The 288,358-nt window shown below is 39.1% G+C and overlaps 3 protein-coding genes and 1 pseudogene across 4 annotated transcripts; 2 read left to right on the top strand and 2 right to left on the bottom strand.

Annotated features, from left to right (window-relative positions):
• Window positions 1–60,138: 60,138 nt before the first annotated feature.
• On the bottom strand, window positions 60,139–220,514 carry DYNC2H1 (dynein cytoplasmic 2 heavy chain 1). 2 transcript variants are annotated; one of them, XM_064170698.1, is made up of 89 exons: window positions 220,294–220,514; window positions 217,203–217,373; window positions 216,130–216,265; window positions 215,732–215,850; window positions 214,239–214,383; window positions 213,281–213,513; window positions 212,874–213,008; window positions 212,672–212,785; window positions 212,403–212,514; window positions 212,112–212,236; window positions 210,693–210,868; window positions 209,194–209,389; window positions 207,992–208,087; window positions 205,855–206,007; window positions 205,156–205,254; window positions 204,230–204,369; window positions 203,909–204,137; window positions 203,441–203,568; window positions 201,609–201,724; window positions 200,315–200,442; window positions 199,309–199,458; window positions 198,438–198,643; window positions 197,107–197,262; window positions 196,901–197,015; window positions 195,782–195,952; window positions 195,230–195,612; window positions 194,605–194,737; window positions 194,397–194,514; window positions 194,122–194,234; window positions 193,912–194,031; window positions 190,748–190,898; window positions 189,077–189,279; window positions 188,458–188,640; window positions 188,065–188,247; window positions 187,700–187,923; window positions 185,746–185,861; window positions 184,488–184,687; window positions 182,938–183,202; window positions 182,406–182,613; window positions 181,898–182,027; window positions 179,876–180,031; window positions 178,461–178,720; window positions 177,566–177,812; window positions 176,731–176,882; window positions 175,327–175,471; window positions 174,006–174,108; window positions 172,053–172,220; window positions 171,801–171,925; window positions 170,146–170,394; window positions 169,243–169,351; window positions 167,670–167,783; window positions 166,722–166,864; window positions 165,312–165,393; window positions 164,730–164,884; window positions 163,193–163,330; window positions 160,500–160,613; window positions 159,350–159,510; window positions 159,084–159,207; window positions 158,247–158,368; window positions 157,501–157,587; window positions 156,118–156,244; window positions 154,432–154,573; window positions 153,795–153,904; window positions 151,874–151,972; window positions 150,637–150,760; window positions 146,814–146,977; window positions 144,916–145,035; window positions 142,046–142,180; window positions 140,765–140,908; window positions 137,439–137,528; window positions 136,529–136,594; window positions 131,104–131,154; window positions 130,189–130,266; window positions 128,317–128,448; window positions 126,358–126,430; window positions 124,292–124,452; window positions 122,369–122,494; window positions 118,561–118,671; window positions 117,429–117,584; window positions 115,709–115,784; window positions 114,028–114,239; window positions 112,985–113,089; window positions 101,009–101,125; window positions 91,527–91,736; window positions 88,658–88,747; window positions 77,371–77,480; window positions 76,949–77,030; window positions 64,782–64,898; window positions 60,139–60,714 (listed from the first exon to the last, which is right to left on the bottom strand). In XM_064170698.1, the coding sequence occupies exons 1-89, from the start codon at window positions 220,492–220,494 to the stop codon at window positions 60,556–60,558; spliced, it is 12,921 nt and encodes a 4,306-aa protein (XP_064026768.1). In that variant the 5' UTR covers window positions 220,495–220,514; the 3' UTR covers window positions 60,139–60,555. The 2 variants fall into 2 exon arrangements, with proteins under 2 accessions (XP_064026768.1, XP_064026762.1); XM_064170692.1 differs by lacking the exons at window positions 205,156–205,254; window positions 205,855–206,007; window positions 207,992–208,087; ... (10 more) ...; window positions 217,203–217,373; window positions 220,294–220,514 and having other exon boundaries at window positions 172,053–172,199; window positions 204,230–204,365.
• LOC135174043 (U2 spliceosomal RNA) lies at window positions 70,314–70,472 on the bottom strand (annotated as a pseudogene).
• A 2,500-nt stretch (window positions 220,515–223,014) lies between the features above and the next one.
• On the top strand, window positions 223,015–238,958 carry DCUN1D5 (defective in cullin neddylation 1 domain containing 5). The gene is made up of 8 exons (XM_064170709.1): window positions 223,015–223,386; window positions 226,014–226,105; window positions 230,541–230,611; window positions 231,012–231,103; window positions 236,717–236,825; window positions 236,919–237,023; window positions 237,814–237,916; window positions 238,639–238,958. The coding sequence occupies exons 1-8, from the start codon at window positions 223,301–223,303 to the stop codon at window positions 238,692–238,694; spliced, it is 714 nt and encodes a 237-aa protein (XP_064026779.1). The 5' UTR covers window positions 223,015–223,300; the 3' UTR covers window positions 238,695–238,958.
• A 36,298-nt stretch (window positions 238,959–275,256) lies between these two features.
• LOC135173654 (collagenase 3-like) lies at window positions 275,257–282,848 on the top strand. The gene is given in 11 exon segments (XM_064140720.1): window positions 275,257–275,298; window positions 275,301–275,558; window positions 275,660–275,901; window positions 277,026–277,174; window positions 277,282–277,407; window positions 278,226–278,387; window positions 278,944–279,061; window positions 279,494–279,627; window positions 279,961–280,120; window positions 280,995–281,098; window positions 281,695–282,848. Coding segments are annotated over 11 exon segments (1,596 nt in total). The 3' UTR covers window positions 281,796–282,848.
• Window positions 282,849–288,358: the final 5,510 nt, after the last annotated feature.

Below are 288,358 nucleotides of genomic sequence, written 5' to 3'. Positions count from 1 at the left end.
GTGGTGGCAATGCAATCTATTCCTACAGTGAATATAATTTAATATCCACGTTCAGACACTTCCTGTTATCCATCAGTTACTGGATCAGTGAGAAATAGCATACCCAGACAGAGCCAGATGGATAATTACACTGCAGACAGCAGTTATGGCTGTTTAAGGACTAGATGAGTCAGATGGTTAAAACTCTAAGGAAAGCAAACAATTTGTGTTTGAAAATCTCAGATTTTTGATCTTTCACAGTGAGGACTAAATTATTTAAAAGTTTCTAAAAATTATTTCTGCTTCATAGTCAAAATTTCTACAGCACATAAGAGGCTGAGGGAGCTGGGGGTTGTTTAGCCTGGAGAAGAGGAGGCTCAAGGGTGACCTTATTGCTGTCTACAACTACCTAAAGGGAGACTGTAGCCAGGAGGGGGTTGGTCTCATCTGCCAGGCAACCAGCAACAGAACAAGGGGACACAGTCTCAAGTAGTGCCAAGGGAGGTCTACGCTGGATGTTAGGAGGAAGCTCTTGACAGAGAAAGTGATTTGCCATTGGAATGGGCTGCCCAGGGAGGTGGTGGAGTCACCGTCCCTGGTAGTGTTGAAGAAAAGCCTGGCTGAGACACTTAGTGCCATGGTCTAGTTGACTGGATAGGGCTGGGTGCTAGGTTGGACTGGATGATCTTGGAGGTCTTTTCCAACCTGGTTGATTCTATGATTCTATGATCATAGAAATGTCAGGGCTGGAAGTCACCCCAGGGATCATCTAGTTCTAAGCCCCCTGCCATGGGCAAGGACACCTCACAGTAGATCAGGTTGCTTCAAGCCCCATCCAGCCTGGCCCTAAAGACCTCCAGGGATGGGGCTCCCATCACCTCCCTGAGCAACCTGTTCCAGTATCTCACCACCCTCATGGTGAATAAGGTCTTCCTAACAGCCAGTCTGAATCTACCCACTTCTAGTTTTGCTCCATGCCTGGCAGCTTCACGAAAACAGGAAGCAGAAACATCAGCTGTGTTTGCATGGTCAGTGACAGGGACGAGCCCTTCTCCATAGACTTTTTAACCAAGCAGGCCACTGAGTCACTCCTGATAATCCAATAGGATTCTCATCATTCCCTTTTTAAGGCTACCCCTCCAGCAATCCTAAATATTAAGTTTTGTCCTATCACTTTTTGATTTTTTTTAATCACTTTAGCCATCTTAAATGTTCTTTCAGACTCCTACTGTACGAGAAGAATAAATTCATGTTTCAACCCGACCCTGAGATGAGTTCCTTTGTTGGGTTACACAGAATATAGTGCAATACTGTGGTATATTTACTGACATCCACTAGCTGACATACATAGCCGGATAAAGTTCCCAGTGGATATCAAACTGATAAGCCCTTTCTTGAGCAGATATGCTTTTCTCATTCACTATAAGGAGGAAAAGAAGAAAAATGAAATCTAAGAGGCAGAGAACCAATCTACATTTGAGAAAGCAAAACTAAGAGACAAACATCAATCTCCTTTCAACAGAGTAATTTTTATTGCAGCTAGAAGAGGTAGGAGGAGTTCTTGCTGTGCTAGTTTGAAGCAGGCAAGAATGTTCTGGTGAGAAGAACTAGATCACAGGCTGTGAAAGGAAAACAGTGGTGATGTCTACTTCCCTCAGAGTCTTGCTGAACAGGAAATGAAAACATTAGAAAACACTCTCGACATTTTCTCTCACTCTGGCTTGGGCTGCTGACTGAGCTGCATCTCTCTAACACACCTTCCACTCACCTTTGCTTCTTAACCTCTTGGCCGAACCTCCGTTCTTCCTTAGGACTGGGGTAAAGTTGAGAGGGGCAGGGGGAAGGTGCAGGGGTGGTTGAGAGCCCCTCCTGGGGACTCAGGTTTCTGGAGGGGAGTTGTGTTTCTGTATTACCTTTTACCTTGTATATTTCTGTATATAACTGCATATACTGTAAATATCTGCTTGTATATTGTGCTAGCTGTAAATAAATAGCTTCATTAATATTCCCAGATCCATCTGAGTCTAGTTTGGGTGATTTCTAAAGTGGGGGGGGGGGGGTGGGGAACCCCAAACCATCACACTTGCTCTTCTAATATCTAGAGAAATTGGCATCATATCACAGACATCAAATGTCCTACTGCCTCCTAGGCAGCCTCTAAGTGTGCCAACATTGCTGTCATTGTCAAAAAAGTCCAAGAATGATAACCAAACTCTGCTTTCTAGAACATGTCCTTTTCTGCCAAACACCATGTAACTGCAAGTGATTTTAATTTTCAAATGAGGTTCTGTACTTGTTGTTTTAATAACAACGTACAGGGGAGTCCTTCCCACCCTGGGGCAAAATAATAGCAGAAAGAAAAAGGAAACATAACACCAACATTAAAATAATAAGCAACAAAAGACACATCCTTAGCTCCCATCACATACTCTAACTTGCATCTGCTGTTTTAAAATAGGAATTGTTAGATAAGTCAAAGGATCACTGCCAGACCTTACATTAAAATAACAAAACTGCTTTCCATTAGGTATAATTTGCATGCATTTTCACTCTGAATTGTTATTATTATTTGTATATCAAACTATTTTCTCTACCATGATTCTTTTTTCCTCAACTTACTTTCTATTTGCTTTCCTGATGTTTCCTTCTCTGTTTTTACTTTGATTTAAAAGCTGTGCAGTCCATGAACTTGTGGCTAGACACAGCAACAAAGACCTTAGTTAGCTTTCCAGTTATGGTCAAATAACATCCTCTGCATTTTTAGAATTTATTCACAAATTGCATTGCACTGGAAAGGATCCTCAAAGGTTCTCTTGCCCAAACACCCTGCAGTGAGCAGGGACACCTCCAACTAGATTAGGCTGCCTGGGGCAATATCAAGTCTGATCTTGAATGACTCTGGGGATGGGGCCTCAATCACATCCCTGGGCAGTCCATTCCAGTGTTTTACCACTCTCATTGTAAAGAACTTACTCCTTAAGTCTAGCCTAAATCTACCTTGCTCCAATTTGAAATCATTACCCCTCATTCTATCTCTACAAGCCTTCCCAAACAGTCCTTCCCCAGCCTTCCTTTAGGTCTCCTTGAGATATTGAAATGTAGCTATGATCTCCCCACAGCCTTCTTTCCTCCAGGCTGAACAGTTCTTTCAGCCTGTTTTTGTAAGAGAGGTGCTCCATCCTTCTGATCATCTTGGTGGCCCTTCTCTGAATCAAATCCAGCAGGTTCATGTCTCTCTAGTATTTGAAGCTCCAAACCTGGACACAGTGCTCCAGTTGAGGTCTCACCAGAGCAATGTTAATATATGTATGTTTTGCCACGATTGTGGGTTTTATTTGCAGATAAGAAATGACTGCCCAAAATGTTCTATGTGGTGGTAGGTTTGAAGAATCCATTAATCCCTCCTAAAAGCTTCATCACCAAGAGTATCCACAGAGCACAATACAGACAGAGGGCCCTAACCCTCTGACAGCAGTGCTTTGCTAGGTACCTTCCCTAAGGGTGTATAATATGGCTTCACTTACTAAAACTCCAACAGCTGCATCAGTGCCCAAGATAATGCCCTGTATTTTTTAATCATTGAGCACTTCTGTACTGTTTTATGCTTTTAAATAGTTTAAAAAAAAAATGAACAGATCTTGTTTGACCTTCCTGAAACCATTGACTTTGAAGCACGCACTGTGATAGCTTACTCTGGACAGGAGCCCTCCCTTGGGGCTTTCCAGAGACCATTCTTCACAGACAAGTTAGATATCCTCATGCTGTGGGAAAGTATGAAGGGTTAATAGTGTGGTTCCAGGCTATTTCACACAACTTGGCCCTAGTATTAAAGAACAATGACCAGCAAATTCCATTTGTCAGTGTAGATGTCCTTTTTATTCCTGTTTTCAGGTTTCTGCCTCACCTTGAGCACATAGGTGAGCTTTTGTGCTTTGTGAAGGTGTTTGGCTGCCCAAAAGATGTGAAAACAGCTTCATAATTTCAGCCTTATTGATTCTTGTATCATGAGGGATTTGTTGCTCAAATGATTTCTTTTCTAATTATGTTCTTTGTGTATTAAAAAAATGCCCTTTTCCCCATGCTATAATAAAAGATGACAATCCTTGCCTTAAAAACAATGCATATTAATCACATTGCATTCTTAAAAGGCAGATAGAGGCATGAGTAAAGCTCTGCCTGAGGCAACCCTGGTACCTTTTCTTTTTCTTCAGAAAATATTCTAATTTTTGGAGGAATCGTGAAAGCAGAACTGCCCCTTGCCATCCTGAAGATAGTCCCAGTGCTCCTTGTTTGCTGGGGGAGCATGGAGGACAGATGAAGCAAAGAGGAAACTGATAACAAAGAGGTTGGTAGGAAAAACTTTTCTTGCTCCCATATGGAGTGTTGTTTATTAGAGCCTCCCAGGAGTGCACTAGTAGCATCGAACACTTTTGTTCTGACACTTCAGAATCACACATGCCACCAGTACAAGAACAGATCTGCTTCTGCAAATGATGTAGACCTAAGCACATTAGAAACTCTCAGAAGCTCACATTTTAGATGATTCACCACAAGCTTTTGTTGATCCTTTTTCTCTATCCACACTTAGATGATTGCCATAACTGCTCTTTTTTCCTATATCTTGATGTGTTTTTCCCATGTAAAGACACTTTTAAGTGAAGACAGCTGAGTTACCCATTTTAAATCCCCCTTTCTTTGTTTAGATGAACATAGGAAAAACTGCCTCAGTAGGTAGAAGTCTGTTAAATTCTGACCTAAGCAGCAGCAATGACAAAATTTCTTCACCTTCAGTCAGACACATGGTTCTTTTCTGCACTTTAAATACACGTTAAACGGAAATTTAATTCCACCTTTTGGCACTCTTCCAATCAACTATTTATTTAGTCTGAGTTACTGACCTTTCCCTGCCACATCTTAAGCATCAAGGCGCTGTTTGTTCAATTTAATTGCCTATAGGTAAGTGAGTCCAATGTGCTCCTCTTCACCTTGGTGATGTAAACGCTGTTAATTGCAAGTAGCTGTTTAAGGCACAAGGCACGTTCCTATGGGAACTGGAAAAGTTAGGCCATTATGTGCAAGCCCAGAGGATGATAAGCATCTTTAGTTTTCAAGGAATCAATGCAAGATGAAAAGCTGAAAGTCATGGCTATGCTCAGGGGTAGGGTGCATACAATGATCATACTCCTGCCAAGATGTCATTCACATCCAGCTGGACATGTCTTTCATGTCCTTCCCTGAAGATGTGTCTTTTCTCCATAATAACCCTACAGAGAGGCAGTGTTGTTTTTCTCAGATGAATGTTTGCAGTCATCAGCACACTCATGAATTTCTCAGTTTTATCAGGTTACAAGCAATTACTATGCATCACATCACCTGGAGTGCCATTATGCAAATTTGCATATGGCTTGAACACTCTGCTTAGACAAATATTTATCATCCCTTAAAGCTTTGCTTGGAAAAGAATATCATACCTCCTGTTCTCTCTTATCATTTCACATGTACCATGATTTAAACAGAAGCCACAGCTGAAGGGAAGGTCTGTGGAGAAAAGGTCTGGCGCCTGCAGAGAAATTCCTGTCAGAATTCTGTAAGAATAAGATGAAGGGAAAAATTGTAAACAAAACTGAAACACCACCTTGATGAGTAAGAATTTAACTCTCTTCTTCCAGCTTTCACTCTGTGTACCCTAAGGCTGCTTCTTGAGCCTGACCAAGAGGGTTTGATAATCACTGCAGAAATGTTATTACAGAATAAGGCTTTCTCCCATCAGAGGTACTGGGACATTTGCTACCACCCAAAGCAAAAGTTGGATATTATCCTTGCCTCTACCAAATCATAAATTCCCTTAGTGAATGTTGATACATAGGCTAAAATAGGTAGTCGAAAGTCTGCAAGAATCACAAGCAAGATAGTTATGATCTTAATAGGTTTCTTCTGTGAGGACAGTCTGAGGGAGATGGAGCTCTTCAGCTTGGAAAAGAGGAGACTGAAGGGTGACCTCATCAATGTTTATAAATATGTAAAGGGTGAGTGCCAGGAGGATGGAGCCAGGCTCTGTTTGGTGGTGCCCATTGGCAGAACAAGGGCCAGCAGGCTGAAGTTGAGACATGAGAAGTTCCATGTAAACTTGAGGAAGAACTTTTTCACTGTGAGGGTAATGGGACTCTGGAACAGGCTGCCCAGAGAGGTTGTGAAATCTTCCTCTCTGGAGATATTCAATACCAATCTGGATGCATTCCTGTGTATAGGTGATCCTGCTCTGGCTGAGGGTTTGGAATAGATGATCTTTCAAGGTCCCTTCCAGCCCCTAATATTCTGTGATTCTGTGGCAGGCTAAATGTAAGCCTGAAGAGCATAGTTGGTTTTTTTCCCCTCCTCACTCAGTTCTTGTTTATTCTTTCGTAAAGAGCCCTGGAAAGTATATGTGGTGCTTTCCTAAAGACAACATACTGCAGCTTCTTCTGTGTAAGGTAAGACTGGCATCCAAATATAGAGGCAAAAAAAAAAAAGAGTAGATTTTTCTAATTTTACAACAAGAAACCAGCTTCATTTTATGTAAGTCAGTCTGATCGGGTACAAAAATAGATAAACCAGAGAAAGATATTTTGTGGCATAAGAAGGGAAATTAAACCCACTTTTGGAGGCTAGGGATTTTGATTCTATCAGCTGAATCAAGAGATAGAAAGACATACACATTCAGATAGCAATTCAAGGTGTCTTGAAAGAGCCTTTGGTTGTAAGAGTGGTGCTGAGGAAATCTTTGCTAAGTAGAAATTAGTGCAATAATGATTTCTTCATTTTCTTACCTCTTTTTCATTAATTGTCTTTTATGTCACATGAAATTTATAACACAAATTGAACCAGAACATAGAACGTTGTTAATGGCTCGTATAAATCAGGAAAATTAGCTATTTTAACTGTTTTTCTTCTTGAAAGTGTTAAGATCAATTTGTGCTGTCTGCCCAGCTGGAAGAAAAATGTCTGCCTTTGTGTGTTGATAATGCGGGAGCTGCAGGAAGTGTTGTATTAACCCATCTGTTTCTTAATATATGATTTTCCTAAAGTTGTCATGTTCACCTTCTCTGATCACCTATCTGACCCTGCTTCTTAGTTACAGGATATGCTCAGAGCTGTGTGCTGAGTATTGAAGAACTGTAGAACACGTCCATGCTCTTCATTGTCTACCTCCAGTCTCTAAGGAAAGCCTGTAGAAGTCTTTTAAACATGAAAAAAGATTGCCACCTCCTTCATTTTGGAGGTGCCTTGTTTCAGAAACCTTAAAAACACCCTGATTTTCAGAGGGAAGATGCTGACCTTGCTATCACCTTGGACACTAGGTTCTGTTGTGATTAGTTGCTAGGTAATTTGACCATGATGATACAAGTAAATCCATATTCTGTTTCAGACCAGTGAATGCCCATGATCAACCAGGAACTGAACCCTGACTAGGGAATGGGCAAGTAACATATAATCACTGAGTCTCTTCTGCTTTTACACTGGAACTAAGCTGTTCCACCTTTGTTAACCAAATCCCACTTTACTTTTTGCATTTCATGTACTTCATGTACTTCAGCTGGCTTGAAAGCCTAGTTAGTAAGCAATGCTCTGAGAAACAGTGTCCAGCTCTACTGTTTCTACCACCAGTGGTGGAGAGCATGTCATAATTTTAAGATAAGTCAAGTCACAGAAGTCATAGAATCAACCAGGTTGGAAGAGACCTCCAAGATCATCCAGTCCAACCTAGCACCCAGCCCTAGCCAGTCAACTAGACCATGGCACCAAGCACCTCATCCAGTCTTTCTTGAACGTCTCCATGGATAGTGACCCCACCACCTCCCTGGGCAGCCCATTCCAATGGCAAATCTATCAACTTCCTCAAATCCATAATGGACATGGTGTCTGTCCCAGGTTTCTTCCTTGGCAGAAGCTACCTTTTCAAACCCTACATATACTAACACATACATGTAGTATGGATCATTGATCACAATCACAGATCAATCACAGAATCAACCAGGTTGGAAGAGACCTTGATGCACTGTACTTGAAGGGAAAGCCTGAGTACTCCTGTATCCAAATAATCCAGCCATACAGATTTTTCCCATTCATTGCTTAAATATATGCAGTACAATTGCTTCACTAAACACTTCTGATCTTATCCCAATAATATCAAAAGGACTTCAGTCATAAGAAAGAATTTTTAACAATGTATTAAATCTAGCCAGAAAAATCTTCCGCTTTCTCAGTAAAGACGAATTAAAAGCAAATGGTATCAGACAGGGTTGATGTCAGCTATGAAGAGTAAGACTTCAGCAAGCTGAGTAGCATTCCCTGCAGCAAAAAAAAGAAAGAACTCACGCTATGGAGTCCTACTGGTCCACTGATCTGTTGATAGGCTCAATCCCCCTCCCCCCCACTATGAACTGCATGAATCACAGATGAACAACTAGAATCGATAGTTAGGATGATTTACCTATGAACTCACAACAGGAGCTTTAGAAACATCATGTACAGAAAAAAAAGCAACAAACAAACCAAAACAAAACCCAAACCAAATAAAACAAAAAACACGGCCACTGCAAGCTGCCAAGTTTGATATTCATTTAGCACTCCTGAGTAGCTTGAAGGCACCCATTCCCCAGAGAGGTGAATCGGAAGGCAATTATTGAAATGGGCTGCCCAGGGAGGTGGTGGTGTCGCTGTCCCTGGAGGTGTTCAAAAAAAGACTGGATGAGGCACTTAGTGCCATGGTCTAGTTGATTGGATAGGGCTGGGGGCTAGGTTGGACTGGATGATCTTGGAGGTCTCTTCCAACCTGGTTGGTTCTATGATTCTATAATTGCTCTGTCACATTGCATGCCACCCAGCACAGACAAAACTATTATACATTTCCTCTTTTGGTTTCATTTTTTTTGTGGTAGCATCCTTAGAAGGCTGCCTACCATTGCACATGTTGTTTCTCTTGACATAGATAAATACAGTTATAAAACCCTTTCCATCATGTACTTTGCTAAAGACAACAGTATTTGGAGGCAGAAGTAAGTCTGGAATTACTTGAAAACTTCACTGGACTCCAGGCAATAAATATTCTTGATTGCTCTTCTTTGTTTTTCATGAAAATATTGATTTTAATTTCAAAATGAGTAGAATAAACAACATAATCTTTCTAATATAATCAATTTCATGGGATAAAACTTCATCATGAGTTTATCCTTTTGCTCATTCTATTGTGACTGTGTTTGCACTGTTCCATTTTGCAGCATGCTGGTGGTCATTTGTGTTTGGACTGGATTACATAGCACAGACTTGACTAAATTTCCATGAATCTAAATTCCTTGTTTCATTTTACTTTCTAATTGCATTTCTTCTGCATAATTAAGTATTGTTTACACATGCAAAAGTAGATGTAAAGCCTGCAGTATGTTTATGACACCATGAACAACATATTCAAAGTCCCTCTTTTCTTTCCCCTTCCTCCCCTCCACACACATTATTTCAGGAGGATAAAACAGTGCTTTGACATAAAAATTGTTGGAAGAAAATACCCTCTATATTCTGAGCTAACTTTAATGTATTGCAAATTGTCTCCAAATGGTCTTTTATTTGTCTCACCTAGGCCCTTTTCCTCTCCTCTCTGACCCTGAGTATCCTCCCAGATACACAGTGTAGTAGGCTGGCATTTCTCCTTGGTATAGGAAGGCTGAAAATGGAGTACAGGAACCTGGTCAACACAAACAGCAGGGAAGAGATTGTGAAGTTTCTTAATTCAGTTTGAGTCTCGTAAAAAAATCAGGTTCCTACTATCTTCAGTAATTCAACAAGAGTGTCCAGAGAACTGTGATGAGTTCTGGGGACTCTTCTTAAGAAAGACACTTGAGCCCTGTACCAAATAAGGCATCTCAAATCTGCCACCACAGGAAAATATTTCTCATCCTGCTAAACCCAGGAAAAATATTTGTTGTTGGGGATGGCTCAGGGAAATAAGATTTCTATTGTGTGATAAATGGCAGCATTCTTATAGAATCATAGAATCAGTCAGGGTTGGAAGGGACCACAAGGATCATCTAGTTCCAACACCTCTGCCATGGGCAGGGACACCCTACCCTAGATCAGGCTGGCCAGAGCCTCATCCAGCCTGGCCTTAAACACCTCCAAGGATGGGGCCTCAACCACCTCCCTGGGCAATCCATTCCAGCCTCTCACCACTCTCACGCTGAACAACTTCCTCCTCACATCCAGTCTGAATCTCACCACCACCAGCTTTGGTCCATTCCCCCTAGTCCTGGCACTCCCTGATATCCCAAAAAGTCCCTCCCCAGCTTTTTTGTAGCCCCTCTTCAGATACAGAAAGGCCACAATAAGGTCACCTGGGAGCCTCCTCTTCTCCAGGCTGAACAGCCCCAACTCTTTCAGTCTATCCTCATAGCAGAGCTGCTCCAGCCCTCTGATTATCCTCACAGCTCTTCTCTGGACACACTCCAGCATGTCCACATCCCTCTTGTAATAGGGGCTCCAGAACTGGATGCAGTACTGAGGTGGCGTCTCAGCAGAGCAGAGTAGAGAGGGACAATCACCTCCCTCAACCTACTGGCCACACTTCTGGTGCAGCCCAGGATCTGCTTGGCCCTCCAGGCTGCAAGTGCACACTGCTGGCTCATGTTGAGCTTCTCGCCATTCATTTTGAAATGAGTTTCTGCTCTTAATTAGATTGTTTACAAAGAATATTAAAATCTATGGAACAAACAATTTCTCTGTTAAAAAAGGGAATGCCAGCTAAAAATGCTGGCATTTTCAATATAAATGCTGAAAGAAAATCATTTGGAACCCGATAAATAGATGATTGTGTTCCTGTGACATTTTTCCAAGTGTTCTTTTCATATTTTTTTCTTTTTTTAATAATGAACATTAAGATTTGGTTAGAGAAATTATTTACCTGTGTCACAATATTTTCTGAATATTCTTCTGTGCTTTCTGAAGGGAATTGTCTTGTGTCAGTAGCTTTAAGAACCTTTGCCCGCACAGCATGTGGCACACTGCCAGTGATCAGCAGCACCCCAGAGTAACAAGTCATAGCACCAATATGGTTAGATCATTGTTCTCCCCCTTTATTGCAGTGATACAGAGACTTCTATGCTAACTTGGAAGAGGTGTGCATAGCTAGCTTAATTAAGATTGGTACATGCAGAGGGTACAGATAGGCTTAAGGTTATGTGTGAGGTACAGATGGGTTAAACTTATATAAACAACTTGTAGGGTCAGCCTCCTGTGGCCAGCAGACCCTGTCTCCTGCAGCTGCATGTGGGGGTTTGCTTCATCGTCTTAGTTCCAGCCTCCAGGATGGGCTCAAGGACACTCCACAGCATGGGTTGCTCATGTTTATCAATTCATGTCCTCTGTTAGCAAGAGATCCATCCACAACACGTGCTTTGGTGCATACATGCATGCCTCCACACAGAGGATCCCATTCCTTCCTGGAGAACCCGCAAAACCATCTTTGATCCTTTGAAAAACAGATTTTACCTTCCACCATGTCAGGCCCTCAGCAGGATCCCTCCACCTCACTGCAACAGAGTTACTGCTTCTATCAAGCTTTGCTACTCTGCAGTATGTACCCACCTGAAAAGTTAACTCTGCCCAAATTTAAGCATAGGAAATGTAGTGGAAATTGGAAATGCTTCTGAAACCAGAGTGAACTCCTGAAGTGTGCCTACTGTTTCTGTAAATTACATGTGCCTGAAAGATGTAGCACTGTATGCTTTGGGATTTGGTTCATCTGGCTTTTTGTTTGTGTAAGGCTAAGACTGTAAGCAAAATGAAATCTAACTGCAAAGTTCAACTGCGAAATAGGAAGCAATGGAGAGATATTTCTCTCTCCTAGTCTGCAGGTGGAGGTTTATTCCAATCAAGATAATTATTCTCCTAACTTCTTGGTTGTTTGTTGGACAAAGCTAGCAAGCACAGCCTTTCTAAGATACAAGCTGTTTCCTGCCTTGAGAAAGAAGCAACGAAACCTCCTTTCCTCTAAACCCAAAAGCTACAAGAAGCACTTCTGATTTCAGCTTTTCCAAGGGAGACTGTCAATTTAAATTCCCTTCATGCACCTCAAAAGTTAGTTTTCTCCTGTTTGCACAAGTCACCATTAGCATGATGTGACTATTTTTTAGATGTCAGCCTTTACCCTAAGTCACCGAACTGCTAAAGCATCTCGACTGTGGTGCGAGATGCAGAACACAAAGTGATTTGATTAGGTTCCCCTTTAAAAATCTGACATGGGCAATGCTTTTTATATTATCTCATAATGTGAAAACAAAATGAAAGTTTGAAATGAATAGGCTACAGAGAATTGCATCAGCTGCATGAGAGATAGGCTGGCACTGCAGTGTGCTATGTTTAACCTTCAGCCTGTGGAAGCCTAAGAGCATGCTGACCGCATAGAGCAGGGCTAAATGCTCTTTTCAAACTGGTGTTTATCAGCACTGCTCATAGGGCTTAGCCACAAGAGTTCATAATGCATCAAAGCCTTAAGATGAATGAATGGATTAATGAACCAGGAAGTAGGTGAGAGTAGCCTGGAGTCCTGCAGCAAGAAAGCAAAAATGCTCAGTCAGTGCATGTCTGTTTTCCTCCTCCAGACTGCCAGCCTGTGCTCCTGCGTAGCATCAGCTCCAAGACACAGCGTGTCACAAATGTGTATCCCAGGTGTGACAGAGGAACACGTTGTTTTTTTCAAGTGCAGCAGCTGAACAGAAGGTGACAGAATTCTATCAAGAGCCATGAGAAGGCAGAACACCATAAAGGATGTCTTATGGATTATTGTCAAAACTGTCCCAAGCACATAAAGTGCTACTCACCTCTGAACAGACACCGTGTTGTGAAGGTGGAATAAAGCACAAATAGCACAGGCAGCTGAAGTCATTCAGTTATGGGTCTTAGGAGTCTGAGTGCAGCATGGAAAGTAGCACTATTAAAGCAGAACTAACTTAAGTTGTGCTTTAAGTAGACTTCCTTAGGTCACATGAGCAATCGAAAGCATGCCAAAGGTCACTCATTAAGTATATTTCTCTCTCCAAGATAACAACAGAACTTCATGAAATATGTCCCTTGTTAATGCTTGAGATCTAAGAATAATATCAGATAAAGACTATTAATTCCTGCTTCATATTGCTTAATTTTTTGGACCAAAGCCCTCTGCCTAGGGAACATACTCCTAAACTTAGTAATTCAAGGTTTCTCACTCAACCTCCTGACATGATGAACAAGGTTCATTGGTTTGAAAAAAAAACTCATGAAAACTAAAATACAAAGATTATAAATTCTTCAGTAGCTGGAGCCTCTTTTGCCAACTGACCACTCAAATCCACAGAATCATACATGCTGCAAAGTAAGCCTGGAATTCACATGGTCTAACCGTCTCATGCTAAGCAGGGCTAGCTTTGATGCAGATCAGGTTGACAGAGGTCTTAGGGTCATAGAATCATAGAATCAACCAGGATGGAAGAGATCTCCAAGATCGTCCAGTCCAATCTATCACTCAGCCCTATTCAGTCAACCAGACCATGGCACTAAGTGCCTCATCCAGGCTTTTCTTGAACACTTCTAGAGACAGTGACTCCACCACCTCCTGGGCAGCCCATTCCAATGGCAAATCACTCTCTCTGGCAAGAACTTCCTCCTAACATCCAACCTATACCTCCCCTGGCACAACTTGAGTCTGTATCTCCTTGTTCTGTTACTGGTTGCCTGGGAGAAGAGACCAACTCCCACCTGGCTACAACCTCCCTTCAGGTAGTTGTAGACAGCAATGGGGTCCCCCCTGAGTCTCCTCTTCTCAAGGCTAAACAACCCCAGTTCCCTCAGCCTCTCCTCACAGGGTTTGTGTTCCAGGCCCCTCACCAGCTTCATCACCCCTGTTTGGACACATTCCAGTATCTCCACATCTCTCTTGAGCTGAGGACCCCAGAACTGGACTCATTACTCCAGGTGTGGTTTGACCAGTGTTGACTACAGGGGAAGAATAACCTTCCTTGTCCTACTGGCCACACTGTTCCTGATCCAGGCCAAGATGCCGTTGGCTGTCCTGGCCACCTGAGCAGACTGCTGCTGGGTGCGACCCGCTCCAGGGACAGCAGCAGCTGGGGAGTTTGGCTGGAGGTGATACATCTGTCAAAGCGTTTTGTCCAGTTAAGATCTGAGTACGTCCAAGGATGGAGATTCACAGGCCCAGTACTCCAGATGTATTTCACCAGTGGTAAGCAGAGCAGAAGGATCACCTTCCTCAACCTGCTGGCAATGCTTTTGCTGATGCAGCTCAATAAGTGGAAGATGCCAAGGTACATTGCTGATTCCCGTTCTCTTTGTGATCTCTCAGGACCTACTCTGTAGACCTGTTTCCCAGGTGATCATCCCCAGATTATCTTTGTATCTGCAGTTGTTCCTCCCTAGGGGTGGGACTCAACATTTATCCTTGCTCAGTAACATAAGCCTCATGTCAGCCAATTTCTTTAGGGTTTCCAGGTCACTCTGATCAGCAGACCTGTTCTGCAGCTTGCTGACCTCTCCTGACACTCAGACAAACCATTTGTGCTCATTCCCAGAAACAAACAAACAAATAAATAAAATCTCAATCCTAAGAAAAAAATTAAGTAAGCCAAAAATCCCAAAGCAGCTCACCACACATCTCACACATTTGTGCATCACCTGAAAGGACATTCCTGGAAGAAAACTGTATGAAAGGGGTACATCCACAAATTTCCCCAAGTGCACAATGATTTGAATCTGATGCCATCACCTGAAGATCCCTCAACACCTTCAGCTGAAACCACTAGAAAAGAGTGGGAAAAGATGTTGAAATAGCACTAAGCACTGAGCAGTGGATTTGCCTATATCATTTGTTCACAGATCTCCTGAGTATTGGTTCAGCTGGTGCAAGGAGTAGCCTGCACCCATGTGTTGTAGCCTGTGTCCTTATTGCCTGCTGGTGTTTCTCAGTAAGTCTGTGCTAAGATTTTGTTGCTTTCAATGTGTCAATACTGATTTTTTTTTTCTCATAGCATTTCTCTTTTCTTCTTCTAAGGTGTTTCTGGGCAGATTCACTTTCCTGACAAATTGCTATGAAGGACTTAGCATCAAAAGTGGTAGCTGTTAGGTGACAATCAGCATATTATTTCAAATGAATTGAAAAATCAAGATAAAATTAAAATTTTTACTTAAATTACATTTGCAGGCAAAGTCAGGGGTAGACATTAAAGATATTGAAGAGCATGAAGGTTAACAATACCTGATTTTGCACTGCTGGCAGAATGTTTGTACTTAGGGGAATAAATGAACATTTTTCAGCATAACTCTACTGCAACTGTGATTCAATAAAACAGAAAAGCCAAGGAACAGAGAGATAATGATGGTTTAATTTAAGACTAGCAAAGGCTGATTTCCATTGAGAGTAAAGGTAGGAAAAATGCTAATGTAATCACTTTCCTTTGGGAAAAGACAATCTAAGTGAAATAGCACATCTTTATTTTCCATAGTTGTTTTTGTGTATAACATTTAATAATGTCAGAAAGCAAAGTACTTGGAATATGCAGATTTTATTTCATGGAATAGAAGAAAGCTTGCACAATTCAGAAGCCTCTTTCTACATACTGTACTTCTGAAGCTAAAGTCTGACCACCTGCAAAACTTTATTTGTTTCTCCCTTGCAATTTAAACACTGCACCATGTCAGGTCTGTTATAGCTCTGAGGCTTTTAATGGTGCGCCCATTTCTTACAGAAGATATAGACTTATGGGAAGAACAAATACTGTGAAATGCAACAGCCTTGAACCAATTATTTTAACAAATTATAAATTAACTGTCATCAATTTTGAGTGGTTTCGAGGTAGCAAGAGAGATGTAGTGAGTTAATATGATTTGCTGCACAGCACAGGTCGCAGCTCACAACCTAAGGCTGATTTACACAGCACAGCTAAACTTATACCAAAATAAAAGGTGCCCTAAATTGCCATAGGTGGTGGTCCTTTACAGGATTTCTCAGAAAATAGGGATCTGACCAAAAAAATCAGAAGTTGGGAATTTTTATTCATATTAAGCTTTCCACAGCAATGTTGTAATAAGAGCTGAGAAGTGGTGAAGCTGCCAGGGCCACCTGGCTCTTTGTCTCACCATCATCTTCCAAGCCTTCCAAAATTTTCAGGCATTTTCTCAGCTGAATGAGGGAGTTCCTTCTAGCCCTCCAAGAAGGTGCCACTGCTACTGGTAATGGCACTGGCAAGCACCAGGTTGCTTTCAGGTGTAGCCACCAGATATGTAGAAATTTAAAGCTCCCCTGAGCCCTCCAAGTGAACCAGGAATCCTAGTTATGGTTTCAATGATAACTGAAGCCAAAGTGAAATCAATTGGATTTTAGAGTCTGTAATTTTCTCTGTTTACTATTGGGAGCAAACAAGACGAATGCACATGGGCATGTGAACAGACCAATACAAATCATTTACATCTGAAAACTTCTTTTCAGCAGAAAAAAAATTCAAAGCACGGGTATTTTATCTTGGTAAGAGCTTCATGAAAACAAACAGCATAAGTCAACTGTAAGACTGCTGGGCTTGCAAGAAAATATTCACTGAGTTTCCTAGCAGAGGAGAGTTTTCTCATACTAATAAGTTTTACGCAATCTGTTGGCATAAAAGGATGCTTCACTTTACAGATTTAAGCATCTACAGTCATATGGTTTTTATTTCCAGCACAGTGAGAACAACACATCAAAGGCTCATTTGCATGCATGGCCTCATTATTTTACACCTGCTGAGGCCACCAATGTGTTTTGGGTTTTTTTGCTTACTGTATCAAAAGAAGTTTCAGTCCTTGAAAAGGCTTTTACTATATCTGTAAAAATAAATATCTTCGGGCATGTACCTTTTCAAAGTCAAGGGACAAGTGTACCACATGATTTGCCCTGAATAAAGGCAGATGAAGGTCTTAGGTTCATTTTCAAAGTGTTGACAGCAAAAAATTATTTAGAAAAAAGAATAAAGCAAACTGAATTTAAGGTACTGCACAACATGGATTAAATAACAAAGTACATGGTTTGTCTGTCTTCCTCACTGATTAGTGATTCTAAATCTGACAATTTCTAAATCTCCGTGGTTTTGTCAAAAAGTATGAATATAGAATTTCACTGGCAATTATCCTTCAAACAATGTATTTGCATCAGTCAATCTTGTAAGATGAGGCCAATCAGAAAAACTAAAACTTCTCTTCTGCAGCAGTTTGTTAGTTAAGTGGCTTCTCCCAAGTCATAGAGTGTTATGATTCCAGTGGTAATGGCTGCTTCTGGATCAACACTCAGAGATGAATAATGTAACTGATTTCTTTTAACAAGGTTATTGAGCAGGCTCAGATGGTGATGAAGCAGAGGTTTTGAGGGCTGGGCAAGAGGGATACTGCAGCTAACTGTGTGAGAAACAAATAAAATATGGGATCTGCCAAAGGGTGCCTGGCTTTGGCTTTGGAGTGCATAACACAATAAGCATGAAGCTGGGCTGTCTCCCAAAAGGGTGCATGGGTGGCATCAAGGGCTGGCATAGAAGACCTACCCAGAGGGGTTCAGGACTGTGACTCACAGGAGCCAGAGACTGGGCTGACAGTAGGGCTCTGGGGCTTACACAGGTGGAAGAGAAAGTGGTGAAGTATCCACATGGAAAACACTCACACAGCAAACACCCTCACATAGACAGTGCAGTATTTCTAGAAACAATGTCCTGAGGAATGTAGTCCTTGAGAAAAAGTGACTGAGTTGTATTCCCTCTCCCTTCCCTCTAACTTTCTCCTCCTTTCTATATATATCTCCTTTGGTCTCCTTCCTGAAGAAAAAAATTCACTTGACTCACAAAGGCTTTTTAAAACAGAAATGATGTCTCTGTACAGAGGCCATGGACATGCTTCTCCAAGTCCTTGGAGCAAAGAGGAGCAGTGTTTTCCCCTACACAAAGCTTTCCATACATTTGAGCGTTAACTGAAATGCAGTAAGTCTTATTGCATCTGTTAGGATGAAAGCCAATATTGATTTGTAAATTAAATAGCAATAACCCACTCAGAAAGTATGATTCCCACTGCATTTAGATGGCTGCTTTTTATTTAGCAAAGCTCAAATTTCAGCAATGGTATTTGACAGTTTACATACTGCACGATGAAGTTCCTTCATTGTTCTATTTTTAAGTTCATATAGTTATATTTTTAATTTCATTGTTCTGAGAGAACAATGTCAATATCAGACCTGAATTCTGGCTGTCTGTGAGATAACTGACTCAAACATAATGCTTTTTAAGAAGGAAAAGAAAAAAATCATGTAATTACAAGTTAAAGCTAATAGAAAGAAAATCAGAAGAAAGAATCTCAGTTTAATCTAACACCAAGCAAGAGGTAGGACTACAAACTGTCTGTGTTATCTTCTGATCTGTGCTATTTGGGACTCTATAATTATAGAACAAAAAAACAAAACAAAACTCGTACCACAAACCAACCAACTAACAACAACAAAAAAGACCAGGGTTCAATTATTGCCACAGAGTAATCTGCAGGATAAGAAGGTGGATGCATTGGACAGGGACTCGGCTTAAGTTCTAGCAAATAGAGGATATGACCTTCCCAGACAGGTGGGCAAGGCCAGGTGGCCCACCATTGGCACACCATGCTGCTCTAATACTTTCCTCAGTAGTTTTGTCCTGTTTAGCAACATTCTGCTGCGTCTGATGAACCAACAGCCCAAGCTGCTTGGAAACCTCTGCCAAGTTACCATCTGGAACACAGGTTAGCTGTGAAGCAACACTCATGCCAGTGTGCATCTCAGATACTGTGAGCCTGCTTGGCTAACCTGCACAGCACATGAGACAGCCCTACGCAATAGTGAGAAATCTCTGTCTGTGGCTGTGCAGGATAAACTCTTGCTCCTAATGACTCCTCAGCAGTATCTTTCTACCAAGCCATGGCAAGTATTATTATACAGTCCTTGGGCTGGGATGTGATCTTAGATGTGCTGAGTCCATACATGCTCTGTTCATTTTTTTTCTAGCTGTATATTTTACAGGTCTGTCCTAAAGCTCATCCATGCAACGTTTAGGATGAACTTAGGAAGGATTCACTGTGGCTTACCTGATGCAGACATAACGTCTGTGCTACTGCTTGGGCTTCTCCAGGCAGGAACTCTGGAGCTGTTCTTCCTGGGTCAAAGGAAAGCAGTAGGGACAGTTCAAGTTTAAGGTTTGGAGCCACTCTTGAATGAGAACATAAAGATGGACAGGAAGGCAACTGGTTCCTCATATGCTGTCCCTGTGTTCCCAGGGTGGCCCCTGCTTCTGAGGCCAGGTGGCATGGGCTGGCACTACCATTCAAAAGCAGACTTGACTCCATCAACCTGCAGTACATTTGAGAGATGCTCAATATCTATCATAAACAACACTGTGTCACTGTGACCCTGTGAAAAATGTGTCACTGTGCCTTTTACCCGATCAGGGCAGTTTCCCACATAGTGATTTTTACATGTCAAGCTGAACAACTCAGAGCTATGCTTGATTCCCTCTGAGGCCATCTGTTTGTGTCCTGAGGTGGCCATGAAAGTCACAGCCACTATGAGCTTCTCCTCTCCTCAGCAAAAACCAAGGGTGTGTTCTATCCCTTTTGAGGCCCTTTGCCTCATGGAGAGTTTGTCCCTTAAGTCACTTTGGGGTTCATATTCTATTATGAATCAAGATGAAGACTAACTCTGTGACAACTTCTGTTTATTATCCATATAACATAACACATGGGTGAAATGTCAATAGAGCGTGAGGGCACATGGAAAGGAAAGGCTTCAAAGACCACTCTGAGCTAAGGCACCAGGATGTGGTGCAGTTCCTTCCATACTACCAGGTGATGAAGTCTCCACACCCACCCAGCGAATCACCCACAGATTTTAACTACCTATTTCTTCTATTCTCAAAGAAACGTTTTGGGTAATACAGCATGCAGGGCATGACAGATCAGGAGAGCAGGGTCCTGGAGAGACCTGAGAAGCAATCCAAATCAAGAGTGTAAACACAGCCAATGGTTACAACACCACTGCATTGAATGAAATAATCCACTTTGAAATTCTAGAATGTGTTTCCAAATATGAACTGTGACAGGGCTGATGATAATCCGCATATGACTGTTTCAAGCATGGTCCAAAGACTTTGTAGTTTCTATCTTGCTGCTTAGATCAGCTCTCACATGAAGTATCCTGACTCATCTGCACGTCTGTGGATAAGTAGCCATAGATCACTTCTTATAAAACATTAAACATGGAGTCTGTCAAAATTCACAACATGGACAGTAATAAATCCTCTCTTCCTCCACTTTTCTTGGTTGAAGCTTTACCCTAAGGCTAAACAAATCTGCAGAATTACTTCTGAAGGAATTTAATTTCCCTGTTCACTAGTTTTACCTGTATTAATTAAAGGCAAATTGTGATGGTTTGGGCTCTTACCCGCCCCCCACACTTTGTATTTGCCCCAGCTAACTCAGAAGGCCTCCAGGAATATAAACGAAGCTATTTATTTTACAGCAGCAAATATACAAGCAACTATTTACAGTATATACAATTATATACAGAAATATACAAAGGATAAATAATACAGAAGCACAACTCCCCTCCCAGAAACCTGAGTCCCCAGGAGGGGCTCTCAAACCACCCCAACACCTCCCCTTGCCCTCTCAACCTTACCCCAAATCCTGAGAAAGGAATAAAGGTGCAGCTGAGAGTTTAAGAAGGAAGGTTAGTGGCAGTGAGGTTAAGGAGATGTGGCTAGGTCTGAAGCTCAAAGCAGAGTCAAAATGGAGAATGTTATCTAATGTTTTCCTTCTTCTTCCCAGACTTCTCAGCTGGACTGTGAGAGGAGACACAACCATGTTTACCTTTCATAGCCAATTATCTAGTTCTTTTCACCAAAACATTCCAGCTTGCTTCAAACTAGCACACAAATTCTTTGTCATAAGTTGGCTGTGAGAAGATACCTTGGTATGCAAACCTTTCTGAGTAAAATATCCTTTTGCCTTTGAAAAAGTTCCTCCCCCAAGAGTTCTAGTTAAATTACGTAGCTATGCACACCTAATTAGTCCATCCCGTTAGTATATGGGCATCAGCCACAAAACTAAACTCCAGAATAAACTTTATTTATTTCACCTCATCCTGAATTTAGTGAGCCACCTGTGTAGTCCAAGGAAATCTGATCATTCCTTCCTGAAACATGACTGTATCAGAACACTTTTTTAACTGAATTCTTTGTTCCTTGCCTTGAAGGCACCTTTGAACTGCACTTTGGTTTCTGATTGAAGAGTGTAGAATTTTCATGGGACATCTGAGATCCTCCTCTTGGTTAATCTCCAGAGCCCTAAAAACGGAAGAGAGGATCTAACATGGAATTCAAACCTGGATTTATCATTGTGAAAAATCCTATTTTTACATGTCCATTTCTGCCTCTCTCTTTCATAAAGAGCTCTATTTTGTGAGGAAGAACTGGCCATTTTAATCCAGTCTCTTAAACATTGTAATACCCCAGACAGCATTCCAGAATAGTCAGGCTATTCTTTGTTTTACTTAAAAATAGTTTTTTTTCAAAATTGGTAGTACATTTTAAATAGTGACAAAGGGAATCTCTTCTTCCCAGACTAAACAGAATACCTGAGTAGCAAAAACCCCAAAAGATCCATTGTTCATATTTTGCCTAACAGCCACTAGATTTGCAATTGTTACAGAGCCACAAGTTACTTTCATTGCAGGACTTACTTAACAGAAACCATAAGCACAGGCAGCCCTTCAGATGAAGACTAGAAGCCTATCAAAAGGCATTCAGCACAGACAAGTGTGCTGACCTTCTTATTAATATGGTTATGGTACTCACTGTACCGTGGTACATGTACTGTGTACTCTCATACCATTGGGATGAGATTCAACAGGAGCAAGTGCAGGGTCCTACACTTCAGCTGCAATAGTCCCATGCAGTGCTACAGACTGGGGCATGAGTGCCTGGAGACCAGCCTGGCTGAGAGTGACCTGGGAATGCTGGGTGACAGCTGACTGAACATGTGCCAGGTGGCACAGAAGGCCAATGGCATCTTGGCCTGTATCAGGAATAGTGTGGCCAGCAGGATGAGGGTTGTAATTCTGCCTCTGTACTCAGCACGGGGCTGTAATTCAGCCTAACCTCGAGCACTGTGTGCAGTGCTGGGCCCCTCATTTCAAGAAGGATATGTCTGGGCATGCAGAGGCATAGAAAAGCCTCAGTTTTGGGGCTGCTGCCCCTCCACCACAAGGGCACTGGAGGGAAAGTCTCATGAGGGAGCTGGGGTTGTTCAGCCTGGAGAAGTGGAGACTTAGAGGGAACCTTATCACTCTCTACAACTACCTAAAAGGAAGTTGTAGGCAGGTGGAGGTCAGGCTCTTCTCCCAAGCAACTTGTGACAAGACAAGAGGGCATGGTCTGAAGCATTGCCAGAGGTGGTTTAGGTTGGATATTAGGAAGCACTTCCTCATGGAAAGGGTGATTAGGCACTGGAACTGATTGCCCAGGGAGGTGGTGGAGTCACCATCCCCAGAGGTCTTTAAGAAAAGATTGGATGTGGCACTTGGTGACATGGTTTAGCTGATGTTGTGGTGTTAGCTTATAGGCTGGACTTGATGGTCTCAGAGGTCTTTTCCAGCCTCAATGATTCTGTGATTCTGTATTTTGGTTTAGCTCATCTTTCTACAACTGCAATATGTTTGCATGCAACTGGGCCTATGGCATGGACAGATTCACAGCCCTGGCTAGGTACCTACCTCCCTCCTAAGCTGGCAAAAATCAATGCTGTGCACAGCCTGTGTTCTTTCATTCCTCTCTCTTTTGCTGTAATGGGTAAGTTTCCTCAATTGATAACATGTCTTAACAACTTCTATTGGAAACCTCCTGGTCATGTAACCTCTGGTGGGAAGTATCATGCTTGCTGCAGGGGTACTTACTGGGCACTCAGAGGCATTCTGAATTTGGTCCACTGCTGTGTGTTCAAGATGTCAAGACTCTGAGCAGAAGGGATGCTCTCCCATACTGTGCAGATTGTGGTCTCTCTGAGATTCTGTGGATTTGCATATCCTGCTAAACAACCATTACCATAAATTCGACATGGCTGGTGAACTTTCATTATGGTAGCATGTTCCACTTGTAGAAAGGCTGCCTTTGCAGTTAGATGACTGGGGTGCTTGTTAGAGACAGCTGTCTTACTGTGAATGCCTTTCTTCCCTTCAAGACAACACTGCCAGGGTCTTTGAACAATTATTATCCAATAAGTAAGTTAGTATCATAAATTATTGTGGAAAGTACTGATTGAAGAAAACCAAGTGTTTCTTAACATATAATCAAGAGTTCAATACAGCAAAGAAAAAAAAAACATTTCATAATTATAAACTGACAGAAGAGTGCAGTTCTCCAGTAGATACTGATCACAAAGATTATCAGATAGAAATTCTCTTGCGTGTATAATACAGCAGTCTCCCAGAGAAGTGCAGCTGAATAATCGGAGCTGACATCTGTCTGCATGCACTATCACAACTTGTTCCTTAAATTCCTAGAAGCTGGTCTAAGAAGTTTGTTCACATCCATGAGCACTGAATGAACAATTGCCTCCCAAGACAGGTGTCCATTAGCAAAATGGTATGCCTCATTTGGCCTTAAGCATGGGTGATAGCTAATATAGCCATACGAACATGTGTTATGTATATATATGCCATAAGGCATAAGCCTCTTTGCTCCATCCAGAAATATTTCCTATTGCCCCGATTACTGTGAGTGCAGGAAAGTATTTCAGCATGGCCAATTATGTCCATAACATCTGTGTTTGGGGTGGAAACAAGGAAATATTGCAGAGTACTATTCACAAATATCCATTTAGAGGTTATTCAGTTCTTGCTGTCTGTGGAAATACAAGTGATAGAAACAGAGATCACTGACACATGCTGCTTTCCTGCCAGCTGTCGTGGGAGCAGCTGCTGATTCCTGGCATTAAGACTCACAAACAGCACAGCCAAAGGCTGATGCCTCCTTTCTGGGTGCAAAAGTATTGTCCAGGAAGCAGAAATTGTTTCTTTGGTTTAACTTTTGAAGGAAATCACAAATGGATCCATCAAGTAGGTTTCAGCATTTGTGTCCATTTTCTTTCACAATTGCACAGAAAGAGATGTGCAAATGCTTTCCAGTGTGGTTTCTGATAGATAAGATATATTTCATTTCAAATCATTTATGTATATCACTATGTTTTACCAACTAGATAATAAAAATTTAAATTACTTAAGAGGAGAGTGCTACAAAGATCACTGACAGCTTAAAGAAATGTGACTCTGTGGCAGACTACACTTAAGCAATGTCTTTCTGTCTTCCAAAGAATCACAGAATGTCAGAGGTTGGAAGGGATCTCTAGATAATTGAGTCCAATCCCCTTGCCAAAATAGGACCACCCAAGGCAGGCCACAGAGGAACACACCCAGGCAGGTTTTGAGTCTCCAGAGAACGAGACTCCACAACCTCTAAGGGTAGCATGTTCCAGTACTTCATCACCCTCACCTTAAAGTATCTCCTCACATTGAGATGGAACCTCCTGTGTTCAAGTTTTTCCTTGTCCTATCAGTGGGCACCACTGGAAAGACACTGGCACCTTCCCTTGACACCCACCCCTCAGATATTTATAGACACTGATAAGATCCCCTCTCAGCCTTCTCTTCTCAAGAGAAACCAGCCCCAGTCTCTCAGTCTTTCTTCGTTGGAGAGATGATCAAGTCCTCGTCCTTGTAGCTCACTGTTGCACTCTCTCCAGTAGAAGAAGTGATCTTCTATCTCAGAGAGGCTCCAGCAGGGGACATTGATTTCAGCTGCATCTCCATAATACAGCTAACTGTGATGAAAGTGTCAGCACAGATATTCCCATTTTATCTGAAGGTAAGTTTTCCATTCCAAAGCAAGCATTTCTGTTTATCCAAACCAGTATTTTTTTCTCAGCTGGCCTAATTAACAGAAGTGTGGGAGTATCTATCTTACCTTACTTGTCAAAGTATCTTAGATACTTAGATAGCAACAAATTACTATTATTATGGGATTCAAGCTCAGTAAGAAAATAAAAGCACAGGAAAACATCCTTCATATCTTAAAGTTGGCATCTATATAGGACAGCCCAAGTCAACAGCCAGAGGACTCTTGTCTGTTAGATTTTCTAAAAATCACTTTCAAGCTTTCTCCAAACATCCTCAACATTACAAAAAGGTCCCCTTAACCAGTCACAAATATTTCCTGGCTTCTCCTTCCTGCAAGTTCTCCATAAATGAATAACTAATTCATAAAATAATTATATTTGCCTATGGTCTATGGCCATGTTCTTTATCATCAATATTTTTTCTCAACTTCATCATCATACTCCTTACCTGTATGCAACACTATTCGACTTCAATTTCACACACAGATCAGAGAATCATAGAATCAGTCAGGGTTGGAAGGGACCACAAGGATCATCTAGTTCCTACCCCCCTGCCATGGGCAGGGACACCCTACCCTAGAGCAGCCTGGCCAGAGCCTCATCCAGCCTGACCTTAAACACCTCCAAGGATGGGGCCTCAACCACCTCCCTGGGCAACCCATTCCAGGCTCTCATCACTCTCATGCTGAACAACTTCCTTCTCACATCCAGTCTGAATCTCCTCACCTCCAGCTTTGCTCCATTCCCCCTAGTCCTGACACTCCCTGATATCCCAAAAAGTCCCTCCCCAGCTTTTTTGTAGGCACTCTTCAGGTACAGAATGGTCACAAGAAGGTCACCTCAGAGTCCTCTCTTCTCCAGACTGAACAGCCCCAACTCTCAGTCTGTCCTCATAGCAGAGCTTCTCCAGCCCTCTGATCATCCTCATAGCTCTTCTCTGGACACACTCCAGCATGTCCACATCCCACTTGTAATGGGGGCTCCAGAACTGGGTACAGTATTGAGGTGGGGTCTCACCAGAGCCAAGTAGAGGGGGAGAATCACCTTCCTTGACCTGCTGGCCACGCTTCTCCTGATGCACTCCAGATCATCTTTCCCTTCTGTGTTTGTGTGCAGCACTTAGCAAAGTGGTACATTAACTCACAAAGCCCTTCCAGCGAGGATTCAGTAGCAGGGTGCTGCAGCTTGTCTGGCTGTTGGAGACACAGAGACACAGCTGATGACCAGCTCCTCCACTGGAGCTTGACGAGTAGGTAAAGGTTAGCATTTCACAGGGTAGTGCTCTCCAGCACGTTTTAGACCTTGTTCTGTGTGCTGTCTCAGCTGTGATCCTTTCCTCAGAATCTTGATATCCTTATTTTTGTCTTTTTTCATCGCCATTTTGGTCTCCTGATCCTTCCCTTAGCTCCCAGCTATCTTTCTACTTTGCTGTTCAGATCACTATCGTGATGCTCTGATCTCAGGCTTGGATAATAAAGTGAAAGGGGAAACCGAGAAGCTCTTTTGATTCATTTAGTAGAAGTGGAAAGGGAAACACTTGCTCAACAAGCAAGCAAGCATTCACAAAGACACCAGGACTAGCCATTAGTCTGGTCATGGTAACAAGAAGGTCACTGACAAAGAGGAAGTATGAAGAGACACTCTCAAGAAGCTGCTCTATCTGAAGTCAAAACATGCTCAGGAGAGTGGTGGTGCCCAGAGCAGACCAAGTGTAGCACAGGAAGCTGGTGGTTCTGGTCTCACAGCTCCTCACAGGATTGAAGACAGAGCCAAGCAGGGGGCTCAGCCACATTCAGAAGCTAGTGAATGAAAACTACCAAGTACATTCCCTTTTTCCAAGTGATCATTCAGATACAGGCGTATTTTTTCCTGAAACTGAGACACAGACCAAGCCAGAGTGTGCTTGTGTGGATCGTGGAACATACAGTTACCAGCACCATCATTTGGAAGCCTTTCAAAAGCATTCTCCTAGCTGGAGGCAGATGCTGCAGGCCACAGAGTGTAATAAAACAGTCCTGACCCAAGGCTTACAGCACTAAACTGTACACTGGAGGCCAGATAAGTAAAAACAGATGGGCAAAATACAAAGCTGCATAGACTAATTGGGCGCCCTGGTGGTGGACACTTCCCATAATCAGGGGTGTGTTGAGTGACAACCCTCCTGCCAGAGCAGGACTATACAATCTAGCTCATCTCACACAGAGACACATCCAGACAGGCCCTGAAAGTCTCCAGAGGAGACTCCACAGCCTCTCTGGGGAGCCTGTTCCAGTGCTCTGTGACCCTTAAAGAAGTTCCCCCTTGTGTTGAGGTGGAACCTCCTGTGCTGCAGCTTATAACCATTGGTCCTTGTCCTATCACAGGGAGCAAGTGAGCAGATGTTTGTCTTTTCCCCTTCCTTGGGATACTGTTTCATTATATACTGTAATGAGACACCTGGCCTGGTGATTGCTGGGATGAAAATCCTTACAAGGATTTTCACCTACTCTGTGCAAGCTGTTCTGCTGGTAAAGCATAGATGTTCTACCCTGACCACTCCCTGGCGATTGACAAAGGACTGCCTGTCTGGAAATCACTGTGATTGGAGCCATTAGCATTTGGGAGCTATCTCTACCTTGTCTGAAAAAGGCAGCTGGAGGTCACTTTTAAGCCAGGAAGGAAAGGAAGAGTAAGAAAGGAAGAGATTAAGCAGAAATAATTTCAGACATGTCACAGATAGTCCAGATAGAGGCAAGCAACAGTGAACAACAAGGTTCATGAGACCTCAGCTGGCACCCTTGTTTGGAGGTGGGAAACCAACCTAGTGCCCTGTAGTCACTTGGGTGACTTGCCACTTCTTAGGGCTACAGCACTGACCCCAACCCTTACAGAAATCCCCATGCAAAGAGCAGAGCTCTCCCTGCAAGCAAGTTGGCAGCTCTGAAGCCTTAGATAAAGAGGTTGTGGGGTTTTTTTGGGGTTTTTTTTTTGTTTGTTTGTTTGTTTTTTTTTTTGTTCACATGCCCTGTCTGAGTGAAGAACCCCATGGACATTTACAAAACTGAGTGGCCATTTCTGTCACCTTAAAAAAATGTATCTTTTTCTTGTGCCACAACCTTCATCCCACCACATATCTCACAGTCTTGTGAAGTACAAGACAGGTCCATTTTTGTCCCTGTGCAGTTCCTTCTACCTTTACATACACACTCATAGCACCTGGTGGATACATGACCCTGCCACCTACCCTGGCATGTGTATTAAAGCAGGAACAAGGCAAGTCTGTATTATTTCCCACCCCTGGGACTGCTGGTATAAGGTTCTGGAGACAGGCTGCCTTGGGACTGCTGGTATAAGGTTCTGGAGACAGGCTGCCTTGGGACTGCTGGTATAAGGTTCTGGAGACAGGCTGCTCTGGGACTGCTGGTATAAGGTTCTGGAGACAGGCTGCCCTGGGACTGCTGGTATAAGGTTCTGGAGACAGGCTGCCTTGGGACTGCTGGTATAGGGTTCTGGAGACAGGCTGCTCTGGGACTGCTGGTATAAGGTTCTGGAGACAGGCTGCCTTGGGACTGCTGGTATAAGGTTCTGGAGACAGGCTGCTCTGGGACTGCTGGTATAAGGTTCTGGAGACAGGCTGCCTTGGGACTGCTGGTATAAGGTTCTGGAGACAGGCTGCCCTGGGACTGCTGGTATAAGGTTCTGGAGACAGGCTGCTCTGGGACTGCTGGTATAAGGTTCTGGAGACAGGCTGCTCTGGGACTGCTGGTATAAGGTTCTGGAGACAGGCTGCCTTGGGACTGCTGGTATAAGGTTCTGGAGACAGGCTGCCCTGGGACTGCTGGTATAAGGTTCTGGAGACAGGCTGCCTTGGGACTGCTGGTATAAGGTTCTGGAGACAGGCTGCCTTGGGACTGCTGGTATAAGGTTCTGGAGACAGGCTGCTCTGGGACTGCTGGTATAAGGTTCTGGAGACAGGCTGCCTTGGGACTGCTGGAATAAGGTTCTGGAGACAGGCTGCCTTGGGACTGCTGGTATAAGGTTCTGGAGACAGGCTGCCTTGGGACTGCTGGTATAAGGTTCTGGAGACAGGCTGCTCTGGGACTGCTGGTATAAGGTTCTGGAGACAGGCTGCCCTGGGACTGCTGGTATAAGGTTCTGGAGACAGGCTGCCTTGGGACTGCTGGAATAAGGTTCTGGAGACAGGCTGCCTTGGGACTGCTGGTATAAGGTTCTGGAGACAGGCTGCTCTGGGACTGCTGGTATAAGGTTCTGGAGACAGGCTGCCTTGGGACTGCTGGTATAAGGTTCTGGAGACAGGCTGCCCTGGGACTGCTGGTATAAGGTTCTGGAGACAGGCTGCCTTGGGACTGCTGGTATAAGGTTCTGGAGACAGGCTGCCTTGGGACTGCTGGTATAAGGTTCTGGAGACAGGCTGCTCTGGGACTGCTGGTATAAGGTTCTGGAGACAGGCTGCCTTGGGACTGCTGGAATAAGGTTCTGGAGACAGGCTGCCTTGGGACTGCTGGTATAAGGTTCTGGAGACAGGCTGCCTTGGGACTGCTGGTATAAGGTTCTGGAGACAGGCTGCCTTGGGACTGCTGGTATAAGGTTCTGGAGACAGGCTGCTCTGGGACTGCTGGTATAAGGTTCTGGAGACAGGCTGCCCTGGGACTGCTGGTATAAGGTTCTGGAGACAGGCTGCCTTGGGACTGCTGGAATAAGGTTCTGGAGACAGGCTGCCTTGGGACTGCTGGTATAAGGTTCTGGAGACAGGCTGCTCTGGGACTGCTGGTATAAGGTTCTGGAGACAGGCTGCCTTGGGACTGCTGGTATAAGGTTCTGGAGACAGGCTGCCCTGGGACTGCTGGTATAAGGTTCTGGAGACAGGCTGCCTTGGGACTGCTGGTATAAGGTTCTGGAGACAGGCTGCCTTGGGACTGCTGGTATAAGGTTCTGGAGACAGGCTGCCCTGGGACTGCTGGTATAAGGTTCTGGAGACAGGCTGCTCTGGGACTGCTGGTATAAGGTTCTGGAGACAGGCTGCCTTGGGACTGCTGGTATAAGGTTCTGGAGACAGGCTGCCCTGGGACTGCTGGTATAAGGTTCTGGAGACAGGCTGCCCTGGGACTGCTGGTATAAGGTTCTGGAGACAGGCTGGCTCTGGCCACAAAGACTAAACAAAGCTTGACACTAGCTGAGTTATTGGAGACAGGCACTGAGTAATCATGTTCCTACCTCTACAAACTGGAATCAAAAGTGAGTTATTCAGTCAGCGGAAATAAATGGATTTTTCCATCTGGTGTGGCTGACGTATGCTGTGTATATCACATTTATATATCCTCCCTCCACCAACCAGCTCCCCTCTCAATAATCAAGCTCTATAGCTATAACAATTCTACTGACTGGAAAGAAATGTGTGTTCACAACATGCACCAAGAGATAAATCCTGATACAGCACCAAGAACACATTCCGTGCATTACATGTGCCAAAGAAATAGGATTTATTCTGGTCATTTATGCTCCACTGGAGTGGAAAAAAGGAAAAAAAATAGGCCTTGTTATAATGAATTGGACTCTCTGAGTCCTGCAGAAAATAATCCTTATGCATCAGCTAACAGGGCTTACCATCCCTCAAGGCAGGAAGGGGTGCCTTTGTAGAACAGGTCTGTTCCAGACACACAGCCATGTGTATCCATTGCCTCCTTCAGGTCCCCACCCAGACCCACCCAGACCTCTGCTCCTTGTGCTGCTTCCCCTCAGCAGCCCCTCACACAACCACGGGCAGGACTCTTTCCATGCTTCACAGGAGCACCTGCCACAGCCTGTCCTTCCCTGTCCTACATGAAAGCCCTTCTTCCAGCTCTCTGTTCTTTCTGGACAGGCTACTCCAAAGAGAGGTCAAGTTATTGTTCATCCTGCAAAAATGCTCAGAGTGACCCTTGTCCCACTCAGGTGCACAGCCAGTGAGCCTCAAGTGCTTATGATCTGAATAGAGCAGTGATGAAAGAAAGGGGCATGGGAAGTGGGAGCACAGCAGGCGAGAGCTACAGCCAATGCCAGAGACAGCTTCAAAGCCATCTCCATCCCTCCCACAAAGGAAGAGAAACTAAATCATAAACTTCTGGGAGTTGCTCCCTCCTCCTCTGTCTATCCCTAAGGCCATGAACTCTCCAAGCAGAAAACTCTCTTCCTCAGTGTTAAGAAAATGTCTAGCACATTGCAGCTAGTGCTGCAACTGCAGAATAACCTGACATACATCTGCAGGTACCTGCTGGGTATTTCACAGCTGCTCCAAATAGACAGCCTGCCGAGATACACCCTTGAACACCATCATGTTTTCTTTCTTCACTGTGGTTTAAATGTGTTTGCACTGGGAAAGTGAGGTGGTTTTACACCGCTTGGAGTTTGGAATTTACTCCCCAAAGGTAAATCACCACACTGCTGGGGACTGACCCACTGGAGAGGAGTGAAAGGGGAGAAGGACTTGGGAGTCCTAGCGGATGGAAGGATGGCCATGAGCCAGCAGTGTGCTCTTGTGGTCAGGAGGGCCAGTGTCATTCTGGGGTGTATTAGAAGGACTGTGGTTAGTAGGTCAAGGCAGGTTCTCCTTCCTCTCTACTGTGCTCTGGTGAGACCTCATCTAAAATACTGCGTTCAGTTCTGGGCCCCCCAATTCAGGAGGGACAGGGAGCTGCTTGAGAGAGTCCAGTGCAGAGCCACAAAAATGATTAAGGAAGTTGAATATCTTCCTTATGAGGAGAGCCTGAGGGAGCTGGGGCTCTTTAGCTTGGAGAGGAGGAGACTAAGGGGTGACCACATTAATGTTTATAAGTATGTGAGGAGGATGGACCCAGGCTCTGCTCAGTGATGCCCAGGACAGGTGGCAGTGGGTGGAAGCTGAGGCATAGAAGGTTCCATGTGAACCTGAAGAAGAATTTTTTGCCTGTGAGGGTGACAGAGCACTGGAACCAGCTGCCCAGGGAGGTTGTGGAGTCTCCCTCTCTGGAGGTATTCAAGAGCTGTCTGGATGAATTCCAGCGTGATCTGCTCTAGGTGATCCTGCTCTGTCAGAGAGGCTGGATAGATGATCTTTCAAAGTCCCTTCCAACCCCTGAGATTCTATGATTCTATGGTACTCAGAATCTGGAAGTAAAATAAAATTATTAATTACAAAAGTAAGCTAAATATAAAAGGTAATAAACATCTACAGATGCATGTATACATATACAACTAGACAATAGCCCAGATATCCCCCCTGGACAAAGCCCCAGGATTGCTACCAGCTAACAGAATATTATCTCTTTCATGCTCCCAGTCAGCATTCCTACCAACTTAAACAATCATTATCACAGAGAAAGCAGGCAAGGCCAGAGGGAGATAGAGTGAAGAAACAAGCAAGAGAGTGAGAGAACACTCTAAACCTCAGATTATACAGGAAAAATCATAACCCAATGAAATGGGGAAAATTTATCCCTTATGTTCTCTTCAGCCCCTTTTGGGAGATACTCTAGAATTCTCTCAAAGACTTTCATTTATAATTTATGATTAAGACACTAGTCTTAAACTGTAACAGGAAGCTGAAGGGAAAGAATAGAGCGGGGCTGGGGGGATGGGGGGGAGGGGAGGAGTAAAAGAAGACAGAGGCCAAAGGTGTGTATTTGTGTTTCACCAGCAAACAGACTAAACCCATGAGGACTTCACCATCTGCCTGTCTCCACAACGGGAGAAGGGGCAGCAAACCCACCTCATTTCTGATAGGAATGGTATCAATGGTGCTTTTAACCCTTATTAGCTTGCACTTTCCCTGTGTCACAGGCCAAATCAGCAGCCAATCATCAGGGAGTGCAGAAATGCAGATGAGGAGTTGTGTTCACAGAAAATTCAAGCAGCTTTGTAGTGTGTGGAAGTGACAATTGAATGTGTTTTTCTGGATTAATATCAGTGTGTGTTAGATGAATGCACAGTGGGGTGGATTGAAAACTGGATCAAAGATAATACTCAGAGGGTTTTGGTCAGTGGCACAGAGTCTAGTGGAGGTTGCTAACAAGAGATGTTCCCCAAGGGTCAGTACTGGGTCCAGTCCTGTTCAATTTATTCCTCAAGGACCCAGATGAAGGAGTAGAGTGTAGCCTCAGCAAGTTTGCTGAGGACACAAAGCTGAGAGGGGTGGCTGACACATCAGAAGGCTGTGCTGCCTTGCAGCATGACCTGGGCAGGCTGGAGACTTGAACAGAGAGTAACCCTGTGAAATTCAACAAAGGCAAGGGCAAGTGTTGGGTACAGCACCTAGGGACAAATAAGCCCATGTATCAGTACAGGTTAGAGGCTGACCTGCTGGAAAACAGCTCAGTGGAAAAAAGGCTTGGGACTCCTGGTGGGCAACAGGCTGACCAGCAATGTACACTTGTGGCCAAGAAGGACAATGGTATCCTGGTTTGTTGTTTTCTCTTTCCAAAAAGAATAACTCAGTTTTAACACAGAGCTTGCAAAACTACAGAAAAAGGGCAAACTGATTCATGTTTAGTGCTTGCATGCTTATCCCTTCAATCATAAACATATTACTCAAAGCAATAACTGGTAAGGCAGATTTGCTGGCTATTTGCAAACATACTGATACTTTCGCCTTGCTGAAATCAATAGGAAAGGCAGAGCATGGACCTGGAGCTGGAGTACAGCAGTGGCTCCAGTACAGCTGGCAGAATCCAGTTGCACTGCTGGAGCAGATGGCCCAAAATAAACAAAAAGACCTGTCAGTGTCTTCAGATAGATACCTCTGACTAAGCAGTCACTGATGTCTTTTTCACAACCCCACTCCAAAGCATTTAAAAATTTATAAATACACCACTGGTGAGGTGGCTGCTCCATTCTTTATTCTGTTCCAGGAACAGTGGCTTTTGTAGCAGTCCAGAGCTCTTCCCCAAGGTATCATGGCAAATCTAAAGAGTCAAGAACAGACACAGCATGGGAGGAGATCTATGAAGTTTTCCATAGAGCCTATATCCCACCACACAGTTTAAGCCCTGCTCTTAGGATGTGTGTCTACAGCCAAGGGGTAACTCAGAAGCATCAGTGTTACTAAGCAGAGACAAAACAGGAGTAATAACACCACCATTATTCATAGTTTGAGCTCCTCCTCCTAGAAAAGCAGGGTCTCCTTAGGTGAATTTGGTAATAGGATTGGCAGTGAAACACTGTAGTTTCTCTTCTGCCATATCATCTGTGCATATATTGCCTAGACAAATTACCTCAGAAACAAGACACCAACACTGTTAATCAGGAGAGCATATTAAATATTCCTGATGCTTCTGGCTGGGGCAGACAAACATAATTGTTCTGAGCAGAATACATTTCCATAACAATGAAATCTCAAAATCAGTCTGCTCTTCATTTCAGCAAAGGAAGAATTAGCATACCTCCAGATATTTTGGGTCAGTGGGGATACCATTACAGCACTCTGAATCTGCAAGAGCCATTTCAAGCTGTATTGTTTTATGACGACTCTGTCACTGCAATGTGACAAAATGGCACTGTTTTCACTTCAGACTAGGAGGTGGGGATTAATCAAGCTGTTACTCTTACTGTTGTATACCACTAGTGGAAGCTTTTAACTAACGAGATGAGAGACTCATGAGTGTGGAAATTGTGGGTTTTTTGCATATTCATTAAGAAAGAGAATTGTCCTCCCTTAGCAGAGCAATTTACATGAGAGCAGAGGACCAAAATGTCCAGTGGAATCAGGCAAAAAAACTGGTTACAACTGAGCAACATCCCTGTCAGTGGCAATAAGTTTCAGTGCCCTGGGAATCTGGAGTAGTTCATAGATATGAGGGATATTTCCTTGCAGACAGAATCCCTGCAGAGTTTGAAGGGACATCAGGAAGCACGACATTTTCTACTGAAGCTATATTAAAAAATAGATAAAAATAGAACAACAGACTGTGTGCTCCCTTCAGCTCCATCTTGAGAGACCTCTGCATCTGGAGAGAATTCATTTGAAAGAGGCACAAAACCTCTATAATATTTATCAGTCTTGAGGTTAAAACACTGATATTCAGGGAAGAAACATGAAGTTGACACTGGGAATTTGTGATTGCATGTAGGGGCAGAAGAAGGGGAATCCAGATGCCTGAAGGAGACAGCCTGGTAGACACAAATTCTAGACATCTGAACAAATTGCCTGAGATAATTAGCTTCATAATTGGCCAAGTCATCACCAAAGCACAGATAAAACCATCATGAAGTCCATCTGACAGGTCAGATGAGCTATGCCTCAAATCATTTCATGTATCTCTACCAACCCTAGATCCTAAATGCTTTCTTCTAGCACCGGTGTGGGGGTCTGCATTGTAGAGATCTAAAATTTGGGGAGATACACAGCACTTTATCCTTAAATCCAGAAACAAGCCTCCAGATATTCACACAAATGGATTCTTGTGGTCTTCTGGCAGCTTCCTCCAATGCACTGCAAAGCCATGTGCTATTCATGCCTGTAGGACACAGTGTTCCTAGGACAAAATGTGGTCTATTTCTGGCCCTAACTCTGTACAGTATGTCAAAAATTCTTGAATTGAGAGATAACTTATGATAAAGACAAGTTTAGTGCTTTGGTAAGTTTGTATTTTTATAAGTCAAGACTCTCTTTGGGCTTTCAGAGTCTATTCTTCAATGTCAAATTCCCTGGGAGTATAATTTCCAGAAATGTTTAATGACTATTTAATAACAGCTGCGTAAAGTATCTCTGATCATATTTTAATGTTCTCAATGGCATAATTGTGCAGTCCTGAGGTACTTGATTGTTATGGACAAATACAGCACTGCTTTTTTCAGAGAGCTGCCCTTAAAAGCAAACTCTGGCTATGCAGCAGGATGCTCTCCTCCTTGCTGAAAGGACACCCCAGCATAGGACCTCACAGTGGCAAAATCTGCTACTGGCTTCTTAGAAAGACTGGAAAATATCAGTTAAGAATTTGCAAATGTGCAGGTGAAGACAAGACATGGATAATAAAAATCCTTGCTTGAGGGCACCAGCTGATCTGAAGTGCAAAGCAAAAATTTACCTCCTCAAAGGTGGCATTTTACTTTCAGTTGGGGAGCCAAATCCTACTAGCACCTACACCTACCTTGCAATAGATGTGCACTGCATTGATGAACGAAGCTGCTGGCTCCTGGAGATGTGATAACATGTCTTCAGGGTAAGAACTGCCTAATTTAGAAGGTCTGACTTTTCTTTAACCAGGTATCACCAGGAGACAGCTGGTGGCAACTCCCTCTCCCCAGACTTGGAAAGGCTTGAGTATGGCTGCTGGCCATGTACCCTATTTTGTGCAGTAGCTGATGGGTTCTACACTTGCACATAGAAGCAACTGCAATAATCCTAAATAGTCTCTAGTCCTAAAGATTTCTGCCTGCAAGTCAGGCATGCTAGGACGTTTGCAGCCTTCAGGTGGCTGAAGGAAATTCATTGAAGCCATTCCCTTGCAAGTGAAATGTGCCTATGTGTCTCTGCATGTGCATGTATGTGTGTGAATGTCAGGTCATTAGAAGCCGGTTTCTGGTAATCCGATTATCAGCCTAGTTGACTCAGATTCTTGCCTTCTGTATTTTCTTGCCAGTTTTAACCACTGCCACTCTGATGATCAGGCTCCTGTGAGCTGGGGAAGGTTAAAAAAAAAAGAAAAGTGTTCTTAAAGCACTTTGCATTCCTGCGGGGATTGAAGTAATCCTAGACCTTGTTAAATTTCCATTTTAAACTGAATTTGTGAGCCTGTTAGTTTGTGCAGCCAATAAACTTTCCCTTACAAGTAGAGAAGTAGAGATGGTTTCAGAAGAATTTTTTTTTAATATATCTATCCTCATCATTATCAAGAAACTGTTTCTTCTACGTTAATTACATGTACATTTAAATTCCATTTTCAATGGGCTTCATGAGTCTGAGGAAAAAGCACCCCAAAAACTTATTCAATCCACTGCAGATTAGTGATACAAAAGAAAAGATTGTGGAAAGTTTTGAGCATTTATGCCCTGTTCTTGCAAGAATTTGTAAAGGGTATTTATGTCTCTTTGAATTGATCATTTCTGGGACTGTCTATGAAATAACATCCCATGGCATTCATTTTATCTGTTCTGGCTACTGTTTTAATTCTAGTGTTTTTGATAAATATGTGTTTGTATGGAGAAATATTGAAGAGTTTATTGATTAGATGTTGATAGTTTTGTTTTCAGCAGAGGAAAAGGCAAAACTACCTGTATCTAAAGTATTGCTTTCTGCAGTGTGTTTTTAGTACAAGTTGTATATCAGTTCCAGAGAATTTACTTGTACCATTCGCTTAAGTGAGTGATTGGTGTGACTGATGCAACTCATGAAATCAAGACTTCTTCCTTCTGTGTTGTGGGATGCAACAGGGCATGGAATTCTCTCCTTTCTGTATATGGAGATGCTTGGTCAGCCAGCTGCAGAGAAAAGCTATTGTTTTATAGATTCTTACAGTACTTTGATCTATCACGTCCTTATAATCGCTGTCTGACTGCTTGCACTTAATGAGCCTTATAAGGTGATACCCAAATGAGTGCAGCTGCTGTCTATCCTTTGAACAGCATCCAGACCAGTATGGACTAAAAGGCAGCTAAGCCAAATCAGCCACTGTCTCATTTGTCACCAGAGGGATAGGGGAGAGAACCGGAAAGGTAGAAATGAGAAAGCTCATGAGTTGAGACAAAGCCAGTTTAATAAGTAAAGCAAAAGCCATGGATGTCAGCAAAACAAAACAGGAAATTCATTCAGTACTTCCCATTAACAGGCAGATATTCACATGTCTCCAGGAATGCAGGGACCGTCACATGTAATGCCTACTTGGGATGGCAAATGCCATTGCTCCAGACATAATTCCAGCCTCCTTCTTCTAACTTCATATGCTGAATGCAATGTCTTGTGGTTTAGGATATCCTTTTAGGCAGGTGGTGTCAGCTGTTCCAGCTGCATCTCCTCGTTGGCAGGGTCATATGAGAAGCAGAAACAGTTTTGACACAGTGCAAGTACTGCTTAGCCATAGCTAGAACATCTCTGGTTATCAACACTTTTATCATCATAAATCCAAAACATAGCACCTTACAAGCTACTATGGAGAAAATTAACTCTACCCCAGCCAAAATCAGTATAGCAAAACAGTTCAAATATATCAGTGAAGGATTGTCACTGCCTGTATGAATGCAAGCTGTCTCTGCTTTTGTAACTGAAGAGCCAGGTCTAAACTGACCTGGCTACTGTATGGGGCAGTAAAAGATATAAGGCCAAGAGTATGATCACATCACTTGCCCTTTATTTCAATGCAGTGTTTCAAACACTGAAGAAAAATGTTCCTTTGTTAAGAAAACTAGTTAATAAAATTTTGTGGTCCCAAAAGCGAAAAGACAAGAAAACCTCTAGAGCAACAAGGACTTGCAGTCTACAGGTGCCAAAAAGGAAGAAGATGCGTAACCCCTCAGGAATTTACAATGGTATTTTGATCTTGCTGTTTATTTAGAGAAAGATGTTTTGTGCTTTTTTGATGGCAGTGTCTTGGGTTTGGCTAGGATAGGGTTAATTGTCTTCACAAGAAACTGGGAGAGGCCATGCCTAGGATAGACAACTGAACCAGCCAATTGAGGGGTTCAATACCATAAACATCAGGTCTACTACATAAAGGAGGGAGTTGGCTTGGGCAGCAGCAAATATCTGGGGTGGTGAATCACTGGGTGAAAACATCAGATTGTACATGACTGCTTTTACCTATTACTTCTTTACTTTCGTTGTTCTGGATGACCATCTTTGTTCTATTGAATTCTCCTTATCTCAAGCTGTGAGGTGCTGCATTTTACACCCAATTCTTCCTTCCCAGTTGAGTTGTGTGAGCAGTTGCATGAAGGTTGACTGTAGCTGGGTCTGAAACCAAAACTCAGAGAGTCTATACAAGTATGGAGAGAAAAGTATCTCTGAAGCAAGTTTGAGACACTGGAGTAGTGTTTAGTAGCAGAGCAGAAAGGGGAGGAGATGAAAGTGTTTAGCACTTAAGTCTATCTGTTACCAGATACACATGTGTTTTATTTCTTCTCCACTCAAAAGAAGACTTCTCCTAGGCTATTCCAAAAAAATGTGGAAGTTTACTCTCTTGGAAACCTTTGCAAATTCTTAGGGAAGAGATCACAGGATCATAGAATGGTTTGAGCTGGAAGGGCCTTTTAAAGATCATCCTTGTTCAACCCCTCTGCTATTATCATGGATATCTTGCCCTAGATCAGGTTGCTCAAAGTCATGTCCAACCTGGCCATGAACACTTCCAATTTTGGGGCATCCAAAACTTCTCAGGATATTTTGATCTAATGTCTCACCATCCTCATCATTAAAAAAGAAAGTCACCCTTATGTCCAATCTGTCTTTTTTATAAGCCTCCTTTACATTTTGAAAGGCTGCAGTAAGGTCCTCCCAGAGTTTCTCTAGGCTAAGCAGTCCCAGAAGTGGTGGCTCTGTGTCCCTGCTGCAGAGAAATGGAGCGTGATGGTGTCTTTGCAGATAGAGACATCAGAGTCTCGTCTAAAAAAGCAAATGAATGAGCTGGGGTGGGGGTAGGAGGATTCCCATAGTGAGCAAGATATGTACAATTTTTTCCACCCCAGACCCGGTCCTTTGATGAAAAAAATAACATCTGCATCCACCCAGAATGTGTCCAGTGTCAGATATATGAGGCACACCAGCGTGTGGGGTGATGATTGGTGTACTGTTGCTTCCTTATGGCACTGAGAAGTGTACAGTGATTCCCTTTAGGACACCTTGTTAGGACAGAAAGAGCATTTTTGAACAGTTAGTTGTGAACCAGCCCTTCTTTGATCTGTGTAAATGGGAGACACATGGTTATTTTCAAATTAGTCTGAACAGGGTTTATTTATGCATGTGCTCTCTGAGAGGATGAGTACGTATCTCCTGCATTGAGCTGCTGAGCACTCGTCCTGTCACATTGTCTAAATCAGAAAACAGCTCCTAAATCTGCATGACTTCAATAACCTCAGTGGAGTCTTGTTGGCTTTGATGGAAAAAGTGGACATGACATCAGATGCCAAGGATTTCCTTGTCATCTCCATTGTAGCTTCACTTTGGGATGCTTGCTGGGCTACAGAAATCTGTCACAGACTAATCTGCTTGGGATGTCAAGGAAGCTGGAGCTGAAGCCTTGATGTATGAATCTTCTGTGCTGATAACTCTCTGCTGAGCTTTGATGAATGCATAAAGAGTTGGCAGATGAGTGGAGTTTTTGATTAACTGTGCTAGTCTATGCAGACTCAAGCTTCACTGAGACTGTGTAGTGTCAGCCTGCTGTCTCCTGTGTGTTGAATTCTCATTTAAGCTTTTGTATTCAACTGGAAATTCTGATTTCTCTTTCACTATAGAGTTTTAAATGAACTTCAGATCAGACATAATTTACAGCATAAAGACTGCAATATTTTGTCTCTTTAAGCAGCTGGCATTACTTTTAATGTTTATAACTTCTTGTATTCACAATTGCATTAATGTATTTTCCTTAACAAGACAAAAAATATTTCTCCACTGATGACCACCACGTAGAGATGAGCTTATGAATATTTTGTCCCGGGTATCAAATTCCTCCATTTCTGCAAAATGCAAAAGTTAACTTCTGCTTTTTAAAGGGCAGCCTGAATGTAATTGAGTCATCCAGACATGGATGAAGACTTAACAATTGCTAGGAAGACCAGAATTTAGATGACAAAAGTGAAAAGATTAATAGATGCATCCTGAGCAAGGCAAACAAATATAAAGCAAAATAAGTATTCCCAACCTATAAGAGAAATAGTGCAACCTGCTCTTGTAGTAATGCTCTTTACTAAAGCAGAGCCTAGACCACCACCAAGATGGGGAACCATTATCCTAATCACGGACAAACATAATAGGTTAACAATTTCTGTTCTGCTAAAAGCACAGTGAGGGTGTAGAAGTGAGGACAGACCTTTGATATCAGAACAGTCAACAATGCAATGTGCAAATACATCTCCAACTTGCCTTGCTGGGTTTTCATTGTGTGGCTCACACTTGTGTTATCTTAGGTGTTGGATGAGTTCTTAAAATAGTTTTCATCAAGTTTTCATTCAGTCAGTATGTCAGACTACCTGCTAGTGAAAAACACCCTGGCTTAACTAGAGTATTTTCCTGATTTGTGCTATGTGGGACACAGCACAATATATTGTAGAGAAAGTCTGCAAAGCCAACATTAGGTCTTATTTTTTATAGCATAACTCTGCTGACTGTAGATTTCCTTTTACATGAACCCAGCTTGTCGTTATGATTGCAGTAAAGCACTTTCCTGATGGAGAAATATGTGGTCTCATCTGCTGTGCTCTTATGTACAATCTCACTAACTATTACCTGTGTTCTCCAATAAAATAACTATGAAGCATTAACCCAGCAACATGTGCTATTCAATAATTACTGTATATTACAGTTATTCAGTAATTGCTATCTATTGTCTCACTGCTCTATCTTGAGACCTCTGTGTCAGTGTCATGGATATTCTATTTGTAGGCATGCCACCTCTTCAAATTGAGCATATGAATCCTCTAATTTATTATTTATTTCAGTTAAACAGAACATAAAATCTAAGTCAATACAACATAAAGCATCACAATAGAGCAAACTGCTAGGCAAGTCATCTTCATGGTACAGTACTCCTGGAAAGGAAGGGACAAGTGGGGAGCAGCATGTGTTGGGTTTTACTTGTTGTGGTTTTCATCCTTCACTTGTTCATCTTCTCACCAAATTGGTCATGCAGGTTTATGCACAGTGACCCACATGATTGCTGATGTCTAGTTGGAATTTGTCTCCTTGGCTGGAATTGCCTTGCAGGAGGTGTGCATCTGTTCCTGATGGCAGAAACATGCACCCATTCAGATGATGAAAGAATGGTATCCTTTGCCAAATTGGATATGGAGGTTTTAAGTTCCTCCTTCAGTTCTTTCACACCATCTTTAATGCCATCCTTTATCTCTGTAGCCATATTTTTTTTATAGCAGAGGCTAAGGCAGAATGTGACAATCTGTCCTCTATCTGTCTCAGTTGGTCAGTGAACTCACCAACAGTGAGTGACTTTCCATTATCACTCCTTGGTGGAAACCTGTTGGCCAAGATATTAACGTAGGATGAAGGAGCAAGCTTAATAAGCTTCTTTGTGAGACCCATGCCAAGAGGAATGTCATCAGGCTCATGTGTGCCATGATCTCCACAAAGAACTTCCTTCACAGCAAACTCCATCAGAAGCTTAAATCCTTGCTCAATTGTGTTCTACTTCCTAGCTGCCCATGGCAATTTTAACATTTTAAAGTGTTATAACACTAAAAAAAATATTTTATAAAGAAGTGGCTTCAAGGTACTTTCCTTCTCATGCACATTTTGGTTCTAATGAACCACCATTTTCCAATGGAAAAAAACAAAAACAGCATAAATGTCTTAATCAGCCACATAAAGAAAAACACAATAAAGCCAGCCAATAAGTTCTGGTGTTCACCATGGCCATGGCTTCCAGAGTTGTTTAAGGTTGCTGTCATTTGAGAGGTCACATGTTTCCCTAAGAAAACTACAAAGATCAAGACCCATCTCAGGTGATGGATCTGGGTGTCCCAGGATGCTGCACTATTGTTATTCCATTCCATTTTCCAGTATCATAGCTTATTAAGCCAGTGTGATGGGGTTTGGGTGTTCCCTGCCCCCCCACACTTTAGAAATCACCCAGACTAGACTCAGATGGCTCTGGAAATATGAATGAAGCTTATATTTACAGCTAGAACAATAGACAAGCAGATATTTACAGTATATACAGTTATAGACAGAAATATACAAGGTAAAAGGTAATACAGAAACACAACAGCCCTCTCAGAAACCTGAGTCCCCAGGAGGGGCTCTCAACTGCCCCTTCACCTTCCCCCTGCCCCTCTCAGCCTTACCCCAGCCCCAAGGAAGAATGGATGTTCGGCCAGGGGTTTAGGAAGCAAAGGTGGATTAGAAAAGAAACAGAGGGTGAGCTTAGAGACGCAGCTCAGCCAGCAGCCCAAATGAGAGTGGTTATCTATGTTTTTATTTCTTGTTCCCATACATCTCAGCAAGCCTATGAGCAAAGTAGACATCACCATTGTTTTCCTTTCACAGCCTGTAATCTAGTTCTTCTCACCAAAACATTCTAGCCTGCTTCAAACTAGCACAGCTCTCTTTTCCTTCTCCTCCCCTCCCTTCACATCTCTCTCCAGGAGGAGCATGCATCCCTTCTTACCTCACAGTCTGTGAGGGAGGCTGCTTCTAGCTGGCAGGGAGTTTTGAGTGGCATCATGCGGCCTGCTGCAGCCTTGTAGGGCTAAGATGGGGGGGAACACACAGGTATGGCCTACTCACAGGCCTGCTGGGGGTGGAAGGGGTGGAGTATTGTAGATGGATTTAGTCCAGTAGACATAGCTTAGCTTGTGGGTGTAGTTATTCTACCCAGTTGCCTTTTGCACATGTGCGCTAGTAAATAGAATCTCTCTTTAAACTTCCAATCAGGGTGCAGGATCTTCATTCCTGCCCTCTAAAAGGACTAAGAGTCATTCTGTGCTCTGGTCCTGGGTAGCCTGTGGCCTCAAACTGTCATAAAGGTCACATTAACTCAGTCGAGCATTTTGCCAGCTGGTATGAACCAGCACAGTTCCTCTGAAGACAGCAGAGACACATTGGTTTGCAGTTGCTGGGAGTGCCCTTGTACAATTTCCAAGTCTTCCACAGCACTTCACTGGATCCATCCATTCTGAGGATTTATATGAATGACACTCCCCTAGACAGGTCTTCAGGGTGGTCATAATGGAACATAGCTAATAAATCATTTATATAATATCAGAGCTACTGTAAAGGTTTTACATGAATTGAACAATCTACACATTGGGTCTGGCCAAAGATCCATCTCTTCATGCTCCCCTGTTACTAGCAACAACTAGCAGCAGGTGTTTTGAGCTGAGAGCAAAGATATCCTTTGATAGAGGTAGCTCTCTCTTTTTGGCCTTCCAAGAAAACCACCACAAGGCTCTTCCTACACTTTGGAAATGCCTTTCTTAATGTTAGAAACAGGTAGCATATAATATGCTAAGAAAACAGATTAAATGTTCTTGCAGTTCTAGCAGAAAGTCTATCTCCTGCAGTCCTAAATCTCAGATAGCTCATTTCTGTTCTGTTAAGAGGTTGGAGCAATGCTAAAAGGTGTCTGCCTGCTCTCACTCTTGCAGTTGAAGGTACTTTCTAGAGAACTGGGGAGAGAAAACAGACAGAGGGCAGAGATCCCGCTACACTACCAGCTGAGTGACCTCTGTACAGAGCAAAGTCCAAGCCTCAGGATTGGAAGCAAAATCAGTTTCCTCAAGAGATCCAGAGAGGACTGTGTGGTGCTGTTGCAAATAAATTAAGAATTTGAAGTTCCTTTTATAATGAGTCATTTTGCAGAGAAAATAATAGTTTCTCTGCAAAAAGTCCTACCTCTAAAGCAGTTCCATCCATAGGCAGGAATGAAATATGATCTATTTAAAAACAGCTTCAAAATTAAAAGATATTGTAAGGATACATTAGTGTGTCCAGTTCTGGGCTCCTCAATTCAAGAGAGATGTGGAGATACTGGAATGTGTCCAGAGAAGGGCGACAAAGCTGGTGAAGGGCCTGGAACACAGCCCTGTGAGGAGAGGCTGAGGCAGTTGGGGTTGTTTAGCCTGGAGAAGAGGAGGCTCAGGGAAGACCTCATTGCTGTCTACAACTACCTGAAGGGAGGTTGTAGCCAGGTGGGGGTTGGTCTCTTCTCCCAGGCAATCAGCAAAAGAACAAGCGGACACAGTTTCAAGTTGTGGCGGGAGAGGTATAGGTTAGATGTTAGGAAGAAGTTCTTCACAGAGAGTGATTTGCCATTGGAATGGGCTGCCCAGGGAGGTGGTGGAGGCACCATTCAAGAAAAGCCTGTCTGAGGCATTTAATGCCATGGTCTAGTTGATTGGACAGGGCTGGGTGCTAGGTTGGACTGGATGATCTTGGAGTTCTCTTTCAACCTGGTTGATTCTATGAAAGCCAATGTTACTTTAAAGTAAATGTGCAAAATTAAGAGGCTATTACCTTAATGGAACTTGTCTAATGCCCCTAATATAATAAAAGGCCATGGTCAGCATCTAATGGTACCATATTTGGCTTAGATATCAATGAAGGAGCACTGAGATAGTGCTGTGAACCTTGTGGGAAGCAGTTTACTTGAGTATGTGGACACCAAATTAAATGATAAGATGAAACCTGGTCATAAAAAAAGAGAAAAAAAAAAAAAGAGGGAAAAAAAGAAAAATAAAGATAATTTAGCCAAAACCAGCAGAAAAAACAGAAAAGAAAAAAAAAAGTTTATCAGAAAAACAGCAAAAAGAGATTAAGATAATTAGATGGGGGAAAATGGAAAACTTTTTTTTTCCCCTGTTAAGAGACTCTGAAAACCTGGAAGATTGTGATTGTTTTGCTCAAGAGGGAAGTTTTGAAAGAGGATATGATAAATCACACAAGTGAAGAACCTAGAAAGGAAAACCCAGTTTCTCATGAAATTTCTGACAGCTCACAGAAGATCTGTACACACCTATAGATGTGTTACAAGGAGATATACTAGTTAGTGTAGGAAATGCAGTTTGCCCTTTGGAAACACTCAGACAACGTTTAGTTTGTAGGAAAGAAAAGAAAACTTAGTTTTACAGTCTTGCCTTTGCCTATTGCTGGGTACACACCATTTGTGGGGTAATATTTGATAGTGATGCCATACCAGTTCACTTGGCACAGAATCCTGATCTAAATCAACAGCTTTCACCTTCCATTCAGGACCTGATTGAGTGCTTCCTAAAGTGGACTCATCTCTGCATTATTCCACTGCACAAGTGTTTCGTGTATTAGAAGGCACACAGTTCAACATCGCCTTGATATCTTTATACTGTATATTAAATTCTGCTCTTCAGGGCAACTAGTGTGATCCCTCTGGCTGACTGGATCTTCAGACAGCAATTGCATCCTATTCAAGTAGTGAGATGCCCTCTACCATTCCTCAACAAGGATGGAAGATTCATTATTTGCGATTTTTCCATAGTTTAAATGTGTATTTTCAATTCCATTTTTAGGTTTCTCATAGAATCATAGAATCAACCAGGTTGGAAGAGACCTCCAAGATCATCCAGTCCAACCTAGCCCCCAGCCCTATCCAATCAACTAGACCATGGCACTAAGTGCCTCATCCATTCTTTTCTTGAACACCTCCAGAGATGGTGACTCCAGCACCTCTTTTATTCTGTTTTACTATCAAGTTTTTGCTGGCCAGTCCATGCTTCACTTGCTTTTTTGAAGGCTGCAACAGCTTTCTCATACTTCTGCTTAGGCTGGCTTCCAGTTTCACGAGTTTGAACCTTTTCATTTCCATCTGATAAAAGAGAAAGAATTCAATGAATAAAATATATTTCAAGCATCTAGTTCAAGCTATTTAAGAAGGAATTTCACATGGATTAATCACATTGCCATCACAGACACGAGACAGGGTAATTTTGACTCGCACGTGGCAATACAAACTTCACGTCTCATCAGCCCACTCCTGGAAGCAGCTCTGTGTTACAAAGTGATCAGCTTGAAACCTCCAGGTCTGTTTCTTCTTACTTCAGGACTTCCATCAGGAAATGCAGCCAGGGTACTTTCATCCATGTTAAGTCCTATGGTTACTTGTTGCTGCTCCAGGCAATCCCTAGAAGGAAGTGTGGTACAGTCTGTTCTTTTAGATGACCTAAATCATAAATGCCAAAAGATTCTTCATCCTCTCCTAACACTTAGGTTTTCCCTCATTTTAACTTAAGGAATTTTACTTAGGAAGGAAGGAATTTGGAAGGAGGAAGGGAGGAAAGAAGGGAAAGAGGAAGGGAAAAGAGAAAAGGGAAAAGGGAAAAGGGAAGAGGGAAGAGGAAGGGGAAGGGGATCTCCCTTCTTGGTGTTAACATGTCTTGCACCAATTATGTGACAAAGTGGAAAATAAAAATTGGTTTTTTACTTCTGACACCTTTCAGAATGATCAGTAATTCAGCATCTGAGAGAGAGAATCAAGGTTAAGATAAATTATCCTTGGAGACAACATGCCTGAATGTAGCAAAAGCAGTAAAATGAAGGCAGAATTCTTGAAGAAATATACCTTTCATAGAATCATAGAATCATAGAATCAACCAGGTTGAAAGAGACCTCCAAGATCATCCACTCCAACCTAGCACCCAGCCCTATCCAATCAACTAGACCATGGCACTAAGTGCCTCATCCAGTCTTCTCTTGAACACCTCCAGGGACTGAGACTCCACCACCTCCCTGGGCAGCCCATTCCAATGGCAAATCACTCTCTCTGTGAAGAACTTCCTCCTAACATCCAGCCTATACTTCCCCCGGCACAACTTGAGACTGTGTCCCCTTGTTCTATTGCTGGTTACCTGGGAGAAGAGGCCACCCCAGCAAATATCTTAGTCTGGGATTCCTGGTCTGGTAAAGATCAAGTAGGAAATTGGGATCCTTAGCTGTTATGAAATTGCAGAACACTACTTTTTCTCTCCCTCCACCGCTCACTCTCTCTCAAGCTTTTTGATGTACAGTCTAGCTCCTTTTTCCCAACCTCTCCCACACTGTGCAAATGTGCATACTGTATCAAGTTATTTTCCTGACCCCATCAATAAGTTTATAACATATTTAAAAGTCGGTAAATGGTTACTCCAAAATGTGGTTTTAAAAATCTGTGCTGACCTTTCTTGCTCATTAAAATAGTTGAGTATTGAATTTTATTGCCTTACAGTTTCAGTAAGTTCTGCAAATGTAGACAAAAGACTTTATGGGAGACTGATTTAAAAAAAAAGAAAGTGAACTTCTCACTCTCCTAGAACTGCAGCCCACTTGAAGGATGGATTAGACAGTATATTGAGGCAACATTAAGCCTGAGTCCCCTAAATTCCTCTAGGACTCTTGGATGAGGATCATCTGGTCCTGACAACTTGTTACCTACTAGTCATTTTCTCAGTTCCTTCTAAAACTTTCTGTTTTGCCAACTCACTTTAAGATGATCCCTAAGGTTCATCCCTTATTTAGAGAGAGATCAGTGTTTGAGAAAAGCTCCTTCAGCTTTTCTCAAATGCATAATGCTATAAACACTCCAGGTTTGTGCTGTGGTCCCACCTGTGTTCCTTTTACACTTTTGTCATCTAATTACCCACTATTTTCTTTGGCAGGCATCCTGCTTCCAGTGTGTTCAGAACAGTTCTTTTTAGTTGTGCTAGTTTGAAGCAGGGTAGAATGTTTTGGTGAGAAATAGTAGATCATAGGCTGTGAAAGGGAAACAGTGGTGATGTCCATTCCCCTCACAGTCTCGCTGAGATGTATGAGAACAAGAAGGGTAAACATTAAATAACACTTCTGGCTTCGGACTGAGCTGCAGCTCCCTAACCTCACCTTCCACTAACTTTGCTTCTTAACCTCTTGACTGAACCTCTGTTCTTCCTTAGGACTGGGGTAAGGTTGAGAGGGGCAGGGGGAAGGTGCAGGGGTTGTTGAGAGCCCCTCCTAGGGACTCAGGTTTCTGGGAGGGGAGTTGTGTTTCTGTACTACTTTTACCTTGTATATTTCTGTATATAACTATATATACTGTAAATATCTGCTTGTACATTGTGCTAGCTGTAAATAAATAGCTTCATTTATATTCCCAGAGCCCAACTGAGTCTAGTGGGGTACTTCTAAAGTGTGGAGGGGCAGGGTACACCCAAACCATCACATTAGATTTATGCCTTAAGCGAGGTTCCAAAGAATTGGCTTTGGCCTGCCCTGTTATGGTTTTACATTTCATTCATCTGTTTATGCTGTGAACTGCTTCATTTTCCACTGACTTACCTCTGAACTTGTTGGTAGCTTACAAGGCAGCAGTAAAACTGAAGAACATGCAGGTTCTCTCTACATGGAGCACAAAGCAGAAAGCACAGGGAGGCATTATTTTCTTACTGTAATTTATAACTTTTTCTTGGACCATTTAATATGTAACTAGTACCTGCCATCCTTTTCTTCCGAAATAGAAGCATAGTGTAATGCAGGCATGAGAGCTGAGCTATGAGGTCAGAACAGATTGCTGTTGTGGAGGCAGGGAATTAATGTGACTGAGTCAGGAATATATGGAAAAATAGAGTTATTTTATTTTCCCCAAAACCTGCCCCCAAAACTAAATATGGGAATTAATTTAGTTTTAATTAGCAGATTCAGTCAGATTGAGAAGATCTACAAGGATACCATAGGTAATTCTGACTATTTTGGAAGTCAGAAGTTGGAAAAGGCTAAGCTATTAATCAGGCTGAGCCAAAGGTTTACTCACAGGTGAGCCAGGCTGGCTGAAAGAAAGGGCAGTCCAGATGCTTGTCCCCTCACTCTCTTTCAAAAGCCATCCAAGGATCGTTAAGGACTATTGAGCCTGCATAAAGGGTGCTTAGGACGGGAAGCCATCCAAAGCAGAGGCAGCCCTGTCCCTCAGGAGCTTGTCCTTCAGAGCACCAGGGGACTCCTTTTTGCAGAATCTATCCTGGTGTTGGGGGGAGAACTCTAAGGCAGGCACCCCAAGGCGGGAAGTCGCCCAACATTTATACTCTTCCTAGACAAAGAGCAGAGTTACCACTGCCTAGGTGTGAAGACCACAGCCAATCCCAGCCTGATTCCAGCGCGGGCACTGCACGGGCACTCCTTGTGCCAGAAGGGCCCCTTGCTCCCCCCCTTCATGCCTGCAGGGCAGGGGGGAAACAGGTCTGTTCGTGCCTTTTCCTCTCCCATTCAAACCACAGAGGGAGAGGAATTTTGGGGTATACAGGACTCCAGGACAATTGCTCATGGGTTTATCCAGTCAAGTTTTCAAAACCTCCAAGCGTGGCAACCGCACAATCCCTGTGGGCAGCTTGTGCCGCTGCTCTCACAGTGAAAATCCTTTTCCCCATATACAGTTATGACATCCTCTCTCCCCTGTCGTGCCATGATAACCTCCTTGTAGACAATAGCATTATCCATGTGAAAGGATCTTTCTTTAGTGCAAATGTAATTTCCAACAGCAAAGAACAAATTACAGCATTTAATCTCAGATATTAAAAGAAAAAAAATGTAATATCTCCTTCTCACGGAGAGCCTGTGAGGGTGGTGCTTCAACAAGTCCAGCAAAATTACTCCTAAAGAAAGAGCCTGAAGGAAGAGTTTCTTGATCCTCTACAAAGAGGAGAAAGGAAAAAAAAAAAAAGGAAGGAAAATGTTAGAAAATAATTAGAGGTGGTTTTATGTAGATGTTACAGGAACAGAATTGGCCAGTGTCTGTTTTCATTTAAACTCCATTGAAACAGTTACGGATCACAGCGCTCCTTCTGATAGATAGGAATTTTATGCCTTCACATCTCTTTGAATCCCATCCCCTCCTAAACTCATCAGAAAAGTTCTTTCTACCATTGATGCCACCATGAGTGAAACTTCTCTTTCAGGAGATATAACGAAAATGTCTCAATGTGTTACACTCTCTTCAAAGCCATGAATGAAAATGGTTTTTGAATAGGCGAAAATCAAATGACTCTTACAAGGGACACTTTGTGTTTTCCCAGTGCCTGACAGCTCCTTCCACTGAAGGACGTTAACATTGGAACAAATTAATCTATAAAGTTTTGGGGTTGGGGTTGGGTCTGTTTTGTGGGTTTGGGTTTGTTTTGGGTTTGAGCATACTTCGAAACTGCCAAAAATAGGGTAACTATAGGCTGTGTCTTCCCTTCCAGAATTCTGGCTTTTTCTCTGAAAGTGTTCTCATAATTTGCAGAAGTCATTTTTATAGAAGCTAACTCTTACAGAGTGCTACACAGACTGTACACATAACTAGATTCCTATCCTCACAGTACCAGTGAGTTGTTTGCTGTATCGTTACCACATTAGAAAAGTACTGGAGCTCAAACATCCAATTTACTAAGTTTTATTCTCATTTTTTTGGTACACAATTTTCTCCAAAAATCATAAAGAAAATAACTCAAAGCCAATTGATGAAGAACAAGATAGAATGAGCAAAGCAGTATTAGTAAATGGTATCAAGATTTTTCACTCATTTCATCCTCAATTTTTCACTCTTTTCATCCTCATTGGAACTCAAGGAATAAACACATCATGTCAGAGACTGTCATGGAAGGCAAAAAATTGGCCTAGTATGTGTCCTGGCTTGTCTAGGTATGATTCCCTGCTTCCCCTCCCCGAGTGGGGACCAAGGCAGGAAAAGGACAAAAGACCTGGAGCCGCTGAGCTTGCTGCTGTTCACATCCTGTGGTAAACGAGGCACATACAGCTCATGTAAGGCACGTGCTTTCCCAAATACGGGTAACTCAAGCCCCTGGCTTCACCTAATATGGTTAGTTTTGGCAAAGTGCCATTGTGATTGGTGAATCTCCATCTCCCAATGGAACAATCAAGACTCAGGCAATTGATAAATATGGGCAGAAGTTGTAAACTGCTCATCATTTCTCATCTCACCTTGGTATGCCATGCTTCACCTTGCTTTGCCTACCCAAGCCTTGCCTCGTTGCCCTGGGGACCAGGAAGCCTTGGTGCTTTCAACCAGCCTTGCTGCTTCAGACCACCTTCGATGCTTCAAGCTTGTCTACCTGGAAACTTTGTCATGCCTCAGTTTACCAGAGAGAGGCTTTAAGTGCCTTCATGCAGTAGTCAAGAGTCACTGCTGAAAGCTGCCTGAGATGGCCAGCCTCAGCACGGGCAATCCTGCTGGCAGGCAACAACAGCCTAGACTCTGCAGAAGGAGTTTACCAGGAGAGCCAAGTGCTCCTGAGACATCTCACCACAGCCTGCATGGTAAGTGCAGCAGGTAACTGCCATGCAGCAAGACCCTGTGCTTGCCTGCACACCTGTGAGCCTCTGTGAAGAGTCTGGAGCCCTGTCTGCCCAGGAAGGGATCAACACCACATCAGACAACCATGCAAGCCCCAGCACCCTGTGAGAGTTTCCTGGGGAAACTCCAAATCTTCTAAGCGTTAGCATACAACTGACAGCAACCCCTCCAAGTGTTTTGGGTACTGCCTGGAACTATAATGCAGCCCCAAAATCCCGGGGATGCTGCTTTGTGAGTAAATATTCTAAGAAGCCTCTTCGCAACTAAAGCTCTGCTTCGGCTCTGCTTGCTCCGCTTACTCCGTAACTGCTCTCTGCCTCCGCAGAAAGGAGCCTCTCGAGTTCCCCCTAGCGCGCAAGCGGCATATTGCACCGCAAGGATCTCCTCCCAAAAGCTTGGGGTTTGGATGTCGCTGGGTTTGCTAAATTGTTTAAAACTGGTTGGCACTGCCCTATTGTGCTAGTTTGAAGCAGGCTAGAGTGTTTTGGTGAGAAGAACTAGATTACAGGCTGTGAAAGGAAAACAACGGTGATGTCTGCTTCGCTCACAGGCTTGCTGAGATGTATGGGAACAAGAAATAAAAACATAGATAATCATTCTCACTTGGGCTGCTGGCTCCACCCTGCATTTTGGACTAATGCACTTTGCTTCCTAACCCCCTGGCCGAACATCCATTCTTCCTTGCGACTGGGGTAATGTTGAGAGGGGTAGGGGGAAGGTGAAGGGGCAGTTGAGAGCCCCTCCTGGGGACTCAGGTTTCTGGGAGGGGAGTTGTGTTTCTGTATTACCTTTTACCTTGTATATTTCTGTCTATAACTGTATATACTGTAAATATCTGCTTGTCTATTGTGCTAGCTGTAAATATAAGCTTCATTCAATTCTGAGAGCTATTTGAGTCTAGTCTGGGTGATTTCTAAAGTGTGAGGGGGCAGGGAACACCCAAACCATCACACCTATGCACTGTACATATTCTGTAATTTATTTGCACAACCAAGCATAAAGACCCTGTAACTGTGTTAAGAATTTATTTTGCATTAATAAATATTAACACTTGTATTAATATTTCATAATTAGTCACCCATTCCATAACAGAGACCTACATACAATGAACTGGAGAAGCTCAGTATTTACTGGATACATCTTCCATGAACCAGATTTTCTGCCCTCACATCACATTGTTCCTGATACTGATAGCTTACGTGGTTTCTCTTCACTTCCAGCCATTTCACAGGATTCTGCAGTCACAGAGCAGTTGAGGTTGGAAAGTACCTCTGAAGATCTAACCCTACCTTAATTCTCAAAGCATGGTCATCTGGAGCAGACTGCTAAAGACCATATTCAGCTGGCCTTTGAGTATCTCTAAGGATGACTCAACAACCTCACTGGGCAGCATGTGCCAGTGTTTGGTCATTTTTAAGAGTAAAGGACATTTATTGTGTTTAAATGAAACTCCACACATTCCAGTTTGTGCCTATTGCCTCTTTCACTGAGCACCACTGAGAAGAGTCTGGCTCTGTCTTCTTTACTCTCCCTCATCAGGTATTTACACATAATGATAAAAGACCCCTGAACCTTCTCTTCCCAAGGCTTTACAGTCTCAGCTCTCACAGCCTCTCCTTGTAACCAAGATGCTCCAGTCTCTTAATCATTCAGATTTGCTCCACCATGCCCAACGCCTCTTTTGTACTGGGCAGCCCAGCATCGGAGCTGTAACTCCAGATGTGTCTCACCATATACTGTCCTTCCCTTGACCTGCTGGCCACGTTCTGCCTGGTGCAGCCAAGGGAGCTATTGACCTTCCGTGCAAGCCCATGCAGACTCTGAAGATGTACAGAAAGAGCTGTGAACAGACCAGAGTGGTCAGTCAGTGCTTCATCCACTTCCACAACCAAGGTATCTCGAAGTACAAGGATATTCACTTGATGAAGCACTTATTTCTGAAGGAAGCACATCACAACTGACTATAAGCATTTTCCTTAAGATGTAGCTGCTTATTCAGCACTGATGATAAGAAAATTTCCTTCGGAGCAGACTTTTGACTCAATGTTATATATTCCGTAATTTGCCTTTGCCTTCCAAACACCACTCACGTTTCTGTGCCAGTCTCTCACAGGGGTCTAGTCCACAGCACCATCTAGTGGCAGGCGTTGATACGGTCCAGCACAAAACACTCCAGTCACTGGCATTTCTTAACAATCTTGGGAGTGAGATTCAAAGTGTATGAAACACTCTCTTACACGTGGAAGCAGTACCACGCGGGACAGAATCAGAACAACTCATCTGGTCAGGGGTTGAGAGGAGTTAGGCAGCTCTAACGATGAAATTATAGAATCACAGAATCAGTCAGGTTGGAAAAGACCTTCAAGATCATGAAGTACAACCTATCACCCAACATTATCTCATCAACTAAATCATGGCACCAAATGCCACATCTGGTCTCTTTTTAAACACTTCCACGGATGGTGACTCTACCACCTCCCTGGGCAGCCCCTTCCAACAGCCAATCACTCTTTCTGTGAGTAATTTCCTCCTAACATCCAGCCTAAACCTGCCCTGGCACAATCTGAGACTATGTCTCCTTGTTCTGTCACTGGCTGCCTGGGAGAAGAGACCAACCCCCACCTGGCTACAACCTCCTTTCAGGTAGTTGTAGAGAGCAATAAGGTCTTCCCCGAGCCTCCTCTTCTCCAGGATGAACAACCTCAGCTCCCTCAGCTGCTCCTTGTAGGGCTTATGCTCCAGATCCCTCACCAGCCTTGTTGCCCTGTCCAGTACTTTTCATAAGCATGATTATTAATTATTCTTCCCAGAGATGGGATGTTAATAAGATTCTTGTTTGCTGCTGTGAAAATGTAAGTGAATCTAACACTGGGTGAAGCTAAGAACATCTCTGAGACACTCTGTAGGGTGACTTCCTTTCTCCTGACATGCAAATCCAGTAGTAATTCTGACAGAGTCCTCCTTAGAAAGTGCTCCCAGGCAGGACTACACTCATCTGACATGAATCTGGTTATTGCTGTTTAGGTAAATTCCTTTACAGGATCATCAAGCCAGAATGAACACTGAACAGTGTATTTTGTGTGCTCTCAACTTGTGTGTTGAACAAGTACAGTCATACAGATGGCTTTGAGAACAAAACAGCAAAAAACAGCAAAGTATTGCAAGACAGCATGAATACCCAAATTCTTGCACTGCCTAGCCTCTCATGTGCTACAATGTCATTCTAGAATCAGCCTCCTGTGCAAAGATTTCTGGATTATCCTGATTCTTTATGCATTATAAAGTGTTCAAATAAATGAAAACAGACACATAAAATAAAGCAAAGACCCCAATTTCCATAAAGATCATATCCTAAGAAGTATTTCTCTGGCAAACTGTAGTCCATGTTAACAGTAATCACTGTTATGAAGCTGTTCAAATAGATAACACCAACTTTATTCTTTCATTTTCTAAAATACATTAGGGAAAGGTCTTTCTGCTTGTACCAAGTGTAAAAGTGAAAAACCCTCTTCTGTTACTTTCTAGGCATCTTACACAAAGGTCATGAGAACCAGAAACAAAGAAATCTATACCTTAAAGAGAGACATTTCTTGAAACACAATTTAATGAGCTCTGCTATAAGCAGCTTCAGTGGCTGAAATGAAAAGAGAGGAAATGGTGCTGAGTTACACAGCCTTGCACACAGGAGACAATGAGCTGAGGTGAAGGAGGACAGCCTCTCAAGCAGCAGCTTCCAAGGAAACACGTGAAGAACTCATCTGCACTCACAAAGACGTACGCCTTCAGAGGAGAATACAGTGCAGGGACTCACCGAGGGTGAACTGGTTTTCACAGATGTGACACACACTTTGTCTTCAGACTCTTCTCCATCTAGCTCCTTACTCACTCTTTTCATTTTGGGCGATCGTAAGTGTGAAAACCAAAGGGATTAAAAACTGCTAATGTAAAACTTTAAGAAAATTTGCATGCTTTTCATATGGCAACCTGTATTAAATATCATTTATGGAAACCCATTTTTGTCAACCAAAGACAGTCTGTCAGTTTAACAGGTAACACAATGATTCTTAATTGGTGCTTTTGAGCGTGGAGTTCAATTTTTTTTCCAGTTCCAACTCTGGCAGTTACATAGATGCTTTGGGAAAGTCACTGCTCTTCTGGATACTGTTCTGTTATAGCTGAAATAAAGAAATGCAGGGGGAAAGACTAATGTGCATAACTATTTGCAGTTAGTGTTAACTTGCATAACTTCCCTTTCACTGCAGCATTTAGATTTTAGTGATATTCTAAAAACATTCTGGGAAAAAAAAATCTTAACTCTGTGGAGTTTTCCTTTAACACTACAGGAATTTGATGTACTCTTGCCACAATCATAGGGCTGACTCTTTGACAAGTGACAGTAGACTTACTAAATGCACCAACCACCACATCTTCTAATGGATGACAACACCAATACCTGAGCAATACTTGACTGATAGAAAATGTAGACGGAAGAAACTGTTTCTCATTAAGCAAAAAACCCATGACTTGGTATAACAATATGAAGCATGCTCATGTATCGCTGAACAAGCTTCATTATTTTCAAAGCCTTTTTCACTTCGTGTTTTGTTACTTCAATTTCTACTGACAGCAATTTGCACTTATTCAAGAGACACATCTTTCTCAAGTCTTCAAGAGAGAATGTTTACAGAATAATAATGCCTCTTCTACGATCTCTTTATGTGTTTTAGTCTTACAAGTTCCTACTCCCTTAAAGCTAATAATAAAACAGACTTGTCAAAACACTAGTCAGATCACTAAGGCATTTCTGTAGCTTTTATTTCTTCTGTTTCCTGAGCCATACTTTAGAATGGCCTATGTTTTTGATACAGCTGCACTTTGGTGGTAATAAGCAATCTACAGTTCTGTCTTTTGCTACGAGAAATAGCATTCCTGTGATATATGGTAGTAGTTACTTCTAGTATCTTTCATTTAGATTACAACATTGTGTATAAAGAAAGTGCACAGTACAATGCATATGGACAATAAATATCAAGAAACACACAAGAATTAATCTCTTTTTCCTCTTTCGGTCACCTGGGAGCCTTTCAAAACATTAAGGTTATGACTAGAGTCATGAGAAGGAAAGATGAATGACTCTTTTATTCAAAATAAGTACCAAGTGTAGTGCTTAACACACTGTGAATGTAATCCAGTGTTCTCAGGTTTTCTATTATCATTAGTGATGATGATATTACAGCACTGAAAATCTACTAGATTTCAAGCTGCCACTGTAGCTTGAGGTTTACTTAAATCAGCTTTTTGTCCTGTGCTAAAACCAATAAACACATCAAACACATCCAGGAAGAGAGTGACTTTCACATTAGTAACGTACATCAGTCTAGACAAGCTCCCAAAGGACTTCTGCTCAAATGAAAATATAATTCATGTTCTAGTTATAGCTAAACATTCAGTGTTTTGGCTTGGTTTTTGGGTTTGGTTTGGTTTTGGGTTTATTTTTTTCATATCATTTATTGATGGTATGAGAAAGAGCAGAAGCAAGCAGGCAGTTTTGGTAATCTGGAAGGGCTATAAACCAAGAGGTGGACCAAACAAATCAAGATTTAATCGAGCTGGCTAACAGTAATTTCTACTCACAGAAAAAAAAGCTTCACTGATAGAAATGCATGAGTGCCTGTGCTGATAACAAAACTTTTAATGGTGTTATCTAAGAAGTATCTTGCATTTCTAAATCTGAGGCAGAGTAGGAGATAACAGATACAAGATGTATCTCCACAGCAGAGATAGGCCAGTTCTAAATGTAAATGAAGTGTAGTATATAGTGTGGTTAGCAGTTTTATGTTTGGGGTAGTTCTCTGGGTTTTGGCATTTGGTTGTTTGCTTGTTTTGAGATAGATTTAATACCTGTATATTAACAGTAAAGACTTCCTGACCAACTATATAAATAAAAGGACACTTGAACCCAAAGGTTCAAAACAATATTCATATTTGCATTTGGCAGGATGGAAAGCATCTTTGAAACTTACCCTTAGGAGAGAAAGAAAAAGCAACAAACCAAACCAAAAGATGGAAATCTCCCCAATGTCCTATTAATGTTTTATTTAAAGGTTTCTACAACTCATTACAGTGAATTTTTACTTCCCAGACAAGCATAACTGGTTATCAAAACCACATAGAGTACATTTCTGATCTCTTCTTTTTGTGCAAGGTAGGTTGAAATACAATGTCTCTTTTCCAGACACCTTTGTCCTAACACAGGAAGTTATCTGAATATCATTATTTCTCTACCTGTCTGCAAAACAGAAGCTGTAACTAGCAGGAGTCAGTAGATCCCTTGATTTTGAGAAATAGGAAAGCTAAAATCCAATCTGCTTTATGGAAACATGTTGCATCTAAAAGGGAAGGCTGTAACATGATCTTTACAAGTGCCTAAGGGAAATGAAAGCACAGCTGTCCTCAGTAAAACTTGTTTCCTCTCTCAGTGATGTTTTACCAAGGCAGCCTTGTATGACAATATTTTCTCTTGAAAATTAACTCTTTAAATGCTCACAGAGCTTGTACAAGCATTTATAGGAGCTCTTTCTGTTCATCAGACACATCACAGGATCAAAAATTAGGAGTTGGAATAGATCTCCTGAGATCTTTGAGTCCAATCACCCTGCCAGAGCAGGACCATAATTGAGTGCAGGTCACATAGTAACGCATCCAGATGGTTTTTGAAAGTCTCCAGAGAAGGAGACAGCATCAATTTATTTCACATTTTTATTCATGGACAACTATTTTCCAGATTTACTACATTTTTTGTCTTCAGAAAATTACAGTCAAGTGCACAAAGTAACATGAGAAAATTGTGTAAAAAGTGTCAAGCAAATTATTCCATTTGTAGGTAGGATTGAATGTTTAAAATGTATGTGCACTTGCATCTAATTATTTTAGGGCATCTTTTTATTAGAAGAGGCCTGGAACACAAACCCTATGGGGAGAGGCTGAGGGAGCTGGGGTTGTTTAGCCTAGAGAAGAGGAGGCTCAGGGGTGACCTCGTTGCTGTCTACAACTACATGAAGGGACATTGTAGCCAGGTGAGGGGTGGCCTCTTCTCCCAGGCAAGCAGCAATAGAACAAGGGGACACAGTCTCAAGTTGTGCCGGGGGAAGTATAGGCTGGATGTTAGGAGGAAGTTCTTGCCAGAGAGAGTGATTGGCATTGGAATGGGCTGCCCAGGGAGATGGTGGAGTCACCATCCCTGGAGGTGTTCAAGAAAAGCCTGGATGAGGCACTTAGTGCCATGGTCTAGTTGACTGTCTAGGGCTGGGTGCTAGGTTGGACTGGATGATCTTGGAGGTCTCTTCTAACCTGGCTGATTCTATGATTCTATGAATAAAATAAGAAATCTTCCAAACAGAAGGTAGGAAAATAAAATTAAAGGATGATCAATACATTAAGATGATGAAAAATACTTTCTTTGGGAAGCTAATCTGGAGACGTGGCCAATCTTTTCTCTGCTTCTCTGCTTTCCTTCTCCCTCTCTCAAACCACCAGTAAAAAATATCAAGCAAGTGAAATGTAGTCTTAGTTTAAATTTAAACAAATGTAACATCTATCAGAGATACTAGAGCCAAGGCATCCATTTCACTTTCTAAATGATCCAAAAAGGTTTTTTTATGCTTTTGACTTTAAAAAACATCTTCATGAGATGACTTGGTAATTGCAGTTAAGAAGCAGACACTTTCAATTCTTACATTGAGACTAAGCCATTCTTCAGTAATGCAACTTTATGATGGATTTTGGGTTTCCTGGTTCATTTGACATTTTGTCTAACTGCACACCAAAACTCTAGCAGCATCCCCAGGATGATGAAATGCGAAATCAAACTTTCATGTCCTGCGCCAAGAATAAGATTTCAGAGGCCTCTCACATCAGCATTGTTACTTCCATCTGCTAATCACTCAACAACTGGGGGAAAACTTCTTCTGTTTGTTTAAGGGTTTGTCTATGTTGGACATTTATGTGCACATAGTTCATGGAATTTCATATAGATGTATAAGTATTTTTTTCAATACCTTCTAGGTAACAATCATGATGGTAATTTAACTGAATTTGAAACTCCACATGAAGTTTAGGAGGCTTCTATTATTTACTACCAGCAAAAAGAAATAAAATATCATAAACCAGACCAAAATATTTATCTTGATTGTTATATTTAAATAAAACATTCAATTAAAACAGGTAACTTTTACAAATTTATTTTATTAAATACTGGAAGGCATAAGAATAACAGCTCAAAAAAAAACATAAAGAAAGGAATGATTAAATGCTGATTTTGAATTTGTATTCAATATTTACAGGCAAGATATAAGAGATTTCAGAAAGTCTGAAGAAGAAATACTGCTCATTGTAATCTAGAGAAGCAATCCAAATTAACAGATTGCTGAATAGTGCCACCTTAACTTCTACAATATTCCACAAAGATATAATCAAGTTCTATTCAGTTAGAATTATGTATATCTTAAAAAAATAAATGGGAATTTATAAACCATTGCTTTAAAATGTATATGCGACAAACCTAAAGTTTTCTTTTAATAATAAACACTTGAGATGTTGAAATGATTCTCAACTTCAGGAGTTAATTTAATGCAATTTCCAGCTACTGATTTTTCAGAAACAAAGCAGCCCCACACTGAATCCACTGGTCTTGGTTTCCTCCACAAGGTACTTCAATATTTATCACCACACGGTCTCTCTCCACACTAGTGTAGACTGGTAAAGATATGCATTCCTCTGGAGAATATGGACCATATGCATCCTGTCAACAGACAAGGACTTAGTTATCACTTAGACAACAGAACACGAGGAAGGAATCATCTCCAATGATACAGTATCTAAACTGGGATTCTAAGATACAGTTTAGACACTGAAGCCTTGGACAGGCAACCAGTACAGGCTACCAAGGAGAATTACTAACAATGCAGACTTCAGAAAATTTGCTAGACTACTCCTTAACTAAGCCTCTACTTTTAATCTCCTATTTGTTAAACTGAAAACACAAGAAAGTATATAACACAGCTGATCCTATGAACTACGTATCAAAACCTTCACTTAGCTAAAACCCTCCAAAATTATATGTCAAATGTTCCTGCAAACTGGGGGCAAGCAAAGTGCTAAGCAGTTCCCAGAGGGGAGCACCTGTGCTGTAGTGCAGGGACGTGGTAATGTGCCACACTGGAGTGCTGAGGCAGGCAGTACTCTGGGCAAGCCCTGCTGCCCCACCTCCTCCAACTCTGCAGCATCACCTTTGCTGCCCCACCTCCTCCAACTCTGCAGCATCACCTTGCTGCTCCTTCCAGAAAGCAGCACAATTGGTGATCTGTGTCTGAAGTACTTGCAGTTGGGACACTTGAGGAGCTACACTGAAAAAATCTCATCCCACACTTTCCAAGCTACTTAATGGATTTAAATCAAGCTACTTAATGGATTTAAACCATTTCTAACATTAGCAAATTGAAATGTAAGAATTGTTCTCTGAGATAGAGAAATTACTTTGGACATAGTTTCCTCCTAGGGCTTTGCACAGGGAACTGCCCCTGTGCATGACTACAGAACTGAGCTGAAATGCTGTCTAGACTCACTGCAGCATGCAAATTCATGATGTATTTATTTAGTGCAAACAATGCAGGGTTTGGTTCAATTGATATATACTAAGTATGTTTCCCCTGACACTCAGAATCTCCCTTCATGTCAAGAGGAAAATGTCAAAAGGTCTTCAAGAATCAAATACCATGGCAACGCACTCGACAGAAAAGAATTTGAAACAAGAATGAGGGACTTTTCAATGCAAGTCACATCACAGAATCAAAGAACCACAGAACTTTAGAGTTTGGAAGGGACCTCCAGAGATCATCAAGTCCAGCCTCCCTGCCAAGGCAGGATCGCCCAGGGTAGTTCACCCAGGAACACATCCAGGCAGGTTTTGAAAGTCTCTTGAGGAGACTCCACAACCTTTCTGGGCTGCTTGTTCCAGTGCTCCATCACCCCCACTGCTACTACATGGAGGTTGGACTAGATGAACTCTAAAGGTCCCTTTCAACCCAAAGCATTTTATTGTTCTATTATTCTATAAAAGTTTGTGAAGCTTCAATGTAAGAAAGTAACTAAAACCAGGAAAAGGGAATCATGCAAACAACAACTGAAACACTTTACCTTGCTTGTCAACAGTGAGCCATTTCTGAAGAATTTTGTTGTTCCTTTTGAGAATCAATTTCCCAGTTCTATTGAACAACAGTGCTTAAAACCTTACAAAAGACCTGTGCAACTCTAAGCATTGTATACATTAAGTTAATACTCAGAAGTTTGTCAAAAAGCCTCAGCTGTGATCGGAAGGATTATACTTATCCTATTTATTCCTTGGCTAATGCTACTGCAGAAGACATAAAGTTGGTAAAATGTCAGTCAGATATTTTAAGTTTTGCCAAAGCTGAGAGACCAAAATACAGCCACTTTGCCTTCAAAGACCTTTCTTTGGATTTTTTGGGGTCAAAATAGCTGTTCTTGCACCTTCTCAATGCCACTGATGTTTTAAATAATCACGGTATTTGAGGTTAATATCTTTCTGAACCACAAATCCTTGTGTCCTTGGCTAGCACACAGGCCAAAAATTCTCTTTGTCCAGACTACCTCACACAGTGTTCCATCCCATTTAGTGACATCCTTCACAGTTTGGGATCTATCAGCGCATTAAAAGCAGAAAGGACTTTCACAGAGTAATGAGAGTAAGCATCATCATAATAATTCTCAGCAGGCAGCATTTTGAGGGGTTTCTCTCAGAGAGATCCTGTAGATTATTTAATTTTTTTTTAAAGGGAGTTCACTTTATTTCAGTTTGGCTGGAAATAACCACAAAGCACTATGTTATAATTATACAGATTTATGCTCCCCAGATTTCAGAAGGCATATTTATGGGGAAGAGAAAACAAATTCAAAACCTAAATACCCTAAGACAGTATGTTCTACTCCACACACTCTTCTCCTAAGGAGAGGATAATGCAATAAGGGGAATTGCATAATGGCCTGATTTTGCCTTGGAATTTGAGCACAGTGTTCTATTGTGGTCAGTTTTCACTGAAACCCATAGCAAAGTGACTTAAGGACAGAGCAGTTAAAAAATACACTCCTTACAGATACTTGATCTCCAAAATCTGGCGAGTTGTCAAGTTTTGGCCAATTTACTAAAATCACTATATTTTTTCCAGAATGAGGACTTCAGATGCTATTCATTTACAATATTGAGTACATGGGAAGAAGTTTAATTAGCTGATTGCTGAACTTTATAATTTCTATGTTCTGCAGATAAAGCTCTCTGCTGATGTCACATATACATTCTGGACCTTATCTTTGAAGCTTAAAGAATATAGACTTATTCAGAAAATCATTTATGAATCTGCTTTTTCTCTAAGACAAGACATTTTCAGAACAAAGAGAGTTTTATCTAAAATCCTCATTTGCAGTGTGCATAAGATAAACATTTGAGGTTGCCATCAAAATCCAGGTACATTACCATCCTCCTCCACCCACCACTGAGTCTTTACATTAACAAGCCTGGCAATTCTGCATTTATCCCACACACCACCTTTCAAGTAAATTAGATATTTATTTGCTTCCCTGAACAAAACAGACCTTGTAAACTACTAACAAACTGAAGTTTGGAACAGGTTTTGTGGTAGTTTAGGGTTTTATTTTCAGTATTTTCTTTCCCATCAAAGCTGGGACCCAAAGTGCAGATATTTACTCATGTGTTCCAAGCCTAGATTTTGACCATTATACTTCAAACAAACTCCTCCAGTTAATAAATTAATTTGCTTGATGAGTTAATGCCCAGAGGATACAAGATGATGCTATTTTTCATTTTTTATCAACTGCTAATTTTACTTATGATAATGAAGTTAAAAAAAACTCAAATCCCCCTCCTTGTTCTAATTTTCTCCATTTACACTTCATTTTATTGTAGAAGTCTTAATATATGTTTTCTTTTAGATCTGCGTGTGACTTTCTTCTCACCTGTCTGTCCCAGAGTTAGTGGTCTAGCCTGTCTCTAGTCACATCTAGACAGAGATTTATCCCAGTTACCTTACGATGGGAAGGACTTCCTGAGTTGCCTGTCTTTCACTGAGACTAAAGAAAGAGCTAAGGCAATTAAGTCATACAAGGCAATAAACTTATAGATAGCTAAATTTGGATGAGATGATTTCTACAATAAGCTTTCTTTGAGTTTTAGACTGTAAGCATATGAATTGGTAATTCCTACAGAGCTGTGAATAAGTTGGATATAACTTTATGCCTTATTTATCAGAGCTTGCTATTATAATTGGAGGGCAGAAGCAGCAACCATTTTTACTGTTTGGATTCACTTCCATCTTATGGAGTTTTGCAAGCACTGGCATGTTTTTAAATTAGTGCAAGTTGGGAAGAAGGCTTTCTTTGCTTACAGACCACATCATGTTCTCTATCTTTCAATTGCTACTGCATTTCAATGTAATGTTTAAAATGTGAAGAAAATACATTCCGGAAATGAACTCCCAAATTCATGCATACACTTACTAAATACACTTGTATAACTTTGTAAACAGCTTTTAAAAGACAAGAAAAAAAGGTATGACAGAAATGAAGCCCTGGTCTTAATCTAAGCAATAGTTTAAAAGTATTGACCTAAGTTCCATTTGATATAAAAGAAACAGATGATTTTCCTACTAAAGACAGAGGGTTTTATTCTGAAATGATGGGGAAAACAGGTCAGCAACTTGATAGTGAAAAGCTACTACACAGGAAAGAAAGCAAATTATGGGTCTTGAATGTTTAGGTCCTTTAATAATTTAGTACCTGTGGAATCCAGGCCATGTAACAGGGGAGAACGGATGACACGCTGGGAGAATCATGCAGATTTTCCGAAAGTCGATTTCCATCAAAACTGCAACCTTCCAGTTGTAAACCACTGATCTGCCATGCAAATGTAAAATATTAAAACATATATTACAGACTTCAAGTGTCAGTAATAATTACACTGTGCTTTAATAAACGATGAACCTTTGTACTGTGACCAGATTTTTAAATACCAAGAAACTAATTACTGTGAGGTTCTGCGTGAGAATAGGGAACGTGACTTAACAGCAAGATCTGGACCACACTTTGCTGTGAACTTCCTGCTTTGGATTGGCCTTCTTTGAAATGTTACAGAAAAATACCTGTAAATGTCCTCATTTATGAAACTGCAGTTGCCTAGCACTAGATTAATGAAAATACAATAGCAACATCCAAGTATACAATCAAGAAGAGGAGGAGAACAATCACTGCAATGAGCAGGACTTCCTGCTTGGAAACCCGAGCACAGCTTTTAAAGTATGCAATGTGCCATTACGCAGCTTCTGCAGAGGCAAACAAAAATACACTGAAACGATCTGAGGGAAAAAAATATTTAACATAACACAAAATATTTTAGATAAACTACTGTTCAGAAAAAATGAAACAAGAATCCAGTATGTTTTTATATGTAACTATGCAGCACTTTATATGTAACATGTTTTAAGTGTTTTTGTTTAATTAGTAAGCACTTTCAGCTTCTAAACTAAAGATCTCTTTTCTTAGAATCACAGAATCATAGAATCAACCAGGTTGGAAGAGACCTCCAATATCATCCAGTCCAACCTAGCACCCAGACCTAGCCAGTCAACTAGACCATGGCACCAAGTGCCTCATCCAGGCTTTTTTTGAACACCTCCAGGGACAGTGACTCTGCCACCTCCCTGGGCAGCCCATTCCAATGCCAATCACTCTCTCTGCCAAGAACTTCCTCCTAACATCCAGCCTATACTTCCTCCAGCACAACTTGAGACTGTGTCCCCTTGTTCTATTGCTGGTTGCCTGGGAGAAGAGACCAACCCCCACCTAGCTACAACCTCCCTTCAGGTAGTTCTAGACAGCAATGAGGTCACCCCTGAGCCTCCTCCAGGCTTCTTCTTCTTCACTGAAGTCCCATATAAATTAATGACAATGACAGCTGTTCTGGATTTCTTCCAAAATAATTCTTGAATATCTCTTGATAATTTTATTTTCCTAATACAAATAGTAATAGTTTGCAAGTATAAATAATAACAATCAGTTTGGCCTGCTGAAGTAAGAACTTCAACTTTAGCAATAATAATATTTAATTCAGTAATAACTTTCAAGCAGCTTTTCAAAAGTGTTACTTTTAAGCTGAAGCAGATGTCTAACAGAAGCTACACAATGTGAAAATCATGTTTGTTATATGTGATGGTTTGGGTGTTCCCTGCCCCCCCACACTTTAGAAATCACCCAGACTAGACTCAGCTGGCTCTGGAAATATGCATGAAGCTTATATTTACAGCTAGCACAATATACAAGCAGATATTTACAGTATATACAGTTACAGACAGAAATATATAAGGTAAAAAGGTAATACAGCAACACAACTCTCCTCCCAGAAAATTGAGTCCCCAGGAGGGGCTCTCAACCACCCCTTCACTTTCCCCCTACCCCTCTCAACATTACCCCAGTCCCAAGGAAGAATAGAGGTTCGGCCAAGATTTTAGGAAGCAAAGTGGGTTAGCCCAAAACGGAGGGTGAGGTTAGAAAGATGCAGTTCAGCCAGAAGCCCCAGCGAGAGTGGTTATCTAATGTTTTTGCTTCTTGTTCCTATACATCTCAGCAAGACTGTGAATGAAATAGACATCACCATTGTTTTCTTTTTACAGTCTGTAATCTAGTTCTTCTCACCAAAACATTCTAGCCTGCTTCAAACTAGCACATTATACTATCATGCTAAAGTCCTGAACGAAATACATAATACTGAGGCAGGCTTTTGTAGTGCTCAAACTAAGAAATACAGTGCTCTGGGAAATTGAAAGAGCAATCACATAACTAAAATGGAGGAAAGTACCATTTTCTAATACATATTCTCATGCAAGAATTTTTTCCATTGCACTAATTGTAAAGAAGTGTGTAAAGCATAGCGTTGCAATGAAGACCGGCACCACAGATGATGCAGTGGAAATCACTTCCTAAGGTTAATCACAGTATTCTAAAATTATTTATTTGAAAAGTTGCAATTAAACAGTAATGCTGTGATGCTCCAAAGGGAATGCTTTATTCTCAAGTGTTTGTTATATACTATCAAAGTACACTAGTTTGCTATATACTACATTTGGCATCTTTAATGTAGACACTGTGTACCTCAAAGATGTGTTTCTTTAAAGTCGTATCTCTATTCTAACTCTGAGCTGACGATTCTTCCTTACAATGTGCAAGGTCCATATATACATACTCTAACATGAAGAAAAACCCCAAGGTTACAAAACACTGCATTTTAAACATCCATTACAGAAGCTATGCTTTACCTTGGACAGACAGTGAGCAGAGAAGCAGCAACATTAAGGGAAGCAATCTGTGCTCCATACAAGAGTGAAGTCTCCAAAACTATGGATGAACTGAACCAAAACAACCCCAAATGGAAAGCTCAGAGTGGTATTATTTTTTCCCCAGCCTACACTTCCAGAAATTATTATAAGGCATCACTGAAATGAGTTAAATTTATCAGACTTTCCATTTGGAATCACAAAAGTCCTTTCTCCTTCAACCTCTTGTTACCAGCTATTCTTTGTTATGAAAGTGCCACACTCCCCTCCCTTCTCCTGCCAAGTTTATTACGATCTTTCCTTTGAATTGTTCCTAAGATTTTCAGGTTTGTTACTTTTAAGGTACAGTGTTAACATTTCATATTTTGTCCCATTTCTGTTCAAACTCAAAATCTCTCCACAGAGAGAGATTTACTAGACAAAGCTGGCTTAATCTAGTAAAAGGGAACTAAGGACATCAATAGTCCTAAAAGATAGCCTATATACAGTTCACTGCCACTTCTGTCTTGCAAGAATAAAGATTATGAAGGAAAATATCATAATAGGAACAAAAAGAACAAAGTCTTACTAATTATTATATTGAGGCTTTCCCACAGTTTCCTTCCCACTGCTCTGTTGTTAACATTGATACCTGAGGCTATACTTTATTACACACAGAGCTTCTAGATGACACTATCTCACTGCATTTCTGACTGGATGCTTTCAAAGCTCATATTTATCCCTTTCACAAAAATATTAGAAAGATTTGTCTCATATGTTCTTCCTTCTGTCCTTATTGCATTCTGCAGGGAATTTTATTATGGAGGTTAGTTTGATAAATAGAATCACAGAATTATAGAATCAATCAGGTTGGAAAAGACCTTCAAGAACATCAAGTCCGACTTGTTAACCAACGTTATCTAATTAACTAAATCACGGCACCAAGTGCCACATCCAGCCTCTTTCTGAACACTTACAGTGATAGAGACTCCACCACCTCCCCACACAGGCCATTCCAATGGCAAATCACTCTTTCTGCAAAGAACTTCTTCCTAACATCTAGCCTAAACCTCCCCATGTGCAGCTTGAGTTTGTGTCCCCTCATTCTGTCACAGGTTTCAGTTTGGCAGGGTTACTGAAGGAAGACTGGTCTGATGCAGAGGTTTCCAAATGTATTGTTAGGGTGTTCAAAGGTCTGGCCATCCTAAATGTCTCTGAAAGATGTTTCTATAGAAGTGAGTCATATTGAAAAATCTCTTTCTACTGCACACCTATTTCTTCTTTTGATGCTGGCAGTTCCTTTGATATTACAGGTATGTCAAATAGCATCATTTCACAGTATCACAGTATCACAGTATTAGGATTGGAAGAGACCTCACAGATCATCAAGTCCAACCCTTTACCACACCGCTCAAGGCTAGACCATGGCACCAAGTGCCACGTCCAATCTTGCCTTGAACAGCTCCAGGGACGGCGACTCCACCACCTCCCCAGGCAGCCCATTCCAGTGTCCAATGACTCTCTCAGTGAAGAACTTTCTCCTCACCTCCAGCCTAAATTTCCCCAGGTGCAGCCTGAGGCTGTGTCCTCTCATTCTGGCGCTGGCCACCTGAGAGAAGAGAGCAACCTCCTCCTGGCCACAACCACCCCTCAGGTAGTTGTAGACAGCAATGAGGTCACCCCTGAGCCTCCTCTTCTCCAGGCTAAACAATCCCAGCTCCCTCAGCCTTTCCTCATAGGGATGTGCTCAAGGCCTCTCACCAGCCTCTCCTGGAAAACTTCAACCAAACATAGAAAATACTTTCAAGATTAAGACCAAAATTTTGACTTTGATTCAGTATTAAAAGACAATGAAAAACATCTGACAGCTGGATAATGTACTGTCAAATACTTTTCAGGTAAGTACTCCCATAGCCATGTTCTCATTTCTGTGATAAATGATGTAAAGAAATTACAGCTACTATGAAAGACATGGATTTCACAGTATCTCTCATTGGCATGCAGAGTACTTTTGCAACTCCAGCTCAGAGTAATGGCTGGAGTTGACCATAATTAAAATTTTAAGAAAGTACTTAGCATTTTGCAACTATTTGTTGCAAACATTGCAGATAACATTTCTTTAAAATAATTTTGTAGCAAATGTGCTGATACCATGGTCCAAAACTTCAGATTCTCCACAATTAATGTTTCCTTGCTATTTAATGCCACCATTTACCATTAAATCATACAATTACAGCAGCCTTTGGGAAGTCATACATTCATTCCATTACCTCTACAGGCCTCCAGCAGTAATTTTTGCTATTTCAGGATGTAGGTATACTGTAAAAAAAATACCTCTCAGGATGCCTTGTAATAGTATTTCTGTTAATGGCCAAGAGCATACTTTTAATTTTAATGCTGATATTATTTAGTTCAATACATATTTGTTTTTTGCTATTTATACTAAGCTCTAGTGAAGCTCATAGCATATACTGTTCAAAGGGTCTCTTACCACGTCTCATCCTTTTGTTCATTTTCTGTAATAACAGAAAATGGAATGCCAAAAGGAATGACAATCTGCTTTTGTACAACAACACAATTGGTGCACAAAGCAAATGGAAATTTTTGCATATCAATAGATGATAATACTGCAAGTCATACAATTTCAGTAGCTTTTGTTAAAGCAATTCAAAGTGATATTAAAGGAGGTGTAATTTTATACAGATTGATTCTAAATCAAGCATTCATCACTAAGAAAGATCTATTCCATGTTATATGCCTATACTATCACTTAAATCAACACTGATAATTTAACCTGAGATTGGATAATCCATCCAGATTCAGATGCGTTCGTGGCCCAGTAGAGTGTTCCTCTGCCTACTTGGTAGCTACACTGACAGTTCTAGCACTTACAGAATCATAGAATCAACCAGATTGGAAGAGACCTCTAAGATCATCCAGTCCAATCTATCACCCAGCCCTAGCCAGTCAACTAGACCATGCCACCAAGTGCCCCATCCAGTCTTCAAAGGGCACCATTCCTGGAGGCACTGCAATACCAGGACGATGTGCAGAGCAGAGGGAGCAAGCTCCAGATCCAACTCCCATGCCCAAAAATTCATTTAATATAAAGTCCTCTAATCAAGGACTTCAAACTTCTGATTTACAGATGACCACAGGGTATATACTATTTTAAATTTTTGGTACACAAAGATGACTCCAAATATCTACAATTACTAAAGCATGATGCTAACTTTTAAAGTGTGGGAAGTCTAAAGAAGCATTTTCACCATACAGACCATAATCAGATTTCTACCTTCTCTCCCTTATCAGAACAAATTCCAAGCCATCAAAACCTTTGAAAAGTGAAGACAAGAAAAACATCTTGAAGAACATGTCTTCAAAGCAGTCACTAACTGACAGTGTGACTAAGAAAGTTATACAAAGTATGGGTGAATCTTAGGGTAAAGTCAATGTTCGTCCTCATTCCAATTGCTCCAATCTTGCAACAAAGATATTCTATTAGAATAATTGAATATCCATTGATTCAAGGACTTGAACATGAGTTTCCCCAATCATGTGAGCACAGAATCAAGTCTCTCAATGGAAAAAGAGCCATAGAATCACAGAATTATTGCAGCTGGAAAAGACCTGTAAGACCATCAAGTCCAACTGTCAACCTAAGACCACCTCAGCAATTAAACCATGTATGAAAGTGCCATGTCTGCACATTTCCTGAACACCTTGAGAGATGGTGACTCCACTTCATCCCTAGGGAGCCTGTTTCAATGCCTGATTACTCTTTCAGTAAAGATTTTTTTCCTAATATCCAATTTAGCACCACCCCCCCCCCGGCACAATTTGAGGCCATTTTGTCTCGGCCTGCCATCTGATACTATGGAGAAGAGACTGACCCCTACATCACTACAACCTCCTTTCAGTTGCAGAGAGCAATAAGGTTTCCCCTCAGGCTTCTCTTCTATAGAGTAAAGAATCCCACAAAGTTAAATAGCACCATGAAACTGAGATTAACAATCCTCAGAACAGCCTGTATTGTGATCAGGCTCTCATAGAGCATGTGGTAGACTCAATCTTAAATCTGTAGCTTGAATCATGTGAAGAAGGAATATGCAATATCAACAAAGCAAATCTTCTGACAAAAAGAAATCATGTTTTCTATTCTGTTATAATTTCTATTACAACTTCTATTAATTAAACTTTCCTATAGTTTGAAGATCTAGCTTACACAAAAAGCAACTGACTTAGCAAAAGGAAAGTAATGCAACTTTGTACCACCTTAATAATATAATCTGAAGATCTGAAAGCTTCCAAGGGGCAGGAAAGAAGCAGGATTGGTTATTTCTGAGTTTGTCTTATAGACAAAAGAGCTCTATGATCAGGTATGTTCAAAACAGAAACACAATAAATCATAATGAAAAGAACGTTTTCAAAGGAAACAAAATCCCCTACATTTGTGCAGACACAAAAGTACATCTATGCACACAATTAACTAAATGCATGCAGAAATGCATACACAATAGGATTTCAGTTATCTCATTCTGCATACAACTGGAATGGAAATAATTTCCTTTTGCTTATGAAATCAATTTTTGAATGGGAAAAGTTTGTTAGTAGCCTTAATTACAAACAGAAAGACATCCAATGAGGAACTAACAGTTAAGTATAAGGCTGAGACACACACTGTCAAGCTTGTGGCCCTGTTCAGAAAGGATTCTATGCATGTAACAGGACCATGTGCAGCCTAAGTGTTCTAGATAGATTCTGAAGTGGGTCTGGTCCTCGCAAACTCATGCACACACTCAAACAAGCAAAGCGTACAACATGTTCCTTTATGGATGCCCAGCAAACACATACTGGCCCAAATGTAACTGTAGTAGTGAGGGTCCAGGTGCTACTGCTTTACTCCACTGCAGCTGTGCTGGTTGGAGGCCAGTAGGCATGATTCTTCACAGGTGTCCCCATGTGAGCAAGATGCCCCTCTACCACAGCTGCCCAAGCTAATGGGGAGAAGCCCATGTCCCCACACATTTGGCCAAAACCCCACCTCCACCTTCTGTAAGAGTGAAGGTGCATGCATCTGCTAGGTTTGGGGGGCTGCAGGGACCAGCAAGGGTCATTACTAAAGTTCCAGCTGCTGTTTTCCCAACTATCCTTGCATGCCTTCCTAATCGGCATTACCTTCAAGACTCCCTCTTGCCAGCTCCTTACCTTGGAGCAGCTGGTTCTGTCTACACAGTGGAGAATATTCATGGGCCAGCAGCAGACCATTTCCCAATCAATCCATTCTAATACATGCCTTGTTAACCTATCCTAATACACTAAGCCAGCAGAAGTAGACATGTCATTTTTTATGTAACACTTTCCACTTCACCATCCTGTTGTGATTATACTGTTTTCTTCTGATTCACTCCTATGTAAGATGTTCATGTGTTGCACTTGCTATAAACGAGATGATCTTACTGTCACTGTTGCTTTTATACAATGACATCATCTTTAGTCAAGTAGATAACTGTCATTCATCACAATACTGCATAACCTAGACATATCTGTTTTGCAAAAGTCTGGAAAATCTTTCTCAAATCCAATGTCTCCATGATACTTGCTTATTTAAATTTCCCAAACTTTTGCATAGAAGCAATCAACTAAAACTACTATAGTAGCATCATAGCAGTTGTAGGTTTTCTCCTGTCAGTGGAGGATACATTTAAGATCTGAATTCATGTATGTATGTCTTTGCTGTCTGTTGTGGAGGGCCTGTAGGCCTGAAAGCAGGCTTATTTATGCCTGCTCTGCCTGGACATGTCTCTCTGCCTGCACCAGGGGTAAATGAGCACAAAGGGGCACAACAGACCGGGGCCATAAAGTCAGTTGCCCAGGACACCTGATTGTGTAAGTCCCCACATGCCCAGCTCATGCCTGCCTGGTGCTGGGTCCACGTGATTCCCATGTTTGGAGTCCAGGCCTGCAGCTTTTGCCTAGTGTGGTAAGGTTTGGCTGACTGCCAACCTGATTGGTCATTCAAGTGGCCAATGAGACCATTAACTCTCGGGCCACATTTAATACATAGGGGTGCACAGGCTCACGTGCAGCCTTCCCCACATTACTTGCAGCTCCGCCACTTGCCTGCTTGCCTGCCTGCGTACTTCCTTGCAGCTTTATGCCTGCCTTTGTATGATTGCCTGGTGTGCGCCATTGCCGTGAGCAAACCCATTTGTCTGCATTAGATCGGCCTGAGGAGCAAGCGTTGGACCCGTGCTCAGACTGCACGGAATCCTGTCTCTGCACCTGCAGATCCTGCCTGAGTACCCCTGGAGAGAGCAGCCAGCAGAATCTAGCATCAGTAAGGCCAGAGACTGCCATTTCCCCTGATGCTGGAGGATTCTAGTCTCAAAGTCCACAGGCAGAGACCCTGAAGAATTGGACACTAGGCACAGGCTGATGCAGCCCCAGAGGGTGATTGATAAGAATTGTGAGTAGATGCCTCTGCCATTTCTATTACCTCTGCCATAAAGCAGAGAGTCGCTTTCAGCTCAGCTTTGCTGGGCAAATAGTGTAAGACTCCAGGTGGCATTAAGGCATGGGGAAAATTCTCTCTCTGTTAATAGTTTGAATGTTTGCTAGTTATTAATAAGTTTCTGTAGATATATATATTCCCATAATGTCTTCATAGTCATGTAAAGAACAATTTAATATGAAAGTTCAATGGTTGGGGGTGGCGAGAGTTGAAAATCTTGGAGTTTAATAAATATATTTTTATAAACATTCTCTCGCATGAATTAATTTCTCCCCTCTGCCAAACAGACGTAGGTACTGGGAATCCCCCTCCGCGACACTGTCACAATGAAGCTGGTAAACATCCATTTCCAATTTACATATGTAAGTTCAGGTGGGATAAAACAGATACCTAACCACAGCATGTGTTCAAGGATTGAATTTTGAGTGCCCACTCACAACAAAGCCCCATTCTATAAGGCCATCCTGAATTCTTGAAGATGTAGATACAATGTTAAGAGCATTAAAATTCATATTGCTGATACAAACCAAGTTTAATGTGAAATCCAGAGAATCCTTAGCAAACAAGACATATTTTATAGGATGATTTTGATGAATCACTATTTTTTTGCTCTAGTTACAGTCCATATGGTATTTAGCTTTAATAATGTGAAAGTTTCTCTCCCGATCTCCATGCGCATAAGGAAAGACTCGCTGAATGGAATTTAAGTATTCAGCAGAGCAAAAGGTTCCAAAGCTTTGCTGTCATCAAAAGAGATGCAGATAGTGATGAATACTTACCAATATAGATTCAGAGAATCACAGAATTAACCAGGTTGGAAAATCTTTCAGATCAAGTCCAACCTATCACCTAACCCCTCTAAGTAACTAAACCATGGCACTAAGTGCCTCATCTAGCCTCCTTTCTCCTAGATACAGTGACTCCACCACCTATCTGGGCAGCCCATTCCAATGGCCAATCACTCTTTCTGTGAAGAAATTCTTCCTAACATCCAGCCTAAACATGCCCTGGCGCAGCTTAAGACTGTCTCCATGTTCTGTCATTGGGTGCCTGGGGGAAGGGCCTCCTCTTCTCGAGGCTGAATAACCCCAGCTCCCTCAGCTTCTCCTCATAGGACTTGTGCTCCAGACCCCTCACCTGCCTTGTTGCCCTTCTCTGGACATGTTCAAGCACCTCAACAACTTTCTTAAACTGAGGGGCCCAGAACTAGACAAAGTACTCAAGGTGTGGCCTAACTTCCTTGACTTCCTTGGTCCTGCTGGCCACACGGGTCACTGAATACTGCCCTTACTGAGGAGCAATCGATTAAGTATACTTGTTAAAAATAACCACTTCCACTATTCCTGTGGCAGAGAATTTTATCTTAAAGAAATCTGTCATTTTGCTTTTGGTTCTTCTTGGAACATAAGACTCATTCTTGTAAAGCAAAAATGTGTATTAACCTTTTGGTCTATATGCACCACAATGACTGCAACCAGTGTGTTCCTACCAATGTTATGAAAAACCTATCACACATGGCATGTAACAAAGAATCACAAGCTTCAATACTTCTGTCTGGAGTGTTATAATAAAACCCTTTCCTCTATCTTCTCTTCAGTTCTTTAGTGTCCAAGCAGCAATTTTAATCTAGTGACTGCAAAGCATTCTACTACATTTTAGTATATGAAAATACTTGATTATTTATGCATGGATTTCATGTATTTCTGACAGTTTTCAAACATGGTTGGATAGTTTTGAAGAAGTCCAGTCTTCAAAGATCTGCAGCTCATAGTTAGCCTTAGTCTGAGATGTGACATTCAGTTTTGGCCCTCTGCTATGGACAGACTTCAAAGCCTTGGATGATTCTAATATTTCTGGACATATAATTTGCAAGCTCTGAAGTTTGTCATATGTCAGGTTTATTCAAGGAAACAAATTGCCCTCAATGTTGCTTAGTTATTTCATCTCCAGTTTCTAGACTACCATCTGTTTTTCACTGAATGATAGGAGCAACCATCCCTCATATTTAAATACTGAGATTGAATAATTAAAACAACAAAGTTCAAGAGATTGTATTGCACAAAGATCAGAGCAGACGGTGAGAGTTATCTTTTCTGGCCTTAAATCTATTACTATTTCAGGAATATGAATTATTACACAATCTGTATAATCATTTAAAATACTGTCAATGACCCCAAAACCTAATACCTCCCACAGCCTTGTGTTTGCCTGCATTATCAGACTAGAGAAAGTGCATTTCCACCTGTTTTCTCCCTTCTAGTTGAGCAATCTCTGCTTAAGGTGAACATCCATTCAAGTCATCTGGTAAGTGCCCTGCATTATTCACCCTTATTTCTCTAAGAATGAGGCTTTAAGTGCCAAGCTGTGTTCTGAACACAGCACTTTGAGCTGTGCAGTATTAGCATGGGACCAACATACCTGTTGGAAGTCATAGTAAAGAACACTCATTTTGTAAATTCCCTACAACATTAAATATAAAACAGGTGAAAAGAAATCTGGAATCATTCAAAGTGACACCTGAAACGTTAATTAAGAAGCTAAACTAACCCATTTAAGGATTTGCCCTTAAAGAATTCATCCCCATCTTTAAATGCTTAAATTGTCTAATGCAATCAGCAGTGACTTTATAGATATTGGCTGTAGTCTTAAGTCTCCATTAAAAACTGGTGGGCTGATCATATTACAGTTTACTTTGGTTTGTTTACTTCTGTAGAAGTCTCTTTCCAGTGATTAAAAAAATGCTAACGCATGGCACTGGATTTACAGATTTACATCTGCATTCCCTCTTGATACATACCACAAATCTTTCTGGACAACAGTTAGATATTAGCTAATGGAATAGCAGCTTTAATTTCTGTCTTAGAGGTGGCTGAAGAGACCAGAAGAGGAATAGTTTTGCATTTTAAATAAGCACAGTGACTAGGGAGGGGTAAAAAGATAATTGCTTTCTTTCTGCCACTAGTGCACTAGCATTTTGTAGCTGTATACCATCAAACAGCCATTGCATCTCAGACACACCAATATTTTTTAAAGCTCAGATTTCCAGAAAGTTGATGGACAGATGACTTGAACTATGCTAATAAAACATCCTTGAAATTTGATAGTAAAAGATACTAGCAGAATACCTTAACTTGGAGTTTGCCTTCCTGTATTCGCCCTCTCCATGATGCTGTAAATTTAAGGCTATCCACTGAACAGCTCATTACTCTGCAAGAGAAACATATATACAGTAAATCTTAGAGACATATAACAACAGAAAATTAAATAAAAAAATAAATACAATGTATTTTCAATGTGTGCCACATCATACTATGTTTACTTTGAAGAAAAATACAATTTCATTTAATCTAAAAAAACCCCAAACAAATCTGCACTAAGCCAAGTAACACACAGCTGTTGTACTTCAGTGTAGATAATAAAAATGAGATGACTAATGACAGCAATTGACATAATCTGTTGGATCTGGGTCCTGAAAATGAAATAACCATTTTCAAGCACAAGGAACAATGGGACATTAGCACAAATAGGTAGATTATTTTTCCCCTACCTTGCAGTCTCCTGGCGTAAGGCATTGAGAAATGTGTCTGGATGAAACAGCTCTGAAAGGTCAAGTGTGTCGGACAGCAGTTTCTGTTGCTCTGCTTTTTCCACCCAATTCTAAAAGAGGAGAATAAAAGGAAAACAAGGAATCACGAAGTTACTGTTTGATTTTACAACATGTGGGTTTGTCAATTATCATAATTAATGAACTATATTTGTGTATGCATAATATAATCTTCTAGATTTATAGTCTGGTACACAGAAAATGAGCTCTATGCAAGCAGTTGGACTTGATGATCTCAAAAGTCTCTTCCAATGTCAACATTTCCATGACTCTAAGATTTAAAAGTATAAAACTCCCAGCAGTTTATGTGCAACTGAAGACTACTCATTTTAAGTGCACTGTTGTTCTGTGCTTTGTACAGTGCAGCACTTCTACCAAGTTTCTAACATCCTGTTGAAACCTCATTTCACCTTTACTAACAGCAAAGTTTGTACTTTCCACCAAAATTCTTGTCATTCCTGTCTTTGCTTTACTAAGCTCAAGTAAATAACTGCATTACTTTCATGTATGCTCTAAGATCATTGTTTTGTATGAACTGCATATCAAACTCAAGAAACTCTTGATTTTCACTCTGAAAGACTGACTATAAGTATTTATTTAAATAAATAAATAATAGAAATTGTAAATTATTTAAAAAATATTTAAATTGTAAAATATAGTAAAAATGACAATCTTCCATCCACCGCACAGAAATGAAATAATTTCCATAGTGATTTATATCACAGAATCACAGAAACATTCAGGTGGGAAAAGACTCTCAGGATCACCAAGTCCAACCGAGATCCCTAATCTACAAGGTTCACTCCAAACCATATCCCCAAGCACCACATCCAAACTACTTTTAAACATATCCAGGGTTGGTGACTCAACCACCTCCCTGGGCAGCCCATTCCAATGCCCGAAAATACTGACAGAAAAAGTCATATCAAAGGCTCTCTGCTGGGATCACACCAACAGAAAACACAACAGAATACATTTGATTCAAGCTGAAGGAGAAGTACTTGATGCTGTGGCTTTAGGTTTATTAGTCTGAGACATGAATTCACAGAAATTCTGGTAAGTTAAAAACTGGCCTTTATCATGCTTAGTAAAGAATGAAACTAATAGAGGTGGAGGGAACAAGAAGACTCAATTATCTTACCAAACTCATGCCACAACCTACTTTCTTCACCCTGTCTTACATGCAGCTAGGAACCTCATTACTAGGAACAGCAAGACTGGAATTTCCCACCTTGCAAGCCTGATAAACCACGTGTCTTAAGTAAGGAAATCTAAACCATCTCAGACTAAAGAACTGTCTATTGTCAGATGAGTTATTTAGTTACCTGAGTGGCTATGCAACAGTGCACACTGAATCCCATGTTTTGAAACTTTTATACTTTATATCTTTGGCATAATTTCTTTACACAGTATAGTCACAGTCCTAACTATATAGTGCTGTAGTATAAACATTAAGTTACTTACTCTATAAGTATTTACAAGATACATCCTTCTGCACATAAATATTAATGTTTAATACTAAAGTAGAAAATAACCAAGGACTAAGATTCCACATGTTACTACTAAACAGAGAAAGACAAACAGTGTTCTTTTCTGAATATCAAGTACTAGACAATTATGGAATTAAGCTATCAAATTAAAATCTTGGAAGCTACACTTTTTATACAAAGCAGCTGTTATACATCCGTATCTTGTTTAAAAAGTACTTTACTGTATTCTTTGAACTGCTGACATAAATAACTCCAGAGAAGCACATAGGAAGTGAGAAAATAATCCAAAATACAAGTAAATATCACACAGTGAATTTTATTTTGTCAGTGTGTTAGGCACATCTCCATAATGTTTCCGCCACACTCAAACATTTAATCGGTGATCCTTTTATCTGTCACATCACTGATTATGAGCCCTCAACCCAAACAATTATGATTCAGTTAGGAGATTTTTGCTTTCCATTAGCTAAATGCACACAGTTAATGACTCTTGTCTGCATGATTCTTTTAATGACTTTATATAACAATCTCTTTTAGCATATAGCAGTAACTCTGTATCACAGTTAGGATGGCTTTTGCAAATTGTTTTGTGTAATAAAAGTAGACACAATCATTTCCAATTCTATTTAATATAATCATTCTACTGCTGTCATCAAATCAACTTTTAATGTAACAGCTAAAGAGAAACACTGTTGGGAACATGGATGCCTGTATTCCACCCAATTAGAAGATCACTATGAGTGATATTAATTCTGAACTCATATAATTAAGTAGCACTAGGAAATACACAATAACAAAAACTTTCATTAGATGACAAAAGCAAAGTTTGTAATTGCTTGTAATGTTCTGCATAAAACTGAAGACATAGCTCAGTTTATTCACAGCTGTTTAATAAATAAGCTTTAAATGCAATAAAATGACAATAAAATGTATTTTGTAAAACAAATGTTAAAAAAATCTTTATGCTTACTCTCCTTTTCATCTTGTACAACTACATGGCAACACGTTAGTGAATGCTACAGTATCAGAGGACAACAATTCATCAAATGGCTCATTTGTCACTAGAACATCCATTGTCAGAATGCTTGTAAGAGGTTAGGTCTTGAAGGGGAAGAAGTTTAAGGTAAGCTGTAGAAACACTAAAGTGATGTTTCTCAAACAGGAGAAATCCTGTCCCCAAACAGCTGTAATATGTTTATTTCCCTCTTCTACTCTGACTCAAATGAAAACATAAGTTGACTTCATTTGACAAAGTGATGTAAATTAGTTTAACTTATTGATCTTGAATTCCCCTGTATTATTTCAGTTTGAAACACCTTCTTCCATCACCAGCTCAGAAGAAATATGTCCTTTTTTGCCACATAGGTCAAAAGCCATGCACTTATCACTTCACAGCTGGATTACCGTGACAGAACGATTATCAGTACAGGCTGGATGTTAGGAGGAAGTTGTTGCCAGAGAGAGTGATTTGCCATTGGAATGGGCTGCCCAGGGAGGTGGTGGAGTCACTGTCCCTGGAGGTGAGGTGTTCAAGAAAAGCCTGGATGAGGCACTTAGTGCCATGGTCTAGTTGACTGGCTAGGGCTGGGGGATAGGTTGGACTGGATGATCTTGGAGGTCTCTTCCAACCTGGTTGATTCTATGATTCTATGATTCTAAGTATAAATTAAATAATAGCTGATTTTGAATAGACTGCTTATTATTACTAAACATAATATTTGTGTCAATCTAGTGATGATTAGGGAGCAAGTTACTGCAACTGAGTTGTCTAGCAAAAAACCAAAGCAGATTGATGGAATGTCTCTGCAAACTGGTGCATTAGCATGTGTTCTCATTTATTAATGGCTGGAATTTAAAATTACCAAAGTTTTGACAGCCTAACATAAGGAGACTCATTTTCATATGCAAATGATAATATCCTTTTCTGTCACTTGTACTATAATTAACCTTTTTTAGCTTGAGCTTTTGCCAGACAGGACTATCCATTTTAGTCTGCTTTCTCTTTTTTTTAGACAGCTTTGTTCATGATAAAGAAATACAATGAAAAACAAGCTAGTAGAGGCTGAGCAATCTACATTTTAAATTTTAACAGTTTATATTTATGCAGTTTATCAATATTTTAAGATTGTCTCTTTTCAGATTCCTTCCTGTATTGTGGAAATGTATCTTATAGCTTAAAAAGAAAAAAAATGAATAGTGATTATTTTACTAGATTAAATAAAGTATAGCAACAACAGCTGCTATAGATCTTGCTTGGTGCACTTCTTATGGAATATATAAATACTAACTTGCATCCATAGAGGAAATATAGAACATTAAATTCAGATCTTTTAAATTTAAACCAAGGTTAGAGAAAATAAGGTAATTTATCAGAAAGTACATAGAGAATTACTTTTTTTTCTTTATTTTTATGCAACATTTTTAAAAGTCATTTTATATCTGATCATCCTCTGCAAACAATGGCCTACAATCTGCGAGATGAAAAATTGGTTAGTGGTATGATAAAGGATGGTGCCCAAACTTCTGCTTATCAGGTAGTATTTAATAATTAAAAAAATCAAAGTCATTCTCATCAAGCATCCTTAGAATTCCAACAGTTTAATCAACAGGAGTTGAATTTGGTTGAAATAGATCAATTTGCAAAACAGATTGGTAGAAACAGATTGGTTTTAGCCTGATAACTGTTTTTAAGAGCTGTTTTCCTCTGTGTGTGTCTGTGTGCATGTTGTATACACTAAATATTCAAGGAAAGACACAAAGGATTTGGATGCACTAACAGTTCATCAAATAGATGTCCAGAAACATTTCTGCACAGCAAATGACCAAACTGAATTAAGTACTTGGCTGAATCATAGAATCAACCAGGTTGGAAGAGACCTCCAAGATTATCCAGTCCAACTTAGCTCCCAGCCCTAGCTAATCAATGAGACCATGGCACTAAGTGTCTCACCCAGGTTGTTTTTTGAACACTTCCAGGGACAGTGGCTCCATCACCTCCCTGGGCAGCCCATTCCAATGGCAAATCACTCTCTCTGGCAACAACTTCCTCCTAACATCCAGCCTAGACCTCCCGTGACACAACTTGAGACTGTATTGTCTTGTTCTGTTGCTGGTTGCCTGGCAGAAGAGACCAACCCTGACCTGGCTACAACCTCCCTTCAGGTAGTTGTAGACAGCAATGAGGTCATCCCTGAGCTTCCTCTTCTCCTGGCTAAGCAACCCCAGCTTCCTCAGAATGTTTTGTTATATTTTGTTTAGGAAGAGGTAATGTAAGTTCACAGTAATGTGCATTTTTTCCATATTTGCCTTTTAATATGCAGGACATTTAGCAAAATTTCAATATGCAATACAAAAAAAAAAGCCCAAACAACAAATCCTCACAGTTACAGTTTAAAGACATGAATCACTTTGTATTCCTTTTATGTTGATGGGTTTAGAAGAAGTAACACCTCTTTGAAGCAGTTGCACAATGCATGTTGTCTTTCAAATGAGAAAAATGTATCACGACAGAGTGATTTGCAGAACCTGTTCTAAATGTGCATTCTAAATGTTGAAACAGATTAATTTGAAATTCATAGAAAAACTCCTAACTTGGACTAATTTAATTGACACAATTTAATAGAGCATCTAAACTTCATCGGGATTAAGTTTCAGCAGTTCACAAAACCCCAAGCAAAATACAAGTAGAGATATATTTCCTTTTCCAATGCTACTTTTAAAAGAATTGTTCCATGCACAAAGAAAATAATTTTCTCAGATTTTGAGATACTCCTCGCTCACCGACTATCACAAATATGTCCATTTATAACAGTGAAGTTTGCAGATTCAGTGCGAAAATCTATGGTATTCTATTGGAAAATAATAATTTCCCTACAAGGAATAGTGATTTTAGTATGTCTAGAAAGTAAAATCTTGAATTGGTGCAGAAACAAAAAAGAAAACTTAAGGAATCCTTCCACTTCGGGTTCCCATGCCTGAACAAAACAGAGAACATGAACTCTTCAAGCATAAGATGTATTTCGACTTCTGCTTTAGCTTCCTTGCAAATGAGACTTCCAGTGAACAGCTTCTATTATCCGTGCAGGTCTGATACTTTTGTCCTACACTTCCTGTGCACTCCTGTTTGGATGCTGTATCCTTATAAAGCACTGCTACTCCACACTGGCCACTATTTAATCAATATAATTTAACTGAAACACTGATTAAAATGGACAGAGCACAACAGATGGATCTATCAGAGCTTCAAATTTGGCTATTACGTGAGAGACAAAGAAAGCGTCTACATTTTTACAGTAGTACTTAAAAAATTCCAATTTTTACCAAGCTGTTATCACTTAGATAAAAAGTCTTGAAAGATGTGTTCTGGCTGGTAAATTCTGAATAAAGTGAAATCACATTACAACATGATGAAAGCTGTAGGAACCAATTAAGGCTCAGTTTCTTAGGAGATACTAAGCTGCAATTGTATTTTGGATCTGATATTCATGACAGCTGAAGAAGAGCCAAGAAAAACAACAGAAAAATGTTAATTCTTCAAGTAAGGTGGAAATTGGAATTAACATTTGAGGGGACTTAATAACTTTATGATTTGTTGCACTTCAATATAAGAATACTAAATATAAAGGACTCTGCACCGTACAGATACCCAGGTAACAGCTGTTTATTTTAAATAGAGAGTGATCAGAGGAACAGTGATATGGCGAGGAATGTTGCCAATCTAATCCATCAGAATCAACTAACCCTGTCACTGTAGAAGACAAGCCATTAAGCTGTTGTCTCTGCTGCAAAATCTGCTAAGGCCATCTATCAGAAAAATCTCTGAAATCCTATACAAACTAAATGGGATTATGTCAAAAGGGTACAGGACTTATTATGGAATGTGCAAGCGAGTGAATTTGGAGACTGAACGTGATAATTCTGAGATTGTACAAGATTTATTATCTTGGGGTATTTAGGGGAAAGACCAACAGCAGGGAAGGCTGGATGGGGCTTGAAGAAGAATGGGGAAACAGAGAGAGAGAGATAAAAGGGCAGGTTGGATGTAGAATCATAAAACTGTTGAGATTGGAAGAGACCTTTGAGATCAAGTCCAGATGCTCACCTTGAGCTCACAATCCCACCACTACTGCTAAGCCACTATGAGTAAAGCATGTCCCTAAGCACCACACACATGCATCTGCACCACTTCCCTGGGCAGCCTGTTCCAATGCCTGATAACCCTTTCAGTGAAGAAAGTTCTCCTGATATTCAACCTGAACTTCCTCAGGCACAACTTGAGACAATTTCCTCTTGTCCTTGTCACTTGTTGCATGTGAAAAGAGACTGAACCCCACCTAAGTACAACCTCCTTTCAGGGAGTTGTAGAGAATGATGAGGTCTCCCCTCAGCCTCCGCTTCTCCAGACTGAACAATCCCAGATCACTCAGTCGTTCCTCATAAATTTGTGTTCAAGGCCCTTCACCAATTTAGTTGTCCTTCTTTGGACACACTCCAGTACTTCAATGTTCTTCTTCTAGTGAGAGCCCACAAATGCACACACTATTCAAGGAATGGCCTCAATGATTATATCCCTTAGACCTGACAGCAATATCTTTCCTTTTAATGGGGCAAAATCTTCAGTATGACATTATTAATCACCACCTGGCAAAGATCTATGGTGATTCATAAGCTTCATGTCTTAATATTCACAGCAAATCAATCACTGTAGACAGGCAAGCTGAAACATAATATTGTAAAGTTCAGTGTCAGAATGGCTAACTGAAAGTGTCGAAAAGTCTTCATCTGGTAAGAATGTTCACCATAGAGATTTTTTTTGTTTAGTTTAAAGCAAAAGCTAACATCCAACTATCAGAACTTTGACTTGGGGAGAAATCAGTTCTATCACCACAACAGAATACACAACAAAACACGGCTTCATTGCATTTTACATATACTGATTTGTTCCTACTTTTACTGAGAAAATTCAGACCTGACAAATGTAACACCTGTTGTTTTTCTGTCTGTTGTGTAATGCTCTTAGAATGTCTTTACACTTATATAAACTCTGCTATAATTATTCTACCATCTGGCCTATATTTTGGGTTCCTTCCTACACCAACTAAATGTTTGTAACGAAGCAGTTGCTTTTATTACTTTGAACAGTGGCAGCAAACATCTTGACAAAGCAGCCTTTAACTAATAACCAGTAGAGACTTACTGCATCTTTAGTACATGCAGGCTTTCAGTACAGCTTGGATATTTCAGTGTCTCCTATTCCCCTCTTGAAAAATACTAAATCAAACCTGTCTCAAAGCATGAAGGTAGAGGACAATGCTTTACAGTAAATGAAGCAGAGGGAACAATGATTTACTATCAAAACTCTAAGATTACAGTTGGTCATATAAAACTAAACCAATCAAAAATATGGCCTTTATTGAAATATAAAGCTGAAGCTAATTTTCAGTGTTATGAGAACATCTTTATTAAAGCCTTTATTGAATTTTTGAATACTAGATCTAGAATTAACTAATGATAAATGACGTATATAAAATCAATAATGAAAAGTCACCAAAAAAAGAAAGTTGATTAAAAAATTATGAAGGCTAATAAAAATCTTGGTGTAATGTGCACAAATATTAATTGGAATCACATTTAAGGAAAAAGAGGTTTGACTGAAATGAGTAATTAGAAACAATGAACACTGCATTCAGTTTTGGGCTTCCCAGTTTAAAAGGGACAGGGATCTGCTGAAGAGAGTCCAGCAGAAGGCTAAGAGGATGATTAGGGTACTGGAGCACTACCTTAAGAGGAGAGGTGGAGGGAGCTGGGGCTTTTTAGTCTGGAGAAGACTGAGAGGGGATTTAATAAATGTTTATAAATATGTGAAGGCTGAGGGTCAGGAGAGAGGGGGACAGGCTCTTCTCACTTGCCCCCTGTAATAGGACAAGGAGCAATGGATATAAGCTGCAGCACAGGAGGTTCCACCTCCACACAAGGGGGGACGTCTTTACTGTAAGGGTCACAGAGCACTGGAACAGGCTCCCCAGAGAGGCTGTGGAGTCTCCTTCTCTGGAGAATTTCAAGGCTTGTCTGAATGTGTTCCTCTGTGACCTAAGTTAGATTATGGTCCTGGTCTGGAAGGGGGGTTGGACTTGATGATCTTTTTGGGTCCCTTCCAACCTCTGACATCCTGTGATCTAGTAAAATATACCCAAAATAAACCCATCTAAATCATGTTTCAGATATGATCTGACTAGAAGCTTGAGAAGTGAAATAGACTGATACATGTATTATTATGAACTGCTTCAAATACAATGGTATTACATATTTAATACTTAAAAATATACTAAAAATAGTAAGTATCTGATCATCTGTCACTACTTTCAATTGTCACCAACAAAAAAAAGAACATACCTTACTGCTTACGGATATAGTTCAATGTCTACTGTCAAGCTCTGCCTTAATCTTTCCTTGTCTTACAGTAAGTGTGTAAAACTGCAAATGATTTCTTCATAATGAGTTTCACAAAAATGAGTCACCCAAATGTGCAACTTTGTAAGAATTTTGAACAATGAGAAAGGAAGATTACTCCCAGCATAATGCAATGCAGCACCTTTGTCAATAGTTGACTAAAAAACTATATGGAAGTAAAATCTTATTTAATACGCTTGGTTGAAAATAATCTATCACTGTTAATACTCATTTCATTCTGTTACACTGCCACATTATCTCCACTTTGCATGGCAGGTGAGCTCCACACAGATGCTTGAAATCTCATCTCAGGATTCCATTTTAAAAAATCATGCAAATAAGCAAAATCACATGCAGCTCTGTCACAATCAAATAAAGGTACAAGTCATAAGAGCCAAAGTACTCTTGAAGGCAGCAAACACTACTGACTCACAAATTATGCTTTTTAAACAATAATTATTGTAATAGTGAGTCAAAAGATAGAAGAGACTAAGTTCAGCTCTAGTTATATGAGTAATTAACACCTGAATGTGCATTCTCACTTCACAGTATCACAGTATCACCAAGGTTGGAAGATACCTCATAGATCATCAAGTCCAACCCCTTACCACAGAGCTCAAGGCTAGACCATGGCACCAAGTGCCACATCCAATCCTGCCTTGAACAGCTCCAGGGACGGCGACACCACCACCTCCCCGGGCAGCCCATTCCAGTGTCCAATGACTCTCTCAGTGAAGAACTTTCTCCTCACCTTGAGCCTAAATTTCCCCTGGCGTAGTTTGAGGTTGTGTCTTGTTACACTTTATTATAGTGTATAATTTTAGTCTTCTTGTGAAGGAAAGGATAAAGAAAAATTAAATGTTAACCAACAGAAATAGTTTGCAGAATAAGAATCTTAGTAATACTTTGGAAACACCCACTTGATCCTTTAATTAGAAAAAGTAATGCCTAGAAATGATATGCCACTCAAATCTTCCTGATCAATCCAACAGTCAGCACTAATGTTCAAAGAAATCTTTACATCCCACTGGACAAGACTGTGTTAAACAAGGTCAAAATCCATCAGCTTTCTATTTATTGCCTGGAGGCACAAGAAGATCTGTCTCTCCTAAAAGAATCTTCCTCTCTGGAAGGTTCTTGCAGTTTCTACTCTATGCATCCAAAATTCTGAAATCTCTTTCCTTACATGCAAATTAATTTAAATAAATTGTTCCTTTTTTCCTTTGTGCATTATCTTCAGAAATGGATCTCTTCCATCCATCAAAGTACAGGTAGTACCTTAGCTAAAAATTATTTCTTCACTGTCAAGACTGTAGATTGAAAGAGAGCTGCTGTCACATTCTGCACCTTCTGCTAAGCCCATTGAGAACTTGGGACAATGCAGATGTTTTCCTTTTTCTTGCCTCAAAGTCTATGAATACATACATTATCTCTACTAGAATTTCTTCACTATTTCTTCATATATGTGTGTCTATATATATATATATGTTAGGATACATACCAGATTAAAGAACGTGTCTTAGATGTAAGTTTATCAGAATGATCTTGGAGGTCTCTTCCAACCTGGTTGATTCTATGATTCTATGATTACTGTGTGTGGCCTCATCTGGAGTATTGTGTCCAGTTCTGGGCCCCTCAGTTCAAGAAGGATGGGGAGATGCTTGAGAGCAAGAAGGATGGGGAGATGCTTGAGAGTCCAGAGCAGAGCCACAGAAATGATTAAGGAAATCGAACATCTTCCTTATGAGGAGAGCCTGAAGGAGCTAGGGTTTTTTAGCTTGGAGAGGAGGAGACTAACGGGTGACATCATTCATGTTCATAAATATGTAAGGGTGAGTACCAGGAAGATGCAGCCTGCCTCTTCTCGGTGATGCCCAGTGACAGGACAAGGGGCAATGGGTGGAAGTTGAGGCATAGGAGGTTCCATGTGAACTTGAAGAAGAATTTTTTCCCTACGAGGGTGACAGAGCACTGGAACCAGCTGCCCAGGGAGGTTGTTGAGTCTCCCTCTCTGGAGATATTCAAGAACCGTCTGGGTGCATTCCAGTGTGATTTGGTCTAGTTGATACTGCTCTGGCAGAGAGGCTGGACCAGACGATCTTCCGAGGTCTCTTCCAGCCTGTTAAGTCTGCTGTCTTCACATGTCTTATCTATCTTTACATTTTTAGATGCTTTTTCAGATTGACAACTTTTGGACATGAGTTTGGAAAGGTCTACTGTAGCGCAATTCACATAACATATTGTATCACCCAACACTAGCACACTGAGGTAAAATGACTCTTTAAAATTACCTGTATAGCAAGTGCTCGAGCTACAAGACTTCTGAGATATTGTAAAGGATCTTCTGGACCTTCCCACTTGCTCTGCCATGTGATGGGACACTGAAATAAAAATATATTTACTGGAAGTATCCATTTCAAAACCATCATCATTTCAAGACAACAGTTTGAATGAAATTAAATAATCTAGAGATCAAATATATCTACAAAGGAAAAGAGCAATAAAATAGCATAATGCTCAAAGCATACAACCACTAACAGGAAGGTCACATTCCCGATGATTTTTTATATGGCTCACTGAGACACAGTGCTGATGGAGACTCTACAAGAACATCTGCTATTTAACAAGGAAATATCAATAGGTTCTACAAAAACTTCAAAAAGGCCTAAGATAATTCTTTCTAGGAAATCTGCAGTGCTGTGTTTCAAGTGTAGCCACATGTTCACACTCCTTTGCTGCTGCCTCCTCAGCCTTCAACATGCAGTTGCGTGGCTCTGTAGTGAAGTGAATCTATCACAATTCCTCTGCGTGATTATATTCTCTCTCATCATCTTAAAGTAGTTGTAAAACATCCTGCAAGACTTCCCCTTACAAATTTCTCACTGACTTAAAAAACAATAAAAAGGGTTCAGAGATCTTCATAGATTTCCTCCTTAAGAAATAAGGATAAAAACATTAATTGTTTCTACTCCACAGGAATCTGTAAAACATGCTGGAACAGCCTCTGCAAGATTCTCATCCTTCTCTAAAATTGAACTCATTTAAACCATTACCTGCAGAACACTGCACAATAATGAAGATGCTGATATGAATAAACAGTCTATAATGTTCAGCATTTACAGTTCACAACCCAGTAGCATTAAGTGCTGAAAAGATTTTGAAAATCTGATCACAGAAGTTTGTTATAAAAAGTTTCTTTCAAACTAAATTTTCCATGTGCATCTCTTATAAAGAAACCCCAGAAAATATCTGGACCTGGGGACTCTAATCAATAACAAACTGAATAAACTAGAACACATACAAGACAATTAGTAAAGCACAGCTAAATGCATGCTTTTTTGCATAATGATGACTTTTAAAGACTTGAAACTATTTTCTGTGGCATTTTTGCAGACTCTTTTGCTAGATATGCACTTACAGGCAGCTCACCAATCTATCATTTAGAAGGCATTCACCTAATGTTGCTAATATATCACTCTAAATTACTTTAAGCTTAAGGTAATAGCTTAGCTAATTGTTACTATGGAAGCATATTTCAGAGGTACAGTAATATATCAATTTTGCATAAATAAGACACATTGGGGAAACCAATAAAAGTCACACATTTACTGAGCTTCACATTTCTATTGCTAATCTAGCAGCTTTGTCAAGTGTTATGGTCTGAAAAGAACTACAGTCTTGGTGCTTTTACAATGTAACTTTTAAAAAACAATCCTTTGTCACATAACCTTTGACCACAGTAAAGTCAACAAGAACACTGTATAGAAAACACATGAAACACATCACTTTAGGAAGATAAATATAGTGAGGTTTGGGTGCCGTGAGGTTTGGGTGCCATGCCAAGAGCATGGCATTAGCCTCTCTGGAGGGCTGCTGAAAAGAATGTGGTCACAATCCAATAAAGTGGGTAAGTAAGCAGAAAAAGTACCAGAAACACTTTGTTCAATGCATCAGTAAGGACTGAACTGATGTTTGTGAGAGATAAAAATAAATAGAATCTGTAAGTATATTTTTGTGACAGTCATCAGCCTCATTGCTCCTGCTCCTTCCAATTTAAGAGTGTTGCTTAAGCACATGAGCCATACTCCTGCTCAGTAACAAAAAATATAACTATGAATGCTAAAATACGGCCACTGCATGTGTCATTTGCATTCACTATGACTTATACTTAGCACCAGTTTCTACCACAGTCAAAATGTGTTTAAAAAGGCAATGAGATTGCTAACATGAAAATGTTAATTTATTCTAATTGTATGACAATCTTGCTAACAAATGCTGTCTTGTGAATCTGAAAAGACATAGAATTTAATTACTGTTTTAATTAGAAATTTGGTAGATCAATAAATGTGTAGCACTCTTTTTAACAATACTTGCTCCTCATATGAAGATAAACAACTTGTTAATAGGAATTATGATTCAATACAGGGTCAATCTTAATGCCTATGCATTAGCACCAACACAATTTATCAGCTGCTGCAGGTGAAACAAACCAAGAGGCTTTCACGTCAATGTCTCGCTATTTCTGGATCCCAATTATTTAGCTATTAATGACAGAGCATATAAATTTGCAGTCACTAATTGGACCAGTTTATAAACAGACCTAATTCAACGCCAGAAAACACGGAGAAAGTATATGTACATATTTTGATTGATTTTCTTATGTATCAAGGATATAAGGTGAGGTGATAAGTTAAGATGATGGGCACAGTTTATTTGGTGTGATACGGCAATAATCCATGCAGAGTAAATGTAGAAAGTGACCTGTGATTACAGTTGCAGTAAAACTTAAATTTTAAGAAACTGTAAGAACTAAGGAAAGGGACAGGTTTACATATTCTGTTAGCTATATTTGACTAATCTAGCATGAAATGGAAATAGTATATCACAACTTCCAATCTTATCAGATTGGTAATTAAGAGAAAGATTGGTAAAATTATAAGACACTTAGAAACTTCAGCAAGTACTTGAAGCAATATTTTTCTGGGGCTTCACTCCAGGGAAAAACTTATTTCTGCTTTACAGTCACTATCAATAAGTGAACTCCATTTTAGAGGTTCTAAGAACTTAGAGCAAATGGTGACATGAAAACGTGCATCAGAAATGTGTTCAGTTTCCTTATTCTTTTTCATTGCTTATAATGTAATTTCATAAGAAAATTACCTTCTGATTTAGCAGAGCACTTGCTAGTCTTTGCACTTCAGAACTTAGTAAGGAGGTACCCCTGATGACTTTACTTAAAGAAGCAAGTGACTGGTGGATGCTCTGCACAAGGCGAATGGCATTGAATTGTTCCAGCATAATGAATGATAAGATTGGAGAGCCTTGCTGCTCCACGGGAGGAGATACTTTCTGATGAATCAGGTTAGAGTTCTGAAAAAAAAAACATACAGAGTGTACAATTAATAAACTCAGGGAAACTATTATGTTATACCATGCATTATTAGTTTAATTTGTAAGGTTTTTAACTCTGAAATAAGTTAGATGCCCTCTCCTGTCCTTTTCCTGAAATTGGACTAAAACTATGATACTACAGTATTGTCCATGACATGTTTAACAGAAGCTCCAATGTTCTAAGACAACTGTGGCTACTTGATTACTTCAAAGTTCTGGAATTTCTGAAAAGAACTTAACTTACCTGAATTACTGCTTTTAGTACTTGTGTTAAACTTTCAGTATAAAAAGAGCAGTGTGCTGAGCAGGACAAGATTGTATTGGGTATTATAAACCACACTGCTTTGGTAAGACACTGCAGAATCAGTTCTAGGACAGCATTCATTATAAGGGTGTTTTCAAATGGCAATAGTTAAAATTTATGTTCTCAAATGAAGCTAATATAGATGAAAACGTCAAGACATTCTCTATTAGTCCATCATAAATATGTGGCACAAAATAAATATTGTATGTAAATCTTGAGTAACTCAGACTCAGAGGTACTGCTGTTCTCATACTGACATTTTTATTACTTACTTCCATTCCAGCCACTGAAAATCCAAATTTATTCAATAATTTCAAGAGATGGTATAATTTTGCAAATCTAAATTTATGTGCAGCTTATTACAAAAATATACTTTAGCATGTGTTCTGAAACTGCCAACCTGACATGTGACAAAATGCTGCACTGAATTACTTTACTGGAAAATTCTACAAGGTGTAGATGTGAAAAAAAAAACACCCTATCCTTTGAATCATAGAATCATAGAATCAGCCAGGTTGGGAGAGACTTCCAAGATCATCCAGTCCAACCTAGCACCCAGCCCTAGCCAGTCAACTGGACCATGGCACTAAGTGCCTCATCCAGGCTTTTCTTGAAGACCTCAAGGGACAGTGACTCCATCACCTCCCTGGGCAGCCCATTCCAATGCCAATCACTCTCTCTGGCAAGAACTTCCTCCTAACATCCAGCCTGTACTTCCGTCAGCACAACTTGAGACTGTGTCCCCTTGTTCTGTTGCTGGTTGCCTGGGAGAAGAGACCAACCCCCACCTGGCTACAGCCTCCCTTCAGGTAGTTGTAGACAGCAATGAGGACACCCCTGAGCCTCCTCTTCTCCAGGCTAAACAGCCCCAGCTCCCTCAGCCTCTCCTCATAGGGTTTGTGTTCCAGGCCCTTCACCAGCTTTGTTGCCCTTCTCTGGACACGTTCAAGCAGAAAATGGGCAGAAAATGTTCTGCTATTTCAATTTCTAGTAATTTACTGAAGGTAAAATCAGATTTTACTGTCTCTTATGTATCTCTTTTTAAAATGACAAGTAGTTTTCATTTATTTTCATAATAAATACACTTCTCAATAGTCACTTGGCATCGTGGTTTCCAGAACACACAGAATATCTGTGTCCATAACCATTCTCAGGTATTGTAAACCTGTCAGAACTTTCACATGTTTCTCATTTTAAGCTCATACTGCTCTCAACTACCAAGCAAAAATATACAAGTGCAAGAGTAATACAGTAACTTTGGTTTATGACTGATAGAAAAATGAAGGATTAGGTCTTCCCTCTCACATTATTAAAATGACTGACAACAAATTTATGCAGTGTTCAAAGTATAAGAAACACACTTTAAAATGTTATACTTTGTAATTTGAGTTTGCATGCATCCTTAACTAACGGAATCAGTTTCACTTCAATTTCTCCAAAATCATAGGTTGTTAAGGAATTTTAAAATGTAATGGGAAACAGCACAAGCTTGTTGGAAATTTCTTGCTGTAGCTTTTAGTTGCACAAAAAAGGAAGAACAAAGATGTTGCAACACGCAGGCTTTGCTCAGTCTTTCATATATACTGTCTTAATTTGCTGCTCTCTTCTCTCTTGTAACAGGGGATAGGATAAAAAGAAATTCATCAGGGTGTCCCAAGGGAGGTTTACATTGGATATTAGAAGAAACTTGTTCACTGGTCAGGCATTGGAACAAGATGCCCAGGGAGTTGGTGGAGTCACCATCCCTGAAGGTATTCAAGAGATGTAAGAACATGGAACTGTGGGACATGGTGTAATGGCCATGGCAGTGTTGGGTTGATGGTTGGATTTGATGATCTTAGAAGTCTTTTCTAATCAAAACAATCCCACGATTCTCTAAAAAGTAACTGAAAGAAAAGACCTCTCAGTTCCTCAGTACTGTTCTCTACATAAATGTCCTATGAATTGCATATTCATTTCATCACTCTTTCTAATGCTTTCTCCTGAGAATTTGCTAAAACAACTATCCTGTCATTTTCATATGAAAATTAAACATGAATACTGCTATCAGCTTATACATTTAGTGTTCTATTACATTCTCTTAAAATCCATTATGTATGTAATTCAGATCAGCTTTAAAAACATCCTCATGACCTGCTTGGGCATTAAGATGAAGAACCACTGAACTACTGTGTGCTTTTCTCAATTGTAAGAAAGTGAAGATAGGTTCTAATCTTTACCACTAAATACTACAATATGCAACCAATATCAATTTATGTATATTTTGAGACTTTGATATTTTTCCCTCTTTTACTTCTGAACTTGTTATGATCTCAGTACAAAATAGGACTGCACACAGTTTCACCTAAGATGCTCCATAACTTTTCTAAGTTATCTTCCTAAATTCAAGTCTTTTCACATTCCACTATGGTTTGAAAATTGCTCCCTCAGAAATTTAATGAGTAAAAAAAAAAAAATGAAATATTAAAATAAATCATTAAAAATAAACATGAAATAATGAAAATAAACTCATATACCTCCCCTAGTTCTGCATTTGGTTCAAAATTCAGTACTGGTGGGGGTGTTAGAATCATAGAATCATAGAATCAATCAGGTTGGAAGAGAACTCCAAGATCATCCAGTCCAACCTATCATCCAGCCCTATCCTGTCAACTAGACCATGGCACCGAGTGCCTCATCCAGTCTTTTCTTGAAGACCTCATGGGACGGTGCCTCCACCACCTTCCTGGGCAGCCCATTCCAATGGGAAATCACCTCCACCAGCCTTTTGATCTACTTATTCTTCCTCCTCCTTCAAGTCCCTCTGCTTATTCTGTCTATTACACAAATTTTTCATTGCTGAAAATAAAAGAAAGAATGATCTTCTATTTGTGCTCCTACTGATTTTCCTTTGTGAAAAAACACTGCACTTTTATAAAAGCTGAGGGTTCCTAATGTTTTAGATAAAAGAGCAATAACCCATTAACTTTCAAAATTACTTTTGCAATTATTTTGGAACATTATGCAAACATATTAAAACACTTAGCTTTCAATTTACACACAACAGAAGATAAGGCCTAACATACATCATGACAGCAGACCTTCTAACTTTCATGGGGGTACTAAAGAATTTCCTTGAAACAAGGCAGAAAATCTATCCTCCTCAAAATGAAAACACAGCAGTGATTCCTGTCTCTCTCTGTTCATGAGAACTGTTTGGAAATAATGAAACAGTCAAGCATCCCTATTGCCTCCTGATATTTTTGTGCTTCTCTGAAAATGATCATATGAAAGGTGATGCTTGAGTCCCTTTGGACAGTGATTTCCAGATGATCCAGTTATGTGACCAAGTGCTTATATAGGTCTTCATCTAGACTCTGTCATGTTAGAAGGCTATGTGGGAAGAGAACAAACACCATAAGAGATGTTGGTTCTGATGGCCAATAGTCAGGGGTGGGGGGGGGTATCCTTCCACATTAGGAAGATTTATTTTAAAGATTTCTGTAACATTTGTTCAGAGGGCTGTAACTCCTCTCCTACGAGGAAAGACTGAGAGAATTGGGGCTGTTCAGCCTGGACAGAAAGCTCCAAGGTGACCTTAATTGTGGCCTTTCAGTATCTTAATAGGGCCTATAAGGAAGCTGGGGAGGGACTTTTTAGGATGTCAGGTAGTGCTAGGACTAGGAGGAATGGAACAAAGCTAGAAATGGGTAGATTCAGGACTGGATGTTATGAAGTTCTTCACCATGAAGATGGTGAGATCCTGGAACGAGTTGCCCAGGAAGGTGGTTAAAGCCCCATCCCTGGAGGTGTTTAAGGCCAGGCTGGATGAGGCTTATCTAGCATGGGGTGTCCCCACCCCTGCCAGGAGATTTGGAACTAGATGATCCTTGTGGTCCCTTCCAACCCTGACTGACTCTATTAAATCATTTCTTGAACAGAATTTGAGCAAACTTAATTTGAAGTTTGCAATTTTTTTAACTTAATGGTCAGTTCATGAGAGGTTAATTAATGTGATTAGTGTTATGCTGCTGTTAAATCATGTTGAAAGACACTGCAGGGGCAGTTTTAGAACAGTATTCATTACAAGAGTGTTTTTAAATGGCAATAATTAAAATACATGTTTTCAAATGAAGCTAATATAGTACAGAACAGCTGAACAGAAAGTTTGCTGATCTAACTTTCAACAGAAGACAGCACCAATTTCAACCAGATTTTAAGTATCTATTTCATCAAATGTAAATTTCCATTAAAAATTCCAGAGTCTGCATTCTGATTGGACTAATAAACTGTGGATGAATAAGAGGCAGTTTCCATGATTCAGCTGTTGGACAGACACAATAATAAACTTCCCAGTTCACCAGGATGTCTGAATAACTGCTAATAACATTTAACAGGGTATTGCAAAATGTATGCCATTGAGTTAAAAAAATTAGTCCAGGACATTTTCTGAAATATTTCTGAAAAAAAAACAAAAACCCACACAGAAATCCTCATTATTGTATTAACAGATGAGAATTACTTCCCATTTCAAAAGGTCTTAAATTTAAAAGCTACAATTCCTAATGCGTATCTGCCATTTTTGCTGTTGTTTGTAGTATCTTTGGACACAAAGATTTTGATAGATTGAAAACTGAGCACAAAGGACTGAATCAGAACTGAATGCAGAATCAGAAAACAGTTCATGTTAGAAAGAACTTCTGGAGACTGTCTATTCAAATCCTATGCTCCAAGCTCCAGCAGGTTGCCCAGCACTGTATACAGTCAGGTTTTCACTATCTCCGAGGATGGAAGAAACATAGTTCAAAAAAACAAAATCTTATAGCAGATCTTCTCAAATGCCATTGGTTTTTAAAATCTCTAAAACATAATCATCAAAATTTTGTTTTCAGTAGTTTTCATGATGAAGAAAATTCTGTCAACCCAATTATTAAGTTGTTCTGCTCTTTAGGCAAAATGACAACTGCATCTGGTACCTAATATCACAGAATTGTTGCATTTGGAAGGAACCTCTGGAAACTGTCTAGGTCATCCCCATGCTCAAAGCAGAGTCAGCTAAAATGGCTCAGAACTGTGTCCAGTCAGGGCAACCTGGTTGTTCCAGTGTTTGACCATCTTCATAGTAAAAATCTGCCTCATTTCCTGTAATTCAGTTTGTGCCCACAGCCTCTTGCCCTGTCATACACCACTGAGAAGAGCCTGGTTTTGTCTCCTTTACTCTTTCCCATCTGCTGACACACACTCAAAACCCTAAGCCTTCTCTTCTCCAAGCTGAACAGTCTGTGTTTTCTCACCCTGTCCTATATGAGAGGTACTCTTGACCATTAATCATCTTGGAAATTCATGGAAATAATTTCCAGGATTCTTTGCTCAGTCACATTCCCAGGTGAGGCTAACTGACATATCATTGTCTGGATTCTTCTTTTTGCCATTCTTAAGGAAAGGGCTAAGTGGAAATACAGAGACAGAGCAGAAGCCTTCCTCTTAATGTCAAAAGTCACAGGATTCCAGCCTTTGCTATCCTGTAAACTGCCACTTCCTACCCTAACACACACTATGCTTGCACCACTCTCGGGGAAGTTGAAGGCTTGGCTTTTCAAGCTGCAGTGCCTCAAATAAGATCCAGCTAATCTATTTCTGATGGAGCAAAGTCCAACTAATAACTGAATTCTCTCACAGCTCCTTAATTTGATGATGAAGACCCTCCTCAACAACCACACATCTCCTGCAGGTTATAATATCCCCTCCCATTGCCCCAGCCTCAGGAAAAGGCATGAGGCAGTGGTGCAGAGCTGCATTCATTCCTCCAAAAGCAGCTTGAACCGTGAGCATATCACTGGACCATGAGCATGACACTACCACTGCTGAGAAGCCATATCCTCTACCGGGCAAAGCTGCTGGCCTTCTGTAAGCTATTCAGCACTAACTGCTGCGCAACTGTAGCAAGCATTTGCTGCCTCTGTTAGCTGCACTCAACACTACTGACTGAGAGATTACAACTCACACTGAAAGACAAAATATAAATACTATTTTACACCTTTTAATGTGTTGGAATTCTTCATTGGCCACGCCACTAAGAAGATAAATGGCATATGCTGAGATCTATGAAATGCTGGCCAGTATTATGTAAAGTTTTCATTCTATCTCTGATTTCTGAAATTCACTGACTGTACAGGGTTCTGCACTTTGGCCACAACAACCTCAACCAGCACTACAGGCTGGGGACAGAGTGGCTGGAGAGCAGCCAGGAGGAAAGGGACCTGGGGGTGCTGGTAGATAGTAGGCTGAAGATGAGCCAGCAGTGTGCCCAGGAGGCCAAGAGCCAATGGCATCCTGGCCTGCATCAGGAACAGTGTGGCCAGTAGATGAGGGAGGTTATTCTTCCCCTGTACTCAGCACTGGTCAGGTCACACCTTGAGTACTCTGCCCAGTTCTGAGGTCCTCAATTCAAGAGAGGTGTTGAGGTGCTGGAACGTGTCCAGAGAAGGGCAACAAGGCTGGTGAAGAGCCTGGAGCACAAACTCGATGAGGAAAGGCTGAGGGAGCTGGGGTTGTTTAGTCTGGAGAGGAGGAGGCTTAGGGGGGACCTCATTGCTGTCTACAACTACCTGAAGGGACATTGTAGCCACATGGGGCTTGGTCTCTTCTCCCAAACAACCAGCAATAGAACAAGGGGACACAGTCTCAAGTTGTGCCAGAGGAGGTCTAGGCTGGATGTTAGGAGGAAGTTCTTCACAGAGAGAGAGATTTGCCATTGGAATGGGCTGCCCAGGGAGGTGGTGGAGTCACTGTCCCTGGGGGTGTTCAAGAAAAGCCTGGCTGAGGCACTTAGTGCCATGGTCTAGTTGACAGGATAGGGCTGGGGGATAGGTTGGACTGGATGATCTTGGAGGTCTCTTCCAACCTGGTTGATTATATGATTCTATGATTCTACACTCTCTACAGAAATTAGCTGTGTTGTTTACTCTAAAATATTTAGACTGACTTTTTGGTAGGATGAAATACTTATGTTCAGTCCAGAAAAGTATTTCGTCAAACACTGTCATTTTATCTAAAATTGGTCCTTCAATGACAGAATGCAAAAGTGATCACCATATGGTATTGAGATTGTACAGACAAAAACATGTTCATGCTTAAAGATTATGATCAATTATTCCAGTAGAAACTCTGTAAGACAAATTTACATCAAGTGGTAAATGCTGTTATGCCTTGGAATCATCAGAAGCACAATAATTATTTCTCAGGTGTTTGAAAGATAATCCTTTTTGAGTTAATCTTTGATTTACATACTCAGCACTGGAATAAAAATGTTTAAAAACACACTTAATCTTTGTCTACATATTAACAAGCTTCTGAGCATTTTTTGCTTCTAGAATAAAAAGTATGGGATTTTAAAACCAGCTTTGAATTGATAAGTAGATTAGCTAGATTCAGTTCAGACCTACCCTGGACACTTCCTGAATTTCATAAGTTTGAAACTATTATTTCGAAATATTCTTAGTGATCAATATATGGCAGCACCCAGCCTGTAAAGGGTTGAAAACTTGTATGAAAGGAGATCTTAGGTTTGAGGGTGACAGTAGCAGAGAAAGAGAGGCTTAGGTCAGGTCCAACTTGTCAAAGAGCTTTCAGGCTGGACTACCTCCACCTGGGTGACTAAAACCATCAAAGACCACAGCTACAAGCACTGAGTTTTGTGGTACCGCATAGACACTGCTAATTTATGACAGATGTTTTAAACAATAAGTGCTCTGAATCTGCAGTGCTAATGATTAGCGATAATTAAGCAGCCATTAACAATATGTGATGTTAATGAGTACTAATTTGATGTTGTTTTACTGTTTAAAACTAACCTCATTTTTCAGTCTTCCAAACACTACAATCAAAATCTCTATTTTTCTTACTCTATATGTATCTACATATGCAACCATCTCATCTGAGCCTTCCCAAAGTTTTGCAGGCCTAAATGTATATTTATCTTTAGTCAGGAAGACATAACAGAACGTGCTACACTGAAATGTACTGCTTTTTCTTACAGGGTCTCAGACGTAGCAGCCAGTCGTTCAGAGACTGTATCAAAAGATTATGCTGACAAAAACACAGTGTGTCATACACTCAGGATGGATTAAGTGAGAATTTAATCAGAGATTTCAGAAAGTAATGAAAAATTCAAATTCAGACTGCTCCTTACAGCACCTCATATCACTTTTTTATATGTGGTTATTTGAATAAGAGAAATGTTTTTTCTCATTCTACTGTCACTGTGTACAAGACATGTTTTTAGGTCACAGTGTCTATGGTTAGGAGGAGAAAAATAATGACATATGTCTAGGTAGACACCCAGCACGAGGTAAGAGAGATCCTCCCCCAACTATGTGTAGTATCTGCATTTCAAAGAGAACATACAGCAGAAAGGAGACCCTGATAAGAATTCCATGGTGGGAACTTAAGCTTTACTGTACATGTAAAAAATCCCCACCAACTTAACCTAGAACAAAGAAACAAAAAAAGGAAGTGACATTGGATATTGCAAGACCTGTGGAAAGGATTTTAATGAATGTCAGTCATGGTACTAGCTTTAGTTTGTACTACATTTCAGTATTATACAGAAAAAAATAGTATTTGAAATAATAAAACATTTTGTTGTGAATATTAGAGGAATGAAGAGATTTGATTCAAATCTAAAAATGCATCCGTATACTTCTTGGAAACACACCAAATGCTAGTGCCAAGTCTTGTGAGTGTGGTCTCACCTCCATATAGAGAAAAAAGTGGTAGCCTGTTATCCCACATAAAGGCTTCATGGCTAATTACACACATGGAATGCTGTAGTTTTCACCTCAATTGCATTTAATATACTTTTTCACATCTTATGTTTCAATATTTAAGATTATTCCTTAGATCTTACTTTTAATGTAGTTGCTGGGAGAAAAAAAATATAGTCTTTTTAAACTAGCTACTTTCCTACCTGATTAAGTTTCTTCCATAGGTTGAGAACAGGAGAAAGTTCAGTAGACCATATTTCTCTGTCAAATTTGCAGCCAGCAGTTACTGATCTGCTCAGGATCCGAAGCTGTGAAATAACCTGTGTGATGAGAATACAAATGAAATCTCAGAGAAGGGTAAACAAACTTCCTTTAGTACAACAACATGATACAGTAGCAATACATACAGGATTCTCTGATTCACCCATGGTCTAGACTTTTCTGTGTGCTTAATGATTAATCACAATCTACTGAAAGGACAAACAATACCTATATCCAAATGCAGAATGTACTTGAGCCACATTCATATTAAACCCAAAAGAAAGAAACAAACAAATCTATATTTTTCTTATCACAGGAATTGTCTTTGTTCAACTGTAATTTAAAAACTAATGAGGTGTATAATTAATTAAAAAGCCTCTTTTGCAGAAAATCTACAGACTAAACTCAAACTTGGCCTTTAATTAGGGCTCTATCTGTAATTAAAAATAGAGAAGTAAAAAGCCATGTTACTAAACAGATGCAGCAAATATCATGCAGCAAAAAATCTAAGACAATTATAGTCAATTTGTTCTCACCTCCCATGGATTTCCTAGTTTCATTTTCATACTACCTCAGATTAGTTTAATGTATATTTATTAATTGGAAGAAAGCACATAAGGAACTAAAAGAACAGCAAAAAATTAATATTAAAGGGTAGTTTCCAGTTCATTAGGTCCAGCTGCCCTTGGTAACTCCACACATAAAGTGATCAAATATATTTATACATTTACAAACAAAAAATAATGGAATTAAATTTAGTCAGGTATATTGCAGTCTGTCTCTTAAACATATAAAACCTTTGGGGTTTTTTGGTATTTAGTTCTTTTTCACAGTGCATTTTTTTTGCAAGACATTAGAGAACAGCTTCCCTCATCTTTTGCTTGACTTCAAAGAATTAAACTCAATAATAAAAAAAGTTACCAATTTTTCAGCAGGACTGGACTATTTAATTGTTATACAGAATAAGGCAGGAAGAAATGTTGTTTCTGCTGGGTTTTGACTTATTTTATATTGTGTTGGGGGTTTTGTTTGTTTCTTTGCTTTTCATTTCCTTTCGCTGAAGCAAAGGTGCCTTCTTACTTATCAGCTTTGACAGGGACTAGAAAGCTTAAGAGATGATAGTACACTGAACCATTATTTTAACTTCTCCAATGTTTACTATAATCACAGAATCATTTAAGTTCAAAAGACTTTTTATTAAGATCATCAAGTCCAAGCATTAATGGAGCATTGACAAGGGACATGACTACATCATGTCCCTAAGTGACACATCTACACTTGGTCAGAAACTGAATTTAACTCCATTCACCATCACTTTTTGGGCCTGGCCACACAGACAGTTTTTCATCCAGCAAAGAGTGGATCCCAGCAAGTCATGAGCAGACCTTTTTTTATCAGAGAAATGCTGTGGGAAATGCTGTCAAAGCCTATACTAAAGTCCAGGTAGGCAATAGACATCTTTTCATGGCACCACACATCAGGTCAATCTATAATCACCTTACTCCAGAGTGAGACTAATCGTGCCTTAAACACAGTGCTTCTATAACCATGCAGACTAGATATGACTAGTAAGGAAGCAGACATCTAGGTCTATTGCATCGTATCCTTTGCATTCTCTTTTGGAAAGGTACCAACATATCTACCTAATCATAGTTGTACAATATGGGGTACTCAGAAAAAGCATACTTTGCCAATACCTAACCTTTGATTGGCTAACTGCGTTATCTAAAGTCTAACATAAGGAATTATCACTGAAAATGAGAGAGATGGAAAGAATAAAAAAAAGCAATCACCACCAGCAGCCTGTTTAAAGACATATGAGAAGATTATTCAGAACCAGGAGTTTTTGTAGAAGCTGGTTGGTTTAAGTAGGGTCAACGAACGCAAAGAGCATTTCTATTAAAAAATTCAGCAGAATAATTTGCATGTGAACAGTGCATCTAACTACTATGAAGAGCATACAAGAACTGCTACTGATGATTTTCTCCATTCTTAGTGGGAAATTTTTACACTGGGTTTTTTTTTTTTCATTAGTTTTGGGGTGGTGTTGTTTTTTTTACATTGCCAGTATAGAAAAATACAAAATGCATATAATAATAACGGGGAAGGTAGACAAAGCTAAAATGTTGATATTTATTTACCTGGTTCCTAAATTAATTGTGCAGCTCACTTTTTTTAATCTATTGCACAATTTAGGGGCATAGAATCATAGAATCAACCAGGTTGGAAGAGACCTCCAAGATCATCTAATCCAACCTAGCACCCAGACCTATCCAGTCAACCAGACTATGGCATCAAGTGCCTCAGACAGTCTTTTCTTGAACACCTCCAGGGACACCTCCCTGGGTAGCCCATTCCAATGCCAATCACTCTCTCTGTGAAGAACTTCCTCCTAACATCCAGCCTATACTTCCCCCGGCACAACTTGAGACTGTGTCCCCTTGTTCTGTTGCTGGTTGCCTGGGAGAAGAGACTAACCCCACCTGGCTACGATGTCCCTTCAGGTAGCTGTAGACAGCTTGTGTGGATATATCTTGTTATGATATTGACCGACACATTACAACAAATCTCACACACATTTAAAGAAATTATTTAACACAGATCACAGACAGAATGAAAAGCAACAAAGACAATGCGTGATCCCATGTGGCTTCATATGGAACTACTAGAAAGTCATGTCTGATCTGAAAATTAAAATAAAAATTCATGGAAAAGTAAAATGAGGTAATGTCAAAATTTTAACTTTTCCTTCCCTACATAAAAATAGATTTCTAGGAACACAAATTTATTTCTGTTTTTTATTCATGCACAAAGTGAGGTAAAAGTCTGCAGTATGCAAAAAAAAACAAACTTCACAAATACAATATATAATAAACAAAGGCTTATATGTATATATCTTGTATTTATTTCAGAAGCAATCAATCCTACAAGTCATATAACATAATCAATTTTTATGCCAGTGTTATAATTTAAAGAAAAAATCAAAGTAAAAAAATAAAACACATATTGTAAAATCCTGTCAATCAACAACAATAACAAAAAACTAGGATCAATCATTTCTGAACTGAATATTATTGCCATTCTAAGAATACAAAACAGAAAAGATTTGCCAGTCAGGTAACTGGGTTTTGTGTTTTGGTGTTGTTTTTTTTTGAGACAATGGAACAGATAAAATGATTTTTTTGTCTAAAAAGCCAACAAATGGTTCTCACAAATCATTACACACACAATGTGAAATCAGATCCTCTACTGCCATCTACCAGTTTTAAAAGGATGTAGTCTTAGCATAGAAAGGACGTCTTTGTTTCATATCTTTGAATGAAAACATAAATCTCTTTATACAGTTTCTTAAGGAAATAGTTCTGGGTTTATAAGACTTTCCAGCTCAAACTAAAAGATCAAGTCACAAATACTGGGAAAGAAGTAAATTCAGTGCTATGCAACTGTCTTCAATGTGTCAAGAGACAGAACAGGCTTCAGTTTGATACGGCTACTAAGAGAACTACATGCTTCCATACTGTTCATCATAGTATGGCTGCAGTCACCCACATGGCTGTATAAGCAGTCTAAGACTGAGCTGGCAATGAAAACTCTTTGACTTTAAATCCCTTTGTATGTCTTACCCTCTTTGCAAGAACAGGGTTCATAGAGGTTGTTAGTGCAAAGATACTTTAATGGCATTCACAACGAAATAATTCAAACTGCATGTGGATGAGTAACAGTGTAGCTCCACATTTCCTCTGCTGTCCCCCAAAGCTGTGCTTTCAGTAATTAAGGATGTGAACTAGGACTGTGTTCAATTCAGAGATACATGCCTTTTTAATAACAGTTCAAAACAAATGAGGTAAAGACATTGACACCACTTATATCTTCCTACATACTGAAGAGGACCATATTCCTTTGACACTAGGAGGATTCTCTGTGGAGCACAGAGGTTCAGTGGAGGAGGACAGAAAACCAGCAGAATGCTGCAGATGGGCAGCACAGGCCCTCTGTCGACCCAAGCAATATCCTAGTTTCACCTTCTCCCAGAGAGTAACTAGGGGTTCTATTTTCTTGAGGTCCCCAGGAGACAAAGTACCTGGAGACCATCATGCTAAATCGAAGGCCAGAAGAGGTAGCTGAACTTAGCTTATTACATACACTAACAAAATATAAGGAAAATGAAAGAGTGCTGCATTTTCTTAGAAAAGAACAAACTTCTCACAGACTGAGCATCTCTCTATTCTCATATTCATAGCACCACTACATTCTCATATTCACAGTACCAATCCTATGGAAATTAATAAGGCTACTTGAAGCACTACATTGATTCACTGCAACGGTAAACTGCTGTGCATTCTGTTAGAGCACAGTACTGTGGCTTCCACTCTGTTATGCAGCACAGCACATTTCTTTCATACAGCACTACAGGTATATACAAAACATTTCCCCTTATTCAGAAGTCCTTGTTAGGTACTCAGATGGCATGGTAACAACAAACACCACTTGGCATTTCTGCTTGAGCTGTTAGTCATATATTTGTGATGTGGGATGCATTTAATACATGTCAGTAATTGTTCTTCTGCATAGCTGATACAAGGATTATATAAAAGCTAAACTATTTTAAGAGAATAGATTTATGTTCATCCTGACATCCATAGCAATAGCACAACAAGTTCAGGAATAACTTCAATTGCACACTTTCCAATAATTATACCCATACCACTCTGTATGGAAAGGTTAAGATAATGGAGAAGCTGCAGATATAAAACTACTGTCAATGTTCAGAGTCCTCTTCAACTGAACTATTAAATCTTGAAACATAAAAGTTTACTCTGTTCATCAACAGACAAGAAGCTACAGCTATCATTATACTAAAATTGCACCTTGAAAAATAACCACACATCACATCCACATTATTCTATCTACGGCAGAAACACTGCAGTCAAATGTATGACTGTAATATCAGGTGCACATACTCTAGCTTTCCCTTCAGCAAGAATAGCAGTGGAGACTTGGTGTGAAATCTTCAGCACAAACCAACAATTTAAGAGTTCCAGGTGCCCTTGTACACCCTCCCCTACACATACTATCTTGTTACAATCATTAACACACTAGAAAACAGCACTGAAATTGTACTACTATCATATACCTGATTATAGTTTTAGGAAGACAGGGAGCACTTTTAATCAAAGTAAATGAGATGTGCAAGGAATGCTGGGAGGAGGTAGAGAATCAGCCAGAGACTGGGCAGGTCAGAAACAGCAATAAAAAAGATAATTGGGCTTTTCTACAAAATTCTGAAGTTTCCAAGCACAGACAGAAAAGCAAAGGCAATTATTTTAAATGAGTACTATATTTAGCCCCTACACTAAGGTATGATGAACTATTCCTTTTGATTTCTAATGGCTTTCATTAAAGAAATTGTTGTTTCTCCTTAAGCAATCACATCTATAAAACAAATTCATTCAGTGCAAGACTTCTGCAGCAGTATAGTTTTTGTAGAGAACACATTTAGGCAAGAGGTTTTTCCCTGATTTTGTAAACTTGACTTTGTTCAGATACTGCAATTAGGTCATCTTTATATAATGTGTGGAAGTTATTTCTCTATGTTGAATTTTTGCTAGAAAAAAACTTGAAGTTTTCAAATGATTCTGCTGCCATTCATGATGAGTATGAAATGTTACAGCATGAATATATGAAAATAAGTATGACTATAAACACAGGTCATTTCTGCACACTTTTAAATACACTCTATACCGATGTGCATTCTAGTCCTGTACATATCCAAATTGATATTCATAGCAGTGATCTGCAAGATGAGATTTTCACTGAGTATGAGACATAAAAGACGTAAGTATTATGCCAGTTCAAAGAACTGCATCAACAATTTTTTCATGGGAATTGTATCTTAAAAGGTTGGATAAAATTTATGAGAGACTTCCTAGTTGATATATTTTGACTTAAGAATAACCTCTCAGAGAAGTCTTTTTAATACTATTATTTGCAACTCTGTGTATTTGTATTCAAAATGTATGTAAAAAATCTCTATTATTAATGATAACATTACTGAAAAGAATTTCTAAAGTGCTGGTTAACAGCCAACACTGCAAATGCAGGTAGGATCTAATATATACACATTGAGGACAGGAATGAGACAAACTGTAGCATCAAGATTTTAGCCTTTAGGAAAGCGGACATTCGTTTATTCAAGGAACTGTAAGCAGAACCTCAAGAGAAGTAGAAATAAGACAGGGAAAGCAGGAGACAGTATAGTGGGCAGCATATTAATTTTAGATGCTTAAGAAGGGGAATAAAGGAGTATTTTGGAGTGAGCTTCAGAATAAAGATTGTGATTATCCGCAGAATGACTGGGGAAGCAGGGAGCGTGTCAAGGGACTGAAAGATCCAAAGAATGAACATATAAGAAGCAAAATCAAGGAGAGGGAAGAGGAGGGAAGGGGAAGGGGCACTGCTTGGACACTTCAAGATGAATTTAGAAGAGACAAAGCTCAGCTGGAGACAAGACCAACAGGGAACATTAAGGATGAGAAAGGCTTCAAGACATACAAAAGTTCCATGAAAACGTGGCATATTTGATGAATGCAAGAGAATACATGAAGGATGGTACACAAACGTCTTAAGTATTCACTGGCCCCTCTGCATAGTTGAGGAAAGAAAGAGCAGATAATAGCGGGAGAGAAACTGTTTAATTATAGAAAATGAACATATATGACAATTCAGTTGGTGGTTGGTCACAAATGGTGTTTTGTAGGCCTCATTACTGGGATCTGTTCTGTTTTAATATCTTCTTCAAGAACATGGATGCAGGGATTGAGTGTATTCTCACTAAGTCTGCAGACAACAGTAAGGTGGGAGGGTGTGTTCATCTGCTTGAGGATAGGAAGGATCTAGAGAAAGGACCAGAAAAGGCTGGCTGGATGGACCAAGACAAACTATGAGTTTCAACACGGCAAATTCCTGCACTTGGGTCACAATTACTTCATGCAACCCTACAGGCTTGGGGCAGAGTGTCAGGAAAGCAGCCTGGCAAAAAAATGGACATGGGAGTGCTGTCTGACTGCCAACGAACATAAGCCAGCAGTGTATCCAGCTGGCCAAGAAAGCCAACAGAATCCTGGCTTGTATTACAATCTGTGTTGAGAGCACTTCCCTAGGTGATGGTCCCTTTATACTGAGCACAGGTGATGTTCCACTTTGAGTACTCTGTTCAGCTTTAGAAACCTTAGTACAAGAATGACACTGTCTTATGCTGGAGCGTGTCCTAAGAAGGGCAACAAAGCTGGTGAAGAGTCTAGAGCATAAGTCTTGTGAGGAGTGGGTGAAGAAACTTTGGAGAAAAGGAGGCTATGATTCTACTCAAATCAATGAAATCCAGATGAGACTTACCCATGTCTACTGGTCAATATGATGGCAATAGAATTGCTCTGTACTGCATATGAAAAATCATGGCCATCAGAGAAAAATCCTTAATGCTGGTAAGGGTCCACAGTAAACTTAGAGCAAAACCTCCATATAGTCTGACTGCCCTAATCATTTGTTAGACTGGGAGATTACAGACTAACATGGAGCCAAAAATACAGTGCATGGCAGGTCCAAAGAAAGCAGTATGAGTGCAACTGATTGGTGATGACTTTTCCTGAGCAGGTGGAAACTTGAAGCAGCTACACAGAAAATCTCAAACTAGTGCAAAATAGGACAAGCTATGCTGACTCCTGCAGCTGCACTGTCAGCTGAGTTCTCTTCTATTTTAACTGCACTGTTCTGCAGAGAGAACACAGCAAGATATGTGAGATTATTCATGACTGCATTCAACCTAAGGGATGCTACATCAAAGACTTATAACAGAAGGTAAGGCAGAACCAAAGAGTCACAGTGAATATAGAAATCAATCCTCTAAAATTTAACTATATCTACCTCCATAAATGTGCAAAATGAAAAAAATCCAGGGGAGGGGGGCAAGTAAGTCTTGCTGCTGAAAAGAGCATGTCTATTTAAGTGAAATATTTTCTTAAAAATAAAATGGCTCTTTACTAGTATGTGTGCAGTATTAATTCTCTTGGAATTACACTACAAAACATAGTGATAATTAATAACAATTCAGTTAATAATACCAATAATAAAACAATACAGACAGTGATATTCATCTCTTCAATTAGCATTAAAAATCTCTGCTGGAAAAAAGGAAAAGCTGTGAATATAATCAGTATTTACAAGCTCAATGAAACAAGTCCATTGCTTTTTAGTGCTGTTTTCAGTCTATCCAGACATTAGCAAGGCAGAAAGTTACAGAAGATATCTCTGCATGACTGCAAGGTGGTGCACTGAGCTGCAGCAGTTTTGTCATACAGCAACACACGCTGCTGTAGCAAGATGAAGTATCATTCCCATACATGAAAAATAAACAATATTCATAGAAAAATCTTTCTAAAAATCTGCATTTCTATTATCTAAGTATTCCATCTTCTGCAGTGAAATGATGTCATGATATTAAACTTCCTAGGCTAAGGTTACATTAGTTTAACCCCACTGTTCATAGCATTACCTAGTTTCATAATTATTGTCAAATATTTTTGGCAGATGAAAGATTGCTAACTAGAAATTACTTAAAATCAAGTTACATGCAAACTACTATTTCGAATTTCTGAGCCTAGACAGATGACTAAAGTTGAAATTGCTGTCAGTTAGTTTAAACAAGTAATGTGAAAGTATGTGTGTTTCAAAACATACAGTCCTGTGCGTCTCTGCATAGGGAAGAAGACGCTAGTGAAAACAGAGACTGAGAAATTACAATGGCTAGTAGATGAGAAACTATATGGGATAGTAGACAAATTATAAGAGAACATGCCACACTCAGAACAGAATCAGTGAAGTAGCCACCTATTAAGAACATTTAAACTAGAAAATTGACAAGTACATTTTACACCTAAAACAGGCATATATATATATATATATATATAGGGAATTTTTTATTCCTATTTACATACCATAAAATATGGATGAATTCTAACAAAGAGTAGTGGACATAGTATTAAATTTCACCTTTCTGGTGCCAGTGACATGCTGACTGAGCTGGTAGTAACTTACTTCTCAATACCTTGTTCATTCATCTTTTATCTGCTTTAGCTTGGTAATGGATTTATGAGAAATGCTCCTGTTAAAAGGCAACGATTCAATTTCAGATTGTGAAGCATGGGATCACCTATGCACTTAAGACAGCTCCCAGACTGTCAAAAATTAAATAGGAGTAGGATTCATAGTTAGGTAGAAACACAGTTAAAGAGAAGAAAACATTTCTGTTACCTAAATTGCATAAGACATAAAGAAACACCACAAACTATTATTGGAAGGATGAGTAAATCTCTCATACAACAAAAAAGCATCTGACAGAATTCTAACTACACTAGAGCCATATTTTCAAGATTGGAATCCAGATTACAGATTACAATCACTGTTATGACAAATCACTTCGGCAGAGTGTGAGTCTGCATATAAATGGATTCATTAGCTATTCACATTCAAACAAGAGCCTGGAGAAGAGGAGGCTCAGGGGTGACCACATTGCTGTCTACAACTACATGAAGGGACATTGTAGCCAGGTGGGAGTTGGTCTCTTCTCCCGGGCGACCAGTGACAGAACAAGGGGACACAGTCTCAAGTTGTGCTGGGGGAAGTATAGGCTGGATGTTAGGAGGAAGTTCTTGCCAGAGAGAGTGATTTGCCATTGGAATGGGCTGCCCAGGGAGGTGGTGGAGTCACCGTCCCTGGAGGTGTTCAAGACATGGTCTAGATGACTGGATAGGGCTAGGTGCTAGGTTGGACTGGATGATCTTGGAGGTCTGTTACAACTTGGTTGATTCTATGATTCTATGATTCTAAGAACTATTCTAATTTTATGAAGGTTAACTAAGAACTTATTTTCAAATGCCAGCTTTTTTAACAACTCCACCTCTTAACAACTTATGTAGGCATATCTGAAATAAATAAAATCATCAGTAGTTTACACTGTGTCCAATAGGAATGAAAGTTTTTAAAGCTGATGTTTATGTAGAAGATTTTAAGGCAAAAGCAAGCAGCTACTTTGGCTCTTGGTACGTTTTTTGGCTTTGTTATAGAGGAGCTCTTGAGCTCAGCATATTGCCTTATGCAATCCTATTGATTTGTCTTTAGATAGCTTTAGAGTTTCATGAGCTAATAAGGAAACAAATAATTTGACAAGACAGTTATGGATTTAAGTGAACAGATATATTTAAACAAATCTGCCACTGCTACATTTGATATTCCACAAATGCAATGCTCTAGTGAAAAAAAAACCCTAATAGATCAAAGCTTTTATATCAGTAATTTCTACATGAAGCCCTTTTCAGTAAAACATGAGTAAACAATTAGATACTTTTTGGTTTAAAGTAATTGTAAACTTTGAAATTACAGGGAATTACAAATATAATGAACTTCCAATTGATTTTGCCAATAAAGGTCGTACCACATGATCCTTGTGGTCCCTTCCAATCTGGTATTCCATGATTCAATTCCTTTAAAATTTTGTTTTCCCCCCCTTTAACTTGTCCTTGGTATGAAACAGCCTGCTAGAGCTGTCTGACAAACTGCTTAGATTGACAAAATAAAAGTTATGAGGAGAATGAGAAAGAAAGTCAGTACTCTCAGAAGAATACCTGGCCCAAGAGCTGGCCCAGCTGTGCCATTAATAGTACCCAGCATAATGGGTCACCCAGTTCACTCACTCACACTTCTAAAACAAATAGGTGAAAAATCTTAGATTGTTGTCTATTATTCCAGCATTAAGATAACTACATTATCCCATATTAAACATGTATTCAGACGTGAAATGGACTTCAAATAAATAATAGGTGAGGACTCTTGATGATGATATAATCATCTGCCATATCTCCCAACTAAAGCAATAGTAGAAATACCTCAAATTAGTGAATTGGTTAAAGTAAGCCCTCAAAACCCCTGGAATTTACTTTTCATTATGCTGAATATTTCTCCGATTTGTATTTTTATTTCAGAATTCTGACTTTTAGGAGAGCTCTTCAGAATCACTCTTTTGGAAGAAGAAACATTGCAATGTTACCTACATACTGCATGCAACTCTTGTATCAGAATTTCATAACCAAAACTAAAACCATAACTTGCAGTGAAAAGCATCTTACAGTTGTAAATGTTCTCAATAATTCTTTGTTCATTTAAATCCTTGTCATAGCTTAGCAGCTGATCCCCATGCATCCACTTGCATACTGTCCTCTACCTTCAAACTTTCAATGGGATGGGAAGAAAAACTGGGAGCAAAATGCAAAGCTCCACAGGTTGAGACAAGGAGAGTTTAAAAAAAAAACACAGAGATAATAATAATATCACTGAAAGTGTTAACAACATCACTGAAAGTGTTTATCACTGAAAGTGATAAAGTGAGTAATAAAAAATGTGGGGCTCTCACCTGGCATCACCACACCAAAAAAAACTGCCACACTTGGCCAAGCCAGACCCCTCCTTATGTAGAGGCCATGGCATCACTATGGTATTGAATACCCCACTGGCTGGTTCAGCTGGCTATCCTGGCATGGCCTATCCCAGTTTCTTACCAAAAAATTAACCCTATCCTAGCCAAACCCAGGGCAGCTCTAAAAGACTATCTTTCTAACTAATTAAAAATATTAAAATACTCTAGAGGCAAAAGTCAACATATTCCAAAAAATCCCTCTACTTACTCTTTCTTAAGGAAATCCATATTTAAATTCATATTTATGTGGTTGGGTGGTTGGGTTTCCTAGATTCCTCTGGACACAGAAGGAAATCCATATTTAAATTCAAATTTATGTGGTTGGGTGGTTGGGTTTTCTAGATTCCACTGGACACAGAAAAGATTCAGAGGTCAATGAAAAATGAGACTTTACCTGGGAACTGAATATACGTTGTGATGAACGAGCAATATTAGCAGGCAGGCCAAAAAAGTCAGGTTTATCATCTTCTGGAAGACCTTCAATAATATTACGATAATCCTGCATATGAAGAAAAAAAGAAACATAACTGAGGGAAATTTTTATTCAACTCATAAAAATAACAGTGTATGCTTAAAAGAATTTCATTAAGTACACTGCATAATGCAAAGATTAAAATAAATATACAGCACATGACATGTCCTAGCAATCTTGCATATTTCTTCAGATAGTTTTTTACTTAAATGATTTCACTTTTTTTGAGTGGTTTAAATATTTCTAGATTTAAATAAAAGTAATTGTTCTCATTTTCAATGTACAGACACTCTATTATCCAAATTCTAAATGCTATTTTTTATATATCATTAATCCTTTAAGTTTTCAACAAAAGTATTGCAACTACTTTTCATAGTCTTAGCATAGTTTTATTTTCCACTGATAACACCGCTGTACTTTGCATTGCTTTTTGCTCTTTTAAAGTGGAAAGACTACATATTAAAAAATCTGTCTTAGAGGTCTAGCATGAAGTCCTACATTAAATTTCAAATGAATCTCAACAATAGTAACAATACCATGTGAAAGGATCTTTAGGCTCTGTTGAATCCTCTCTTGGTTACACTAAAAGAATACTGAAGGAGAATCAGAATCCTTACAATCTCCAAATAAAACATTATACACCATCGACAGAACAACAGCAGATTATGTCAGAATTTTGATGCATTTTGTAAATGCATATATTTTAGATTTTCCTATTTCATCCAGAAGTTATAAGAATGTTTAGCAGTCCATAAAAAGGTGCTATTATGTTACTATACTGACAAAATAGCAAAACAGTTCTGACAATTTAAGGAATAGTGCTTCACACAAACAAGTCCTAAATAAATGGAGGCATTCTTTAGGTTGTAACTTATCTCTATCTGTGAAATTATTTCCACAAACAATAATTCTTGAAAATAACTTAGTTTAGTTTCTGTATTAGGTGACAGGAGACGCACACCTACCAAAATACTGCAGGAATTTGGTAAAGACACTGAGTATGGGAAATTAGTCATCTTCTTGCCTCTAGTGTTTAAGCCACCAATGACTCGTGAACTGAAAAGCTGCTCCAAGTAGGATCGGAGAACTCTCATGTCGAAGTAATTATCTACACGGCCCCCATAAATTGCATTTTCAAACAAGCCATGCACAAATTCCCATTGAAAATCTTTGGAACCTATAAATTAATTAACATTGGTTTAGTAACAGTTGTTAATATTGCATTGTAAGTACTTCTTGTCATTAGAGTTTTTCAGTGAAATAAACAAATAGAAACATATAAAATAATTAATTGCTATTTTTTTCTTCTATATTATCTCTATTTTCCCTCTCTTCTATACCACTTGTTCAAGATATCTACAAGGCAATGATCTACTTATACTCTATAGCTTTCAGAAGCAGGTAAAATCTTGATTAGAATGGTATTTCTTTAAGTCCCTTGAAAAAAAAGGAAGCTGTAATTACTATAAGCAGAGCTGTATTAGTGGTAGTTGCCGTTTCTAACTACTTCAATTATTCCTTCATAAGAGAAATTATCTTCACTGTAATATTGAATTATTATATTAATAACGATCACTGATAGTTAATGACTTGACCTCTTTACATCACCATACATTTCAAATGTGTATAAATAAGGTCCAATTCCAGAAGCAATCTATACATCTCATTAAAGTCAATAAATAATCTCTAAATAGCAGTTCCTAACTTTATTTTGAAATTTTTACACAATGCAAACTATTTTTTTAAACTTTTTCATATTAACTAATATTAAGAAATTATTATGCTACTTAGCAGATGGCTCTAACAAGCAGTGAGTTTCGATACAAATAATTCATACTCATTTAATTTATGCAATATTTAGGAGAGTTCATAGGGGAATGAGTGGAGACAGAAGACTTCACCTTTCAGGCTTCCCTGTATTCCCCATTTATTCCTCTAGACTGAGGAAGCTGAGCAAAATAGTTCTTGGCACAAAGAAATCAATGGTTTATTCACCTCCCAAAATTAGAATTGTGATATGCTCTGTGATTCTAGCTTTGCTTACTGGTGATAAGCCTTGCGCCACCTCCACTCTTATATGCTTGCTGCAGATACTTACAACTTCTTCAAGCAACATCACTACTAATGGTAAAACAGAACAGGTCCCATTTGAACTCAAGATCAGATGGTGCAAAGTGCACACAGCTAAACTCTTTTGCCTCAGAGTAAGGTACCCTCTGGGATCTGCCATCTGACAAACCATGCCATACCATTAAGTACATGAACACCCATCTGCATAAGCCAGATACAGAATAGTTTTGAGCCTGTGTTCAGTCATTAGTTTACCAATACAAATGTATCTTCAGAGTCTGGACCTACATCCAGAAAACTCTACTAAGCCTACACACAGCTGATTCAAAGTCAGACTACATCTTATACAGAAATAGTTACCTAACTACCTGTGTGTTTACATTTGTGAAAATGTTCCAATGAAGATTCAAATGCAAAATTTAAATAACTTCAAAATAGCCTCTAAATAGAATGGCCTCACTCCAAACAAAACCATCATGCAAAACAACAAATTTATAACAACTACTGCAACACTTTTTAATATTCAAAAGGATTATGCTATAGAGGTGAGAAATTTTCCCTTAAGAAGTGACTTACCATCAAAGAGTCTATCAATAATGTCAAAACCAGCACGGAGATCAGATAAAGAAAATTCATAAAACTTGGTCCAACCCTACCATTAAAAGAAGTCCAAAGAATTTCAGTGGTTACACAATGATAATCATGAAGTAAAATACAACTATTATGTAGTTACTGAATACAGTATTATACTTAACATTGAATGAAAAAAGGAGACAACTTAGGCCCTCCAAAGAGCATCTCTGGGAACGTTCAATGCAGTTAGTACAACAAACAAACTAAAAAGCAAAACCCAAAAAGCTTCTCTAACAGTGCATTTAATTTACATACTTCTAGAAGCTAGAATCCATTGAGTATGAAAAAAATTAACTTCAGTTAGTTTTATTTCCCAACAGTATTTATTTAAACTAAAAATTGGTGACATCTGTGACTAGGTCACACATTGAATTGTGATTTATTTTTTTTTAGATCTTTTTTGTATTTCAGTTTCCTTTGATTTTCATAAATAGTCCATTATACTTTCATCATCTGACTCCTTAATTTATATCACTTCTCTAATGACTACTTTTACCATTACAGGAAAAATGTCAACTGCCATATGCATGTTTTAATCATTCTCAGGTCAAGACTACAGCTGCTCCACAGATCACAAAACTATCAGCCAGGCATCCTGAAGGTCATAAACTGGAAGACACTGCAGTCTCTCAACAGTGTTAATGTATTTTCTTTGACAGATCTGTACTTGGACCAAAAGTGACCTGAAATTCATTAAGACATACAAGAGCTTCTAGTTTGGGTTAGCTGCAGTCCATCAATGCTAGAAAGTGGTAATCTCAAATTATAAAACCATCACTAAGTCTGCAAATGAAACAAACACAGTTACAGTGGAATCATGTAGAAAGCAGTACTCCTACCCTGTGTCACTAAGAAATCTGGAGGTAAATGAATGTGAATGTCAGATCAGTACTTAAAATATTTTTACCTACTCCCTGAACACTATAATCAAAGCTTGCTACTTCAAGAACTTTATAAATAACAAAGTCAAAACTAGGAAAAGACTCTCAAACATTCCAGGTTCTGCTGTCATCTTTCAGAAGACAGCTAATTTTATCCCTAGTCTAAATAAAATAAACAAGATACAGAAAGGTTTGTTGGCTGGGGAAGCATTTCTGTTTAAACATCTTCAGCCAGGAAAATAAAAATGTTTCCTTTAAACAAAAGTTTAGCTAAGAAGAAAACATATCACAGTCTCTGAAAAACATTATCATTCTAACAAGAAATAAGTAAATTATCTTGTTCTTCCATCTCCTTGAACATTTGTGCTCAAATCTGTGTGCAAAGAAAAGCAATCTCATCTCCTCCTTTCTTACAAGGTGTCTCTGTTTTCACATCATCCATTGAATTATGTAGTTTTCCAAAATCTTTTTTTCCTGTCCCAGCAAACAGGATTCACAAAATCATTTCCACAGGACCTCTCTCCTGCATCAGTATCAGTTAATATACAGATGACAAATAACTCCATCCAGGCAGTGGCAATATTCAGAGGGACAGGAATTTTGCCTACCACGATCTTACTTTACAGTGAATTCAGAGACAATAATGAAGGCAGGCAACAGAAATATCTGGGGTTTTCTAATCTCTGAACGTGACCTAACATACACCCAATGAAAAAAATTTCCAAGTATAAGAGATAATAAATGCAGTAAATTTTTCAAAAGGTAGCATAGAAAGATGTTACCTGAGGAATATAATTTCTTCTTTCTTGGCATACAGCATGAAACCATGCCAAACAAAAGAGAGAATGAGCTCGAGACAGATTTCCCTTCTTATTAATTTGCTCTGGTGTCCAAGATTCATAGGTTCTCAGAAGATTCTTTTTCAGGCCTGGAGGTGCCTGCATTGGAAGAAAAAATATTGTTCTAAATAAAAATTCTAATACATTAATGTACTATTTTCTCTTAGATTATAACTTAAAATGTGTAACTTATTAAAATTACAAATATTACTTTAAAAAAAATCTGCTTGCAATAAATGGCCTAACAAGAGTGTTGTTCTGCTGAAAATAACTTCAATATATGGAACAAAAATGTAACCAAAACCAGCTGATAGGAGGAATGAACCACACTAAAAGACTTTAGTCAAAGAATACCTCCATTTTCCATAACCAATGGCAGTGTTAGTAGCACCCCTCCTCATGATTTCCATGATGGATTAGATATTTTCTAACAAGTTGGAGGAGCATGGTCCCAGTTATTACTTATATAGAGTCATTTTAAAAGCAAAACTTTTAATTTTAGTAAAGGTCTTTAATTAAATGTTCTACTGAATGAGAGGAAAGCCATTTTTGTTGAAAAGCTCCAGTAAGTATCAGCCACTGGGACAGAGAGAAAACTAAGGAATAGAAAATGTTATTCTGTGATCATCAGATGAAGACCTCTATCAAGAAAGAGGAATATTTTGATTTTCACTTACATTCCAGCACCTTTGTAGGTTTTTGCTTCTAAGCAACACTGAATAAATGTGTAAAAGGTTCTGGAGCACAAACCAGAACAAATACTTCTCTCAGGTAAATTTATTTTCAGTTCGTAACTTCAAATGGGAAAAGAAATGTGAGGAAAGAAATTTTACAATTTTTTCACTTTAAAGCACAGCTTCTTCAAATTTCCACATGTGCATTAAAAACGATCATCAACAATCTTCCATGGTAAATTATTGATGGCATTTCTTGTATTACAACTGAATGTAAGGCAAAACCAGTTGGTAAATAGTCCATATTATCCAAACATTATTTTATCTAAACATATAATTTACTATACATCCAAGTTCATTCATTGTAAGCATGTAATAAAATCTTTCCAAATAGACCTTACTTCATAAGTTACTTTCAGACTTGATTGAAGCAAAATTGGTGTAAATTTTGGATGAACTTCAGTGGTAAGCCAAAGGCGGAAGTTTGGTTGAGGCTGCAATGTATTCAGTTCCTGTTAAAGAGATATATATATTGAAGTAGCTTTTGGGTTGTTTTCATTTGTCTGTTTTTTTTTTAATATACCAAACAGTATTTACAAATTTATAATATCCTAAATTAGAAAATCAGGTTTTTCTAAAAGTTCTTTAGTTTTATTCAGAAGTAAGATTATTCAAAAGACTAATTCAAGATGTGTTGTCTCCACACATTCATATGCATGCTGTACTCATCCTCTGCACTTCCCCTCCCAGATCTTGAATTCAGAACAAAATATTAACAGAAGAAATGCTCTATATATGTAAAAAAACACCAGAAGGCTACATGTCAAAAGATGTGTACAGTTCTGGAGCTCCTCAACACAATAAGTACGTAGAACTGTTGGAACAAGTCCAGAAGAGGGTCACGAAGATGATCAGAGGGCTGGAGCAGCTATGAGGACAGGTTATGAGAGTTGGAGGTCTTCAGCCTGGAGAAGAGAAGGCTTCAAGGAGACCTTGTAGTGGCATTCCAGTATCTGAAGGGGGCTTACAGGAAGGCTGGGGAGGGACTATTTACCAGGTCCTCTAATGACAGGATGAGGAGTAACAGGTTTAAACTGGAAGAAGGGAGATTTAAACTAGATGTTAGGAAGAAATTCTTTACAGTGAGGGTGGTGAAACACTGGAACACATTGCCCAGGGAGGTTATGGATGCTCTGTCCCTGGAGGTGTTCAAAGCTAGGTTGGATGAGGCCTTGAGTGACCTGTTCTAGTTGGAGTTGTCCCTGCCTATGGTGAGGGGTTGGAACTAGGTGATCTTTGAGGTTACTTCCAACCTAAACCATTCTATGATTCTAAGGCTTGTAATGTGGGCTGTATATCAACAATAGATGCCAGTGAAGTGACTTTCATCAACAGTACAGCTATATTAATTTATTTTTCTTCAGGAGTTTGTTATACACACACTGTATCATGAATTCACAGAAAACTGAAAATAGGAAAATGGAATTCTAAGAGGAAAAAAATATTGTCAAATGTTATTTCAAATATAAAGGCTTTACAAAAAATACCTAACTACTGAATGTATGACAAACAGTGCTGGTGCTTTCTGCGCATCTGAAACAGAGTTGCTTTTCACTGAGAATACCAACATTGTTTAACAATTGACTTTAGAAGAATGTCAACACCTTTCTGTACGTGTCTTGGAAGAAATCCTACCAGATTTTCTCATCCATTCATTTTTAAAATCTCTAAAATAGAGTAATTTGGTTTTCAGTGATTTTAGGGAAGAAGAAAATTCTGTCGATCCATTAAGTTGCTCTGCTCTTTACACAAAATGACAACTGCATCTGGTACCTAACATCACAGAATTGTTGCAGTTGGAAGGAACCTCTGAAACAGTCTAGTTCATCCCCATGCTCAAAGCAGTCAGCTGTGATGGGCTACCCAGAACTGTGTCCAGTCAGGGTTTCAGCATCTCCAAGAATGCAGACTCCACAGTTTCCTTTGGGCAACCTGTTCGAGTGTTTGACCATAGACCCAGTAAAAGTCTTTTGTCTTAGGTTTAAATGGCATTTCCTGTAATTCAGTTTGTGCCCACAGCCTCTTGTCCTGTCACGGGACACCACTGAGAAGAGGCTGGCTGTCTCCTTTACTCCTTCCCATCTGCCAATACACACTAAATAAGATTCCCCGAGAGGATTCTCTTTCCCAGTCTGAACAGTTTGTTCTCTAAGTCTCTCCTTGTATGACAAATATTCCAGTCCCTTGACTGCCCCGGTGGCCCTTTAGTGGACTGGTTCCAGTATGCCCATGCCTCTCTTGTACAGGGTTGAGGATTACTGGACACAGCATGCCAGATGTGTCTCACCAGATCAGAATCACCACACACACATGCCCTGTCCATAGCACCCTGCTCCTGACCTGCTGACAACGTTCTGCCTAAAGCGACACAGGAAGACAGTGGACTCATAGTCATCTTCAAACCCACCAGAACTCGCAGGTCTTTTCCTTCAAACTGCTTTACAGCCTGTTAGCACTTAGACCATCTGGATGCCTGGGATTATTCCTTCCCACAGGAAGCGCTTGCCATCTCCCTTTGCTAACCTTCACAAGGTCAGCCTATTTCCCGAGGTTATCAAGCACCTTCTGAATGAAAGCATGTCCATCTGCTCTATCAATCATTTCCCCCAGTTTTGTATTGCCTGTAGCTGTTGAGGATGCATTCTGTCCCATTATTCAGGACATTAAGATGCTAAACAATGTTGGCCACAGTACCAATGCCCAGAGCACATCACTGATAACTAGTCTCTGACTGGATTTTTTAGTACTGACAACAACCTTTTCAGTCATGCAGTTAGGCCAGTTTTCAATCTACCTCACTGTGGAACAATCGGGTCTGTATTTCATCAACAATGGGAGACAAAATAAGATATGAAAACAATCCACAGCCCTGGAAGCATGAGATTTCAGAAAATAAAACAAAATAATTTTACGTGCTGGTTCAAGTGCAATTAATTATCTGCAGCATGCATCCTCTGAAACATCACATTTGACTAAAAGACACCGAAGGCCAGTTAGAAGTAAGCTGCAAAGGTATCATCTTCATATTGATAATGTTCACATTGACTAGAAGACATATTTCAGCTTCTCTAATAGGATGATTGTGAGAACTAAATTTATCTAGCTGGACAGAACTGAGTTACAAAATAGGCAGATGTCTCTTAAAAGGATGTTCAACCATCTGAATGACATAGCTTTGCACATTGCTAATGGTATTGAAAACAGACAAGGGGATGTGCTGAATCAAAGATCAGCAAATCTTGGTCTACATTAAGTTCAGTAGGAAGTTTAACACATTTGGTAGAATGTTCTTTGGAAAAGAATATGAAACTTCAGTTATATATCCATATTTTAATGCTTAGTAATTAAAAAATTTCAGGTCTCCTAAGAAGCTTACAAACACTTCCTTACTGTCCACCATCATATCCAGACCAGATGACACACATCAGTGCAATCTTGCTTTGCCTTTTATCTTTTCAAAATAGATTATAAGGATGCTAAAGGCACATGGTCATTGCTAGACAGAAGAGAGACTCCATGCTCATGTGAATAGAGTACGTGTTATAGAAAACCTTCATAAAACTCAAACATTAAGATTGTAGTAACTATTGATAGAAACTCCTCAGCTTTCTTTTGTTTTTTGAGTTAGTTTACTTTGTGGCTTTCATAGAGATATGCATCTAAAGTTACTTCAATTTACTTAGCAAGTTAATGACTCTTCAAGCCATAAAAGTGTGTTTCTATAAAACATAAGACATTCTAACTTCAAATTAGTAAAAGTCTTTTAGTGATTCAGACACAAGCTACACTTAAGAAAAAGAACTACTAAAAATATAGTATTAGAATAGAGGGGGGAAAAAATAAATGAAATAAATTTAAGCATACACAGAGTTCAGCAAACATGGGCAGTATCCCATAAAGTACCAGAAGTCCAAAAAGGAGCATTTGTTCACTCATTGTGGCAGAAACGTTCTACATCGTATAGAAATAAAAGTGCTCACACACAGGAAGGAGTTACTTAGATCTGAAGCATTTCACTTTATACTGCAAATGTTTATTTTTAAATGGTTAGAATTGTAAACATCACCATGGCAATGCCTGAAATGCTTCAGAAATACTGCATGCTCATTCTGTCTGGTTTACAATAGAGTCTTCTCTAGCTATGCTCACCTTTTCCAGTACAGGGAGCCAAGAAGTAACAAGATGCAGGTTCTTTAAACACAGCCATTCTCCATTGCGTGCACATTCTTTTAAAGTTTGAATAGCCAGATCAGCTTGGCCTTGGCCCATTGCAATCTGAAATGACAGACACGGTTGCATCAGGAATTTATCGTGCTTCATTTGACAGCTAAATACAAAATGGTGTTACAAAACTGAAGTGCGTATGTAAAAAAGGTGTGCTAAGGTTAACCAGAATTTTCCCTAATGTGCTAGGCTGCTAAAATAGGGAAAAGATTAATGAAAACGTAGTTTCTCTTTGTAACCTATCCAACCAGAGTTTGTTAAGAAATAACATTACCTAGTGTTTTTAGGAAAGAAAATACATCACTTGGTGACAGTGATAGTATTCTCTGGGAACTGAAAAAGTAATTTAAATATCAGTGACTAAATTGTATTACTGCAGAACTGCTGATACAACGAAAACAAGAGATATGTGAGAACAAATTTTCTTTTGACTGTAAGTTGGGAATACTTCATTTGAAGAGAAACACTCTGAAGAAAAATATGAATAGCTTAACAATCTTCTCTTTATCTTTCATAGTACCATATTGCTGCTAAAATAAATTTAGGTCTTAAAATGAAAATACAGAGATGCAAAACTGAATTTTCACATCAATCAGTGAAAACTGAAAATAAAGGAAGAACTTCTTCTGTGGTACAATACTGCAACAATTGCTCTTAGACTATCTATATAGTACCTTGGTTCTCCCTTAGAATCTAATTGGATTCTATACTCCACAAAAAAAACTGAATCAAACATGTTGAACAGAAATTAGTCCTAGCCAATGTGAAAAGTCTTGCCTTGTAAGTACTGCTGTAGCAAAATAGAACTATTGTGTTCATTATGACTTCATTGAAAAGAAATCCATCCTCTCTTTTTATCCTGAAGTTGTACTGAATCAAAGACTTGAGGCCTTAGCTTTAGATGATGATAGAGATAAGCTCTGCCTACATAAACTGAGTATAATACCTTGAAATAATTTTGAATAGTCAAAAGAAGATAATTGAAAATTGCCAGAGAATATGGTAGTACACTAAACAAATTTAGTGGTCTGTTCTTTATCTCATATGAGAAATGATTAAACAGATTTAAAAAATCTGATTCTCTATGTTCTGTTCAAATTGCGTTCTTGGCCACCTGGGCACACTGCTTGCTCATGTTCAGTCACCTGTTGACCAGTACCCCCAGGGCACTCTCTGCCTGGCTGCTCTTCACCCACTCTGTCCCCAGCCTATAGCACTGCATGGGGTTGTTGTGCCAAAGCACAGAACTCAGCACTTGGCCTTGTTAAAACTCATGGTGCTGGACTACATCCATCTATCCAGCTATTCCAGGTGCTTTGCAGAGCCCTCTTGCTCTCTAACAGATTGACACATGCTCCCATCTTGGTGCTGTCTGCAAACTTACTGATACTGGACATAATACCCTCATCCAGATCATCAATAAAGATATTGAACAGGACTGGGACCAGCACTAATCCCTAGGGCACACCACTAGTTACTGGCTGCCAACTGGATGTGGCACCATTCACCACCACTCTCTGGGCCTGGCCCTCCAGCCAGTTCCTAAACCAGCACAGAGTGCCCCTGTCCAAGCCAAGGGCTGCCAGCTTGGCCAGGAGTTTGCTATGGCAGACAGTATCAAAAGCCTTGCTAAAGTCCAGGTACACTACATCCACAACCTTCCTCACATCCACCAGTTGGGTCACCTGGCCATAAAAAGAGATCAAGTTGGTATTTGATCCCAAAATGGGTGGTAACATCACACAGACATCACACTATGCCTTCACAGACCAATTTCATCAAAAAATAAGGAGAACAGACATTGCTACTGTAAAATTTTATACCTTATAACACTTATCAAAAACTGACCTGATGGTAGCACTCAGTATTTCTTTCAACACTTGCAAGTTCTTGCAGCTCTTGAGAAGGATCAGCACCAGGAGAAATAATTATCAAGATGGGCTCAATTTCCAGAGTCTCTTTATACAGACGTTTCAAATTCAGAGGCAATGGAGACAATTCTTTTATTTCTATAATTAGAATTAGAATTATTACAGAAATAAAGTGACTCTACAGAATGGAGCATCTGTATAGGTCAAATTTGAATCCATTTTCAGAAAGCCTGAACACAAGCTTACACTTTCTATGAAAGCTGTCCAGCCTATTAGCTGGCTAATCTTTCTCCAGTCTAGGCTTCTAGTAACATTTTTCACAAATACAAAAACCACTCCCAATTTAACATGCCCTTCACTAATATCATAAATAAAAATAGCTATGTTATCGGTGTGGAGAAGAGAAAGGAAGGGAAAAAATGAGGAAATAAAGGAGGAAAGGAAAGGGGGAAGGAAGGAAATGGAGAAATTATCTAAGCTAAAAAAAAATCAAAACACCTAAATTGCAACTTGATATTCAACCATAGACTAGTTTGTTGGTTTTCATCTGCAGTATTCATTCAGGCAACACAAGTCACTCTAAGCAATAAAATATCAGGAAGTAGAGCTTGATAACATTCTCTAGGGTAAAAATACTTCTTTTAGTTAGTTTTTATGAAAAAGTGTTTACAATGCTGAAAATACAAAACTGTATTATGCCTTTAATTAAAAAATCTAACATCAAATGTTTCTTTTTTTGTGGATTAGGACCACAAGAAAGAGGTACTTGTGCATTCAGGTCTCTGCTGGGCATTGAGTCACACAAATTGCAGATTCCAACAGGCAGGGACATTACAAGCATGGGACTTATACATGCATCTGTCTGCTAATAACATATGACAAGAGTAGGCTAAGCTTACTCCTGAAAATATTGGCCTTGGATGCAGACACAGAACCAAATAATAACCACAGATAGAGCACAAAGAGGGAATAAGATCAGCACTCACACAAATGGCAATAAAATGTAAGAATGAAACCTAAACCTACACTAACTCTTTTAAGAAATGATGTCCATGGCAGGAACTTCGAAAAATCTCAAGTCATGAGGGTATTTTAAGTAACTCATCTGCTGCACTATCATGCAAAATCACCCACCTTGGTGCCACTCAAACCGGAGATCTTCAAGTACTGGAAATCTAAGTCTAGCTACTTTACCTTGGCAGCCTATGAGTCATTTTTCCATGTTCATTGTTTACCACACTAAAGCAGCCTTTGTCACTTACATTTAAGATCTTTACAATCTGGATCTTCTCCCTTCTGTGGATCCCACCTCTCTCCCGACACTGAATGACATTTAAACCAAGATATTCTGCCTTGTCCCTAGGTAATGCAGTGAGTGACATTTAAAACTACAGTGTCCATCCCAATGAGACACTCAAAATCACCTTGCATATGTGTATTGCCATAAACCAGTCAGAACTGAAGAAAGGTCTTTTTGTGCTGTATTACAGTATTATGACTATTTTAAACATAAGTCTTGAACTAGGAATACAATAGGCCTCAGAGAAGAAACAGATAAGACTAGAACCAACAGACAATAATGGTACTGAAACACCATGTGTATTTCTGAACAGTGAGTAAAAGTTGTATTACAGCCCAAGAAACTGACAGAAGTCACTGAAAATGTGATATAATCCTTTGAGATTTACAGAAGCTCAAAACTAAAAGTTTTTAAACAATAAAACTGTGCATAATCTTTCTGGAACATTTATGTCTCAAGGAAAATCATAGAATTTTAGAATAGCTTGAGTTGAAAATGCTGTAGTGCAAAGCTTAGAGAATACCAGCTATACTCCTTTCTTCCCCATGTGGCACAAATCAAGCCATTTTAAAAGCACTTTTTAACAATACTTTACAGGAATAAAATCAGCAAATCCATTTACAGTATGTTTTCAAATGCTAATAATTAAGGATTCCATAAAACCGTAAAATAAAAGAGAAACATAAGACAAAAAAATTTATTTCATCGTTGCATGGAAACACCCTGGTGAAAAATTAACTTACGCAACGTTTTACATGCAAAAAGAGTCATGGCACTCTGCAGCCTGTCAGGTCGGACAGCTTGGACCACAAGTACCTTAAAACAAAAGGGAGATGAGTTTATAAAATATATTAAGACAATTTAAAATGCAAGAGTCTTCTAAAAAGGCTGAATTCTTTAAACTTCTCTTTAGAACAAAGTTATTTTATCTGAATATATAGAGCTATCTGATCATTCCACTCCAAGCTAATCTAATGTCATTGTTCTTTTACGAGGAGCTTGTTCTATTCATAGAATAAGAAGACAGATCTACATCTAATGCCTATTTGTAAGCTGGAACTTTTTCTACAGTGTCCTAGAAAAAAAAGGTACCTATGTGAGTAGCTTTTGACAGAAAGCAAACTTAGGTTTATACTCATAGTCTAAATTCTGCACAATTACTTTGGCAGTAATATCCTAACTGGAATACTAATCTTTCCCATTTTAATATGATAAAATAATCAGTTTTGAAATTACTTCCTTTGTTTAAGCACATCTTTAGAGTTTTACATCTAACTTCTTTTCCTGAGTCATTCTGACTTTCAAACCTCCTAGTTTTGCACATGTTTTTACTGTTCTTCAAAAGACCACAGAACACAAAATGCTAATCATTTCAGATACAAATTAAATTAGCAGTTTCAATTATTTGTTTCAATCAACTTCCTGTAAAATGTTCAATGTAGCCAACTGAAGGCAACTAATGCAACTTCAGGAAAATCTTCAACTTTGTTAAAACCACCACTTCCTTCTCTTTGGCAAAGCTGTAAACCACACTCTGAACACACTTTGACATGCCAATTTCCAGCTTTGAAATATCTGTTGTTATTTTTTGGAGGAAAAAATTAACTTTGTCAAAATTTGTTACATTTTTAAGAAAGTACTACTTTTTACTACTTTGAGATTGCACCAAAGTGCTACTGCCTGACTTTGAAGTTTAACATACAGTGTGAAAGAAACTAACTTCTGAGTGGCATGGAAGCCTAAGTGGGTAGTTTCAATATGTTTTACCAACCAAAACATTCTAAATACCTTCCATTTTCCCTTCTGGCAAGTAACTAGACATGGAATGTGCTGACATTCTGGGTTTTTATCTATAACTGCAGAATGTTTATGAAAACACATTGCATATATATAAGAACTGCTCTTCGGCATTTCAACAAATCAAAGATGAGTCAGACAAATTCCTTTCCAAAATGATTTGTTCCTAAGTTATGTGCAAGGGATTTTTGGGATCCTGTAAAAGCCAAGCAGAATGACACTACATTGTCATGTAACCCATTCCTGCTTTGCCTGGGTCTTCATCTTACATGAAGTGACTTCAAATGGAAAGTTGCAGCATCATTGGAAAGTAATGAGACCTTTTCTCCTATAAACACAAGAGGGATGAGATTTTTCTCTTCAGAGGAGAAGGATCCCTGGGTGGAAGAAGGAATCTGCCTCTCTAACATTCTTGGCCAGTTCATCAATCATCAAGCTTTTAGAAAGTATAGCATCTCATGACCATCATACTAAAATGCAGTGGCTGCTTCTAGGTTTTGTCACTTTCAGTTAGTTGTGTGAGTCTGCACATTGAATGATGAACTAAATTAATGATACTGAAAAAGCTGACAAATTGTGCAGTAACAAAGAAACTGTGGAAGAATGTGCATTCATAAAATTATTTCTGTGAATATTACTAAAGAGCTTGTTACTTTACAGGGTATGCTCAGTTGCAGCCAACACACCAATACACAAGAAGACTCAGATAAAACAAAACTAAGTATGCATCACAGAAAAAAACAAAACCGCAACATCCTTAAACGAGGTATACCAGCTATAAGCTAATGCAGATACTGTCACTGCTTATAATTCAATCAGGCCCGAAATCTAAATTTTCAAGACATAAAACACAACTTCAATGCTCAACTCATAATTGCTTTCGAATAATTCAAGAGGAAGATTACCTGCTGAAATAAGGAAATTCTTTTTACAATAGTAGATGGGAAGTCTTGTTCACACACAGAGCTCTGAGAAAAGGTGTGCCACAGTCCTTCATCTTCAAAACAAAGTGTTTGGTAGAGACCTGGGAGAGAAATCTACAAAACAAATAATGCATATTTAAGAATAAGGAAAAAATAGTCACTGGGGCATTGTATATTTTAATTAATTTCCAAATACAACTATGAACCTAAACCTGTAAACATTTGTGCATCTCACATTAACTCAATTCAATTTTAACTTCAGACTTAGAAAAGGGTGAGTTTTTTGAATTAACCATTTGTTCATCCTACTCCCCTGGAAATGCCAAGTCTGTATTTACTCTATGTTTTCATTTTTAAACTTCTAGGCAATTTGTTTTGAGCTCTACTCAGTTGTAATTCTTTCCTTTAATCACAACCAGGTTCTTTTTCTACCAGCACATGCTAATGATTCACCTTGTTACTCATTTTCTGTTTCTCTGTTTAAAGCTTTAATGACCATGTTTACCACACCATTATTGTAACTGTTCCTATCTCTAGTAAAGAGAAATGAATAACAATGAACTCTGGATTTAGCAGCAGAAATCTCTGACAAAGGTCAGTCAAGAGTTTCCTTCTTGCTGAGCTACACACAGAAGGAGAAAATTCTAAGACAGAATTTCAGTTACTAGTATTTTCATTTAGTTCCTTCAGGGTCAGAGAACTGCAATACTGATTGTTGCAGGATAAACCAAAGCAAGACATTTTCATTTGGTTGCTTTTTGCTTTATTTTATAGAAGCAGTAAGAAACTTCAACATTCATTTCAAGATGAGCATGGAAATCTGAGAGAGAGGGAGAGATGCATGTGTGTGAGAGAGAGATAGAGATGAGACAGAGAGAGATGAGACAGATGGAAAGGAAGGAAGGAAGGAAGGAAGGAAGGAAGGAAGGAAGGAAGGAAGGAAGGAAGGAAGGAAGGAAGGAAGGAAGGAAGGAAGGAAGGAAGGAAGGAAGGAAGGAAGGAAGGAAGGAAGGAAGGAAGGAAGGAAGGAAGGAAGGATCCTACTGTGTCAAATCTCAGTAGGATGATAGGTTGATTTACATGCAATGAAATTCTTTGTTAGATTGGGTAAAGATGTACATGAAAAGACTCAGAAAAATGAGGTTGTTTATTTGTGCTAGTTTGAAGCAGGCTAGAATGTTTTGGTGAGAAGAACTAGATTACAGGCTGTGAAAGGAAAACAATGGTGATGACTACTTCGCTCATAGGCTTGCTGAGATCTATAGGAACAAGAAATAAAAACACAGATAACCAGTCTCACTTGGGCTGCTGGCTGAGCTGCACCTTGCTCTCTAACCTCAGCCTCTATTTTGGACTAAACCACTTTGCTTCCGGACCCCCTGGCCAAATCTCTATTCTTCCTTGGGACTGGGGTAAGGTTGAGAGGGGTAGAGGAAAGGTGAAGGGGCAGTTGAGAGCCCCTCCTGGGGACTCAGGTTTCTAGGAGAGGAGTTGTGCTTCTGTATTACTTTTTATCTTATATATTTCTGTACATAACTGTATATACTGTAAATATCTGCTTGTATATTGTGCCAGCTGTAAATATAAGCTTCATTCATATTTCCAGAGCTGGCTGAGTCTAGTCTGGGTGATTTCCAAAGTGTGGGGGGGTGGGGAACACCCAAACCATCACATTTTTCGTTTAAACAGAGTTTTTTTCAAATGAGTATAAATTAAGCCATAGTTTCTGAAAGATAAACAGTTTAAAGAAAAAAAAATCTACATCTGACAAATACATATTCGAATATTCAAATTCAAACTGTTATTTGCTAAAACTAAATGCCTTTTAAATGCAAACCACCACATGATGCATACCTTCAGAGAAGCTACTGCCCAGGCTCGGTCCTGTTCTATCCATGAGGGAATCTGGTCACGAACACTTCTCTGTGAATCCTTATTGAAGCAATTTATGTTACACACATAAGTTACACACATTTTTATGAAACCCTATATTCAGTAATAAGATTGTGAAAATAATGTTTTTAACAAAAATGGCATTTACAGCAGGAATCTTTCTGTGGCCTTTTGCTACGTACATAAACGGCAACACAAAAGAAAATTTATCAATGATTTAAATTTTACATACACTGCTGATATTAACATTTGCTTAATGACTTGACTCTGAAAATATATTTCCATTTAGAGAATCTGTATAACACACCAAAATCTAAGTAGTTTTCCATTAAAAAGACGTGTACAGAATCAATAGAATTCAGTAACACTTAGTGAATACAGCATAATCGGCCAGGTATGGGCCAGAAGCTTCTTAACCTAGCCCTGTCACCTAAGAAAACATAAATGCATCTCTAGATGTAGGACTCTGAGGATGGGCAAAAAAGTATGTCAAAGTTAGCAAAATGTGTGGACAATTCCATCAATTCATGCCAAAACCACAAGTCATATGATACCAGAAGAAAGAATTATTCAGAATGGTGACCGTAGCTACAGAAGAGGGCTTAAAACCTGCTCAAACATTCCATTGGAAAAAAAAACCCAACATTTAATCCTAGTAAGAGAAAGAAAAAAGCAGCAAAATTAAAAAAAATATGCAATTCAAAAAATGAGTTGCCATGTTCAAAAAGTTTTTATATGTTTATATTAGTATGTGAGGACTTATTTGTACTTTTATTGTATGAAATAATTAAACAATATAGTACAAATACAGCTCTAACTTTCCAAGGTTTAAGTAAATGTTCCTTATTTCAAAACACACAAATGAATGTAGCTTACTGATTTTCTTATGGTGTCTCCAATGATCACACCTGTAAAAGTCTCCCATTCCTAGAAGGAATAAATTAACAGCTCAGACAAGTCATAAGACACTTTTAAGACTAAAGGTTAGTATGCAGTAGCATCTAGGCAAAACAGGAAGTAAACAGATTAAATCCTTGATTCTGAAAGAATTTTTTTTTAATTCTAGGTATTAGTACCAGTATACAACTCCTTTGGCAGAATCCAAGCCAAGTGACTGCAATGCTTTAGAAGAAAAAAAAACAAAACAAAGAAGCCCTGTCTTTCCTCAACACCCAGAGTTTCCACCCTGATTGTCTACTCACAGACTAGCACTAAGTAACATACATGGATGACAATATGGCATCAGCAGCCCAAATAGAACAAAAAAATATAGTAGTGCTTCACATGATAGTACCCAAAAGATGCAGTTTTTAGAAGAGGAAGAATACTTAATATAATAGGTTGGTATGATGAATAGAATCATAGAATCAACCATGTTGGAAGAGACCTCCAAGCTCATCCAGTCCAACCTAGCACCCAGCCCTATCCAATCAACTAGATCATGGTGGCACTAAGTACTTAGGTTGCATTAAGAAAGGGAAAATCTAAGTTGAATTTATGTATGATTAAATATTTTAGATTTGGTATTTGTATCTAGGAAGGTAGGTTTTAATCTTTGAAGAAAGATTAGATAAGTATTTCAAGACCATACTAGAAATGACATATCCTATATTTGGAGATGGTAAAGAATATACTATAGAATATTTACATCATCAGTATCTATAAAGCCATGATAAATAATTCTATTTATTGTTAAAGCCAGTAGTAACATTCCAAATGAAAAAGTTAACCAACTACTACTATTCTTTATGCACCCAATCTAAGTCTTGAAATAACTCTCTCTTTCAATCACAAACTGATGCTCCTCTACAAATTACAAAGAAAATGCTTGCGCACAGAAAACACATGAAGACTCTGCAGCCTTGAAACCAGAAATTGTGTAGTATTTTTATGAGGAAAAGAAGTGCAATATGTAGAGACATGTAAATCTACCTCAGAAAAATCAATACATGTTGCTACAGAAACAGACTGTCTCCATGTCATGGAGGGCCCATAGGCCCAAAAATAGGCTTATATACGCCTTGCCTTGCCTGGACATGTTTTTCTGCCCAAACCAGAGGTAAACACATAAAGCAAACACAAAAGGGCACAACAGACCTGGTGCCATAAAGTCTGGCCTGCCCAGGGCCCCTGATTGTGTAACATGGTTGTATAAACTCATGTGCCCAGCTTATGGCCCATCGGGTGCTAGGCCCATGCTATCCCCTATTTGGGAGGTCCAGGCCTGTGGCTTTTGCCTATTATGGTATGCTTTTGGCTAACTGCCAAGCTGGTTGGTCATTTTGGTGTCCAAAGGGCCATTAATTTCAGCCCACATTTGATAAACAGGGGTACACAGGTAAACAAAGTGCTTGGACTCACTCGCACTGCTTTTTGTTTATGCCTGCCTGCCTGAAGCCTCACCCGCAGGGCACACCCGCAGTGCAGCTACTGTTCTCTACGGAGACAGTCTCCCGTGGGCTCCCAGCCAGCCCTGCACACCTGCACGCCACTGCGGTGCCTTACCAGGACTAGATCCTGTATTGCCTTTATCTACAGAGCTCAGTCTCCCGTGCAGCTGTGAACCCTACTGCACGCCTGCTGTCTTATCACTGCCTGGTAAGCTCCACTGCCACGAGTTACCAGGAGCAGACCCTGGATTGTCTGCATGTGATCGGTCTGTGTGGCCAGCGTGACACCGTGCTGAGACTGCATGGCATCCTGCCTCTACACCTGAAGGTCCTGCCTAAGAATCCCTGGACATACACACAGAGCATCCAGAAGCCAGGAGGACAAGGTCAAAGATTGCATCCTTTCCCCCTGAAGCCAGGAGGATTCCAGCCTCAAAGTCCACAGGCAAAACTTCCCTGAATATTGGACACTTGTATAGGCTGTGACATAGCCCGGGAGAGTGATTGATAATTAGTCAGAATTTGTGAGTAAATGCTTTAATGCCTCTGCAATTTCTACTGCCTTCCACCATAGAGCAGAAAGGGCTTGGGCCCATCTACTGGGCAAACAGCATATTGACCCCAAGCGGTATTTGCCGTGGGGAAACTCCTCTCTCCTGTTTATAGTCTGAATGTTTGCTAGTTATTAACAAGTTATTGTTTGATATTATTCGTAGAATGTCTTCCATAACCGTGTAAGAACAACTATTAATATTAAAATTCAGTGGTTGGGGGTGGCAAGAGTTCAGAATATTGAAGTTAATAAATTATATATTTTTATAGAATATCATCTCATGCCAATTAATTTCTCCCCTTTGCCACACTTGGCATAGGCAGCAGAATCCCCTCCACAACACTCCACTAAGGGCCAAGACATTCTATAGTACAATGTTGAAGGTGTACTATGAATTTCTTATAATTGTGCAAAAAAATCCTAAGTGCAGAAGGCTGAACTCCTCTGAGACAGGGACACAAAACACTCAATTCTCTAGTAGCATAATAAACAACTTCTAGCCGCGTCACATTAAAAGCTATAAAAGAAATAACTTTGAAAGAATAACCACTTCAGCTTCATTTTCCTCGATAATTACTTTGCACAAGCACTCTTTTCTTAACAATTTAATTAAAGTAACTTGCAACTTTCAGGGAAGAAAGAAAATTATTGATATTATTTCCTTGTTTTAATTCTTCAGATCTCAGATACTGCAGGAGTGTGCATTATATGTAACCTAGATTAAGCTGGTTAAGAGCTCTAATAGCTGATAAATGGTTTAGCTGATCTCAGATAAACAACAGCAACTAACACATAAACCAGTATTAGCAAATACATAAAATGCCTAGGCAGATAGGCTTTAATTTAGTCAGAAAACTGTTTGCAAGTTGGTGCCTTCAAGATTTTATAAACTCAAGGATTAGAAAGATAAAGCAAAATATTTTCAGAGGCTGAAAAAGAAATAATTAGGGATTAGGGAGGTTCTAATAATTAAGAATAGACAACAAGATTAATTTGAGTTATTTTTATCAGGCAACTTCACTGCTGAAAGACTGTGGGATTTCACTGCATTCATAACATCAAAGTTTTTCCACTATCCTTTATTAAACATGGTACCTTAAACCCACATCCTTCATATAATCAACTTTCATTACTTTGTTCAAATGTATTATCTGATTTTTTACCTATTACATTAAAATGAACTCTCCTCTAGAGAACTGACATCTGCTACCATTTGATATTCCCTCTGGTCTCCAGCTTCTGCAGCCATAGCTTTGTCTCTCGATTCCATGAAAGTATTTTAGTTACTTAGATGTTTCTGCACTCACATGAAGCAGCCACGTCTAATCAATTGCACTGAGTCAATTCTGTATATTTTTATACTACAGGCAGATTTTATTTGATTAATTTTATTGTACTACAAGCAACAATAACTTTGCCATCGATATCTCAGCCAACTGCTCTAGTCTGCCTGTAAGGGTAATGGAGAGAAGTAAGCAATTTTAGGACCAAACCATCTGACCTATTCTACAAAGTTTGTTTATGATGAAACTAACAGTTTTTTCGACAGGTCTGGATCTTTCCTGTTTCCTACAATGACACTCTAGGATAACTTGCTCAGACGAATTTAAAGAGATGTTTGAATTTTAGTTAACAATTCAATCTCCATTAAAAGTACCATTTTACCAGGAATAAATTCACTATAATCCTCTGTGTTGGGCAAAAGTGTTATCTTTTGTTCTGTCACTTGATACAAAGGAGGAAAGACCAACCTTCATCCCCTTAGATTCTCCTTTTAGGTAGTTGTAGAGAGCAATGAGGTCTCCTCTCAGCCTCATCTCCTCCAGACTAAACAACCACAGTTTCCTCAGCTGGTTCTCATGAGACCTGTTCTCTAGACCTCTCACCAGCTTCACTGCCCTTCTCTGGACGCAGTTGCTCTAGCAACTCAATGTTTTTCCTGTAGTGAGGGTTCTAAAACTGAACCCAATATTCAAGATGTGGCCTCACCACTGAATGTGTGGAACAGGTTGCCCAGGGAGATGGTGGAGTCACCATCCCTGGAGGTATTCAAGAAAAGTGTGGACATGGCAGTTTGGTTTAATGGCCATAGTGGTCTTAGGTTGACAGTTGCACTGGATGATCTTAGAGGTCTTTTCCAACAAAACCAATTCTGTGATTCTAAGATTCTATCACCCAAAGAGAGGAACATGCTGTTAATAGGGAGGTGGTGGAGTCACCATCCCTGGGGGTGTTCAGGAAAAGACTGGATGAGGCACTTAGTGCCATGATCTAGTTGACTGGCTAGGGCTGGGTGCTAGGTTGGACTGGATGATCTTGGAGGTCTCTTGCAACCTAGTTTATTCTATGATTCTATGATAAGATGTGTCCTGCCCTGTTGAAAGAAGGGTTACCAGTACCTAAGCTCTGTTACAGTTTTGTTGTGAATAACCTCTAAACAATAGGTAAATACCTCAAACATTAGGCATTTCTAGATTAGGCCTCGTTCAGACCACTGTCAAAAATGTTACATGGCATCTCTCGATTTTTTGTGACTATGCTAATAAAGCAGCACTTGTCTGAAAATAGAATGGACAGCCATTTGTATTAAATGTGCTTTGGAACTATATCACAGAGTTATGGGAAACACACACTTGGAATAGATCTCAAACATCATCCAGTCCAACCTTTGACTCAGCTGCATCTCACTATGCTATCAAAAATGTAAACTATTTCAGGATGAGTTCATCATTCCTCTGGCAGGCCACTATGGTGCAAAGAATCCAATACTTACATGGCCAGTGATCAATATACAAAAAGGAACACTCTGTACAGTGCACTTTTGAAGACACTGTTGCAGAGACATTAATAATCATTTGCCCTATTTCTTAGACACTGAATAATCAATGGCTGAAAAGCTCAAAAGATTACTTCACTTTCCAGTATGACTGTGCATTAAGCCTCTTCAACTGCAGGCTGCGAAAACAGACTTTTCCATAATTTCTCCCTAGGTCTTCCACTCCTTTTCTGCAGTTCAATACCATGGCATGATGAAACACAAGCAACCCTTAGTCACAATGAAACAGGTGTGTATTCATCACTTAACTTACAAATATCCATACTGAACTGGAAGGATGGATAAATGTCTAGACACATGTTAGAAAAAACCTGGAAGAACTGTTTACAAATATCTTTTTCAGGCACCTGTTTACTTTCCTTTCTCATGTTAAATTTCACTTTGAAACTGATATTATGTTAACATTAAAAAGTAACTATCATATAAATATAGCAGCATATAAATCTAAAATCCCAAGTCCTACATTAAATAACCAAAATGTATCTAGTCTTCTTATGAAGTTTAATTAAATCAATCACTTACATTCTCTTGAAAAAGTTCAGGGTGCATTCCTCGTACAAAATGTAGAGCAAACATTAGCTGATCAGCCTGAAATAGAAGCAGTGAAAATGTATTTATATGTTTATCAAAACATATTTCATAGAAGTGACTTAACAACACATACTCTAATTCAAAACTGCTGCATCAAAGTACATCTAAATTCAAGTGTAGAAAAAAAATCCCAAGTATTTGCAATAAAGCAAATATACTAAGCACAGCCCATTATTTTTAAATGGCTTGTCCATTAGAAAACTGCTCTGTGGAGAAATGTGCACAAGGCAGCTTAATTTTGTCATATCGTAATTTTCAGTCTTCTTCATTTTGTACGTTAAATATTGTAAATGTAATTTTTTGCACATTACCTATGTTGCATATAATTTACATAGTACATATGTACTGATACAGTTTTGCTTATTTAAAGCAGATCAACTACTAACGCCGGTGGAGCACCTGGGTACAATGACTCTTTGTTCACCAGTATGGTTAGATGGTCACAGTCCACTTTATTCCCGTGATGCAGAGACTTATATGCATTCTTGCAAGAGGCATGCTCCACCAAGATTGGTTACATATAGAGGGTATAGGGTTACATGTATGGCATGGATAGGGTAATATACCATAACAATCTGAGGGTCAGTCTCTGGGGCTGGCTAACTCTGCCCACCTGCAGCTGGCACTCCACCCCCTGCAGCTGCATGTGGGGGGAACCACCCAGCGCCTGGTATCTTAACTCCCAAGATGGATTCAAGGACGCTCCCAGCACGGGTTGCTCATGTTTATCATTTTGTGTCCTCTGCTAGCAAGAATCTCTCCAACAATCAAGTACAGGTTTCTGAAAGAATACTTTCAAACTCAATGTGCAGGACAAAAGCCAGAAAAAAAATAATCTTACCTTAAACAAACAGCGACAAACATATTCATACACTGCATGTTTCAAGGAGCCAATAAGTGAATTGATTCTTTCCTCAGTATTACTCGAATCCTAAAAAGAAAGATTAGGTTTCAAAAATTCAACTGGAAGTAAAAAAAAAAATGTATGTATCCTGTAAATTTCAGCAAAATGATAGGAATAATTTAGACTCTCCATGACAATTACTAGTTCTAAAACCATGTTATTGAATTCAGCTATCAATGAGTAGATGATAAAATGAGAAGCTCATGATGAAGCATTGAGAAATGGATAATTTGGCTTTGAATATTTTGACTGTGAACACTATACAACATATAGATAAGGTAAATACAAAATCACAGAATCAGTCAGGTCAGAAAAGACCTTCAAGATCAAGTCCAACATTATCTAACCAACTAAACCATGGAATTAAGAGCCACATCCAGTCTTTTTGTACACTTCCAGTGATGGTGACTCCAACACCTCCCTGGGCAGCCCTTTCCAATGATCAATCTCTCTTTCTGTGAAGAACTTCCTAACATCTAGCCTAGACAGCATCATAGTTTTTTTCTCTTTAAGAGCATGAGAGACTTGGATTATTAAGAAGGCAGTAAAATAATTCAGCTCTTGCTGAATTGGAGAGGAATACAGAAAAATTACATTTTAAGATGTGCAGGAAAAGATACAGCATACATGTTCCTTAACACCTAATACAGATACAGGATACATGAGAATTCCCCCAAAAGCCTTCCCCCAACCAAGCTAACCTGCCAAAATCCCAGTGCTCAATTTCTCCCCTCCCCCACTGACTCCCATTTAGGCCCAAGCAGGTCTGAATTGCACATCTGGAAATTCGCTGCTGCTGCGGCCTTAGAGGCCACAGGCAATTCTTACTCCTACATTGTTACCTAGATAACAGTCCCTCTGGAGATCCAAAAGGAAGGGAGAAAAGAGAGGGAATTGACTTCTCTGCTCTCTTATTAAGTGTCAGCAGGATTATGGGATTGAATAATAGAACTACAATATCTGGGGACAATCAGTCTGTCCCCTGGAGCAGACTTGTCTATGTGGTCATTTTAATGGAACCTGGGACTCCTCAAACCACCACAACAGAGAATGAAATAACAGTTTCTTCTCCTAACATTAATATCCTCAAAAAATCATAGTTCTCACTTGGTAAAAAATTCTTTATATCTGAATTACTACGTTTAATGTCATTAAATAGGTGTCTCAAAGTTAAGTGTATTTACCAAACTTTCAGGCAAATTTGGTCCAAATGAAATAAATATTGTAGAAAATAATAAATATACCCTAGCTTATCCCTTACATCTTGGAGGATAAATAATTGTAACCAACTGAAAGAAAGATAGGCTAAAAAAGTATGAAAGGGGAAAGATAAGGGACCTAACAGGTAGCATGAGATTTATCAGAAAGAGGTTCCTTGCTACCATGCTGGAATTTGAGGAGATGACTTTATAAATAAGGGATATTCGGATTCTGATTTCTCTAATCATAAAGTGGTTTGGGTTGGAAGGAACCTCCAAAGGTCATCTAGTCCAACCCCACTGCAGGAAGCAGGGACACCCTCCACTAGATCAGGTTGCTCATAGCCTTGTCTAGCCTGACTTTAAATATCTCCAGTGATGAGGCCTCAACTACTTCCCTGGGCAACGTGTTCCACTACCCTCCTGGTAAAGGCACACACATCTAAAAGACATCTTCAGAAAAATTAAGAATTGGATAGAAATGAGAAGAAAATAAAAGGAAGAAAGCAAAGAATATGAAACCAGAAGCTAAGCTTTAAATAGGTAACATAATAGGCAGATACTAAGAAATTGTGAAAGAGTGTGAAAGTAAGTACAAAAAGTTAGAAGCTCCTAAAATCACAGAATTATTTTGGTTGGAAAAAGACTTCTAAGATCAAGTCCAACTGCTGACCTAAGACCATCATGGCCATTAAACCATGCTCTCAAGTGCCATGTCCAAAATTTTTGAACACTTCCAGGGATAGTAAGTCCACCATCTCCTTGGGCAATCTATTCCAATGCCTGACCACCCTTTCAGTGAAGAAAATTTTCCTAATATCCAATCCAAACCTCCCCTGTCCTTCTTATTGTGAAGGGCCCCAAACTGAACACAGTATTTGAGGTGTGGCCTCACCAGTGCCAAGCACAATCACTTCCCTACTCCTCCTGGGCACACTATACCTGATACAAGCCAGGGTGCTGTTTGCCGCCTTGGCCATCTGAGCACACTGCTTGCTCATGTTCAGATAGCTGGCAACTAGCACCCCCAGGTCCTTTTCTGCCAGGCAGCTTTTCAGACACTCTTCCCTAAGCCTGTAACATTGCATGAGGTTGTTGTGACTCAAGTGCAGCACTCAGCACTTGGTCTTTTGGAATCTCACACAGTTGGCCTCAACCCATCATTCCTTCACAGAGCCTTCCTACCCTCAAGCAGATCAACACTCCTACCCAGTTTAGTTTCATCTGCAGACTTACTGAGGGAATACTCAATTCCCTCATCCAGATCATTGATGAAGATATCAAACCGAACTGTCCACAGCTCCCACTGAGCCATGGGGAACATCACTAGTGACTGGCTACCAACTGGATTTAACTCCATTCACCACCACTTTTTGGGCCCAGACATACAGCTGGCTTTTTAACCTGGTGAAGCATGAATCTGTTCAAGCCATGAGCATCCAGTTTCTGCAGGTAGGTGCCGTGGAAGGCCCTGTCAAAGGCTTTATTGAACAACCTTTCTCTCATCCACTAAGTCACCTTGTCATAGAACGAGATCAGGTTTGGAAAAGAAGCAATATGTAAAAAACTGAGGATGAGTTTGCATAGTCAGGATTGTGTTGCTGGTAATGACTGGAGCTGAAGGAAAGTTGTAAGCATAGACACCAGAAACTAAAAGTGACATGATGAAAGGCTGGTAGATGCCTTTTTAAAGTGGAGGTAATGAGAAATAAGACACATTTTGGAGATAATGAATAATAAGAAAATGCAATATTACTCATTTTTGGCTTTTAGATCTGAAGAGTGAGACTTTGTTTTCAGATGGCACAGCAAGTTTATGCTTTCTTTGTAAGGTGAAATCAGTTAAATATTCTATGTGCATGTGTTCCAAATACCTAAAGAACAGCAATTCAGCATCACTGCATATACCAATACTACTATATCATTACTATAGTGATACATTTCAGCAGCAGCTATCATAAATTGTTCAGGGTTTTTTTAATGTCTAAGCAACTAACAAATGCTAAGGATAAAAGCAGATTGATTCTTCTGCAGCATTAATAGCTTCAGGAAGACAGAAAATACCTGCTCGCTTTGCAAGGCCCTTTGGAAGAGCCGCAGGAAAGCCGCCAGACTAAACCGGTACATGTTATTAATTTTGGCCAAGTCAGAGATAATAAAGTACATCTTGCTGGCAGTCTCTGCTAACGGGAGATAGGCATCCCTTTCCTGTGGATAAAAAAGAAAAAAACCTGCATTGTAACAGCTCGGTACATTACTGCCATCTGCTGGATACCGCATACGCATTTATTCATCCCACAGAAAACACCCGGATGACACACTGCTTAGAAAACACAATCTTTTCTGACTCTTCAAATCGAGAGAAATGCACTCAAGAATTCCACACTGAATTCAGAGTTTTAAAAATTCTTTATCTTCAAAGAACATTTTAAAAATTAATCCCTAGGTACTGAGGCCTCTTTCCACCAGAGAACATGTCACAAATTCAATTGAAATTTTGTTAGCTGAACAAAACCAAGAAAACTCTGTCACAGGTTACAAAAACAGCATGGCAGATAAAGAGCATCATCAGTGATCTGTATTTTTGCAATAGCAAGGGATATATTAAGTAAGAACAACCATGAGGATGACTGCAGGACTCGAACATCTCACCTATGAAGAATGCCTGAGAGACCTGGGTCTGTTTAGTCTTGAGAACAGAAGGCTATGAGGGGATCTTATCAACATCTATAAATATTGGACAGGTGGGTGTCAAGATGAAGGTGCTAGTCTCTTTTTTATGGTGCCCAGAGACAGGATAAGGAACAGGGTACAAGCTAGAACACAGGAGGTTTCACCTTAACACAAGGAGACAATTCTCTTTGGTGAGGGTGACAGAGCACTGGAAAAGGCTGTCCAGAGAGGTTGTGGAGTCTCCTCTAGAGACTTTAAAACCTGCCCGGATGCATTCCTGTGTGGCCTATCCTAGGTGATCCTGCTTTGGCAAGGGTGTGGGATTTGATGATCTCTGAAGGTCCCTTCCAACTCCTAACATTCTGTGATTCTGTGATATGAGACATGATAGTGTTTGCAATAGCTGATTGCAAAAAATAAAGTCAAAATGCATTACTTGCTAGTAAGTCTATAGGGAAAATTCCTTTAATTCAACTTGGCTGACTTTAAATTGTTTAGCTATCAACCAAGTGTAAAACTGAAGCATATCTCAAATATCTTTTACTCAACAAAGTTAATTTAGTATGTAATTGATCTTATACTCCTATGGATATATATATATGCTCTCTATACAGCAGATGACTACATTTAGCAGGAAAAAGATAGCAATGAAAGACTAAAATATTCTTCTACCTTATCAAGGGAACTTTGGAGTCTGTGAGATTCAGCAAGGGATTCTTGGATGAGTGCACTACTTGCTTTAGTCTGATTCAAAGATTCAATCAGCTCCTTATTTTCGAGTATATTGCCTTGTGATGTTGCAAGTGTCTGCGAAAGAAAAAGTCATCTATGTTACATTAAAAAAAAAAACCTTCACAGTAATCATTTTGGAATCTGTCCTTTCTATCTTTCACATATTTCTGAATCACTGAATGCATCAAGACTAGTAGAAAGCATGGAGTTACTCTAGAAACTAGGATGTTGATTTAAAGAAGCATGGAAAATAAAAACCAAGAACGAATTACAAAAAAACAGATTCCTGGGTTCTAAAACTTAAATCATCAGCAAGATTCTGAGAATTCTCACTATTACAATTCAGTAAATCTCAGTAAATACAAATTAGGCTATTATTTCTGCTATTTAGCTACCAATTTAATGTGAAATTGTAATGACTTCAGTGCCCAGTCCTTCCTAAACTCATTTTCTGTCAAAGAACATCCCTTATACAATAGAGTTCACATTTACAACTAAGAGAAACTATTCACATTTCCAACAATTTTGGTTTGTCATCAGAGATTCCTTCAAAATCCTTGAAATTAGACCACATTTTACTGGACTTCTTCTGTGCAAAAATCTGTATTCTAGTAAGAAGGTAGAAAAGCTTGAATGAATCACTGTTAAATATTTCAGTAAATACATTTAACACCATTTTTTAGTTAGATAACACAACACTGCTGCCGGCGTTGCAGCTGGGATAAATGACTCTTGAGTCACCAACAGGGTTAGATGGTCGTTCTCCAATTTATTTCCATGTTACAGTGACTTATATGCTTACTTGGAAGTGGCGTGCACAGATAACTTAGTTCAAGATTGGTAAATGTGTAAAGTACAGATTGGTCCAGGGTTATGTATGTGATAGGTTAACATTATATCAACAGTCCTGCAGGATCAGCCCCTTGTGGCTGGCTGACCCAGCCCCCTGCAGCTGGCACTCTACATGGGGGACCGGCACCCACCACCTGGCTATCCTGAGTCCAAGGACACTTCACAGCATGGGTGCTCATGTTTATCGATTCGTGTCCTGTTAGCAAAAATCTCTCCATACACTGCCTTCTTGTGAGTTAAGTCAGTTCTGAATGAATACCTGTAGATTAGCATTTCAGGATACTTGGAGGCACAGATTCACCAGCTAGAATAGTAGAATGCATTGGCTGGAAAGAGTTTAAGATAAGATCATGTTTTTTTCATGGAGTTCAGTTTAGCTGTGAGGAATCATACTGTGAGCAATGAGACAGCCACAGCATGCATGCCTCTACTGCTTTCAGAAGAGAACTGGTCCAGTACTTCAGGTGGAATGCTAATGTGCCTAAAGATTAACTTGAATTAAGCTAGATCACTTCCAGCACTGACTTCTTTGTCAACAAAGTCCATGTAGCACCTGTCAGTTTCTACTGAGCTTTAGGTTCCCTTCTTCAGGGGCAATTAATATCCAATTTCAGTGCTAACAAGAATGCCAGATTTCAAATCAACTTTAGTGTTAATACTTGGCCACTTTTTTGCTGCAGGTATCTTAGGCATTAATTACTTGAAATTTTGCACTTGACTATTCAAACTGAACAAATGTGAAAGACTTTGGAATTCCAAGACTATACAAAAATGCTCTTCTAAAATGTGAAATTTTGTTGCATCTCTGAATTTGAAGTTTCTAGTAGACATTAAGATGGATCAACTTTGAATACGTAATGTTTGTAGAGACTAAGTTTTCCTCTACCTGTAAGAGAAAACTGCCCCATCACAGGTTTTAGAAAAAAGTTTGGAAATTAGTATCTAAGACTTAACAGGGAATTTAATAGGGATAGTAAATGTCAAGTCACATTAGATAATTATATGCTATATTCTAAAGTTGAGCTATAAATGGCCAGTCTAATAAAATGAAGCTTATTAACTTTTTGAAGAATCTGTAAAGATTATTAGTTTGTGCTCAAGTTCATTATGCTGCATAGTGCAACATTCTATGATTCAGCTACAGTCTAAGAGTTTTGAGGTATCAGGTTAACATCCCTGCATCTATGGCATTTTAGAAAACAAGGAGGATTTGAGGGCCCATTCCTACTGGCATGAAGTACAGTTTCTCAGAAATCCATGAAAAGATGCAAACAAAAAAGCAAAACAATCCTCTCCCTAGAAGCTATCTTTTCTTACAGAAGTGTACAACTCTTTCTGACCATAGGTACTGCCATTAAAATAAAACTATAAAACTGAAAAGTGAAAATACTAATTTTATATATGAGAAAAGCAAATGGTAATTAAAAAGAATACAACAGTTTGCTGCTAATAAGAAAAAATGTGGAGGTTTAAATTTTAAATATCTCAATAAATCTTTCCACTTTCTACTGGGAATTTTTCTTTCCTTTTATTTCCTTTCATAACAAAAATAATTTATCAGCTGGAGAAAGTATCAATTTACATGATCCACAAGCTTTAAAAATGTGGCTTTTTTTAAAATCAGAATTTGAAGAATTAACACTATGATTTTTAATACAGTTTTCTTTTTTAATGCATTAAAATGAATGAAGCTTTTAATTAATCTATTGATTCCATCTAGCCAAACAATTCATGCCTTTAACATTCACAATGCTTAATGTATTGAAACACTACAGTTTCATGACATATATATTTTAACTGCCTTACACTCTCAACAGCCCCAGAGAAATTTACTTTCTCAAACCAAAAATTCTGAGGCCTCATTATTCCAACATTTTCACCATCTTCAATCAAACACATAACAACATGAACACTATCTTATTGATCTAACAGATACAAAAAAGGTAAGTTTATATTACTTCCAAAAGAGATTCCTCAAGCTTAGCTAATTGTATCTTCTTGTCTTCCTCCTGTTGTAACAGTTTTGTCTTCTGCTCTTCCAAATCAGGCTTCTCATGCTGAATTGTTAAAGCCAAAAGCTAAAAAGAAAGGAGATTATTCAACAGAATAAGATGTAGTAATTGCCTACATTGTATAATACATACTAATTAGGTATACAGCAGGATATGGTCTATAATTCTGAAAACAGACTTCTGAGGATTTATTAAGTTGCACCAGCAATCTAACTGCTTTAAATCTATGTAGACATTCAGGATATTCTGCAATGGCAAGTATAACATAGGAGTTACTGTCAGCCATGTCCTTGTGTATAACAGCAAAGGCAAGCCAGGTGAGATACTCAAGGACATTTCCAAAGGTATTGGATCACTTTACTCAGGACACTTATTCACACACTTTTGAGACACCAAAATTTTTGCACTTCAATCTGATTCACATCTGTGTTTGACTGACTGGCAGTCTTCACTGATGTATATTCTGTTATCAAATATAACAAGAAATTGACAAAACCCACAAATTTCAAAAACTGGTTGCAAATTGCTTTCCAGCAAGTCTACCAAAGCTAAACTCCTCTTCTGACAAAAAAGAGAAGATAAAAAGCAAAGCTTTTTTATTCCTCCTGTATTTCCACTTAGAGGGAATGAATTCACTTGGCTACAGAGAATCATACAATTGCTCTGGTTGGAAAAGACCTGTTCCAATGATTTACAACCTTTTCAGTGAAGAAGTGTTTCCTAATGTCCTATCTGCACAACTTGACAGTTTCCTCTTATCCTAATCACTTATTACTTGGAAAAATAGAACAACCCTCACCTTGCTACAACCTTTCAGGTAGTCATAGAGAGTGAAAGGTCTCCCCTCAGCTTCCTTTCCTCCAGGCTACTCAAATCCAATTCCCTCAGACACTGCTCAGAATACCTGTGCTCCAGACCCATCACCAGATTCATTGCCCTTCTCTGAACACCTTCCAGCACATAACAGTGTCATAGGTTGAATTTAAATTTGCTGCTGTTATTCAAAACCATCCTGCCTCATGCCAGCTTCAAAATGAAAGGGCTGGCTGGAGTAAAGGTTTGCGGGGCTTGAAATTCAGACTGTATCATGAGAGGCTTTCTGATCTGGTTGCTGCCTTTGGATTCAAGGTTTTTGTGTGTTGGTTCTCTTCCACTGGGATGGCAGATTGTTAGAAAGCATCTCCCTAGCTTGGTTTTTTATCTCACTGGCTTTCTGCTTGCTGCTGTTTTCTGCTGTACTTTTTCTGCAAATAGGCTAAGGTAATTGTGCATTATGTTATCTCATTTATATTAAACTCTTATCTCAATCTGGATGGGGGGGTTGTGGATGTTACTTTCCCTCAGTCCTGTGCTGGGCAGAAACAGGCAGGTTAACCCATTTACCATGCATTATCTTGTTACAGACAGCATCTTTCTTGTAGTGAGGGGCCTAAAACTGAGCACAGTATTCAAGGTGTGGCCTCACCAGTGATGAGTGCAAAAGGACAATCACTTCCCTACTCCTGCTGACCACACTATTCCCAAAACAGGCCAAGATACCATTGGTCTTCTTGACTGCCTGGGCACATTTCTGGCTCATCTTCACGTGGCTGTCAACCAGAACCCAGGTCCTTTTCTGCTGGGCAGTTCTGCAGCTACTCTTTCCCACACTTGCAACATCGCATAACATTTTTGTGACCCACTACTAGGATCCAGAGTTCACAAAAACTAAGGCTCAGTATTCATTTTACCATTTATATTTGTGTGCTAGAAAATATCTCCGTGTCCATTAAGGCAAACTGCACCATAAGGCTTCTTCTCTATGACTCAGGTATACATATATTGATTTCTTTCTTAACACTTACCTGTCCTCTTAAGCCACTTCCTGTTGTGGAAAAGTTTACTTCTGTAACAATAGAGGCAGCATCAGGTGGAATGAAGGGATTTGGGTTCCTTGTTGACAGAAAAAGACGGAACTCTTCATTATAATCTACCATTTTTTCTCCTATTTGTATAGCATAACGGGGCCCTGTAAATGATAAATATAAAATTGTAACATTCATTTATACATTATTTAGAAAGAAAAAGGAAAAAAAAAAAGTAAGAAACTGAATCTGTCCTGCATTGTTAGACTGAAAAAATGCAATAGCACAGCACTAGTATGAGAAAGTTACATAGCGAGAATATTTAATATACCAGGGTAGTTTAATTATCCTTACCCAGTACAAAAGCATAAATATCTAAAAATGCACTTAAAGTAAGAGTAATATTAATGAATCTTTCAGATCTTTAAATAATGAATAGAAGGGGAAAAAAAGACAAAAGAAGATGCACTGAATAATCCCCTGTTTACGTAAGAATGCTGTCATAATTGAAACTTATTCATTTATATTTCATAGAATCATAGAATTATAGAACGATTTAGGTTGGAAGGGACCTCAAAGGTCATCTAGTTCTAACTCCCTGCCATAGGCAGGGACACCTTCCACTAGAACAGGTCACTCAAGGCCTCATCCAACCTAGCTTTGAACACCTCCAGGGACAGAGCATCCATAACCTCCCTGGGCAATGTGTTCCAGTGTTTCACCACCTTCACTGTAAAGAACCCTTTCCTAACATCTAGTTTGAATCTCTCCTCTTCCAGTTTAAACCCATTACTCCTCTTCCTGTCATTACAGGACCTGGTAAATAGTCCCTCCACAGCCTTCCAGTAGGCCCCTTTCAGGTACTGGAAGGCTACTACAAGGTCTCCTCGAAGCCTTCTCTTCTCCAGGCTGAAGAGCCCTAACTCTCATAGCCTGTCCTCATATGGGAGGTGCTTCAGCCCTCTGATCATCTTCATGGCCCTCCTCTGGCCTCGCTCCAACAGTTTGATGTCCTTGTGTTGGGGGCTCCAGAACTGTACACAGTGCTCCAAGTGAGGTCTCGGGGAGGTAAAGGGCGAGAATCACCTCTCCTGCCCTGCTGGCAATGCTTCTCTTGATGCAGCCCAGGACATGTTTGCTGTCTGCGCTGTGCACGCACACTGCCAGCTCATGTTGAGCTTTTCATCAACCAAGACCCTCAGTTCCTTTTTCTCAGGGCTGCTCTCCAGCCATTTGCCACCTGTGACAGTTTGGGAGTTACCAGCCCACTCACTCTTATGAAATCACCCAGATTAGACTCAGCCAGCTGGAAATTAGGGAATGAAGTTTTATATTCACAGCTTAGCACAATATACAAGTAGATATCTACAATATACACAGCTATATACAGAAATATACAAGTTAAAAAGTAATACAGAAACACAACACCCCTCCCAGAAATCAGAGTCCCCAGGAGGGGCTCTCAACCACCCTTCCACCTTCCTGCCACCCCTCTACCTTATCCCAGACTTTGCCTTACATGCAAGGTGAGTTTGGAGGATCAGCCAGAGTGGGTTAGAAAGCAGAAGGATTAGTTATACAGAAAGCAAGCCAGGGAGAAAAGTACAGGCACTCAAAGACAAACACTGACTGTGTTATTCGTGCTTATGTTCTTGATTTTATACATCTCAGCAAGCCTATGAGTGAAGTAGATATCACCATTGTTTCCTTTTCACAGCCTATAATCTAATTTCTCTCACTAAAATAATCCAGCTAGCCTCAAACTAGCACACCATACAATCTGTATTTGTGCATGAGAGTCCTGTCTGTATGCAAATCACCTTGTGATCGTACCAAGAACTGAGATATGTCCCAACAAAGGATAAAATCTGTTCATCAGACAGTGGCTGCCTCTGGAACGTGCCACAAAGACAAGATCATCTCTACCAATCAGCTACCCTGGAAAGGGGGATGGTGTAGAAAGCTGCTAGACTATGCAACAGATTCACCACCTGGCCTGATTAACCCCAGACATGTATTGAAGTGAGAAATGGTGGAGCAAGGGGTGGAGGCCCACTCTCCTATCACCTGACCCCTGCAAGCACACAGAAATACATAGTAAGATTCCCTGGAGGCAACATCGGGAAGACAATGGACTAGGGTATGGGCCAGGAGGAAGCTGTGATTACACGAACTGAATAAAAGACACTGAGATATACCAGCTTGGTGGAGGAAGAAAACATCACCATGGACATCCAGCCTGAAAACAGCAGCCCAAGAACCCTCTCTCCACCACCACAAAGATGGAAGTAAAAAGAACCCCACTGAGAAACACTACATGCTGGAAGCTGCTCAGAGAAAGGACTAACATCACAGGACTTGGCTGACACAAGCCAAAAAGGACTTGGACTTTGTAATCTCTCCATCCCCTCCTTCATCTGAGGACAGCACAAGCCAACAAGGATAAACCTGGGGACACCTCCTCCAAGCTAAAGCAGCAGCGCCCTTCCTCAGACCTTCTCCAGCCAAAGAAAGCATAAATTTGTCACATCCTAAATGCATTTCATTACAGTATAGAAGAAACAATTAATTACATTTCAATCTGTCTTTATATTCCTAGAATTTTGATATTTCTCAACATGCTGTCACATAATGAAACCTCTGTGACATCTCACAATCCTCCTTTTACCACCATTTTCCATTCCAGCATGCTCAGAAGACTCACTCATAATTATTGTAAGATTTTGTCCTCCTGATACTCAAACCCAATGAAGACTAGAATCAAAAGATGAAAAGTTTCAAAAGTGAAAATTTTCTTTCCAGAGAAATTTGAGGTGGCATAGTTAGGTCCTTCTCTGTTTTTAGGAACAGGAGCAGACCAGAAATGTTCTAAGTGTATACATCTTACTAAACCACTGGTAGAGATGAAAATCAGATACCAATTCTGCTTTTGTGCCAAGGATGCAAATAAATTTTAGACTCTTGCTATAAAAATGTCAAACAGAAAGTTGAAGCTGTACAAAGATAAATTTATTGCAGTCCTTATATTCACAGTTTTCTTAACGTTCCATTCTTAGTAATGAAAAGATGCACAATGATCACAAGAAAATTAATGCAGACCAGCCTGCACCTCCACCTGTTGAAAAAAAGGAGTGTGTGCTTGCTTGTGAAGTGACTGGAGACTCAAACACGACCCATTCTTACTTTCCACTCAACAGACCTTTCTGCTATAGGAGATAAATATATCCAAAGCAGAGATAATGTAAAATTTAATTAGTCCTTTTTCTTTTTTTTAGCTTTCATTGCATCCAATATGGAGACTCTTTGCACCAAATTCTAACATTTTGATCCTCTTTATGACTGCCCCCAACTCCAAATTAACATCAGAGACAGACCTGTGTGACTTCTTTAGTTCCTGACATAAGAAATAAAAACAGCTACGCCAGCATACTAAAACTCTTGACTTCTGACTTCATAACCAGCTTTGTAGTTTCTGGTCTACTTAAGGCCCAAGTTCCTAAATAAAGGTACATGTTTGAAATTATCACTAGAAACTAATTTAAAATGTAACATGTGTATAGCTAATAAAATCACTTTATTCCAATTTCAATTAAAAAAAAATCTTTAAATACTTTTCAATATATTCCCACTTCCTAAACAAGAACATCATCTCTAACATATTTCATTGCACTGAAGTTAGCAGCAGGCTAATGATAAAGTAAAAAAAACTACATTACCCCAAATGTTTTCAGAAAAATTGAGGTTTATGTGAGGTAGATACAGATACAGATCTCTAACTTACAAAGGGCTTGAGCAAGCATTTGCAAAGATCTTGGTCATTTACCTTGAGCAACGAGATCTTTTCTTAGCAGCGGGTAAAGGACAGGCTCCACTCCATCCATTTCCTGTATAACTAGGGTTTTCCCAAATCTCACTGCCAGCTCAAGAGCAGTTAAGAAGTTGGCATCCTGGGCAAATGAAAACAAATTCCTTTGATTCACATTTTTTTAGACATTCACACTTCAGAATGAAGGCATTACACCAGGAGTCTAAATCTAAAAATCAGTAGTAGAGTTGAAAAATTCTGTTACAAGCATCATATCTTATTTCAAGATTTAGCCCCCAGTGTTTAAATTAGTTTTATCTATTCAGCTAATGGCATAGCTGTTTAACATGCCTAGCTTTCCAAGTGATGCACCTGAAGAGGGTAGGTCTACCACAGGTCCTGTGTGAGGTCTGTCAGGTGCACCTGGAAGTCTTGCCCAGTTAATGCATCCTAAATGTTTTTAGGTAGCTCTGTCTCAACACTGAATCAAGACCTATGGATTGTATTTACATTAACAGGAAGACATCTAAATCCAGTCTTTTGCATGAGGGTGTCTAAACATACATATGGTGTTTAAGATTCCATTACAGTCAATGAACATCCTAGATAATGCAAACAGAGCCTAGAGGGTAATCAAGCCAACAGGCTAGGCAGGGAAGAATTCAATTACTCAGAGAAATGGGCCTAGTACTGTCAGAGAGTGCCAAAGTGGTCTGCACAAAGCTGGCAGGGAACTGTGCAAGATCTACATTCTGTAGAAAAAGTAAGTTGAGGCCAGATGGAGTTCAGTAAAAGACTTTGGAACAGCATCAGATTCTCACCTATGTGTGTGCAACTGAGCCAAGCTTCACCACCCATGTTAACAGCAGATGCAGACATCTAATCTTAGGTACCTTAATCTCAAACTAAAATCTAATTTGCAATATCTAATCTAGATTATACATAAGGAAGAAGTGTATACCTACTTCTGAAATCCAGTTTACTATCTCTCTTTTTCAGAGGGTAGCACAAAGAGGCAAAGTTCTAGCAGTAATATCCAATGTTGACTCCTCAGTCTTAAATACTCTGATCTCCACCTTGAGTAAATAAATATTCTGTACCACGTAATAATCATTGTAACCTACAACATAATGAGTTACATACTTCATGGAATATAACCCCATTTTTGGTGGTTGTTGTCATATCCATTTAAAAACTCTGGAATAGAGTGAGCTCAAGCAGAACAGAATTGTAAGACGAAGTATCAGTACTGCACCTGTTGGTTAATAACTTCTAAACGTGATTCCTTCAAATGTGTCTTCAGCCATTCAGTAGCCCGGAAAGAAGGGTCTATCAAAAATGGGCAAACTTTACTCTAGGGGAAAAATAAATACATATACATATATATATATATTTACAGAAATATGTTTTGTTTAAGAATAAAATTGAATAGAGTCCTTCTTTATTTGCCCAAACTAACAGTATTTTCAAAATCCTTTTTATTAACAAACTGTTTAAAGAAACAATAACAGCCTAAATAATTAAATTATTATAAATTAAACATTAGTAGGGGGAATTTTATGTCTTTCTTTATTTTTTCTTTTTTTCTTTTATTTTTTTTCCAAATATAAAAATTCTGCAGCTAAAGCTAGGTAGCTCCTTACCTTCTTGTGAAAACACAAACCTCTATTCAGTGAGTATAATCTACGGCTTGTGTTACAACAGCTTTGAAACTTAGAATGAGCAATGTACAGTATTGGCTTTGGACCTCGAATCATTGTAGAAAGGCAGAAAGACACAAAAAACATTTTAGTTACAATCACAAAGAAATCCAGATCTCAAACCTGCTAACACTACAATGTAAAATATTCTGGTGATATTGCCTAGTAACATGTATACGGATGAGACAGCAGGGTTTCATTTTAATAAAACCTTTATCAATGTGTGGCTTCCACACCAGTATTGTGCAAAGCTTTACTATTTTACTATACCATGTAAAGATATGTTATGCTATACACACTGCTTTTTGGAATGTTGAGAGTTTAACCACTGATACACTAATTAGGTAAGTGCTCAGAATTTACACAGTGGTCACAACACTGTGACCACAGAGAAGATACTAAGTGGGACAAGTGAAAGGAGACCTATTCAAAACTGACACATGCATTTAAGATATCACAGAATGGCTGAAATCGTACTGATATTGGTAAAATATCACATCTAGTTCTAAAAGTATGCTGAAAAAATATACACAAATAAAACTATTTGCGCTAAAGGAAGCTTTGAAATAGCTCTTTGCACACAGTCAGATTTTTAAGAGCTCAATTTCTTCAACTAACAACAAAAGATGTAAATGAAATTTTGTTAAACCACATAAATAGCTTAAAGGGGAAAAACAGAATTTGTTGAAAACCTTTTTAATCAAACTGAGAAAGAAATAACTAGGTCTAATATCAAGACAATAAGGTAAATTTAAACTGGAGAAAACTCTGTAACTTATTTGAAAGAATCATCAGTCATCCAAGCAAAGTGCCTGTGGCAAATGCAGATTCTCCTTGTGGCATTAAATCCTTCTTTCTAGCAGATCTAATGAATTGCTACATTATAATTATGACATTATGTACCTAATTGTTGAATTGCATATGTATATTTATTATATCTCATATATCTACATTATAAAACTGAATCATGATTATAAGCACATTATTATTATTATTATTATTATTATTATTATTATTAACCCAAGTAGTATCAGCTACTGGCCTGGAACTTTTTTTATCCTATATCACACAGCCGATTTGATAAAATCTGAGGGTTTTAAAGGTATCTACATATAGCCTTTCTCTTTTTTTCTGAGAAAAAAAGACATTGGAAATGATATATCAAAGTGAACATATATAGGATGTAATCTTCCACTGATTCTATTGGTGTTAAGGATTATTCACACTTTAAGCCTGAATAGACTGAACACAAGGTTTTGTCTGTTTGACATCTGGAAGAAAACTGTGAAAGCAAACCAGAAAAATGTGTTTCGTCTAACTGTTTTTGGTTTTCCTTCTACTACAGAATACTGAAAGTGTTTCTCTCTCTGTTCTGTAGTGCTAGTAAGACAAATTAAATAGTTCAAAATTCCAGAAAGGTGTTATGCTACTGAAACTTTTAAAGTTAGCTACTTTCAAGACAAGAAAAAAAATTACCTGTAAGATAACAAGAGCATTTTCTATTGAAAGGTCATCTGAAGGTAAACCTTCACTTTTCCAGACTAACTCCTCACTTTCAGTACACAGGAACCGCCGTAGATCGAACTCTGATAAATTAAACAGTGCAAATGCATGCTAGTATTGATACTCTGCATAATTTTTAAGCATTTACCACTCTATATACAAAATCTAAGTTTGTAGTTTTCCCTTAAATTTATTATTTTATTGTTGAACTTATTAACTAGCTGATGTTGTAAAAAACGTTTAATGCTGTTACCTAACACACACAGATAAAAATGATTACTGAAAAAGCAGAAGATTTCAGAGTGCATTGGCAAATTTGCAACAGCAATGTGAATACATTCACTCATGTAAACTTTTTAAGCCAGGACTACAGAAATAAATCATAAGAATTTTGTATGTATTTATAAACTTAATAATTATTAGAATAATCCTAGTCTGTCTGCATATAAAAGTACTTATTGAGTAATAAAGTGTTACATTTCGCTTGGCAACATTAAGACAATTGAGACGTAAATTAAAACTCATTGGTATTTCTTACTTTTTCAATTCAGCTTAATTGCTTACACACATAAAGACACAAACAGGCATACACACACACACAACAAATTACTTTCAAGGCCTGCTGATCTGGTCCATTCATCCAATTTTTTTTTTCTCTGATCCTCCGGAGCTGCAGAAAGGTAGGTAACAAAGGCAGCTGCTAACTGAGCCCTTTTAGGCAATGTAGCCAATTCATCTGTTATCTCTGACACCTTAAAATACAAAGTACAGACAGAATGTGTAGGTGTAATGCTAACAAGAACTATGTTACTATATCCTATCAGTTACAAAAAAGTTAGAATTAAATTTGCCCACCATTGAGGCAGTCACTTTTCTTAGCTACTAAAGATCAGTGAATCTGACATATCACTTAAAAGCAAATGGGCAAATAACATTATATTATTAAAAATAAGAAATTTATGACCCTAGTCACAGTCAGCTAGTGTGTATCACTGTATATACAGGTATTGAATACTAGAAGTACCTACTACACTTAAAAATGAGATTCACTGCAGACTTAATTCATAAAATACATTTATCTTACATCTTCAAATAATTTACCTGCACTACATCACCTCTGCCTTGAAATATTCCAGTAACCAGCATACAAAATACAGTGTATCAAATAATATATGACTGCTATAACTGGTTTGACAGACTGTCACTTTTGTCACTTTTTTTACCTTAATCAAATTGACATTAAAAAAAAAGATATATAAACAAAAATAACTTTTTATTACTTCCCTTTTAATTTAAAGGGAGATAAATACTGCTTTTTCACCATCCTCAACATGGGATGAGTTCCTGACTAATTCATCTATCAGTTTGTTCTGCAGCATACCATTCATAGACAGTCTGAATTTTCTGAAGAAAGGGGTGATGTACCAGAGAGAAAAAACTGTGACGAATCACTTTTAGAAGCACTTAAACTCTGGGCTTCAAATATACCCAGTGCTTAACTACAGCAGGTGGAATAGCTGTAAAGTTATTTTCACAGGAAAATCTTCCAGTTCTATTATGCTGTTCAACCTACAAGAAAGATTTATCTAACCCTCAATGAAGAGATATGTCTCTCAGCAGGGAATTTTTTTTCCATTTTAAGATAAGCCAGAAAGCTTGGCATCACTTCCTGGAGATGACAGCTATTTTCAGCTTGTATGTAACATGCAATTTTCCTTTCTCTTCCAGATTGCAGAAAGTTCTGTGTGTCCAGAGACTCACCAGCTTTTCCCAAAGATAACATCTGAGCAAATAAGATATGTTCACTTTTCCCTACTTTAGCAGCAGAAAAGTTTCAGACAGGTTAGTTAAGATTTCAAAAGCAACCCAATATTTTGGGAGGCTTACATTTATGTTTCCAGCCATAGTCCTACAACTGTGACTGTTCAATGCTTTCCTAAAATCTGTCCCTTCTGATTGTATCTCAGCTTGGAGGGACCAACCTCTGACATTGTCAGCCATCATAAAAAATGTATTATTGTCACAGTTGAAAAACATCAAAGAACGTTGTACATTCTATAATAAGCATGAGGGTTTTTTTACACGTTCTCTAGCTATGTGATATAGGTAAGGTAACTTGTACAGTGAAGTAAAAGAACCTTTCACAAGGAAGACTTTTGTTTTTCTCACAAGAAACCAAATACATGTACACTTAGGGAACATGTAGAATGGCAGCAACTCACATTTTCCAAACAGTACCAAAATTGCATTTTCAAATTATCAGCTATAAGAAGTATTAAAGAAAAAATTCACTAACCTGAGTGCTCCATCTTTTGTGTTCCCTATCAAGCTGATTTATCAGTACCTCTGCAGCTTCCAGTGTTTTTTGAGCTTTACTCAGTTCTGCTTCAAGTTTTGCTGCTTCTGTTGTTCTGCTCTGGAACCTATGAAACAACTACTGTTTGTAACTGCTATCATGAACTACCAAACATATAGACAGTTATTTTCAAGATAGCGTAATTGACTGAATTTGAAATTAATTCCTTCCTTATTGTTCATGGAAAATACAAACATAGTTCTTTCTTATACCTTATGTTTCTAATTAGCAGAGGAGCTTTTTAGACTTATCTAACAAAATTTAGATAGATTTAAAAATAACTTGCAAAACATAACATCTGAAAATCATTCCTTCTACTTAAACAGCCTGACTTAATTTTACTGACCATGTTAAGATAATAGCATGATTAATGTCATCCTACTACATATTTGTAACTTTTTGGTAAATTTCATCTGTGAAAACTTTAAAGAGGAATATTGCTAATTCACAGGGATGACTCTAATTCAGTGCACAGTACTCGATTTTGTAAACTACTACAAAGTAAGAACGTGCCTCAAACAACAGGCAAGTTTTAGGTATTATTTTGTACTTAATATCTCATTTGCTTAATTAATATTTAAAGTAATGTATTTAATAGTCCACCTTTTAAAGCAACACATTTAACTGCAATATATAGTACATAGTTAATCCAAGACATCACTGTATAGCTGAATGACATGAAGAATTCTCCAAATACTTTTGCAAACTACAAAAAATAGTAATATGCACATATGTCAGGTATATCTCCCGTACTAGCTACATAACAGAACACCAAACTAAAAGACTTGATTAAATTGAATTTGGAGAAAGTAAAAAGGTTCCCTACAGCAATTTTTATGCCACTGTGAGTCATGTACCTGATGAGATGCTAAGAAAAAAGGAGAAAGTGAACTAGCTGTCAGAAAAGCAGGTCATCCTTAAAGAAATAGAGCTGTCTTTATTCAAGCAGTGATCAGTAGAAGACTTGTGAAGGAATATTTCCAAAGTCCAAAAGAGGCATTAAAGTCCTCTTAGATTTAAAAGGTGGGAGACATATTGCTTATCTTTGACACCTACAACTTTTACACTGAAGGCTTCCAACACAGTCAGTAGTGAGACTTCTCAAGTACATTTAAGGAGCATTTCTGATCAGTGAGTTGAACTATATTCTACCATTATATTTACTTATCTCTGCTGAACGTATAGATAGCCTAATTGTTGCTACTTATGATATAAATATCTTGCAGAGCAGGAAATTACATTTGGGTGACAAGTAATAATTATTCACACTGCAAAATCATCAATATTTTTATTTATATCTTGAAATAAACAAACTAAACTTACTTATCTTTCAGTTCTGATACTTTTTGACCAACAGAGTTCAAAAGATTTTCTAACTTGTGTTTTCGGTCTTCGGTTTTCTTGAGATTGCTAGAAAAATGTAACATTTATTTTAAGATTATGGATCCATAGGCAGAAAACAAAGAGTGAACCTAACAGGAATGTCATTTACACTGGGATAGCTCAGAGAGAGATCTTTCTTGTGATTTGTATTAATAAAAATCTGGTTTTGGATGTAAAAACTTTAATTACTTCTCATCGCATAGCTTTAAAAATGGAAAACAAACATTCTTTTCATATTTATTTTTAAAGATCAGAACAAATTCTTCCAGTACAGAATTCTAAGACCTGGCAAAACAATCAGTATAGATTCCTAAGATTCACATGGCTATGTCAAATCATTTTGAACCTAAGGAGAAAATGATCATGCTTGGTCCATGATACAAAAGAAGAGGAACTACATATATCATAAAATAGCCTGGGTTTCTCTGACAATGTATTTTGAGCACATCCATGACATCAAATTCTCCCTGACCCTTTGCAGTGGAAACAAATACCTCACAATAGCAAAGAAGATATCCAAGGCATAGCTTCTCTTGTCTCAGCATTAACTTTTTATTACCTATGAATGAGGTATCTTTTCTTATGTCTTTTGGTTTTTATAAACTTCAGTTCCTCCTTTGGTGGCTTTAGTTTTGCCCTCTACCATTGAAACTAACAATGTTACTTTGCAACAATGTCTAACTTACGCTTCCAAGCCAGTCTTTTCTTTTTCCAAAGGCTGAATTCGCTCTAGGACATGGGAATACTGGACATTGGCATTCACCCAAGCTGCTAATGGAGCAGCTGCAGCACTGGCTCGTTTAGCATTCTGAAAAACAATCAGTAACAGTTACCAATCCTTGAAGTATCATAATGTAGATGAGATAAATACAGGAGAAATAACTGCAACAGATTTATCAGTTATCAGTTTAAAGATATCAGTTAGCCAGCTCCTCCTCTGAACAAACCTTCTCAATTTTTACTAAGAGTTTATATTGTAGGCCATCAATCTGTGAGAAAAAATTATAAGTATCTTTACAGCTCTGAAGTTTCACTGAAGTTAGAAAGTTCTGAATTAATGAAAAATTAACAGTGTGTTCCTTCTCTGGGAACTACAGTTTTCCCATTAAAGTTAAGGAATTAGTATTTAGGAATTCCTTTTTATAGCTACTGCCACATCAATTCCCAAAGATCACTCACATCTTTAATCATCATTAATCCTTTTTTCTTTTAATTAAGTGTACCGTTTAAGCACTTCCTGATACATGGAGGAGTTTGATCTGAGTTCGAATTTATACCAGTGACAAAAATCTCTGAGGACTTGACTTCATAACATTTCATCTCACTGCTCCATCATCACCAATTAAATTCTCACTGTTAGAGGTAGTATACAACTGAGTAATCTCTGCTGTGCTTTCATCTCTTTACACTGACAAATTCTGGAAGCAGTTTTAAGCTCATTCTAAAACTTATGTTGCAAGGCAGACAATTATGAGTGTTATTTTTTTCTTTCTTTCATTTTGCATAACGCATTCAGGAATTACCTTTGGATCAAAAGATGTTCTGTTTTTAGAAAGAAGTTCTTCAACACTCTCTCGTATTTCTTTTGGAATATTCCGCGCATCAAAGGTTGCTATTTCCTCCCTCACACCTCTTTTGGCCAAGAAACTGTGAAAACAATTAAATAACTAAGTAAAAAAAAACTCTCATGTTAGAGAGACTCTTTGCCTATGACACTAAAGAATTCCATGCACACTGTAATTTTGGACATAAAGTAAATTAGTGTTGAAAGCTTAAATAATATCCTCACCTCTTCATGCTCACCCATGATGTATCAAAAATCCCCATCAGCCGTAAAACTCCTTCCAGTATGTCTCTGATTATGTCAGGAGGCATGCGTAGTGACCGGATTTCTGACAAAGACTCTGGCTTTATATTTCCAACTGCTAATTTAGCCTCATTAACCAGTGGCTTAAAATACATTAAAAAAAAGAGACGAGGATACAAGAATCTGAACATTTGCCATTTCAGTTTTGATATAATTCCTTGTTCTTTTTACAGCTGTAAGGTCTCTTAAACAAGCAGTCTGCTACACTGTCATTAGGATTTACAGTTTCATTAAACTGTTTCCATTCATCTGATAGAATCATAGAATCAAACATGTTGGAAGAGACCTCCAAGATCATCCAGTCCAACCTAGCACCCAGCCCTAGCCAGTCAACTAGACCATGGCATTAAGCACCTCATCCAGGCTTTTTTTGAATACCTCCAGGGATGGTGACTCAACCACCTCCCTGGGCAGCCCATTCCAATGGCAAATCACTCTCTCTATGAAGAACTTCCTCCTAACATCCAGCCTATACTTCCCCTGGCACAACTTGAGACTGTCCCCTTGTTCTATTGCTGGTTGCTTGGGAGAAAAGGCCAACCCCCACCTGGCTACAGCCTCCCTTCATGTAGTTGTAAACAGCAATGAGGTCACCCCTGAGCCTCCTCTTCTCTAGGCTAAACAACCCCAGCTCCCTCAGCCTCTCCTCACAGGGTTTGTGTTCCAGGCCATTTACCAGCTTTGTCGCCTTTCTCTGGACACATTCCAGCACCTCAACATCTATATCATTACCAGATTGAACGGGGTGGAGTAATTTAGTTGGTCTATACAAGATATAAGTAATTGAAAAACATTCCATAATATCTGCAGAACAAAACTGTAGACCATGGTAGCACAGAAAAAGCAACTGGAAGTAAGATTTGGCCTGAAAAATCATTCAGTACTTGAGATCTAATAGAACACAAATACCAAAATGACAGTTTACATCTGGCAAATAAAATGTTGTTCTCTAATGCGTAAGAGTTTTTATACCAAAATAATTCAGGGAAAAAAATTGAAATGCAGGGAAAAAAAATGTATGGCAGGACCTGAATAAGTGAAATAAAATTAGACCACAAAATACTACTTTTACCTGAACCTCTTTTAGCTCATTTTCAATTTTCCTTTTTCTTTCTTCTATTTCTGTAGCCTCTTCTGCTATCCGGTGTTTTATTTTTTCCATTTCTGTTTTTTGCTCACTAGCACTCTGTAAAAAAACATACATAGATCTTTCTATTTGAGGCCTCTCATTTCTTTCAGTCTTGATTATAATACAATTTAACAGTACTAATTACAATAAAAAATGTGAGGCTGTCTAATACTAGACAGGTTGACAAATTAACTAAATTATACGAAATGAGTCTCTTTTGCTTTTCCTGTGTCTCCTTCCTGTTCTTTACCACTAGTGAGATCTGCACATCTATTTTGGAGGCTTAATATGACTTATTTTATTTCTTCTTGCCTTGGATTTTCTATTCCTCACCAAGCTTCTCCTTTAAAGGGATAAAAGTGACAGCCTCTGTAACATTCCTACTACCCTGGAAAGTAACATATCCTGCCATTGTCTTTGTAGCTGCTCACATTGCTATTTCTTTCATGACAGCATAAAAAACTCTCCTTTTCCACAAGGTTCATAAAAACAGCAGTTGTGTTGAACTACAGCCTATTAGCCTAAAAATACTAATACATTATTTACTTGTAAATTTCCACACAGCTGTCTCTAAGGATATCTCTCCTATGACTTACACATAGATTATAAACTCTTGGGGTTAGCATCTTATTTTTTCCCCTAAATTTGTACTGCATCTGCCATACAGCAGACACTAGCTATTGGCCATCTCCATGACTCCTAAGCACTTCAGTACAACAATAAATACATAGCACATAAAACTGCAATAGAAGGGACCTTACATATCCTGAAGTTCACAGGGTGGGGAAAAGGAATCAGTTGCAAAAAAAGTATTTGAGGATAAATGCATAAAATTAATAAAAGATTAATATTCTAGGTTCAGCTCATCTAAAAGATACAAGAGAACAAAGCCCAGAGTTCATGGGTTTTCAGTATACAACACATTATTATAATCAACAATTGTCAAACTGAGTTGAACTTATAACAGATGTATATAATCAGAGAAAATGTTGATTAACAATAACCTTTCTGAGCACTTAACCCAAGCTATAGACCAGTATGTCATTGAAAATTACATTCAAATACATAAAACATTAGCTACATAAAACATTTCATGCAAATGTACATGTACTGAATGATAGCTTTGAATAAGAAAACCTTAAAATTCAGTTGTAGGTCAAAAGCCTTGCTCTGAAAGAAGATTAGAAGTCTGTCATTACTAAGAGTCCTCTCTCCTACATAAACTAGAACATTTCAAGCAACATTAAAATGTTAAAGGGCAGCTATCCTCTACGCTAATCTAAATAATCAGAATTCTACTGCATTTTTTCTGATGTCAGTAGGGCCATCACATTTTATTGCTTTTAGCCTCTTGTTTGAATTTGTTCTACAATAGAATACATGCTACCCATACAACCTGCAACTCTAGTGGACAAAGGAAGATGCAAATTAAAAACAGAAATCAAGGAAAACAGCATAATAAATTCTTCAAGGCCCATAGTCAATCATCATTATTAATTCATGTACAGGAGAAAGACAGAACCTAACATTGCTAAAAATTGCCAATGGAAGTAGACATAAAAATGGGATGTACCTTTAAAATACCATGAACCAAACAGTTTGAAAGAACAAGCATTTACTTCAGTGCATACAGAGCAGGTCTTTGTCATTGAGCTTCTTTATTTGAGGTTGCTTCAGACCTACATTACTAAATCAGTGACAAAACACTAGTAAAGGCTTATTTCCTCAAAACCCAGGAGTTCTGCCTCTGAACTGAAGAATACAAATTCTAGGAGTGATGAACACAGGGATATTACTCAATCTTCTTTGAGATTAACTTCAGAGGACTAAACCTCATTAAATACATCATAGAATCAACCAGGTTGGAAGAGACCTCCAAGATCATCCAGTCCAACCTAGCACCCAGCCCTAGCCAGTCAACTAGACCATGGCACTAAGTGCCTCAGCCAGACTTCTCTTGAACACCTCCAGGGAGGGTGCCTCCACCACCTCCCTGGGCAGCCCATTCCAATGGCAAATCACTCTCTCTATGAAGAACTTCCTCCTAACATCCAGCCTATACTTCCTCCAGCACAACTCAAGACTGTGTCCCCTTGTTCTATTGCTGATTGCCTGGCAGAAGAGACCAACCCCCACCTGCCTACAATCTCCCTTCATGTAGTTGTAGACAGCAATGAGGTCACCCCTGAGCCTCCTCTTCTCTAGGCTAAACAACTCCAGCTCCTTCAGCCTCTCCTCATATCCTTTCTAACAGTCCACAAAAGTAAGTTCTGGTATTATTTATTTAGAGCAGTGCTACTTGCCAGTATTTTGTTTAAAGCTCCTAACTGTAATAAACATTATAAAATGGATCAGTTTGGCTGTATGAACTTCCAGGAATAATTTCATTGTGAACCACAGAAGTAAGTACTACTCAGGTGTTAAACTTGTACTGATTTCTTCCTACTCCAACAGTTCAAATATGTTTTAAATGATATAATCCTCTGTCCTGTTGCAAGTTTATGCAAGCCTCAGGGCTAAAGCATTCCCTTAGTCAAATTCTTGAAAAAGCATTAGGGTTTGTAGCTCTTAAGAATACAAAGCACAGGCAGTTATGGAGATGAAAAAAATTACTTTTATGTGACTGTATACAACACCTGCATAGACACTGTAATTTCTTGGAGGGCAGCATCAGCCTCATCCTGCTTCATTTTGAGTAAAGTGCTTTGTTCTCCAGCTTTTCTGTTCAGTTCATCTACCAGGGCTTTAGCTTCATTCAGCTTTGAAACACCTGCCTATAAAAATGTATGAGAAGTGGTTATTAAGCAATTAATTTTACATGTATTGACATGAAGGTTGGTTGTAAATAGTATGCCCAAACTAACAGTGATGCAGACTAAGATTCTTTTTTGTATATATTTGCAATTTTCTCAATATCCATTATATTTCCTTGATATTATTTAACTCAAAATGAGATTTGACAGTTCTGGATGTGTTGCTGTAAACAATCTCCACATAATATCACCTCTAGAAGTAAATCTACAAGAATTAAACAAATTTAAATAAATCATTCAATTTCAACATATATGTAAATTCAGTAAAGAATATGAATGTACATAAAACTAAGTTCAATTGTGCTCAACTGTTTTCTTTATTAATATTTTATAAATTAGTTACTCTATTATTTCAAGATACATTTGGGAAAAAATAATATTGGAAGATGTTTTGAGTTAAGAAATGCATCCCTAATTTTCATGTAAATGATTACTTTTATTTAATCAGAGCATTTAACAAGTAAATGAATGTTTGTCACAAACAAACCACAAATACTTTCTAAATGAACTAAAATAAAAATAATTTTCTATCATTAAGAATGTGAATCTTCTTAAATTGCTTACTAAAGTGATGGGAAAATACCAGCAGACAAAACAAAAATGATGTAGAGTACAAGACAAGCAAGCGATTTGGTTTGCAAGTGTGATTCCACAATAGCAGAAAGGGTCACTGGGCAAAGTAATGGAGAAGAGTAGAGAAGAAAGATACATATCCTAAAGGATCACACAGATCTTTCTGGAAATATGCTGGGGGAGGAAAGGAAGGAAGTATGACTGGAAAGATAACTAATTCAAAATAAGCACTTTAGGCATGCAGAAGAGGAGTAAAGCAACATCTGAGATGAACTGCGTTTGGGCTAGAACTGTGTAAAGGTTTGAAGTGCTACACAAGCACACCAGGAGGTTAAAGACAACAGCTTATCAAACTAGAAGGAAATAAGACGTATAAAGAAAAGGATAAACTATGGTGCTACATGGGGAAAATTTATACAAGCAGATGCAGAACTTCAATCGCTAGAAAGATGATGTTTGTTGGCAACACAATCCCAATACTTACAGGAAAAAAAAATTAAAGAGCTCTCAAGTACTTTTATGCTTCCAAATAAACATATCCAGTCTGATACATTTGAAGAAAAATAATAACAAAGCCAAGAAAGCACTCTTCACTCTTTGAGGCACTTGAACAAGCATGTGCATTAAGATTCATACTATTCCTCTACTGAAATCACAACATAAGCATATACCAACAGAAGACATCTCACACAACCTTGTTAGCAGTCACAGCCCATTAACACACAAGGCATTTCCAAAGGTGAGAGCACTTTGAAAAGCCCTATGTCAAAATGTTTTAAATACATACCTGCAAGTGATTCTGCCTTTTTATTAGCTCTGTTCTTTTACTGTCATTGATGGTACTGTATACACGAAGGAATGTCATGTACCTGCTAGGTGTTGCTCCATACATTTTACAGGATTCATGGATTGCCAGAAATGACTTCAGAAAATCAGAATCTCCTGCAACATAATTTTTTGTACAGATAGTAATATCCTCATTCTTATCTCACATAAGTGTATGAAGCTGAATATATGGAGTGATCAGTCTCCTTCCCCAGACACTTCCAGAATCCACCCAGATGTGATCCTGTGCAACCTGCACTAGGTGTACCTGTGCTAGCAGGAGGGTTGGACCAGACGATCTCCAAAGGTCACTTCCAACCCCCACCAATTTATGATTCCTTCATTGCTTGTGACTGAAGAGACTGGTTTTGTTTAGCTAGGATGTATGTTCCATACTAATGTTTCCTTGCACAAAATCCCTACTATATGAGTAATGCTGAACTCTGTGAATATGCTGATAAAAACATACTCAAAGTATCTGTGCTATTATCTATGCCCACTACAGGACTGAGTAAGTGTTTGAGTAATAATGACTAAATATTACCTGAATGTTTTTTCTTAAGTTCCTTATGTGTTTTTCCAGTCTTTTCTTGTTCATCTGAATTATATAGAAGCATTTCAGGTATCTAAAAAAAAACCCATGATTTTTTAGTATGAGAATTAAGAACAATGAAAACATGACTTAAAATAAAAATTTAAAAATCACCTCCAATCTAATTTCTCATTTTAACAGACTGAATATGATAGCTTTATGAAGAATAAGGTATTTACAGAACAGTTACAGTATTAAAAAAATATTGATTCTGCCTTTCCCTGTCACTGATAATTTTCTGTTCTCTGAAGCAGAGGAGCTTTTGCTGGCTGTTAGAGCAACTAATTTTCAGAGAACTCTTACAATAACAGAAATGTCAAAGATATAAAAAGCTATACAGCTCAACAGGAAATCAAACAATCCTAAGTACAACTTTTGTGGAGAGTATGTAAGAATTAAACAATTAGTTACTGCTAAGTTTCCAAAGTCTTTTTTATCATATAAGAGTAGGCTTACCCTGTTACAGGTACAATAGTAAAAATAAACAAGGTATATTCAAAGGCTCTGGCATAGGGCTAAATGTAAGACTTCACTTAAAAAAAAAATAAAACCCAATGAAATGAAAGTGAAAATACCCTGATGAAGGTTTCTTTTATTGTGAACAGAGCTGGCCAAACACTCCTTCCAAAACACACTTTAAGTAGAACCTGTCACTGAAACTGAGGCACAAAAGCAGCCAGAGGAGTCTCAGTAATCCAGGCTAAAATGGGCACTCTGCCCCATCTGCTCCTATGGCTCTCCCAGGAAAATGACTAATCCCATAGTCAAGGTGTGAAACACTGTGTGCATGTGTTGCTGAATTGTGAGGCATTCTGTACCAGCAGCTCTTTCTCAAACTTACACAGTGAACATCCTGAAATAAGCAGATTTTGATCCTAAAATGAACAGTGACTCCCCTCCACCAAGTGAAACACTTAACAAAGATTCAATAATAACATTAGGTTTATAGTGCAGTCTTAGATATATAGCAGCTGATACACACATAACAAACCTGTTTTTCAGCTAGCTATCAATAATCCCAGTAACAGCAAATATTATCAGCATAGTTTGCTCTAACATTTTGCTTGCAGTCTGTTTGTACTGTGTTCTTAAATGCTGTCTGTGTTTGATGAGTCATAATAGTCATCATTTTGCTCAAGTCAGCCCACAGAGAGAAAACTACTGGTAATATAATAATGCCAATATTAATTAACTGTTCTGCCGAATTTTCCATCTTTATAGGACTGCACCAATGGATTAAATAAGCACTGTGACAATTATTCCTTCACAACTTTAAATATTTTTTATCTTATTCACAAAAGCTCAGCTATTTTTGAAAACACTAATTTAAACAAGCCAGAGTTTTTAACTCATGCAACTTACCTTTTTCATACTGTTTTCTGACCAAGTTTCCATCCACAAAACCTGACATTTCTTGTACAGCGCTGGATTACTTTCACAATTTATTGTGAAATTTGAATTAGTAGAATCCATGATCAAGACAATATGTAAATTTTGTTGGATCCCTATGAAAATGCAACATATTAAAGATTTTGTAGGCAATAATCTAATTACATAATGTTAAATTTATTACATATACTGTAAAATTTACTGTCCTGCAAATACTTATTACAAGGTAACTCCTGAAAAAACGATGGTACTACCACATCACACCAGGGCAGGGATGTTTATAAACATGTATCATGGATTCTCATGTATACTGAAGTGCATTTTTTAACTTAGAAGAGTTGATAGTATTTAAATAGACACAACTATCTCTCATCTCAATCTGTACAGAACAACAGAACCATTTAGAAGTAGTTCCAAGGCCCCCGACTATATCTGCTAATATCTGTATTTTAACTCCCATTCTTCTGTTTATTAGTAAACTCTTTAACCTTCTGGTTGTCCAAGGAAGAAACATAATTAAGAAATATATTTGTAAACATGATTATGATTATTCAGAATCCAAAGTAATTCATAAGTATAATGGATAAATGAAAAAAAGCAAACCTCTGTTACTAAATACATAAGCTAAACAATCCAGAAAATGATGGCAACAAAAGCTTTCTTCCTTCTAATTACTTTTAACAGCAGATTCCATAAAAACTGTGTAGAACACTCATGGATACATAATTTCAGATAGAAAAATGAATTTTAACCTGTGTTCTCAAGTATCATATTGTATAATCATTATTTCTGCCTGGGTTTTAATAATTAATTGGAAGTTAAGATGCATAGAAAACAATGATCACATTATAAATTATTAGTCCATTACAGCATAACTTTTTAAACTTTGAAATAAATTAAACCATAATTCCATTCACATACGGTATGTGAAATAGTTGAAAACTGGTCCTGTAAACCCATCTTGTGAGGCTTGATCCTTCAGAGGAGACAGCAATGGTTCTAATTCCTCTATTTTATACAGCCCAGGAACTTCTCCTATTTCAAAAATGAATCAAAACATAGATCAAATACATTATAATTCTGCACATTCTTTTTTTGGCTTATTCAAATTTTATTGGATTCTCTGTATAGAGCATTTGAATACAACAGTAACCACCTCTGTATTTTCAGGAGCATCATCCCATGGACTTCATCATTCTTTTTGTGACACTATAAACAGTCTATTTGTTTATATTCCTGAAATACACTTCAAAAAACTTGTTCACATCTACACAAACACAGCGATCCAATACTGCATACAAACCAAATCAAACCAGACTTTGTTATACACCAGAAAGCAGAAACATGTAAACAAATAGCTATGCAGGTCCTCAGATACAGAGGTTTAACACTGAATGATGAGAAGGTGATATTGTAAAGAGAGTTGGATTTACAGCTGGGAGATAGGAAAATCTGGTGCTCTTTTAAATCAGCTCTTACACTACTGCAACTCTGAAAAAACTCCAATATTTAGTGAATTAGATTCAGTCCCTGAATGATCATTTTGACCAAGGAAAAAAGCTATAAAACAAAATCACATCAGTTTTGTTATTATTTTTTATGGCCTTACCATTTTGAGAAAAGTGGACTTTACTGGTGTTCATTTAAGTATAGGAATCAGTCTATACAATCTAGTAAAACACTAAGACACTTTTTTTGGGAGAGAAGGGAAGCTGTAGAATAGAACACATTACCACTGTTTTGTTACACTATGTGCTAGTTTGAGGCTAACTAGAATATTTTAGTGAGAAGAATTAGATTATAGGCTGTGAAAAGGAAGCAATAGTGATGTCTACTTCAATCATAGGTATAAAAACAAGAACACAAAACATATATAAGACAGAGTGTGTGGGTGTCTCTGTTGGTGCCTGCGCTTTCTCCCTGAGCTACTTTCTGTGTAAGTAATCCTTCTGCTTTCTAACCACCCTTGCCAACCCTCCGAGCTGACCTTGCACGTAAAGCAAACTCTGGGATAAGGTAGAGGGGTGAAAAGAAGGTGGAAGGGTGGTTGGGAGCCCCTCTTGTGTTTCTGTATTATCTTTAACTTGTGTATTTCTGTATATAGCTGCAAATATTGTAAATATCCGCTTGCATATTGTGCTAAGCTGTAAATATAAAGCTTCATTCCTTATCTTCCAGCTTGACTTAGCCTAGTCTGGGTGATTTCATAAGAGTAGGGAGGCAAGTAACACTCAAACCATCTCACACTATTACAAAAAACTCCTTTGAAATAAGGCAGCTTTGAGGAACCGAAAGCACCTGTATTTTATTGGTAGCTTAAAGGATAGCTAAGTGAACTACAAGTCAGTTCCCCGTGTACAAGCACTCTAGCTAAAACAGTGTAGAAAGCTAACCAAAACTTTCAGTATGGACATAAAGTTAGAAAATATCACATAAAACTGTCTCACTGAGTTAACTCTGTGTGTTAAAAGTAGTACCTTTCGCCTTGTCATACCTGAAGACAGTAAACTGTTGATCATCTCAAGGAACGTGGAATGAACAAACTGATAGTCCTCCAGCAGCAGTACCACCTGCTGTGCTTCAATGCCTGCAAGCTCCATCACCTAGAAGCAAAGATGGCATTTAAATCTCAGTATATGGAATATATACATTGTTCATATGAGAATGATAATCTTTCACGATTACATATTACATCTATACTTTCTCCACAGCATCTATACCACTATATGTTTACAAAGATGACAAGGTGACTCAGTAAAATGAAATTGTGGAGAACTTTCTACCTAAATGTACAGCTTGGCAATGAAAAAATAATTAAAACAGACTCTTTCACTCAGTGTATTTGTGTTCCACATGTGACACACTTTTAGAGGTGTGTCACTTTTTTTTTATGGGTTTAGCTCTAAAATGTTATTTAGCATTGCTGAAGGTACTGGGAACTCATGATTCAAAGCTTGCATTTGTTTTTAAATAATATGCACACTTTTATCATTTCACTAGAATTTTACTTGATTCAGCTAATACCCTATTAACTCTTAAACCATAGTAGAGTCAGAAAATAAAAATTTATTCAAATATCAAAAATATATACATTAAAAAAACGTTTCAAATATTCACACAAACTCAGAATTGACTGGGTCCACAATGCTTGTAGAAACAGCTCTCATTTTCCAAAACAATGCACATAATTACTATAAAGAGCAATTTACACATCAAGACACTGAGAACTCCTAAAAATCCACTTGCTTCAGTTCAACTGCTGACATTTTGCTTTTCTTAAAATATCTCTTCATTCAACACTTTCATGTCCTTCAAAATTCTCATATTGCTGTTTTTTTTTAATACACATCTACAACACAATAGAAGACTACAAAATAGAAGATGCTGAGTGACTTACATATTTAATGTCATTTTTTAACTGCTTCAGCTCATAACCTCTGGAAATTTTGGGAGTAACCAGAACAGCTCCATGCATATGACTAACTAAAGAGGTAACTGTTCGACGACCTACACCACTCCGTCCTGCCAAAAGAAGTGATCCTCCAGGAAAACTCAGCACTCTGTCCACTTTAGACATGTAACTGAGGACTTCTTGGAACAATAAAATTTCTATCTCTTTTTTGTCTCGCCCATAATGAATAATACCCTATTGGAATAAAAAAAAACAACAAAAAAGTAAGGTATAAAAGCATGCAACACTTACAAAGTTTAGGAAAGATTAAGAGATCATGCTGGTATTCATTACAAGTAAGTTATTTATATGATGGGATTTAGATATCTCACATACCCTTTACCTACAATGAACAGATCACATTACAAACACACTTACAAAGGCCTGGAGTGACAGGCCAAGAGGCAATGGCTTCAAACTAGAGAAGAGCAGATTTAGGTTGGAATTATGAACAAATTCTTTACTATAAGGGTAGTGCAACACTGGAACAGGTTGCCCAGGGAGGTAGTTGAGGCCTCATCCCTGGAGATATTCAAGGTGAGGCTTGACAAGGCTCTGAGCAGTCTACTGCCTACTGCAGAGGGGGTTGGACTAGATGACCTTTGAAGGTCTCTTCCAACTCAAACCATGCTATGATTACCCTCAGCGCTGGGTAAAAGCACCTAAACTCTAGGTGTTTTTAACATATTCAAATAGAAATCCACCACTGAATTAATTAATTCTGAATTAAGGATCAGAGCAAAGTCTGAGCTATGTCTGTGAGTACAGATTAACCAACATAAACTTAGAAGAGTGTTTTAGGCAGCTAACTGCTACATAATTGCGGCTTATGGAATTTCATGGTGAAACAGACATAACAGCAGATTGCAAGATTACATTCTGGCTTTGTTGTATTTAATAAAGCCTCCTCTTGGAAGCCAAATTTATTAGTGTAGACAAAAAAAAAAATAAAAAAAAAAAAATTTAAAAAAAAAAAAATTCCTCTGATTGAACTTCCTTTCCCATGCAGTCTACTGGTCACAAGTTGCCAGTTCAGAAGTGGGAGTGGTTTCCCATCTACAAAAGCAGTCCATTAAACACTGCTAATAAGGAGAGAAAATCTCAAAGCTCTCATACTGAAAATCAGTCATCCTAGCAGAGTTAACATTTTTGCATTTCCTCATCAAGTTATTTTTTGTACTCCACTGCTTTTAAAGCATGTCAGATTTCCAAATAATACATTTGCATTTCTTCAAATACAAATTATGTCAGCAAATTGCACATTGAAAAAGTAAACATTTAATAAACACTTTGGTACTCAAACTATACATATATCTATACATTAATGCTTCTCAAAAATGTTGTTCATTGCACGATTGTAAATCACAGCAAATATGACTGACGCCCTCTCATTAAAACAGCTTTGCTGCATGATGCTTTCTACTGCCTGCCACAACAGCATCACAAACTTTCCCTAACTTGACCAAATGCAAAAGATGGTTCCTCAAAGAAACAGCAGACTCCACCCTAAACCTGGTGCTTGCACATTACTTTCCTGAAAAAAAAAGTTTAGAATAATTGCTGTGAATGCTTGCAGCGAATGATGTTTAAACTTGTCTCACTTTTTGAATAATATCTTTCAGGTCTGCTGAGTTTAGTCTGCCAAGTGGCCTCCCATGTGGTGGTAGTGCCTGTCCTGATGTGATGAATGCCTCTTGACAAGCTCCCCATGTTACATAGAAAATATCTGCAAAAGTAAAAAGAAACATTGGAAAGTTTAGGTGATCAGCTCATATGCTGGGTCCGGACCGATCTGATTAGGCAGTTCTTAAACAAGTATGTCGAGTTTGTGTAGTAAGTCTCAAATGTTTTACCTGCCATATTGTCCAGAACATCTGAGCCCCAATCACCCTGAAACACTTTCATCAAAATATTATCAAACACATGAAGTTCTTTCATGCCAACAATTTTGTCACGGAATAAACGATGTGCTTCATAAGCAACAATTTCCAATACATAGTCTGCAGTTTGTGTTGATGATCCTATGAAATTGAAGAAGAGATCTAACTTTATATATTTATAATAACTTTTGCATTTCTCAAATTTTCCATTTGAAACTATGAGACTGAAAATGAGTAAGTGAAATTACATACCAGCAGGATGGCATCGGTAAGTAACAAACAAGAGAAAAAGTAACCATTATGAAGTGGTTTTTAGTAAAACAAGTTCTCCAGTTCAGTGCTAACATTCCCATGAAAATGAATAAGGTGTTGCACACTAAGTAAAAACTAAGATACAGAATTCTAGATGATGAAAATAAGAATATCCAGGAGACTGTTTTAGAGGGGAAAAACAGACTGATAAGAAACGCTAAAATAAGTACTCTAAACTGTCTGTACTATAAAATGCCACTAGAGAATAAAAAGCTTCAATATTCTTCAGAAAAGAAGGAAAGTGAGCTGAATAAATGACATGGCATATTCTTCATAACTGCAAAAGCTTATGCAAATGTCAAGAAACGTGATTTTTATTAATAACTAGGCTGCCAGTGTGCACAGCGAGGCTCACAGGTCTGGAGCACCACTTGTCCCTGCAGCTTTTGGCACAGCAGCTGTATAGTTGCTTGCTACGAGAGGCTTTTTAGAGCTGCAAACCTCTACAGCGGCCCTTATTGTTTCTCCAGGCAACACAAGGCAAGGCAAAGCTTACTAAGGCAAAGCCTTGTATTTAACATTTGCCCAAGAATCAGTTTGGCCAACCAGCACAACCAGCTAACAGAATGGCATCATAGAATCATAGAATCAAGCCAGGCCTTATCCACAGAAGATAAAGACATGGACTTAGCACAGGTAAAGCATGGCCAGTACATGTGCCTAATACTTACCACAAAGGGAGGACATGTATCTTAGATCAATACTTCACAGCTCCAGGCCCCTTTGTCCTTCTCCTGCACTCCCTGACCACAGTAAGGAGAAGGAGAGGAGGATTGTGTCTGGACAAACCAGGACCTGTACTGGGGTTTTGTAGGGCTGATGTTGGCCTATTATGGCCTAACAACACAACATGTCAGCTTCAGATACAAAAATGGAGTCCTTTCATGGGCTGAGATTGCCTATTCACTGATTGTCAGTGTAGCTGACATTCAAGCTAATTTGTGCCATTTGATCACCTCAGAAAATAAAATGAAAGCTAGCACAACATTCTTACTACTTGTATACTCTAACCCTTTAACCAATGTAAAGAGATAAACGTAACATGGGGTTACGTTCTAGTGATCAGTAATAACGATCATTTCAGAGACAAAAATAAGATTTGAAAGTAGTTTATGCTGTCTGTTTAGAAAAGCAGAAAAAAAATAATTCCCTGACATTTGCAAACTTAAGGAAAGAAAGAACTTTCAGACTAAACTGCAATTACAAGGCATTTCCAAAATGTGAGAATATTTGGGCTATAATGGAAATATATGTAACCTTTCACACAGATAAGAGAGTTTTCAAGATGTTTTCTGTATGTTTCAGCTTGCTTATACTCTTCTTTTGTTAGGAAGGTCAAATGATGTGTATTAGTTGCAGTTTTGTAGTCCACTCACTGCACTTATATAACCAGATGTAAAAAAACAAGCATAGGAGGCAAGTCTCTGGGAATTCAGAAGACAAAACATATGCTCAAAAAACCCCAAAATAACTGGTATTGTTTTTTAATCTCTACTGAGTTATAGACAGTTCATGGTTTAGAAGTGTCAGGTAGCCCACAGCAAGACAGAAATCAGTAGTAATTCAGGCCATTTTAGAGCTGATTTATCAACAAAAACCAAATAATTGACTTACCACCTGCTAAATCATATCTGAATAGGCCCAGAACCCACTGAGTGAGAATACACGGTGTAAAAAGGTAATGACTGTGATCATCAACTGTGAATTTTGCTCGTACCTAAAACCAGAACAGGAAGAAAAAAGGTGAAGCTTTAAAATATGTAACACTTCAATGTTTTACAAAAATACCAGACAAATTAGGCTCATATGTTTAGATACTTTATTAATACATTCTCTATTTTTTAAACAAATTTAATTTTTTAATCTTGTTTTCTGATCATAAAACACTTTCTCATAATTCTCATTTTTTCTGCACCACTTTGATGCAAACAGCTGCACATATCACCTAGGACTGTTAGCGAAGCGTTGTTAGACAAAACACACAATATTTTTAAAGTATAATGTGCAAAAGAAATACAAGTGTAATAAAACTACTTGAATCAGTAACAGTCACTAGCAAAGACATCTTATAACAATACCAACTCTTCATCCAGAGAGGATATTTGAAATTAAAACTGTGTTTAATTCAAAGAACTGCCTCCATCAGTTGTCTACTTCTGCTGTGATGAGATCACAGGATCACAGTGGTTGGAAGGGACCTCCAGAGATCTGTAAGTCCAACCCCCCCTGCCAGAGCAGGACTATAGGATCTAGCTCAAGTCACACTGGAACATATCCAGACGGGTCTTGAACATCTCCAGAGAAGGAGACTCCACAACCTCTCTGGGCATCCTGTTCCAGTGCTCCATGACCCTTACAGTAAAGATCTTCCTCATGCTGAGGTGGAGCTTCCTGTGCTGTAGTTTATATCCATTGTCCCTTGTCCTATCACAGGGCATAACTGTCCTCTCACTCTTGACACCCAGCTCTCATATATTTATAAACACAGATTAAATCCCCTCTAAGTCTTCTCCTCACCAGACCAAAAAGCCCCAGATCCCTCAGTCTCTCCTCACAGGGCACGAGATTTAAACTTAGATTTCTTAGACTATATTGATAATATCATATATACTCCTGCACAAAACAATCTTTAAAGTTGCACTGTCTCCTCATCCATTAAATAGGTAAACACTGCTATTTACATTTTATAAATCAGGGCATAGATGGGTTGAAATACTTGTCCAGATCACACAATAGATCTGTGGGAAAGCAAGAGCACTTACTACTTTGTTTGCTTCTAATACCTAGGGTTTTCAGCAAAAAACTAGCTCTTAAATTGATATAAACATTAAGAAAAATACATAATATCAACAGCCAATTATTTTATTAATATTTTATCAATAATTCTCCATCTAAATTCTCCAGCTCTGTGAAAAAATAAATTCAATTTCCATACCTGCTCATATACCTGAACCATAGATCCTGCTAGCTGATATATTTTTGGCAGAGAACCCCAAACAGGGTGATTCTTCAGATTTTTCTGTAGTACAGGTTCCAAGTAGGCACTATAAATATTTTGCAGCTGATCTCTTTCTGGATAGCTACAAAACCAGAAGTAAACAATATAGCTTGTCATTGTCAATGTTTTTATTAAAAAGATTCCATGGATAGTGTCTCCATCTAGCAGATAAGTAGAGTTCTCATTCTGCTGCAATAGGTCACCATGGGAAATTTTCTAACTACATCTGTATCGTGGAAGGTCAATATAGCCCTAACACATGTCCTCGTTTGCCCAGGCATGACCCCATGGTCCCTCTTCCTCTGCTTGGGGCAGGGAGGGGGGGGCGGAAGCAGAGCGCGAGGAGAAGACAAAAGGCTTGGAGACACCCACTTTGAGGGTCCAAGACTTGCCCAGACTTACTATTCCTAAATAAGTGAAGGCAAGCTCCTGACTTCACCTAACATGGCCAGGTTTGGCAAAGTGCCATTCTGATTGGTGAATCTCTGTGGACAAAGGGGCCATTATATTTGGGCAAACAATAAAAATCCTTTTGCCTGCTCTGCCCTGCCACATTATGCTCTGCTTTGCCTGCATTGACTTTCAAGACACCAACAGAACTCCCTTCAAGTGTTTGGGTACTGTCTGTTACTATTTTGTGAGTAAATATTCAAAGCCTCTCTGTAAGAAATTCTGTAACTAGCTTCTATTGTGCCTTCTGCCTTAGCAGCAGAATGGAGCCTCTCAAGTCCCCTGCTGTGCAAGCAGTATAACTGAAACTAAGAACCTCTTTCCAGTTATAAGATTGTTTGTATTTGCTCATTATTTCTTAAGTGTTCTAGGTTGTCTGTTCCCTGTGTGTATAAATACCCAAACTGTGTGTTTCAAACATTGTAAATAAGTTTTCTGGTGACATTTAATGTTAATAAACAATTTTCATTGTTATTAACAATCTTCATTTGGATATCAAAATTAACATAGATTATTAATTTTGCATAATTCATAACAATCTGTACATGTTTAAACTTAAAAAGAAAAAAACAAATGCCTTTTCAATTCCTCTAATATTGTAACCAAAGAGCACCTTAATATAAAGCTACAGAAAGCAGTTTACTGAAACCAGTATCATCCATCAGGAAACATATTTCAACACTTCACTACCAACAGGTATCTACAGATTGCTCTTTAGCTGATTCCTACCGCCAAGAGGCACTAGACAGCACCAAATGTGAAGATCCCAAACTGTTATAAAAGATGAAAGATTAGAAAAGCCACATCTTCATAAAGACTAAATTGAGCAAGAGTCTATAAACAGATGCTGAATTCAAGTTAGGTTAGTTAAACTAATTTCCGCATACTTACTCAATTGCACAGAGACGAACAATAGAAGTAAATCTGGAGGTAAGTTTATGTCTTCCTAATGTTCCTCCAGCAGACATGGAAGCCACAATTTGGATGTTTTCTAAACCAACCCATTCCAGATTTTCATCATAAAATCCTTGATATGTAAGGATCTGTAATAGTTAATAAATAGTTCATTAAAAGAAAGCCAATAGAGTATCACATTAAAAAAAATTAATGAGAAGTATGTAATTATTACTGTTCTCTTCATTGTCAGAGGTATAGCCCTCCTCCCAGATGATAAATGAAGATACTAAACAGGTACTATCTTCCAGCTAAACTTTGTGCCACTGATCACTACCCTCTGGGTCTGGCTGTTCAGTAAGTTTTCAGCCTACCTCAGTATCTGTTTATCCAGCTCATATATCAATAGCTTTTTTGAGGATCTTTTGGGAGACAGCATAAATGGCTTTAGTGACATCCAAATATACTCTATCCACTGCTCTCCCCTCAGCTACCAGGTCTGCCATTCCAACATACAGATTTATGAAGCTGGTCATGACTTGCCTTGGTGAATCCATGCTGATTACTCCTGATGATTTTCTTACCATTCATGAGCCCACTACATTATAACTCATCGAGGTGAGAACTTTCTTTACTACTTATGCATATAAGCCAAATAAAAATGGTATCTTATTTCTGGCTGGCATCTACATATTCCATCAAAGTACAAAACTAATGTCAATGAAGACACAGGATGCTAATTCAGAAATTAATCAAAGTAGGTATTTCTCACATACAGTAAACAATTTCCAGAATACATAGGTCTCTTTATAAATAACAGACAAGTTTTCACCTGCTGTAGAAAAGCCACAAGAGTGTTTGTTCCCCATTTATCAGGTTTGGGTAGATTGATATCCTTTAAGTACAAAACAAGCCTTTCACAGTCCTTTGGTCTGTACACTCGCCCAGTGTTTGTACTGATTACAATGCAAGTTTGACTTAATTTCTGCAGAAGATGTTGAGAAGTGGTTTGTGCACTGCAGTGAATTGTAGCAATCTGAGTAGATCGGAGTTGGGAAAATGCATAATGAAGCAGCATCCTGAAAAAGCAAAGGTGCACATACAAATAAGTATAAGATGTACATACAAATAAGCATAACTAATACATAACTGTTTTAAAATACTGTGTATCCAAAGATATTGAATGTTTGTTTTAATTAAAATGCATATTCTACAGACTATATTAATGTAGTAAGTGATGCAAGAACTTTGCTGAAATTGAATCTGCTTGCCTTTAACACTGTAATATTTTCTATTCAAGAAATTCAAAAGAACTGCAGTATACAGGTACACAGAACACCCAGCCTAAATATCCTGTGTGTAGTGATCTAATGCATCTAAATAAGGAATTAGCAGTTGCCTGCATACGGACATCTAGTGCCTCCTGAGATGAGCTTCACATGGCTTTCAGCTCCTAATCCATGTCAGTACAGGTTTTCCAAGTGTCCTGTTTCATATCTAAAAGTCTCATTCAGATGTCTTATATGCATAGTTGCAGCCTGAAATTTCCCTGTACATCTTCATAATAATTTATATATTTGCCACTACAGAAGGTTTGCTTCATAAGTAACCTAAACAAGAGATACTCTAGCAGAAAGTCATATAATAAAAACATTATAGCAATCTATCAGACACTTTGTCAAATACACAGAAGCATATTTTGCTTAAAATAGGCAAAACTTTTTTACCCCTTTCCACAACCTTCAGGACCCACAAGAAGAAATGGCTGCTTATTCTCAAAGTCTAGCCAGGGTCTGAAATAATCTAAACCTCTCTGCATGTCAGGAGTTTGGATGACAGGAAGTGTTTGGATATTACTGAAGTCATCAGCTGTCAGATTTTCAGGTTTTTTCAGCTGATACAGCACTAGCTGTCCAGTGTCAACATCATAATATGTGTCCAGGGGTTTTCTCGGATCAGGTGGAGATTCTTGTGCCCAACTGAATACCTTTAAAAATAAAAAGAAAAAGCTTCTGTTAAATCCAGGCCCCTGATGGCAAAGATCTACTGTTTCAAGCTAATCTAAAGAAGGTTCAAAGAATATCTGTTAGAACAATCTATCTAATTTAGAACAACCTAAAATCTATCTATCCATTTAGAACAATATCTATTTATAACAATATAGAGAATGTTCAAAGAAATTAAACATTAAATTCCTTAATTGGACAGTTTTAAGGCTGCCTTTGAAAATTCAGTCATGTTATGCATATACTTTATGACTACATTCTCAAGTAAACAGTAACAGATTATTCTTCCACACATTACTTTTTCATAATATAAGGAATATAAAATAAACTGTATTTAGCAACACTTTATATAAACTTTTCGACATATTAGGCAACACAATCGTCATAAGAACAAGGTAACTCCTTCACATGCATCAATAATTAATTCCAGAAGCTGAGTCTAAACTTTTACCACCTGTCCTGCATGCATGTTATGTCTCCAGGCTGTCTTTTGGAAGGAACTATTGCCTTCCCACCAAAACAAAACCCAAATGTGATTATGGAGATAACTGTCTCCAGGAACAAACTTCTGTAAATGTTATGGACCAGTATACTCACATGGTCTTCCAACACTATTTCCTAGTCCTTGTGCCCTCAAGTATCAATACAAAGACAGGTCAGCATCTCAGCACATATAATACATAACCTCAAAATACTGCTGGTGAAGGGCAACAAGGCCCTCATACTATATTTCAAGCATTCTGAACACAAAAAACAACACATATCAAACAAACCAACAAAAGCCAAACAAGAACGAACCAAACAAACAATACAACCTCAAAATAAATCTGCTTTACATACACATAATACCTACACACACAGTCTGCTATCGTGGGTTCTTGCATAAATCAGTATGGATAGAGGCCATTCTCTTGGTGCAGCACCAAAGAGCTGCTCTCTGGCCTGGATACACTAAGCAGCATTCCAGTGACACAATGAAGCACCCCATTACTTTTCAGCTATTTCTCTATAGACAACGCAGACTGCAAACAAATTAGAGCACAGATATTCACCATTGTATGTCTGCATTGTTAGAACACAGAAAATTACTATTCCTACTGAGAAATATTTAAGAAAATGCTAACAAATATTATTACCTCTCTTGCAAATTCTTGTCGTGATTTCATGTTGAGATTGCCACCAAGACCACGTAACAAGCTAATTACAAACTGTCCACGATCAGTACACCCATGAAGATGAGATAGTCCATTCATCACAGTTCCAACTAAACTTGTTTCTACCACAGAGTCATTCTGTAAATTGCAAGATGTAGTACATTTAAATATATTCCTAAAAATAAATGTGATGTACTGCTACAGAGTATTACTTGTTGCTCTTTGACACTTCCACAAATGAAGAAAGTTCTCAAAACAGCTCTTGTTCTAGGAAATTCCCTTGATATGAAACTATTTTTAGGCATTGATTTGGAAGTTTTAACTCTAGACTATGTACTGATGTAATATTGATATAATACAGAGTAAGCAATTATTTTGAGAATCTGTAAGAAACTGTATACTGGAAATCTCTCTCATGAATAGATTCTTCACAGATTCGTTTTTTTAGCACCCAAAAGGATTTGCAGCCTCAGGATTAGTCATGTTTTTAACTCTGTATCCACCTGAACACTTTAAAAGTCTAAAAATCCCCATGGGTGAAAGACCCAGAAGTGTTAGAAACATGGAGCACATATGCTGCCCAAAGGGAGGTAATGACAGCTCTGACAAATACTTCCTCTCTGGCCGCACAGCGAGGATTCCTCCTAAATATTATTTTGTGCAACATAAGTGTGCTAGTTTGAAGCAGGCTAGAATGTTTTGGTGAGAAAAACTAGATCATAGGCTGTGAAAGGAAAAAAACAATGGTGATGTCTCCTTCCCTCAGAGTCTTGCTGAAGAAGAAGAAAGTAAACATTAGATAACACTTTCGCCATTTTGTCTTCACTCTGCTTCTGGCTTTGGACTGAGCTGCAGCTCCCTAACCTCACCTTCCACTAACTTTGCTTCTTAACCTCTTGGCTGAACCTCTTTTCTTCCTTAAGACTGGGCAAGGTTGAGAGGGGCAGGGGGAAGGTGCAGGGGTGGTTGAGAGCCCCTCCTGGGAACTCAGGTTTCTGGGAGGGGAGTTGTGTTTCTGTATTACTTTTACCTTGTATATTTCTGTCTATAACTGTATATACTGTAAATAGCTGCTTGTACATTGTGCTAGCTGTAAATAAATAGCTTCATTTATATTCCCAGAGCCCAGCTGAGTCTAGTCTGGGTACCTTCTTAAGTGTGGGGGCCGGGTTACATCCAAACCACTACAATAAGCCACCTGTACCATGCAAATACAACTCCAGAGAAAGGGAGAGGCAGAGAAAGACCTGGAATCCTTTAAAAAAAAATCTATTCTGTGGAGAACAATTATTTTGATGTACACCACAGAATCCCAGAATTCAGATAACGGACAAAGTTTTGGACTATTCTTTTTCAGTATGGTAATTGTATATTACCTTTCGGTTAAAAGTGTATTTCACTTCAGGTTTTGAGTAGAATCTTTTTGTGCTAAAGTTACATCCAGGACAGATTAGTGGGTGCCATTAAAATTTATCATTCTGAACAATCAGACTATTTTTTTAGATATATCTTTGTCAATCTTTTAAAGTATCTAGTGATACCTTTCTCCTTCTATTAAAAGCTTCTGCCTACACTCTGCAACTTTTCAAATTTTAGCTTTTTTTTTTTTTTGTAACAGACATCAACTTCTGTCTAGAAAAACAATTTTCTTTGCTTTTCTATTTTTCAGTTTAGACATTGAGGTCTTTCAACACTATGAAAAAAGTACAGAGAAATGTCTGGTATAGAAAATTAAAGACAGGCATTAAGTTTCACAGAAATTCATGCATTTATTAGTTAAAATTGTATTAAATATTTCAAAACTTCAAGTACAGCAATCAGGTTTTGGAAACCAATTGGTATTTCAATACTAATCTTACTAAGAAAACAACCACTGAATGAGCATTGAGACTTTATTCTGCTTAAAATTTGAAAAGTAATATGAATGATCTCTTTGGTGCTAAACTAGAAAAACTAATCATTCCTAGCAGAAGTCAAAATCTGATTAAGTATTTATTTACCAACCTTCTTTACAACCCAGTTTAAAGCCTTTGCAAAATAGTCCCCAATCCAGTTTTCAAGGTTGTATCTGTATTCTTCAGGCTGACTTCTTAGCCAAGACTTTATCAGAGAATTAAGATCTGTATCTTCATCACTAAGTCAAATCAAAATAAATCAAGATTCAGATAAATACAAGGCATCCACATCTTCACATGAACAGGTTCACGGGAATGACAAAATTCCAGATAAAAAAAATCAAGGAAAAACTTTAGCCAGAATTTGTAACCAATATTTGGGCTCTCTAAGGGTGATATATAAACCAAGAACCCAACATTTCTCTTTCAAAACGTCTGTGATATCTAAGTCAAAACATTTTAACATGAAGAGTCATAGAAGCTAAAGTAAAATTCCCCAGTGATTTGTTTCATAAGTACAAGCAAGAAATTAAATTGCTCCATCAACTATAGTTTATCTTTCAAAAGTAAGCATACATTTACTTAGGGTAAAACTATTTAATAGCCATGTGACCTACCTCAGAAAGATCATTCCCATTCGAGATATTGTAGCAGGAGAGGCACAGCTAAGGTCATGAGTTTCAAATATAAAGTTGACATTTGAGCCAAACTGAATTCTTTCTCCACTAGGCATAGTCAACAGTCTGTTGTCATCCAAAACGGAGTTCAAAGATTCAATCCATTCAGGATCAATATCACCATCACAGATTATCCATGAAGTAATATCTATTTCCAAACACAAAACTATCAAACCCAAGGAAAACACTTCAAGAACTTCACCCCTTGCTACTTTAATACTTGTCTTTCATTATAACTTAAATATAATCTTTATGAAGCTATTTCTTACCTGCTTTATCTTCTGATGCCTATTTCTGCAGTCTTATTATGAAACATGGAAAGTATATATCAATTTTCTTTACTATGACTGTCACCCAAAGTTTTTAATACCTTACACTATTCACAAATAATAACACAATCTAAAAATGTAACTGAAAATAAACAATTTGACCTACTCAAGCATCATGATGTATAATTGCCTCACACACATACCTGGGTGTTCTCGTACTACTTGTCGAGCGCTATTCGTAAGCACACCATCAGACCATTCCCTGGTATCCATGTCAATATGGCCTAGGAACTGGTGTCGAGGCATAGCTTTGGGATTCATTGTATACTGTTTCACTACTTTGCCAGTTTTACCAAGTGCAGCCTTTAACATCCGCCAAAGTGTCGATTTACCACCACCACTTGGACCTACAATAACTACACCCATTCTTTGACGTAGTTGTTCATATAATTCCAAAGCTTTCTTGATCTAGATAACAAAAGAGATGATGGCTATGGGAAATTGTAAAGCTAAATCAATCATGATCTTTATTTTTATAATTTTCCAATTCACCTTGCATGCAGTCACTTTGTCTTTGTAATTTTACTTTTTGAAACAATAGATATTTGCAGAAGTAACTAAAATGATGACACTAAAGAATATCAATAGACTTATCACAGTATCACAGTATCACAGTATCACCAAGGTTGGAAGAGACCTCACAGATCATCAATTATTTTGCATGTTAGTAGCCATTTCACTAAATTACAACTATAAAAATATCAGCCTTCTTTGGACATATTTTCACTGAGAAATTAATGAAACTTTAGTCACAAACTTCATCCAGCCCTACAACTGATTATAAATTAGACACACAAATGCTTGATAAAATCAAATGCTTATAATTCTTTCACTGTTCAAAACATTCAACAATGCTTAGACCTGGCTTAAATAAAACTGTGTCACATGTTCACATTTTAAATTTCCTGATAGTATTTTTCTTTCTAATCTACCATGCTTCAAACACGCATCTATTTTTTACATACATGTGATTATTATTTAGATGCTTGAGCGTGTCCAGAGAAGGGCGACGAGGCTGGTGAGAGGCCTTGAGCACAAGCCCTATGAGGAGAGGCTGAGGGAGCTGGGATTGTTTAGCCTGGAGAAGAGGAGGCTCAGGGGTGACCTTATTGCTGTCTACAACTACCTGAGGGGTGGTTGTGGCCAGGAGGAGGTTGCTCTCTTCTCTCAGGTGGCCAGCACCAGAAAGAGAGGACACAGCCTCAGGCTATGTCAGGGGAAATTTAGGCTGGAGGTGAGGAGAAAGTTCTTCACTGAGAGAGTCATTGGACACTGGAATGGGCTGCCCGGGGAGGTGGTGGAGTCACCATCCCTGGGGCTGTTCAAGACAAGGTTGGATGTGGCACTTGGTGCCATGGTCTAGTCTTGAGCTCTGTGGTAAAGGATTGGACTTGATGATCTGTGAGGTCTCTTCCAACCTTGGTGATACTGTGATACTGTGTGATTATCTATCAGTTATTCACATTTTCATAAAAATCACAGAATGCCAGATTGGAAGGGACTCAAGGACCATCTGGTCCAACCTTTACAGGTAATAATATATATACAGTATATATAGCAATGGCCTAGCACTCTGTCAAGATGAGAAAAAGATTTCTTTCAAAAGTAAACAGAAATGAGTCAAATGAACATAAAGTATATCAGTTCTAATTCAAAATAACTCATATCCTTTTCTTGCTGCAGTTATGTTTACCTGGCCGCTTATAATTTCCAAGTTTGCTTCTTCAAAGACTTGTTGTAAAGCTGTAGTTAACTCAGCATACTCCACCTCTTTAAAGTCAATTCCAGGAAACACATCTTTAACCAGCGCATCAAAACGTGCACAGTCTGCAAATGTAAGCTTTGACATTGTATTGAGCCGCAGAGCTTGAACCACCATGTGGCTTTCAGTAACTGGAAATAAAAGCAAAACGTCAGATCAGTTTAAGCTGTTTGCTGAGTTTATTTGCCTTCAACACTTCCACTCATACTGCTAAGATGTTGAAGGTGGAATCACAATGCAGAGTACTTCTCAGTTCATGTACTTCTCTACTCGGAAGTTACACTTACTCAAACTAAGAGATGAAAACCAAGAAACTAACCAAAGGAAAGTTTCTGAGTTTAAATCATAAGTTAAATCCATCCATCCTGCCTTTCAAGGACTTATCAAAAGTTGCATTTTAAACCAGACCAAATAAACTTCAGCAAATTTTATGTATCCAAACAAGCAGCTAAAATGACATAGGAGGAAGAGTGATAGGAATGTGCCCTAAAACACATTGCCAGTAATCCTTCTTTGGCAGATCCACAACAAAGCAAGTTACAAAGTCTTAAAGTTGTCAGAGCATTTGCAATGCCAAGATTTATAAATCAAGGTTGTCTCTGAAAACTTTCAGATAAAGGCTCTTTAAGAAAATAAGAAGCAACAGTTCTATCCTGAAGATGTGAAATGTTCTTTCATCCCACATGTTTAATTCCAACTCATTTAACATCCAAACAACAACAATTTGAAAAGTTTATTTTAAAAAATAGTGAGCTGGTCCAGTTCAATACATTTCTATCACTGCTACCTGACATTATAGTTCCCTCTGTCTACCAATCCAAATCACATGCCATGAGACAATTATAGCAGTCCTCAAATAAAATCAAAATGGTCTGATCACTGATGAAGAATGACAGCATCAGAAAATCAACTGTCCTGTCCGAAGCCAAGTGAAAACAACAGTCTTGGAGAATCACTGAGAATCAACCCAGAATAAAGTCCTCTATGTTCTTTGGATATTAAAGTTCAATCTAGAGTATGACAACATTCTTTTGTGAACTCCTAATGAAGAAGGGCTCTAACAAATATTTTTTTATTTTCTAAATTGCCTCTAGAGGGCTTCTCAAAACTCCAGTGAACAGGAAAGCTGTAGTGAATGATACCTGTACAATAGCCTAAATAATCAACAGTTTAGCATAATCAATCTTACTTTCTCGTTTTGCTTCACTTCTCTTCATCTGATGAAGAAGACTGCCACAGCCTCTCAAAACAGTCTTCAGTGCTCGTAAACCCCAGTCATAGTGCTGCTGCGGTGTCAGAAGCTCCCTAAATTTAAACACAGCAGTACTGAAATAAGCTTTAGGTGATAGTGCCTGAAAATTTTATTTGGCTAATTAGTATGTTCATAAGATGGATCTGGGCAAAAGAGAAAGTGATTAATATTTGCAGCATCACTTCGAACATATTTCAGAGATATAAGCAACGACAGTCTGAAATTTTCAGACTGAGCACATTCAATGGCTCCTGTATTTATTACATCTCCAAAGATCACAGTATCACAGTATCAACAAGGTTGGAAGAGACCTCACAGATCATCAAGTCCAACCCTTTACCATAATTCTCAAGGCTAGATCATGGCACCAAGTGCCATGTCCAATCTTGCCTTGAAGAGCCCCAGGGACGGCAGCTCCACCACCTCCCCGGGCAGCCCATTCCAGTGTCCAATGACTCTCTCAGTGAAGAACTTTCTCCTCACCTCCAGCCTAAATTTCCCCTGGCATAGCCTGAGGCTGTGTCCTCTCGTTCTGGTGCTGGCCACCTGAGAGAAGAGAGCAACCTCCTCCTGGCCACAACCACCCCTCAGGTAGTTGTAGACAGCAATAAGGTCACCCCTGAGCCTCCTCTTCTCCAGGCTAAACAATCCCAGCTCCCTCAGCCTCTCCTCGTAGGGCTGTGCTCAAGGCCTCCCACCAGCCTCGTCGCCCTTCTCTGGACACGCTCAAGCATCTCAATGTCCCTCCTAAACTGGGGGGCCCAGAACTGAACACAGTACTCAAGATGTGGTCTAACCAGTGCAGAGTACAGGGGCAGAATGACCTCCCTGCTCCTGCTGACCACACCATTCCTGATGCAGGCCAGGATGCCACTGGCTCTCTTGACCACCTGGGCACACTGCTGGCTCATGTTCAGGCGGGTATCAATCAGCACCCCCAGATCCCTCTCTGTCTGGCTGCTCTCCAGCCACTCCGATCCCAGCCTGTATCTCTGCATGGGGTTGTTGTGGCCAAAGTGCATCACCCTGCACTTCGAGCTATTGAACGCCATCCCATTGGACTCTGCCCATCTGTCCAGGTGGTCAAGGTCCCACTGCAGAGCCCTTCTGCCCTCCAACCCAGCCACATCTGCCCCCAGCTTGGTGACATCTGTAAACTTGCTGATGACTGACTCCATGCCCTCATCCAGATCATCTATGAAGATGTTAAAGAAGATGGGGCCCAGCACTGATCCCTGAGGGACACCACTAGTGACTGGCCGCCAGCTGGATGTGGCACCATTCACCACCACTCTCTGGGCTCGGCCCTCCAGCCAGTTCCATTAAAACCCCTGTACTTTGTTCTCTCTAATAGATATATATCAAGTAGTCACTCCTATTCCAACAACTTCAAGAGTCTAATTTCAACACAATGCTTTAGAATATCCACATGCTCACATTGTTATGCAGTGAGTGGAATAGTGGAGCAGTACTTTGCCACCTTCAGACTATAATATATATATAATATATATATATTTTCACACTGAACCCCTCTGTTTATTGTGACACTTTTTTTTATTTTTAAAAATATTCAATTAGGATCTATAGAGATTTGCATGGTATACCGTTCAGATTTAAGAGCTGTACTGAATGTAAAACTTCTGATGATTCCAAACCTGAGGTTTTATGTCTAGTTTTGACTCTGACAAATAGATTTCTGCAATATCCAAGTCATAAAATTAACAATGTACACGTAGATTGTACCCCTGTAGTCATGCTTTGGGAAAAATTAGATGGAGGAGAAGCAAGATAGCAGTGAGACACCCACAAAGATCAATACTAAAATAAAAGTTGGAGGAAAGAGAATTAGAAAGTAGCATGAATTGGGCGGGAGGGAAGCAATCAAACTTACCTTGCTAGATTAAAAATAGCCACTAATTTTCTACCAAGTATCTTAGCTTCTTTAAAGCCTTCTGAATACAAAATCACTTCTGCAATGAGCTCGTTGTCTGGATGAGTCATAGCAACTGGCCTGAAAAGTTGTTTGAGATTATCAGGAAGTTTTTGCCTTCCTCCATAACCTTTTCCAGCAGGATTCAGAGTGATGAAAATCCCAGAATTATGATCCATTTCAACCTAGCATGAGAAGTGCAGTGTAGCAGTACATTGTCATAAGAAACAATACTGAGAAATGCTGAGTGTACTATATTTATTTACAGAAGTCAGTTGTTTATAGACTGCTTTTATAAGAAGAAAATCATTAAGTTTTTGCTGTACCTTTTTGCCAAGCATCTCACATACAGGACTATGTTTCTTCAGTGCATGTTGAATTGTCTGAATCTGCATGGACACTGCAGACAACACAGCTTCCTCAAGTCTGTTGAATTCATCAAAACAGCCCCAGGCACCACACTTCACTAAGCCCACAAATATGCGTCCCATCGACTTCACATCAATACCCTTAAAATTAAAGAGAATAATTTTTAAAAATCAAATAAAGGAAAATAATTCAAGATTGTCTTCTCACCTGTTAAAAAAATGACATTGGAAATATCCACAAACTTCTAATGGAAGCTCACAAATTATCAAAAATATTTCTAGAATATAGTATGGCTTTATGAAGTATGAGCACAGATATCCATTTCCTAAACTATACAGAACAGTATTTACCTCATCACAATTAAAGACTAATACTTGTCTTCCAAGAAGCCCACCCAAGGCCTTTACTGATTCTGTCTTTCCAGTTCCAGCTGGACCATAGGGATTTCCTCCAAGTCCCATTTTCATAGCCTGAGTAAGAGTTAGGTAACACTTATCTGTCAGAGGTGTATAAACAAGCTTAGGGGAATTACCCTGCAGAAAAACGAGCAAACAAATTATGGTGATTGGTAGACAGTGTAATTTAATTTGTTAAGTCATTAGTTAGAAAATATAAAGGTCAAGATTAATGTTTCATTAAGTATATCATTTTAATTACCATTACAATTTTTTTTCTGGTTTTATGTCAAATGTCTTTTTTTTTTCTCTTTTAGGATTACAGAAAACCAGTAAAATGAAACTGTACTTCAATATACTAAAGTAGCAACACATTAGAAAACATTGATAAGATACTGTAACTGATTTCCACACAACTTACATTTACCCCATTAGTATCAAGAATAAAAATTCTTACCCTTTCTTTGAGTATTAAGGACACAACATAGTTGGGAAGTAACAAGGAGACATGTGTGAAATAAAAAAGTGTTTGACATATGTAACAGACACAAGGTAAAACTTTAAAGTACCATACCTGATATTCATAAGTATACTGGAGTTCAGCATCTACCATCTGAACGTAACATTTCTGGTCTTTCATATAAAATCTCAGCTGCTTCTTCCAAGCCCAAGCTTCAACACTGTGAACCTGAGCTTGATTCAGCTGCTTCACAACATCAATGTTATGAATGATATCAAGAATCAGAGCTTTAAGCTTGAGCTCCAGAACTCCTGATTCTGCAAATAACCACACACACAAAAACACCCAGAAAATATCATAACAGTGTAATAAGCAGGATACATTACCTATTCTCTGGTTCATTGTGTTGCTTTCTATTATCAGCAGATTATTTTTTTTCCGGATTTTCCTTCAATTTATAAATAGAAATATTTATTATCTAAAGCAAGCAGCATCAAATGAGTTCCTGGCTGAAAACTGAATCACCATGTAGCTTCATTCACTTATAAGTGATTTTGTCTGCCTCTGCTCAAGACAGAGGCTTTTCTAGAAAATAATCTATTTCAGGAATGCTTACACTTAAGTCCACTTCAGTAACTAGTGTGGCACAAATTGTTAAATGATCTGCTGAGGATTTGAAAACCACACTAATCACTCTACATGCACTGTGGAGATTTTACTAAGACTATTTAGGGTGATATGGAATGCATTCTGGATGCATTAGATGTAGTCTGAGAGCATAATGTTTAATTTAGTTTAATTTGAAAGAAATCCATTTGCTGTGCTCCTGTGGTATTCCATGATGTGAAAGTAAGTGAAGATAATCAGGCAGTTGACCTGCTACCCAACTTGAAAAGATACTGTAAATATGTTATACAATATCTAGAGTGAACACTGTTCTCTAACAGCTGACATTTACCCCATGGCTACACAATGAGCATTGAAAGGGAGCTTAGATAAAGAATCATACTGACTACTGAAGGTAGGTGATATGAATTCTGTTCCTAATTAATATATCAAATGTTAACACCTCACAAATTCTGAACTGGAATTTAACACAGCAAGCAGCTAACAAATATGTTGGAAGACTGTCAACGACATGTCAAATCTGCTCTTTTTGTACATACTGGGTAAAAGCCATCTTGGTTAATATAAATTATAGAATTTTACATCTGAGGCACTCAGACTTCTGGTTAAAAAAGTGGAATAAGCACACAAAGGTATAACTATTCTAGCTCATTTAGACTGTGTAAGATTCAGAACACTCCTATCTCAACAATAACAAGTTTATTAGTTTTACTACAGAGGTACATAAGAATTTTAGTTGAGATACAGATGTATACATCTAAAATAGAAAAAGACAATCACCTACACAGTTGTACATAATATACTGGCACACCATAACATACTTCACCTGCTGTTTGGACAATTCCCATAAAACACAACACTGTAGAACAGTTCAGCAGGTGAGAAAAATGATCAGTAAATATATAAACAAAAAAAATCCAAAAGTTATTACAAAAATTAAATCAAGTACTTTGCAGATATATGCATGGTCCAAGATAATTTTTAATCTAAATAAAAATCCATTCTTTGGTCTGAAATATTAAACCTGTCAATCTTGACAGTAATAGGTGAGTAACCTTACATAACTCAAATTGAGACAGATTTGTACAATTCCCTGTTAAATAGCACAGAACTACAAAGTCATTACAAAGAATTATGTATGATTTATCATTTTTATACCTGTACTCCTAGCGTCTCCTATACTAGTATCAATGCTGGTATAATGTTCCAGTTTAGTCACAAGCTGTAATTCTAATTGTTGCAGGTTATGGTCTTGGATGGCTCTTTCAACATCTTCAGTGAACTGAATTTGTTCTGCCAAGGAAAGAATCTTTGGAAGAGAAAGTTCAAGTTATAAGAAGACATTAAGAAAAATAAGTTTCTTAGTTTGTTAGTAATTTCTTACTATATTTCATGTTTAAAGTACTTTAGTGAAACATTATTAAACAAACCCATACACTTTATATGCTTTTAAGAGCAAATACAGCCATCTTAAAACCTGACAAAAGCTAGCAAAATCTTGCAATGTGTCTAATACAGCAAGTTCCTTAGCTGCTCTGCAGAATGTGGTGGAGAGGTTTTCCAAGTGCTTTTTCCCATTAAATGACACATCAGAAGTGAGTTTACAAATTGTAGAAAAGAGACTGGCCCCTTGGGTGGGATACAGGAACACTGCTGGAGTATGTAGGGATGGAACAAGGCAGGCTAAAGCCCTCTTAGAATGGAATGTGGCAAGGGATGTCAAAGACAAGAAGAAGGGTTTTTTTGAGTCCATCAGTAGGAAAAGGAAGACCAGGGAAAATGTGGGCCCATTGCTGAATGAGGTGAGTGTCCTGGTGACAAGGATGCAGGTGAACAGTGATACAGATGGACACAGACAGAGATAAAGGGAAGGTGGAGTTACTGAATGCCTTCTTTGCTTGTCTTGACCACTAAGGTCAGCCCTCAGAAATCTCAGTCTTTGGCAGTAAAAGACAGAGACTGAAGAAAGGAAGACTCTCCCTTGGTCATGGAGGATTTGATTAGAGATCACTTGGGTAAACTGAATGTGTACAGACCCATAGGCCCTGATGGGGTGTACTCAAAACGGCTGAGGGAGCTGACAGATGTTATTGCTAAGGTTATGGAGAAAGGAAGTGCTGCTTGGGGACTGGAGGAAAGTCAATGTCACTCCAGTTTTCAAAATGGACAAGGAGGAGGATCCAGGAAACTATGGGCCAGTCAGCTTCACCTCTATCCCTGGAAAGATGATGGAACAGCTAATTCTTAATGCCACCTCTAAGCATGTTGGGGCAAAGAAAGTTATCGGGAGTGGTTAGTGTAGATTCGCCAAAGGGAAATCTCCACACTGGACTAATCTGATAGCCTTTCTTGGTAGCAGGACTGGTTGAGTAGATGAGAGCAGTGGATGTTGTCTACCTCACATGCAACAAGGCTTCTGATGCTGTCTCCAGTGTCATACTCACAGGGAAGCTCAAGAAGGTGGGTTAAATGAGTGAGATTGATGAAGAACTGGCTAAACAATAACACTCAGAGGGTTAGATCAGCACTGCAGAGTTTAGTTGCAGGCCTGTAGCTAGTGGTGTTCCCCAAGGACCAGTACCATGTCCAGATCGTACGAAACTGGGAAGAGTGGCTGACACACTGGATGGTTGCCACTCAGAGAGACCTGGAGAGGTGAGAGAGTTAGGTATTGAGGAACCCCTGAAAATTCAACAAGGGCAAGTATAGGGTCCTGCACCTAAGGAGTAATAACTCCATGCACCAGTAGAGAGTAGGGGTTGACGTGCTGGAAAGGAGCTTTGTGGAGAAGGACCTGAGAGGCCTGGTGGACAAGTTAACCATAAACCAATGATGTGCCCTCATGGCCAAAAAGTCCAATGGTGTACTGGGGTACATTAAGAAGAGAGTGACCAGAAGGCTGAAGGAGATTATCCTTTCTTTCTACTCTGTCTCAGTGAGGCCACATCAGGAGTACTGTGTCCAGTTCTGGATTCCTCAGTCCAAGAGAGAAAAAAAAAAAAAGAATGAAGCATGTAGAGAGTTGACTAGAGAGCTACAAGGATAATTAATGGACTGGAGCATCTCTGTTACAAGCAAAGACTGAGAGACCCGGGACTCTTCAGCCTGGAAAAGATGAAATTGATAGGGGAAATATCTAAATATAAATATCTAAAGGCTGGCCATCAGGAGGATGGATCTAGACTCTTTTCAGTGATGTCCAGCAACTGGGCAAGGGGCTATAGGAATAAACTGGAACACAGGAAGTTCATCTGAATATGAAGAAAAACTTCTTTATTTGGAGGGTGACAGAACACTGGAATGAGCTGCCCAGAGAGTTGTGGAGTCTCCTTTCCTGCAAATGTTTAAAACCCACCCGGACACATTCCTCTGCAACCTGATCTAGGAGAACCTGCTTTAGCAGAGGGTTAGACTAGATGATCCTCAGATTTCTCTTCCAACCTTCATTCAAGGTCAGGTTTGATGGAGGTCTGAGCAAGCTCATCTAGTTAAAGATGTCCCTGCTTACTGCAGGGTGGTTGGACTAGATGACCTTTAAAGGTTCCATCTAAACTAGTGCATTCTATGATTCTACTGTTCTGTGATCCTGTGACATAGAATCATAGAATCATAGAATCAACCAGGTTGGAAGAGACCTCCAAGATCATCTAGTCCAACCTATCACCCAGCCCTAGCCAATCAACTAGACCATGGCACTAAGTGCCTCAGCCAGTCTTTTCTTGAAGACCCCCAGGGACAGTGCCTCCACCACCTCCCTGGGCAGCCCATTCCAATGGGAAATCACTCTCTCTCTGTGAAGAACTTCTTCCTAACATCCAGCCTAAACCTACCCTGTCTTGGGCAAACCGAGTGAGCAGAGGGCTCAAAAGGTCACCTCCAACTACAACCATTCTGTGATTCTGTGTGATGTTCTGTGCTACTGGTCAAAACTGCACAAAAAAATTAATGATCATAACTAGTTCTGCTTACATAGGTAAGCTTCAGAAACAGTATTTTAATCCAATTTTGAAAAGAGTTTTTATGTTACTATGTCTTAGCAGCCCTGCATGTAATACTCACCACCAATTAAGATGGAGATTTACATTTGACACAGACAGATGTCAAATCAGGTGTTATGCAAATGTCTTGAGTATTCCAAATGTTTACAAAATACTAACAACACCACATGTTAAATATTTTCTCTATACCAAAAGTGAATAAAATAGATCTGTTTGGAGTTATTTTCTTCCAATTTTCTATGTACACTTCTTTATGAGTCTTCAAAAACAAACTTAATTGGTTTATCTAAGACTACACAGTGGCATTACTGGATCAACTACTACCTGGGAAGGGAAGAGGGATGGATCAACTGAATCTTGTGATTTTTTTCCAGCATCAACACAATCAATTAACATTTTTTTCAGGGTCTCCTTCATCTCCAAAGCCAAACTGTTTAGCCACACCTGACAAAAAGGTGAGAAAAAAATATCTCAAAACTTATATTACAAAGCTTCATAAAGACATTGAACTATACTTGGATGTGATCTTCTTACCTCCACATCACTTGACAGAAGAACTTTATTTCTAAGTGGCACAGTTTCTCCTTCTACAGACTTCACGGCAACTATATATTTGAATTCTTCATCGAAGATCACACTATTAATGCCTATCAAGCAGAAAACAGCAATAAAATTCTATATTGTTAAAGTCAAACATCCATACTGTCTAGTAACACAAAGAGAGAAAAAAAGTATGCAACAGATTATTTAGCATTGAATAACCTGATTTCTGAATAAGTACATTTCACAAATGAAGATTAATGCATTACCAGCAAAAAGCTTCTTAAGATGAGACTGGATAACAAGAGGATTCATGGACTGTCCTAAAATTTCTAGTAAATCATCATCTCCAATGAAATAGAATCTTGGAAATGCTGAGCGCTTTTCCTATACAAAAAAACAATAAATAAATACTGCTCATTTAAATTCAAACTTACTGACTTTCTTTATGGAAAACTATATTAATGTCAGCTGTACCTCCAAATATTCAATCAAAGATCTCTGACATCTCTGAAGTTGGTCAAGTATGGTAATTAAGGTATTTCTTATTCCTGTCCGAGCACTCAGTGATGTTATCCTGTTGTCACTCTTGATATCTGACATAATGGATCTTAACAGGAAAAAAAAGTACAATAACTCATAAAACATCCATTAGAATTTTAGTCTGGATATGATATAAAAGTAGTTATATAATAAAAGTTAAAGCATATGTCACATCATCAGCTGGCACCTAATTTTCAGGGTTTGGTATTAATGATGAACCACTTCAGATTTTACATTGCTGTTTCTCCAGTAACAATCATTTCTTGACAAAATTTCTATATCCAAAATCAAGAAAATTCAAATCTTGGCTTTTAGTTCCTTCTGTTAAGTCAAAACAAGACAGATCTTTCTACATTTCTAAAACCTCCTCTCTTTTTATTTCCTTGAGTTTTTAGGAACAAATAAACCATATGCTTCTCCCAGAGGTTCATCTGTGTACTTTCCCAGAGAACAAAGTGCTTGTCTTCAACAAGAAACTATTCTTGAAAAAATGAAAAATGTTCTTGCCTACGTATGTCAAAGGTACTACAAAAAACAAGTTATATTCAATAACACTAACCTAAAGTCTTCATCAACTCTATTAAAACGAGCCTGTTCCTTGGGCAGGGCTCCACGACCAAATATCGGTTCCAAATAGACCCACTTTCTCTGAATTTGGTTTAAATTCTGCAGATACTCATCCAAGTCAGCCAGCTTTTTTTCCCAGATGGACACTTTATCTTCAAAACCTTTGTAATATGGAGAGTCCTTGAGAGACTGTAGAAGACAGCGATGTTCTCCAACTTGGTTGACTATGTCCTTCCAGTCTTTAATGAGCCTGATAGTCTTGCCTTGGCTGTCTTCATAATCTGTCAGCGTAAAGACAGCTCCAACTCCCCAGAGCTCAAGCTCACGCAGTGCCTCTCTAATTGTGATTTCACCTTGGGCCCGACAATTCAAATCCTATTTGAAAGCATGAACAAATTTCATTTGAAACTCAGAAACTGCAATAAGTTTTCCTTTCAAAAATATAATGTAAATTGTATTTCTACAGTAATAAAAATATAAATATACAAACAGGACAAGATATAATACATAAAATAAAGCACAAAATAAAAATCTAGAACTTTACCTTAAGTTCTGTGGCTTTTTCAATAATGGCATCTGATACTTTTAGCAGATCTCCAAATAACAAACCCTCAAGTGTAGTGCCTCGAGGAAGACCCAGAAGACGAAAGAGATCCAGCCAATGGTCTGGAGAAAGATGATCTCCTCTTACATATTTTAGGAGTGGAATTATCATCTATAGAAAAAATGTATATGTGAATCACAGAAAACATTCAGTTGGAAGAGACCTCAAAGATTACCCAGTCCAACCTTCAACCCAGCACTGATGGGTCAACAATAAACCATGGCCCTAGGAGCCGGGTCCACACACCACTCAAACACCTCCAGGGATGTTGACTTCACTACTGCCCTGGGCAGACCATTCCAATGCATCTGATAACACTTTCTGTGAAGAAATATTCCCTAACATCCATTCTGAATCTTCCCTGGTGCAGCTTGCAATCATTTCCTCTAGTTCTGTTGCTTGACACCAAGAAGAAGCTGCCCCCCTTGTGACTCTAACCTCCCTTCAAGCAGTTAGAGAGCAATGAGGTCTCCTTTCAGCCTCGAAACTGAACAACCTCAGCTCCCTCAGACGCTCTTCACGAGCCATGTGCTCCAGGCCCTTCATAAACCTCATTGCTCTTCTGTGGACACACTCCAGAACCTCAAAGTCCTTCCTATAACAAGGGGCTCATAACTGAAAACAACACTCAAGGTGTGGCCTCACCAGTGAGTACAGGGGGATGATCAGCTCCCTGTTCCTGCTGGCCACAGTCTTTCTAATATAAACCGGGATGCCACTGGCTTTCTTGGCCACCTCTAGTCTTTATGAAAACTGTATCTCTCTGATTACAGTGACATGCTATTCAAACAAAACAATATTTACATTTGTAAATTTTTACAAGTCTAACTCTGACAAAACTCATTGCTATATGTGTGTCTATTTAAACTGTAAGGACTCTTCTGTTGTAAGGAACAGAAAGGTTCTCAAAGGCAAACCAAATGTTTAAAACAGTGTCAGAATATATTTTGTTACATATTAACTCATTTTATTGTAAGAACTGAACAATGAGCTACAGAATGAAGTTTATTACCCAAAACATCTTTTGTTTTGTACCCCTTTTTGTAATTAGCACCTTACTTTATACTTGTCCACTTCTTTTTGCAATTTTACTGTCATTACAGTGTGTTCTTCCACCTTCCGCAATTTGTCGTGCCAGTTGAACAAGAACTCTTCAAAGAGGTATGTTTTACTCCTGCATGAAAATCAAATATAAAAAGGGCATAACAACACAGTACTACAACCACACATATTTGCCCATGAAAGCTAAAGTAACAAAAGCATACCTAAAAGTAATCCAGTCTTCTTTGGCTTTTTCCTGAAATCCTTGATAAAAATCTTCATACAATACCCAGACTTCTGCACAGCTCTTAATATCTTCACATACAACTTTTGATAAGGAGAAATCAGGCTCTTCCAATTTAAAATGGTGGCATTCTTGACTGAATAAAAAGATAACTAGATAAGTGTATTATGTATTCATGGTTTAAGAGATGATATTGTATGGAAACAATCATACTTTTTTAAGAAAAAACACTGCTTTATTGAAGAACACTGCTCCACCTGCAATTTCCTTATTTTCTCCTTCTTGAATGGAAATAATAAAGGAATACAAGGAATAACTCTCCTGCACAGTAATCTTCTCCATATTCATAATTATTTTACATAAACTTTCATTTCTTCTTTTCATTTATGAGAAAAGTAAATTACTTTGTGACCCCAAAAACAAAGCTTGAAAGAAAATTATTTTTAGTTGATTGTTTCCTCCTGTTAAGTAGAAAGAATATGCTAGTTTTAAGTATTATCATATTTAAATGCCAAGCTAGGAATCTGAATAGAAAACCTTGTTCACTCAAGATATGCAATATGAAGCTTGCTGAAAGTAGGTGCCAAGAGCAAAAATCCTTTCCTTTTGAACAACAATGTATCAGATAGGACACTTACTCAAGAAATGGGAGAGGTGAGGTCTTGCCTGTTTAAGTTTTAGGTGGACAAAACTCTTTTCAGAACCAATATCCCAAACCTTCTCTAAGTGAGGATTTCAGAAGTCACAACTGAGTCTTTAGTTTACAGACTCCTTTACATGAACACTCAAGAGATTTCTTGACTTTTTGATAGTCATAGAACTGTCAAGGTTGGAAGAGACCTTTGCGATCATCACATCCAACCATTTGCCTTGAGCTCACAATCCCACCACTACTGCTGAACTATGTCCCTATAGCACCACATCCACACATCTTTTAAACACCTGCAGGGTTAATGACTTCACCACCAAAATGGGCAGCCTGTTCCAATTCTTAGTAATCCTTTCTCGGTAGAATTTTTTCCTAATATCCAACTCAAACTTCTCCTGGTACAACTTGAGGTGATTTCTTCTTGTTCTGTCACTTGTTGAAATCAACCAAATTTTTTAAAAAAATCAACAAAAATTTGAGAATTTCAAGTTATGTACAACCAATGGAAAAAAAACTCAAAGACTAATGAAAAACATGTAATACAAATAAAATGAGATTCCTTATATTGTCTGTTGTGATTAAAAACAGTCAGTATTTTCTGATACAATTGCTGCAAAAGATCCAGACATTACTGAGTAACATATGCAGGGAAATATACATACATGAGCTTTTCTTTCATGGTTTCGAGTTCATCAAATTCTTTTTTTTTTTCCTTTATGATCTCAGCACTTTTCTCAAGCACATTCTGATCACCTGTTTCAATGATATCATCACTTGGCTTTAGCTGATCCCAATGAGCTTTAAACTTTTCCAGTTCTTGAAGATACATATTAATACGTAAAATCACATTTCCTTTCATAATTTCAATCTGTTAAACAGGAGTTAAAAGGAAATTCCTTCAATAGTTTGCTATTGCAAGTATGAGCAAAATCAAATTATCACCTTCATAACATGACCAAAACTTTGTAACTACAAACTTCTCATATAAAATTCTAAGAAATAGTTCATCTTTACTCTTCTGGGATCTATTTATTCGACATATGCTATCTGTTTTAGCCTGCCATCATATATCAGACAGAAAAAATGATATATTAGTATGGCATATTGCAGAACTTCAGTTGAGCTCAGCAGTTTGCCAGTGGACTGGAATCACAGGACTGCACATAGCTTAGAAAGGTTATGTGAAAAGAAAGTAACAAGCATCAGTACAAAAATATGATAAAGTCATAAAAATGCTATCAACTGTTACCCTGTTTTCCTCACTTAACCACTGTATTCATTAGGCACTAGAAGGTTGCTTGAGACAGAGGTACAACATACCATTCATTTCAGCATGAGTTCAACCCAAGTTTCACCTACCTATTGTTTAAATAGTCCAAGTGTCCTTCCTTTAAAGGCTGTCCCTCAAGTCAGTAATGTTGATGCTAACACTAAACTGAGAATGTTTATGGATTGAATCTAAAAAAAGTTGTATTTCTCCAGACTTATTAATTTTAATATTTTTATGTATAATATTAATCTTTCAATTGTTACCTGCTCTGCAATCATAAGCTGGTGGCTTTCCATCATTAATTCAAATTTATCCCATGTAGCTCTTAGGTTACTGATAGTGTCTAAACCTGCACCAGCCACAGTTCGTAGAAGTTTGTTCTTATCTTCAGCCTCTTGAAACAGGAGAAAAATCTAAATTCAACACATGAAAATACGTAAAAATTCCATGAATCCTGTTAATCCCAACTATAAGCAAATACACAAATGGTATAAAATCATAGAATCATAAAATGCATTGGCTTGGATGGAACCTTTAAAGGTAATTTAGTCCAATGTCCCATCAGTGAGCAGCAACATCCCCAACTAGATCGGGTTAGTCAGAGCCCATCAAAACTAACCTTGAATGTCTCCAGGGATGGGGTATCCATCACCTCACTGGGCAACTTGTTCCAGCATTCCACCACCCTTATAATAAATAAATTATTCCTAATGTCCAAACTACATCTATCACTCTGTAGTTTAAAAACACTGATCTTTGTCCTGCCATTATGTGCCCTTGTAAATAGTCTCTTCCCAGCTTTTCTGTAGGCCCTCTTCAGCTACTGGAAGGCAGCTACAAGGTCTCCATGGAGCCTTCTCTTCTACAGGCTGAACCCCAACTCTCTCAGCCAGTGTGAAGTTAACAGGTGGTAAGTGAGGCCGGGGGTCCTTCATGCTACACTTTACCAGAGGATATTCTGGATGTCAAAGGTGCATTTGCTTTCAAGAGGACATGAGGTAATCCTGTGGAGGAGAAATCCACTGCTGTTACTGTATGCCCAGGAACCTCATTAAATTGGAAAAGGTTCTTATTGGGAGGCTGGAAGTGTGAGAAAACATCAAATATTTTATCCTGATATTGTATTTCCCCCTAGGCAGCTTACTGTCCTGACCCTATAAAGCCACTCTGTGTTCTAAACTAGTTACATTAAGCAGAAGTTTCCACCCAGGAAAACAATTACATTTCTTTTATAGCTGTTGCTCTGGATATGACAAAAATGTATCTTACCCCTTCTCTTTGTTCATGTAGGTTCAAATATTTTAAATTGCCTTCTGCTATTTCCTCTACAGTTTGGGGCCTAATCACTAATGTTTCCATGGCATCAGTGAGAAATGAAGAAACCTCAGAGAGCTGAGCTATAAAAAAGTGGCAAACAAAGTTATCACAGAGAAAATATTTGTATTAATAAATATCCAAGCCAAGCAAAGGTATTGCACTGTCATAAGATAGGATAATATATGCAAAGCATTTGCTTAAAAAATTGTAGACCCCAATCCTACACACCACTTCCACAGAAACTGCACATTGGAGTTTACACACAGCTTTTAATATGTATACTGCACCCAGTATATGGTTTAGACTACAAGTATTGGAGGCCCTTCTGAGGATGAAACATAAATACAGAATGCATTTATTTATGCACTTTCAAAATTGGTAAAGGTCTCTGTTGGGTAAATGGAGGAAAAACAGATGCTAAAATAGCTTTTGGCATTTTATGATTGGGTTTTTTGTGGGTGGGTTTTTTTTTTTGGTTGGTTGGTTTCTTAAGGAAAGTAATAAATTAGAGCCACCTTGCTTGAAATACTGAAAAGATTCACAAACAAAAGCCTAACTAAGCTATAATTTTGTACTTTTCTATCAAGGTAGATCTCTCTGGTAGTGAGAAAGGATCTGCATGATTCCACGGAATAAAATATCTTCCAGGAAACAATCAATCTTTCAGACTACAGAAATAATTCACTTTCTGCACAAATCTTATTCTGTGTTTCCTGTGCTGATTTTTCCATTTAAAGCACAAAACACTGGTATCATCTACACGTTATTTCATTTTGTCTGTGTGTTCCAGATACAGAAAGATCATCCAAAAACAGGGAAATATTTTGTACTTCTTAACACTTTGCATTTTGACAATCTAAGTGACAAGTAACTCCTTGAACAAGTCTAGATTATTTAAGACTCTTAATGAAGTATTTCAATTTGTGAAACAAATCCTCCTCATTCAAACATGAAATAAATTTCCCTCCCTGAAACAGCAAATAAATTTTCATTCAGGCAAAAGAAGCAAGCAAAACATTGCTATACAGATGTGGGCAAAATGAGTGAACAGCAAAGATGCACAAGGACAAAGGGTCTTAGGTTAGGCCTGTAGAGAAAACTTGCCAACAGATTAGTCTCTGCACTGTGATTTCAGCAGCTCACTGTGCCCAAGAGTATAATATTTATTTAAAAGAGTGTTTATATTAACACAAATATCCACAAGTAGGACAGAAGCAAAAAGTACTTATTCATTGATGCTATTTACCTTGAATAGATTTTCTTAAAGATATGACAAGGACATCATACAACTTCTGGATGAAATCATCAATTGCAATTTTCACAGGGTTGCAATTAACAGTTAAACAATCTATCCTGATGGTGCTTCAAGACAAAAAGATTAAAAAATAACAAACATTCAGGAGTATACCTAGACACGTCAGAATCACGGAACTGTTCTGCTTAGAAGAGACCCCTAAGACCCCTGAGTCCAATCATCAACCTAACACCCTTGTGGCCATTAAAACACGTCCTGAAGTGCCATGTCTACATGATTTTTTAACACCTCCAGGAATTGTGATTCCATCAGTTCCCTCAGCACCTTATCCCAATGCCTGATTACTCACTAAAGATTTTTTTTCCTAATGTCCAATCTAAACCTCCCTGGCACAACTTGAGGTCATTTCCTCCCATTCTATTGCTAGTTACTTGGGAGAAGAGACTGAACCCCACTTCACTACAACCTCCTTTTAGGTAGCTGTAGAGAGCAATGAAGTCTCCCCTCAGCCTCATCTTCTCCAGACTAAACAACCCCAGTTCCTTCAATCACTCCTCTTAAGATTTTTCTAGACTCTTCACCAGCTTTGTTGCCCTCCTCTGGTGATGGTCCAGAATCTCAATGTCTTTTTTGCAGTCAGTGTCCTAAAACTGAACACATTACTCAAGATATGGCCTCACCAGTACTGAGTACAGGGGCATGATCACTTCCCTGATCATGCTAGCCACACTATTCCTGATACATCCCAGGATGCCGTTGACCACCTTGGCCACCTGAGCACACTGCTGACTCTCTACCAGCAACCTAAGGCACTTTTCTGCTGGGCAATTTTCAATCCTGCCCCAAGCCTGTAGTATTGCATGGGGTTGTTGTGACCCAAGTTCAGGACTTGGCCTTGTTAAGTGTCATATAACTGACACTGGCCTCAAGACACCAGGGAGCACTGCTTGTTACTGGCCTCCAACTGGATTTAACTCCATTCATCACAACATTCTGGGCCTGGTCATCCAGATAGGTTTTTATCCACCTGGCTAAGCCATGAGCTGCCAGTTTCTCTAAGAGAATGCTGTGGCAGCCAGTGTCAAAATCTTCATTAAAGTCCAGGTAGTTAACATCCATAGCCTTCTCCTAATCCACTAGGTGGATCACCTGGTCATAGAATAAGATCTAGTTGGTCAAGCAGGATATCCTTTTCACAAACCCTTGGTTTGTGACAACCTGATCTCTTGGTTGTCCTGCACATGCCACATGTGCATACTCAAGATGAATTGCTTCAAAATCTTCCCTGATACCAAGGCCAGAATGACAGGCCTGTGGTTCCCCAGGTCCTCATTCCTGCCCTTCTTGTAGATGGTTGTCACATCTCCAAACCTCGGTCATCTGTTAACCAAGACTGCTGATAATCCTGGTTAACATATCTTAAACTATACATAAGAGACAATCAAGGGTTTCAGTACAGTACGTATTTCATGTACAAACATTTACTAAGTCTGTTCTTAACTGAAACACATGCTCTATATGTACAGGACTTAGCTAAAAGAATTGTTAAATTACCACTGTGTTTTGCAGTATGTCAGAATCAGCCCTGAACTTTGAGGGGGTTTCCTATCATATCACAGAAAGACAGTAACAGTTTTCACAGAAGGCTGTGCAGGTAAAAGGAAATAATAGTCTAAAAATTAAACTGAAAAATATTAATCTAAATATTTTAGAAGTATATCAATATTGTTAAAATGCTTCAAATACTGCATATAACTCTATGTAAAACAGGTATTGCTTTTTTGATCTGACATTATTCAAACAAAAGAGAAGTTAGACTATACCTTGGAAGACGTTCTGCTTCTTTCCCTCTCACTTTTAAAGCTTTGAAGTTTTTCTCCCAGTCTTGTTTGCTAGAAAGATGTGTGTCCACCAGAGTTTCGACATCTATTTGGCCAATTACAACCCATTCCTTTTCAGCATCATTTTTGATTTCATGTAAAAGAAATATTTTTCATACTAAAATCCTCTGTCTTTAGTAATATTAAAATATCTTAGTATTTTCAAGCTACCTTCTCTTTAACCTTTTGGCTTCATCAATTACCTACACATTCGCCCAGTGCAAAAATCAGGAGGTACAAAACGATTTGCAATATTCACACATTAAGGAAAATTCAACCAGATGTTTTGAACAGTAACAGTAACAATGGAGCTGTAACACAGGAATTGTATACATACTTTTAGACTGTCTAAAGCCTACAATTATACAAATCTTAACAAAAATACATGAGTCAGAGAAATACTGGAAATACCTTGAATTGATTAGAAACATCTGCCAGTCTTCTGAACAAATCCTCTGCTTTACTGAAAGCTGTCAGAAATCCACTTGCATTTCTTTCAGTCATAACAGTGAATATAGACTCTTCTTCTGCTTCACTTACTCCCCTAAACTGATTTGGAATAGAGATGAATCTCTTCATTTCTCTGTAATACCTAGCTCGTACCTCTTCAAAAGGGGGTCTGAATTGTAACCGGCTTTGCCTAAAAAGTTAAACAAGTTATACAAAATCCAATATTTTAAAGTATTCTGAGCCAAAGTACTTCCTCAACAGGAAAAAAAGAATATATCTTACTTGAATGTTAGATCAATATTTATTTCTGGTAAGTTTTCATTGAGTGCTTCTAAGCCCATTTGATACTGATGTTCCAGAGATTTGTAAAGTTGATGATTCCAGTGCTGTCTCCAGGCTTTCATATCACATGATTTGAAACCCTAAAATTTAACAAAGTTTATTTTGATGCTATTTTATTCCTCAAACCAAGACAGAAGTTTGTAAAAAACATAAGAAAAATACTGCATTTATTTGACTGGCAAATACCAAGTAAAATAATCTGAGTTTCCACTCAAAAAAGTAAGACCACCACATCCATTTAGGAATATAGCTCTGCTGCTGCTGAAGGCTACAGAAAAATTAAAACTGACTTAAATGATACCTTAGAATAGCTTAGGTGGTCACTTTGGTAAGATGATGTTCTTAATCAAAATCTTAATCATTTCACATGATGATCTTAAATTTTTTTTTTCTGACCTAAATGATTCTATCATTCAACTCTAAAAGCTGACGGTTGATAAGTAAACAAATAAAAACGTGGCCTTTTTGTTATTTCAGGCAGAAATCCATTTTTATTTTAAGTTTTATTCATTTGCTCTAGTCTGCCTGGAGATCACTTAAACCTGTAACAATTTCTTTATATTCTATTAATGGCTCAAATACAACTGATTTGCATGAACAAAGGTTTTCCCATTTCTTCACCAAACCCCTGTCAACTGACCAAGTGTTGTTCTTTTCCCATCACTATGACATATAAAACATTATCCTTATCTTTGTCATACAAGATATTACCTCATATCTGGCATCAGCTAGTACACAGTTTTCTTGAGTTAGCAAGTACTTCCTTAATCAAAATTGATTCAATCACACTATGTCTCAGTCTTATATTTTGATTAGTGTTGAAAAGTCAAATGTTCACAGTTTACAATACAATAACAAAACCCTGCCTGTGACTCAAGGCTGGCAAAACCAGTTCTGAGCTCCTGGAGTCCATCTTTCCAACGCTGCTGCTGACGAAGTAGATCAATATTCATGAGCGATATAACCTGTTCAAAGAATTTTAAAGCAGAATAAACACCCCATAAGTGAAAGTTCTGGAGCCCGCATTACAAGAAGGATGTGGACGTGCTGGAGCATGTCCAGAGAAGGGTCATGAGGATGATCAGGGGGCTGGAGCACCTCTCCTATGAGGACAGTCTGAAAGAGTTGGGGCTGTTCAGTCTGGAGAGGAGGCTCCCAGGTGACCATCTTGTGGCCTTTCAGTATCTGAAGGGGGCCTACAAAGAAGCTGGGGAAGGACTTTTTAGGCTCTCAGGGAGTGACAGGACTAGAGGGAATGGAGTAAAGCTGGAGGTGGGTAGGTTCAGGCTGGATGTGAGGAGGAAGTTGTTCAGCAGAAGAGTGGTGAGACCCTGGAATGGGTTGCCCAGGGAGGCGGTTGAGGCCCTGTCTCTGGGGGTATTTAAGGCCAGGCTGGATGAGGCTCTTGCCAGCCTGATCTCCGGTAGGGTGTCCCTGTCCATGGCACGGGTGTTGGAAGTAGATGACCCTTGTGGTCCTTCCCAACCTTGACTGATTCTATGATCCTATGAAAGAAAGGATAAACTACAAAGAGCTATGATTTCAATTTCATCTGGAAAATATACCTTTTCAATGAAATTTCTGTGCCACTTTCTTAGTTTTCTGTTTTCAGTGGAAAGACGTTCAGCAGCAGCTTGGAGTTTATGAATATAAACTTCCAGTTCTCTAGGATTATCCCATGTTATTTGACCTTTTCCTCCAGGACCAGATTTTGAATGCTTGAAAAACATACAAACTTCATAAGACTTAATGATAAAAACAGTCTATCAGCTAGCACACAGTAAATTGGTTTTCCTCCTAGTGAAAAACAAAAACAGCTGAGGGAGCTGGGGTTGTTTAGCCTAGAGACGAGGAGGCTCAAGGGTGACCTCATTGCTCTCTACAACTACCTGAAGGGAGGCTGTAGCCAGGTGGGGGTTGGTCTCTTCTCCCAGGCAACCAGCAATAGAACAAGGGGACACAGTCTCAAGTTGTGCCAGGGGAAGTACAAGATGGATGTTAGGAGGAAGTTCTTCACAGAGAGAGTGATTGGCATTGGAATGGGCTGCCAAGGGAAGTGGTGGAGGCACCATCCCTGGAGGTGTTCAAGAAAAGAGTGGATGAGGCACTTAGTGCCATGGTCTAGTTGACTGGATAGGGCTGGGGGACCGGTTGGACTGGATGATCTTGGAGGTCTCTTCCAACCTGGTTGATTCTATGATTCTATCATTCTAAGGAGTATCTCCCTCTCACTATTGCACTAGAGCCATAAGTTTCTGCCAAATCACAAATAGGTTGGCATATCCTCATAGCTACACCAACACACTGGAGAAGGATTAATGCCAGACTCTTAACAGATCTTGAATTAAATTCACTGATGTTTAGAGTCCTGCCCCACATGCACGAGCAGCCATCTTAAGCTGAGAGGACACCTTAAACCCCTCCCTTCTTCTTTGTGGAGCAGAGACTCAAACCCAAAACTGTGGCATTAAAATTTACTATCCAACTGCACCTGTTTGTCATGATTTTTTAATTACACAGAAAATTCCACTGACTCGTAAGCAGTTTTGAGGAATTCCATTTCACTGAGATTTTTATCAAGCTTCTCAGGAGTTTACACATTTTGTTAAGTAAAAAATCCGAAGACAAAAGTTCAACAGCTGGACCTATTCCTAAATTCCTATTCAAATTACATCAAATAGGAGAATGCATTGAGGCTATGAACACTTCTGCACCATCACTCTATGCATACTAAAGGAATTTGTGGTATAATCTGCAGCCAATACAAGGAAAATTGCTCTGGAAGTATTATTCTCTTGCTCAATACAGAGTTTATGGGCATGTTCCAGTTCTCCATTTTCACATTTTCTGGCAAGTCAGAACAGTGTTGAAAAAGGATGCAGTCCTTCACACTGATCAAAACTACTAAAATGAAATTCATGATACATGGTTATGTTCCCTCCAGCCACAACATAAAGATAAGGCATTTTAAAAATGTGGTTAGGAACATAATTTATCAATTCATATTGTTCCTTCAAAGCAGAAAAAAATGTAAATCAATAAAATCCTCCAAACTATTCCATATTCCTTCAAAGAATCTAACATTTAAGTATAGCACACTTCTTAGCAGTTCTTAAAAAAGCCTCTTCTCTTAGAAATTCTTCCACATCTGAAGACTAATTCACTTTTACAAGCTGCAAGCATAAATCAATAGCCAAATAGATCCACAGGTTCTTTGTTCTTATTCTAAAACAAAAACTATCCACTTTCAAACTATCCAAAATTAGAAACATTCAAGACAAATTACAAAATCCACAGAGATCTAATAACAGTAATAGACTCAAGATTTAATAGTAATTTATCTCCAGAACAAAATATATATTGTTTTTACTAAAACAGACCAAAATAATATTATCCTGTACTGCTAAAACGGAAGTTACATTCCTAGCAATTAAGAAATTGATGACATTGTGGTTAATGTGGAAATCTTAAAATAATTCCTGAGTGCATATTATACCAATATCTAAAGTAAAAGGAAGTAAACAGGTTCTTTTAAATGACAATATTAAAAAAAATTCAATAAATGTTAATTAAGCAGATAGTGTTGCTCATATGGGAAGGCTGTAGTTTTAAAGTCCAGCAATAAACACACTAAAAAGCAGCATAGAATATGCCAAGATACCATTGAAATTAAAAGCACAACAGAGAGGGAAATTCTTTCACCTTAATTATCTGTTCAAATGCCAGAGCAGATTGCAACATCATTGGCTTTTGACTCTCAATCATTTGTTGATCTATGGAATTATAAAAATGTGCCACCTATAAAAACACAGAAATTAACATTTACAAGAACAGACAAAAATACTTGTAAATAAATATAATACAGGATATTCCTCAAAGTATTGCCCAATCAATACCATTAAGAAATCAGAATTATCTATAACAGTACAATATTTACAAAAATAAAGTACATATGCAATGCTAATGTGATTCTATCTTCTTGTGATTAATTCTAATGGCTAAAAAGACTGCTGCTTACACATCTGAGGTGATTATATTTCACCTTAAATCAAACAGTCTCAGTCTCTGATTTATTTTAAGCAGAACAGTTCTACTATATTATGCAAATGTAGGAATTTATTGCTGTTTCAGAGGCTGTCAAGCATCCATGACATCTCCAACACAAAAACTAGAAAGCACCTATTTACTTCTCGACTGGCAGCTGGACTAAGAAGGATACCCTTCAACTCCATTCAGTTGTCCAAACATAGGCATTATTAAGTTTTCCACTTGGGATCCTGCATAGGTATCTTGTATACCTTGTGTCATCTCCGCCTCATCTGTGCCAGTATATCAGATAACAATGAAATGGAACTAAGCCTGTGTATCCACATAACATATCTACCAATATATTTATTCTTGCAGCTTACAGCAACAGAAAGAAACTTGACATGGCCTTTCAAATCAAATGTAAGCCAAATAAAAACTTATGTAGTATTAAGTCCAATCAAAAAAGAACCCTCAAAAAAATCCAATTTCCACTAAAACACTTACTAGTATATTTTCAGTTGAAAACTTGCAATGCTGAGGACAAGCCCAATATATTTTCCCTTAGACATAATAATCAGAAACTGACACTATATCTAGGAGATCCATTAATGTTTGTCTTATTTTTTGTATATTCATACAACAACTTTGCATGACTTTAATACTATAATTTATCTGGTTTCAAAAGAAGACACATTCCAAAACTGTAAAGGATTTCATTTTTGTTTTCTTTTAAGGACTTTGATGATCTGTTCAAGGAACAAGTCGCTGTCCTACAGATCAGCAACACAAAAAGCTTAACTACACAGTCTAGATAAGTTTTACTACTAACACTGAGAATTCAGAATGGGAAGGTATTAAGGCAGTGAATCTTATACCTGCTTGAGGATGATGGCCTGTTTATAGAACTTTTGTGCAGTGTCTGCAGTGCGCTGTATTTTAGCTGGTATAGCAAAACCAAGTGCTGACAGCTGCCGTACTTCTCTCAGGAGAGTCACCAGACGATCTGCATAAAGTATGTTTAACGCTCCAGATTTCTCATCCAATTCCATTACAGGACTATTAGCTTGGATGCTAAATCAAAATCAAAGGTATTATTTAATATATAATTTCTTATTGATCTTTTCTTTTTAGAATGTTACTAAATCATTCTAAAAAGATTGATGTCACTCTATCACATTTATGTTTATAAACATTTTAATTTACTCAGAAATTATTCCTGTAATCTTCAATTCAAAACCAATCAAGACAAGCAGAAATGAACACCTCCTGGTTTTGCTCACGAAGTTTTTCTACCTTGTTACATCAGCCAACATGTAACTTACAGCTAAACAATGTTTCTCAAACACATTGGATCTCTGAGCAGACACTTTATAGGCCTCAGCCTTCAGCCCTGCAAAGGGGAAGAAATTGTCTAACAGAATCGATCCAAGAACCAGGACTTGGATCAGTGAAATACTTTAGTATACATAATTATATGCTAATAAGAACTCCAGTCTATCTTTAGATTTTACTTCCTTTTTTTTCCTTTTCTGCTATAGTAACATTTCTACCATCACCCTTCTAGGCTTCTTTCATACAAACTTCATCTTTACTCATTTTTCCACTTTTTTTCCTCATCTTATTCTTGTTTCCATATCCATTGCATTCCCCTTTGCAGAGCCACTTCTTTTCAGTTAATCACTTCACATCTTTAAAATTCTTAAAAGAAAAAAAAAAGTTACACTACTGGTAAATTAGATGTCTGGTCTATACTTGAGTGCTGAATCTGCTTATTTATTATATTTCAGAGCTTTTCATAAAATTAAAGTTTGCACTTAAGTACCAACTTCTGCATTCACTGAAGCTACGCACAAGCTGTTATCAAAGAAAGCTTGGAACGCTCAAGAGATGCACAGAGAAGTTACGTGACCTATGAGCTGGAAAAAAAATATTGTAATATCCACAAAGTTCATGAGGCTTAAACTCATTTTCCTACCCTTCTTTCATCTGCTTTATTTAGACTGCAGAATTTCTTTCAAATAAGAATTCATTTGGTGCTCTACATGCTTCATCTCTATATTCACAGCTATACACTAATCTCACTTGGTTTCTAGACATTTATCACCACATGGATTATAAGAGATAAAAAATAGTAACGACAAGAAAACCAAACATGTCTTTCATTACAGGTGTTAACAGAAACTACAAGATTAGTTATTAACACTGTCCTGTACACTTCGCCTTATCAACCAAGGCTGGCAGGATGATGAAAAGATAATAAACTTACATTTTGTTTCTCCACACATTCTCAATGCTGCAGATTTTTTTCATTCCCTGTGTCAGTTTCTACTGAATTTCACTAGCATAAACATTATTTAAACACAAATGTATTTACCAAAGTCCTGACTTAGGATTTGATAATTCTGATTGGATATTCCTAGACCAATCATCAAATTGCTCTTGTTCATATGCTTTTAACTGCTCCAAAAAAGCATCTGCACTTTGACGAAAAGTTTGAAATCCAGCTAAGTCAGACAGAAGAGCCTCTGCTAGCTTGATAGCATCATCCACCTTAAACACAATTATACAGAAAAGAAGGTTAATTTCCCAGTATTAAATCAGGCAAGAAGAAACACCACATTAAACATCAGTATTACAGAACATCCAAATGGGTTTCAAAAACTAATTAGAATGTCCAAATTCCCATTACAGTAAGTTGGGTCTCAATAAGTTGTCCACCACAGGTATCTACCACTATTAAGATATCCCAGAGTACCCTATCTGTTCTTTAATTAATTTTCCATAAAAGTACAGGTCTCGCATGCATCCTTTGTTGCACCTGTAAGCTCATGTTAATACTAAAAGGTATTTCAAATGAGATTTCACATCAACATGTGGATAAATTAATGGAAAGTGTAGTTAATATAATCAGTAAAAAATTTAAAGCAGTTTGAAAAAATTAGTACAGCCTAATGCTGGCACATATCAGCCAAACTGGTCTCTAGGTCCTTAGCAGACAAAGCTGAGGAAATAGTTGTGAAACCTGAGCTGCCACTGTTCTCTCCACAGGACACATAAAAAAAGAAATGCCTTTTAAGACCTCCATCTTTTCTCAACTAAGCTGAAACAGGCACTTGAGATTTCTGCAAATCACAGCTGAATGCCAAAAAAAATGAGCTAATATTTATTCTGGGAGTAACTGCTACTCTCTTTCAAATCTATAGTTATTATGAATAGCAGTCATGTATACTTTAAAAAATTTGCTTTTAACTAGTCAATACTTTCCCAAAAAAAGTTCCAGAGTTTCCAACTAGTGTAAATACAGACTGAAAAAACAATGTAAGTTAAAATAGAGTCAAATATGTTTTAAACTCCTTCTGTTGTAAGAGAACAAGGAATCATTTGACATTTACTTTTACTACAGTCTCTGCAGTAAATTCCCTGCCAGACACTGATTTGAAGTTGGCACTACACCAATTAGTAGCAACAAGTAAGAATTAGGGTGTCAAATCTGTCTACCTGAAATCCCAAATGTAATTTTTAAATGCAGACTGGGGGGGTAAAATTTAATAACAAAAAAACTCCTCTCAGAATTTTAGTCTTTTCTTTTTTTGCTAGATAAAATTAAGATATATAAGCAGGCAGTTTTGTGTATTCAAAATCACTATTTTCTAGGTCAGTTAATAAGATTCAATATAGGCAGCAGCACCACTGATAAGGAATCTTGATTATGTAACTTCAGGGAAGTCCACAATTTTTCAGTAGGGAATTCCCCACAGAAATCTTCTGTCTAAACACTAACAGAATCTGTTACCTTCAGCTCCAGCTGCCGTACCCACACAATATTATTGACAACTTCAGAAAGGTTTTTGCCCGACAGTGGTCCAGACACATCACCAGGAGCACCATGACATCGAGTTTCAAAGTCTGTCTGATAGTCTAACACAAGATTCATGTTAGATCAGAAACTGAATAGAATAAGCTTTAAATTATTATTACAGTTGTAAAAATGTAAGAGATACTGACATAATTCTAAAAGCAAATAAAGAATGCCAGTATTTGCAAAAAGGATAATGCACTTCAATAGTTTTAAACACATTTTTACCTTTGACATAATCTTGAAGTCTTGCTAGTAATGTTTCCCTTTCAAAAAGCAATTCTTTGCTTATATTTTGATGTTTTATCAGCTCCTTATATTTCTGAAATGTTTGAAGAAGCTGGAATACAAAGTTAAAAAAAAAACAAATATATTCTGACACTACTCATTAGAGCTGTCTGGCTGTAGGTTAATTATTCCTGTGCTCTAAAATGACTAATAAAGGATTCAATAGCTTTACTTTTAGGAAAGTTTCCAGACTACAAAAATATTCATACCTGCTGAGGACTGTCCTGAATTTCTGCAATAAATTTCTTCAATTTGTTTGCTATTTTTTGTTCTGCTGGTGCAATAATTTTTTCATATTGAGAGACTGCTGCTTTCCACAGTGGCTAGAAATAATGAGTTCATGTTATCTTATGATTATCTAAATACAAACTCAGAGAAAGAATGTCAATAAATGAAAAGTAATCATTATACCTCTGTGTAAGGATTATAGTGTATAGGATTCAGACCAGCAAAGGGTTCAAAAACTTGGGCAAGATGCAAAGCATTTTGTTCTCCAGCTGACAAAAAGAATGTAAGCTTTTCATGCAGCGTTCTAACAGTTAGCACCTATAAAATAATAAAAAATATATTAGATATTCAGCATATTTTTATAGAAAACTTAGATTTAGAAGCAAAATGCATAAGCAGTAGATCCCATGCCTCTCCTTTTTACAAGAAACCTTTGAAGAGGTCAAGTAAACATGAAATAAACATGAACTATAGAATGCTATCTGACTCTGAAAATGTTATAAAACTGTTTTAACTTCCTTTTGTAACTTAAAACAATGTTGTTTAATTCTGTTTCTAACAAAATGTATGTGTGTAAGTCAAATCTTTACCTCATCCAGACGCTTGCCCAGTTTGGCTAACAATTCAGGGAAATACTTCTCATTTTTCCATGGATGTAGAGTATAACGACGCCAGAGCTGCCCAGTTAGGTACTCACAAGCTGATACCCACTGCTCACAAATCAAGATGCCAGCCTTTAGATTTTCTTTAACATTGTGAAAAGCATCTTCCCACAAATTCAAAGCTTGTAATTTTCTTTGTACATATCTACCTAATGAGCCACCTATTAAAAAAAATCCACAAAAGTGGTATGTTGTGTTTATTCCTTTAAACACCACATTTCAATCACCTTTTATTAAAAATATTGTAACACTTTGCTTTCAACAATGACTCATTATTTTATCTCAGATTCAATACACCTCTTAAACACCTCCAAGTTAAACAGAGGGTGGTCCAGCATAAGAAGCTGATGATTTTGCATTCTGAAATCCATACATAAGCATCTATCAGCAGTAATTTCAGTATCTGGCTGCCCTTTTAATTTGTGCCTGCACACACACACATCTGCTTGCAGCAGCAGATGAACTTGCTGTCTTAGGCCTCCCCCAGAATGTGACACTGCTGTTGAGAGGCAACCTCTCTGCATGTTCTGCCCTCTCCTCTACACAGACTGAATTAATCTTCAAATGGTGGATTATCTAAGTAATTTTTGTTCTCTGAGAGAAACGAAAGGAGTCAAATCAAAGTAAGATAAATCCAGCCCACAAACTACAAGGTATCCAACTCCACCTTGTTACTGTCATCTTCCCAAGCACTTGTGAAGACAACAACCAGAACTGGCTGAATTACTGGATATTATAAAGGCAAATAATATTCATGGATTTTAATTGCAACAGGAAAGCTTAATATTGTAGGCTGTTACTGGTGCTTCAGGAGGAGGAAGGTCTCTGCTCAACAGCTCATTTTATTTTTTCTCAACTTAATTTAAAAGACTGCATAAAGGTTTACCTATTACATCCAAGAGATTATGCATGCGTGGCTGTGGATAAGGATCATGTTCTGTTTGCCTCCACACACCATCAACAGTATCCTTGGTACTTTCCACCAAATCCACAACTTCAAATAATGAGAGACTATCCAAGTTATAATAATCCTAGAAAAAAAATAATCCTTATATAGATTAACAACTAATACTGTAGAAACATTTATACTTTTCTGAAGATAGCTAAGATTTTCTAGGTTTTATAGCTTAACAGAATACGTCTCAAAAAACAAGCATTCATGTAGTTTGCTCATGTGAAGAAGGCACTGATATCCAAAGCACTATTCAAGCAATCACTTTACAGGTGTCAGAAATTTTGCACAAGTGTTCATTATCATCTGCATTGTCATTTTTCCTTTTAATAATTTCATCAGTCAATTTCTAGTTCCTGAACTGTAGAACAATGTTTTTCTACAGCAGCTCTTATTATTCAATGGTCAAAGCTGATCTCAGTTAAATGCTACCATTCTCCTGCACCATTGTCACTAGAAATTACATATCATAAAATCATAGAATGGTTTACATTAGAAGGGACCTCAACAATCATCTAGTTCCAACCCCCCCACCATAGGCAGGAACACCTCCACTAGAACAGGTCTCTCAAGGCCTCATCCAACCTAGTTTTGAACACCTCCAAGAATGAAGCATCCACAATCTCTTTGAGCAACCTACTCCAGTGTTTTACCACCCTCACTGTAAAGAACTTCTTCCTAACACCTAGTTTAAGTCTCCCCTCTTCCAGTTTAAACCCATTACTCCTCGTCCTGTCATTACAAGATCTTGTAAATAGTCCCTCCTCAGCCTTCTTGTAGGCTCCCTTCAGATACTGGAAGGACACTATAAGGTCTTCTCATAGCCTTCTCTTCTCCAGGGTGAAGAGTCCCAAATCTTGTAGCCTGTCCTCATAGGAGAGGCACTTCAGCCCTCTGATCATCTTTGTGGCCCTCCTCTGGACTCACTCCAACAGTTCCATGCCCTTCTTGTGTTGGGAGCTCCAGAATTGTACACAGTATTCCAGGTGGCATCTCACAAGAGCAAAGTAAAGGGGGAGAATCATCTCCCTTGCTCTACTGGCCATGCTTCTCTTGATGCAGCCCAGGACATGGCTGGCTGTGCATGCACGCACTGTCGGCTCACATAGAGTTTTCATCAACCAAGAACCACCCAGGTCCTTTTTCTTAGGACTGTTCCCCAGCCATTCACCAACCAGTCTGTACTTGTGCTTGGGACTACACCAACCCAGGTGCAGGACCTCACACTAGGCCTTGCTGAATTTCATGAAATTGGCCAGGGCCCACCTCTCCAGACTGTCCAGGATGTCACTTAAAGGAAAATGTTGCCCAAGAAAATAAAATAGCTATATATTCATATATTTGATACGAGTGTACATATATTGACATATATTTCATACAAAGAGTGTTTTTACTGAGTCTAAGAATATATCACTAATCAAACATACTTTTGCAATGTCCTCAAACAGGTCTTTAAAATGAGAAGCTCTCTCTTTACTACACCATTTACTTCCATGATGAGCACATTCTATCCAGAACTGAAATTCATCTGTCGGTGTAAGGATAGCTGCAAATAATAACAGAAAATGTTTAAATATGAAATACATGGATAGTCACAAAAGAATACTTTGTAAAGCAGATTTTTACTAAATGATTATGTAATTATTCTTCAACTTCTGACTCTGAATAGATGCAGTTCATACCAACAGATCATCACTAATTCCAGTCCACTGGCCACAACCTGTTCTATTCCACACTCAGCAGTCACCGGGATAACGAAGACTGAAAGCTCAACCTCTTACTCCTCATTTTCAATCACTATAAAAGGCATAACTGCAAAACAAACCTCGCACATCCTCTTCACTGGATTTTATTCCTGTGTAATTAGGATCTGATCTCCTGAGAACAGTACTCAAGCCAGCTTCAAGTTCACTTAAAAGTTTCTGGAGTTTGGGATCAAATGTTTTACTCCATTTCTCATCCTGCAAGGAAAATTTTTAAACCTATGAATCATGTGATAATTACTCTTTCCCTCCCACTAGCTGCAACTGTGGGATGATTAAATAATTCATCTTTTCTTGAAGTCAAGGAAAAGCATTTAATTGTTTTCACTTTATTTAAATAATACTGTAAACCAACTCATATCACAAAATCATGAGTCAGTTGTTGGATTTATAAAGGCAATCTGAAAATGCGTTCAAAATTCTTTGTTAATGACTTTAATTAAATAAATTTGGAGTCTACTTTGACAGTAGAATCTGGAGATTGATACAATTGGATACCAAAAATTATGTGCCTTTCCAAAAGTATTTTATTAACATTATGATACGTAATAAATTAAAAACATCAAAAAGCTGAAACTCTGCTTGCTCAGCTTATGAAATACAGCCATGGGCATCATTTTTGGCAGAAAAATAAACACAAAGGAAATATATTTTTAAATGGAAGAGAAGAAAAAGCCTCAGAATAATTTTTAAAAGCACAATCATGAAAAATGCAGCTGTACAAATTAATCTAGAGCCTAGCACACTTATCTGCCACATATTAAAGACTCATATCTTGCATTAAATAGACCTATATATTTAATGGAAAATGTAAGTATACCAAAAACAAGAAAAGAAGACTGGAATTACTGGCGGACAGGAGGTCAGGAGCTATTGTTTCCATTAACCACCACTGCCGAGTGTATTCCACATTTTTAGTCAAGCATACATATAACCTCTATCCTCCTTTCATTCTTACTGACTGGAGGTGAAGTACCTTTTTTTACTTTAGAAATCATATTTATCATCCATATTTAAGCTTTTAAAATATTTTCTTTTTAAAACAAAAAACAGTTATCTCAGACTCGTTAACATCTTACTCAATTTCAATATGTCAGCATAATTTACAGAACATTGAAATTGGCATATTGCTCACCTTCAGTAATACTGGTGCAAAAACTTGTCGTACAGCTTGATAAAGGGTGTTAACTGGTGAATCTAACATAGATGACACAAGAATGTTACTATGAAGATTTTCTTCTGTGATGACATCGGGTCGTAGCTTAAAGAATACCAACACATTATTCTCTGAATCTGTAGCTTCAATCTGTAATAATCAGAAAGGCAGGATTTGTTTAAAAAACTGTCATTGACTGCATATTACACTAAATTGTGTACACCACTTACACAAATTATTTATACCAAAAAAAAAAGCTAATCAAACACCATATTACTCCCACTAGGCTCTGATAACATTCCGGTTGTATCTGATTTGCACAGAAAATCAAAACCCTTATTATACTCACTCCTGAACTCACAGGAACCTGAATTCCAATATTAAATATATATTGTGCTTTTTCATTGTAGAATATCTGCAATAATTACTTAGGCTATTTTGATTCTGAAAACTCCACTTAGCACTTTCTGGGGAAAACCAAAAAACTCCATCTTGTGCCTTGAAAAAAACTAAGCAGGGAGGGAGTTTATCTTTTTTTTATTGCATTTTTACAATATATAACTTTGGGAATATTCTTCCAGATATTCGGTATTATTCTCCTGAGTCTGTAAATGCATAAGGATTGCAATTCTTAGATTTCTCAAGGACAGAGAAAGACAAGCTCCTTTGGTGGTGAATGGTGCCACATCCAGTTGGCAGCTGTCACTAGTGGTGTTCCCCAAGGATCAGTGCTGGGCCCAGTCCTGTTCAATATCTTTACTGATGACCTGGACGAGGGGATTGAGTCCAGCATCAGTAAGTTTGCAGATGACACCAAGCTAGGAGCAGGTGTTGATCTGCTGGAAGGTAGGAGAGCCCTACAGAGGGACCTAGACAGGCTGGATAGGTGGGCAGAGGCCAACGGGATGACATTTAACAAGGCCAAGTGCAGGGTTCTACACTTTGGCCACAACAACCCCAGGCAGCACTACAGGCTAGGGACTGAGTGGATGGAGAGCAGCCAGGAGGAAAGGGACCTGGGGGTAGTGAGAGATAGTAGGCTGAAGATGAGCCAGCAGTGTGCCCAGGTGGCCAAGAGAGCCAATGGCATCCTGGCCTGCATCAGGAACAGTGTGGCCAGTAGGACAAGGGAGGTTATTCTTCCCCTGTACTCAGCACTGGTCAGGCCACACCTTGAGTACTGTGTCCAGTTCTGGGCCCCTCAGTTCAGGAGAGATGTTGAGGTGATGGAACATGTCCACAGAAGGGCAACAAAGCTGGTGAGGGGCCTGGAACACAAACCCTGTGAGTAGAGTCTGAGGCAGCTGGGGTTGTTTAGTCTGGAGAAGAGGAGGCTCAGGGGGGACCTCATTGCTGTCTATGACTACCTGAAGGGAAGACGTAGCCAGGTGGGAGTTGGCCTCTTCTCCCAGGCAACCAGCAATAGAACAAGGGGACACAGTCTCAAGTTGTGCCAGGGATAGTCTAGGCTGGATGTTAGGAGGAAGTTCTTCCTAGAGAGAGTGATTTGCCATTGGAATGGGCTGCCCAGGGAGGTGGTGGAGTCACTGTCCCTGCAGGTGTTCAAGAAAAGACTGGATGAGGCACTTAGTGCCATGGTCTAGTTGACAGGATAGGGCTGGGTGCTAGGTTGGACTGGATGATCTTGGAGGTCTCTTCCAACCTGGTTGATTCTATGATCAGCAAAGCCGTTAGGTTGCAATATGACTACTGTTCTCCTTACAGTTCAACATACAGGTAAAGTTATAAAAAATTGCCATAGAATCCATTATTGAAACTATTCATGTCTGAGGTGAATTCATAAAACTTATTCATATTATTAAACATTTGATAAAACAATACCAAAAAGACAAGCTAACCAAACTCCTCAATTCTGTGCAGTTGTGACCACCTGTGAATCTTTTTTCTGTTAGAAGTAACACAGGGCCAGTACGAACAGCTTTCAAGTTTACCTGATACTATCGAGTTTTTAGCTCAACACCTGCAGACATTGCTTCCCTGCGGCAATAGGTATACATTATAACCCAAGCGTTTATCCGATCTTTCACAGCTGCTGTGTGGAAGAGCATTGGTACACTCCAAAAACCAGTATCTGCAAATGTTCATTCTTGCATGAATGTACTAGACTTCAGAGACTACTCAAATTACACCAGAAGGTTTGTAAGTTCATGGCCCACATCACGGCTCACACGCTAAAGATCCTCTATGCTAGTCTTCAGTGCAGAAAAGAGTTGTCACTGACTTAACAGACGTTATGTCCCTGGTGGAATGACAGGATCATATCAAGACCTACATTTTGCCTGTATTACTCATAGGCACCACAAGAGTATTCGAATTATATGGTAACATTCACTGCACATCACAGACAGCAGTATCCACTCAAATGGTTTACTTGCTGAACACTGAGCAGGGTATTTCACACAAAGAATCCAGACACATCAAACAGCAAAACACATGATTTGGACAAACATTCACCTTGGGACTTGTCAAATATCAGCCAACGCACTGGAGTTGTTCAAGCTATGTTGGATGAAGCCTTGAGTGACACATTCTAGTGGGAGGTGTCCCTGCCTATGGCGGGTGGTTGGATCTAGATGATCTTTGAGGTCACTTCCAACCTAAAACATTCTATGATTCTATATTGGGATACATGTCCTTCATAGGCATTGGCAATATAATACTTCCAGTCACCTGCATGCACCCTTGCCCAACAACCTACACATCAGATCCCACCTGCCATCTGCGGCCAGAACACACGTCACTCGCCAGGCTACATTACATTCACACAGCAACAATGCACAGCACATTAAAATTGCCTGTTAGCATGGGCGCAGTAACACAGCTGACCACAGAGCTCTTATCAGACTCGTGCCAGTAGTTTATGTAGCAGAAACTGAGCCCAACACAGATACTTGCAGTAAGAAGGTATTTCCCAAATCAGATGCCAGTTTTTTATGACCACTAAACCCGGGTTGGACTCCAGCCTGTGCATGCCCAGTGGCCCAATGGGATGCAGCGAACACGCTGGATCCATACGTGCCTGCACACGCTCGGCTAGGCACTACTGTACCTTGTTGGATGCGGTGAGCTGGGTGCCCGAGTACTGTACAACGAGGAGGAACTCATTGCCGTCATCGAGAAAGTTGGTCAGCTCCGGACAGGAATGGAGCTCCCCGGACAGAGCAGCGGAACCCACAGCTGGATCCAGTCCGAAGAAGTTAGCAGCCGTGGCCGAAACAAAGCGCTTCCTCTTGTCTCCCTGCCCGGCCATGATAGCAGGACGCAGCCCCACCGGGTAGGATCAAAGCGGGAGTGGATCCAGAAGCCCACGGGAGTTGCATGAAGGTCTGGCGGGAGAAGGCACGAAGGACGGGGGGCGAGAAGCACTCACGCCGGGGATCAAAGCGAGGCCCGAGGCCTCCCGGCGTCCCTGCGTTGCCAGGACCCGTCACTATGGTGACTAAAAATGGCGGCTCTGGCGCGCCCTCGAGCGTGATCCGGGTGGCTACAGGCAAGAGCCGCGCCCCGACCGCCAGCAGGGAGAGCGCAGCGCTCGGCGCGCTCGGTAATCGGCAGCCGCGCCGGGACGAGAGAGGGCAGGGGCGGGCGGGGCGGAGCCCTACTGGCGCGGGCAGCCGGCCTCCCGGCATGGCGTGCAACTCGCCTGGCCGTGTCCGTGATTTTCGTCTCGGAGTCATCAAAGCTATCATCCGCATTACGAGGCACAGCAGTGCTTGGCATGCTTTACTCGTCCCCTGCTGCCCAACTCTGTTACTCGTTAGCTTTCGCTAACGAACCGATGCTTCCCGGACTCGGGCGGCTTTTGTACCACCCGACCGGGAGACAGGGCTGCCCGCGCTGCGCCCCCGGCCCGAAGTGACGGTGGGCAAGCGCTCAGGCCTTCCAGACACTGTCCAGGAACATCAGCGAGTCGGGGAAACGATTTCTCCCGGCCCAGGGACACCCACCCCACAGCTGGCTTCTCGAGCGAGACCGGACCTCGAGGGCAAAGGCGGGCTGTGTGGGACAGCTGGAAACAGAACACGCTGTGAGCATGTAGAACACTGTAGAATAAATACGAATCACCATGAACTGCAGCTACGCTCATGCTTCGTGCCAGGAGCCCAGCAGTGAGCTGGCTGGTGCTTGCGGTTCGCATGGTTCCAGTAGGCAGTGCTTTAGCTCTCTGCTCGTTGCTCAATGTTTGCCAATTATCTCCAGCAGTTATCTCAAACTGAGAGAGTCTTTACGGTGAAAATCCAGCCCAGAATAACGCATTGCATCAGGTCACCTTGTCCTAACTCCTCTGCACTGATCAGGGACATCTCCAACTAGACCAGGTTGCTCAGGGCCCCGTCGCTTGACCCTGCATGTCTCCAGGAACGGAGCCTGCACATCTCTGGACAACCTGTCCCAGTATTTCACTAGTCCCATTGTGGAGAACTTCCTCCTTATGTCTAACCTAAATCTATCTAACTGTAGTTTAAAAATATTGCCACTTGTCCAGACGCTACATGCTTTTGTAAACATATCTTCCCCAGTCTTCCTGTAGGTCTCCTTCAGCTATTGAAATGCTGCTATAAGGTCTCCCCAGTCTTCTCTCCAGGCTGAACAACCCAAACTCTCTCAGCCTGTCTTCACAGAAGTGGTGCTCCAGTCCACTGATCATCTTTATGGCCCTATTCTGGACCCTCTTACAGAGTGGTAGCAGTCAGAAGGGACCTCTGAGGATCAGAGTTGAAACCACCCATCAGAACAGGATCACCTAAGGCAGATCACACATAAACACATTCAGGCAGGCATTGAAAGTCTCCAGAGACGGAAACTCCACTACCTCTCTGGAGAGCTTGTTCCAGTGCTCTGCTACCCTCAGTATAAAGATACTCCTTATCACCTTTAGATGGAACTTCCTATGCTCAGGTTTATGCTCATTACCTCTTGTCCTCTTATTTGGGATCACTGAGAAAATCCCTGTCTTCCCAACACTCACTGCTTAGATATTTGTAGCAGTAGTATCCCCCCCACAGCCTTCTCCTCTTCTCCAAACAGACCCAACTCTCAGCCTTTCTTCATATAATAGGAAAGCACTCCCGCAGGTCCACATCCCTCTTGTATTGAGAATTCCAGAGCTGGGCACAGTACTCCACGAGGCCTCATCAGAGCCTTAACAGTGACAGAATCACCTCTCCCGATACGCTTTGCCCTCCAGGCTGCAAGTGCACGTTGTTGGCTCACGTCTAGCTTCTCGTCCACCAGTACCCCCAGATTCTTTTCTGCAGGGCTGCTTTCAGTCTCATCACACACCAGCCTCTACTGGTGACAAGGACCGGTGCAGTACCTTGCACTTCAGCTTATTGAACCTGTTCTTTAACTGGGCTACTAGCCATGCTACTTTGGTCGCAGATGCTACCAGCGCAAAACGGTTTTCCACAAGCAGCAGACGCAGCCTCATGGTAGACAGCCGCCGGCCTGTCCCGCGGCTACATCGCCCAGGACACGCAGTTTACGTCACTGCGCACACTGTTCTTCGTGCTCCGTTCCTCCTGCACCATTACCAGCGCTGAGCGCACCCGCCTCACCAAACGACCCCAGGGGGCCTCATCGGATGCCTGCCCGACCCGTGCCAAGTGATCCCCCACCAACAGCCCACGGAGGAGCACCCACGGGCACAGGGCCGGGGCGGGGCCTCACGGCGGACAGGCCGCGAGCCTAGCTCCTCCCACTTAGAGGGCGGAGTCCCGGCGGTGGGCCCGCCCCGGTGGTGTTGTCATTTCCGGCCCAGCGGTGTCTGTGTCCGGGTCGCTCGCCGTTCCCTGAGCAGCCGTTACCGCCCGGTTCTCCACTCACCCTGGGCGCGACACCCGCGTCTGGGACCGGTGCGGCGGCGGGACGTGCTCTCGCGGCGAGCGAGGCTGCAGCAAGACCCGGCGGGGATAGGGAGGGGTAGGGTGGGACAAGTCTTCCACAGTCACCTCATCGTCGGTTTCGGGAGGCGGCGGCGGCCGGGGGCAGTGAGCCCGGAGGGGCCTCGGCTGCGGGCCCCGGCAGCGGGGCGGACCCCGCCCCGAGGCAGGACGATGCCAGTGAAGAAGAAAAGGAAGTCCTCGGGGTCGGCGGCGGCAGCGGCAGATGATGCTGGCCTCAAGAAATGTAAACTCGGCAGGTACCGTCTGTTAGAGGCGTGCTGGACGGGACAGGCCCAGCATGGCCATTGCCAGGTGTCACGTCCTGGGCGTGTGGCCGTGAGGGTCTGTCCCTTCTCCGTGGACGGCGGGCCCTAGGCGGCCCCGGCCGTGCGGCGGCTCTGCACCGCGTGCCCCTAAGCTGCGACATTCCTTTGTGCTACGGCCGCGGGCCCAGGGGCCCTGGGGCTTGCACCGAGCCGGTGGGCACGGTGAGACTGTGCGGGGCCCGACCGTCTCCGCGCATTACCTTGATAGTGCTGGTGGGCCTGTGTTCGGCTGTTGAGCATGTCCCACAGGCAGGATGTGCCGGTGTGGGTTGCTATGTCTGCGTTTGGTTTGTTCATACTCTAGGGAGAAACGCTACGGAGCTGCTCCCGCTCCCCCCTGCTGGTTTTACCTTTCGCTGTAACAGAAAGGCCAGTTCCAGCATGTGTCTTCACATTCGCTCTAACCTTTTGCCTGGGCTAGGAAGCTCTCCTCTCCTCCTTTTAAGGTTCAAGTTCTCGGTGTCCACGTTACTTCTCTTTTGGTGTTTGTTTTTTATTCCAAATGAAGTCGAAGGAGGTCAACACAGTGCAAAACAAAATCAGGAAAGGTTTTGCTAACAGATACAGGAATCCGAAACATCTTGTTAGTTAACTGCCGTAAAAAGACCACCTAAGCCGTGTTAGTCAGAAACCACCATTAGTATGATATGGCTTGAGCTTCCAGCTTGGCTTCCCTAAAGTAACTGCGTGCCTTCATGTAATAGAACTTACGAAGCATGTCAGCAAACCAGTAGTTACGACAAAGGTCCTGAGGACATAAAGAATACATAGGACTTATGAAATCAGCAGTACCAGGAATGGCTATTGCATGAAGCTGTGGTATTATGGGCTTTCTCATAGGTTGACCAAGCTGGAACTTAGAAGTACCCAGGCTTTTATTTTGTTTTGTCTGTTCATCTTGGCTAACTGTTCCAGAGCTCACTTTCTATGGACATTAATGATTTAGTTTCAGTCTAATTCTATTCATAGCAGGTTAATAGCAATTCTCATACCTGCATTATCATTTATATAAGACTTCTCTCTCTTGATTCTGTCTTACAAAGTGTTTGAAGTGAGTACCTGTGTTATCTCATACTTTATTTTGTTAAATTAAGCTAAATTATTCTGGTTTCTAATACTTATTTTCAGTTTCCCTGCTTATCATAGCTCTTCTCTGCAGCTGTTCCAGTTTCAGTTCATCTTTCTTGAACACTGCTGACCAAAATTTTGTACTCTGACTTTATGATCTTTGACTTAAAAAATCTTTGGAAACTTTTAAAGTATCCTACAGGATGCTAGTAGTTGTTGGGCAAAAACTGTGATGAAAATCAGCTCATCCTATCTGATCATAAAATGTTAGCTTCATGAGCATTTTTGACATCGCATTCTTGTATATCAATATATTGATAATATTCTTTAATAAAGTTAATAATTACAAATGCATATATGTTAACCTGGGTAAAACCAGCAAGCAATAACATACTGCATGGATCTGAGTCTTTTTGGTGACTTGGATTTTGAACAGCAATTCAATGGATGTTTGTCTGTAGTACATCTTTAAATCTAGCTTTCTGCACGTAAGGGTTCATTTTGGAGAGCATTGCTTTCTTTTCCAGTGAAGCCTAAAAGGATACATGGAAAATAAAGTTGTTCATCATCTCTTAGAATTGAGCTATTCTTACTCAACTTCACGTTTTCATTAAATATCTTTAAATTGTGATGTAGTAGCCTGCATAACTGTAAATTCTCTTACAATTAACTTTCACCTCATTCTTAGAAATAATCCTAGCTTGTTCTAAATGTCTCTGTGTTGAAGAGGTGCTGTGATTCCCAACTGACTAAAGTCGTTGGTGTTTTTACTGGAAGAAATTAGTTTTCTATGATTTCTTTTAAAGAACAATAAATTATGAATTTAACTTTTGGGTGAATTGGGTTGTATGTCACATAATGAAGACAGTGTTGGGGGAGGCTTTGTATGGTGAGCAGTTTCAGTTTTACCATAGGTTGCATGGTGTACCTATTCATTTACAGATATTTAGTTGCATATTTAATGAAAACAAATTGAGTTTTCTTCCCAGATTTCAATGCTTAACTATAAATAGCCTGGCATTTAAATATGTCAAACTCTGCTGCTCCTGTTGACCTATATGGGATCTGTGCATATTCAGCACTCCTGAATCTCATGCCGCTTATTAGAAGTCTAGCTTTAAATGTCTGTATAAATAGAAGTAGATGATAAGGTGTTTGAGTTACTCAGTAGTGAGATTTTTACCATCTGCATGTGGGTCTTTTGGTCGAATATCTACAAGACAACAGTAGTCTTGGATTTCAGAAGTAATAGTTACAATGATGTATTACTATGGGAGGGCAATATTTCAGGATAATTTTGTGTTCCAACAACTGTTGAAATTGGATGACAGAGAGTTGCTCTTTAATAAATTCAGCTTCATTTTTGTTGTATGTTGATTTGGTGAAACAGTTTATTTGAATAGTTTGACCTAATAATAAACAAATTGGAATGTACATTATTTCCTGTTTCTCATATTAAAATGACACTTACATTCTTGTGTTTTTCTAAGCTATTGCAGATCACAAGCCTCTGGTAAAGTAATAAGTGGCGAAGAACATTTTTCAAGCAAAAAGTGCCTGGCTTGGTTTTATGAATATGCAGGTAATATGCAATGGATTAATTTTAAAGCTATATGGTATTGTTTAAACCAAACAAATAGTATTTGCATTTTGTGTTGTTGGTTTTTTTAGTGCCAATGTCGACATAAAAAAATAACTCCATATTTGCTTTCTTGTAGCATGCACTTGAATTACTGTAGCTTTTACCATTGGCTTTTTGGTGCTTGTTCTCTTTCTTTATGCTTTATAACTTGCCATGGCATTCTTTAAAACAGAGTGACTGATGTTGGATAGTACACTGATGAACAGGGTATACTGAGTGATTCTGCTTCTTGTTTTGAAGTCAGGACACTGAGAGATACCATAGAATGGCTAGGTTGGAAGGGACCTTAGAGATCATGGACTCCAACCTTCCCGCCGTGGGCAGGGGTGCCTCTTAGCTAGACTCGGCTGCTTAAGGCCTCAACCACACTGCCCTTGAACATTCCCAGGGAGGAGGCATCCACAACCTCCCTGGACAACTTATTCCAGATACCCATCACTCTTGTACTGAAGAACTAAAACCCATTTCTCCCTGTCCTATAGCTAGACACCCTTATGAAAAATCCCTCTCCATCCTTCCTGTAGGATCTCTTCTGGTATTGGAAGGCAGTTATAAAATTCTCCCAGAGTCTTCTCTGGGCTGAACCAACCCAGCTTCCGCAGCCTGTCCTCACTCCAGCTGTTGGGTCATCCTTTTGGCCCCCCTCTGGACTCACTCCCAACAGCTCTGTGTTCTTATGATGGGGACTCCAGAACTGGATGCAGTATTCAAGGTGGGGTCTTACAAGAGCAGAGTAAAGGGAAAGAATCCCCTCTCTTGACCTGGTCATACTCCTTTTGGTGCAGCCTAGCATACAGTTTGCCTTCTGGGCTGCATGAGCACACTGTCAACTCATGTTGAGCTTCTCATCACTCAATACACCCAAGCCTCTTTCTTCAAAGCATATTTTACATGGAAGTTTATTTGATTAACTAGATCTTGTTTGCAGTCAAATTGGAAGGATAGTTAAATAGTTCATGACTTAAGCCTTTCTATTTTACAAAATAAAACAAATCTTTATACTGTTTTTCCTGTCTGAGAGTCTGTCACAGAATTACAGAATAGTAGGTGTTGGAAGGGACCTCTAGAAGTTGGGTCCAGCGTCCCTGCCAGAGCAGGTCCACTTGCGTCAGGTTGCACAGGACAGTGTGCATGTGGCTTTTAAATGACTCTACAACTTCTCTGGGAAGCCTGTTCGGTGCTCTACCACCCTCCAAGTAAAGAAGTTAGCTGGAACTTCCTGTGTTCAAATTTGTGACTGTTTCTTCCCTGTCACTGGAAACCACTGAAAAAAGACTGGCCTCATCTTTCTCACACTCACACTTTAAGTATTTCTAAGCATTCATAAGATCCTCCCCTCAGTCATCTCTAGGCTAAAAAGCCCCAAGTCCCTTTCACCTAATCATCTTTGTAGCTCTGGGAATGCCTGAGGGCAAACTTGCACAACTAATCCCTTCTGGTTAGCAGTGCTCTTCTCAAACTGGCACCTGAACTCTACAGGGACTTTGTCTTAAAGGGGAAAAAAATTAATAGTAGTAGTGCTATCATTTTTTATATTCTAAATAACAAATGCTTCATTCAAAAGTGTTTAGAAGTAGCCTCTTTCAAATAAGTTACAATTGCTGTCCAAGTAGTAGTTGCTTTTTAGTGAATGCAGTATATTTTGCAGAATTTGTTAGACCATTACTGCCATTTATTTACCAGTTACATGGTTAGAGATTCAGGTTCTGTAAACTGCTACTAGTTTCTCTTGTCGCTACTTGAAGTCCATCATAACTAGCTAGTGATAAAAGCACATTAATTGTCCATTTCTCAGTATGAAATGAGTTGATGATTTCATCTGGTAGTGAATGGCTTGAGTATATTTATCAGAACTATACTTTTCTTGCAGTCTTTCCACACTAATGAACTACTCCTGATTTTAGTAATCTGCTTTCTAATTCAGATTTGAGGTGTACTTTTTAAAAACAAATAGTCTGTTCTGAGGAAAGTAATAATTCTCAATTCATTTTCTTCTGATAAAAATGTGCACAAGCAGATTTAACTTCTGTAAGGCATGTAAATGTGGGATTTATCAAGTCAATAACTGAGTGTTGGAGGCTATACTTTATTAGTTGACTAGTAATTAAAATATGTTGTATTTCTAGTATAAAACAGAATTCCAGTAAAATTAAGCACAATAGAAGATGAAGTGTTTCCATTAAAAGAGAAAACTATATGCATACACTCATATATATATGAATTGTGCATATGATTTCTGGGTCAAAACCAGATTAAATTTAGTATTTTTATACTAGTTATTACCAGTGAAATCTTGTATGTGTTTCTCTTTGTAACTTGAACTTGCAGGTTTTGTAATGCAGTCCACATAAGGGCTTCTCAAATGCAGAAGGCAGTGTTTAGCTTTGCTTACCGAGGCAAAATGGTCTTTGCAGCTTTTTTCAGGAAGTAGGGTTCATGGTCTTAAGTGCCAGTTGCATTTTATTTTCTTGTAAAAGTAGTCATTCTCAAAAGTTTGTAATGATTATGTTTTATCTCACAGTATATAATTTGAAGTGCATTTTCTAAACTCTTAAAGAATTCCTCTTACAATAACTGTAGTGGGTATGGATGAAACTGAGACAGGTGTCATCAAAGGGAAAGAAAAAGAAGGAAAGAGAAAAGACTGCTCTGTCTGTGTATAAATTGCATAAATTACCAAAACATTGTAAAAATGGCATGTTGTTTAGAAAGATAAAGCCTTTACATTTTACACAGGCTCGTATTCATTAAAATAGTGTTAAGATAATGACATGGGTTAGGAAACTTCCCCGCACGCACTATCAGAATTGAGCAGACTAGCTCAGATGGCTTGGAAGTAAGATTGATCTGTATTTACAGCATAGCAACATTTATAAGCATATATACACAATAAATTTACAAGCATTTACAATTATATACAAATTAGAAATAATATAGAAATTCAGACTCCCTCATGGACAAAGAAACTGCCCAGCAGGGGCTCAGAGCTACCCTCTCCTTATCCCTCTACTATCTCAGGCAAACAAAAAGAAAAGCTAGCAAAGCTTATGTGTTAGTTGTTAGCTGAAATTATAGGAGAGATAGTAGAGCAGATTGGAGTTAAGAGGAAGTGATTAGATCCAGCAGCACAGACCAGACTGAACAAGATTATTTACATTTTAGCTTTTCGTCTGTCAGCAACCCAGTGAATGATACAGACCTCATAATTATTTTCTTTTCATGAACAATGATCCAATTTCTCTCATTAAACTATTCCAATTAGTCTCAAACCAGCACAGAGAATGATACAAGATAGATGGAAGTAGCATTTCAACAAGCCTGCCAGTAATACTGTGGTCACCCAATAGGAGTCATTTTGAAGCCAGCTTAATGGAAATAGCTGAAACCAAAGAGAGATTCAGGAAAACATAGAGTATGTCCATATATGCTCTTTAACTTCACTGTTTTGTTGCTCATTTTTAAAGGCTTTTTTTGTATGAAAATGACAGCATAACCTTTTTCTGCTTTGTATATGGCTGATATGTTTAGCGTTATTCATACAACTCAGCATCTCAAAACTAACATTATTTGAAGATTCATCCTCTTCAGTGTTATTTAAAACTCACAATCACAGAATCATTTTGGCTGGAAAAGACCTCTAATAATGGTTGGACTCCATGACCTTATCTAACTACCCAGTCTGATGCTAAACTATGTCACTTAACACCACATCTCTGTGTCTTTTAAATACGTCTAGCATTGGGGATTTAGTCACCTCCATGAGAAGGCTATTCCAGTATTTGATAACCCATTCTGTTAAGAAGTTTCTTCTAATACCCAATCTAAATCTGACCTCTTGCAACTTTAGGCTATTTCCTCTTTTCCATTTTACTAGAGGGAAGAGATTTACCCCCACATCCCTAGGAGTTGCTACAATGTTGATCTTTTTTTGTGTGTGTTTATTGTTGATAAAATAACTCCCCGAAGAACATTTTTCACACACTAACTTCAGTATGTTGTGGTGGTACCCAAGTTGTCTTTACAATGATTGACCACCACAGACATTGGAGTTGAGCTGTGTCAGTGGGAAACTCGACTAGTGGAGTTTTTTGAAAGCCTGCAGAGACACAAACTCGCATAGCTTGTCTGCTGTTGTGGGAAGGCAGTGCACAGCAAGGACTTTTCTGATCTAGTTTTGCTTTCATACTGTTACTTCATGTGCAATATATGTGCCTCCACGTTGCAGTTGATAGAATTGTTCTAGTATAAAAGCTACTTCATAGGGTAAGAGAGTGCTTTTAAATATAGTTTGTATGCAGTATAGTCTATTGTTGTGTGCAACCTCGTGAGCAGCGAATGTTACTTAAATTTCAGTCTCATTTCTCTGATTTTGAAGGTCCTGATGAAGTTGTGGGGCCTGAAGGAATGGAAAAGTTCTGTGAAGACATTGGTGTTGAGCCTGAAAATGTAGGTTTCTTGCACAATACTAATAACACTTTAAAAAACTTAAACTACTTTGAAGTTCTGTGTAAAACTCTTGGCTTCAGTAAGCAGAGTTGTTTATCTTTCTTCTGGTAGGAGTTATTCTAAGAAGCTTTAGCTGAATACATTGATTATGCATGACTGATGTGTGAGGGGTTTTTTTTTTGTCTTTTATTATAGTAATACTTCAGAAATAGAAATTAAGGGAAAGTTTGCACACTACTAAGTTATTAAGCAGCAGTATATAGAAATTGTAAGCCTGTACAACAAATGCTAGAATGTTTGAATGCTTAGAGCTGCTTTCTTAGACATCTACAAATGGACCTTTTCTTACATACTGACTTGTTTTTCTCCCCTTGTTTGTTTTTGTTTATCCACTCCCTAGATTATTATGTTAGTTTTAGCCTGGAAACTAGAGGCTGAAAGCATGGGATTTTTTACCAAGGAAGAGTGGTTAAAAGGAATGACTTCATTACAGTAAGAATATTTTTTACATATATAATAGAATGTTCTAATTTTACATTTGTACCAGTAGCTTAATTACTCTTGCCGCAGTTTATTGTGCATTGGCAGCAAGACACATAAGCAGTTGTTTTTCAGTCTTGTCTCGGTCAAGAGCTGAAAATGTCCACTGCTCTTCATCAAGTGAGCCTGATGAGTTCACTCAAATGATAATGTTTTCCCTAACCCTAATAAGTCAGGTTTTATTAAAATACCATTCAAGTTAGCAGATACTGAATAGATCTGGAGATACTATATCTCAATACTAGAAATCAGTAAAACCCTTCTAAGATAGTAAGCTTTATAGATGAGGACTGCAACAATGGTAATTCTGACTATTAGTGTTATTTATCAGATGCAGGACAGAAGCATTGCCTAATGTTTAGATTTTTTTTAATTTATAAACTTCTCCTGTTTGTAAGAACTTTTGGTGAAATGATGTTCTCACTGAAGAGGTTGTTTCTTTTCTAAAACTAACTGCTTTTTTTGAGGCACAGTTCAGTTGTCACATCTTGTTTGTTCTTCATGAAATTACTTGCAGTGCATGAATGTTTTAAGGGTGACTTGTTATTACACTGCATTTAACATTCAGAATGTCAGGGAGCTACTGTTGCAGCTACAGCATGGCGGGAAAGAGGGCCTGATTTGACCTTTAGAGTTTGCAGAGTTGCCCTGTCAATTCTGAGTTGGTTTGGGAAATGGTACTGGGCAGATACTCCCTCTTATTCAAGACTATGGAGTGACTTTGCACTCTTGTGCAAATGTTTGATTTATGATCAAGCTCTTCTGATAGACACCTTGATTGTGTTATGACTACCAGAAGCTCTTCAGTTTATTAATACCTGGAATGATTAAGTTGCCTGAAATGTCAGGATGACAGGAAAAATTCTGGGTGTGTAAATTTTTAGATGCAATGAATGACTATAACTTGCTCACTTCTCTGAAGTACTTAATTTTTATGGCCAAACTCAGAGTTAGGCAGTCTAGTAGTGGGAAAGCACTGAAAAGTATGGAATCGGGCAGCTCTTGAAAGCCACTATTCTAGACTGCTTCTAATACTTTGCTGTGATTAGACGTCATCTGACTCTTTTAAGAACAGAGCTGGTCTGCTGTAAGCTAAGTGTGTTTAAGACAGAAAATACAGTACTGGTGTGCATTTTCTGGTGATAAGTCTGTTTATATAAAGTCTTGCCTAAGCCTGAATCAGTTAGCCCGTATGTTTTGTTTCCCCTTGGTGTGGCCTAATAGCAGGCTGTAGACTGAACAGCTGGGTGAATCAGTGACAAGTCAAGGAATTCAAGATTCACTGGCTTGAAGAGAGAATACAAATCTGTAGAATGTGCTGTTTGTGTGTACTTGAAGGGAGGATCATATTATGGGATTGCATCTGGAATGGGGAAGGTTTCTCTTGAGAAGTTCGACATAAGTTTTGAAGGAGAAGGGTTTTGCACACTTAAGGCAATACAATACTACTACATTCTTAAACCACAGATTTTCTTTTTAAATTTTTTGCATGGAGGAATGACATTAAAATGCATTAAAAGCCCAGAGTGAGTTCTAGCACAAGAGTTACCTTACAGAATCCTCGTTTCAAAATGTATGAAAGGTTACGTGAGGTAGTTGCATGAACCCTGTTCATCATCATGCAATAGTAAGACACCTGAATATGTGGTCTATGTGCAAGAGCTAGATTTCTTAAACTCTTACTGCAGATCTTTGGAGATTTAATTCAGTGGAGTGGAGCCTAGTGAAGTATTCAGCTTGCCGTAAGACCTAGCAACTGGTTACCCAAACTGCTCTTACAGGCTGGCTGGCTAGGCCTATATGAATGGTAACACCTAAAGCTGAATCCAGAAGTAACATTGCTTTTGTGTGTGGTTTTGTGACATGCTGATGAGTTTTGTTTTTGAAAGAGGAGGAGAAAAAGAAGAATGCCATATGGTATGCAGTGTCAAAATTAAGGTGAATCAAGCACAAGGTAGCAGCTTATGAGACCAAAACTGTACAAGTGAGGTTTCAAGTATCTCATGTTGCCTACCGTATGTATGTGTGTGTTTATATATATGAAAGCTGAGTGCTTTAATCTAACTTAATCACCTGAAGTGAAGCTCTTTTCATAAATCAGCAGAGAGAAATAAGTACCTCTACTGGGCAATTTATTTCATCTATTCTAAACACCTCCTTAGGATGAAATTAATAGCTCTAAGGAAGCAACTGTCTATTTATGTTTGCTTTAAAGCCACTGGAGAGTGAATAGCTTAGAATTGAACATTTAACTTTATTTATCCAAGTTAAAGGAGAAGCATACTGAAGTATTTGTCAATTGTAAGCCTTGCAGACCTACACAGAAAAAGAGTGAAGGTGAAAGCAAAAGGATTACAATTAGTGATTTTATTAAACTCCACAGAAGCCTTTGTTTGAAGTAGGTAAATACAAAGAACTTCGTGTGAGGAAGTGAGGCATAAGCAGCTGTATTGTCTGAGTACTTCCTTCTGGCTGTTTTTTTAACCTTATAGTTTGAGCCAAATTTTACACTAAGTTGAGCTTTGGAAAAAGGAGTGACCAGGTAGAGGAGAGAGAGCCAAATGAGACTGGCTGAGAGAAAGATAAGGCCTGATTTCATATTTTTTAGGTACAAGAGAAGCCACATGGGAGAGACACGCACAGGTTATGTTTGCAGTTTCCTACCATTTGTAGAATTATTAGCAAAACCAACTTATTTGGTTGGTTTTAATAACAGCCTAATAATAGCTCCCTTTTCAGCAAGCTTTTTACTTGGTATTTGCTTTCTTTCTGTTAGTCCTTGTCAGGATAACACAAAGCATAAGCATAGTGTAAAATATTTTCTCCATCCCAGTATAACAATCAGTGTATACCAGAATCTAAACAACTTCTGGTCTCCAGACCTGTAAATCCATTGATGTAGTGAAAGTATTATGTTGTCAGAGCACAGAAAAGATGTCCCTTTGCTCTCTTAAGCTATTACTTCCTTGGACCTCTGTATACATCAGTTACAACATGGAACCTTCATTTCAGAAGATCCCATTTCAGTGCCATGGTCTAGTTGGGTGGATAGGGCTGGCTGATAAATTGGACTGAATGATCTTGGAGGTCTCTTCCAACCTGGATGATTCTGTGGTTTCCCTCTGGAGGGCTGGATGATGTCAGGGGAACTCCTTTGTAGATTCTTACTACTTTATGTATAATCACTAAATGCTTTTATGTTTTTATAATGTGTGAATAACTACTGAAACACTGGAGTCTCTTAGTATGAGTTACTGAATCTTCACTGTCATGTTAGCTATGCCTCAGATGAACTCTCCACTTCTACAGAAATCAAAATATAACTGTTTGGTGGTCCTAATTTAGGTTTTGTTATAATGACATGAGCATGTAAAGAGAGAATGTAGTAAATTAATGTCTAGGTTTGTTGATCTTGAGATACCTTTACTTGATAGATGGCATCAAATAAGGTTGGTTTAGAATCTTTTTCTAGCCTCTGCACAGGAGGTTGGTGTTAATACACTTGTTCTAACTAGAAAGTTGTTCTGACTGAAGAAAATATTGTAAGGAAGATTATTCTAACTATGAGGTGATCTTAGTTGTCTTTTTTATGCTGCAGCCACACAAGCAGCTGTGTCTCTAAAAGAGGAGTTTAAAATCTCCTTACCTCACTAGTGGCCAGATGGAAAAGCATCTTGAATGGCTTTATTAGAGATGCATCTCTGTATCAGGCTTCACAGGGTGGTACCTGTCTGTTTCACTGTGATCTCTTCAACTTCTTGGTTTTAAATAGGTCAACAATATCTTGGGAGCCATGAGACAACAATTGTGTGTTGTCATATCAACTTTTTTGAGAGAATCATGTGGACAATAACAGTGGACTTTACTCAAATTTTAGATTATTTGAACAATTGCTACAGAATATCTTGTACAAAATTTAAATGTTGTGTTTATCCATGGCCTGGTAAAATTATCTCCAACTATATTTGACCAAATGTGTGGTAAACCTACTTTAATACATATGTCATTAGTACACAAACTACATGAATATTTAGGTGTAAAGTAGATAGATTTGTTCTCAGATGTAGAGGACAGTATTGTTGTGCCATGAAGGTTTGAACATAGGAAGAAAAAATGCACATATAAAATGAGATACCTTTATAGCATAGCATAATGCTGTTTTAAGAATTAAACTATGGTGTGTATATAGGCCAATTAGATGACTAAAGACCAAGGAAACAGTAATTTTATCTTCAGTTAAAATTAACAAAGCTCTTTTGACAAGATTTCAATTGAACACATGGTTTATTACTAATTACATTAGCTCTTATCATCTGAATATACAGACTAATTAGCTAATAGTTTTGTTTATTTAGCACTGATCCTGTCTGGGACTCAATGGTGCTTTAGGTAGATGCTGTTTGGAGACAAGGAATAACAAAGGGCTCCATCACCTGCCTGAGAGGGGCATACAGACAGGCATGTACACACAGATTAGCAGACTTGAGGAAAAGAAAGTTACTGGCTGTGGAAAAAGTACAGCATCTGCCTGGGATACCCCCAAAGGGCCCCTTCTTTGGGCTGCTGCGACAAGTCCATAAGGAGCTGTTAAAGATGCAGATGTGTTCTCTGCGAGGCAGGCTGCCAGAAGGGGGACACATTACCAAAGAAAGTATTTATGTCTATCTGCATTTCTGAAAGTATTGCTTCTGTCACTCAGGATACAGGGCAAGGTGCTTTTAGTTTTTTGTTTTGGTTGGGTTTTTTTAATCATGGCAGTTCTTATTTTGTAAGAATAAAATGTGATGTAATATAGCAGTGGTTCCTTTGAATTGGTCTTTCCTGGAGGATCGACACATGTAAATTACATCCTTCTCTACCATTGCTGCTGAATCTAATCAATGTTCTGTTTAGAAACAAAAGCAAAATATTTGGAGATTGTGTTTTCTGCCAAAGGGTTATCCAGTCAGCTAGCAGACCTATACATTCTCATACAGCCTGTGAGTTTTCAGTTGAATAGCTACTGACTCATTTAGATGATAGGCCTATCAGAGCTTGCATTTATCACTGAAAACATGAGCAGACTAGAACGTTTTGCAGAGTGCATGTTCAATCCCGGCACTTATATATATGTAATCCCAAGATATGTACTTAGATTTTTTTTTTTTTCCCAAAGAGATACAGCATAAAGCCCTTATTTACAGCTGGAATTTACCACTTTAATGCACACTGGATACTGTTTTCTCCAAATTTGCATAGTAACTAAAAGATAAGATAGTGCTGGGTGTGAATATAAGTTGCAAAGCGTAGTATAAAAAGACTAGTATTTGAGAAGTAAAGCAGAGATTTTGCATTATGTTGTTGTTAACATTTCTTTTTAAATGGCTTGCAGAAACCAGGAATTCATCATTTTGGTAACATGTTGAGCATGTTTGGCACTCTTTAAGTCACTTTCCTAGTATTACTGCTGTACATCTGATGACTGATTGCCTTTTTATTTCTTTTTTTTTATGTTTGCTAGGAACTTTGTCATTGCCCACATATTTTGTATTGAACTTGTAATGTTATTTGTTTTTCTCTCTTAAGGTGTGACTGTACAGAAAAATTACAAAATAAGTTTGACTTCTTGCGGTCACAATTGAATGACATTTCATCCTTTAAGAATATCTACAGATATGCCTTTGATTTTGCAAGGGTAAGACTACTGGAATGTTAGAGAAGTTCTTGTTTCAATTGGTCAGTGAGCTTGTAATTGAGTACTTTTTGTGCTTTCTTTATCCAACCCTAGGATAAAGACCAGCGAAGTCTTGATATTGATACTGCAAAATCCATGTTAGCTCTTCTGCTTGGAAGAACTTGGCCACTGTTTTCAGTGTTTTATCAATACCTGGAGGTACAAGTTTCCTTGACTTTTTAAATGAAGGCATAGTAGTTGAACTATCTGAGTTTGTAGTGTTCTGCTTTAGAACATATCCATGTGGCTCACCTACGCTTTCCCAGTGTGCTCGTGCAACAGTGATTATGCCTCACAGATTGTTTTTGCCCTCCCTGTGCCCCATTCCCCTTATCAAAAGCAATGAAAATTTGGTCTTAATTAGATTATAAAGGTAAATTAAACATTCAGTAATAAAATCTCAGTAGTGTCTTCACCTGCTTCTGTGCTGAATTTCAATTTTGGTTTGTGCAGAATATGATAGGGAGGTATCTTGAACTCTGGCCATCTCTATTTTGGTCAGCTCAGCTGCAGGTGACTTATTAACATGATTTTGTGTAGGCTGTGGAGAATGCTAGGCTTGAGACCACTCCCTGGCTTCAAATCAGTATTAATGTTGCAAAGTAGATGTCTTTGTCATCATACTGTATGGTACCCTGGAGGAAAGAAGACTTTTGTTGTCTTTCATTCTGGAAATGTATGTGAGTTAGACATGCTCTACTTGTGGATTAGAAGAGCTGTGTCTTCTTGATGCCCTGATATTTCACTTTTGCCATTTTTTATCGTTTCAGAACTATGAAATTTGTAAATTCATGGTATTTTTTTAAAAGTGGAAACCCAAGGGAAGAGTAGCCCTTGTTATGCATTAAATTGTTTGTTAGGAAATGGTAGAAGGAAAGATGAGTGAAATGAGATACAGCACTACCAAACATTACCTGACATTTTAATATTTTGAACTTCGTTTCCCTAGCAATCGAAGTATAGAGTTATGAACAAGGATCAGTGGTACAATGTGCTAGAGTTCAGCAGAACTGTCCATGCAGATCTTAGCAACTATGATGAAGACGGTGCATGTAAGTATCCAGAAATAGTGCATTCAGTTATTTCAGTATTTTCAATTTGCACAAAATAAATGTCTTTAATGGAAACAGTACTGTAACATATAAAGTATTTAAGCTCCAAAGATGCATAGAAAAACTATTCCGATAGCCATCAATCTTCAGGTTTGTTATCTGCAGACATTAATTGCAGTAGCATGAGGTATGTATGTACGTAAGGGTATGATGGTTTAGTTTAGTGAAGCTGTTTGCTACATGAAACTATAGACTTGTAAGTGAAAGTATAAATTGCAAATTCTTACTTTGTGTATTTATAATAATCTCTGGTTTAATTGTGAAGTAGTGCAGCTGCTTGTGCTTGAGTCTGCACTCTATACGTGACTGACAGTCATTCATACTATGACCAAATTGCATTATCCGTCCCATTTTGGGATGCTAATTATGTGTAATTTTGAAAGCTCTAAGAAGGAATTAATTGTGTTCATTTACAATATAACTTTATGCTTCCTGTTCATTGCAGTACACTTGTCAGATGTCAGGAGCACTTTTCTTAGTCCCTGTGGGGTGCTATTTGTGCACTTTCACATTTAGACTGAAATAGCTGTAGTCTTTGAGCCTTAAGTGATTGTAGGATTGACATGTGTGTTACCTAGACCAATAGCTTTAACTTTTGTACTTGAAGAGAAGATATATAAAAGACATTGGTAAGTCTAACTTCATGTTTCATCCATTTACAGGGCCTGTACTTCTGGATGAATTTGTTGAATGGCAAAAGGTTCGTCAAGCGTCATAGCAAGAATTCAAAAGAAAATGCAAAAGGTTTTTTCGTGCCCGTCTGTACACAAACTAATGAGAAAAAAGATTGCATTTTCATCCTTAAGAAAGACTTTTAAAGTAATTTTTTCCTTTTTTAAGGAAATTTTCTTGTTACATGTGATATGGGCATTGAACCACACCTCTTCTGAGACATGAAAGTTGGAGTTGTTGTTTTGAGTCTTATGTTTATAGCATTTATTTCAGAACAATAAAGATTCAGATTTGTGACAATGGCCTAAAAGTGAAGAATGTCCCTTGAATGCGAGTGTGGCGTCTATTTTTAAAACCAAATCTTTTAAGAGTATCTTTCTCAAAAGTGCCCTTTGCTGTAAGTTTTTGAAGACCTTAAAAATGTTTAACTGGCACCGTTGCTTGCTGATGGTGTGATTGTCTTGTGTGACAAACATTAGAAAGAATGACTGATTTTTGGAGCCCTGGATGGGAGTGTGCAAATTTGCATATTAAGTATTTGTCATGGGTTGTGCCACAGTTTTCAGCTCCTTCTGGAGTTAAAGGCCTTAAACTACTTTTTTTTTCTTTTTTCCTTGATCAGTACCCAGCCAGTGGCATGACATTGAATGGCAGACCCTTTTAAAGCAGGAAAGTGTAGAGTGTATGGCTCTGTATGCACCATGGCTGAAAACTAGTTACTGCCTGTATTTCAGATGGTAAGCACAGATACTCTTGGGTACAGTAAGGCAGCTTCAAATTTTTACTACAGTTTAGACTGTGGATTGCTTTGTATAAAAAGTACAATTTATATTTTAAAAGGGAAAGCTGGAAAGACTTGGTTTCAGTTGTTGCTTCTTACGTGTTTTAGACTGGGAGCATTCACAAAATGACTTCTTTTATCTCCCTGGATGCTTTTGATAATGTAAGTGAAGAGGAGACTATTAAATTGCTTACCTTTGACCTGTATAAAACAGGCCATTAAGTTTTTATGCTGTTACTCCATTTATTGAGTCCAATAACTACTGTAATTGCCCTTTTAGGTGCTCAATATTCATGGTAACCTTTGAATACAGTAGAAGTTCATCACACAGTCTTTCTGCCCAGGAGGCCCAATGCCATCCTTGAGAAGAAAAGGGATTTTAATAAGTCAATGTGAGAGATGATAACAGAATGAAAGAATGCATTTGTAACTTCTGCTTCATTATATAAATACCTTATGTAGACTGTGATAATGCCATGAGACTGAGACGGTGATCAAGGCCTCATTGTGCCAAATATTTCAACAGCTTGAAATAAGAATAGACAATGTGAGCTAGGCATGACTTGAAGATCTTTGCCTCAGGGAAATTACTTCTGTTTTGCACATCCCTTATTCAGGCTAACAAGTGTGAGTTTTCCTATCCTTAAGGAAAGCTTTAATCCCAAAATGATTTGATGGGGTGTTTTGTTTTTTTTTTTTTTTACAAGGAGGGAGGAAAAAAAGTGTGGAGAAATAAGAAGTGGAACAAACTAGTACTGTGTGCCTGCACTGTTGTTTTACTGGGGAGGATCACTTGCAACTTGCTCTCCAGACCTGCTTGCTGTAGGAAGCAATGCAGTGGTAGTCCATGGGCTGTTGTGCAAGTCACCTGACAGTGCAGTTGAACCTTAGAAACTTGACTCTGCCCAGGCAAATAAAGCACTGAAGAAACAAATGTAAAGAACCCACCAAAACCAGCTTCTGAGATCTACGGAAGATCTCTGCTTGTACAGTGGCTAGTGCCTGTGTGCATGCAAACACCTGCACTACAGCTGTTCTAGATATTTTTCCACCTGTTTTAGGGGAAATACTTATTTTGGACCTCATACAAGCTACAGCAATTCTCTCCAGTGTTACAATGTCCATTTGCATTGCTGAATAATTCCAATTTCACTTAAAACAGTGTGCCTTTAATTTGGAAATTGCCCTACCCCACAGAAAATTAGTGCCAGAATGAGATTAACTTCAAAAGTCCCAAGATACACTGGGGGAATGAGGTCCTAGCACACATCAATTAACATAAGTAAAGGGAAATATAAAATCTTTGCAGGGGCACTGATTCTGAAATGACTTAGTCAAATTTACTGCAATGACTCTCCTTGCTTAGTATGTTTAGTCCCCATTATACTTGGAAAATTCTCTTTCCAGAAGTTCTGAAGTACCAGTTAGAAGATGAAGATTTTATAGTGTGAAAGCCAACTTTTTTAGATAACAGCAAACTCGTGAATTCGGTCTAAACCAGTTGTCCTAGAGGATGGTAATTAGAGTCTAACAGTAGGAGTGATACATCTACCAATCCAAGGTGGTCAAGCACTTACCGTTAAGATGTAAGACACTATGTGATGTATCATTTGTATGTCTGTTAAGGTTTTATCAGTATTCCTATAATAAATCCATGTTTCAGGGATTTATAACTTGGTTGTGTGTGTGATTGAAAATCATTGGTTACTGTAAAACTTTGGGAATGAATGTATTTACATTAAATCAATGTAGTTTTTCAAATTTGATTAAAATAGGATTTTAAGTTATGGCTTTGTGCTCAAAACTGCAATCAGATCTATTGTTTAAATGTGAACTAACGGCGTGTACAGTTTCATTGCAAGCTGGTCTCTCTTACTAGCTGTCTCTTTTTAAATCACCTTGTAGCTTACTCTGGATACGTGCCAAAACTTGGTTGGTGGGGCTTGGCTGGTTTGTTTTATGCATGCCTGCGAGCCCAAACAGTTCAGCTAAATGCTTTCTTTAGTCTTTGAACTTTCCTTTCGCTTTGCTCAGAAGCATTTTCAGCCTACTGAATATTGAAAACAAAATAAGCGACACCACATTTTTCAAGTATTCTGAAGTGAAAGTTCTTAAGTAAAATATACTGCCACAGTTATTATATAAATAGTAAAACTGAAGGTGAAATGTCTTCCAAAACTAAATCATAGTGGTGTCTATCTTGATGTTATAATCTTCGCTTTAATCTCATTTTCATTTCTTGATATTAATTCTTCCTAACATAACTATTTTTTTTCTAGTTTTTCTTAGCTAACAGTTTTGCTTTTTTAAATCTGAAACTCTCCTGTTCCTGGAAAAAGCCATACTGGTGTATTGGAATGCAGTATTTCTCCTATGTGAAAATGTGATCTTGAATTAAACAGGTATGTTTATCTGTGTTTTTAACTGTACATGTTGTTTTGATCTAATTTAATGTTGAAACATCTCATTCTTTACTAATGGCTGCAATTTCCTACTTCTTTATATAGCAGAACTGTAATTTTGCGTTCAAGACCCCTATAAATACAAGCTTGGTACCAATCATGAGTGGGCCAAAAGAGGGCACTGTGGTCTACATTTCCATTGTTAAGGGTTTTTTGTACCTCTCAAAAGCTTTGAACTGAAATAGTGATATCGACTGCACAAAAACTGCAAAAGGGACCATAAGTTTAATGTTTCTGATGTTTTGTTATTTTTTTTAAGCTAGGGAACAGTTCTTTCAATGCAATATGTAGAAACTTGTACATGTTTAGCTTTAAGTATGCTAAATAAACTGTATGAAATAGGGCAGAATTCTTTTAACTTTTTTTTGTTATGCTGACTCAGTTTTTTTTTTTTTCTGTTGTGTATGTATGCTCCTAAAATCAGAGAGACTTAATGCCATCAAGATGGATCAGCCTAATTTCTAGCTTACCCTTAATGAAAACAGGACTTTGCCTCAACTGGCAGCAACAGCAAACACCATTCTTGATTGTGTCCCATGTTACTGGATACCAATAGAACATAATGGTCCTGGTAATGAACTCCATGGATGGCCACTGTTTGAACAGCCTGTTGCAATGTATGTGAATAAAAAGAGAATGAGCCTTTCTCCCTTTCCTGGCTACCTCTCTCCCTAACTCACCCCCCACCATCCCCTTCCCCAACACCTCCACATTCTTCCACCTTCTGCTTTAGCTCTTGGGTCACTTGTCTTTTTAAGGAAGATTTTGGTGTTTTCTACTGCACTTCTGCATAGGGTCTTTCAGAACATGTTACAGAATGGATAAAAGCCAGCACCTTGTCCTATAGTTGAGTTAGTGACCCTGATTTCCTTGTGGATACAGCTTCTCTCACTCTTAACGCTTCATAGTTGTTGAGGTCTGATGCCACAGCTGACCGCGGGATTGGGAAAGTCAGCGATGACTCAATATGAGTTAGCTTACTTAACAATCCAAAGTTTATTGAGAACATCAGGCTTCAAGTTTCAGAGCATCATCTTTTAGGTTAGTGTGAGCCCAGTTAGTGCAAACCCAGCATGCAATGCAGTACTGTTAATTAGCAATTGGCACAGCTAAAGATTGGAATTTGCATGTTCCTCCTACTTGCGGTTTCTGCTGAAGCTAATTTCCCTCCTAATCTGGACACAGTCCCACAGAAGTTGTTTATCAGAAGGCTCAAGGACAAATTCCTTTGAGCTTCTTCACATACACTGCTGCGGCCTACTGCATCTCAGTACACTCAGTCCTCAGGTCAAGGGCTTGATTGTACAAGTTTCTAGGGACTCATGTCCCCTCTCCTTCAGCCAGTTTCGAACACCTGACTTGGGACAGCCTTGTCTCCCAGCAATCACCAGTTTCTCTCAGACCTAAGCAGTGCCACTTCATTGTCTCCATAGTTCCACTTTATGTCCTTTTGATAATGAAGTTGCCCATGCCTTCCCGAGTCATTAGGATGTTAAGAGTTATGTAAACCAGGTGTCTCGTATCTATATCTGCAAGCTATGACAGGAGATCTGTTACTTCTCTATACCCTTGTGTTACCTTCTGTAATGCTGTCTCTGGGAAAGGACACTATAGTGATAGGTAGGTATGTGAAAGACCAAATGTGTACTGCAAGATGGTGTTGTCTGATGTTACCTTCATTTTTATTTTTCTTTTTAAACCACTGCCAGGCTTGTCTTCAACGTTACATCAATTTCTCAGATTTGTATATCACTTTATTCCGACTCTTATTAAATCTTGCCTCTGCTTTTTATCTTAGCTAATCAGAGGATGGCATTCCCAGTAGTTTGGGATCACCTTAGGTTTTTTTTAACCTTCAGTAAGTTACTGAATTTGTCTGTTTTCCAGGCCTTACAGTAGACAGAGTTTTACCTTAATGAGCCAGGTACTATTTCCTAACCCAAGCTGGTTCTAAAATACTTTGACTGAACGACCTACTACTTTTACTAAAACCATTATGGTTGTGTCCTGTTCCTCTAGAAGCTAATGATAAAGATACTTTAAACACATAACATTTTTCACCTTCTTAAAATTCTTCCCTAATTTTGAAGATAGGATTTTTTTCCTCTTTCATGGGGTTTGTTCAGGAAGAGACTGGATGAGGCACTTAGCACCATGGTCTAGTTGACTGGATAGGGCTGAGGCATAGGTTGAACTTTATGATCTTGGAGGTCTCTTCCAACCTGATTGATTCTATATAAGTATTTTTATCAGCTTAGTAGTGCCAATTATAAAATAAAGGTATTTTTGGCTGATTTAACTTTTAGCTAATATGCTACTTAGTTTCTTAGTTTCTTCCTTACTATTTTCAGAATTACATCATTTATTTACATTGTTCATTTTATGATCATGGATTAGAGGGTTGTAGTATTGCCAGCTAGTTTTAATTTTTCTTGTGATAATATCATTGAGATGGTTCTTTTTAGTGTTTTTTTAAATGTGTCTGTCACAGTAATTTTATTTTGTTGTGACTTGTAGCCTGCTAACTTACAGGCTTAAAGTGAGAATTTTTTTTTTTGCATTCAAAACTAGTCAACTCTTAATCAAGTTTTCTAATGAAAAAGGAAGTAGTAGCCTATGATGTAGGCTCCTTCTCTATGTAGTGCCCTCAATAACTGCAACCTAAAATGAAATTATACACCTCAAAATTTAAATCCTTATCCAGCTGTTCGACATACTTGAGTTTGAACACAGAAATATGTTAGTCAAGATGTCCAAATGAATGATTCAGAACCCACTTGAAATAAATCATTATGAAACCACAAGAAAAGCAATCATTTTACTTTTTTGCAGACCAGAGCAATAGTTCTATAAAAAGTAAGCTTTCTGCATATGTGGCCCTTGCTTCTGAGTTGTATTTGAGGTGTTGATTCTGCTTGCATTAATATACAAAAGCATTCATTCCCTTGTGTGTTTGATTTTTGCATCAGGGCTGAGGAGTAATTCAAAGCCAAGACCAGTGCTGGAGTTCCAAGAGTTGGGCATGGGTTGTGACACTGATTTCGCCATGCCGTGAAATGGAGGTAGAAGAATGCAACAGGCAGGTTGAGGGAGGTTCTCCCCTCACCCTCTACTCTGCTGAGGTTACACCTGGAGTATTGTGTCTAGTTCTGGGCTTCCCAGTGCAAGAGGGACAAAGAACTACTGGAGTCCATTGGAGGGCCATGAGGCTAACAAAAGGGCTGGAGTCCTTATGAGGTGAGGCTGAGAGACCTGGGGCTCTTTAGCCTGAAAAAGAGAAGACTGAGAGCTGAACTTATCAACACTTACCAATATCTAAAAGGGTGTAGGTAAAGAAGGTGGGGCAGGGCTGTTTTCAGTGGTGCCCAGTGATAGAAGAGGCAAAAGGCACGAACTAGAAACCAGGAGGTCTTACTTGAACTTAAGGTGAAACTTTTATCCTTTTGGGGTTCTGGGGCACTGTACCGGGCTGGCCAGAGAAGTTGTGGAGTCACCTTATCTGCAGACTTTCAAAACCCACCTGGATATGTTCTTGTGCAACATGCTCTAGAGGATCCTGCTTTAGCAGGGGATTGGACTAAATGATCTCTAGAGGTCCCTTCCAACCCCTACCATTCTGTGACTCCTGTGCACAGGGGAAAGAACATGAAAATAAAATGCAGTCATATCTTGCTGTTTTCTCACCCTTTTTTTCCTGCTTATTTGACACAGGGAGTATACTATTCCTGTTTCAGACTTGTAGTCTGTACATATGCATACAAATGTAGTCTGTACATATGCATGCAAACGTTTCACATCTGGCATTTGACTGGGTGGAAGCTTCCCAAAGATAATTCGAAGGTGAAAGGAGAATTAGAAAGGAAAATTGGTTCTCCTCAACTTTCCAATAGCATACATACATTTTAGGGGGCTGTAGAGGTGGCTGCTCATTTTTCTGTCCTATGAAAATCTCCCTCAATGGTGGTTTTTCTGTATTTGAATGGTTCTGTCCTAGTTGAAAGTTTTGATTGTGAAATGCTGTTCCTTTCCCGTATCTTCAGCAGACTTAATCAAGATCCATTGAATTTAATTGTATGGTTTGAGTTTTGGGGTTTGGACTTTTCCTCCCCTGGTACAGTGATTACTGGCTTACAGAATGAATACTCTACTGTGGAAAAATGTCTTCCTAGGGCTAAGGATGCCAAACCTAACAATGTTCATGGGAGGACAATTGAGTAAACCACAAGGATATTTATGAGCCACGGTCTACTCTTTGTCATTGTTTCTGACAGCTTTGGGGTTTCTTTAAATTGTATATGGAACTGTGATTTTTAGGTCATGTGTTAAATCACTCAAGGGTATTGCTGTGCCTGTGCAGTACAATTGAGTGCATGCTGTACTGAAGTTCATTACAATGTGTAATTGTTAAACACTTATGACTTCAATTACATAGGGTGTTGTAGTTTGTGGAGCTTCATGTATTTTTGCAGCATAGCAAGTATGATGCATAGCTCAGTGGAAAATCACTCATTTGGGCAATCTTGGGGAAGCCTCTTAAGTGTTGGTAGCTATTTGTAAGCAGTAAATAAGCTTCAGAGCAGTTTGATTTGCTCTTTTGGGTTTTGATACTCACTTTACTTTCCTGAAGAAATTAAAAATGAGGAATATTTTCGTTGTCATTGCTTAGTAACAGAAAGAATATTAGTTTTCTATGAGCTGGGGCAAGGCAGCTAGTGTGCTAGCATGTAAGGCTTCAGTTTCAGTTTACTAGAGACTCTGATGTCCAACTGAATGACATTGCTACCCTACAAAGAAATACTGTGCTTATGCTTTGCATAGTGCTTAAGTAGAAAATCCCTGCACATACCTGGAAATATTTTTTTCCAGTTAAGTACATCAGATATAGTCCTCAGCATTCCTCACTGTAATTAAAACAAGAACCTGTTTTCTAGTGTTCATAGTATTAACACAAGAAAGAAAATCACCTAATTCACATTTACTACTTTTTTATGTTTCTTGAATGTTTTTTGCCTTATTTACATCAAATACTTGATTTGTGCTAATCTAAGTTTGAATTCACCAATGGTGATTCCAGTCAAGTTGTACAATTATTTTTTTGGATAAATTTTGTCCTTTGAAACTTCTCCAAATATGCTTAGAGTTTTACCCTTGTAGAAATCCAATTCCTAATGATTAAGAAGATGTTTTCAAGCCCGTCTAGCTTAGACTTCATAAAGATTCAGCTCTAAATTTTCTGCCATCTCTGAAACAGTGGTTGCCATTACTACAACAGAAGCAGTACATAGTAATTGCTAAACTCATGCTTCTTTGAAGTACCAAGTGTAAGACAGGGGAAGCACGCATGCTATAGGCTGGATTGCAGGCCAGGTTTGTGTATGCCACTTGGGCTACAGTTTCAGAAATTCAGCCAGCTTCACGTCTTTTTGAACCTATTTTTGTTGTATTGCTGTAAGAAATAAAGATTGCCACACTACATTATGCAACATCTTCATTGATTTAGAAATGGTGGGGCACAGTAAGGCAAAGAGAAATAGAAGGAAGTGGTCAGACAGTGTCTGAGATACTCAGCTTGTGGCTGGTATAGCACACTATGCAAACAAAGTTAACTGGTCTGAATGTTCAGTTTTGAGATGTTTCTTTTTGCAGGTGCCTGACATTCTACACAGAGGGCCTCTAAGACTTGAATATCAAAAAATGTTGACACTTCATTTGCAACAGTGTTACAGTGGCCTGCAGCGATAGGACAAAGGGCAATGGTTTCAAACTACAGTATATTTAGATTGGATATTAAGAACAGGCCCTTTACCATGAGGATAGTGGAGTACTGAGTTGGGGTTGCCCAGGGAGGTGGCTGGGGCCCCATCCCTGGAAACATTCAAGGTGAAGATTGATGGGTCTCTGGTCAACTTGATCTAATTGAGGATATTCCTGCATACTATAGAGGAGCTTGAACTGCATGGCCTTTGGAGGTCCCTTCCAACCCAGACCATTCTGTGTGATTTTGTAACCCCTCAATAGTATTCTGGTGACTGCAAGGAAGTGGAAACCCAGATGTTCCCCAACTGTTAAGAGCGGCCATAGGAGACATAAAACCAGTGAACTCATATTTCTCTCTTGAACATTTGCTACAAATGTCATACTGGACCTCAGGAGTTGATGCACTTTGGCTGTTTTGTTCTCAGCCACATATGACCCACACACAGAGCTCCTGACAGATTTAACATGAAGTGAGGAACTGGTGCATACCAATTTTCCAAACATCTATGTGTTATGGAAATGCGACAGACCACTGCTTGGTAGCTAATTTGAAACAAAAAACATTGCAGCTGCCATTTGAAACCTAAATGAATCAGGACTACATTTAACCAGCTTTAATAGATTTAATTTGTGGGCTGAAATTGCCTTTTTGCGGTTCGGAAAGCACCACACTACTTTGGGTTTGCTGAGTTAGCTCTATGGGCTTTGAACTGGAAATATTTTCCTGCAACACACAACACATTTTGTAAATAAGGAAGTGATCATGGCTTTACATAACAGCATAATGTCAGTAAAAATATGATGGGGAATGCAGAGAGTTTCTGGACCATATAACATTACCAAAACCAGTGGCTGCACTGCTCTAGAAGTGAAGCACTTGTAAAGCTTACTGCCATTCTCACCACTTGGAAAGGTCTTGCAGTGGGTGCAGAGATGTAGACCATCAAAGGTGAACAACTGGAGGTCTCTGAACCATGTCAGTGTTACAGATATACAAAATTAATTATTGATACTAATATTGATATCCAGGTGAAGATTGTTAATAACTATGAAAATTATTAAATCTCACCAGAAAACTTATTTACAAGGTTTGAACGCACAGTTGGGGATTTATGCACAGGGAAAACAGGCAATTTAGAACAGTTAGGAAAAACTAGCAATAATAAACACTTTAAATAGTTGGAAAGAGAATTTTGCAGTCTATATGCTGCTTGTTCTCTAGGGGCACCTGAGAGGCTCCTTTCTGTGAAGAGAGAAGGTGCAATAGAATGAAAACTTTACTTACAAAGAGACTTTAGAATACTTGTTCACAAGACAGTATCTCTGGATTTCTGGGGCTGCCTTATAGTATCAGACAAGTATCAGACAGTACCCAAAGCAGGTGAAGGGGTTGCTGTCAGTGGTTTCAAAACCATTAGAGGCTTTTGGAGTTTCCCCCCAGGGCTTTTCTCTCAGGAAGATGGGGATTTAGCACAGTCTCTGACCTGGTCTTGACTACTTCCAGGACCGACAGTGTGCAAGCAGGCATGATGTCTTGCTCGTGGTTTATTCTTGCCATGACATGAAGGCACTTAATGCCTTCTCCTGGTAAACTTGAGGCATGGCAAAGTTTCTAAGTGCACAAGCTCACACATCCAAGCTTGTAACACAGCAAAGCTGAACTGGAGCCTAAGGCAGACCATGGTGACAGAGAGCACGTTGTTTACTGTAGAGAAAAACCGTTCAGTGGAGCGCTATGGGAAGATGACTCTTTGTTCACCAATATGGTTAGATGGTCAAATCCACTTTATTTCCGTAATACAGTGACTTATATGCACTTCTAGCAAGAGGCATGCTCCACCAAGATTGGTTACAGTCAGAGGGTCCAGAGTTACATGTAAGGCATCAATAGGTCAGCATACCATAACAATCTGAGGGTCAGCCTCTGGGGCTGGCTAAACTCTGCCCACCTGCAGCTGCACTCCTCCACCCCCTGCAGCTGCATGTGGGGGGAAGCTACCCTGTGCCTGCTATCTAAACTCCCAAGATGGATTCAAGGACATTCCCAGCACGGGTTGCTCATGTTTGTCAGTTCTTGTGTGCTGTGCTAACAAGAATTTCTCCAACAGTTTACAGCTTAGCTCTATTTATTATTTGGCCACAGAGATTCACCAATCTGAATGGCACTTTGCCCAAACTGATCATAGCAGGTGAAGTCAGGAGCTTGCTTTCCCTTATTTGAGAAAGCACAGGCCACGCATGAACAAATGAATGCCCTTGTTTACCACTGCAAAGCACAAGAAGTCTGGGCAAGCCTCGGACCCTCAGACTGGGTGTCTCCAAGCTTTTTGTTTTCTCTCCTGCTCTCTGCTCCCTGCCCCAGCAGAGGGAAGGTGTGATGGTTTGGGGGTTACCCCGCCCCCCCACACTTTTGAATTTGCCCCAGCTAACTCAGACGGACCCTGGGAATATAGATGAAGCAATTTATTTACAGCTAGCAGAATTTACAAGCAGCTATTTACAATATATACAGTTATATACAATTATATACAGAAATATACAAAGGATAAACAATACAAAAGCACAACTCCCCTCCCAGAAACCTGAGTCCCCAGGAGGGGCTCTCAAACCACCCCAACACCTCCCCCCGGCCCTCTCAACCTTACCCCAGTTCTCAGGAAGAAAAGAGGTGCAGCCAAGAGGTTAGGGAGCAGGGTTAGTAGGAGCAGGGTTAATGAGATGTGACCAGGTCTAAGGCAAAAGCAAGAGTGAGAAACAAAATGGAGAAAAAGTTTTTCTTCTTCCCAGAGTTCTCAGCGAGACTGTGAGAGAAGTTGACATCAATTGTTTTCATTTCACTGCCCATTATCTAGTTCTGTTACCAAAACATTCTAGCTTGCTTCAAACTACCACAGAAGGGGACCATGAGATCATGCCTGGGCAAGCCAGGATTGGTATTAGGCCTATATTAGCCTTCCATGACAGTCAGAAAATAATGTTTGCTCTATACCCAAGTCACAGTCTGATAAACTCTCCATAATTTGGAGGCCTTAATGCTTGTGTAGTTGAAATAATACTTCTCTTCCTATTTTCAATAAAAAACATTAGAGGATCAGTTAAATATTTTAATTTGATTTAATATTTAATGTATATTCTTTATTATGTGATATGCACATCTCCTGTAAAAAAAAAAAAAGGCACTTGTTTTTCTGTAAGTGAGGCTTTGATTCAGAAGTCACAGTGCAGCATCATATGCCCCATGCTGTTTAAAAGTAGACTGAAACTAACTTAGTCCCACCCTTTGCCTCTGACAGCAGTGTGGTTCCCATGGTTTGGTGCTGTGCAGTTTTATTAATTCTTCTTGTGGTAGCTACCAACTTTTTTTACTTTAGGAGTGAGTAGTGTCTATATACAAACTGGCTACAAGAGATATTTTAGGAAATACATGTTGAGTTACTGCCAAAGCTATGATTTGTTATGCAGCATTATCTTTTCCCAGATTATTTCTTTTGTCTTAAGAGTGAATGTACTTGCAGGCCTAAAAAAATACAGAAAGATGTTCAACTGGTAAGTTTGTTTCATAGTGAAAATTTGATGTATGGCACCCTATGCCACCAAACTTTGGCCTTACCTGTTCTGCTCCAAGCTGTGTTTTTCTACCAACCAAGTGCCTGTTCATTCTTCTCAGAGTTTTGGCTGCTAGTCCATCCCTCCTTTACTTAAGGCTTATTTTGAGTCCTGCAGCTGAGACACAAATAAACTAATTGTGATGGTTTGGGTGTTACCTGCACCCCTACACTTAGAAATCACCCAGACTAGTCTCAGCCGGCTCTGGGAATAGAGATGAAGCTGTTTACTTACAGCTAGCACAATATACAAGCAGATATTTACAATATATACAATTATATACAGAAATATACAAGGTAAAAGGCGATACAGAAGCACAACTCCCCTCCCAGAAACCTGAATCCCCAGGAGGGGCTCTCAACCACCCCTGCACCTTCCCCCTGCCCCTCTCAACCTTACCCCAGTCCTAAAGAAGAACAGAGGTTCAGCCAAGAGGTTATGAAGCAAAGGTGAGTGGAAGGTGAGGTTAGGGAGATGCAGCTCAGTCAGAAGCTCAAGGCAGAGTGTGACAAAATGGCGAGAGTGTTATCTAATGTTTTTGTTTCTTCTTCAGCAAGACTCTGAGGGGAGTAGACATCACCATTGTTTTCCTTTCACACCCTATGATCTAGTTCTTCTCACCAAAACATTCTACCCTGCTTCAAACTAGCACACTAATCTATAAGTGTTTTTGTTTTTAAAAACTTTTATGGAATTCTTCCATTGGTCCCAGAGAATCTGGACTGCTGTAGTGAGTTGGTAAGCTTCTTTAACCATAAATTTAGCTACACTATGACACTGGAAAAACAGTGGAACTCTAGTGTACTTTAATAACTGTGTCCAGTTCTGGAGCCACTGCATCAAGTTCTGGAGCTACTGCATCCGGTTCTGGAGCCCCTAGTGCAAAAATGATACAGATGTGCTGGAGCATGTCCAGAGAAGGGCCATGAAGATGATCAGAGGGCTGGAGCACCTCTCCTATGGAGACAGACTGAGAGAGTTGGGGCTGTCCAGTCTGGAGAAGAGAAGGCTGCAAGGAGACCACGTTGTGGCCTTGCACTATCTGAAGGGGGCCTATGAGAAACTGGTGAGGGACTTTTTAGACTGTCAGGTAGTGACAGGACTAAGGGGAATGGGGCAAAACTAGAACGGGATAGATTTGGATTGGATGTTAGGAAAAACCTCCTCACCATGAGAGTGGTGAGACACTGGAACAGGTTTCCCAGGGAGGTGGTAGAAGCCCCAGGCTTGGAGGTGGCCAGCCTGGGTGGGGCTCCGCACAACCCGATCTAGTGTGAGGGGCTCCTGTCTCTGGCAGGGGGGGCTGGAGCTAGAGGATCTCTGAGATCCCCTGCAGCCCTGCAGTTCTGTCATTCTGTGTGGTGTTATCTGCCTGTCCTCCCCAGGCTAACGAGTAGCAGCACACAAAGAGTCCGGGTGTGGCAGCTAGTTTTGTTAGCTAACACTGCACCAGTGGAGACTTAGATTGGATATTAGAAGGAACTTCTACACTGGAACAGGCTCCTCGGGGAGATGGTTGAATCACCGTCCCTGGAGGTGTTTACAAGACAGAGAGATGTGGCGCTAAGGGACATGGTTCAGCACTGGACTCGCTGTTAGATAATGGCTGGGCTCGATTTTAGGGCTCTTTTCCAGCCGAAGCGCTTCGGCACTGAGAGCTAAGAGCGGCAGGCGGCAGCAGGCGCAACGCCGCCGCTAGGGGGCTCCGTGGCTCCGTGTGTGAGCCAGGTCGGGCCGTGCCGCTGGGCGTTGTGCGGCGAGGTCTGGGTGCGTGTGGCGCAGCAGGGCTCCAGGGCTGTCAGCTTCTGCCTGTGTTTGTTGTGAGATTTAGTTCAGCACAAGGACGAGGAGGAGAAGGGCTTGGGGTGTCAGATGGTGAAAAACTCCACATGATGCACCAGTGTGCACTTGCAACCCAGAAAGCCAACTGTGTTCTGGGTTGCATCAAAAGAAGTGTGACCAGCAGGACAAGGGAATTATTCTCCCCCTCTGCTCTGGTGACACTACCTGGAGCATTGCATCTAGTTCTGGTGCCTCCAACATAAGAGGAATGTTGAACTGTTGGAGCAGGTCCAGAGGAGGGCCGCAAGGATACTAAGAGGGCTGGAGCACCTTCTCTGTGGGGACAGGCTTCAAGTACCTGAAAGGGGGCTACAAGGTGGCCAGGAAGTGACTTTTTACAAGGGCTTCTAGTGGTAGCATGAGAGGGAAAAGGGTTGAACCTTGAGGAGGGTATATTTAGACTGGATAGTGGAAAAAAATTCTTCACAGTGAGGGTGGAGAGTCACTGGAACAGGTTCCCCAGGAAGGTTGTTGATGCCCCCTCCCTGGAGGTGTTAAAGACCAGGCTGGATGAGGCCTTGAGCAACCTGGTCTGCTGGAAGATGTCTCTGTTTGCAGCAGAGGGGTTGAACCTACATGATCTTTAAGGGTCTGTGATTCTATGACAAAAAGAATGAAAGCAACCATTTGTGTAATGTTTATGTGTAGCACAAGTCTTGCGACAGCACTTAAATGAGCTGGTGGATTAAGCCTCATTTATGATCTAGACACATGGAATTCAGAAAAGTCATGAAAGCATCTGTTCTCATAAACCTCAAGAAAAAACAGCTTCATGATTTCCTTGAGTTATTCCATGATACGACTGAGAGGGATCTCTATAACACTGTTACCATTTCAGGTGTATAGCCTTGACTGTTAGCAGAAAGTAGTCGGTTGTGATGCAAAAACAGGTCACACAAGTGGAGGTTTCTTACAGCATTTTAATATCTATCCCCTTAAACATGTACAAATCTAACTGAAAATAGATTTAGAATGGAAGTCAGGATGAGTTTTTAGTTATAACAATGATGACAGTGTAAGAAGTATAGGCTGGATGTTAGGAGGAAGTTCTTGCCAGAGAGAGTGATTGGCATTGGAATGGGCTGCCCAGGGAGGTGGTGGAGTCACCATCCCTGCAGGTGCTCAAGAAAAGCCTGGATGGGGCACTTAGTGCCATGGTCTAGATGCCTGGCTAGGGCTGGGTGCTAGGTTGGACTGGATGATCTTGGAGGTCTCTTCCAACCTGGTTGATTCTATGATTCTGTTAGCCCCTTCTGGGCATTCATCCAGGGGTGTTGAGAAACAATTTGGAGAGAACCCTGTGAGGATCCTTGGATTATTTCTAAATTGTAAATACTTGGAAATATTCATAAAGATATTTTTGTATATATGCATTGCATTAAATGCTTCTAAATTTAGCTTGCTGTAAAATATAGCTTCCTTTGCTTCTAAGCCTTCTGAGTTGTTAAATTTATCTGGGGGGTAATTTCTCAACCCATCATGCTTGTCACAGACCTATGGAGCAAATGGCCAAAACAGAAAGCCTGCTGTCATTCCTGTCTATGTGAGGACAGTCTCTTCCCTGTGGTCAGCTCCTGGTCCCTCACCATCCTGTCTCACCCAGTGTCCCTCATTGTCCTTCTCATGGTGCTTCTGCTGTCAGGGCCAGGGCAGAGCAAGGTGGAGCTCAGCGTGAGAGTGCAGACAAATAAATGTGGTGTCTAAACCCTGGGGAGCAATTCAGGTATTTAACATTCTGTCCTATAGAGGTATATGAAACTGCTTATAGGACACAGAACTGGGGAAAATAATCCTGATTCTAACACCCAGAATCCCATGGATGGACAGGTAGCTCAAAGCACATTGCACAAAGCAGGGTTCAGGTGTCTTGAAGGAGGCTCCACAGTGTTGCTTCAGATGCTGCAAGGAGCCCCATTTGGTGTGTAGCTGCTACACCAGGATGACACTGCTAATGTAAACATGGGGGACTACAGACCTGTCAGTGTGATCTCAGTGCTGGGGATGGTCATGGAGCAGGTCATCTGGAGTGCCATTATGCAGCATGTGCAGGGCAACCAGATGATCAGGCCCAGTCAGCATGGGTTCATAAAAGGCAGATCCTACTTGATGAATCTGATCTCCTGCAACAAGGTGACCTGCTTGATGGATAGGGGAAAGGCTGTGGATGTTTTTTATCTGGACTTTAGTAAAGCCTTTGACACCATCTCCCACAGCATCCTCCTGGAGAAACAGACTATTTATGGATCGAATGGGTGGACTCCTTGCTGGGTTAAGAACTAGCTTGATGGCTGGCCTCAAAAAGTAATGGTGAATGGAGTTACATCCAGTTGGCAGCCTGTCACAAGAGGTGTTTGCCAGGGCTCAGTGTTTGGGCCACTTTTCTTTCATACCTCTATCAGTCATTCTGGATGAGGGAACTGAGTGTGCTTCAGTAAGTTTACAGATAAAACTAAATTGTGGAGCTCAAGGGTAGGAAGGCTCTGAAAAGGGCTCTGGACAGGCTGGACCAATGGGTCAAGGTCAGTTTTATGAAGTTTAACAGAGCCAAACGCTTGATCCTGAGCTTGAGTCACAACAGCCCCATGTAACGCTACATGCTTGAAAGACATTGAGTTGCTGGAGCATGTCCAGAGAAGGGCAGCAAAGCTGGTAAAGGCTCTGGAGAAAAAGTCTTAGGAAGGGCTGCTTTCCCCAGCAGTATCTGCTGTATCTGTGTATATTAAACAGAAAATGACACAAATGTGAGGAAGCACTTTCAAGTATGCACTGGTTCCTGCTGCCTATTCATGTTTTGTGTGTTTGCATGTTTTTTTTCTCTTTCCCACAAAGTTGTTTTCTTTGTTATTGGTTCAGATTACTGTCAGTAGTCACTGTCAGTTCCGCTGTTTACAATCACTATGATGCTCAGACTGGACAGTTTGTTTGTAGAGGAGAGGTGTATTTTTCGGTTAAATCTTAATGTGTAACAACAAACAAAGGCAAAGAAATAATCTTCCTTGTGGCACTCTGCAGTACTTACTGGCAGCAGCAAAACCACTGCTAGTATCGTGTTCCTTGTGGTAGACACTTCCCACACTAGCTTGGATGGTCAGTCACCTCCCAGCTAAGGTAATGTGGGGCCTCAAGCTTCTTTTCTCTACCCTGACAAGAGAGAGACTTCCTGACTGTGCCCTCTGAATTTGTGACGTAAACAGCAATGTTTGTGGTTACCATTCTTGGCAAAAGTAATGCTTCTAGGAACAAATTCCCCTTTGCTTGGAAAACAGGACAAAAACAGTAAGAGCCACTCAGGAGTCTATTAGAGTGCCTATACTGTATGGGCATGAAGCCAATGAAGAACTGTTCTTACCTGAAAATCTGATGCATTACATGATGCTTAAGAATGAGAAAAAGATTTAGAGGGCCTAATGCCAGGTCTCTGCTCCACTCCCCTCTGCCAGCTCAGCAAGCAATCTGAGTTTTTAGCTTCCTTACACAGATTAGGAACTTATCTTGCAGTGAGCTAGTGGGACAAGATCTGGAGGTGAGGGTTGTTCCACATTATGGAAGTCAAACTGTAATTGTCATCTTGAAGCTGTGAGGGCCCTCCAAGGCAATTTTTCTGAGATACTGAAATCAGTTGTCTGGTAAAATGCAAAATCAGAAATCTACTTGGAAGTCCATATACTGCTGTTGAGGAAAAAAAGTTGTTCTTGAAAGCCACACACTGGAGCAGAAGTCTCAGGAAAATGTGATGCCCTTAGAGGAGACTGGGGATACTCTCAGAGGAGACTGGAGAGAGCAGACTATGTTCAACAGTGGAGATAATTAAGAAAGAAAACCCTAGAGGTAAAAGAATATGCAATTCACTGTCCTCTTTCAGTACATTTTCCATGATTCTTTACAAGAAAAATTGGTGTTCATGGTTTATGCTTTTAGTTGGCAGAGCTTTCACTTGAGTAATAGAGCCGATGCTTTGTTATCCCACAAGATCAAACCTGCAGGCCATAGAGCTGACAGCACTTGGAGATTTCCTCTTAACTGGTGCAATGATTCTGCAATGAACACCAGAACAACTGGCTATCATTAGATATTGACATATTTTCTCATTTCCTTCAAAGACAACATCTTAATAAGGTTGAGCTTTCTGCTTCCCTTGGTGAGTTCCCCTTGAGAGGACCTGCTCAGTGGCCATGATGGAGGTATCTGTCAGGACACAGGGCTTTGCATCAGCCCATGGCACTGTCACCCATCTCCAGTTCGCTGTCACAGGGTCTCCAGGAGCAGAGCTGTCTCTCAGTCCTCTGGCTGTAAGAATAACGCCGAGGCCTCCTGTAAAGAAATGCTGCCAGTCCCTGCTGTGGGAGGCAGGGTAATTTAGAAAGACTTTTACTGTCTAGAGGAAAGTGCTGCAGAGAGAAAAGTATGAATGTAAATATCATAGTGTGTTTGGAGGCGCGCTAGGAGTATATGCCTCTCACCTTTAATTGGGAGAGGGTGACTTTCCTGCTTACACTGTGTTTGAGATAGGTCCTCAGGCCTGTCCTCAGGCCAGCCAGCACAAGAGAAGAAGGAAAAGAGGAAATCCATGCAAAAGTATTGAGAAATTATTCTTGGAAGTTACTTTGGAGTTCAGGTAGAGAGGTATGTTTATGCACTGGGGTGTTGTAAGAAGTAGGTCACAGACTTCCATGCAGGTCAGCTGGGAAGCCATTTGAATAGCTGTGGTTTGGCTAAGGTTTGCAGATGCCTCGCCACATGCCTCAGTGATTGCAGCATCTTCTGGAAGCTTTTGCCAGCCCATTTTGGGCTTGATGGGCTGAGCCACTCTGATCCTCCTCACTGTAGTGAGCAGCCCCAACCCTCCTTGCCATGAGGCTCAAGCACCCCAGTCCTCCTCACTGTAGGGCCCAAGCATCCCTGACCCTCCTCACCATGGGACTGTTTACCTACGAATGGCTATAACTGTAGCTTTACTTTCTATATAGCTGCAGAATTGTCTCACTTCTGTCCCAAGATGAATAGTTTTTGTTTAATTGGCTTAACTATTTCAAAGCAAAGCCTTTATTTACTTGATTTATTTGACTTGGTAAAGCGTTTGTAATTTCCACTTCCTGAGGACAATGCAGGGAAAAGGCCAGAACCTTCACTGATGGCTTTCTCAAACATTTTTATCATCCTGGATAGTTTTGCCAGTACTGGTGTATTATGTCAGTAGAGAAAATTGAACTAGAATGAAAAGAGAAATTTACCAAAGTGTCTAATGGCATCACCTTCCCTCTTAGGCCCTGCTGAGAAGCAAAATAAAATTTGCTGATTCCTTACTTCCAGAAATGAAGACTGAATTAATGGGAAAGCCACAAACTGGCTTCTCATTTTGCTTGCTCTCCAAAACTGAACATAACAAACTCATCTGCAGGCAAGAGGAAACCCACAATACTGCCTTTCTGCAGCAACTGGACCAGATGATCAAGAAGGTCTCTTCCAACCAAACACATTCTGTGGTTCTGTGAACTGCTTGAATTACATGGGGAATTAATATGCCCTGAAAATCTTATGATCTCTTGTTCAGTTTGTGCAACTATGGTCTTTATTTTTGTTCTAGTACTCAATATCTGATAGTGAAGATACTATCCTGGTAAAACTCCAAAGTACCTGCCACTAATGATCTTGTGGAATTACCAATAGATCAATGGAATTATGCTGCTTTATTTCACGGAACTATAAAATCCAGTTTGCAAATCATCTGCTCTTTTACCAAATTGTTTTTTATTTAAACTACATATCTGAAAATATAGTTCTTAGTCCCACTTCAGATACTACAGCTGTAAATGGTAGATTACCATGCAGGTAAAGAAAGAGCATATGGATCTGATAACACTTTCTTGGTTCCTTCCTAATTTGCTGTAGATGTTGGTGACTCTGGCAAATGTCTCTCCTGTTTCAGACTATCACCTTTTTCTCCCTTCCAAATTTTGGCACATTATCCATTGAAGCCATGCATGGCTCTATCCTGTCACTCAGATGTATAGAGGCATCATTGTTAACAGCAGCTATCTCAAATTCTTTGTAGCTTCTGTTCATGACTGATTAGAACAACACAAATATCTGTAATAGTATGTGCAAGTGTATCTTTTGCTGAAAAGAAGCACCACCTCTGATACCTAGTACAATTAAATGTCCTCTATAACCATCATTAATGAAGCCCAAGGACTTAAAATATAGCCTGTATTTTTTAATCATCTGGTGATTTTCAAATAAGAAAAAAAAAACACTTTGAAATCTCTATTGTTCCTAGCATCTTTAATTCAAAAGCTTATCAACTTTATTAATATTTAATGCAATTGTTTCTCCTCTTGCATTTCAGCCTTTGTATTATGGAGCACCCTGATTTGGTGAATGGCCATTAGTATTCATCCTGAAACGTTTGTAAACTCTAGCAAAAGATTTTGACATAGCTAAAATGTGCAATTCTATTAGCCAAAGCTGATGCAGGATGATTAAGTATCAAGTACCACAGGCTGAGGACAGCATACCACCCTGACTCCGTAGTTTTATACTGCCTTTGACCACAAAAGCTCATCCTTGATGTCAGTAATTATGCTGCTGAAATCCATATATTTATAGGTTTGGGTTGTTGTTTTTTTTCAATGGACTTTTAATCTTGCATGCTTGGATTTTAGCTATGGACTCTACCTATTAAAATTAAACCTGCACTTCTGATGTTTTCCAAGCTTCTTCATAAGCTATGGACCTGGAGAGAACACTTTGCAAACTTTAAGCCATCCATAACATGCTCCCATAAGTACAGCTCTAGCTTGAGAATGTAGGAATTGCCAAGTAGTGTTTAACAACTGCTGTGCTGCTCTAATTTGGCTGTTAATCATTGTTTGTGATGACTGGTCCTATGTGTGAGATAAGGGGTTTTCATATCCAATGTTTTTTAAATATCTTTGTTTTGTAACAGGCAGTAAGTATTTCCTCCTTGGAATGCAAAAACACATTCCAATAGAGGATAAAACAAAGCAAGTCCAAGGTACCTCAGAAATAAAAATCTGCTGTTTCATTAAATATTTTTGCTTATTCTATTTATTTCTAGATGTTTTGAGTTCAGTACCAGGATATGAATCATGTGTTGTGTTTGTGTATGATGTAACATAGCTTCAGGATACTTGAGATTATGGGTATTTCACCTTTCCAAACTTTGTGCTGTAGTTTCCTTTTCTCCTTCCTTTTTTTCCTTTTTTTAATAGTTTTTCTCTAAAAGCATTATTAGATTCTCTTGGTAAAGGCTTCAAATAACACAATTTTACTGTGTTTTATTATGATTGTTTTGTTTATGTCTGTTTAGGAGGGGGTTTTCTACCAAGAACTGAAGCTACCTACATCTAACTAATCAAAATTTCTTGATCCATATCTCTTTCAAAAAAAGTCTCATTTTTTACATGCTCCTTGACAGTGAATTACAACTAAGTACATATAACTAGAGCTGGTGTTTCAAGAGGAGTGGAAAGGGGAAAGCATGAATATGTGAGGAAAAATATCCAACCCATAAATCAGTTTTTCTTCTATATCTCCTTTTCTTGGAAAAAGTAAATATATTTGCCAGCAAGACTGCTGCTCAATTAGCTCTGCTTGATTCTGGGATTGTATGTGGGACAACTAGTATCAGCTTTCATGTGAGGAGGATTGTGATGGCTTCAGAGTTACCTGCTCCCCCACTCTTATGAAATCACCCAGACTAGACTCAGCTGGATGGAAATTAAGGAATAAAGCTTTATGTTTACACCTTAGCACAATATACAAGCAGATATTCACAATGTTGACAGCTATATATAGAAATATGCAAGTTAAAAGTAATACAGGGACACAACACCCCTCCCAAAAATTAGAATCCCTGGGCGAACCTCCCAGCCACCCTTCCACCTTCTTTCCACTCCTCTACTTTATCCCAGAGTATGCCTTACGGTCAAGGTGAGGTGGAGGATTGGCAAGGGGGGTTAAAAGCAGAATTAGTTGAGTTACACAGCAGAGCCCAGGAAGAAAAGTACAAGCACCGACTCTGATAGAGATTCTCACACTCTCACACAGTCTTATCTATATTTGCATTCTTGCTTTTATACATCTCAGCAAGTCTGTGAGTGAAGTAGACATCACCATTATTTCCTTTTCACAGACTATAATGTAATTTTTCTCAGTAAAATATTCCAATTAGCCTCGAACTAGCACAAAGATAACAAAGTAATTCCATTAAATCTTATGGCTTGGGCTCATGACAATCATTCTCCCAAATGAATTACTCATCCTTTATGAGTAGTGTACACCATACCCTATCTTTTTCTTCACTGCTTCATTTGAATGCCCATGGGTTTAAAAGCCAAAATAGTAGGATAGTATCTATTTTGCAAAAAGAGTCTCTCTTTTTGCCCCAGACTGCAGGCCTGTCTAGAACCTGTGTTTATCTAAAATGTGATCATCTTGAAAACTTTAGTTCTGCCTTAGAGAATTTCATATGTTTATAAGTAATGGTATAAAGGGCAGATTAATATATATTAGGAAGATTCCTTGTCCTCTCATCTATCAGACATTAAAGTCTAAGGACTGTAGTCACCATATTTTTAGACCTGTTAAGTTAGTGGCTTTTCTTAAGAAGAAGACATGACTGACCTCTCCATACAATGCTGTTGTTGAAAGCATCTTTAACTCACACTGAGTAGAAGTAAATACTTTCAGTATATATTATGCATTCTTCACTGTTCTATGCCCATTGTAATAGTACATTCATCTGTTGAAGCGTCTCCAGTTTGGGATTTACCTAGAGCTGTAGAGATTCAACATTTTGTTACTGGAAGTCTTGTTAATCAAGATAAGGGTCATTACACTGGAATTTAAGTACCTACTTTATAAAGATGACTGACAAGTAAGGTTACCCCTTGTTATGACTTTGGTTGGTTTCAGTCTGAGTCAGACAATACTCAGACTTACACTCCTGATACATAGAAGCTACTCAGAGAAATCAACATCTCTTTAGTTTCATTGCTGTCAACAAAGAATGTCCAAATTAAGGTATCCTGAAGTTTCTGTGACTGATGTTAGATGCGAATCATGAGATTCTGTGGTAGAATCAGAACATCCTTACTTTAAACAGAATGTTCCAAGAAAAAAAGGTGTTTGGGGCAAACTGAGTAGGATTTTCTCCAAGACACATATTTTTAATGTCCAATGAAATTGAGAGATGTGCAAGTCCTTAAGATAGTTCTGAATAGATACCTGAATATCTGAAAAACTATCATAATAGTATTACTGGTCACATAGGACTGTATTTGAAAACACATCTTCTATTCAATCAGAAAAAATGTTTGGCTTACCAGAGTCCTGGCACTCTGGAACAATTCTGATAAATATTTTACCATATATATTCAATATAGGTCATATGAAAATATTAGTGTGAACAAATTAACTATATCTTTCAGACACTTTTTGCACAATTTTTGCAAAGAGGTTTCAAGGTTATTCAGAGCAGTCTCTATCTACAGCCATAGACTTGAAAAAGAGGGCTCTAACATGACCTAGTATCATGTCAAATGGATCATTCAGCTAAAGGATTTGAGAAAATGACAACACACCATTATAACTGGGCAAAGTTTAGCTCTGTATTTCTTCAATCAGAAGGACTTAGTATTTAGGTGAGATTCATCTGAGCCTTCTTTAACATGCTGCTCATTTAAGATTTGGCCCTTTGTCAGTATACTTCTAGTTATTATTTAATAGCAGTTGTGGAAAATCCACTCGTGACTCATTGGGAAGAACTCTGCTTTCAAATGTGTGTGCAACACCTTACTCCTCACTCCTTAGGTAAACTAGACAGGGGAGTTCCCTGCCTCAATTGTTTCTCCATTTTTAAATTAACCTAAAAATACTTGAGCTTCAGACTCAGACTTGAGTCATGGTTTTGTGTGACTTAAATAGCCATCAACCAAGTCTTATCAAATCGCAGGAGAACAGTTTCAATTCTCTCAGTTTAAAGTGGGCACAGTAGTAACTAATCCTACAAAACTGCATGTTAGCTTGGAAACCTCACTGCTCATTTTATGTTCCCAGACATTTTAGAACTCTCACATACATGATGCTCACTCATTCATCTAAATTCCATAATGAAAGAATTAAGATCACCTCATTTTGAGCTCTGTCCTCTTACAATGTCTTATAGGCAGCATTTTCAATAAATCTTTAGACAGTTGCATTGACATTTATCTTTTCAAATAAATGTGCTAGGCACAGGAACGAATACATGCTTGGCATAGAATTTAAAGGGAGAAACTTATGAAAGTTGCATGTATTTTGGGTTGCCAACCTGATACTTATTTGGAGCTGGAATATAATGAGCTGTAATTACAGAGACTGGATTGGGAAACCATTAACACTGAGTAACGTTGTCAGATATGTTGGTTGAAGAATTAAACAAAGTATTTGAGCATCATGCATGAGAATTTGGACTTTCGAGACATATTTAATGAATTTGCTTATGTTATTTCTCTGTAAGTTAATACAGAATCACAGAATGTTAGGGGCTGGAAGGGACCTCAAAAGATCATCTAGTCCAACTTCCCTGTCAGAGCAGGGCCACCCATAGTAGATCACACTGGATGACATCCAGATGGGTCTTGAATATCTCGAGAGGGAGACTCCACAACCCCCCTGGGCAGCCTGTTCCAGTGTTCTGTCACCCTTGCAGTGAAGAATTTTTTCCGTGCATTTACTTGGAACTTCCTGTGCTTCAACTTCCACCCATTGCCCTTTGTACTGTCATTGGGCATCACTGAGAAGAGCCTGGCTCTGTATTACCAATATTTACTGATAATGTCACCAGTATTTTTAGGATGCTTCTCTATATACATACCACTGAATTTGATAACTAAATCGAGGTACTTAAACTGCCAGAGATGAATGCACTGAAATTGACAGCTTTTAAGTTTGAGACTAACCTTTCTCAGTGTTGCAAAAAACAACTGCAACAGTACAGCCGCAACAAACTGCTTAGGTAGTAGATATGTATAAGAATTAATCATCTGATGCTTGTGAATCACTGTGAGGCTAGGAGACTGATTTTAAGAGCTTGATCATTGGCTCACTTTTGTGAAATCCAAGATAACTCAGAGCTAAAAAAAAGATTGCACACGAATACTTTGTTCACCAAAAAATGTAATTTCAGTGCACCTGAGAATAGTCACAAATATGCACTGGGCAGGAGGAATATAATTCAGAGTAGATCTGCAAAAATCAGCAATGTGCACTCAGCCCTAGACTCAATTTCTAGGTCTTAAGATACTTGGGTTCCTTCTCAAATAACTCTATCAATAACAGACGCCATTCAAAGAACTGCAGAGTATCTTAATTCAGATTGGAATGGAACTTCAGAGGTCATGTGGACAAAGTCTTGCTAATATTTAATTAGCCCATGTTGCTTAGGGGCTTGGATATTTGAATTTTGAACACATCCCAAATAAAGATCCAAAACCTCTCCAAACAGCCCATTAAAATGTTTTACTTCTCTCACGGTAAAGAAAATACTCCAGTTTGCATTCATTGCCTCTTGTCCTTTCTCTGTGTGTCTAAGAAGAGTCTGTCTCTATTTTCTCTGTGTTTCCTTGTCAGGTACTTGTAAACATGAACATAAACATGTAAATGTGAACTTGTGAACTGTCACAGGCTGAACTCCAGCATGAACAAGCACAACTTGCTTAGCCTTTCCACTTAGGGCTTTTGGTCCAGCCCTAAACCATCTTGGTAACCTCTTTCCTGTACTAGGGAGTCCAAGCCTGGACACAATACTCCAAATATGTTACAAGAAGTGCCAAACAGAGCAGGAGAGGAGGCAACCACTTGCTGGGTCTTATGGACGTACTTAGTAATATTACCTGAGAGTTTTTTTTAACCCTTAACTCTCACTAAAGGTACATGAAATGTGAGGGTTTCTTCCTTCTAACATGAAAGATAAAGGTAAAAATAAATAATTGTTTTTCTTCTTCTGCTAACTGAACCAAAATAATCAGTTATTTACACAGCTTTAGACAAACCCACACATTTATCTGGTGCATAGAACATCCTATATCCTATAATTTAACTTACAGTTTGTTTAGCCACATTGGGTTTTTTTTGCCACGTCAGCTTTGAATGGGAAATTGATCTTTTCTTCTTGTTATTTATACTCTTCCTGTAAATGATAATGAAGAAATACAGCTAAAATTGCACAATAAGGTAAAACAGTCCTTATGTTTTGATTATGTTAGAGGGCTATGTACACTTCCAGTGCTGTTGGTTTGGGGTTTATTGCTACCACTAAGACACTAGTAGCCAAAGTCTACAGTCATGAATTTTTGATTCTGTTAAGTTAGTTTGCATTATTCCTGCCTTTTGGATTTGGAAGGTAAGTAGCTTACTGTACAAAAGCAGGAGTGAACTCTATGTGAGTAAATCTTTGTTTGGAAATCAATGGTCAGTATGCTGTGACAGCTAAAAGAAGTCTACAAAGTGCTTGGGCATCATCAGACTGAATGCCGAGAACTTGATGATGGAAAGCTTTATTTTGCTACTACAAAAAAAGCCTTCCTGTGCCAAATTCTTAAGTACTTTGTGCAGTTTTGTACTCCAAATTTCAAAAGTAATATAATAACAGTGAAGAAAATACCCAGAAAGGCAATTCAAATAATTAAGTAAATGCATGGACCAACTAACAAATTAGGAGTTTGGAGATAAAGAACTTGATATTACTAAGACTTACAGACTCACAAAGGTGAATCATTAGCTGAATGTAAAGCTGTTATGCACCAAACCCTACAATATTAGAACTAAGCGGCATTGAAACATGCTTGCAGGAGTCTGATTTAAGAATGAGAAATGAAAACATCTCTTACAGTGATAAATAAATGTGTGGAAGAAGATTGTGAAAGCAGCCAGCATCAGACAAAAAATCAGACTTGTGTTCTCCATATATATTGTCTCTTACTACCATTGCCAAGAGACAGAATAGTGAGTCAGATGGATCATTTAGTCATTCACATGTTAAATGGAGAAACTAAAGCAATTCAACAAAACTGGAAGTATATATACTAAATGGTACAATCAAAGTTTTGCAATGTGGGAGTTAGGTTCTCTTTGACATAGGATTTAGAACTGTCTTGATCCTTTTTCGCACAAATGCTGGAGGAACTGGTTCAGCCCTTTAGTACAGCAACAAGTGCATTCATCTGGGATGTGGTAGTATGATTCCCTTCCACTCATGGGCCTCTTGATAAAGGGTGTGACTCCCCTTAATAGATCACACAGCAATCCACTGGGAAAGTACAGACTGCAAAAGTCAGTAGTATACCAGAACACTAAGGCACCCCCGTAACACACCTAGCTCCTGCCTTCCCATTTCTGGGGTCAATAACAACTATTGGAGAGAGTCCACAGGAGGGCGACAAAGATGGTCAGTGGGCTGGAGCATCTGTCCTGTGAGTAAAGGCTGAGAGATTTGAGGCTGTACAGTCTGGAGAAAGCTCAGGAGGGTTCTATCAATGTCGATAAACACCTGAAGAGGGGCGTGCCAAGAAGACAGAGCCAGGTCCTCAGTGGTGCCCAGTGCCAGGACCTGAGGCAATGGGCACAAAATGACACACAAAAGGTTCCCTCTGAACATCAGGAAACTCTAAAGATAACAAAGTATTGGCAAAGGTTGCTCATGGAGGGGGTGGTGTCTACCCCTTTGGAGATACTTGGAAGACATCTGGACATGATCATAGAATTGTAGACTCATAGAAGAGTTTGGGTTGGAAGGGATCTTTAAAGGTCAATTAGTCCAACCGCTCCAGAATCAGCAGGAACAGCTTTAACTAGATCAGATTATTGAGAGCCATATCTCACTTGACTTGGAATGTTTCCAGGGATGGGCCATCTACCTTCTGTCTTCCTTGTATCTAGTCTAAATCTAATCTCTTTTGTTTTAAAACCATTAGTTCTTGCCCCATCATGACAGATCTTGCTAAAAAAACTGCCCTCATCTTTCCTATAAGCCCCTTTTAAGTACTGAAGGGCTGTAATAAGGTCTTCCTGGAGCTTTCTCTTCTTCAGGCTGAACAACTCCAACTTCCCAGCCTTTCTTCATAGGAGGGATGATTATCCCTTGATAATTTTTATATGGATAACTGCATCTAAATGGCCCTGCTTGAGCAGGGGAGTTAAATAAGATTTCTTTCCAATTTCTAAGCTACTGAAGCTTAGGTTTTCAGCATGAATATGAGCAAGAATTTCTAACAAAAGTCACAGTCATGGCAATTCTTCTATTAACTGATAATATCTCTGATTTTACTTTTCTATAATGCTTTAACTCTGCTAACTGATTTGAATTACTAGCAGCTGATCTTTCTTACTGCAGTGAATTGAAGCACACTGCTTGCTGAGGAAATAGGAAGTGCAAGATGTGACTTTTGATATTTGCTGACACAGAAGATAAAATGTTGAATGGCAAGGCTAAGGAACACATGGTTGGTACTTTTCAGCAGGTTTAAGTACAGATAATCAGAAATACCTTCCTTTCTTTCTCATTTCATCCTACAGCTACTGTGTTCCAAACGCTCAGTGCTTAAGGCTACATGACAGGGAGACCAAGTACATTTTACCAGGCACTCTGTGGGAGAAGGCTTCATCATCTTTGTCCCATCCCATGTATTTGCAACTGAATGCTGGTCCTTGTGTGCAGGTCTTCTGAAAAAATTTAAATGGAAGCTGTTATCTGAAAGTAAATGCCAAAGGGTATCTCCACAGCAGAGGCTGGTGTGAAAAATGTAGAATGTCAGAAAATTTAATGAGAAAATCTGTAATAATGACTCAAAATGGTCTGTTAATGTTCTTCATAAACAGCATTGTTAGTACGCAAGATACGTTATGACATTAGGTGAATAAGGTGTTAGAAACATTGAAACTACCTATCTAGAGAATTTAGTCTGAATCACTTTAAAATAATTTGCATTTCCAAACTGTATTGGGTGGTTAATTTTTCTTTGTCCGTTTCTGACAAGTATTTTGAAGTAATAGATTTCTGTTAGAATCATGAAGACATTAATCAATACATTTGAACATGAGAAACCACTAAAGATAAATTTCAAGTGACAGACAACATTAGAACCCTGAGGGTTTGGGGTTTTTTTTGTCTGTACTAAAACTGATTCATACTCAAAGTCTGTAGTGTATGGAACTTGAGTGTGTCTAAAGTGTCACACAGAAGTGTTATCACTAAACTGTTTTCAAAAGATCTAATTTTGATATTGAGTTAGTCGGATTAAGATACGAAATGCAGAATCGTTCAGTTTGGAAGAGACCTCACAAGGTCCCTGATCCTACCCTCACAGCAGGGTCAGCTCTGACATTGAAATAGGCTACTCAGGGCTCAGGGTGTGGTTGAAACCCTGCTGGAGTTGATAATCTCCCACGACGGAGATGGCACAGCTTCTTTGGGCACCATGTGCCACTGCCCAACTGTCTTTGTGGGGAAAAGGTTTCTTCTTATATCCGGGCTGGAATTTTCTTGTTTGAGATAATGCCCAGTGTCTTTCATCCTCTTGCCCTCCACCACAGTGACATAGAATCATAGAACCAACCAGATTGGAAGAGACCTCCAAGATCATCCAGTCCAACCTAGCACCCAGCCCTATCCAGTCAACTAGACCATGGCACCGAGTGCTTCAGCCAGGCTTTTCTTGAAGACCTCCAGGGATGGTGACTCCACCACCTCCCTGGGCAGCCCATTCCAATGGCAAATCACTCTCTCTGGCAAGAACTTCCTCCTAACATCCAGCCTACACCTACCCCAGCACAACTTGAGACTGTGTCCCCTTGTTCTATTGCTGGTTGCCTGGGAGAAGAGGCCAACCCCCACATGGCTACAATGTCCCTTCAGGTAGTTGTAGACAGCAATGAGGTCCCCCCTGAGCCTCCTCTTCTCCAGGCTAAACAACCCCAGCTCCCTCAGCCTCTCCTCATAGGGTTTGTGTTCCAAATGATTGGCTCCATCTCCTTTAAGACCTCCACATAGGCTCTGGAAGCTGCTGTTAAGTCAGATATGGCTATGAAGCTGTATTTGCTCCGGGGTGAACAAGCCTAGCTCCCTCAGCCTCTCCTTTCCAGCCCTCCCCATCTCAGTGGTCCCCTCTGAATGTGATGTGGAAGTGTGAGGTTTTTAATTAAATGTGCAGCCACCTTTATATTAGATTTCTTTGTAATGGAAAACATCTGTTTCTGTGCCACTTGCCTTAATAGTTGAAAACATGCACTTTGCTAGGTAGCACTTTTCAGTCATTTTCTTACTAATAATAAAAATCTTCATTTTAAGCTTACCATTTCCTTGTAATACTTCCTATAAAACCATATGCATCAGACTTCTAGGTTTTCCCCCTCTTATTCTCAAGAGGTTTTGCAATATAGTTGAGAAAAAGCCCAGCTGTATAAACAGCAGCAATGTGGTTGGCAAGCAAAACCTGGAGCTTTAAAAATTATACTTCCTTTCTTAAATGTTTTTAAAATGTATGATTTTACTCCTAAAATTCCATACAAATAAAAAGTCTATAGTAAGCTTCACGTAAAGAGTGTTTCTTCCATGTGTTTCTGTGAAGGACAAGCATCCATCTGGGTTTGAGATGTTCTCTTTTGGGTGATTTCAATGCAACTTCTACAAATTAACTTGTCAGTATCCTGAACTGTTTGTATGCATATATGAGAGGCTTTGATCCTGGATCAAATTGTGGACCCTGAGATGGAAATTCCAGTAGATATTGACTTGGAAAAAAGAAGAGATATCAGACATACAATTCAATTAGTCTATTTCAAATGTTTGATACCTCTGGAAAGGCCATAATGGGAGAGCCAGAACTAAAATATTTCAAAGGCATAGATGTCTTTCTGGGTTGACACCAGAAATGCTAATCAGGAATGCCAAAGAGCCACAGTGCTATTGAGGTAATCTTCAAATATCTTTCTGTGTGTGTTTGCAAATCAAGATTTAAACCCTGGAATTGTAAGGTTGGATATCTCAAATAAAACAGAAGACCAGAGTCAGAAAATTAAGTTTTTACCTGTGAACTGGATTCATGGGTTTCATTTTCCAGTTTTTGTACTGTTGACTAGCTCCTTCCCATCAGCAGCAAAATTATGCTGCCTGGACTCATTCTTTGCCTGCAGTTTGCTAGCATAAAGATAAATGGGTATTTTGTACTTGATAGGAGCAATCAATGAACCTTTACAATGAAAGAAGGCTCTGAGGGGATGGATAAGGGTGATGTGCTCATAAGTTGCAGGGAAAAAAATACAAGGAGGGACTGGCCATGAGTATTGCAAAGAAAGCTGAACTTAGCACAAACGATTCTGGAGACTACACCTGCTGAGTGGATCAGCCAGCTGTGTAAATGTTTATCCTTGAAGAATGCAAAATATATTCCTGAGTTTTCCAGTTAGCCAAAGAACTTTGAAGAGAGCAAGAGTCTTGAGCTGAGTATTATAGTTCGGCTGTCTGTTGCAGTTGCTGTGCTCTGATAGATGTAATGTGTGATGTAAGTACATTGCTGCATCACTATGCTAAATCAAAATCCCAGGTCATTTCAAGTAACTTTAAGTAATTAAGCCTTGTATTAAACATTAAACCCTACACATCTGGAATACCTGAAAAAGTCCAATGAGTATTGAATTTGACATTTGGGTGCTGTGTTTTACAGAGTAATAAAGTTGCTGTCATGAAAAAATAAAATAATCCTACAATCACAGAACAGAATGGCCACAGGCATTCTGCTATATGCTTTTTTATAGATTCTATCTATTTCTTTCAAGAATCTATACAATTCAATTATAGCAACTGCTACAACCCTTCCCCAATGGCTCATGCAACCTGGATGCAGGAGCACTCTCCTGACTGCAAAAAGCAGCACAACACATGAGCAGGTCTGGAGCTGATTGGCATCTAATGACATTCCATGGCACATGCAAAAAAAAGTTCCCAAGGTATGACAGATAGTTTAGTATCTTGGATTGATCCCCAAAGCAGAACAAGTTGTGTGTAGCTTGCATGGAATAACTTGACCAAAACTGGAAACCAATTCCAGTCCTGGGGAGCATTCAGAGTGGTAAGAAGGAGCAGAGCATATTCTGACCTTCATGGGAGTTTGCAGCTGCATCTTTGCATGGAGCAGCCAACTGAGGCAACCTGCTTCTCTGGGCAGGTTCCTGAAGGAACTCATTCAAAGAGAGTTGTTGCATCTTAGAAACATGATTATATATTTCTTGCTTAGAATCATAGAATCAACCAGGTTGGAAAAGACCTCCAAGATCATCCAGTCCAACCTATCCCCCAGCCCTATCCAGTCAACTAGACCATGGCACTAAGTGCCTCATCCAGCCTTTTCTTGAAGACCTCCAGGGATGGTGACTCCACCACCTCCCTGGGCAGCTTCTGGCACTGGACTCTGCTGAGCACCACTGGCCACCCCATGTGCACCTTTATGCCAGTAAATGCCACAGGGATGCTGCTGTTTATTATGAGAAGGAGTCAGACTGATGTTACAGCCTTTACCATCCCAGATGAAGAGCTGCTTGTAAAAATAGTTTTCAGTTGTCTTTGACTGCTTTCTTGTGACAGGTCCCACAGGTGGAGTCTAACCTGAAAAGGCAGAGTCAGACTATATGTTTTTAACTACCCTGGGGTTCCATTTACCCAGCTGCACTATAGGCTCCAGAATGTCATCCCTCTTCCCAGAGGAAGCTGATCTAAATGGGATGGTGTAACCCTGGGCACTGGGACTGTTCCAACTGAAATACAGCTTGCGGCAAGAAACATTAGCAAATGGACCTATTGTCTTTTGTTTATTTGTCTTAAGTGAAGTGTCTGCAGTTTCAGGGTCACGAAATATTCACCACACTCACTGTATGGTGCTATTTTGGGCACCAAAACAGAGTGTGAATCAAAAACTTTCCATTATTTGCAGTTGTAAAATGTATTTTAAAAGTCGTATGGTTGGACACAATTCTTGTCTTCAAATATTTAGAACCCAAATGCTTCTTTAAGGCACTTTATTTTGCCCATCCCTCTTTATTCATTTTTCCTTGGGAGGATAATCAGCATGATTGTTCCAGTCTCTGCTGTGCCTGTGAAAATTACCATCAGTCCAGCTAACTTCACCCACACCCACAAGATGCTAGAACTGCAGAAATTTTGCAGTGCTTGTTGAAATCTTACTGTTCAGCAGTTTTGTGGGTTTCAAAGCTTAGTTGTTTGCACTGAGGTCAGCACAAGGTCTATGAACCATGTCTGAGTGCTTTTACCTTCATTTACATCTCCTTCACAGGTTAAAACTCCTTTTTGAATTTTTTTTAGCTCAATCAATGGCATTATTTCAGCCTGAGTGATAGATTTTGTGTCTTGCTTTGCCCAACATGGGCGGGATTTGACTTTGTCATTTATTGTTGCCAACTTTAAAAACTTCGTTTGCCTGAAGTCAGTATTTTAAGGTAAGAGCGGCTTTAGAGGTCTGTACTCAGTTACCAGCTCTGTCAAGACTTTTTGTCTCCACTTAAAAAAATCACATAGTGTGTCTGCAGTGCTGCTTTGGAAAAGAAGAGAATACTGTTCATGTTCAGTGGCCTTTTTAAGTGCTCGCTTGCAGTCCTTTACCAGTGTTTCTTCAGTTTGTGTACAGAAAAGGCATAAAAATCCATGCCTCAATATAGTCTTCTAGCCATGGGTGTAATATAAATAGCTATAAAACATGTAAGAAAACACACTGGATCATGTGTATTTATGTGACCAGGCTCCCAAAGGAATCAGCTGAATGTGCAGAAAACACAGTTCAACCATAGTCCACTCTGAGATGGCTTATTGCACACAGCCTTTCAGGAATCAATTTCTGCTTTAGCGTTTTGATTTACTCCCTGTGACAAAAATAGTTGCTTCCTCTCTGGTTTTTTGTCTTTGTTTTTCTATTCACTTGCAGAATCTATTCAAAAGAGTGGATTGTCTTTCCAGTTACACATTTTATTGTCTTCTAATAGAAGACCCACCTCTATGCATCTCTTCTTGCACAAGTCTCATAAGAGAAGTTGTTTTCAGGAAAGCTGCCTGGGTTAGAGTTTTGCTGTAATTATTTTGTTTTATAGTTTCACAACATCATGTGAAACTCATCAGGACAGCTCAGTGAAGAGTGCTGAAGGCAAATGTTTTGAAAGAGTTTTCATTGTGAACTTCAGAGTATTGTGGACTTCAGAGCATCTGTATAAAGAATATGAGAGAGATTAGAAAGTGAAAAATCATTCTTCCCTAGTTAGTCTATCATCCTCTGAATGTAAGACAGTTCTGATTACTGCTACTTTGACTACTGCATCTTATATGTTTTGAAGAGGGCTCCACCTCTCATTGGAGTATTATTGGATAAGCTAACACTGTTGTGTAATTTTACTCATGTGCCTAGCTAGATTTTGGGGGTTTATGTTATACATTTATATTGTTTAAATATTGTCTCTGATCACTTGGTTTCACCTTTCATTACCAATTAGCTAAACATTATCGAGACAACCCTGAAACCACTTAGAAATAATTCAGGAGCATTCTTTCATGAGGAGTGATGGACTGATAATGTTTGTGCAGTAACTTGGTTGGGGAATTGTCTGTTTTAGAAGCAAAGATTCCAACATTAGAGCTGAGAAAGATCAGCAACATAAAAGCCTGACACAGAATAAAAACTTTTTACTTAAGTTTGGCAAAGGGTAGTGATGTACAAACAGTGCTATGCAGTTGTTCTTCCTTAAGTACAAGAGAACTAATTTCAGAGAATTTGGAATTCAAAGGAAAGTTACCTGTGGGAGTTTTAAGCTATTCATTTTACTCATAGATTTCTGAATTGTGTCTGGTACTGTTTTGCTCAGCTTTATTTCTTTTTACTGTTTGTCTTCATAAAACAGAAGGGTGATAATTAAGAAATTCAGGCTTTACACATTTGACTCACTGATTTTTGTCCTTTTTCTGTTTTGTCAAGAAGACATAATCTGTCACAAGGTAGAGTATTCCAGAGAGTATATACCTGTTTCTACCAGAAAGTTGCCTGAGGTTTTCCACACAGGGACATCCTCCATCCCTCAAGGTGTTCAAAAGAAGACTGGATGAAGCACTTAGTTCCATGGTCTAGTTGATTGGACAGGACTGGGTGATAGGTTGGACTGGATGAGCTTGGAGCTCTCTTCCAACCTGGTTGATTCTATGATTCTATGATTCTATGAAAGAGGAAACAGTGCATCTCCTTGGACTCATGTTTGTAGGCATGTGGTGTGATACACGTTTTAGTAGCAGCTGACATTAGAGTGACTCTGGGGATGCAGAAATCATCTAAGCTTTGAAGTATAATTCTTACATCTGTCATAATGCCAGATTTGTCTTATTACCCACCTAATAAGTCAACAATCACATAATTCTGCCATTCTAGAGAAACAGATTCACTGCCTGCCTATACTCTCAGGAATAGTAGCTGTCTCGTTCATCTGTGGCTGTGCTCCTGTCATATAGTAAGATAAATTCTTGGCTTTTGAGGAAAATAAATTGCATGAAGTAATCACTTTACATGACCTGCTTTACTACCACTAAAAATTATTTTTATTTATTCAAAACTATTTCCTGATATTTTGCATTTCTGGTTTTGGGTATGTCAAGCAATAAAGTATTCTGAAAGCTACGTAGGAAGTCACTTTAAGGATCACAGGAGTAAAATTCATGTCAATGCTTCAGAGTTGTATTCTTTTGCAGAAACAAGGAAATGTAATATCCTATCGTATACTCTGCAATGGTATTTCTTATCAGCCAAAGCAAAACTTATAAACAACCACAGCATGCATGATCTATCCCAGCTGTAAAAAAATTGCTGTTGAACTAGTGTAACTGCTGAAAAGTTACAGAATTTATTTTTAAAATCATGAAGCTTGTTACATATTTTTATTGTCTGTTAAAGGCAATTTTTCCAGCAGAGAAAGGTAGGTTATTGTGGGGATATTGCAGTGTAAATTATTGCAAAATAATCAAAACATGTGCTTTGCTTCTGCCCATTTTCCCCCACAACCTATGTCAACATTCAGAGACCATGTTTATAAGAGTTTCAGAGCCCTCGGTGGGATTACAGATGCCTAAACCACAGTGCTGGGAAGGAGGGAGGGGGGAAAATAGCCATCTAAGCATGTTTACTTTCAGCAGCAAGGAAGTTCTAACTTGTCCCTAAGTGGTGACTCACTTGGTTGAGACTATAAAAGTAAAGGTAACTGCTCTCTAGAACATCGGGGCTTCAGATTTCACAAACCCAACATGATACAATCAAGACTTTCAGTTGTCTTCTTTTTCTTGTTGGGTTTGTCATTTTGCCTGACAATACCTATTCCCCTTGAAGATAGCCATGAATTCACAGACAAAGACCTTCAGTTTGCAGAGGTACAGTATAAAATAATTTATCTGCATGTTTTGTAAACAGTTAAGTTTTATAGTTACAACTGCTTGGGAACTAGGCTTATTACTGCTTTTCCCTTTCTTAGCACTACCTCAGGACTCACTATGATCTCCGTCCAAATCCTGCTGGCATAATGTGGAAGAGTGCCAACACGGTGGCATCTAAACTTCGAGAAATGCAGGCATTTTTTGGCTTGGAGGTGACAGGCAAATTAGATGAAGAAACATATGAGTTGATGCAGAAACCAAGGTGTGGTGTCCCAGATGTGGGGGAATATAACTTCTTCCCTAGGAAACTCAAATGGTCAAAAACTAATTTGACATACAGGTAAATGCATAGCATTTTGAATACTATTTCTGTTATTACCTTCCTTCCATGTGCTTTGTTAAAGAGGTTGCTTGGTAGATGAGATTGATGAAAGAAGGACATGTTAGAGTTTGACAACATTTATGTTGCAGTTTAAAATCCTTACAGACTCATTTTTAGAAAGCTCCCCCAAGCCCATCTGACAGCCCAAGGAAATATATAACAATTTTTTCCATTTCAGTTTGTCATGGGGGAAAACTAGTGTGGTGTAAGGTAGTAAATCCTCACCTGGCCTCCATGTAGATGCTCTGGGCACATCTGTGGTTCTAAATGGAAGAGGCACAGGGACTAAGATCATGCACCTCACCACTGATTCTCACAATGCTTAATCTCTAACTCACTCTTAAGCTCTGTGTTTTGGACCTGGTTTAGTTTCTGCTTCACATAGGTCTTGTCCTTCACAAAGCAGTGTAGATGCAAACTAGTCTGTGCAGCATGGCTGCACAAGCAGGGACCGACCCTTGTCCCTCTTTCATTTCTCAGTTCAGGTGTAGATACCTATGCTTGGTCAGACAAATCCCACCAATGTGGCCACAGAAAGTTGCCCTTGGGAATCTGTCATGCTGAATGATCACACAGTACCTCCTTCTCCCCTAATAACACAAGATTGTCAATGGTTCTAAACAGCTATAATGTGAGTTCCTTTAGTAAATTCCAAATATGAAATCATTGAACTCTGTCTGTTCAATATCTAGTGATAAATTTTCCTTTAATATGGATGAGTCTAATCTGCTTGATGCTCTTTGGATCATGTTTTGCTCCACCAGAAAGTGAGGATCATGAGGTACTTTTTATGGCATAAAAAAGTCTGAAGTTAGTGATATAATTTTACTTAACACAGAATATATCTGTTATTTTCTATGTCTTCTGGTGCAAATAAAACCAGTCATAAAATGCTGATTTAATATCTCTGAATGATTTTAATGAAAACAGAACTGGTTACTTTTGGTTTATTGATTTGGTTTTAGGTAAGAACATAGGGAGAACAAAGCAAAAGCAAAGTGAGGTGTATGGTCAGATAAAAATGTCTTACACATTTTTTTCAATTCATACAATTTAACTGGAGGTATTAATCTTTTTGGTAGAATCCTGAATTACACTTCAGATCTGAGACGTGCTGAAGTAGACAGAGCTTTCAAAAAAGCATTTAAAGTTTGGTCTGATGTGACACCACTTAACTTCACCAGGATACGAAGTGGTGTAGCTGATATCATGATCTCCTTTGGCACTAAAGGTAACACAGAACCAATTATTTTTAGTGTACAGCTGTACAATTTTACTGTGCATTACTGCCAATAGAATGGGATAATTGGTTTAACTGTTGTGAATGTTGTTTCGTAGAACATGGTGACTTTTACCCCTTTGATGGACCCTCTGGATTACTGGCTCATGCTTTTCCCCCTGGTCCCGACTATGGAGGAGATGCTCATTTTGATGATGATGAGGCTTGGTCAGATGATTCTAGAGGTAATGGAAGTTCCAGAGATTATTTGAGATAGTGATGGACAGTTTTGCTCTCTTTGATATATGTAAACACTTCGTTTCACCTGTTTACTCTTCATACATCATTATAGTCACTGTACACTCATGGGATTCTGGATTTAACCTTCATCCTAAAAAAGTATGACATATGTCTAGCATAAATTTTGAGATACACAATTCCTTAGTGGAGTGATGTAAAATTTACCATAAACAAGGTATTTAGGCATTTCACTGGGATGGGAATTATCTTTCTGCCTTTAGAAAACACATATACTTAACTCAGGTGCAAATTATATCCTTGCATTTGATTGGAAAATTCTTCACCTTGCCCATTCAAGACAGAGCTTTAATAGAACAAAACGCTTTTTTTTTTTTTTTTCCCAGCATGATGTGGCCTTAAAACTAATTTCTACAATAGTGAAAACAATATGGATTCTTTATTGGAGGTGAATTCCTGACAAAAAAGCCTCATTGTGCTTTGTTTGAGTAGGATCAAGACTTCACGCTTGAGCTTTCCAGTGTTGCTAAGAAATGTCAAGAAGACTAAATCTACCTAGAGGGCGACACTGTCAAATAGGATTTAGCTCAGGTTGAACGCTGGCTATGAGATACTGGATTGATTAGGCCTGTGTGAAAACAAAACTGATGGCAGTTTGAAAAAGACAAAAAATTATACATAAATTTTCCATTTATCCAGCTGTCTTTTCATTGTGCTGTACATCAAAGCACAGAGTCAGTGCTTAACCGAAGTCTGCTTTGGCGATACAAGGCTGTATGTTTACTTTCACTGTGTTTTTTTATAGGGTATAACCTGTTTCTTGTTGCTGCCCATGAATTTGGTCATTCGTTGGGACTTGAACATTCTAGAGACCCAGGAGCTCTGATGTTTCCAATTTACACATACACTGGAAAAAGTGGGTTTGTGCTTCCTGATGATGATGTGCAAGGGATTCAAGAGCTCTATGGTAAGTCTGTATAACACATATTTCTCCTGTGTCATTGTAACCTGTTACTGATGCACTGTACAGTTAATAGAGTTGCAGATGTTCAACAGTAACAGGCACAACTGACTAATACCAGTTCACTGGGTTCTTGGCAACTAGACTTCAGAAACATAAGATGCTTAGTTTTAATAGTTCAGGAAAAAAAATAGAGGAAGTCACTGTGCTGTCTCATGTAGAGGAGAGAAGGAGGCAGAGTCTTTAAACTTTCTGCCTCAGGAGAGAATGTAAGCAGTCTAAAGGGAGAGACAGAAATATCCATGTTTGGGGGCCTTTCAAAACTTAGGATGAAGAAAGCAAGTCCATTTAACACCTTTGCAGCATAGCTCAGCTGCAGAGTTCATGAATGTATTTGACCAAAGGACTAAATGAGAGAACAAACCTTCCCTAGTAAAACAGTTTGTCCATTATGCTTGTATTCATCATGCTGTTTGGGAACTCTTCCACATCCTATTCAGTATCATGATCCACAGAAAGGAAATTAGTATTGCCAAATGTAGATCATATGATATTGTTCCAGGTGCTGGAGATAAAGATCCCAACCCAAAACATCCAAAGACGCCAGAGAAATGTGATGTAGATTTATCACTTGATGCAATAACAGAACTCCGTGGAGAAATGTTGGTCTTCAAGGACAGGTAAAGAGAATTCCATTTCACAGATAGTGGATAAAATTTGAGGAAACAAAAACACTATTTCATGTTTTTACTAAAGGTTTCAGTAAACACAAATTTTAAAAGTCACAAGTCAGTATAAATGCCTGTAAGAAACTACATCTTAACATTTTTTTTAGGCAGGACTTGTGACACAATTACAGACTTGGCTGCCCAGTGATATGAAGTGAAGAGGCTATGGCTGAAGATGGGCATCATTTGTACACATTTACTTCAACCTGCACAACTCTTGTAACATTCATGTGAATGAAATGGTCTGTAGCTAGTGGACTATTAGGAAAGGAAAAGTCTATTTAAAATCCATGTTATGCAAAAAAAAAATTCATTAGTTTTTAGGATACTGCTGTTGTGCAGTATGATAAGAATCATAAAATATTTCTTTCTTTTCTGAAATAGGTTCTTCTGGAGATTGCACCCTCAGATGGTTGAGGCAGAACTAGTTTTACTGAAGTCTTTTTGGCCAGAGCTTCCAAACAAAATAGATGCAGCTTATGAAAACCCCATCAAAGATCTTGTGTTCATGTTTAAAGGTGAGTTTTCAATTTTGTTGTTGACAGAGCAATATACATTTTTATGTCAGTAAGCAATGTAAAAGTAATCAATATGAGCACAAAACATCCTAGATTCTTTGCTTAGAAACCAAACTCTGTTTGTTTCACCCTGTGCAAGTCTATACAATATGTAGTGAATTAGGTGTGCAACTAAGCTCAGGATCAGAGTTATCATGAAGAGTTTAATACCGCCTAAGTGACATAAAAATCTGTTAATTGCATAAAAATATGGATCATGGCATTCTCCTTTTGTTCTGCTTTCTAAGTTGAGTCCTTACAAAAGACTTATGCATACTTTGTTCTTATTTTCAGGAAAGAAAGTCTGGGCTTTGAATGGCTATGACATAGCAGAAGACTTTCCTAAAAAGATATATGAAATGGGGTTCCCAAAAGAAATGAAAAGAATAGATGCAGCTGTCCATATTAAAGACACTGGCAAGACTCTCTTTTTTACTGGGAATAAGTACTGGAGGTAAGCTGGAGACAGACTGGTGGCTGTCTAGTCATAACCTGTCCAGAAGTATCAGAAGATTGGCAGGTTGTTTCAAACCAGACACTTGATTGTCACTCACATTGACCATCTCTGGTTTTCATTGGTGCTATAATTGTGTAGAATGTGTCATAAAGATGTATGCAAAACTGTTATACATATATGGGCACAGCCTTTAAAAGCTGAGTGAAGGAGAATAAAGTGCCCTAACGTGTCCTAATTCAGGAGAGCTTGTAATATGATCATGTCTCCTAGACAAAATTCACATTTGTGTTGCTTGTGTGACTGAAAACGGTAACAGTGCTGTTAGAGTAAGAAATCTATCACACTCAGGATGGATGGGTTTTGCTGCCCATGAGTGGGGCTTACAGACAGGTCTGATGCATGATGAAGACATTACCATGTCCCAGTATCTCTGTGCCAAGCAGCCTCAGGATAGGCTTGTAACGCAAATGCATACACGTGCAATCATCTCCAGCTACTGCACAGATATTTTCTGAAGCTGCAGCTTCATTAGTTTTGTGTTTATCGAGCTCGTACTAGCAGAAGAATTTCCTCTTTATTGCCCTGAATTCCACCATCACATAAAGTAACTGATCATAGAATCAGAATGGTAAGGGTTGGAAGGGACTGCTGGACATATCTAGTCCAAGCCCATGCCAAAGCAGGATCTCTAGGCAGGCCACGCAAGAATGTGTCCAGGATGGTTTATAAGGTCTTCAGAAAAGGAGACTCCACAACCTATCTGACAATGGCTGGTGGCTACATCTGACATAAGTAACTGTAAATGGCATAGAGCAATCTCCCAGGCTGTTTAAATGCTCTGATATTTTGTTTTCTTTTGTTTTTAATATAGCTATGATGAAGAGGCAGAGGTTATGGAAGCAGGCTACCCCAGGCAGATAGAGGAAGATTTTGCAGGAATTGGTGATAGAGTGGATGCAGTCTATGAAAGAAATGGTATGAAATCTGATGGTGAAATTTTGTTACAAGCTGTCATCGGAACTTGACATCAGTCTTATGGGAAATTCTGTCATGTGTAATTTTGATTTTTTTTCACATCAACACTTCTTTTCTGAAGGTGCTCTTGTAAACAGTGTTTGTACATATTTAAGGTGCCAAAAAGACTTAAGCTTCTCACTTAGAGAACCCAAAATATTATAGGACTATTATCATGTGCCCATTCAAATAGAGCCCACTTCTATCTAACTCTTCAAGGAATATTTCCAACTCAGAGTCTTAAACATTAGCAGGCAAATCCTGTATTCTGTGAAGCAAATGCTGTATTGCAATAAAATGCAGAGGTTGCCACTACTTTAAAATACCAGTTATTTTAAAACACTGATCCGAGTCTGGCAAATGGAACGAAGGCCTTTGAAAATTTAGCTCAGCATTCTAACTGCTAAAATCATAGAATCATAGAATCAATCAGGTTGGAAGAGACCTCAAAATCATCCAGTCCAAGAGTTAATAAAAACTGAAAACAAATAGCACAATTTTAATGTGACAACACAGTTTTCTCAGAGTTAAATAATTTTAACTTTTCTTTTCCTTAGGTTATCTCTACTTCTTCAATGGACCACTGCAGTTTGAATACAGCATCTGGAGCCAAAGAATTGTTCGTGTGCTGCATACTAACTCCATATTCTGGTGCTAATTACATCTGAGTGCCATGTTGTAGGCTGCAGAGCAGCTTGTAGTACATGGAAATAATAATATGGGCAGATAGTTTATTAGAGAGAGGATAGCAAGGTTCTGTGAACAAACACTGGCTACCAATCATCAGATGTATACTGTATATATGGAACTATAAAGCTGCATGCCAGTCTGGGACTGAATTAACTTAAGAGGAAAGAAGAAAGGTAATTATTAGCATTTCAAGGGGCATTACACCATATAAGGTTTGTCTGGTGTTAAAGTGTGATACTGCATACATCATATATGATCATAAGTACCATTAATTCCTGGTAATCTAAGCACGCATAGCATCTTTAAGGACCTCCTAGCATGTCCCAAGACAAAGACCTGATAATCCCAGGACTGTTATTTTTTTTTTTAATTAATCCATCATCTCTTAGTGAAATGTCTGTTAACATTCTGGAAATTCAGATGTGTGTTGAATGAGTCAGGACTGCACTGTGACTCTCTGGGCGGGATAGCACCAGACTGCAACACTGGTTAGTGAATTCAAAGGTGTTTGAATGCATCTCCATTTGAATGGGAATGTTCTATTGGAACTGGATGTCCATATCATCTTTGGAACAAGTAGGAGGTATAGATGCAGTGAGGTGTCATGCCAAAGCAGACAGAAAAAACAGCAAAAGGGAAGACAATCCCTTCAGAAGTCATCATCCTGTATGATACTGGAAAAGCTAGAAAACAGCAGTAGCAGCAAGAGGATCACACAGGTTGACACTCTGCGTGAAGCTACACCTGGTAGCACAGCTCATGTTTTCACATGGTGTAATCTGAAGCAGTTCAAGTGACATTTACAGAGGTTATGCCTGCCTGTGCCAGCAGAGAACCTGAACATCCAAATCAAAATATTTGAAATAATATCTTTTTTCATGTTGGTCACTCTTAATGTCTGTATTACTTGCCTCAGTACCACGTAAGTTTTTGGTTTGGTTTGATCTTTAATCAATTCAGAGGATATAAGACTGATTGTTTTTCAGTTAAAAAAAAAAAATAAACTGGAGGAGTAAAATAACATTGTGAAATTACTTAATTTAACATTTCCTGCACTTTGTGTCCTAAAAGCAAGACAGAGCTTTTGGTTTAAAAAAAAATCAGGATCCTAACTTGTGCATTGTGTTAATTTTTTCACATCTATTTAAAAATCTGATTCACTGTCCTTTGAGAAAATGAATTTTGTAGAAAAGGAAGGAGAGAAAGACAGAATGAAGGAAAGAACCCTTATATCTGCAGAACATGAGCTAAGTTGCAGAAGTTATTATAATTACAGAAAGAATGATAAATTACTGAGAAATTATTGAGATACTGTGAAATTCAGTTCCACATTAATTTGAAGGCTAAATATTAATAACTAATTGAAACTACACTATCCACTTCCACCTCCAGAGAGATGCAAATTGCCAGACTGGCACTGGGCTAGGTAAGTTTAATTCTGTAACTTATATGACATAGATGATCAGCCAAGGTAACCTACCAGATTTAGTCATCTCTTCTGGCTATAAAATTGTGAATTATTGAATTCTAGACTTCAGTATACTTAAAAGAAATGCAAGGAAACAGAGCTGAAAAGAACCCTTTAGAAACAGAAGAACTTAAAGTGGACTAAAATCAAAGTTCTGTTATATAATATTCATAAAACTGCTATAGAAAAAGTAAGCACAATTCTTTACGCATAATAAACAGAAATTGGTTCACTTATATATAAAAATTAATTTTGACAGACATGATGTGCCTGAAAAAAATAATGTTTGATATTGATCACAGAATCACAGAATTAACCAGGTTGAAAAAGACCTCTAAGTCCAACCTATCACCTGACCCTTCTAATTAACTAAACCATGGCACTAAGTACTTCATCCAGCCTTAAGTTTGGCTTAACTACTGTGAAGTGAAATAAGGGTCTGGGCATTTAACCCTAGTCTTTATTATTCTCAGTACAAAGACTTGATGGAAAATTGAGTCAAAATAAAAAGACTTCATTAAGTGCTAGTTGTTGAGTCTGAGCACTCTGAATTTCAATGGTCTGATCTGAGCCTCACTGGAGCAGGGAATGCAACAGTAGACAGGGAAGCAAGGAGTCCTTAATGAGTGTCTTTCATATCTACATAAGTTTCTGTTAACATCCACATTTAGTAGAGTAAAAAGATACTGCACAGGAAGCTGAATATTCAAGAGATTTCAGCTTGATCATAACCAGCTGCTCCCCAACACAGTCATATTCCTGATTGCCACTTGGCTGACTGGAAACAACTCCAGGCACATGTCCAAGTACAGCTCCAGCACATGTGTCTGCATCCCCAGTGAAATATGTGAGCTGCTCTGTGGTTAGCTCTGCCTCAGCTGAGAAAAGTACCAGGTTGTCAATTCCTGGCACTTCGTTAAGAAAAAATGGAAAAGTGTTTGTGGTGAGGAAGTGGAAGGCTGAGGTCTGAGCCCAAGAGGCCTTGATACTGCCCTCAAAGAGAAAGGTAAACTCTGTGCAGGGCCTGCTACCCTGAGAGTCACTGCCATCTCCTGGGAATAACACTGCACGAGTATCTGGTAGGGACCCATATGAGATATCACCCAAGATCATCAAGTATTGAAAACTACTCCTTTTCTTGAGATAAAAACTGAACTGACATCTTTCCCTCAGGTGTTGTGAGGAAAGGACCACAAGGGGCTGTGACAGCTGTGTCCCAGGATGTCCCAGAACTTACTTTCCATCCAACTGCTAGCTTTTACGTGGAACTACACAACTCTACCTGTTGGTGGAACTGCTGTTGATTAATATGTCCATTTTTATCTCTGCTAAGAGTGATCATTCGAAGGGACAGAAAGGATAAGGCAGGAAAAGGAATCTGTCAGCTGCTTCTCAGAAATAGTTTCTGTACTAGTTATATGATCAGCTTTGCCGCCCTTCTCTGGACACACTCCAGCACCTCAACATCTCACTTGAATTGAGGGGCCCAGAACTGGACACAGTACTCAAGATGTGGCCTGACCAGGGGAAGAATAACCTCCCTCGTCCTACTGGCCACACTGTTCCTGATGCAGGCCAGGATGCCATTGGCTCTCTTGGCCACCTGGGCACACTGCTGGCTCATCTTCAGAGGCACCGTCCCTGGAGGTGTTCAAGAAAAGGCTGGATGAGGCACTTAGTGCCATGGTCTAGTTGACTGGACAGGGCTGGGGGATAGGTTGGACTGGATGATCTTGGAGGTCTCTTCCAACCTGATTGATTCTGTGATTCTATGATTCTGTGATCAAGTAGGACCTACGAGGATGAAAATATATTCCAAGTGAGAAAGAAGTGGGCAGACATCATTTAAATTTTGCAGAGTGAGAAACTAGACAGCTGTCCTCTAAGAAATGCATTAATACGCTGGAAAGGCAGCAAACGCTGTCGCAGGTACTGTGAGCTACGTGAGAAGTTACTGCTAGCCGAGTAAACCTGCTCTGGGGACGCTAGATGGCAGTGACAGCTCTGCTCCCAGAGGGGTCTGTGCTGAACGAAAAACTGCCTGATGGGTGGGAAAGCTGCAGCTAATGACAGCAAATCCTTACAGCTGGTGTAGATATAAAAACCCAAACACTAGCGAGTAGAATATAATTATTATAGTCTGTTGAAATATGGATCTCTGAGTAACATGGTAGGTTTTTAATATTAATATAATTAATATCATAGTAATGTAATTAATGTTATATTAATTATATTAATATAATTAATATAATTAATGTAGATATTAATGTAATTAATATTAATAACTTCTAGATATATTCACTGTCAGGGCCACTGGCTTTTGAGTTTTTGAGTGACCAGGTCCTTCCCTTGGGACTCTCTTTATCTCTTTTTAAAAATGACACTGCAGAATAACAAGTAATGGAAAAGTGGAGGAAAAGAAAAGCGGTTTGAAAGAAGCCAGATGAAACAGTACAGTCATAATGAAAAGTGTCTGAAATATGTCATCTAATCACATCTAGTTGAAAGAGCTAAGGATATTTTCTAAGTTTTTTGCAGTTCATTTGCTAGTTTTCCCAGACCTGTGAATATTTTACAGATGAAGAATATGGTCTTGATCTTTAAATCTCTAATACCAGCCAGTGTGGTAAGACTACTGAGAATTCTGAGCTAGGCAGACATTGACATTTCCATCCTGAAAATGCCTTAAAAGCTTTCAGATATCTTTGCCATTTGCAGTAGAATAAATTGTGCTGGTTTAGGGCCACGAGATACTGTCCCATGTTGAGAACTATAGGGTTAAAAATCCTCTGGGGACTAGAAGATTGTTATTCAATCCTGTAGTTCTGCTATCTCTTTATAAACTCACGTTGAGGCCAGCTCACTCTCCTTTCCTCCTCCTGCCCTGTGTCAGGTGGGAGCTGCTTTTATTGAGACAAACATGTTTTGGGGGCCTCTGGATGCTTCTGTTTAGGCCTCTTGGATGGCAGAGGCCTTAGAGAGAGGAGGATTGGAGCACTGGGGATTATGGATTTAGTTTTGGGTTGGGGAAAAACTCCAGGGGGTTGCCATGGATGCTGTATCTGCTTTGGTAATTTATTTTTCTGTATCTGTCTCTCCAAATATAATTCTGTTTTTTTCTCCAATTTATTTGAGAGCTTCTTTCTGTTGGCTCTCTTTTCAAAAAAAACCATGACAGCTACCCAGTGCCAGAGGACAGAAGTGGCATTTACTCCTTTTGGAGAGTAAAAGTGCTGCACACCAATTGGAAATTTAAAGGAAGATTCTATTTACAAGTACTTATATACCAAAGGCATTCAGGTAGAATGAAAAAATTCATAGAATCACAGAATCAACCAGGTTGGAAGAGACCTCCAAGATCATCCAGTCCAACCTAGCACCCAGCCCTAACCAATCAACTAGACCATGGCACTGAGTGCCTCATCCAGGCTTTTTCTGAACACCTCCAGGGACGGTGACTCCACCACCTCCCTGGGCAGCCCATTCCAATGCCAATCACTCTCTCTGCCAAGAACTTCCTCCTAACATCCAGCCTAGACTATCCCTGGCACAACTTGAGACCATGTCCCCTTGTTCTATTGCTGGTTGCCTGGGAGAAGAGGCCACCCCCCACCTGGCTACAGTTGTATACAGCAATGAGGTCCCCCCTGAGCCTCCTCTTCTCCAGGCTAAACAGCCCCAGCTCCCTCAGCCTCTCCTCATAAATTCACAAACTAGTCCAAGCTTACCAGACCAAAACCTTCTAGAATACTCCACCCATCCGACCTCAGCAGGCCTGAGAGAAGGCCAAAACTGCCCTCCCCACTCAGGCCTACAAGGCCTCAGCAGGCCTCCTGATGCATCTCCAAATCCCCTGCCAGCTCTAAGCCATCTCTCCCACACAAACCATGGAGTAAGTAGGGATGTGTGCTCCTCCCAGAGAGAGGAGGAGAGGAGAAGTGAAAGGAGGAGATGCAGGGAGGAAAAGAGAGTGATATCAGCGAGGCACTGCTTTATAAACAGTGACACCAAAAGTGGAATAGAATAACTACATTACAATACCCTGGGATGAACAGGTCCTTCCCTTGGGACTCTCTTTATCTCTTTTTTGGAGGACTTTGTCTCTGTGGTCTTCTCAGAGGGCAACTAACCCAAAGTAGCACACAAAAAAGGCATTTTGGAAATGTTTAATGGGAAAATGTCTGTCCTTTGGGGTAGTCTGTGGCCACATTGTCAGTCAGTATACTTACTTGGTCTGCAGGGTAGAATATACAGTTCAGTATGTTTTTGTTCCCAAGGAAAAACAAAGATCTAAACCTCAATCTTCAGTCTTCTAGGTGAAAGAGTTGTGCATTCATTTATGGCGTGGTGCTTTTCTTTCCACCTGTCCTGCTGGAGATGTTTGCTCTTTACATGAACTCAAATAAACTGCACAGGCTGGCTACCTACCAATCAGAAAACCCATTTGGGATCTAGAATCAAGGCCTTCCGTGAATGGTGTTTGGGTATTTATGTACAAAATTGGGTGTCTACACACACTGTGAGTTCACGCCAGATTTTGGGTTTGACTGTTCCGCTATTTCTGGTGAATAACAGTTTTTCCAGATAAAACCTCACCAGTTGTCCCTAAAATGCTGAAGAGGGTGCAAAGTGCATAGACATTGACCTGGGATGTTCCTCTTTCTTGTCTAAAACAGTCTTCATGTGGCTGATGCATAGTTTTTAGTCATAGCCTTTCTGTTTCACACTGCAGTTTGAATTTCCAGCCACTGTTGTTCATATGTCTGGCACTGCAGCTATCCCCTCAGCTTCTCTCTCATGCACTGTGTGTGGTGGAGGATTGCAAAGCCCTCATTTGGACAGAATCGTGGCCCAAGGACCATTAAATCGTGGGGTCAAAACCTTGCTCCCCCCATCTGCCTGCATGACTACAGTCGCTGTCCCAGCCGCCGTTCTTAGCTGTGGGAGAATTTCTCCTGCAGAGGGGCATGAACTGTAAACATGATACTTTGTTATGGGAAAAAGTCCTTGAGTTGGAAGGCACTGTGAGCACCCATGCACACCTGCTGGGGGCTGACCCTGCC

This window comes from Pogoniulus pusillus, chromosome 3, assembly GCF_015220805.1.
Source record: "Pogoniulus pusillus isolate bPogPus1 chromosome 3, bPogPus1.pri, whole genome shotgun sequence".
Classification (NCBI taxonomy): domain Eukaryota; kingdom Metazoa; phylum Chordata; class Aves; order Piciformes; family Lybiidae; genus Pogoniulus; species Pogoniulus pusillus.
This window is presented reverse-complemented; position numbering and strand designations above follow the sequence as displayed.

Bases quoted from the DNA above. Each gene is read 5' to 3' on its own strand.
- DYNC2H1 (XM_064170698.1), bottom strand. From the start codon at position 220,494: ATGGCCGGGCAGGGAGACAAGAGGAAGCGCTTTGTTTCGGCCACGGCT. The intron at 205,255-205,854 runs GTATATTTTCCA...TTCTTTGAACAG, and splicing joins ACAGAAATTTCATTGAAAAG to GTTATATCGCTCATGAATAT. The intron at 199,459-200,314 runs GTAAGATACATT...TGTTGAATTTAG, and splicing joins TACATGAACAAAGAGAAGGG to ATTTTTCTCCTGTTTCAAGA.
- DCUN1D5 (XM_064170709.1), top strand. From the start codon at position 223,301: ATGCCAGTGAAGAAGAAAAGGAAGTCCTCGGGGTCGGCGGCGGCAGCG. The intron at 237,024-237,813 runs GTACAAGTTTCC...TCGTTTCCCTAG, and splicing joins TGTTTTATCAATACCTGGAG to CAATCGAAGTATAGAGTTAT. The intron at 237,917-238,638 runs GTAAGTATCCAG...ATCCATTTACAG, and splicing joins CTATGATGAAGACGGTGCAT to GGCCTGTACTTCTGGATGAA.